This window comes from Platalea leucorodia (assembly GCF_965183815.1).
Source record: "Platalea leucorodia genome assembly, chromosome: 4".
Lineage (NCBI taxonomy): Eukaryota > Metazoa > Chordata > Aves > Pelecaniformes > Threskiornithidae > Platalea > Platalea leucorodia.
The window spans coordinates 56441680-56730037 of NC_138826.1; the positions used below are offsets into that span (position 1 = coordinate 56441680).

At 38.2% G+C, this 288358-nt stretch overlaps 1 protein-coding gene across 1 annotated transcript; it reads right to left on the minus strand.

Annotated features, from left to right (window-relative positions):
• Positions 1-2674: 2674 nt before the first annotated feature.
• On the minus strand, positions 2675-203849 carry PIK3C2G (phosphatidylinositol-4-phosphate 3-kinase catalytic subunit type 2 gamma; the record flags this gene model as incomplete). The annotated part of the gene is made up of 32 exons (XM_082311225.1): positions 2675-2827; positions 8540-8665; positions 24190-24284; positions 31677-31752; positions 40069-40177; positions 44887-45008; positions 45574-45766; positions 54553-54662; positions 59300-59456; positions 73929-74098; positions 76798-76934; positions 79041-79170; positions 81362-81454; positions 83773-83880; positions 85237-85417; positions 110397-110491; positions 111616-111709; positions 122516-122704; positions 129500-129630; positions 131365-131479; positions 138924-139055; positions 147629-147751; positions 150968-151163; positions 159320-159353; positions 165546-165668; positions 170542-170605; positions 176951-177021; positions 183763-183865; positions 190688-190799; positions 194191-194348; positions 197877-197959; positions 203190-203849. 32 exons carry the CDS (start codon positions 203847-203849, stop codon positions 2675-2677), a joined length of 4443 nt encoding a protein of 1480 aa, XP_082167351.1.
• Between the last annotated feature and the right edge of the window lie 84509 nt (positions 203850-288358).

Sequence of the window (288358 nt, forward strand, 5' to 3'; positions counted from 1 at the left end):
CTAATTTCAAAATTATGATTAATTACTGAGTGAGAATAATATTCTAATATTTATGATCTGAGACTGCAAAATTATGAGCATGTTACATTGACATTTTTATTTGCATTGAACAAAATTTCTTACCATTGTATCTGTCTTTCCAAGGAAACAGGAAAAATTACACATACAGTGTACCCTTTAAATTTAGAATAACAGCAGCTTCTGATTGGGCTATACCTCTTTAATGTCCACTGTAATTTTACTACCTGGAAAAATAGTTTTGAGAAAAAAACAGCTCTTAAAATGATAAAAACTCAGATACTAATATTGGTACCATTTCTTAGCTTAGTCTTGAACCTCCTGCTGCTAAAGACAGACAAATAATTCACAGACTGATTTGTAAAGGACTATGTTCCTCATAGCGGCAGGGAGCTCAGGATACATCTTACTGTGAACTCGGGAAATAAGAAACACAATGCTCTGAGGTGGACTAAGAAGAATTTTAGAAAAGGCAAGGGTTGATTATGTGATTTAAGATCTCTGAGGACAGCTTCTTGCCTTACATAGCTATCAGTGTAGATCTTGCCCATAAGCCACAATTTTCCCACCTTACAAAACTGAAGTATTGTTGAGTGTCCACAGGACTATATCTACTGAGTTAATTGCAGATTTGTTACTCAAACATGGCTTCTTTTTAAAAAAAAAAAAAAAAAAAAAAATTATATTGATAGTTTTCTTTCTTTAATACCAAACAGTATTGCATATGTTTGCAGATGGTTCTGGTAATATTATATTTTAATGCTCTTTTTATTTAATGCTATTTTAGTGCTATTTTATTTAACGTTTCTCTAAGATGGAAAATCAGGGCATGCAATAAACAATGATTAGAAAATGTCGCAGGAAATAACACTATTAGAAAATTGCATTATAGTTATAATAAGGAAACCGAGACAGTAGACTAAGAAGAATCTAAAATCAATATTGAACTGTAAGGTCAGGTAATTTGATAACATTGTAAGCTGGCCTCAATGTGTTCTCTGTGCTAGAGTGACAAGGCACTTGATTCTTTACCCAGGAGAGCCTGTAATCTAAAACGCTAGACTTGCTGATCTTTGTAGTGATCATATCTGTACGCTAGCCAATATCCCTTTCATGTGGTAAATATTTTACAGCTTTTTTCAGCTCTGAAGAATACTAATAATATTAATATTCAAGCAGAGTGCCTCCCACCTCCCCTTACTGAGGAGGAGTTTAATTTCCCCAGGCAATCTGGTGTATCTATTCTCAGATAAAAACTGACCAAGTGACATAGTCAATTGGTTTGATGCTGAGAAAAACTCAGCTTATTTAGTTTCCTAAATATCCTAGTCCCACTTCAGGAGCTTTATACAACATTACCTTCTGAAGACTGATTTGTGAGTGTCCTTTGGGAGAAGAAGGCAATTATCTTCAGCTTCTGGCATTATTATCTCTCTGTTGACCACTTTTCCACCTGGTAGGACAAATGTCAGACCTACTCAGTATATGGTAACTTAAAATTTTACAGCAGATCAGATCACAAATCAACATGTCTCCTGTGCCTTAAAAATGTGCTCTTGGTCCTGGAAAGGTGTATATACATGGCCAGCTATCTGTGTGTAAGGGGCTGGCAATAATGGAGAGTTCATTATGGCTGCTCACATGCTAAATGTTTAAAGATGTGCTTAAGTGCTTCCTCAATTTAGGTAAAAATGCTTTGAAGAACAGAGCCCAAAATTAGGCTCAGTGAACTCAAAGGAACCACTCACATTCATTGTTTAATATGTATATACACATTTTAAAGCCCTGAGGTCAATGCGTGTATTGACTTGATTCCCTTATGCAGCATAAGAATGTAATGCGGTAAGACTAGCGAACACAGATTCCTTATAGCATGATCTTAAATAAGTACCACACTGAAAGCTCACATTCAGTATGTTTTATTTATTTGTGAATATTAGTTTCTCGCTCCTGCTTTCTTCTCACAAATGACCAGTTATATCTGCTTCTTGGATGTCAGAATAAAAGCAACAATGACATATCTTATTGACAAATGAATATCCTGGATTGAATGTTACGTTGTATCAAAAGTTAAAAGCACACCAACATATACTGCACAAAACGAGCCGAGTGCAAAGCTTTTAAAGTTCTTTCTAAAAAAAAAAAATTATTGATTGTATAAGATTTAACATGAACTTTGCTAGATATCTGAAATGTGTTGGCACCAGGGAACCATCCCACGGTTCTCTGGTGAAATCATCATATGCAGTGGGGTCATAGCAGATGCTGATAAATTACACCATTATCAGCATTGTTTCAACACAGTCAATGGAATTAATGGGCAAAGAATTAGGCTCCACCCTTCAATGTGTACAGAATTTAGTATTCTTACAGTACTATTTAATATGAACATTACAAAAATCTTTATTGATGTCATAAGAATTTTCTGCATGCAGCTACAAGTTCTTAGCATGTGATTTCTTAAACTCACACTGACAGGAATCAGTTGCAGGAAGATGGTAGCAATTTTAAGACAATAGCCTTATGATTAGAAATGTTAAGGTATGTGATCTGCAGATGACTGCATATTCTCAAGGGCAACTGAGACAAAATGTACCGTGGGAAATGGGATAAAGAAACATTAGTGGATAAATAATTGAATTATCTTAGACAACATTTAAATTATACTGTTTCCCAGTGGAAACCACTTTTCTTCATTTAACTGGACACTGCTCAGTTGAATGTTAACAGCTCCCACAAATGTTCCTTTGCTTTTCACAACAAGCTTCAGTACACGGCCTTTGAGCTCTGTGACTTTGTCGTACACAACCTGAAATAGTATATAGTGAAACAGAAAAAACCATATTTATTTGTGAATCTGTTTGACAGGCAATACACTTACTTACTTCAATACAGCATTCAGGATGATGATTACAACTTTGTAATAATTGCTTTAAACTGCCCTCCAGAATTATAAACTACTAACCATGAGCCAAATTCACTCAACTTAGTGAATTTACCTCAGAAATATATTTGACCTTATGTAGTTCATACAAAAGAGATTCTGCCAGCTTAGGCTTGTGAAATCTGCTTACCAAGCATTTATAATTAAATTTGAAACCTATGTTGCTCAATGCTTGAGAAAAAAATACGTATACGTAATTTTCCCTGTGAAAACTGAAACTCTGTCTTAAGCAGAGTGTTGAACTCAAATGTGAAGAAATATCAGATCCTCTGTGAAGTTCACCAGGGAATGACAATACAGTTGATTTTCTGGAGGAGAGATTCAAATGGAGGCTACTCATCATGGACAGCAGCATGACAACATAAGATACGTAATTCTGTAAAAGTGTAGATTATTATAATTTTTAAATATGTTTCCATAGCAGATGTTTTGATAAATGGTATTGCTATTCTGCAAAAATTGGAAAAAAACCCAGGAAAACAGTTTTATGTCAATGTTTTTAACTTATGTATATTGTGTTTGTTACATGTTGCTTAGTAGTGCCTTAAAGCAACTTTATGTTGCCTTGATACGCCTCACAGAGGTGTAGCACATCAATGCACAGTACCTCAGAATTTTTTCTCAGTACTGTGCTTGTGATTAAATCTTGTGCTACATACCAGAATTAAAAAAGATCAAGCCAAAGCAAACCCAAATTTTCTCATAACTAGGACTTCCATAATATTTCATAACTGTTCTAGACCCAACAAACCCACATCATAAAAAAGACAATAATTTTCCTTTGAAAATTGCCTGTATAAATTTTACTATTTCAATACAAATAACTTTATGCATGATTCTGTATGCTAACTGTATCCAAATGTGCCCATTACAAAAATACTTGCATTTTTTAATGGAATCATCAAATATTAAACATGACAGAAAGCTCAGCCCACTCAGTAGAAGTTGTAGATGTGGAACATCTCTGAGATTGGACCCAATTTAGCAAGTGGAACTTACTTACTAAATTTGCCTGTTTCTGTTGCTCAAGAAGTGCTGTTAATACTTCTAAAATTAAATGAGACAGCTTGCTTAGCATCTCTTTAGAAAATCACTAAGGTCTATAGTTTTTAAAATGTCTTTGAAATTACCTCAATACTAGGAGGACACACTGAATTTAATTATGAAATGTTAATGGTGCATTTTCTGAATTTTAAAAAAACAATCATCTTGAGTGATAGGCTAACAAGAATGAGCCGCATTCAGAACAGATTCCTATGTTTCAATCTCTGCATTAATCAAAAACTGCTGAGTGAACTGCATGTGGGTTGATAAAATGTGAAAGAATGCTCTCAGCTAGTTGCAGGCCTGAAAGGTAAGCTTTGTTAAGAGAAGTACATTTAATCTAAAATTTGTATGGCTGGAAATGTTTTTGCCATTTTAGTGGCAATGGAAAATGCTTTAAATTTTAATCTCTCTGTGCAGCTTAAAAAGCAAACACAGGGACATACTGTCACTTCAGGAGAATGGGAAAGTGAAACTGCCTAAAAGGAGTTTGCCATGCAACCTGCTTGGACTGACTGCGCAATCTGAATGCAGTCGGTACATACGGCACTGCTGAAGAAAGGAAAAGTCAGACCGAGCCCCCTCTAGCTTGGATCTCCGTGGGCTGGACTGCTGAGTCCTCTCTGTGCCTCCAGTTTTAAGAAGCAGAAACAGCCATGGGAGATGGCCCTCAGACAGGGATAGAGTTTATAAAGGTTCAGCCCCAGCAACGTTCCCCATCCTGAGTGGCAACAGAAAGGCGGTTCTGAACTTCACGCGTGAACCCAGCAAGCACAAAATTGTTGGTTCTCCCAGACACCCTAGCCGGCCTCGGCTGCCCCCGTGGGACCCCAGAGTGATTCTGTCTGCAGTGCAAGCTGCGGGGTGCCGCAGCGAGCGCCAAACAGGCACGGCATCGGGCTGCTCTGGCAGCAAGCGCCAACAGATGGGACACGGAGCTCTCTGGGGTAGGGGGGTAGTCGCTGCTGTGGGGATGCATGGCCACTGCCACAGGTTGGGGGGGAAAGAAAAACTATCCCCCTCACTCTTTTTAACTGGATTTTACTAGAAAGGTCTTACCAGGGAGCAACATTTCCTTTCCCATTTAGAAACCTTTGGAAATCATAGTTTGGGACAGCTGTCATGAAATTTGCACCTGGTGCTTTTCAGTTTTGATGTTTACTGTGCCTATTTCACCAAGAATGTATGTGAATTAAAATAAAGTACCATAAAGGATAATATAATTCAGAATAAACCTATGGTTTGATTACTGAAGTGATATTAGTGTTACCATAGAAAGGTGCCTTGTTTCTTTGCAAATATATTAAAGACATAGTCTTCAGCTATTGCTTGAAATCACCAAAAAGTGTACATGTAAGCTGTAAGAGCTAAGAAATCTTCAGTACAGTGGATCACAACAGGCGTGAACTGGGGTAAAAAACAACTTTCAATCTTTGGACAAAAAAAAGCTTTAAGCTTTGAGCAATGACAGACCTTGCAGTGCAGGGTGGGCGGTTTTCAAATGATCCCAATAAACTGTTTCTAAAATGGTACTGCAAATTCAGCTGGAGCAAGGTATATATCATCAGGATGTAGGGACAAAAGAAAGGTCTGAAGATAGCTGAATTAGTATGTGGATAAAACAAAAGCCACCTGCCAGAATTTCATAATCAAAACAGTTAAATCCTGAAATGACTGTGTAGTAAGAATATGTGCCTCCCATTTATACAGCTAGATCAAATGGAGGTGAGTTATACATGGCCATGCAGCAAATCAGTGGGACAGTTAGGGCTGGAATTCAAGTATTCCTGGCTCCAAAAAGAGAAGCACTGTTGACCTACAGGAGTCTAATGACATTTTAATCGCAAATGCAGGACAGTTGCTTCTCCTTAGGTAGCCAGGGCACAGTTCCTAGATTTGCTCTTAATTGTCCAAACTAGCTGTGAGGCACGGTGCTGCCGGGAGCGGCTGTGGCTGCTGGTGCAGCTCCCCTCCTCCCCCTCCATCAGGCTTGCTTGCGCCGTTCTGGTTGTCGCAGGCCGGTGTCCCCTCTGCTCCGAGGGCAGCTGCTGTAACACTTGACAGACTGATGTGGCCCAGGTATATTTGCTCGCATTGGCTGCACCCCAAGGGCAGGGTGGAGAGAGTTGCCTCTTGTTCTGGCTTCTTTACGGCAATGCACACTCTGCTTTGTCTCGGAGGTTTGCTCATTTCGTGGGCGCGCATGCCTGCAAGGACTCACGAGACAAGCTGAGGACAACTGAGACCTTGAAGCATGTCTCAGGGCAAATGCTACACATACGAGCAAGACCCCAGTGCAGTTGGTTCTGGCCATTGCAACTTTTCTTGGCAAGATTTTAAACTTAAATCATTCAGATTTATTTTCAACTGTTTTACTTTCTTAATTTTCACTAAACTACTCTGGAACCTCCCAAGTAAGTCTTATTTATTCCTAACAGTGGTATATAAGCAGGTATGTTATTCTTTTTCCCTTTACACAGCATTCCATTCTTCTGTGTTCTTTCTCCTCTTCTCAACCATCATTTTTAATGCAGTGTTATACCAGTGTGAATGCAACAAACTCCAAAATCCAAATAAAGGAACAAGAGAAAAAAGGAGTGCTTGTTAAAAGCGACTCCAAAACATTTGGCATAGTTCATTCTATTGTCAGCCCTCCTGGACTTTCACATCTTTACTCTCACACACACGAGTAAAAATCAAAAATAAAATGTACTTTTGTGAGGCTGATAATTTGCTGTAGGCAGTCATAAGCAATAAAAGTATAAAACTAAAACAAAAAATACCCAAGAGAAGCACATTTCAGAATTTTCTCAGTCTCGAACACAGAGAGAAATTAATATACAGCTTCCTTCCAGCCATTTGGCTTTAATAAAAACTTATGAACTCATAAAAAAGGCTAGTACATTTCTGTACACAGCATTTTGGACAGTAACTAACTTAAAAGACAGCTGACATATTTTTAGTAGTTTTTCTTCCCTGGGGCAGCTTCTGCCTCAGTCTACCGGCCTTGGATAGAAAATGCATACAGAATGATATCACATATGGAAGAACAGAGCTGCTAACAGCACAAGCATCAGGTTTGAAATGTCGAAGTTCAATGGAACCATATGTCCCCACTGCGATTAGCAGTTCCTGGTGAAAAAGACTGAGCATCTGTGAAGAAGGCTGTAAGTATTGAGTAAAGGCTATTAAAGTTTTAATGGAATTTCTCTTAACAGCAATGGAATGCTCCTTAACCACAATTAAATCTCCTCCCAGTGACTACTGTTTGACTGCAGACAGGATTTTGGATTTTCTTGCATTCAACTTGATCTAATAATGATTAAAAAGATAATTGTCTTCCAGTGTTGCTGGCTGGTTCTTGTCTGTAGTCCATTTTGGATACTTTACAATGAATGTTATTATATAATCATATTATATTTCTTTGCTTTAAGTATCCCTCAAATGTAAAGGAATTTCTTTAGATAGGTCAGTTAGACTCATTCCGCTGTCTCTTTGATTGCAAAAAAAGGAAAGAACATAACAAAAAAGTAAAGCCTAGTTCTCTGTTATGCCACTGCAGAACCATAGGGAGGGAAATTTGTCTCAGGTGTTAGCAGCAATACTGCTCGAGGAGCCTACTTACAGAAGTGCTGGAAGTCACCAGTGTAAGTAGGTAACTTTTGTAATCAAACAGATGTGGGAAAAGAAAAAGAAAAATATTAAAACTCCAGGACTGGGAAACTAGGAGATAAGGACTCAGCTGATTACCTGAAGCTTCATCATATCTTATCTATGAAACAGGGTGGTGTGGTAATATTTTCCATGCCTTCTACTTTAAAGCCTGCTCAAAGTGCATTTGTAAATTGCTTTGAGATCTTTCTTTAGGAGATTTGTTATATGTAATAATTATAATCTCCAATCCCACCTACCGTTTGAATCTCATCTGCCCTTACAAAAGAATATAGTTGTTTATGCCACTTCCCATTCTGTCGTAAATGTTTCTCCATACAAATGTTTCTTTTCACCCCAGGGGCACAGCACTTCAGTGGTGTGTGAAATAATTATATATGGCTGTGAACTGCTAGCATTTTGACATAAAAAGAACTGGGCTATTTATTACTGTGTTATCATTTAGGACAGTGACAACCAATTTGGCTGTCTGTTTTCAAATGTGAATTTGAATAACAGCATCCATTCAATTAGTACTTTTCATGTTGTTGTACAAATTTGCATGCAAACCAGCCTAGGTTTTGGTGCAATGATGCTTGGTCTCATTTGGCTCACATGTAACTGTGGTTATGGTGTAGGATAGAGCAGTGTGAACAATCCAACTGCTTTCCTGAAGAGAGAGACATATCAAGACCATTTCACTTCTGAGAAAGATGCAAAGCAGAAGATCGTCCCCATTTGTCGTTCAGTTTACGATATGTTCCTTCTTTTTGATTGTACTCATGGTAACAGCTCTAAATGCTGTGTTGTTATTTTATTTCAAGAGTGGGCAAAGAAAATCAAACAAGTAAGAGATGGTGGAAGAAAGCGAATGGTACTCACAATTTCATTGTAAGTAGGGTCAGAGCTTTTTGGAGCTGTTCTTGTTTTCCTTCGACTGACCTCATCAGGATCCGGCAGAAGATAAAATTCAGCATGAGCACTTGGGGCAGAGCCATCTGGGAGGTGCTGAAAAACAAAACGGTCATAAATATGAATGCCCATGTTCTAGCAACAAAAACAAATAAAAAGTACAAAAGAAATCTGGACTTTAAGCAGACACAGAAACATGTTACATTCTCAGTATTCTCTTGGATAAATGAGAGTGCTAGTGCAGTAAACAACAGGAATTCTTAGAATTCAGTTTAATATTGAATCAGGAAAATAGAAATGAAATAATACAAGAACACGGCAAAATTGCCTCTCTTTAATATTTTACGTTCTGATAGAAAAACCCTTAAGCTTCAATCTACTTTAACTCAGCTTAATCTGATACAAAGTCTAGCCCTTCCATTTTCCAGAGCAATGCATAGAAACTGGATTCTAGCCAGTAAGCTCCTATTGATTTTAAACCCTAGGTAGCAGTGCTGATGCTGGGGAGAAGTGATTGTTTCCAAGGGTGTTTCATAAAGCATATTACTATAGAAGAGCCAGGACCATTTCCTGCAGCAATACGGGCAGAACAGGATTCTTATAATAACAGTCTTTCCGATCTCTCCCATCTCACAGCTGCAAACTCTCTTTAATTTTCCAGTTCAGGCTACCTAATGATATTCCAGATATTCCATCTTATGGGAGCTACTCGAAATCAGAGCCAATCTATTAACTAGGCTCAGTCATTCGCTAATGTTGGTGGGTGAAGAGTTTTTTGATTACTGCTGAACAGCTGTAAGGTTATTCCTAAAGCAACATTACAGTTACTCAGAAAACACGTTGGTAGTATGAGAGGCTTTAAAAGAACACACAAGAAACATAATAATGAAAAACTATGAAACAGGCATCTTGCCAGCATATGTCGCTTGGTGCTTAGCTTATAATTCAGCAGAAAACTTTGTGTTGGTAACACAGTATACAATCAGAAAGCACAAAATGGGGCATATCAAAATATCAGTAATTTTAATCGTATTATCAGCATTTTAGGCAGCAAGTTTACCTGACAGCTCATAAGCAGTCCGGTGACAGGATGCAAATGAAAATGCAGGCAAAAAGAAGAGATCTTAAAATGTTTGGAACCGATGAACCCAGAGCATTACACAGCCAGTTGCATTTATATTTCACATTGTAATTTTACCTAGCTCAGAATAAAGTCGTTTCTCAGATTTTGATTATTCACAGTATGTGTCTAGAAATACGAGGCTTTCTACAGGCATTATCAACAACATATCCTTGTGACAGGAGAAACCGCTGGTGTCCTAGCAATAAATAACTTCTCTATTGGGAAGAAAAACAGTGCTTGTCTGTGTGTAAGCAACCAGTTCTTTCACAACGAATCTCTGGTTTTTGTTATCTGAAATGATCCTTCAAGGCAAATGACGTGGTCAACTGCAAAGCTTATTATTGCTATCATTAACACTACACAGCATCAAAGGATGCGCTACTCAAATCATTACATATTGTCAGCACTATGTGAACAATTAATATTACTATTGCTAAGCTCCCCGAAGTACATCTGATTTAAAATATACATGGGATTTAGATAGATGGGATTCAACGGCCAAAATGAGAATGCCATTAAATGGCAGTGAAACTAACAGGTATTTTCCTAGGACAGAGTACCATATTGTTAACACAGGATTTATAATTTACACTGTCCATTTGAAAGCCCATCTCTGTTGATCTAGGACTATACCAAAACTTCAATCAAGGATTACAATAACAGTAAAATCAACAGTCTCTTTAAAAATCTTTCTCCTTAGAAAGAAATGTAGCCATAAATACCAGTCCAAGCAACCAGGATCCTAACTGTAATCAAGCCCTACCCTCCTCGATGAATAGATAAGCATCCCTGTAACCTGAAGATCAACAGATTTTAGTTTTTTCAGGCCAAAAAGGGAATATGGTTAAAAAAAAAAGAAAAAGGGGGGTCATTCTTGTAGAAGACCTTATCAGCTCAACTGCTGAGGCCCAGCACAACGATCTTCACCATCTCAAGCATGGAAATACAATAGAGGGAGAGTTCTGTAAAATGTCAGGCTTTATAAATCATCCCAGCAGCGTATTACCTAACCAGGACCCATGTCAGAGCTAATTTTATAAGTTGAGGTCAGCAGCAGCTGCAAAGGGCACGGGGCTGAGGAGCCCAGATGGTAGGTAATGGGCTACAACGCTAACGGAGAGGACAGCTGCATCCCTGCGGTTCTGCTCCCCTTGGAGCTGCTGAGACAGGACAGGGTGTAGTCACAAGCGCTGTGCCCCACTGCACACCTCAGGACAGCAAAGGCACAGATCACGGCAGTGTCATTTGCATTTGAAACAGGCTCAGCCTGACATTCACCTGCCAGGGAAAGAATCCAAGCTGATTGCAGTGTGATTGTTTAACAGGATCCGGGTATCCAGAAGCGCATGCGATGAATCAAAAAAAAGTCAGATAAAATTGTCGCTACACCTTTGAGTTGCTCCTTGTACCCTGCTAGCAACACTGGCACGTTATCTAGCCTTCAGCCAGCTAACCTTCCTCCGTCAGCCGACTCCTCCCAAAATCTAAGGAAGGACCTTCGCAGCAGTGCTGTGGCCATACGAAACATGGACAGAAAACTACTTCCTTGCTGTGCCTTTGAATGTAGCTAAATACATGGTGAAAGAGGTGAGTGGGAGGAGAGGGTCAAGACAGAAAATCAAAAAAGAGAATATTTTAGTGATTCAGAGAAGAAAACTCAGGGCAGAGCAGTTGCTGTGGGGGTTTTTCAGAACTAAAACAAAGCCACTTTTCATGAATAGTAGCAATCAGTAGCCAGACTGTTAGAGGCAATTTAAACTGCAGCCACCTGAATTCCAACTAGAGATCTTACTTCTGGTTCTTGGGTGTTGGGTTTTTTTCCCCCCTGCTTTACAGATAACATTTTCCCACTTCATCTTCCCTTGCTGAGGAAAGGCAAACAGGCCACTCCAAATTCCACAACTGTCCCATTTTTCCACCTGCAGTGTCACTGTTATGCCATCAAGCCATCAAAAAGCTTCAGCTGAGCCCTCTTCAAAAGCCAGATTACATCTTCCACGGCTCAGCTGCCCTCCCCTGCCTCCTGATATGACACAAAACATCTAACGAGGGGCTCTAACTCTTAAAAAGGCTGTGTCCTACTACCCACTCATCATTCAAAACGACCGAGGAAGAGCAGGCATAAATCAGCCGTGGCTTTCCAGGAGCGGAGTCCGGGTAGCTCGTATGATGAGTTTGTGCTGGCTTCCCTTTTGATTGGCACAGTAGCTGACTCTTTCTTGGGAAGAGCCCACCTCACTGAAGGATTTCTTGAGACAAGACTTGCAATGGCCATGGAAGGAGCTGTACTTTGCTAGACCCTCCCCACCAGGGACAAAGCTGTATCTTGGCAGTTTGGCAATCATAGCGCAAAAGCAAGAGCGTGATTAACACGGCAGAAATATCTTTTTAAATCTAAAGTAGCTGAAATTTGAAGTAAACTGTTTTATTAAGACAACTGATATGACAGGCAAAAATCCCAAGCTTTCAGGTAAACTAGTCCATCCTCAGGCTGTCACATGTGAGTTGAGCATTTTTTTGAATAAAGGAGAATATAGAAAACATCAGGCTTTTTTTTCTTTCTAGAGATGATGTCTTCCGTCGTATTACAGTGTCACATTTAGTGAGCAAAACCCTGCATTATCCTTTCAGTTCTAACTCAGACTGCATTGGCACATTTATAAACTTAGGTGAACATGAAGAATATCTGACCTAAACACCAGTCTCATTTGCACCAAAGAATATCTGTTCTAGTGGGTCCATCATAAACGCAAAGATTTCTACCAGACTTATGAGTAATTCTGAAATCCAGCAAAACACCCTTTTGTTATTATTAATGGATCAAAAATCACTGACTTCTGTCCACAGTCCAGGCCAGAAGGAAAATCAAAGGGTACCTTGGGAATGCCATTTTGCACTTTAACTACTCTGCAAAACCTTTATAGCTTGAATGTACTTCTGATCAAGCAAACAGAAAAAAACAAAGTTTTACATTGAACTCTATTTATGTTTAATTCCGTAGTCATTTCATTAACACCAAAAGAAAGGATGTTTACTTCCTTTAAAAGAAGTTACTCCCAATTGAAATTACTCTCTTAAATCTTTGATTGTGTATGCTTGTAAATAAATTCAAGCTATAAAAATCTGTAAAGCTGGAAAGTATAAAACCAAGTTCCCAACAGAAATGCCATAGCTCTCCTTGCTCTGCCTATAGAACAAAAACAAACCAGTGATTTTGATCTGCCAATAAAAAAATTTGAGTTGAATTTAGGAGCTGACTCCTTGTGCTTTCTTCAAATACGAACAAACATGACTGAACAATTTTCTCAGAGAATGACCTCCCTACTTGACCTTGATAGTGACTGATGTTTTTAAGGAACTCAGTTACAACTGCCTGTGTATATATCTAAAAAAGTAGTTTATTTTTGAAATGTTACTTTCTTCTAAAGTCAGGCAGAAGGTGATGAAAATATTTAAGAATGAGGGGGAGTGAGGGAGAGGAAATAATACTCTGGATTTACTTCTCTCCACATCTGTAATTCAATACAGAAAAGCTAATACAGACATGTATCTGTTATGGCTGTGTTCCATTTTTCACTCCAATTTTATTTTCCAAAACCAAAAAAGTATTGATATTTACTTACAGAAACCCACATAGATAGGTTATGTCCTATGTAATTTAATTTTAAATATACTAGCTGTAGCTGGGAAATAATGGATGAAATTAAATTAATTTTTCCACAAGAATTACATTATCCTAATTACTTTTCTCCCTTGATCATTACTAACTAACCATCCACAACTCTCCTTAAAGATGGATTCTTTGTTAGCATTATGAGAGGCCTAACTACTTCAAAATTTGCCATATATTAAACTATGCAATTTAGCAGCCAATATGAATATTGGGCCTTACTCATACGAATTTTAAGAAAAGTTTTATGATTTTTAAAAAATGCACTTTTGGGATACTTTATTGTAAAAGCTTTGTAAAACTCATCTCTTCCTAAATGACATTGATTTTTTTTTTAGGTGACTGTTGCCTCAAATTTAAATCATGTCATCAGTTTCTTAGTGTTAGACATGAAGATATTTTTCTACCTTTTGTCCTAGAGTGAAACAGATTGATGGCTCCTGAGCATTTGATAGTTCCAGCTGCTGTTCTCCTTTTCCCATTTTTCATTTTCAACCATCATGACAAAAAAAAATGATCAAAGGTAACTTGCATTAACTAATACCACCTTTCCTCCTCTCTATATAACTCCCTTTCTTCCTCCAATATTAATTTCCTGAACATTTTCAAATCTCAGTTGCTTTCTTTGCCCTCTTCAATGAAAAAAGAAATCCAGGCTTTAGAAAGGCTCCCACTTCAGCTACTGCCCCCAAATAAAATAAAATAAAAAAAAAAAAAAAAAAAAAAAATTTGTTCACTTTGTCCAGTAGCTCTAACTCTCAGTTTTCCTATCCTTTACCTTCATCTTGTGTTTTTCTCTTACATGCAGTGCATGAGAATTTATTTTCTACATAGTGAAGAAAGGACCACAAAATATTCCTTAATGTTTAATACTGAGATACCCTTACATCTTTAAAAAACATATCACTATATCAAATGGTTAGAAAAAACCTTCACAGCTACAAAGCAAAATGTTTATATATTAAGTGTAGACATGAGGCAGATTTCATTATTATCCAATGAAGGAGGATTAGAAAAAATTCCACAGAAGAAATCAGCCTTGCACCCCAGTAACCTGTATGAATTACTAGCTGCCTCTTGACTAAATTAAAAATAGCAAGAAATGTGGAAAAGCCATTAGTGCTGCTACATTGTCTTTCACTTTCTCTGAGTCCCTGTGTAACTTAGCAGAGAAAGGCTAAACCCTGTCTTTGTAAGCTGCAGCTTAATTAACAAATACAGCCTCTGCCTTAGAAAAAGATAATATCCTCTGGGCTAATTCTAAATTTAAAGAGCCGAGAAAATAATCAGCACTAAGACAATGATATTACAAAGCAAGAGGTTCCTTCCGAAACAGATTAATAAGATATATAAACCTTCAGGACAAACATGATTGCTGTGTGAATGGGCGGTTGATTCTTACTTCATAAATCCTAATGTGGGACTGAAGACCCTTCCTTCTTTTTCCTTTGAGCTCTGCATATCCCAAAGCACTGAACACCTCTATTCTACTCTGCTACTAAGCTGTTAGTTTTCCTGCCACAAAATATTTTCAAATTACTTCAAAGAAAATTCAAAATAAAATCACGTTTGCAGTAATTAAATAATAATTACAAAAGAAGATAATCCACTGTATCGCTATGGTGCACCCTGCACTGTCTGCTATTGGCAAGACAAAAGAGAAAAGCAACCGGCCAGAAGTGATTGCACAAATAAGGGATTTTTTCCCAAACAACTGTTTTTTTCACCTAAAATTTGAAAACATTTAACTGCTTCTCTGCAAGATAAGTTTTACTTTATTATATTTTCTGATCCCAGTTTTTTCCCCCCTCTTCTCTGTGAGCAACTTCATTCCTATTCCTAACTTCTTTCCTATCTCATGCATGCATCCAGCTATATACATAAACAGAGAAGACACTCTGTGACAGAGGTCACTGGCATGGACGTCACTGACAAAGCAACAAAAAAAGAAATGCAGCTTATCTCAATTTAATGCAGGGAAATAAAAAGATATGTTGTTTCGGAACAACATATATTTTGTTTCAGGGAAGTTCTGGAAAGCATTTTTTGAGCAGGCACTTTCTACCTTTCAGAAATCTGGTGGCATCAGCGGTGTCAGTGGAGCAAGCCTTCAGATGGCTTTGTCATTTACTATGATAAAAATGCAGAGGTGCTCTATCTGTGTTATTGATTTGAATCTCTAAATATGGCTTATGCACTTTGTGCCGTCCAATACCTTCAACATCCTCATCAACCTGCCTGTTCTGCATGTAGCCTGTCAGTGCACCAAATGGGCGAGCAGTGGGTGCTGTTAATTCACGAAAAAGCAGTGCTTTTGTCACTGTAGTTTATTCCAGCCTTTGCTCTCCAAATGAAATACGGCATTTTGGCAAAAAAAGCACGAAGTTTTATTGGTTCAGCTTAGTTTGTACTAGAGTAGCAAGGACTTGTGCAGTCTAGCTGTTAAAAGACAGTACGCTGCATTCCTAACGGGGAGAACTATGCTGGCAAAAACAGGGTCTAGAGCTGTCCTGAGTCACAACATCTCTAAAAGGTGAGCCAACTAACACGCTACAAGGTCTCCTGGCTGTCCCATGGGAAAAACTAACCCTCAGTCACTGAGATGGAAGGAAAGCTTCACAGCTAACGCACTGCAACAAACACACCAGTTCTGGGCAAAAATGTCAAGGTGTTGACCTATCCCGGTGTATACGTGAGGTAGGTATGTAAGTTCCCAGTAAAGTCAAAGCAGATCTCTGTAATGCTGTCAAGGAGGGAGGCCAGAAAGAGATTCAACTCATCATATTGTGAACATCTCCTGGCTTGGCTTAGTTAAATTGCCCACAGATTGGTGTCTGGCATCATTTGAGACACATAAGATGCTTAAGATATCTGCAAATCAAACAAGATACTTCATGGTACTCAAAACAGCCATGATCAGGCAACTGAATTCCATCACATCATATATGTATGCATCTTAGTTTCAAACTGAATCCCACTCCAATTAGACCAAGGCACACAGACAGTGGGATTTTTTGAAATGAACAAGTATTATTTGTTAAATATTTAACAAAACCATTTTTTTTTCTTGTAAGGAGAAAGACAGCTCTGGGAAACAGGCTACATCCCAAAAGATTCAGGACTTCCTAAGAACTATGTAAAATGCTTCTCATCTGCTTCAGTCATTTGAGAGAAAAGCCCATCTAACTCTGCTTACAATGAAGTAAATAAAATGAAAGCCGGCCTGTGATACCCAGAAGGTCATAAGGGTTTCCCTTTGAAGCCTTTATTTCTATAGAGCTCTGAATCCAGAATCAAACACTTTCAGAAAAATGAAGAAAGGAACTGAGACGTAGCTCTGATGCCCTGTTTAAAAAGAGTATTATTTATTGTCCTGATGATCCAGAAAGAGCTGTATATTAGGATAGATACAATCCCAAATGAAATGGGGAAGAGTCTGTGCAATTACGTGACTATAACTGTCAGGTAAAACAGGCTCATGCCTTCTACTAACCATCGGCAGTAGCAGACAAGGAGGGCTAGAACTTAGGTCCAGCAAGTAATGATACAGCTTTGTGTGTGTTTACTGTTTCTGAATTAACAAAAAAGAAAAAGATGTCTTAGAATGGCTTGTGTCCCTCAGTCTAGCGCCTGAGCTCTTGACACCCCTCTAATACTTCACCAGTGCTCAGGACTAGATCACTGGGTGCTCCACATGGCAGCATGTGGGTATAAAATGTTACCAAGGCTGCAAAAATAATATAAAAGAAGGTGACTGTATAACCAGAAGTGCAAATGTATCAAATGCACAACTCCCAATAAAAGATTTGAGCAAGACTCACATAGAAGTTTTTTTCCGAATGAGGAGGTGACAAGATATGTTCTAGATTCCTGAACCACATGCTGTATTGCTATCTTTCCGTCATTTAAACTATGCTTTTTTGCATAGATGAAAGAAATCAAGGCTCAGTCATGCTTTAAAATTATATTATTCTATGGATAAGCAACATTGGTGCAGGGCATAGAATACAGAGAGCAGATTTCATCAACAGATCTCTGAAGCTTTTATTCCAGAATTACCACCAAGCCTGTAAAGAAGATAAATGCCATTGCTTTCAACTGTGTACTATTGTTGTGCTTGGAACATTTAATTTTCAGAGGAATATTTAGTCGCAGAGTCTATGACACTGGCTGAGGTAAGACTGATCTAGTTTGGACCCTTAGAAACATAGATCCCAGAATTTCTTCTCTCTTTGATAAAGCACAGGGGAGAACAAATTCTTAAGAAAACATCCACATTTCGCTTTTCTTTTGAAATCACTCAGGATTAACACCATTGCTGCCTGTTAGAGGGCATGAAAGAAAATTAGCCTTTGAGAAAAGAAACACAAGCAAATGCTGTTGTTTTGGTTCTATCTTTTTGTCACATACATATTGTTTTCTTTCCTTGCCTAGGCACAGATAGTAAGTGAATATAAAAATGCATAAAGAAATAGTGACACTATTATCTGTGTCTTCAGCCTGCACTATTTTTCTTCTCAATTTCTTAATTAGTTAAAAAAGTCTGTTTATGCCTGATCCAGACTATTTTTAATTTCTCAAACTGCACAGAGCTCCCTCCACTTTTCTTTAGATTATTCTACAGCTTGCCATCTCCCTTTGTAAGAAAGCATTTCATTATATGATGCATGCAATTTCTGCTCCTTAATTACCTCTCATTACTTCTACTTATGCTCTTGCTCAATGTCCGAAATAATTCCTCTTGAACCTTGCTGTCTTCTGCCTTAAATATTTGCACAATTGACTCGTGTCCTTGTTAGTTTGTTCTTAGCTAAGTTAAGTTTTAGTAACAATAAATCACTCTTGAAGAATCAATCACTCCCAAGTAACCCTACACAGAACTGTTCTTTGAACTCATATTCCAGTTCTAAAAAAAAGTCCTGAGAGAAATATTTTACTATCAAAGCCTTATAAAGATGAACTACTTTGTTTCTGCACCATGACAGCAGGATCTGGCCTTTCTCATTGGCATCTCTCATAGCAACCTCATGTCTTACCATTTGCTTGTTTTATCTTCACATTACTGTGGGATATAGATCTATACCTCCCTGAGGAAATACTTTTCATTTGTCCAAGCTGGTTGTAGGGTTCTGGAAATTACTTTTATTCTCTTGATCTTGCTCTGTCTCCACTATTATTTTTAATGATTTCTTCATTTGCAACCAGTGGCAAATTTAATTTACGTTCACCTTCATCTCCCAGATCACTAATATTAAACAAAGCTCACTGTTTGTTGTTTTTTTTTTTTCTTATTCAGCACATATGAACTATGTAGGGAATTACTTATTTAAAAATTAGCAGTTAGAATTTAGAGCTGAGACAGTACTGCAACTGTGACAGATTAAAGGGTTTAACAAGAAATAATAACACAACTTTCTGTACAACATATTTGTCAAACATCTTTCATAACAAATATGTTGGAATCCAACAATAATGCCTGTGCCACAAAAACAGACCTCATCTCTTCCCAGTTTAAACTACTGCTGAGTAGTAGCATCCTGTGTTTAAAGGTGTTCAGCTAATTTTCAGTCCAAAAAGAGAACATAGTCTATGTAAGCTAATTTGCATTCATTTTTAAAGTAAAAGCATTTCCTATGAATATAAAATTAAATTCACATTCTTTATAAGCTAGAATTAGTACAAGAGCTTTCTTTTCATGGCTTTTTCTTCTGTTTTTTTTGTGCCAGTCTAGAGAGAACTCCATCTGAATGTGTTACCTCCCTCCATCAGCCAAACTGCTGATTTCATTCTGTCACCGATACTTTCTGAATAACTTTTGTTCAGCTCAAAGAGATTTTTCCACTTGTTTTCCATTCCTGGATGACTGGCCAGGCTTGGCCGACCTATGCAACTTCTTCCCAATCCCTGTTGGCTGATCCGTGGGCTGCAGTAAAGAAAGCAGGATACATTCATAATATTCTGAAAGGATAATGTGGCTTTTTGTTTAATTGGCAGGCATTGCATTGCTGGCAGGTAATATATTTTCCATTTAAATCTATATAATGATATTCATAAAGTGTAAAAGTTAGTGGGCCCATGAGACAAATGATGGGAACCAACTAAGACTGAACAAAAATCCCCACCCCTTGCCCACCTCAAGCTAGAGACAAAGCCCAGCAAAGGCAGCGGAGCATCTACCTGTACTGTACATGGGAACTTCCCTACAGCCGTGCACCTGCAGGCTTAGAAATAGATTTCATCGCCGTGGTTTAGGGAAAGCTTGGCTCTCACCTTTCTTCCCAAAGCATTTAAGCCATCACATCTCTCAAACATTTTTGGAAGCAATTTGCACTCGGGTGGTATAGGACACGAAATAGAAAGAGGCTGGATATCTGTGTAAGCCTAAAGCTGATTACTAATTCATCACCCACATATCAGCTACCCCAGAATCACTAATCACCAAGAGTGGTACATGACAGCTTCAGAGCTTTTATAAAAGGAAAGCTGGAAGTAGTTTTGGAAAGTACTGTAAGAGTTTATTTTTCTTCCAGCAAATTTTCCCTCTGTAAAATTGGTTCTGAATTCATCACCCACACACGCTTTCCTGAATTCTAGTAACATTTTACATTTATTGGCATGAGGTTCAGGATAAGTTGGCTTTGTTTCTCCTCCCCACTGCCCCTGAGGAGTTATTCTGTCCACAAGAAGTAATGGGCAAAAATGTTTAGCAGCGAGGACTGAAAGTTTAGCTGCTTATCTAGAAAAACAGGGCATGCCTGAAGTCATGGCAATGAAGTCAGCAGACAAAGCAGACTTCCTTCTGAGCCAACACTGAACCACTGTTCCCTCCTGGTTCTCTGTAAAACAGGAAAAGAAATATATTACCCAACCTTTTCTGAACTTCAGAAATGGCTATTTCTTTTGCCTCTGGTGTCTTGAATATACGAGCAAGCCCAGCAGTGCAGTAGTAGGTAACCTGGCTGTTTCTGGCTGTGCAGTACAAAGCTAGCCCATAGTCTGCTCTATGTAAGATCTGGTATGGTCTTGATATCCCCCATTCTCTGTGTTGGTTAATACAGATGAATGGAACTGGACTTGAGCATTTCAAGTTCAAAACCTACGCATCTTTCAATTTTCATAAATCCACCTCCACAGCTTCTATGCAGATCTAGGAGCTTACTTTTTTAAGGCAGACTCTCAGGCTTTCTTCCTAGCACTCCTCCTGTGCTCCTATTCCTTCCTGCTGCTATTTTTCTGGGTATTTTGCTGCCACAACTGGACTGTTTTGTTCTTAGCTAACAAGTCCTTTCACATGCCAAAACAATCCTCCCCCAAGGCTCCTGTATCTTCCTTCCAAGACCACTTACTGCACTTTGCCCGGTACTGCACTATTGTGTTTGTAGAATAAGCCTGCCCTGTCTCATCCCCTCCTGCTGCCATATCCTCCATGACTCAGAGGTCTCTCCATATAACCTCTTCAGTTTTCATCCCTCCACAAAGGTTTCCTTCTAGCCCAGCTTCACTTTATTAAGGCAATATTGCCTGTACTGCCTATGTATAAAGGGCCTGGTGTTGCACTGTCTACACTTGAGTGGAGCAAGTAATGCCCCAAGAGGCTGACTTAAAATTATATACTATGCATACTTGGAAAATTGCATTTTTTTAGCATTATGGCTTTTGCGTCTTCGAAAATTGAATTTAAAGTTTTTTTCCTCAGCAGTCATAGTGATGCCGTTCAAATCGTGAGTAGAAGCAATGAGTCTGATGTGAGTCACCTGACTTACAGAATCTCAGGATTCAAATAAAACTCTGAATTCCTGAGGCAAATCTTGAGACTGAAACATGGTTAGTATCTTATAAATATCTATTTAACAGAACTCGTCTTCATTGTGCACCCGCAGTCTTAAACTGCAGACAAACATTTGCAACCAGTCTTACATCTCTCTGTTCAGTTTCTCTGTCTGCATTGCTGGTCTAGATGCAAGTATTTTCTCAGTGAAAAGATATAGCTTGTGCCTTACACGAGGTTAGATTAGATTAATGGTCCTTTCCAGTCACAAAATCTATAAGGCTGTTCTTCTCCATTCTCGGTCTTTCTTTGAAGCATTTTTGATAGAGTTTTCTTCAAGCAGGACTGGCTTTTGTAACACATGACTGAAATGTTGATGAGAGGACAAGGGAGAGGACATTCTGAAGCAGATCTAGCAATGACTGGCTTGTACATCTACAGCAAATTTGGCACATGTGGATGAATCGGATACAAAGTGCCTGCACTGTGGAGTCCGGGCATGCACCCACCTAAGACAGTCCTCTGGCAGGTCTGCACCAGACCAATACTCTCTCAACTGCTATAGCATTTTTTGTCTATGACACCGCACATGAATGGGGTTAGCTTCATGAAAAAAATCTGCAAAGCTATAGCATTGCACTATTTCGACTTTGTCCTTTAAAAAAACTGTTTCACTTTACCATGGCTATAAACAACATCACCTCCTTAGGGGTTCTCTTGTGTGTTGTATGTTAATATAGGCTTTGCACAGCAGGATCTAGATCTCCTATTAAAGCCCCTAGAAGTAAACCCACACAAATAGTAAATAATATTTATTTACATGGATCAAAAGTCTCTATCACAATTCCTGTCAGTTCTGTGAAGCTACATTTGGGATTAATTTGGCCCGCTACAATTATTTTCACATCTGAACACATCATAAAATCTCTATAAAGAGATAAATTAAATGGGGAAGAGCAGCACAAAAATTATTTACTATAAATTATGAAATAAAACAAGATAGCAAAGTAATCTCTGCACAGATGAACCACTAAAATATAATTAGTCAGAGTCTGCAAAAGACTCAATGTACCTGAAATAGCTTTAACATGTCTTGAATAAGATACGATCTTGGCATACTTTTAAAATCCCTGTTCAGTTCAACTGAAAAAAAAAAAAAAAAAGCAAAGGAAAGGACAAAGAAAAGAGAGCATGTCAGAGAGATTGATCTGTATGACTGGAAAGCTGAGAAGATGATTAATGGGATAAAGAACCTTTCTGTTATAGGTTACTAGTCTGAAGGCACTCCAGTATCACAGTACCCCAAAGTACTACTATTTCATATTTCAGATCAGATGACGATGGATGGATGGCCGGATGGAAGGAAGGAATCGGAAGCACAGGATTTAAAAACATGATTTCCTAAGTTAGGCTGCTAAAACAATGACCTTATTTTCAAGTCATGAATCATTGCTAGTCTTACTGAATTGGACTCTTACGACTTCTCTGCAAACTCACTAAAATGGATTTGATTTAAGTCACCTACCTGCAAAAGCTAGACAATAACTTAAAGTTGTATTGTCCCTTTCCATAATGAAGGGAACTGAACCCTCGATTTTATTCTTGCTATACACAGCTATGTATGCTGTAATTTATTTTCATTTAATTAAATGGCTGGAACTTACTAAGTTAAAGAACACTGTTAGGAGCCTATACACTAAAAATGATGGAAACAAGAAGAAAGACTATTTCCAACATCTGCAGCTCTGTGTACATCTTCACATCACCTGCCTGAACTCACAGTGGCACCACCAGCATGGCACTCACTTAAGTATACCTGTCCCACCAACTAGAACTTTACCAGAAGTTTATCAAAGTCACTTAGCTTTAAAAAGCAAAATAGAAAAAATAAAGAGGGTCTTATACTATACCCTGAAGGTAAAGTTCATATAAATGGGCCCTGTCAGCGGAGGCTGATCTCACCAGTCAAGGTGGCACACAGGAAACAAAAGACAAGTCTCTCAGGACAGAGACTTATTGGATGTTATAGACCCAACTGAACATGCTTGAATTGCAAATCAGAAGCCAGAGTGGCCAACAGAGAACAGCTGGAGCTACGTAAGCCTCCTGTGTCTAATACAAGTAATTAAACATTCAGTCTCATTTTATTACTGGCTGGTGCTCACATAAGCTCCTCAGTTTGGCCCCATTTAGGGAAAGCGATTGCAATCCAGTTTGGGATGGAGGCGGCATCAGTGTATGCAATGAGAACCTGCAACAGTTAATAAATGCTTTAATCTCCTAGCTAAACAAAGACAGTGAAGTATCTCTTTACCACGGCCATTACTTGAGACTTGAGAAATTGGGAATTCAAGAACACATCTAGGCGGCCAAACTCATTATGAAACAGCAGACACACTGCTTCAGCCGAGAGATCGCACACAGCACCAGCTAGATCTCTCAAGATATCCTCATCAGCCAATCTCACCTGTTTTGTGCTGCGGGAGCACTGCCAGCTTCCCCCTCTCATGGTCTAGCTCCAGGAACACACAGCATTTACCACTTAGCCTCATGACAGAGAGCGTGTTACAAAGCTGAGCATCACCCCACCAAATGACATTGCTTCTTAAAATACACCACTAGTCCCTCTGCCGAGCTCTTCCCTGTTCATAGACCAGTCATGCTGGGCTTCAAAGTAATGTCATCAGATAATCAATCAATAATACCAGGCTGACATCCTACGAAAAGTCATGCCGCTGCATGATGCCTTATATCTGACTGATATCAAAATGCATCAGCAGAAGGGGCTGAAACAGTCATCAAAATTGGTTTTATATATGGCCTGGAAAAGGCCATTACCAGCCATTAAGGAAATTCAGTTTCTGTATCTATCCCATACCTGTAACCATACTGAGTGAGCTCAAAGGAAGAAAGCGAGTGTTAAATGATGACAGAACAGCATCGTCATTATTTTGAGTTAAAATGAGTTATCCCAGAAAGGGTGTTTGAGGATTAATGTTTTCACAGTACTCTGCAAATGCAAGGACTTATGAGTTATAGTTTACGATAAAAGTACTCACAATGTTCCTCATGTGTTTCAACATTATTGTCAGACGGGTGCTGTTGTGGGATATGACTAATTGTACTCCAGGCTTATGATCAGTTGACTGACGACCTAAAAAAGGCCAGATAGTTAGATTTTTTAGTTAACAGCTCAGCGGAAGTACATCTATAAAATATTGCAGTACACATGAGCTAATATATAAAAAGAACCTATGTGTGCTTAAATCAGGGATGAAATTAGAAAACATGGATAAGGAGTGTGAAGGAAGAAAGCGGTCTGATATGCACTACTCATTTTCTTTCCTGTTTATACATTGACAGTGAGATTTTTTGTTTTCTAATTACCATCAATCTGAATTTCAGTGGGAAATTTATGCTTGAGTGACAAATAATTGGGGGGTTCTTTTTTAGCAACCATTGACGACACTAGTCAGTATTGTTGCAATTCTTCTGTCTGGTTAAAAACATTGGATTTTTTTTTCCAGTTCCCAGCAGAAACAAAAAAAAAAAAAAAAAAAAGAAAAAAAGAGCAAGTTTCCAAACCAGTTCCAAAACAACTGTTACAGAAACAACATCTATATCTATCATACATAAATTCTCCCTTCCTCATTCTGTATTTTTCCTGTTCCAGGATGGTTTTCATGCAACCCATTGCTTTCATAGATTTTTCTACTCAGATGCATTTACAGAGTTTGATTCCATTCCCACTGAAAAAAAAGTTTTTCAGTTTCCAAGCAAGAAGGATGAGTCTCATAATGTGGAAGAAATGACTAAGCATATCCTCTTCCTTCTTTCTGCTGGAGGCATTGAGCCAGCTGTCTCCTCTGCCAAAAAGGTGTGTCCTTGAAGTTGGGTAATGTGGCTTACCTGCCCCACAGAGGCAGCGAAGAAAATACAAATGGCTTTTACTGCAGTATAGCGGGTAACGGTGAACACAACCTCTCTTCGATATCTATCTGACCTTCTTATTCCGCAGTGTTAAGTCTGAGCAGGGTGGACATGAGCCATTTTGCATCACTTCATCTGAGACCCGGGGTTCTCCCCATGTGGTGATCATCAAAGACAGTCCAGACGCTGCCTGTGTGAACTAGTCTGGTTTGATTTATGCAAACAGGGCTTCATTTAATTAGACCAAAGCCATATTACAACCAGTATTATATATTTGCTATACTTGGAAAAATAAGAACTTGATCCTGCTAACCTTACGACAAAATAGTGATCTCTCATGAGCTGGGCTCTGTTCTGCCCGCCTCCCTGTTAAAGAAGTAGCTGACCTTGAGACCTCAGACAGAAAAGTCCTGCTCCCCTGCACGCACATTGGGATCTGCCACTGACACACCAGCCTTAAACCCACTGCAGGGTGAGATAATGACACGAGGCAAAACAATATAGTTGTAATTAATTCTTTAAATAGAAACATATCTTTTAAGAAGCAGAAGAAATGAGAAAGGGTGATGAGAATGAAAGAATACCGTCACACGCGAGGGTTGTGCACTAGGAAGAGGAGGCTTTTTAGAGTGCATCAGGACTGTTCATCCTCAGCAGCAGGAGCATTCCCGCGTCTTCCTTTCAGCCTCAGCAGACACCTGTGCACTCTCTGTCGCGCTCTTGCTCTCTCTTTTCCACATGTGTACCAGAGCTGTTACAGCCAGGGTTGTAAGAGCAAGAAATCAAACTCCCTCTCCTCAGCCTTTACTCTGTTATTCAGCAGAGGAGGCAGCAGAGGAGAAGTTATAATGAATAAGCCACGCTGGCTGTATTTTTCTGAAGAAACCAAATGTGTAACCTTTGGAGCGAACAGAGGCTAAAATAACCTCTAAGCAGATAGAATTACAGTGGTGTCATGTACTATTGACAGCCAGAGAGCTAGTGCAATTGCCACTTATCCTAAGGAAAGGAATTCAAATTAACACAGCGTGTACATACAACTGCCATAACATATTTTTTCCAGGCAGCCTGGATATCAACACTTCTGAGTTTCTGATATTTGGACTGGAATTTTAGAATACGAATCCATCTCCAATTTCTTCCCTTTAGAGACTACAAAAATACATTTTTAATCACATCCTAATTAGAGAAGGGCCTGAAACAGACTCTTGAAGAATTGAAATCTTATGAAGAAATCACTAAGCTGGGACTTAGAAGACCGAGGTGCAGTTAATTTGTTATTCTCTTTTATGAACTTTGACAAATCACTTAGCCAGACTGTACCTTATTTCATTTCTTGCTGTATGCAAATAAGGACAGGGAGGGATAGGGGATGAAAACTGCATGAACCAGACAATGCTGAGTTTTTTCCAGAGTAACAAAAAGCACACAAAAATCAGTTCTTCCTGTCATCATGCAACGCCATTTTACCATATTTTTTAAGTTATGGGTCCTTTTTCCTTTAAGTTGCAACAGGAAAGGTAGAATCTGAGACCATTAAACACAGTGTAACACAAGGGGAGCTGTGTTTTAACATAAGGGCACAATTCACTTGCAAGGCTCTGTTAATTTTGTGAATTGCAGTGGGTCATCCTGAGTGGTTTAGCAAGAGCAACAGATTTCAGAGGCTAAATTACATCATTAGAATTCAGCTGAACACTGTGCCTTTCCTCTCCTACCAGTACGTGCCTTTTTCTGCATTACATAAGTTTCATAATGTGAGTGCTTATATCCAGTCAAGGAATTTCTCTGTGGGAGCTGGCATTTTCATTTATAAAAAAACAAATGTAAATAAGTTTCTAACCAAGCTGAAAATAATGAAAAACATGGGAGGGGAAAATGCATTTCTAATTGAGTATGTAAAATGAAGCCTGAAACAGACACTATGGGCACAACTATTACTAAAATATTTGCTCTTGCTATATAATAAAAAATAAAAAAAAGCTAAAAAGAAGGAAAAGGAAAAAATATCAGAGTGCAGGGAATCTGATAAACACAGAAGAAACTTCTATCGCTTATATTTCATAATACAAGACAGTGACTGTTAGCTACACTCAGCTGTTATATTTTAGGTTTTCCACATTCAGTGCTAAATCATAGCCTCTTTGAAGTCTCGGTGATTTTAGCTTCAAATGATAATAAAACACACATACAATAATTACTTCCAGTCTATCCAGCTTGGGCAGATGGACTTGAGCTCAGGCCCTGCATTTTTAGGAACTGTCATGCTCTACTTGCACTCCATTATAGGCAAAGACCAAATGTTGGTCTGTTGTAGATACAGGACAAAGCTCCACTGACTTCAGCTGAAGCAGGATTTTCCTCCCAGGAATTGATTCTTCGCTCACTGGTGTCAGTGCAAAAGCTGTCAAATACTAAACGAGGACCCTGAAGCACTCATAGCAGTTTTCTATACAACTTGTGCCTGTGTGTCCCAGTGCTCTGCAGTGGAAGTCAGCCACCAATCTCTACTGCAGAAAAACTCAAACACTGTGCCAGTTTATAATCTCTTTTACCGAGCAGCATAAACACTAAAAAATTGTGGGTCCTTTCTTTTTGAATGGCAAAATTAAGGCAATTAGTGTTCAAATTTCTACCTAAGGTGGAATGATCTTCAGAGTAGTCAAGTATGCAGTTCTTTTCTTTATCTAGATGGTCTTTTTAGCATGTTGGAGAACTACCAGCTCTATATTCTATCATTTGTGCAATGTTTTCATTAGCAGCATTTTAAAATAAGCTCTGCATTACACTCTGCACGATGCATGAGAAATATAAACAGCAAGGAAGATGCTACACAGAAGACTGACAAAATCAATAGGGAAACTATAATTTAATAATACATTGCATTTCACATGTGGACTGCAAAGCAATGTGAAAACACTAATTAACTAAGTGTGACAGAACTACTGTTAGGGAGTTAAGTATTATTCTGTGTTCTGCACCCTCAGATTTTTCTTAGACCTTTCTTCTTGGTGACAGCCTGTTTTGACATCTGGCACCAAAGGGTACTGGAACCTGTTTGGTTTCCAGGGCCAGGGTTGAATGCCCCAAGCCAACCATCTGCCTGCTTTAGCTACAGCTTGGGTTTATGAGCCTCCAATGTACCCAACTTCAGATAGTTAGCTGTAAATACATTAACTGACTAGCTCACTGGTTTTGTCCCACAAGCCAGCAAGAGGTGCTTATGGCCAGGAAACAGCCTAAATGCAACTAAAGTAGGAACGCAACTTGTGGCAAAAGCTCTACATCTGCAGCAGATCGAAACACTACATAACAGGAGCAAAACAGCCTACTCTCCTCAGGGACTATTCATGAGGACTGCGATTCTGCATGGAGAGGCATACCATATGATAGCCTTTTTTGAAAGCTTGGATCTTCCTTTAGAAGGACTCAGAGCCAGTTTCGCTACTGCACTAAATGGACAGAAGCTCACTGAAATGCACAGAGTACTAACCAAACATGCCAGAACTGGACCTGGGTTGTCCACTGTTATAACCAACAGCAAAGACTTCATTATTTCATAACTTCGGCAAAACAGTCTAAATTATTAATATTTTCAGGAGATATAAACTCAATAAAGGAAAAATAAGCAAGATTGATATAAAAATGTTTTTGATAGATTTTATTTCTTCCTTTTTTTAACAGGCCTTTATACAAGGCTGTCTGTGAAATCATTCCTGATATCTGCTCTCAGTCCCTTGTAGTGAGCTTGGTATAATGAAATGCTGACAATATTCAGTATAATTCAGAATTCACCCCACTGGGAGCACTGAATCAGTATTCATGTCAAAGTAAATTTAGCACTGATTTTTAATCTCTTCATTGCTAGGAGCACAGTACAAATTCATAAATTTTAATTTTTATTTTACTTTAGTAAGTGTAATTACCTACAACATTTATAAATTAAAGCAGTGTAAGAGAAAGATGCTGTCTTGATCAAAATTCACAACCTGATTCTATTGGGCATTCATTTTATTTTATATTGATCCTAGCTAAGAGACAGATGATTTGCTTGCGTAACAGCTGAGAGAGAAATCACTAGATTCATGGAAAGCTACAGCCCATATTAAACTGTTATTCTTCAAAACAGGCAAAAATTAAGGCCCTTGTAAGCTCATAAAGCAATGAAAGCTGTGGGGGAAGGATGTATTCTTTTCATGGAAATTGTCTCTCTCCTGCAGGCTCAGTGAACTTAATTCCTGCCCCAAACTGACTATGGCATTACTACAGGGCTTACTTTCAAATCAAGAGTGTTTTAGGGCACCCTCAGCAAACAAGAGCTTCCCAGGCCACGGTGCTCTTCCCAGCAACTCCTTGTTTGCTACCGGGCAGCTTGGCATGATCAGCCACCTCCTGCCTTAGCTGGACTTGTGTCTTCTCCTTCTCAAAGGAGGGATGATAATAGGGTGCAGAAGGCCATGCAGCAAAGATCTAAGTGAGCTAGCTAGGGTATGGCAGCAGCCTAACTCCAACAACGAGGGGCGAAGCATAGACTAACATATATGAAAATAATTTTTCAGGTGGGTAATTAGCACGTGCATGGCTGGTCTTCCTCTGATAGCTGAGCTAGCTCGTTTACAGCTAAGCGTACCTGCTTCCACAGTTCACTGCAACTGACTGTCAACCAGGTGCATTCCCTTCCTCGCAGAAGTGGTGCCATACCCAGAGCAACTCAGCCCATTCTTCTTGTTCTCTGTTTTTACAGAGTCTAAATTCATTGGGTCCTGATTTGGAGCTTGTGTGCTACTGGTATTCTATCAATAAATGATAGTGATTAATTTTCTACGCCAGAAGGATGTGGGTTTTTTGTTGTTTGTTTTTCTTTTTTTTTTCTCCTGCGGTAAACAAGGGTTTTGCCCTGAGTCTAGAACTGAAGTGTCCAAATTTTAAAAGGCAGAGTTCCTGAGCAGGAAAAAAATAACCCCCTTGTAACCATAGTGCTTGAGGCCAGAGACACATTAATCTCCTCTGACGAGGTTGTGACCTTCACCTCCACTAACTGTATAGTGACCCAGCAGATTGGGTTACCTGTCACATAGCTTTCATCAAACACCCACTAAACACATTCTGACCTCTGTTTCTTTAATCTCTTCTCTGATTTTGATGTCATTGACAACAAATATAAAGGGCTTACCCTTCGGACTATATTGGCTTGAGACACCACTGTAGGAATTATGAGGCTGTAATTTATTTCTCAACTTTATTACAGACTCAGTTCATGCTTTTGCATAAGACTTTTATACCCAGATTCTCTGTAATAATTTGGCACCTATATATTAGTGAAATGTCAAAATCCTTCTAAAGATCTAGGACTTTAATTCCCTTATGCCTCAGCTCACTCTCACGTGTCTGCACCTTTGGTTAAAGAGTCTACAGAGAGAAGGAACCCATGGACCCAGACTACACGTTACATTTGAACTCTGGTTTGGATTTTCTGTGACAAGATTTAGCCTTGTATATTCCTAACACCTAGAACATCTTTGCATTATCTCCTCGTTCCTTTGTAAAAGGTAGAGCAACCATTAGTAATTTCCATTAGTGATAATGGATTTAATATGATAATGGCATGCCCTAATCAAATAAACTCTACACAGGGGGAATCTTCCAAAGGCTGAGAACCCAGAATGGGATTTATTTTGTTCTGATGGATTAAAAAAAATGGTCCCAGCAAAAGATAATGAAGCCCCTGTCTGCAGAGAGATTAAATTAACTTAATGGACATGCAAACTAAATATGCAGAGATACTTGCAGTCCTTTCTGAAACGTGGATAACTGGTGATCTTGGAAAATATCCTGTCACTTGGAGCACATAACAACCAGCTGAACTGTTGTGGTGCAGATTGCAGCTGCAGGCTTCTTTATGAGATTTTATTTTGCCTAAAAAATTACTACAGAAGATTATTGTCAGTGCAGAACTAGTGCAGTGGAAGACAATAAACATTCACAGTTTACATTTTATGGTTTATGCTTTGGCTCTTAATACTGTAACGCCAGAGATTAGGTTAAATTAGGTGCTGGACAGAAGAGGGAAATGGGTTAAGTATTTAGATAGGCTAAGGGAACAGTGCAGAATCTCATTTAGTAATAAGTGAATTACCACAATCATTAATAATGTATGCCTAGGCATTAACATAATATTCTGTTATTTACCTGTGCCACTCCTTGTGAAAATGACTTTAGAAGTCATCCCTGATTTTTTTCACTTGTCCAAGCACACATTGTGCTTTGTCATGACTCAGATCCTTTCCTCCAGATTCTTCTCCAAAGATTTTGTTTTGTGAAACAAGAAACCTGCCACAGTTTGTGCAAATAAACTTTGACTTTGCATATAGGTGTGTTTATTCAAAAAGAAATGAAGCAAGGCTAAGGAGAACATGTCAAAGTGAAAGAAAGCTACAGGTCACATCATTAGTAACACATTTTCAGAGACCTTGAGAAATCAGGAATTATTTGCTGGTATCTTTATATCTTCAAGAAAAAGCCACCTAAACACTTTAGACTTATCTTTGCATTATTATATTTAATATTATTAAAGAAGTCCTTCTTAGAAAACAAGTAGGATTGGTAATCCACATACCTAAGGTCACAGTTGATGAATCTTCTGGCAAGGTATTTTTGGACCAATTCAGGAAGAAGCTGAGTACAAGCTCATTCTGAAAGAAAATAAAAACACTTTAGGGAATATCATATGTTGTGCTCTGTTCCTTAAATTATTCCCCTCCGAGCAGATTGCTGGTATGTTTCTAATGTATATATTAGAGTCAGCAATAAAGGGAAGCCTTTCCCCTCTGATCATGGGCAAGGACCCTAGAGAATGATTTCTACTCAGGCAATGGGAAGACAATGGTGCCCCTTACCACTGGCTCAGGGACACTGCATTGGTGCCTATCTGGCCCCTTTCTGTCAACACACTTCCAAACAGCAAAGTGCCACATGGGCCATAGATTTGCATTCTTGCTTGATTTCCAGTGGCTCAAGATATGTATTAGCAGCTGCAACTACTTTTACAGAGCAGCCCATCTGTGAAACAAATGCAGGAGAACATCTTTACTGTGTATTGTGTAGTCAGCATGAAATTCGCCCTTGGCACAGGACTGACCCCAAGCATCTGCCCTAATGTGTGCCTCCCTGAGGCTTAGATATTGTGCATACCTCCCTCACATGGCAGCTTAATGGACACTCACACTGAAAAGCTCCATACAGAGTTAACTCCTACCAGAAACCAACAGGGAGTGAAAGGCATGATCATATTTCGCCATCCTGTTTAAAAGAGTAATCCACCTTGTGTGTTGCACTATAACTTTTATTTTTATGTACTGACCTGGACTGCTCTAGTGAACATATATAACAGGTAGTTACATTCAGCTGTAGAGAATTAAAACAATAAACCAAATCCCCAGATTTGAGTATTGTGCAAGGCAATAAAAATGTGAATTCTGAAGTGGACTCTTATGATTCTGAATCAAAGGTGGACAGTAATTGCATTTTATTAGCTTTTTCATAAAGCCGTATTTCAGAATGGCTATTCTTTAAGACGGTTAGAATTGCTACATTTACACTGATGTTACTTGGACGGACACTGTAATGAATGGGTAGAACAAGAGACTTTTCAGATTCTAGCATTAAGATGTCACCATTGTTTTTTCCCAGGCCATTGAAAATAATGTGTCTCTTAGGGGGAAGGTGTACTTCATGTAGCATTTGTCTTGTTTCAATTTGACAAGCTGTGGCATGATTTGTGCAAGGAAAAAAGAAAAGGAAGAGTTTAGTAACAAACGCAGCTAGTGAGGAGTTAACATGTGGTTACAGTGGACAGAGGAACAAGATGTGTATGTTCAGCACAAAGATAAGATTTAGCAATCTGGATTTATTTTAGCAGTCACCTTTTATTTTTTGTTCTACTGTTTGGAGTTTTTCCTCCCACATTGATATTTTCTTTAAAAGAAAAATCAGGAAAAAAAAAAAAGGATAAACCAATAGAATTGTTTCCCTTGAATGACAAATCCTTAAGCTATTAGCAGTGGACTGTCAATATACCTGCCTGTTCTGAGCATGACTAATTATTCTCTCATCTCATGAAGACAGCTTACAGAGGAAAGCCCACACACCTGCTTTAGCTTCCACTAGCTTTAAACAGCCAAGTTATTCCCTGTGGGACCTCCATTTGCTCTTTCAGCACAAGTCCCAAGTGTGGCAAATCTCAAGGGTAGAAAGAGTATATTTTTGGCAGCTCAGCCTTTATTTGACAGCATGAAAATAAGCAGAGAAACTTAAGTAGCCCTTCGAGTTCAAAGATCTTGAGAGAAGTGGGCAGGAGGTGGAAGGAAGGATACACTAACTGACTTGAAAGAGAAATAAAAAATTCCACACTGAGCAGCCTGGTGTTCTGCTTCCTCTCCGCTTACTCTTTCAGCAATAAATGGAAATATATGAACAGAGAGGTTTGTAAACAGGAGGTGCAAAGATTGTTTCAGGTGATAGTTCCAAATTCTCATTTCTAAAGGAGACAACACTCAAAAAAAGACATTTGGTTTAAGTACAGATGTGGAATTTGTGCAGATCTCACATCACGCATGAACACGACAGGTATGTACACTGTTGGTGCCACAGCACTGATTTCAAAGCTTTCGCTGTCTGTGTGTCCATTGCACTCAACAGGTATTGAAGCACGTGAGGAAGGCAGCAAGGATAATGCTGGCAAATGGAACGCAAAACCATAATTGAGCAGGTCATGTTGCAGGGGCAGATGTAGCAGTCTATCTAGGACAAAGTGCTTCTAAAGCAAGGGAGGAGATCTCCTACATGTTTTTGGCAATAAGCATTTTGCACACTGTTATTCATAAGACAGCAATTTCTCCCTGAACTGTGTTGATCTGCCTGTTGCAGGAGTCCACCATTTCGATTTCCACCAGCAAAGTGTGCTAGTGCCTTCTTTTGTTCACCCTTTGTCGGCAGACCACTAAGGTACACGTTGAACTTTCAGGTGATTCCTAAATCAATGGGACTTCAATTGGACCCCAATCAATGGGACTGAAGCGTATGCTGAGTTAAGCATGCATCTAATTACAGTGCTAAATAGAAACAGGCACATCAGAGCTTTGAATATATGTATGACCAAAAGCACACTGTATTTAGATGGATAGAGTCCACTTCTAAACAAGCAATTGTTGTTACAAAGATGTGACCACAGGTGGGAATCTTAGAGATCCTGTGACAGTCTTGGCAGATAGGCAGGCACTGAGGATGACCACAAGGACTCACCTGCCCTTTTTCCCCTGGAATTCTTACCTTTAAATTGGTAAATGAAAATTCCCTAAAATACTGCCCATTTAGGGATTTTTAGGACAGACTCCTATAATTTGTCTAACCATTCTTACCTAATAAGACAACATTCTTTAACAGATAATGCTGATATTTTTTCATGTCACTCGATAACATTAGCCTATTGGGGAGCTTCCAGGTTTGTATGGGTGCCCCAGTGTTGGTCTGGCTAGAACTCATGCATGACCTTTTTTCAGCCATTAAACTCAAAAGGGACAAATTCCATCTTCACTTCCACTAGGATAAAACTGAAATAAGCAATTTCAGTGGCATCAGGGGAGCTGGCACAGCCCTGCACCACTGTAGCATGGTAGAATTTGTCTACTGTTCTCCATCAGAGGCTAACTAGAAAAGCACTCTGCTGTTAGTGAAACACAGCCAGATTTCAAGCCGTATTTAATTTCGTTAGAAAGAAAAGCAGCCTCTCCTCTGCTTTCAGCTTTCTTTTCAGCTGTGTTAGAGTAGATTTGGGGTCAGAGAACACCCATGCACCTGTTATACTTTAACAGGATGGAGAATCAGCAGGAAAGAAAGAAACCAGAAAAAGCTGACCTTGCTGCAGCTATTATAACTTCAGGAAAGGACAGCGGAAAAGAGAGGACTTTGAACCCTCCCCATTTTGGCTCTGCTGGATGCCTTACTGCAGGAGTACAGGAGCGGTGGGAGTTTAAGGGACCCACATACCTCAGGTGCACTTTGTACCACTGCGTTATGTACCTCCATACGGGCACTGCGGGAGCTATTTTCTCATCTCTGCAAATCCCAAGTAGTGCCAGTGAATAAAATACAAATGAAATATGGGAAGCTCTTGTCAAACTTGATTACTTTTATAGTGTACAACATTAGTCACTCTAGAACAACGCTGTGGTCCTGGTTTTCACTGTATGGTTGAAAATGAGTGAACGTAATTTACAATCATTTCCATTTACATCCTCTTTAAAGCCCTTTTACACAGCCGGTAAGTCACCATAAAGCTGTTTATAGAACCTATCCATAGCTGATACACTGTCATTGTTTGTTTACCTGCTTGCACTAGGTTTATCTTTGGCCCCAAAGTCCTTATTTAATTTGGATACTTAGAAAATTTTTAGAGTCAAAACTCAATATACCTAATTTCTGTTTACTGATTAGCCTACTGTGCACCTGCACTTACTATTATGTTTGCCAAACCCTGCCACCATGATAAACAAACCCCCTCAAACATCCAAGCCCACTGAACTTGCACACAAACCCAATCTATGTGAAAGATGTGGGACAAATAACATTTGCTTATTTAATGCTATGTAGTTTTGCAAGATCAGTATGTACATCTAGTGTCTGAGCTATGTTATCAATAACAATATCCACAAATTAAATGCCACTTCTTTTAAACAACGAGAATGGGAAGATTATCCATAGAATGTTACTAAAAGCACACGGTTGCTATATAAAACATTGCCTTAGATTCAGCTTTAGATTTTTCACTTGTAATACCCAAGCCAGGTATAAGTTGTCTTTTCAAGATAAGCATGAAGACATTCAGCTTTGTGAATGCTGCTGTTTGACACCAGGGCCCAGAGCAGACTAAATTAATGGAGCCTTACCTTGCTTTTGTGTCCCCAGGGAGCATACAGCCCTCCTACAATACAGTAGTAAAATGACAAGCCAGTAGGGCAGCCCTAATTTATATGATATGTTATGAGATTTGGGCTGCAATCTCCGTTCAGCCCATCGCTCAGTTGGAGTTAAGAGTGAAATAGAGAAAAATGCAGAAGTGGTCAGCAGCAGCTGCCTTTTGTCACAGATTTGATTTATACTTTGATAATGTATATTTTTGTCCTCCTCCATGTTATCAACCTTCAATTTATTGTTTCTCGATGCTTCATCTCTTATTGGTGGCACCACTTGGTTGTTTTGCCACTTAATGAAGCAAAACTCCAGGAGCCTAAACATTGTGGAGTACATTGCCTTGCTAATCTAGAAGACCCAGGCATTTCAGCGTGTGCAGCTGATGAGCCAGTCAGCAATGGTGCAACTGGCACAAAACTAAATACTCTTACGGTGTGATCACATATGTGGCCACTGGTTTGAGAGGAGTAGAATGAAACTAAAAAAGGTGCTGGTTTTGATCCTATCCTAAATGACTCAATATCACAATGAAGGTGCATCAACTTTTGCATTTTAGTGATTGATGTAATAAATATAGCTTGTTGTTCATATAGCTTGTTGTTAGTCTGGTGGTGTAGTTATTTATAACTGAGTGTTAACCTGAATTTAGGAAAAGCACTCCTATTCTAGGCAACTCTTCAACAAATGCCTAAGAGGAAATCAGTGAATGAGGCTTATGCCGAAAGTAACCCAGAGACTTAAAAAACTGCTTTGAATAGGGACAGACATATGAGCACGTTTAAGCATTTAAACTGGCCCAACAGCAAATATCTCCATCAGCTGATGTTTCTGCATTTTTTGGATCAGATACTAAAATTCAGAGACAGAGGAAGGTGGCCTGAAGTTTCTGTTCTTTAAAGAAGGGTTTAAAGAAACATTTAATTCCATTTGAGCTACAGTGCAAATGAGAAGGCAGCTATTTTCCACCACTCCTCCTTCGTTCAAACCATTTAGCAGAAAAGGTCAGTGACATTCTGACCTACTTTTAATTATAACACAATTTTCATAATCAGAATTCAGTCTGGACTAAAAAGCATGCACTTAAGGCATGACTAAGGAAGGACTTTGGATATAATCCAATTCTTTATTTCCAGGATTTTTAATTACTTAATTGGTAGAACCAAGCGTGTAGTCAATCCTGTGTGGACTGGACTAAACCTTTCAGGGCTAAAAATGGTGTCTAGTCAGTCAGGGTAATGTGTTTACAGTGGTAGCAATGGTATTTTATAATGAAATAAAAGCTTTTTTCTCCATCTCACACAACAGTCCAGCATACCGTACAGCTACAATACAGCTACGATACCGTACAGGTACAATTCAGCAGAAAGAAATGACTATGTCAAGAAAGTAAAGGGAGTCTTGCTCTACAGGCATCTGTTCTTACAAGATTTCTTCACAAATTTCTGAATTAATTATTTATTCCTACATAGTTTTACTATTTCATAGGAATGATGGTTTGATAATGCTTGAGAACAGAAAACTCACTAAATGGTTTCAGTCAGGCTCCCTAGCAATTTGAGAAAAAGGACAAATTTCACTGCAAAGTTGTCCAAGGCATGAAGAGAGACAAAATAATTGTATTTATTTTTATCAAGAAAGCCTCCTAGCTTTGCTTTCTGCTCTGAGTAAAACCAAGAAGACACGATGACACCTTCAAAAGAGTCATACCAAAGGAAAAAAGTAGAAGAGAAGCCTTCAGCTGGGAATACAAAGGAAATTACCCACTGACTGGTTTCCTTGTTCTAAATGGGTCAGAACACGTCAGTATTTTCTAAATTTCTCACATCTCCCAGCAGGAGAAGCATATTGAAGTAAAAATAATGATTCAATGTTTATAGAGTATCAATAACTTTAAAGGTTATTATCTAGATTTGCGGGTTAGCTGCATGGTGCTAAGCAAGATGATTTCCTACGTGCAATAGCACTTTACAGATGGAAACAATCTGCTCATTACTCCATTTATTATCGTGGCCCCCAAGGCCAGCACACCAGTAGCTGTGCAGCCCTCTTAGGCACAAAATTGTTTTTTTCTCCTCATGGTTCAGCACTATAGGCTGTACCAGACCGGAACGGTTTTCAGCAACTGCATAGTCCAGCATGTCAGATTAGCCCCACTGGGCTCATTCAGAGCCACACGAGCGTATGTCCCCAAGCAGATCCGTCCATAGTTCCTTCTGAATACCTATTTGTGGTTGTGTCCCAGTGTCCCAGCAGCAACGTGGTGGGAGAACTTACCCAGCTCCACGGGTGCATGCTGCAGGACCATAAAGGGAGGAGGAAAGGCATTAGGAAGCCCATTGCAAGGCAGCATGCTCTGGCTGATCACTAGCCCATCCACAGACCATGGAGCAGGAGGGAAAAGAGAGCTTCTGCGTGTGACCAGGAAATGTTTTTATTACTATCCCAGGGCTTTAGGCAGTCTAATTTTTCAACTGTAGATTAGGCTCCTACACAGCAGTGCTTGGCCCAAATTGAAAATCCATGTACCTTACAGCAGCCCAGAGCACAGCAGAAGATACAGAGCTCTTCATTTCTAGGTCACTGGCTTATATCAGTTTTTCCTCAGCTGTGACCAAAAGGCGCTAATGTAAAATAAACCCACGACCTTAACATGAGTGACAGAAATTGCACAACAATTAACCCCAACTTGTGCGGTTTATTTGGCAAGGTCAGTCAAGTGAGGCAAGCACCCAAGTCAGCTGTCCATACCAAACGAAGTGTAACTCTGTGAGACAGATATTATCTGTCCTCTTTGGAAATCTCAATTTCAACTCAGGGCACAGAATTTATATTCATATTAATAAGAAAACTGTTTGTTTTACATATGGACAATTTCCTCTTTAATCTCCATTACAGTCACAGCTGGGAAAGTTATATAGTTAGGCAGCAAACATTTTTCTCTTCCTGCAAGATGTTTGAAATTTTGGAGAAAAAACATCCTGTCATACCCTCTTTTGGCATCCTAGACCGTCTATGCTACTAAACCAAACCAGCCCCAGTTTGTGCTATGGCCCTGAGGCCATGGGACATGACATGGCTCCCCTGGCAGAGGCCCAAGCTCTGCTAGAGAGCGTGCCAACAGTGAAACAGCAGGGTCAACGCACGAGCTCATGCCTTGGCTCCCTTGAATTTACTAGCCTCTACATAAGCCTAGGTTCTAACGTAAAACACCCTTTTTTCCTGCCTAACAGCTTTCCTGACAACAGCTGGTCGCTGGGAGATGCTCCTTTCTCTCAGACCCTGGTGTCACCATCAGTAATTAACCAGCTTCTGAAGTGAGGCAGTGTAATGATCCTCCCAGGGTGCATGGGGCCTGTTAGTTGCTCTTGGCCCTGACTTTTACGATGCTGAGATGCATAAGGCTTTGTCCTGGGCCAGACAATGAAGAGTCAGTGTTTGTTGGCATTTCAATTTTCCATTTTGAAACAGGAGGGGAACATGAAATCTCAGAAAACAATAATGAATAAAAAATGAGAAAACACCAATTTTAATATACACAATGTGTCATTCTGATAATATTGAAACATTCTGGTTTTGGTTTTATGTTTGCAAAACAATTTATTCTACATGTTAACTAAATTTTGAAATTAAGAGTGTTTCCAGGCTGAAAGAATCGAACTTTTCATTTAAAAACTGTCAAAATCAGACTTTTCAATATTTCAAAACTTATTCCTTTTTTAGACATTACATTCCTCAGAACCTACTCCTTACTGTCAAAAATTCAGTGAATCACTACTTTTGGATAGCAGCAAAGGAAGAGAAGTTATTTTGAAAAATGCCCTGCCAGGTCTAATAAACTATTTTTCAGTCATTCTTGTCTTTGTCATACATTCTGATGAATGCTACAATGGCTCCGTCTCAAAGCAGCTGCATTAGAAGACATGTCATTTATGTAATTTTTTTTTTTTTTTTCAAATGAGGCCATGGAAAGCTTCCTGATTCTTTTGGTACGATGCTACTAAAAGTCATATGCAAATAAAATAAATACTGGAAGTGCTCACATTAGCCAGTTTCCTGGATCCACTTAATAGCTGCTTCAGATAGAGATTCAAATCCTTCACTCTTTTATGTTCAAGATCTGTAAAAGGTAAATGCCATGAGTGGGGAAACCTGCAAAAGAAGAATATTCGTAAGTATAACTCTTGTACTGTATTTGCTGAAAATATTTCCAGCTCTATTTAACAGAAGAAAGTTAGCACTTTCTAAAAGGTTTTGCAGGTAGAAGAAGGGATGAGTACAGTGTTCAGAGGATTGTTTACCCTCTGACTCTGGTTCTTCTAATAATTTGCTGATATTCTGTTTCATACTGTACCCCTTTTTCTGTCTAAATCATTAATTAAGAAAAAAAAAAAAAGAAAAAAATCCTAAAAGGCATTTATTTGCATTTTACGGTATCTAAATACCTCTAAAAAATTGGCCCTTTATGATCCCAGGAAAACACAACCCTCCCCATTTTTTGCACCATGCACGGCACAACAGATCTCTGATCTCAGCCCAGGGGTCATGCTATGCAAACCCTTACCATAGAACATTGAGTACCAAAGCCTTAGAGCAACAATGTGACATCTTATGAATATATCATTGCTTGCTTTTTTACCTTAGCTATTTAGAGTGTAGATAAGTTTTTCAGAGCAGGTCCCTGATCCCATATGTAATTTCAGGTGTTAGTATAATAAAAGTAATATGTGAAAACAAATGATCATCACAATAACAAAATCAATCCCAACAAAAGCAATAACAATAATAATAGTAGTGTTCTTGCTGAATTTTTATTAAGATGAATTTCATTTCAGTTTAGTAAATAAATGACATATGCATAGAATGGCCTTATGCCAATTTTCAAATGCTTTGGTGATTGAAAATGTCAAAACCCCACATTTTTTTTACTTGAATCATCTTTGCGTTTTAGAAACAACACACATTAGATCAGTCAAAAGGTTAGATTTTTAACAATACACATAATCAATTTATATTAACCTTGCCCTGACAAGCACTGTTTTTCTCTCAGGTTGAAGGAGCATTAGAAAAGCTATCTGTGCTAAATTGCATGTAATGGGTTTTGTGATATGGATTGCTAATGTTGGGATTCATAACTAATATTATGCTTTACATCCTCTAATCTATGTGATATAGAAAGGTAGAAGTTTTGATCTGGTTGTATTTCATGTTACACCACCACAGTAAATAGTTAACCGTGTCTTGTTTACAAACTTCTTTTTTCTGGTACAACCTTGTTTATCCACTAGATGTCAAGAGATATCTGAAGGCTTCAGACAAACAACTAAAGAGCCATCTAGCAGTGCAATACACTGAGAAGAGGCACTTGGCTGGCCTTTTGAAAGGCAGCTGGTCAGATCCTACTTCGAACAGGTTTTACCCAATTCCACAGCTCAGTGATAAGATGTCATCAGCTTTCCAAAGGCCAGCCAAATAGCAATACATGGAGCACTGGATTCCCATCCCTAGAGAGGAACACTGTCCAGCTTTGCAAACCACCCAGCCTTAAAAATGGCAAATAGCAGCCTCACCGAGTGAAAATGAAATGACTCAAGATGATTAACCCACAGTTTTTGTTACCAAAAGATTCAATGTAATTAGATTTTATGAACTGTAATTAGACCTGTTGGGTTGGGCTTTTTTAAGCTTGTTTTGTAACAGAAAGCCTTTTATGAAGAGAATACTGATTAACAAGATATTGTAATTCTTTTTAGGAGCAGACAGATCTTTACCTATCTTGTGTAATACTGCTGAGGAAGAACCCAGCACTGGTATAACTTAGTCTGCAATTAAAACAGCAAGGGGCCAGGATGATAGAAGCATATTGTATGTATGTATGACCTTTTGATTATTTTTGCCTATAGCACTGAAAGATCAGGGCTCAGTTAGGCGCTGTACAAATGAATAGTAAGAGGCAATTCTTGTCCCATGAAATTACAGTGGCAGGACACACAATGAAGAGGGGGAAGTGATATGACCCAGGATCATGACATATATGAGCTGCACAGATAAAAATAGAGCCCAGGTCATTTGGCACGCAGATAGCCTGTGAGTGTTCTGGGTTCCTCTGGGTCACAAAAAGGACTTCTTTCAAGAGATGGTAGGGAGGTTCTGTTTAGAAGCAGCTTAAAATGAATTAGACTGTATAACACAAAGAGAGGACTCTGGCTGTAAAATGCAGGCCCTCAGAAGATGCATCCTAAGCACAGTGGCCAAACAGAGGACAGAGAAACTGCTGATTGATAGCACCAGTAACTCTGCTGCAGTGGAGGACAATACGAACCTTGTGGCAGTACTGAACACGTCTATAAAAGGTCTTCATGCTTTTGCTGAATTGCGCCTATGGCTGAAACTGACTTTGCACTTGTGAACACACTTGTGTTAGAAAAGGTTAACTTCCCAAGATGATTTTGAGCTTTTCATCTATCTTAAGTATATCAGAAAAATATAAACTTGTGCCGCGCGCAGGTATCCTGCATAGCAGATTCCATTTCCTACTTATTAGCTTGACGAACATTCTGTGTATAAATTACATCACTAAAATGCTTGTTGGGTGAAAAGATTTTTGGCCTTTTAAAAAACAATAATTAAACACAATTAATACTCTGTCTGAAACCAAATAAGAGGGAAGGTGCTAGAGTGCAAGGGCTTGCTTGGGGCAGCTGTGCTTTGACTTATAAATATGGGCTGAATGTTTACATGTCAATAGCAAAATTTGAGACACTAAGAACTCCGAGCTTTTGCCATTAGTTTCTTGTGATATAGCCAGCATTTAGCACTTGTATGAAGCAGACTCATATTGCATTATTTCCTCCTAATGAGACATGAATATATACAATTTCATGAATCAATACAAAGCAGTAACCAAGTCCTTTCTGTTAGCAGTTCCAATTATTCTAGTAATAGTAGACATTTTACTTTTAAATCATACATTTTCAAACTGATTTTGTGGTTACATTATGGAACAAGGCTTTTTCCTTCCTTTGAAGCACCTGGCATCGGCCAGAGCTGGAGCTTTGTAACACTCAGACAGACTAATGGTCTGATACAGTATGGCAGTTTCAGTGATAACTCCCTATAAAGAAATAATTAGGTTTTTATTATTAGAATAAAATCTGGAATACATGAAAAGCCTCAAACTGACAAAGTTCTGTTAGAAAACAAACCAAAACTTTAACATTAAAGAACATACATATAAAGAAACATCATAAAACTAATTACTTTAACACAGTCTTGGGGAAAGATCATACTGTGACAGCTTAGTGCTGGGACTGAATTATGACAATAAAGCTCTGGAGCTCTCAGACACAGCTTCAGTATACGCAGATTAACTTTCTGTGAGTTCTGGAACTCTCTTTTGCAGTGAAAATGTTGTGAGGGATTTTATTAAAGGTTGATTTATCTGAAAAATGGCTAGTACTATTTTTGAAATTCACTACAGGGTTTCTGAGGTCTATGCATTTCTAAAGAGAAATATATTTTCCTTCAAAGGGCTCTGCTCACCACAGGAAAAAATCATAAACAGGTACTTGTTAAATATTTTATTTTACAACCTAATAGTTAGCGTGCAAATATCCCCAAATCAAACCCATGATTCAAGCACTTTCAGTGTTTAGTGAAATTCCAGTTCTCATCAGCTGCTGCACACCAGTTCATGTGAGCCAGTCATAATGAGTCAAATTGGAGTCAATTAAAATCCCCTCAGGTAGGAGAAAGTTTCTGTAGAGTTAACTAACCTAAAGCCACTTAACTGAATGCCTCACACAAGCTTGGGGGAATATCAAATTTAGATCTGAAATTTGTGGACTTTACTTTTTAAATCAAAACCATCTTGTCTGTGGCTATTTACTTCAGGTCAAACCTCAATGACCTTTCTATTTTTCAAGCGTATCACTTGATTCTCAGCTTGGTTCAAGTAAACTGCTTGTCTTTTTGGCCAGCTTTATGTTTTATTGGAGATTGAGCTTGAAGAAGGGCTTGTATCAGGTGAGTCAGCGTGACTGTTTAAGAGAGGACTACTGTGTTCTCAGTGGTGTATGCAGTATAATGTATATGATATTTGTAGAATACATAACTCCGCTTGTATTACCAAAGCCATGGACAACGATGACATAAGGCAAAGCTGTTTTACATAAGACAGAAATTAACCATGGGACTCACTGTTCCAGGAAACTGTGAAGAAATAAGATTCGGAATATGAAAAGCAGGAATAGACATGGACATGGATAAAAAGTAATACTCAGAATTATTGCAACTAATGATAGCATATTTTTCAAGAGATATTAAACTGAATGATGCAAGGCACAAAGAATCAGTTTTGGGGACCAGGATAGTACATAAGATTATTCCATATTTCATAGCTGGGCAGTTTTTTTGTAAAAAGGTTGATCACGCCTGCCAGTGTCAGAGATTGGTTTGTTTCTGTTCTGACCCAGCATGAATATTCCTACATTGCTTTAATATGTGGATTTTGCTATGAGTTTTGATCAACATCATGCAGAAAATAAAAACTATTAAAGGTCCTATTGTGCCTTTAATGAAGTCAATACCACTTACGCGCTGATTTCAGGAATAGCTGTGTCAGGCCCAAGCTGTTCCCCACTTCTGCCATTAAAAAGGAACAATAAAATATATAAAAGTTCGATTGTCACAATGGTCTATGATTCAGTTTCTTCTGGGGGTGAATAGAAGGCTTGATAGAATATGTCACATTGCCTTTGTGTTTCTAAAAATATGTCTGCCATACATTTTCTCACATTTTTATCTGTGCACAGAGAGAACCATTTAACAGCAGAATAACATTCGCTAATATGCTGCCTTACTCTGGGAGGGCATGTGATGGAAATTGCTTCTGGAGATGGCTGTGAAGTTTTGAGAACTGGTCGAATGATTTTTCCACAAAAGTGACCACATTGCAGGTTTGCACCACCTGGACTAGATATAGCTGTATTGGGGAAAAGGGAGAGGCAGAAAAGAGAAATGATCAGAGAGGTACATTAAAAAAATTGTACAAGAGAAAATATAGGGTGATTTTAACAAAGAAAAACCTTTCTTTAATGTAGTGCCAAGTGCCAGAGAATTCAGTTTGTAATTTGTAGTCTTCGCTGCACAGAAAGAGAAACTTGCCTGGATAGCATACAACTCAAACACTGAAAGATCACTGCAGTGTGTGAAAACTAATAATGCACCATTAAAGCATCATATAACAGCCTCCGATTTCTATTAGGCTTCCTAATTTTGTGCCATGCTTTCCTTCTGGATGCTTTAATTAGATCTTGATTTATTTTTCACTATAGGGCATGAACTGTTCTCCTTAATGGCTCCCTGCTAATAGCTGTCTGCCTGGTGTTCTTTCTCTCCGGTAGCTTATGGCACTGCTGTTCATCCTGTGATCCTTTTAATGTGGCACAAGCACATCTTCTATAAAGTAGGAGGGAAAGTGTATAAGCTCACAGAAGAGTCATTAAAGATCAAGGCAAAGGAGGGCAAGCAAAGAACATAATACATACAGAGTCAGACTTTTTGTTGAACCCCAAAATGGTGGCTCTTGCGATTGCCTTCTCTGTGGTCAGCATCATCCATTCTTGGGGGACAGTCTCTGGAGCTGGAGGCTTTGCAGAGCCTGTCACTGACATCTGTGCAAGTGTGTGGATCAAGTTATTGAGTTTAACAGGAAAGCACTCCAAACTTTCCTTTATTTTCCTGAATAACAAACAAACAGAAGAGGCGCTATTTATGCATCTGTTTTGTTTCCATTTCTTGATCCTCGGTTTCATGGATGCAAGAACCAAAAAAACCCCAAATTCTAAAACCTACCTCACACAAATATGAACCCACATACACACCAGTCACTGCTATTTGCAGCAATACAGCATGTTCAGCCCCTGAGCTCTACCACTTAAAGGAGTGCTCTTGCCATAGCCTGTCTCATGGCTTACCTTGGGGTAGTTATTCTTCATGAGCTGGATACCATCAGCCTTCTTTCAGACAATAGAGATGGACAGAACATTTCCATGTGTTTTGAGGAGTTCCAGGGTAGAACATGTGTTCACTTTGATAGGTAGGAGAGAGTGCCCTAGCACTTTCCTTTTGGTTACACTAACCTCACATGGACTTACACGTGTTTGCACAAGGCTCTTGTATCCATTTTGTGATTTAGCTGTGCATGATGTGTTGTTAAATCCTCTACCCAGTTCTTAAAAGCTCTATCCCTGTGGAGCTGCTTAAGACAGAAAAAAAAAGAAAGAGAAATTTTCTCCCCCTATCTGCCCCATCTCATCCCTGTGCAAGGGGAGCCAGAATGCACTTCTAATTTCCTGGAGTTTTAAGATCCTTCATTAGAAAAGACACAATAGATAAAATAATAACTAGATATACATGTAGATATGTACTGCAAACCTGTTTTAACATCAGAGTGAACTCAACTTGAGAAATCACACTGCAACATAATCACTGGTCTTTGAAGAGTAAGATGCCGTACTCATTAGAAAACACTTGCCCTCTTGAATTCAATTGCTGGTTAAGACCTGTTTAACTTGTGAGGCAAATTTTTTTTTCTATTTCTCTGCTTATTTCTACAGCTCTCTGAAGATATTCTGGATAGGTTCTGATGTTATAGAACAACAACCCATTAGTTTCAGGCCAAATGGCAGCAAACCTCTACCAAATTGTCAGGTTGTTTTGTTTTGTTTTTTTTTCTTTTTTCCAGTTTTGGACTATAACTAGCTTACAAGGGCTGACAATACCCTTCATCATCCCCTGTTCAAAGCTGAGCAAATGCTTCACCTGTCATTTTAAATTAAATTCTTATTCATGGGTTTCTGTGAGTGGGTTGGATTGCATGCTGCAATCAACTGAAATCAACTCCATTCATTGCATTAGCCTAATTTTCATGATCTCAGATGTTCTGGCCAAAGTCTGTAGCTTCACAGATGCAACCATACCAAAAAGAACATTCTACCTGCAGATAGCTCCCCAGCTCGCTGTGTCATCCCCCCCAGCTGAGATTTCATTCAAAACACTGTGTGAATTTATCATACACCAATTAGGCATACTAAACTGAGGAAAGAAGATGTATATGTTTTTCGTAATGTAATACAAGTAAAGGTATCTCTGAATCGATTCAGTTAATTATCTTAATTATTAATTACATTCGCCAGAAACAGATATATACAGACTATTTAATAAATGACACAAATTAACACTCAAATGGAAAACAAGAAAACAAATCTCATTTCAAAATATTAGTACAATATCAATTCAGTGCTGATGAATTAGGTTGCATCTGTGGTGAACCTTTCCTTTTTAACTCCTGTGTATTTAATTTAATGCATAGTTTAAACACTTCCTAAATCACTGAGACATGATTTAGGTTATAGAATCTGTAACTGGGCCATATTATAGTAAAGCATTTAGGGAATTTGCAATATTACTATAAGAGGCAAGTTAACTTTGCAGCTCAATACAGTGCATTTTAATTCGCATAAAGCAGGCCTCGGCCTATAAACTAGTATTAATTCAGACATCATCACTACACAGAACAGCTGATATCAGAATACCACTTCTCTTTCCATGGGTTCATTAAGCTTCTAAAGTACTTTTAACACCCAGATTGCTAATCACATACTTTAAACATAAACAGAGGCTTTTGTTGTCATTGTTGCAGGTTTTCCCTGTGAGTTATTTTAAATGATTACATTTAAAATAAAATAAGAAGTATATGTTGTTTTCTCCCTCTCTCAATATTCTGTTTTCTCTGTATGCAGTCCTCCCTGTTAGAACAGACAATGTTAAGCAATCCTTATGTCATGTGATCAACAAAGAATTGAAAAGGTCTCTTTGCTCTTCTGATGACATCTCAGAGTGTGTCTTCACAGCAAGGCAGAACAACTCCGGTTACGGTTCTCTGCACTTTCTTTCAACAGCAAACTGGCTTAAGGAAACCTTCTTTCCCACAGTCTCCCAAAAGCCGGTTCCTAACTATGTATGGAGCAGTGCGGTACGTCAAACCCATGCGTCCTGTCTTTTTTAACTTTGCAGCTTATTTTTGGTGTGGATTAATTTACGGACCTAGTTCACCACATTGTGGCAATCCGATTCCTCTTTCTGCTAGCATTTTTGAAGTTCATCCTAAGGATCAGTGGTGGAACTTTCTCCTTGAACTCTTTGAGATCCCCATACACCTTTTCTCTACAGCCACATTAAGTTTAGCCATAGAATCACAGAATCATAGAATGGTTTGGGATGGAAGGGACCTTTAAAGGTCATCTAGTCCATCACCCCTGCAATTGGCAGGGACATCTTCAACTAGATCAGATTGCTCAGAGCCCCATCTAGCCTGTCCCTGAATGTTTCCAAGGATGGGGCATCTACCACCTCTCTGGGTAACCTGTTCCAGTGTTTCACCACCCTCATCATGAAAAATTTTTGCCTTGTGTTTAGTCTAAATCTACCCTCCTTTAGTTTAAAACCATTAGTCCTTGTCCTATCGCTAAAGGCCCTGCTAAAAAGTCTGTATAGAAATAGGTGAAGTTGGTAATGTCACGGGTATTCATTGCTGAGATCCTCTTGCTCCCTAAGCCACTACCATCTTTGCCTGTGCCTAAAGCTGGCTCTGCCTTCACAAAGATGACAAAAAGTTTCTTAGTTATTTCAGAGCTCTGTTAGCCCAAGCTGCTTAGAGAATTGCCTAATGGTCTATAGATAGGTCACTTCAGTTTTCCCATATGAAGGGCATCAAAAACACAGGTTAATCAGAAGAAAACAGGAAACTGTCATTAACTAAAGCAACATTAATTGTGAATCACAATATTGCTAACACACAGTTGTCAAGCAGAAAAAATATTTTTTTCCACATGGCAATATCCATTTACCATGCAGATTGGTGTCTGATCTAATTCTCAGAAAAGTGAGTTAAATATCTGGGATTATTGAAAAGTAATGACTTTCCGCTTTCCACCTGCTAAACTGACTTTGAATTTCAGATTTGGCTCACAGTCTTTCTACAGAACTGTCAAATTACGGTATCAGGTAAAACATGCACAGACTGGTTGGTTGCTTGTGTAAACAGAGATGGATGAAAAGATTGGCTAACGTTTTCAAGAGTGACTAGTGAGAGTTGGTGCCTTGATTTTTAGAAAGTAGACATTTCTTATTGGACAGGTATTCTGAGGGTTGGTGCTTAGATCTTTTTGGGGAGAGCAGCCTTTCTCCACAGCCTTTTAAGACCACACACACTCATTATTACTGACTAGTTATCCAGATCTTAGTCTTGGTATATATAATAATAAATATTCACCCCAAACTTCAGAATAAGTTTATCATCCTTGATGGTATCCTGCTTCTCATTTCCATCTAGGCCTGAAATAATTTAGAGTATAATGAGCAAAATTTATTTTCATGGGATTCTCAGATGTTAATGAACATGGTATTTCATTTATATCCAACTTTTCCATCCATGAATTTACCAGGGTCCATTTTAAAACAAGTTGGTAGTATGCCCCCAACAGCTCTTGACAGACTTTTCCAGCATATTACTGCTTTCAGGGACAGACTTGTTCTAATTTTCAGCAACATTTATTCATGGACTGTTGATATTCTTTTTGTGTACAGCAGTCATAACCCTTCAGTTTAATACCCTATTTCCCAATGTGATAGTATATGGGCAATAATCATATTCTTTTTACCCCTTAGTTTGCTAGGCTTTAAAATCCAGGTTTACTTCAGACTAACTCTGGTCCCATGGGCTGAGCACATCACGTACTCTCCTGAAGCGCATCTTCCAGTCTAGTTTCCTTACTAGTCCTCCTATGCGCCTCTCCCTGAACAGAGGACATTCCTCTCCCCTGAGCTGGTGGTATGGGGGGGTTGTACAACAGTATGAATGCCTCAGACAACATAAATTCAAGGAGGAAGTCTGCCTCTGTTCCTTTGAGGCACATCTACCACAATCTTTACAAACTGCTTGAATGCCGCTGAGAGGAGTTTAGTACCATAGTTTTGTCTGTGCCCTTTCAGAAGTCACCAGCTTTCATGGGTTTTTCGGTTGTTTGGGAGATTTCTTGCTGAAATATCTGCAGCCACCTGAGAAACAGGGATCGGCTGACCAGTTTGAGATTAGTGTCATGTTTTGAAAGGAGTTACTGTGAATTGTCCAGTTTTGCAACTGCCGGCATTCGTGGTTTGGAGTGGATATGCTTGACCTCGGCAATGACAGGTACCGAACAAATGATTCTGTAAATAAATAAGTAAAGATGGCAGCTGACCCAAGCAGCACCCCCCTCAATCAGGCTGCTGAAGATATGCAATGGTGCTTTGCGGGTAATTGTCAGATCCACCATGCATCTCTCATTCATGGGCTTCTATGAGTGGGCTAGATTGCATACTGCAATCAATTGAAATCAACTCCATTCATTGCATTAGGCTAACTTTAATCCCTTAAAAATAATTTTAAATATACATCCCTTTACAGGCGCATTAAAAATGTCACACAGCATGCAACACCATGCTGACATTTGAAGACATCTGCAGAAAGCCAAAGAGGAAATTTATATCCAGAGGTAAGATGGGTTTCCAGTTTCTGGTAAAACTGTGTTGTCAGGGGAAGAGGAAAGGAGGGAGGGGAAAGGATCAAATTGAGTTTCAAGGATCAAACTGAGTTCAGGGCAAATGCTGGAGAGATGACAATGTTTCATTTGGCACTAGGTGCACAGAACTGACAAGCAAACACAGAAACTCTTGTTTAACTCTCAATTGGTGCATTGTTTATCCATGATCTGAGGGTGCGACCTTCCAGAAGGCTGTAAGCTGTGAGGCTTAACACTGCCGCTCATCAGCTCATAGCAGTGAACTGACCCAATGTGAGAAGAATACAGTACACAAATGAGACCACAGATGGTTGAACATGTCTTAAATCAAGAATGAGAGGAAAGGAATTCGGTAAAACACAGAATGCTTTACAATCCTGAAAGGGGTCAGTACATTACTGTCCAAACTCTGGTAGCATTATTCTGTTGGCTAAAAAGGTGACGGCAAAAAACAAATTAGCATTGTTTTGGCAGGAATATTTATGAGATCGTTCATCATTTCATGTTGTTTTTAAACAACACTAGAGGCAATGTCAGTATTACTGCTCAAACCAAACTCAGACAATTGCTAAAAGAAACCTATTTCTACAGAAATACAGAGAAATACTGTTCTCCTATTTCCACTAGCGGAAGATTGGGTTTTCAGCAGATATACATTATATGTCGAAGCTGAAAGATTACAATAACTGCCTTGTACTTAGAACAAGAAATAACTTTCTGTTGGCAGATTTTAACATTCCAATGACCACACTCCTTATCTAGAAAAGAACTTTTTAAAAACAATAAAATGGTTTTGGAAGTAATTATGGAGAAAAAGGAGCTACGAATTGTGAAGGATTTAAGAGCTACTGGAAGTTAGGCTAATAACCAGAACTTTCAATTTCCTTGGCTTTCTAAGGATAGTCTGAAAAATACATACAGGAATAAGCTACAGAGTGACCATGAGAAGTGGGTGACTGGATTTTTTATCACCCAGACTTTTTGTATAACAAGGAGGTAGGGAAGAATTTTTCTGAAGGACAGGAATAAAGACAATGTAGGTAATGCAAAGCTCACAAACCCCTCAATATATTAACATTCCTGGGGGTAGGTCAGAAAATTCTTATACAGAGGGCTAAGTTCTGCATGGATCCGGGTATCAGGCCATCCCAAAGTCTTTATTTTGAAAAGTGCCTGGATACACTTTTCGGAAGTTAAAATACTACTCGACATGAAACCTGACGTTCTGCCCATGTTTAGACATGTAAAAATGTTAGTTAATACATGTGTTAAACTAACACCAATTATGTTCAAACACGAATAGAAATTAGAATAAAGAAAAAAAAAAACACCAAGAGAAATGAGATCCATGGAAATTCATGAGCTGATGACAAGAGACTTTCTTCTTGCGAATGAGCATATATAATACAAACATACCCTAAGAGTATTAAAGAACGAAACGCACACCCTAGCAATATCTGACTTCTCTACATGATGTAATGATCTCTATAGACAATAACAAATCTACACTTCAGCATTTTGAGGGAAACTGGAACAATAGATCTGGAGTTCACTAAAAATATTTTAGCAGAAAATACTGTTTCAAATAAGAACAGAGCCCACAGCACTGTCCAGATCTGCAACATGATGCCAGTTTTGTTGGTAAGCAGGACTTGAGTGGCATTTCCACTGTGAAGGCCTTCATTACTTTAACATCAACCCTAACAAGAAATCTAATGGGAAGAAGGACATGCTGGCCTCTGAAACCTACCTATAGTCTCTCTGGGCTGAACAGGATATCCTAATCCTAATATGAACCTCTACCAGGCAACAAAGCACACCAACTCTTCCCACTTCCAAAACAGTGTTGAGCCACATCTCCTTCCTAACGCCAACTGTTATTCCACATGCTTTGGCTGAGAAAGATTGCAGTTGAATTCCCACTCTGAAGTCCCTCACTTCCTTCACCCTAACCCTCAAAACACCACAACCACCTTGCTCAACTCAAAGAAAAAGTGTGGAGCTACAGCTCTGTCTTGAACCCACCCCTCATCCTTCATCTTCCAGCTAACCAAAACTGCAGTGATATTAAGCCTAACCATAACCTTAGTCCTACCCAACTGAAAAGCATGCTGATCCTTTCCATGTCCAGAAGAGTGCTGGGCACTGGCTCTGAGCTTTGCATGACACTAATGCAATTTTCACTCTGAAGACTCACATTTCCCTATTTGTTATGTATATCCTAGCCTTTTTTCACTAATTAAATGAATTGGGTTTTTTACCCATGAGGGACAGACACAACCACCCAAACTATTTGACAGAATCAAGAATTTTACGTTTTACTTAGAAACTGCATGTTTCCTATTTGAAGTGAAAATATAAGTCTGTAATTTGGGAATATGTGAAATTTTAAAGGAAAGGATAAGATAGGAGTAGACGGTAAATGCGAAGCTGAAATTAAATTTTAAAATAAAACAATTTTGTTAAGGGGCAAGAGGGAAAGCATATGAAAAAACAACTGTTAAAGGAGAAGGAACTCAGTGCTCTGCTGTGTGTAAAGTAATGAAACAACAGTTTTGTTTGAGAGGTTCCCCTCTTTTTCATCAAAGAACGGTCTTCCTTAAACTCTCTAGGTCTCTGTTCCAGCCTTCTCTGAACCTGCAGCCTCAGTTTCTTATTCTAATACACGATAAGGAGACATATACACAACACAATTCAAATTGCTCAAAATCTTCATATGGGCCTCTGTAATAGTAATGAGACTGGCTCAGCTGCTCCAGTTCAAGCTTTCATCTCATTTATTCATTGCAACGTGCCCTCTGGCTGTACTGAATTGCTCTTGCCTTAAGGCAGTTTGCACAGCGTGGGGAACTGTGCTGCCTTATAGGAGTGTCCTTTAGGGCTCTGAGTTTTAAAAGAGCCCTTGACTTAGAGTCCAGTGCTGTGACCTGGGTATGTGCCCTGCACTTGGGCCAGAGGAAGAGGTCAGAAGAGTCTGGCTTGCTTTGCATGTGTACGTGGCGTCCAAGGTGTGTGAATTCATAACTCCTTGGGAAATGATGGTGCTGCACAGGACAGGGTCTGACAGCGACAGATTTTCTCATTCTGTGCCTAAAATGGGAAAGTGAGTTTCCAAATCCAGTCAGTCTCCACTGGCTCCATCTAGAGCATCATCACATAAATGGCTGGAATTATATGTAATGCAGAGGCCTGACCCAAAAGATCAGGACTGAGGGCTTCAAACTGATTTTATACAGGTCATCTGCAGCCCCTCATCAATAAGCCTCAGTTATTATCATAAACAAGTGAAAGGTTTCATTATCCTAACACAAATCAAGCTTTAAACATACATATATTCACACAAAATGCTTTTCTGTGACAGATCTGTTAAGTGCTTAAAAGGAAGAATCAGCACCATTTTGCAGATAGAGAAACTATGGTTAACAGAGAGGAATTAACTCGCCTGAAGCAACACAGAAGGTCAAAAGAAGAACAGAAAAGGGAATAAAATGCAGGAATTCCAGGTCCTCACTCAGTCCATTAACAAGTTGAACCTTTTTATGCAGTCTAAATTGTGTTGCATGTAGCTGCTTCATTTAAAAGCAGAGAGGAAAGTTGACTACAAATAAGCCAGGATGGTTTCACCATGAAAGCCAAAGACATCTCTAGGTGCTGAATAAGTGACTTGTTACAAGTGTACCACAAATGCACAACTGTTTCTGTCAGAAATTTGAGGAGATTGGTTGTAACACAAATAAGGAATAGACTTTTTTAAAGCAAACATGTGAAGACCAATCATCCTTTTGTGTAATTTCATTGATTACAACCTCTTAATAAAAGAGAAAAATTGCCTTTTTTTTTTTTTTAATTTGACATGTTTGTTTCATGACTGAAAGAGATTTCTTGATTATATTCTGGTTTTACCTTGTAAAGTAGCTTGTAGCCTGGAGATCTGAGTCCTGAGGACGGAGGTTATCATACACATACTTCAGATCCTGAATGCTGTTTAGCTCGGGCAATCCTGCATGCAGCATCTTAAAGTAAAGAAATATCATTAGTCCACTAACTATTAAAAAGAAATTTAAATGAAATGGGGCTAACTGAGAAAAGAAAGGTTTTACACCAAAAGGACTTCTTGTAAAACACAAAGTTTTGCTGATCTGAAAAGTGGTTTTGATGCTAGAGCAATGCCTGGAACGCTAAAGTGAATATATTGCATTGTAAACCTTTACACTGAGGTGCTGGAAAGGGGCATGGGTCAAAATCATTGATCCATTTTAGTTATTTATTTTCTCTCCAGATATCATAATCTCAATATGTGCATTGCTAAGCTTCCTTCATAGCCTTCTAATGGTGATAAAGGGAAAGCGATCAAATTCAGTCACCTGAACAATAGTTAACCACATTTCTGGTATGCTCACAGTGTTATCCTAGTCCTAATCCAATTTAGCGCAACATCACTTTCTCATTTGTAGCTACTGATTCCACCATCACTGCTCTGGAATCCTCCTGCTAAGGGATCATAGATTCACTCCCTTTACAGTCAATGGAGGAGGAAGGTTCCTTTAGATGTCGATTCATAGCAGGAGCCCTGACTTGGGCACGGAGAACTGCCTTCTGTAGAAGTATATCATTCTTCATGGATGTGGGACAAATCTGTTCTAGTTAGTTGGCCAGTTAGTTTGTTCAAAAGACAAATAATGCAAATATTCCCCTTGCAAAATAACATGAGTAGGGAAGAAAACTGAGTGTGTCCAATTGCCCATACAGCTCTCTCCAGGCATTTTAAAATATCAGCAACAAAAATAATTTTGACTCACTTCAAAACATACTGGTTTTTCTCAACAATCACAGTAAAGCTGAGAGCAATGCTTTGTGTGTAATGGAGAAACAAAATGACTCCTTCACACTGCTCAGAAGCAAATGTATCTGAATTTGCAGTCACTACTGTGCATTCTTCATTGATATTTATGTCTAGTTCAGACAGAAAGACCCACTGAGTTTTGCAGATAACAGCAAAGAAGAAAGGAAGCACTGTTTTTATTTTAAGGTTTGGTTGAGAGATGAACAGATTAAGGGGAAAAGAGATGGAGGGGGTGTTTCCCTATTCCTTCAAACTTTCCCAATATTTTTAAGTCAAGTTTCAATATTTTTTATATTTTCTTTTTGGCATTATGAGGAAAATCTTGCTTTGTATCTGACCCAATCTATACTACCACTGGACAGTTAGACTGCTGTCTCACAGAGTTATGGCTAGCAAAGAGCAGAGAAAATGAGAAAGCTCAATGAGGTGAATTTAAGTGAGTTGAGAGCAGGGACGATAACAACATTCAGCACTTAAGGACACACAATGCTATATATCTGTATGCCTTCAACTCATTTCTAAAAGATAACAACAACTCCTGTCCCCTTTTAAAAAAAAAAAAAAAGAGTTGCTGCATAGGCAAATTAAGCTTCTTGCCCTGCATTAGAAAAGGGAACAATAACAGATATGAACATAATCTGAATGATCTGTAGTGCAACTGAAAAACAGCATTTTTTTTAGGTTCTATGCATTGCAGAAGGTGGAAAACAATTTGCTGAAGCGAAAAAATGACTTTAGCTGGGCAGTACCTACCCAGTGCTTTGCTGGCTGCAAGGGGGTCTTAGAGACTTATTATAGTGCTTCATCCCTTTTGCTCCATATTGCATATCTTTCGTGTTTTCAGTCCCCTAATGGAGGAGGCTTCTGAAAACTGTGGCTAGTGATACTAGATGCTAATTAGACAAGACAGGGAACAACTGTTCAGAAAACAACTACAGGTTGCCTAGGGCAACTCAAATGTCACTAGATGCCTAAGTTCAAGTGCCTGCATTGCTCCCCTTGTTTGGCCACACATATGGCCACACATATCCCAGGCCTTCTGACTCACTGAGTGGAGCTACCTATGCTCTCCTTGGGTCTGGATTTGGAGCTGGTGTGTGACGCTCAGCCTGCCATCCCATGGAAAATGAATAGTCCTGGCATGTACTTCCCATGCGTTAGACCTCCAAAACGGGGGTGTTTCCTAATCTTCTTTTCCCAAATGGTGTTTCTGAGTTGTAGAAAGTTGAAATGACTTGTACAGGGACATGGGATTCTTGAGTCTTAGATCTGCTCTGTCTAGGTACCGTCTCATGTTTTATACTATTAGGTCGACCTGTTTCTTCTCACAACAGAGGCAAGTGGATCAATTACTTGCTGTCTAGTGTCACCTCTAAGCCCCTTTTAATAATTTTCTACCTGAAAAATCTTTATAACAGCAATGGATTTTGCATTTTTTTAAACTAATCGAAAGGTGTTTTTGTCCTGCGATCACCCCTTTATAATAGTTCACATCAATTCTTTAATGAAAGCAAAGCTGATGAACTACAGGCATTTATGCAGCTGAACTCTGCCAGCAGACTCTTGGGTCTCCCACAGATGTTTCTGCTTTTGAAAGTGATGGAAACTGCATGGATTATTTCTTACTCCCAGTAGCAAATGTCAGTACAGCTCTAGAAACATGCTGCTCACTACCAAGAAAAAGCATCAATTCTCAAACTGGACAAAAAACCCCAAATTGTTGTTCATATTCATGGTTTGCTAGAAACCACTAACAGTTACTGACCATCCAGAGCACAGCTTACTACTCCTGTAAAGTACTGTACTTTTTTTAAATAGTCTGATTGTTTAGATTTTTTAACCATGTTTTATAAATAGCATATCAGAAAACAGAATGTGGGAGCGGAAGGAAAGATTAATGATGCAGATTTCCAGATAGTGAGAGAAATCTTAGACTATCACTGATACAAAAAGGCAGGGGTTAGTTTATCTTGCCCCTTCATGATAACATCTGATATTTTTGCATGGAAATGAATTCAAAGTGGAACTTCTTCACAGTCTATTTACTTTTCCAGAAATGACCCATGAAACTAAAACATTTTGATACTTACAGGTTCCGACCAACACCCCATTTCAAGTGCAGAACCAGACTCACCCTTCCAAACATCACTGGCAAAAACAAGGCGTTTGCAAACTTCGTCTTGTTTGTTTAATTTCCTTTTGATGTGAAGTGCTCATCGATGGGGTGTGAGTATGCTGCCAGTTATTTTTCAATTATGAAGTGCAACACAATTGACTGAACTGCAGCTCACTGAAAAATGTTAAAAGCTGTATGCCGACTTTTAGCTCAGCACTATTACCTCTCCTTAAAGATCAGCAGAAACAAAAGAAGATGCAGCATGTCCGGAATATAGACAAACTTGAGCTATATCCAGGCAGAGATAGCTAGTTATTTCAGAGCTCCTGCTGCGAACATTTTCCTAACGCTCTCTCTCTGTTATCCCAGAGTAATCTAACATCGTTATCTCTGCTGATTGCAGAACAAGGGACTGCACTGGGGACAAGGAGGTGAGCAGAAGATGTAGTTATATTTGCAGTATGCGGTTTTAGGCAACCTGTTCAGAAATGCAGAGATTATTGCTGTGGATGAGGGAGCATGAGTGCTCCTGAGTTTTCCAGAGGCTCCTTAACTTAGACAGTATTTCCTACAACTGCACTCTGCACTGTTTTCTGTGCAAAATTATGCTGTATGACGGGAATGCAGTTTTGCTGCACCTTTGTGACTACTTAGAAGTCGGGTTAAGAGATCTGGGGCAATCCTTCCTGCTCCATATTGGAAAATCAGTCACCGTACCACTGCATGAGAATCCATGGATAAGACAGAAACAAGATGAGCGAATTCTTGCCATTTCTCCCCTCCCCATTGCAGAAGTTGGAGACGATAGAGCAGTGTTTACAGAGCAATTTCTTGGCTGTACCCCAGCCTCAGCAGGGGTTCTGTTTATAAGGTTGTGTAGATTTTTTCATGCACAGACCAGTCACCTAGGTTTTGCATGGGGCCCTGGACATAAGTTTTAGATTAATATCTTGGCCAAGTAAATTAGCAAATATCAGTTAATTTAATATTCTCATTCTACCCGTGAAGGGGGAAAATCATTAACCTTTCACACAGAAGTAAACAGAGGCATAAAGCAGTTATAGAATCTGCCACAGCATGTGACGCAGTAGGAATACTTAAGGGATAGAAACTCCGAGAGGTCTCAAAATCCTATACGAAACGATTTTTAAACCTGTGTTAATATGCGTAGTGCTCTTTCTTTTCTGTATTTGCCATCCTAAGAAGGGAGCATGGAAATATGCAAAAAAAAATTCTAATGGCATCACTGTTAGCTGCAGTGCTGCTAGGTACTGTCACATCACCCACTCTGTGAAATATTTAGTTTATTCTCTGTGAAATATTTAGTTTATTTTGTCTTGCTGTAACCATGAACAAGACTGGTAAATGATAGTTAGAAGACCTAGAAAAAGGGCTCAGTGAAATTCCTGAATGTGAAACTTGTACCCAGCTTCTTTTGCAGTTTTCTGCTATTTTGTAAAAAAGAATGCATTAAAAAAAGGAAAAAAATCAAGCAACTTAGCTTTTGTTTTCTCAGAAATTAGTACTGAAACTGGATAGTTTTTTTGCATGGGAAGTGCCAGCACTAACATATTCTGCAGTGCAGCTGATACCTCTTAAATCACAGTGCTACTGGAGGCAGCAGAGAAGAGGTAAAAGGGAAGAGGACACCAGAGGAAATTGATTTTTTATTTCATCCTCAAGCTTCTTACCATCTCCAGCAGTTTCAAGAGTAACTGGCTGTGTTTCCTGACTATATTATAAGCTCGACAACAAAGCTCCACAAACTCTTGAAAACGCTGTGGGTTTTTTCCACCTTCTGTGATGAAATACTCCATCTCTGATGTGAAGATGAAGGGAGCTCGGTCCCTTGAAAAGAGAACAATTATATGAGAAATTTCACCCAAAAGAGCAAATCATGCAAGACAATTAATATTTGTAACTCATTATTCACATTTTCTTTTCCAGTATTACCTTCCTCATTATTTCATCTCTCCCTTCCTCAATGTGGACAACTCTATTGCTCTGCCTGGTGTCACTGACTAACTGGGGCAGAGACAGGTCTCACAGCAAGAGCTTCCTAGTGAGAAAGCCAACAACCGAAGAAGTTTGGAGCTTACGTGTTTTCTTCTGGCTCTTCTTTATTTTTCTTTTTAAACTCTCATTGCTTTAATTTCTTGACTCCAGCCTGAAAGTGAATCTGGAAACAAGTTCTCTCCTGGTATTGAAATATTTAAAAGTTGCTCTCAAAGAGGATAGGATATAAATACCAACTCCCCACTAGGCAAGAAGTGAATTTAAGAAAAAAATACAACTCCACAGGCCAACAACAACAAAAAATTACAACATATGGTGCTATCATTAAATATACACCATTCTAAAGGGATGTTTCTGACCCAAATTATGACAGAATAAACCTAAATACACTGTCTTGTTTTCTGTACTGTTACTCTGTATTCACCCTAAAGTAAATGAGGTGCAGAATCTGACACCATGTCTTGCCTTTTTTTCTTAACACTAGCATCGTTTGTGGCTATGACATGCTATTGCAGAAGAAAACAGATTAGCCAGGCTTCTGCTAACAATCCTATCATTTGATAGTTTCAGAAAGGCCTGATATACTGCATCCTTGCACAGACAAAACTATTGCAGTGATTTACTCATCACAACTGTGTATACAGAGGCATGTAAGCAGATTAGAGGGCTATATTCAAAGGAAATATACACAGCATGTTAACCCTTAATTCAAAATGAACTAGAGTAAACTAAATATTCCTGGGAAGCCTGATGACAGAAACAAATTTGAAGATCTCTGTTTCTTGCTAAAACTTCAAACATGGGCTGAGTCTGAACCCGCTCTGCTTGCTGATTCATTCATGAGACAGAGAACCTTTCCTAGGAGTTTTCCTCATTTTCCTATAAAAATGCTAGCCTTCTATTATAAAAAGAAAGTCAAGTTGCTGTGAGATTCTAGGCTGCAGCTGAAAGTCATAGTCACAAGAAATGTTCAGGTGGCCTTCCCTTTCTGATGTCTGGAAATGCTTCCTGTTTTACATACAAGATAACTTCGAAAGCTGACCTCCTATGGGTGCCATTCACCTCAAAGTAGCCCCAGCCATTAAGTTTTTTTAATATATTATTCAATTTCAGCTAGGTAGTACTAGGAATGATGAAGGTCCACAACAGTCATTCTTATTCTTTCCTTCCACATTTTTCTTTATTATGCAAGATGTGAGTTCACAGTGTGACAGTTATGTTGCACTATGACTCTTACATAGTTATTGTGTAGTTTTGCATTGTAGCTTTCACAGAATTACAAACCTGTGTCTATTACTGATTTCAGAGAGCAAGATTTTCCCAGAACCTACCTTCATTCATGCATTCATCTTTTAGCTTATTTTTTGTTTAGCAGTGGTATTTAAAATAGACATTAAGTATTAAATAAAGTGATGCCATTAGGGTCACAGAAGTCAATTTGTTGAAGCCAATGAGAAAGATAGAGCCAGAAAATTAGCAACATTAACATTTTCACTTATCTGTGGACAGAAGTCCAATCTAAACTCTGATTTAAAAGCACTTTAGCATCTTGAGAATGTATAAAAACCAAATCTGTTTCTTTTCTGCATTTATGTTTTTGGGCTAAAATATTCCAAGTCAAAACTACTGCTGTAAAGGTCCCATATGATGTATCATGTTAAAAATTCATATTTGATTTCTGATGTCAAACTGTATCAAGAGACACAATTACACTGTGAAAACATAGCCCTTTCTGAGCTAGTCCAAGTCTCCCACATTAAGCTACTTGAGCTGAAAACAGATACTGCAATCAGAAATTACTTTACTGGAAGAAATATGGTGTTTAACATTGTTGGGTTGGGCTGTGAGCCAACTTCCACATAATGCAATGACTGCAACATTAGTTAATTCTCTTACTGTTGTTGCTAAAGGATCCATTTGAATGTACAACTGATATTTTAGTATTTATATTATTTATAGATTAATTTTACTTGTAAGATGATTTTAAGCAGTTTTACAATGTTTTAAAATTTCTCAGTATCATTTAAGACTGTCTTCTAAGGTGGTAGGCTTGTCCTCCCTTGTTAACCTGCAAAACATGATGTAGAAATTTGCTTTCCCTGGTTTTGCTCAAGGTCTTGTGATATCAGAACCTCTCCCACAAGGTAAACCATGCAATCAGTCAGATGCTGAAGCTCCATTTCTGCATGTGTCTAAGTAAGCCGGCTGCTCATAAAGGGAACGTTTTGCAATTGAAATTAAAAAAATACATAAAACCAACTTAGTATAGAAGGCAAGATGCACTAGAAGGAACAACACAGTCATTGCTCACAATAATATTAAAAAGCAAAGTTTCAGTGGGAGGAGATGCTTACTCACTCAGGAGTACATTAAGGATTCTGAAAAACCGATTGACAGGACTGAGTGTCTGTGTATAGACGCAAAATGTTCCTTGCTGTTTTCACAAACTCCTTTGGAATATAAAAGCATAGAAGGGGATAGTCTAAAAATTACTCCAGCAAAATTACAAACAGCCAAGTCAAGTCATCATCCATCCTGATGGGAAAATTTACATCAGCAAACAATAGAGGCTGTTTTAGCCTACATAAGAAAAAACGAAATGCACGCCCTGGTGTTGCATGAGCATTCTAATTTATCACACACACACACACGTGCAAATGAACCTCACCCCCAAGCACAGCCTGTATTTCCATATTTAAACCAGTACATCTCTAACTGACAGCTTTCTTTGTGGCCCATAGCTAAGATCATATTACATGGTGGCATTTATTCAGAAGATATGCAATGCATCCAAAGGTCTGGTAATAATAACTATGAAAGACATAACCCAGTTGGACATAAATCTATTACATAGCTTGCTCACATGAAGTTATCTAAAAGATATAAACATGAGATACTTCCTACCCCAAAACATACCCTCAGGATCACAGCTAAGCCCTATAATACTTTACATTCACAGGATGTTCAAAGACCAATGACTGCGTTACAGCCAATGGGACAAGAGCCCCTTGGCCTGAAATCTATATCTATTACAACTTGCTGCTTCCATCAAATTAATGAAATGACTGCCATCAGTTTAACAAAACTGGTATAATGAAGTATTTTCAAGTAAAAGCTTTTTACCATATATCTGTAGAAGACCAAAAGCCTTTTTTTCTTTATGGTGTGCTAAAGAAATACAGAATTGAAGCATTCTTGAATGACCTCTACTGTATAATGGTAATGTTGGGTACCATCATTTCTAGACAAAAAGCCTCATTGAGAGAACTGGTGTGGCTTGAGATTGACCAAAGATGTACAGCCAATAAGCCTCCCCAAATCATTAAACCTACCTTATCACAGCTTGCTCACTCTTTTTTTTTTTTCTTCTTTTTTTTTTTTTTTTTTTTCCCCACACTAAAGCCCTAGATGAGATTAATGAGCCCTTTGGTTTTATAATAGAAATCAGTCAAAAAGGCAATGCCCCCATTTATGACAGAGTCTGATTGCAGTCCTGGACCTTAAAGACTTATACTTTACTATGGCTGTGACAAAAGAGTTTGTTCAAGTCATTCAGTGAGAAGCAAGGCCAGTTTTATGGTGGTTTTATTCTTTTTTTCTTGTGTACTGCTTTTAGAGATTTAAGATTTTCATGGGAATGTGTTTTGCAGTTCCTCTGGAGATTAAAAATGTTTGGATGATATGTCATGAGAGGGAGGAAAGAAAGGAAACCTCAAGCAACTGAAGAGATCATCATGCAAAAACAAACTTTGTCTAGGGTGATGGGAACATTTACTGGGACTTCACTGTAGGCTAGAAATATGCTGCCTTCCAAGAAGACCAGTAAGTTCATCAGGATTTGTTATGAAACACGAGATGTAAACTGATTAACAAAGCTTGTAAAGTCAACACTGGTTTTAGTTTTTCCTACTATGAATCTCACGGTACAGAACATTTAAGGATGATACATTGACTTCCTTTTATGTTAAGGAGAAAAAGCATATGAGAGAATCAACAACAAATGACCTTTACTCTGATCCAATCTAAACTTCCTAATAGTGTAGTTATGGAAAAATTCAAGTCACACACAGTAATACAATATCAAACCAGTTGTAGTCCAAGTTGTCATAGGGACATAGGAGACAGTGTGTGAGAAACCATACAGAACTCTTTGCAATTTAAAAATCAGCTGCTCAGCAGCATACGCCCCCGTATATTCCCTGACTGCTTTAAAACCATTTTGGCTGAGTCAAGAGTGACCGATAGTATTCAGCATGACTATGTAGAATTTAGATGTATCCAGTAAAATAGGAAAAGCTTTTAGGGAGTGTTTGAATGCTGACATCCTTTGCTTGCAGCAAAACCCAAAAGCTTATTGAAGAACACACACAAAATAAACGAACATGAAAGCCAAGAGAAAATATCTAATCATAGTAATCAGATATATTTGTAGACACAGTAAAAAACCATGAGCCAGTGTATTCCTTTCATATATTAAAGAATGAAACACTGAACAACTGCACAATACAATTAGTCTCAAGCAGGCACATAAAAAGTCGTAAAAAATATGCCTGGAAAGGGGACCACAAGAGACACTCCATCTTTCTGCTTACCAGGACAAGATCAACCACAAACATGCTTCTGAGATGCTTATTTAGCCTATTTTCAAAGATTTTTAGTGACAGAGTTCTTCTCCAACCTCCCTATCAAATTTCTGTTCCAGTATCTCCCCTCACAGCTTTTTTGCCTTAATGCCTAATCTAACCTTGCTGTGCTTTCATCCTATTAATTCTTGTTCTTTCCTAAGGGAACATGAAGATCCTGTCTTCTTTACAGCAGCCTCAAATGTATTCGCAGACTGTTACTATGTCTTTCCTCAATCTTCTGTAGACAATTGTTTTAACCTTTTCTTATAAGTCTTGTTTTCCAGATGTCTGATAATTTTAATTGCTTTTCTCTGGACTCCTTGTAATCTCTCTGGACTCCTTATCCACATCTTTCTAAAAGTAAAATGTTGAAAATATTCCAGCTGAAGTTTTACCAGTGTCACGTGAAGCAAAAGGATTACTTCACATTTCATGCTTTCCAATTCAATATTCTATCATCAACTCATATTCAACTTGTCTGTAGTATAACTCTCAGATCCCTTTCTGACAAACTACCTAACGCTGCTAATCCCAACTTTCATCACAGTTAAAAACTCTTATAATAGGCCTCTACTGAAAATTAACAAACATGTTCTTCATCCCATCACACTGGTTACTAATGAAAATATTGAAAGATGTCAGTCCTATCACAAACCTGTTATAGGAGATGACAGTCTCTTCAGCAAGCATAGAATCTAAATGATGTGAATATATTTTAAGTGACCTCATAACAGAGCAGTAGTTCTGAGCTTTGTATAAAATATGAATACTTCACTTGCTGGACTTGACAGCAGTTTTCCCATTGACTTCAATGACAGTTGCTACCACTTGCATTTTCACTGTCTTGTATTGCAAATCTGTGTTCAGATTTGTTTAGAAAACTTATCTGTTTTCTATTTCTTTTAGTGAAGAAATCTTGCTAACAGTTCCACAGATATGTGTCTGCTCCTGAAAAGTGTAAACGGCCTCTTGCTGAGACTTTATTCCTCAAATCACCCAGACCTAATGTATATCCATCCATGTCTAAATAAAATGACAGTCTAAATTTCAATTGCAAATAGTAATTACAATGCTATAAAAAGGAATAGAAGAGAGAAGTGAATTAGCAAATTTGAAGCAGCTTTCCAAAAAAACCAGAATTTGTTTATCCTAAGGGGTTTACTCTCAATTGTATTTTTGACAGCTTTTATTTCCAGTAACAGACAAACGGAGAGTCGCTTGGCCAAACAGGGAACTCGTGACTAAGCTTCAAGGCAAAAAGGACACATATAGGAAGGGGAAGTACAGACTGGCTACAAGAGAGAAATATAGAAACTCTGCCTGCGTGTGCAGAAATGGTATTAGGAAAGCCAAAGCTCAACTAGAGTTAAAACTGGTGGTGGACATGAAGAACAACAAGAAGTTCTACTGATACATCATTAGTAAAAGGATGAACAAGGAAAATGTGGACCTGCTGCTGATCGGTGACATAGTGACGTGGGAGCACAGACAAGGCTGAAGTACTCATTGCCTTCTTTGCTTCAGTCTTTACTGACAAGGCCCCCCAGGTGGTGGGCCAAATATGACCCCTGGAAGTGATGAAGCCTAACAGCATCCTGGGCTGAACTCATGGGAAAGCAGCCAGTAGATACCCTTTACGTAGCACTTATTAGTCCATATCCTGCCAAAACAAGAAAGACAGTGCTAAAATGCAGTGAGTTCAGCAGAGGGCCACCAAGATGTTTCAGGGCTAGAGCACTTGGCTATGAGGAGAGGCTGAGGAATGTGGGCTTTGAGGAAGGTGGGCTTGTTTACTCAGGAGATGAGAAGGTTTTCAGCAGACCAAACAGCAATCTTCTAGTATCTATAGGAGGTTATGAAACAGATGGATCCAGGCAAGAATAAGAGATAAAATTGAAACAGCTGAGGTTCTGACTGGCCATAAATAAAACCCCCTTCACTCTGAGGATAACTGAATATTGAAACAGGTTGCCTGGAGAGGTTATCCTGGGAGGTTTTCAAGATTCAACTGGAGATAGCCCTGGGTAAACTGGTCTGAATTTACTGTTGACCTTATCCCCTTAATACTTACACAGAAAGATTCCTGGATGCCCTGAGCATCCTTGGCTCAGGTAAACTACATGGCCTGGACATTCAAAACATGCATCTAATATTTTTGACCTACATTCTTCAACCAAATGATCAGAAGTCAAGTCTATACCAGATAACATGGTTTTAAGTCTATTTTCTGCCATTTCTGCTGCTGTTTAAGATATCTACTGCATAAAAAGTTTTCTAACTACAAATTTGAAATCTCATTTCTGATTACAGTTTTATGCACGTTATTTTTATATTAACATCTCTCTTTAGAGGCAGAAACATCAAACTAGAAAGAATCTCCTGAATTCCTTAGGTAACTGAGGACAGGTCTTAAACCATTATGGTCTTATTTATTCATTAAGTTAGTTCTTCTTATGTGTATATCAACTTTGCTATTATCATTATTTTGCAATATCAGAGCTTAATGTTAGCTTTCCAGTAAAATCACTGTGTTGGACATGCCTGCTATTTTGGTCAGTAGTAAAAGAAATATTTCACACATAGGACTGGCCTATTCTGAAAGATTTATCTGTTTCTGTCAGTAATTGGATTGGTTATATCGAGATTTAATCGCGCTTAACAGATACGGTAGAACACAAGCTATAATCCTCGCCTAAGGGCTCTGATTCATCATTCAGTTAACATCTAGTTTCCCCATGTATACTGAGCCATAGTAACTATTTATTTGTGTCCCTTTGTCTGTGCAAAGTGCAAGGGAATGTGACTTAACCAAAATCCGTTTCATTGTGGGGCAACTGAAGTTACTGAGTTTGTAAATCGAGATTTGATTACACCTGGTCGCACAGGATTACTATGCCAAGCGACAGTATAGCTAACACAAATGTTTACAGCTGCGGTTAGACATGGTTCTTAGTGTAGACCTAGTATTTGCAGTGTGTATTGTTGCAGGGACTCATCTGGAACCTTACCTTGTAACAAGAAAATTGGCAATAGACTGGTGATGGGAAAGCAGAAACTAGTTCGAAGCATCTCTTGATGGTTTTCATTATGGCTGCATTGCCCCAGTCTCTGCTGTGATCACTAGTTATTCTGCAGTCTGACCACAGAATTTATTCACTCATGTCACAGAATTTCAACCACTTTGTACAGTCAGCTGCTTGCATATTTTGGAAGAATCCAAAAAAGATCTTCCCTGAAAGACGTACTTTGCTTTAAGAACATACACGTCTTCAAGAGTTTCAAACATTGTCCTCTTGCAACCATGTGCATCTTATATTGACTGGTTAAAAAGCACTGCTGTGTCCAGCTCAGGCACCTTCTGAGATGAGTTAGGATCCTATATTCAGATAGACACATATAAAACAGCCTGCACTCAGAGTCACCAACAACCAGACTGCATAAAAATGTTAAGGTGGATTTAAATCCTTTATATACTTCATGTTCAATACCTATATGTGAAAGTGCTCAGTACAGCATTCCTGATGCCTTATACCATTTTCTAAGACTATCACATTTTCCAGGTTTGTCAGGAGTTTATTACTAACCCTATTGATAAAACACTTGAGAGTTAATTCACAAGGAGATTGGAGCAATTCCTCTTGTTAACAGAGATTGTTGGACAACTGCTTTTTGTGTTCTGATGGACCCTCAGTATTGAAAAAAAGATTTTAAAACTCAGACATAAAAGTTGCCTTAAAATAAATAGAACAAATGGGCTTATATCCTATACCTACCGAATATTCAGCTAAAAGGTCTTTTCAGTATGAGATGGCTATTTGGAAAACACAGTAGTAGATCGTTGCAGGAGTTTTGTATATCACCAGGCAAAATACAGAAATAAACCAGTGATGAAGAAGTTGAATTGCACAGAAATTCCTTAGGGCAGGGGATGAAACCCTACATGAATTAAATACATCAGTATGCTTTCCAGTTAAGGATGAAGGACAAAGGCGTAGCATGCAGAACAAGCAGAAAAAGATACCAAGACCAAGCAACAGAGATTGATTTAAAAGTGCTTGATGTATACTTGACTCTGTGTGAGAACAGCTCCCCCTGAACATAAAAATGTATGTATAGAAAGCTTCTGGAGAAAGAGATGATACAATAAAATGTTTCTGATGGGAATAGAAAAGAGAAAATATATGTCTCTGTAAACAGTTATACTTTGAAAAGGATAACAAATAAAATCATATAATCAAATGGACAGCAAAAATGATGCTTTTTCCCCCTTTTATTTCTGTTTTATTGTTAAAATTCCTGTCTCTAGAGTCACATTCTACAAAATATCACGGGGTGACTAAGAGAAAGAGAAGGAGGGAAGGGGAGAAGGCAGGAAGAAATCTCTGAAGCAGGAAGTTGATAGGGAGTCACTTAAGTAACTCACATGCAGTAAATCTCCCAAAGCAGAGGGAATTTCATTGGTGGGTCTGAAGGCATCAAACAATTTCTCTAGCCCAGATAATTGTTAACTAGAATACATGATAACTCCTTCAAGAAAGCATCTGTTCCTGAAGACAGGAAAGCAGTTTATGCCATGCTTGAACTGAATGAAAAGCCAAGAAGGATACTGAGAGGTCTGGCAGACACGAACTGGGTTCCAGGGAACTCATTTCAGCAGAAGAAAACTGCACTTAGATGAATAAAACTGGATAGGGTCAAATCCTTACAGACACTGTATGGGAAAAACAGTGCCTCCCTTAACTGTCTGGGTACTTTGAAAAGGATAACCAAAAAAATTAATAATACAAAGTGGACAGTGAACATCTAATTTCAAAAAGCTTTAGTTGAATGCCCTCCACAAGAGGCTATTACTGAAAATAAATAACCAACGGTAAAGGGCAAACTACTATCCAGGCTCAATAATTAGAGAAAACATCAAAACAGCAACAATAAACATCTACTCTTCAAGGCAGACAAAGATAACAGAAGTGTATCTGAAACTCACTACTGAAACTCATGCTGCTCATATGTTCTTGGACTCGACTTGTGCTTTTGGTGTTTAATTTGGGGCAGTTAGAGACACCTGACTTTCAGAAGGGATGGATTTCTTGCCTCATAAATTCAAGCCCCTTTAGGACATGTCACCTTGGAGGTGACATTGCTTCACCTTCAGGTCTTTATGCATATTTCACCTTTCAGTCTTTATACAAAGCCTTATGTGTATGACTATCTTTAAACATCTGTATAATCTTATTAAGATCATTAGGGCTACTAAGGTTCTTTAAGTCATGAAATTAAATCTCTCCAGGTTTTCAGTCAGAGATTTTTGGAGGGTGGCATACTGGAAGTGCTGAAAGTGGATGGCGGCAAAGAATTAGGAGTTAGCAGTTCACAAAAACTAGTAACTCCAGACCGATCATGTCAGAAAAATAAACTTAAACTGTAGAAAATGAATTAAGAAATAGGCATACTAAAAATTCCTAATGAAATCTTTCAGCGGGTAATACAGGTTAGTATTTCATGCACAAGTTTAGAAAACACAAAGTGATTATACTTTAAGATTTTACTTTCAAGTTTTAGACTCTTCCTTTGACGAGTACCCTAAATAAAATTTTAAAAAGGCAAAAAGAAAAAAGTAAAATTCTCAAATTGCTATCTTCCTTCTTCCCTACTTACTCCTATTTTTAGGAAAAAAAGATGGAACACATATAAATACTGTGTAGTCAAAGAATGTAGATACAACTTATTTTTCCCTGACTGTATGCCAACTTTTCCGTTTTAGAAAGAAATACCTGAAAAGAATGCTTTTTTTTTTTTTTTTTTCAAATAAACACTTCCAGTGAGACAGTAACACTCATTTTAGGTCATTAACACTAAAAATGAAATGTGTTACTTTTAAAATAAAAAGAGGCACTTCTACGTTTCTACATGCTTAGACTTTAAGTGCTTTTCAGTATAGGAAAACATTGACATAGGAAGAAAGTGTGGGAAACATAATTTTCCCATATTTTTGAAACTTCCTTCAAAAAACTGGAATTTCCCAATGGAATAGTTAGGCTGCCTCTAGTAATTAACTTTGTAGAAGAAAACCAGCTTAGCAGATTTAACTTCTGGGAAAACCATGCCAAGACACAGGATTAGTTTGGCAAAGAGACAAGAGGGTCTCTGTGATTCAGATCAGGGAAAAGAAAGGCCAGTGTGTGTTGTAAATAATCAGGATGATTGGGTATTTAAAAAAACAGAATGGACACCTAGGTTATCTAAAGAACATACAGTGTGCCATGAACTGGACTACTCCATAACTTGCCATCAGGTTTCAGACTACACATCATTGACTGAAAAACTATAGATGACAGTGCTGGAATTGACTGGTAGTGGAGAGGATGAGACTGCTGAAGTTAGGATTAGTTCAGTTAGCACAGGATTTAAATAAATCTCTTATTGCTTAATTCACCAAAGAAGAAATGTTCAAAAGAAACTGGTCAGAACTGAAAAGAAAACAAAAGCAATGAAAGCATGGCAGATACAACCATGAGCCAGACACCTTCTTCTGTACCATTTGATGACTGACTTAGTCCTGTATGATTACCTGGATAATATCACACCTGTTTCAGTTGGAGTAGGTCTAAGATGACTGCCACAGAATACTCAGTAGATAAAGAATAGGGTGGTTATATGAAATTAAATGAGACATGTTTCTTCATACAGTTTCAAGTGTACCTGCAGAATTCACTGCTTTAGGGGAATGTAGGGTCAAATGTGGCAGCTGGATTAGAGAATGAAAAGAGGAGTATTTTTATTACCACTAACAAAATGTGTTATCCAGTATGATTTAAAAAAAAAAAAAAAAAAAAAAAAGATAATGAAATCTCATGGTCCAGTAGGAAAGTTCCCTGTGGGACTTTGGGAATAATTCTTCTGCCAAGCTCTGTTATTATGCTCTTGGTTAGATACATCATATGTCTCTCTCCAGCACTTCCGAAACATTACTTTCTAGACCCACGTAAAGATAGGCTATTAGTACTATTTAACATATTTGCTACACTATAAAGGTACATGGAACTGGAAAAGACAGAAAGTTCCTGATTCCTCTTCCCTCTGAAATCAGTAAGACCTGAGCTACTGATTTGTGCCTTGGACTCAAAATTGAGCTGATTTATTGGACATCATTTAAAGATGAGGGCAGGAATTAGAAAAGTTAACTAATCCCTTGTTGAGATGTTACACAATCATGAATGCAAAAGCGAGCATGACTGCATGAATCATATCAGCCTCAAAGGGTTCTCTGAAGACTCCTCTTGGGTTTGATAGAAGGAACTGCAGCCCGTGCATGACAGTGTGCGATTCTCAAAGCTGCCATGTATGCCTTTCACTTTATTTACATCAGAAGAAATGCTCCATATGCAGAATACTGGAGAGGACCTATCTGTATGAAGCTTTGTGAGGAGTAACAGTTTGTTAATGGCAGAAAACACTCCCTGAGAACAGAAAATGGACAGCTGTGGAAAGCAAGTTATCTTCCTAAATTCTGAAAGGAATGACTCTTTTAAACAGTTCAGACAGGGACTGCTTTTCTATAAGCCTTCATTCATTTGCATAGATACCATTTAAAAAAAAAAAAAGTTTGTTTCTTTGATGTGTATAATACCGGTTGCATGTATAGGGATTTGTGTCAGATAATTTTCATTCTTTAAAGCCACCTGTAGAACTTCACAAGTATGTGTATAGCATCTATTGTACAAAACCCTAGTGGTCAGCACTAATAATTCTAAAAATTTGAAAGCATTGTGCTGCTGTTTTATCAGTATTATTTTAGGGGTATGATATTGTTGAGGGTGCAAAGAACTTAAATAAAAATCTAATAAGAACTCAAATAAAAATCTAATATAAAGACCTGTTAAAGAAACCAGAGGCTAAACTTATTTCAGGACTTGCCTTGTGGGAATGAGTAGACACAAACAGCACTGAGGGTTTCAAATTTTGAGAGAGCCTGAAATTTATGGGATGTAGAAATGTAATATCTCTGTCTTCCTGTGTTACAAATAATATGTTACATTTCATGAAAGTGCATACAGCTCATGAGAACTATAGTCATTAATATGGTATGTGCACATTTGCATGTAGGTATGAGGAAGACAATCACTGTCCCGTGATGTTCACAACCTACTGTTAAGCATGAGTCCTAGTTTGGAGGTCCTCCTAGAATGGAGGTCCTAAAATGTATTGTTTTATTTTATAGTTTAAAAGCAATATAAGTATATACTGTATATGGAGATATAAGTATATATAAGTATATGGAGAAACAGGAAAAAATGGCTGCTGTTTATGGAATTGACTGTATTTTAAGTCATTTTCTTAGACTTTATAAGAAGGTGTAGTATGACTGAGCTGTGAAACAGTAAAATTAACATCTATTTTTATGATTGCTATTACATGATTTCTGTTTAAATTTGATTGTTGTGTATCCCCCTATATTTGCCTCGTCCTGTCGTTCAAACTAGCTAATTCTTTACTTATGTAAGGAAATGTCTGTTAGGCTCCAAAAGGAGGTTTGCTGGAATGAGGGATGCAGCACTTGACTCAGAGTGTGCATGAGTATCTTTTTTTATTATTCTGTTCTGCTTTATTCTTTCCACAGCAAATAAGTAGGATTAAGGGAGCATATCTTGAATGATTGACGATAATTCTGAGCACTGCAACTAAATCTTTTGACTGCCTGGCTTAGAAGTGCTTATTAGCCCCATCAGCTTCCCTCATATCAATACTCCCACGCTGTTATTTCTGTCTAACATACTGAGATAGTCTAGAATAGTCAACGGCCAGCTTAAAAAAAAAAAAAAAAAAAAACTAGTTCTGGAAATTATTAGGAAACATGGAGGAAAGACACCCCCAGACATACACTACACACACTACTCATCTTGTCAGTATTAGGGATCATTTATCTGTTCTCTGCTCTAACAGTTTCTTTGTGTTTTGCACATACTGGCATTATCCTATCTATTCTTATTCCATCCCAATTCATTCCTCCATAATATGTTCGCATTAGGAACTAGCATATATGATCACACTATTTTATTTATCTTTATCACAGGATAGTTACATCACAAATAGATACAAACCAGAAAAAACACAGTCTTGTTTAGGTAAAATCAGACATTTGCAAAACAGGCCCTGAACTCAGTGTGGTTAGATGTAAAACTTCAAAAGATAATGAAAAAGTTTGAAATTTAACCCACAGAGGCATAATGTAATTATTCTCCATGACTATTTGGAAAATTTGGCTTCGTCTCTGAATATGGGAAGAAAGTGGTTAATTAGATACATCTATGGGTTTGGATCCATTATCAGAACGCTCCTCTGTTAGAAAAAATCAATGGACATCAGAATTCTTTTGGCATGAGCCAGTCTATTGTTCTGGTCACTACTGAACTGATTCATTCAAATCTGACCAAACAAGGATTTAGATTTTTTTTTTTTTTTTTACACTGAAAGAGGATCTCCAACACCCATTTTAATTCCTTTTCCAGTCATTCCCATATTTTTTAGAGGTTTTGTGAACAATGAAAGATGTTGGTTTGGAAAATTCAGAAAGGAAAGAAAGCATGATCTCATTTCTATTTTTTCCATGGGTGTTGATAAGACTGTGAAATTTTGGAACGCTGCTTTAAAGTTTAATATGTGCGTTACTATAGATACTAACCTTCTTACACTTCCAAATGTCTGTGCGTGACCTAAAAATCTTCCAAAATCTATGTGGAACATGTGTCCAGCGTTTGTCAGCATTATGTTGTCACTGTGTCGATCACAGATTCCCAGAATGAAGGTAACAACACACCAGCCAGCACAGGAATAAAAGAAATTCCTTATTGCCTAGTTAGTAAAACAGAAGCACTTACTGGAAATACACAGAGACATCTTTGTGATGTTAACAAGAAAACCAAAAATTGTAGTTCTACAAATGCTATGCATGGTGCTAAAATTTTAACAGACAGGTGTTTGTAGGAATGGTACTCAAACAAGTAATACACAAATTTCAAAGTTGCAATGCAAGAACAATTTTACGCATGAGGTTTTCACCTTGTGTTTTACAGATACTTGGAATTCTATGGAAAACTTCTAAGGTGAAACATACCTAAGCAAAGCAAGCTTCTTAGCAGGAAGCTCACACTTTCTGTTCAATAGCTTGCATGTATATTGTAAAAACAGTTGTTTGGAAATTAGTTGGAAATTCACAAATATAACCATTTGCTTTGCAAAGAAAGGTTGTTTTACACCCACTGTACTGTTCTGTACCTACATGGGTCTTTTTTCTCCAGAACTGAATTGCCTTTCTCAAATCCTAATTAATCAAGCCTCACAACATTCCAGCTCAAAGAATTAAACCCCATTTTACAGAAATGAACTGAAACAAAGAAAGGCTAAATTATTTTCTGCTCATACATCTGCAAATCTGAATAGACTGTGGGATCAAACTTAGTGTCATGCAGAGAGATGCAAGAGAGTGATTAAACCAAAAACCAGTCTAGCAGTCATGTTTAATATAACCTACTCCTCTGATGCTCTTTTACATGGTGGAAATGTGTACTATCATGGTTAGTCTGCTTCGTGTAAGTAGACTGGCTTGTTCAGATCTATCTCACGAATCTCCTCATAATATTATATTGTGGCATTGCTCTTTGCCAAAAATATGCCCACGGCAGACGTAGGACAATGTACAAGCTAACGATCTGCTCACCGACACTCATAGGTGGATTCCATATTTTCTGCTAACTTCAGTGTGAAGTATTTAAAAACTGTAACTTCTCCTAGTAGAAGAATCTACCCAATCTCTTTCACAATACACAAATTCAATGTCCTCTCCCAGGGGAGAATTATTTCTGATTCAAATGATGATCACTCTTCTAGCCCAAAGCATAAGGAATAGCTTTTGTCTTTTTTTAATCTTACCTACTACAGTTTAAGAACTGAAAATGCAGTTCTTATTCAAAAGTCTTAATCTCCCACGAATCTCAGTCACAATGTGATTCATTTATATAGAAACCCAAAAAATCCTAATCTGTGATCTTTATGTTTTTGGACAAAACCTACATCAGCCAAGGTAAATAATTATTTAGGAATTGAGGATTTCCCTGTAGATGCAGGGTGCCACCTGCAATGGCTGATATGGGTGACAGCACTGTGGAAGACTTAGGCCACAGCACAAGAGTCTGGTGAATTCTGCGTATAACTGTATTACTTACTCGCTTCGATGACCTTGGATAAAACACCTAAGCTTTCTGTGTTTTTGTTCACCCAACTGTTAAATGAGCATAATAAAGCTTATTCTGTATGAGCTTTTGGAGCACCTTAGAAACATTATTGTATGAGTAAAAGATTATTAAGGAGTAAAAGATAAAGGTTCATTCACCAGTGAGTACAAGGTGAATGTAGAGTAGTAATTTTATGTACGCCCTATGCAATCAGATCTGACTGTACTTTATAAGTTTAAAAAACTGAAAGAAAATGGATAGAAATTTGTTTTAGAATATTCCACATTAATGGCACATTTTACAAACAGCAGCAACAGAAAGAAATTAAGTTTTCAATCAATAACTAATGATATCTCACTTTTCAATTGAAATGTTGGCGGCACTTCTATCATAACACTATACACACAAAAACTTGTAAAAAAAATCTACATAGATTGTTCCTGTTTAATTGAACCAAGTTGATATATCAGGAATTCAAGTGCTCTTGTTGAAAATATGGATGAACAAATGCCTATGGAATAATTACAAAATTACTGAAGTTTATCAAACATATTTATGCTATACATCTAATAATAAACTGTTATAAAAGCACTTCATTTTCAGAGTGGTAAACACTCAAAGCTCCCCTTTAAATTTAAAATTTTGGCTGCTAATCTACTGTGGGCATGGAGTAGGGTTCTAAAAATTGTCCCAGCAACACAAACATTAAAATCTTTTTCATGGGCCTCAGAACATGCTCAGATAATAAAGAATGAATACAAAGAGTTCCTTGGGAAATCTCTGCTTCTATAAATACAATTTCCAATGTTTTGGCTCAAGCATAATGTCATTTTATAAAATCAGATGCATTACATGGGGTCCGACAACGTAATGTTGAAAGCATGATCTGATGTATCACATGACTGGGTAGTTTTGATAAAACAGCTTTCTAGAACTGTGGGTATTGACATGGTCATTTCCAAATACAGAAAATCCACCGAGACTTTGCATGGTTTATATAAAATAAAGTATTTAGAGAGCTGACCTAAAAAAGAAATGTTTTTGAGTTCAATGCTTAATTTCTACTTTAGCTTCTCTTTGCTTTACTACTAAACTTCAGAAAATCTCTATGACACATTTTTATAGAAAATGTATTACAATGCACCTGATCGAGAGCAGTATCTCCTTGGAAAGAGAATGGCATTTAAGTAAATTCCCTGGCTTCTATGTGACTTGTTTGTCTTGTGTCTGAGTCATTTGTTTTTGCTGCTTATTGTCGTTTGGTTTCTTTTTTCCCGTGGTAAAACATGAAATGTATAATAAGCTTCATTATGGTGTTACCTCTTGGTAACTTGATTCCAGAGGATGGTGATGACGGAACCATTTTTTAATTGTGTTTTCTTTCAATGGTCCTATCAGACCAGACTCCCTGTGGATCTTCGCTAGTGTGGTAGCATCTGGCACCATCTGTACCAATCCTAATCAGATAGAAGAGAGTTCACATGAAAAACCTTCAACTTTAAAAAGAGATGAAGACCATCAATGCATATTGCCTATTGTTGGATCATTCCATGCAGAAAAAATACATGCTTAAAAGCTTGTAAAATAATGAATGAAATAGAAAATATAGATCGGGACTGTTTTCCTCTTTCTCTTTGGACACAAAAAACAAAGGACACTTAGTAAAAAGTGGCAGTTCTGCAAATGAGAAATAAAACCACCAATAACAATATTGTGGAAATAACTGCCTCAAGGTACCAACAAGGCCAAAAATTTAACAAGATTCAAAGTGGGTAGAATATGTACACAAGCAACAAAAATCTATAAAAAATAGGATCAGATATTTACTATGAAATATAAAGTTATTTCGTATGAGTTTATTGTCAGGAATGCTACACAAATTTTTCTGCAGTATGTGGTGCTGATCACAGCTGGGAGAAAGGATACTAGATAGTGCAGAAATTAGTTTGATCCAAGATGACATAAACTGGGACTTTGAAATGCAGAGAGAAGCCAAGCATTTTGCAATGCTTCACTTGAATCCTCTGCCTCTACTGCACGCACTTAATTCCTTTTTTGGAACTGAGACCTGGCTTGCCAGCCTTCTGTCCCTGTGTGTGGTCCCCTGGCACGTCATCCCACAACTGCATTACAGGAAGGGCTTCCTCTAACAATTTCAGCTGGGGACAGGCTCCTTTACTATGCGATGCCTGGAAGGTGGAATCCTATCAGTGCCTTATTTGCTTTTCACATTTCTATGAAAAGTGATTTCTGTGTTCCCGTGACTATGAAATTGTCATCTCCTATCCCCCTTGTGTAGAAAAGGCGTCCCATGGAGCAAGTTATTAGCCTAGGACTTGGAAGACCTCGGTGCACAAGGCTACTTTACCACATGTCCTGTATGGGCCACTGGCATGTCACTTGGTCCTTTTATCCTTAATCATTAACTGTAAATCAATTATATTAGCACTTCTGTAGCTCATAAGGAAAGACATTGTGAGGAATTCTGTCAGACACCGAAAGGTTTTCTGCTGCTATGGTGCTGAAAGGAAGAGACTGTCAGGCAGAGAATATTATTTGCATATGATCCCTGTATCTTTCTTGGCAAAAATCAAATTAAGTGTTAGGATATGAGAGAGACTATAATATTATGTTCAGAAATGGTATTCTTGTATTATTTGCCTTTGAAGCAGAAGCCTTCAAGCTTTGACTCCTACCCCTACAAAGAAGGGAGGAGTCTTTTTTAGGTCACCTTAACCACCTGCCATGTGCGTGAACTCATCTACACTTTCTCCTACCTCCTTCAGATCATTCATCCTCTCTCATTTCCTCTTTGTGGCTCACAAAGCAATGAATTTTTTTTTTGGTAGTTTTTGTACAGCAGGTAATCTGGATACATCAGTCTTCTATTTGTGCGAGGATTATTTTCAGTAAAAGATTTTGAGAGTCAGTAAAAAATAGTAAGCTTATTGCTGTCAGTAAATTTCTTTAGCAAGCATTTGGTATCCCTGCTACAGCTCTGCTATAACAACCATAAAAGAGAGAAATAAAGCTTTCAGATGAGTCAGGCCTGCCCTAAGCGGTATATATCACAAGGGTAATATTTCAAAATCAACACTGTGAAGCTGTCATCACTTGTCTACAGGTACTTTTCATAGCCACATGCATCTAGGTTCGTTTAAGCATCTATGCAGGATCACACTGGATTAAAACTTTAGTAGCTATGGCCAATTTTCTCCAAGGCTCTCTTTTTGATATGTGAAGTTACTTTTAAGAATCTGGTGCAAGCTGATGGTGTTGAGGCATTTGGAAAATTCTAGTCTAAGTTGCTCCAAAATTCAATGAGTTTGGTTGTACTTATTCTGGAGAGGCAGAATGAATAAATAAAATGAACATTTAGGAGCAGGCAAGTATACAATTTAGGGCCTGAGTAACAGAAATTCTGAGCATTTTTTTTTTCTTTAAGAGGGAAGATAAATAAGACACCCATGAAAATAAAAGTTAAAGAGAAGATTTTTGTATAGTGCTGTTTACATGAGATATGAATAATGTAATACAGATAACTTTCATAATGTAAAACTGACCTTGGCCTTTTCCTGTAGATAAACACCTATAAATGACCATTTGCATATCCAGTCCCTCTTGGAGCCAAATGCTGTCCACCACTCGAATAATTTGCAGAACCAGCATATCTTGACGTAGATCATCGCCTATCTGTGAAAATTGCACAAGAAATCCAGGTTTCTCATTCAATACCAGAGAGGAAAATCTATCTGTTTCATTTGGATTTTTTTCCCTCACCAAAATAGCTACATTCATTTTACAGTAAATCCCTCTTGTTTTTCTTCAAAGTTGCTACTTATCGTTCTGTGTCAGAAGAGGACAGAGTAAATGCACACATAGGCAGAAACAGTTTTGGCAGCCACTGAGATCGTAACAAATGCTCCCTGATTAACTGCAGCCTTTCTACTTATTATTCCTATGTAATTATTAGAGTTTGAAAATTTAATCCGGAGGTAGGATCCTAATTTACTTACACTTTAAAGTCTACCTAATGCTAGATCCCTTTTCACAAATGACAGCATTTGTCTAATGTTAAGCTTCACAACTTAGTATTTGCAGCAGGCTAAGGGGGAATTTTATAATGAATTTATATTTTATCCATGACATGATTCATATTCAGTTTCAAACAGTGATGCAGTGTTGACTGCTCTCCCCATGGAGTCAGTCAAACAACAATCTTAGTGAAATGGGGCTTTAATTGTAGCCACAAGAGGTAATGAAGAGATTATCTTCAACCATGGCTGAGTAAATGGCCTGTGAAAACAAAAGCCCTGCTTTTTTTGTTTCCTTCTCCCCATCTCATCTAAAATGCATGTGACTTTTACTGGTATTTTTAAGTGTTTTTTTTCTTTTATTACATTCTTTTTATATAAGCATTCAAATCTGCAGACATTTAATGCTATGAAATGAGTACTTGAAGAGACATAAACTGTTCTTTAAAAAAAAAAATCAAAATATATTTTTCTTTCATTTGAAGGTAATCTTAACTCCACTTAAGTTTTCTTAGTACCTAAACCTGAGAAAAATCTTATTCTCTCCACTTATCTTTCCTCCTTCCCTCACGTGTAGAGTCAGTAGACAATTTAGTATGATATCAGTGCTTATCACTTTATGTATGCATTATCCACCATGAACAAAAAATGGAACTATAGTACAAGTAAAAGATACTTTAAAACAATGGTTTACTGACAGGTGAAGGTGATGTCAGCTATAATACTTCTACAGCAACTGGACAGCTGTTTTTTTGTTGAATGTTACGGAGCAGGGAAAATACTGTCCAGGTAAAACCAGCGCAAATGTTTAAATGCCACATGGGCAGGCATTTGCTGAAGTTGCTCAAGTAAGTAGAAACCTGTCTATTTAACATTGATTCTCAGATGAAATAGCATAAGAACCACCTTTCTAAATGTTCAGAAAAACTTAATATTGCTAGCCTCCCCCTAAAATGCCTGGAAAGCATACTTCTATTCCTGAGAATCATAGCTGCTCTAAAGGTCAATTTAATTCAAGACGGCCTAGAAATATCCTTTTTTATTATTATTATTTTTATCAATTTTTAAGCTTCTGGTTTGGAACACGATACTGCAAAAGATCTAGGAATAATGTTTTTGGCAACACTGACCATTTTGTACTCATCAGCCATTTTATGAACTTCAGTGTTCTCTGAAAACGGTATCCAGTGTTATGGAAGACTTTTGCTCTTTTGAAAGTAACATTAGATTGCATGTATTGTCTTCTGTGGATGGACACGGTAGTATCCTGAACTCTGAACCTTTGAAGGTGACAACTGGAAAATAAACTGGAGTTTACTTTCAGAGTCGGTTCCTCCAAGTAACTCCAATGAGACAGAGCTCCTCTGCTGTTCCCTCTGCCTCCCTCTTCCTCAGCCCATTCCCCCATGCTGGCTGACAGGGGCAGAATTAGTTCTGTGTAGCAAATGTAGTCTTTAACACTCCAGTATTTTGATTTGTTAGAGATATATGGACTAGGCTACTGGATTCAGTCATTCTGAACTATCCTTTCTCTGAGACTTGCCTTCTGACTCCAGCATGATAAATAAACTAGGTTTAAAATGTAAACTTCATATTTTAGCCTGGTTGTCTCCACTAAGAAAAAAAAATTGCAAAAAGTCGTTTGATTCTCTACCGATCAAAAAGTTGATACTTCAGTGCATTGCCTCAGCATATTCCATTAAAAGTTCTAGTATCAAAAATAATTGGGAAAAGTGAACAGCAGAGACAAATCAAACATGCTCAGGCTCAAGGTTTAAAACATAAATTAGGTGAATTTCAAATCAACATTTTCCATACAAAAGGAACTGAAGATTAGAGGAAGAACATACCTTAAAAATAACATTGATGTTTCCACTTGGAGCATTTGCATTGATGAAGGAGATTTTTAATGGAAAAGCATTGGACGTAAAATATGAACATGACTTCAAGGAAAAAAAGATGAGAGAGAAGAACAACAGTGTCACATATATAAAACATCAGGCTAATACAGTACCTCTGAAAAAGGTACCATCTTTAGGTATTGCTCAGTAGCACTGATAACAAAAGCAAATAATTCTTGATATTATTGACTGTTTAATTGGGTCAGGAAAATAAGAAATTCTTTTTCCCAGACAATTTGTTTCACTCAATAATCAAATTATATGAATGGATAATATTTTCCCTATTAACTGTCTTTCGTTTTCACCCATGTCTCTTAATGATAAACTTTGGCCAGGACTGAGTGGACGAAGTACACAAGCCCAATCTAATGAGAATCTGTAAAGCATTGAAAAGCCTTCAGTCCTATTATTCTCTGGAAAAAAAAAAAAAAAAGAAAAGAAAAAAAAAAGCCCAATCATACAATCTTTATGGAAGCAAAGAACCTGCTAATTTCTTTGGTGACCTCACTCTGGCTGAGAATACAGGAAATTCTGAAAATCATGATCTATTTTATGTGGAATTTATCTTAATTAAACATAAACTCTGACTTCTCATGCCCTACAGCTCCTTCCACCTGAAGACCTCAAAGGGCTTCAAAAAGCTTTAATGAGCCAAGCATTGCAAATTCTGTGTAAGTTAGGGTGGTATTATTACCATCATTAAAAAAAAAAGGGGGGGGGGGGGACGACACCACCAAAAAACAACCAAAGATAATGGCAAATTAATGGCCTGGTTTCTAGAAATAATGAGCACCGCACAGGAGCTACTGCTGTCCTTACTGGGTGGAGTGCAATGGAGGCTAATTTGAACAAAAACACTACTAGACACAGCTGTCTCCTGCTTTTCATCTAAACATCTCAAAGCATGGTGCAAGCATTCAAATATTGTCTTAGCCACATCATACCTCTATGATGTGCAATAGCTATTATTGCTGATGAAATCCTGACCCCCTATGGAATTTTGCCAATGGAAATGTCCCAATAAGTGTTTGAAGGGTTACTGTCAGATAATGCATTACTGATAGAGCTGGGACCAGTGGTTGCTACTAGTAAAATCAATAGATGATACCAAAATGAATTAAATTTAGGTAATTATAAGCACTTAAAAATTCTAATTTGCATGATTATACTGACATACACTTCAATCAAGAAGCTGCATATATTTATAGCAAGATAATGGCCTATAATGACATAAGAAAAATGAAAAAAAAAAAAATCTCTTTGGATACTTATACTTAAACATTTTGTATCTGTCCAGCCAAACTGGTGCAGTATAAATAGCATGACTGTATGGTGAGATACCTTCCCATTAGTCATTATTTCCAAAAAGCCTGAAAGCAGTGAGAAGCAGCAGGCTTCAGATTCTTCTGACTTATATCATACACAATTGGCCCAAGCCTGTGGGGTGCTGGAAGACCTCTGTTCCCAGCGAGATCAAGGCTGAATAGCAATTACTTGGAGAATCACAGGTCAAAGGCAATTGAAGGGATCAGCACACCTCTTAGAATCAGGTCCAGTGTGGATAATGAGCCAGAGAGCAAAAATGGAGTACAAATTACTGTAATTAGGCAGCTATAACTGGTAATATATATGGGTGTTCAGGTTTGTTTTCTCTTGCTGCTGGATACCTTTTCCTTCTCCAGAGATGGAACAGTTTATTCCTGGCATAATATTGTTTATGAAAACATTTCTAAACAATGAACAACTGAGTCTTAGTACTGTAACCAAAGTAAAGTCAAGTAACACTAAAGAGCACTGTTGTTTCCTTTATTCTTAAGTCATTTTTAATATGGGTCATAACACAGGTAAGTTACTATGAATATTTAATATTTTAGCAGTTCTCAGTCATGTGCCTAGTCTCACCTCAGGAAAGAGAGAGCTAGCTCTAGACCTTTAGCTGCTCTCATACGTGACAAGGGAGAGTCTTAGATGAGAAAAAAACTGTCACCAGAAGCTACCTGGGCAGGATGGTAACCAGGTCTCAGCTTGAGGGAAGCCAGGTACCCTTACCAATCCCAACACCACTGCAGGGCAGCTGAGCTGGGAGCAGGCTCCTCAGAGTTTGAAATCTCTGCTGCCGCTGCTGCACAAGGTGAGACACTCATGCAACACCCACCCCACCAGTCTCCTTCACCTCTGCCTCCAACAAAGGCCCCCGGTTTAAAAGGGATTAGGCTAGATGTCAGTTTACCAGATGACTCATGCTTAATACCGATAAGATTATTTCCCAGTCAATGCAGCCATTCACTCCCTCTCCCCTTTTATACTAAAAAAACCCCATAAAAATTAAAACCATAATTCATTGCATGAGCTAGACTTACATCTGCCTCTATGCCTTGGACAACAAGTGCGGGATTCAGGGGAAGCCGACAAACCTTTACCTCCTGGAAGAACTGCTGAAGTCTGTTGAGCTCCACCTTTAACACCTCCTGCAACATGTGAATCATTATGGCAATGAGACTGAACATAACAGCAGCTTTTAAGCTGTTGACTGTCTTTCTATATTTTAAATAAACAGTACAATTTCTGGAGCTAGTAGCATCTATGTAACCTTATAACAGCTAATGAGGTCACACTGAGGTGCAGTTATTAAAAATAAGAACGATGATTTTACTCCACATTCGTGCTTTTTCTGCCTAGATGCACTACCAGTTCATGCTGTCACATAGATTCAGATTCAATACCCTTCATTAGGGGTTGATTGGTCTTGCACCTGCTCTGCTGCATCTCATGTCTTTTTTGCCTTGCTGGACAACTTCACAATTTGTTGCTTGTTGCCTCAACATTGTGATCTCCCTCGCCTAACTGTAGGTGTGTTAACTGCAGGGTTTGGGGAGTTTCTCAGTATCACAGTAACTGCAGCCTTGAGATTAGTCTCTAAAATCTGAATTATGCATCAGTAATGTATAATGTATCACTACTATTTCTTTTTCTTTACATGGATTTTTATCTTTGCAAATATTTTTGTCTTTTTACTTCCATGTTTGCTTTTCTGCTCTCACAACTGAGTTTTCTGAAAAATCCTTTGAAAATCATTGAATCCTTAACAAGGCAAAAAGAATTCATGATAACTTTCACAATAACCAGCAGTGGCAGGTGTATTTTTATTTGGCTTTCTGGTCTATCTTGCTGAGATCTCAGCAAGAAGCAGTTTTACACATCAGGTAAGTAACAACAACTGTCTTGAAAAATTAATAGTTTTGAATTGGAAATGTACCTACGCAATATAAAAGCTGCACCCACTGGAGAAGATGACTGCAAGCCTCCTATTGCCAGGAATGCAACTCTGCAGATATGTATGCAGTATTAATTGCCGCATGCTATATTTGAGATATTAAGTACAGTCCACTCTGGTTGGCTTTGCTAAGAAAGGATGATGTTCAGTCTGTCAAGGACAAGTCTTAGCAAAGTTTTCAAGAAACATTGCAGCTCTACAGGAGTCAAATATTTTGGGATGAGGTGCTGAATGTGAGCGTTCCTTTCAGTAAAATGTTAATCAGCTTTGTTGCCATTATTTCTGACCACCTTCAAGTCTGGTTGAGAAACCATTGATGAAGGAATTTAAATGGATTAAAAGATCTGCTGACCTCAAGAGTAATGGTGACAAGAGTTGTCCCATTACATACACGTTTTACTGGTTTTCAGAGTAGCACAACATTTTACAAATTTTAGTCAAATCTTGGGTTTATTTATGTAAAGAGCATTATAGGAAAGAGGTGTCACCTTAGAAAAAATAAAATTACCTGAAGAAACTTAGACAGAAGGGAGGGTATTTTTTAACAAACCTTTCTTTTTGGGTCGCTGGCAGCTTTTACTTTTTTGGCAATGTCTTCCAGAATTCCGATAAGTTTCCCCTCCTTAGAAAACTCATTGTTCAGGGTTTGTCCAGCACAGAATTGGAGAGCAGCCAGTAGTTTCTGATACCAGATTTTGAAATGAACTTCATTCTGTGCATTCTTCAACAGCCTGAAGGAAGGAGGGGAAAAAACATCTGTGTATCTAAAACTGACTTTTATTTTATATCACCTCTAGCAGGAACAATAAACGCACTCTAGACTAATCTGTGTTTGGTGACTTTGGGCAGCAGAGAAAAAAAAAAAAATGTTGTTTATTTCTTGGCAGTACTCAAGTCCCATTTGATAACTAATGAGATTCCGAGTGTGTTGAATCAATAGGAACCTGCCGTTTCTTATTGTCATACACACTGCAGTGCCTGTATTGCCTCTTATTTCTGCAAGAAAAGTTTACAAAGTGAAAATAAGTTGTATTTTTTGAAGTCCAGTCTTAAATATATATCCCTAAATCTATTCTTTTTTTTTCCTCCTGCCAGTACACTTGCACAATCAAGCACATGTTTCAGCTAGGAGGTGCATTTAAAGACCATTTTAGTCTCAGACATATCATCAGTTCTAGAAACTTTCACTATTTTAAGTTGAAGAGACATTTCTGAAACTGGCTATACTGTGAAAAGAGTGAAATGAGCCCACTTTATTCCTTTCTTTACTGGTAAGCATTGGTCTAGAGCAAAATCTCAGCTCTTTGTTCTACTGAAGTTTGTAAAACCTTTGGAACTGGAGTTATTACCAACATAAAAGTCAGATATAAAACCAAAAACATACTTTTTTTTTTTTCATGTTTACTGTGCAGTCTTCTCTAATTACACATTCATTTGGGCCAGGAAAGCTGTGGAATTTAAGGGTTTTTTTAGTTAATTGAATTGATCACTGGGAATTTTTTTTCTTATGTGGGCCAGAGGTTTTGTACACATTTGATTTATTTTTATAAGTGTAGATAGAATCACCAGCTTTATATTGCTACTAACATCCTGCCCATTGCCTGGGATTTCCCTTTGCCTGAAGGACTGATGAACTGCTCTTTGCTTTTCTCCAAACCTTCCTCCCAACAACTTCCTCTTTAAGAACATCTCAAACCTTAAATTTCTTATAAATGTCTGAATCTTAATGCAGTTTCTCTTACCTAATGAGGTTACTCAGGCCTAACAAATAATGCTAGTTTTCACAGGACAGAAATCAGAGAAGCTGTTGACTTTTAAGGCACTTCACATGAATATGTCACATAACAAAAAGCAAGAACAAGATCTATATCGAGCACTGATATTTAAAGGTAAAAAATCATAATTCCTATAGACACTTCAACTCCTTCAAATCATACATAAGGCATTACAATATTGCTACCACAGCCCATGCATCTTTTGGTGATGAGGGATTGCTGTCATCTTTCATAAAGCAATGATCCTTCTAGGTACTCTTTTCCTATATAATCCAATGCAGAATAATATCACCTACTGGTTTCTGAAAAGCCTTTCCAGTTACACAAAACCTCTGAACATCTAAGAGTTTATAAGTACTGAAAATCTTAAAAGAATATGTGGTGTTTCTATCAGAAATGCCTAGACATGAAAGGGAAGAGATATGAGAAGTTTATCATCAGCACTCTCTGGAGGAGATTGAAATGACATTTCTTTCTGTAGGCTAGTAAAAACAAATAATTACTTTTTGGATCCAAAAGAAATACAAATTGTCATTGCAGTGCCTGGTGGAAGGCAAACCCCAGCACACAGAGACAGCTGTATTCGTATCCTGAACCCTCCACAAACTGAAGAAAACTAAGAGCACGTGCATACATGGTGGTGGATAAACTAATTCTTCCAGATTTCAAGCAGAGTAAGTCCAAGATTCCACAGGATGGGATTCATTTGCTTAAATGTAGATACCTCATGCCATTTTAGATAACCTAGGAAATCCTATTTGGCCTTCAGCTGCTGTCTTGAGATGGCATGGGTCCGCTAGAGGCAATATCTCATATGTCCCACTCCCATGCAGATGTCTCAGATGCCCTCTGCTATGTAAAATAGCCTATGTTTAAGGTACTGAACCACACTCTGCAGTGGCTTTTTAGCTCAGTTGTAGAGAAACAAGGTGATTTAATACAAAAACATACTCTGTCCACTTCAACAGCAAGTCAGGAACAGGCTTGGTAATAATTTTTTAAACAAAAGCATTACGAGCACAGTCCAAACTGTCACATGGGCAGGAATCTTAGTCTACCAAAGCAGAGCTCAGCTCAGTCTCAGTCCAGCTAAACAGCCTGTGTTGCTCTTGGAGCACAGGCAGAATGAACTTTTCACTTCTGCCCTGCAAAGACAAGTGCAAGTGCACCTAAGAAGAGACATCATTCTGTCTGCACTTAGGCTTGCATTGGAATCAGCTCCTGAGCATCTAAATCATATTAATTCACCTACTCCATTTATAATGGTACATATTTAGGGAATCCAGAAAGGCTACCTTTTCATTTTTGAGAAGGCCCTTTAATCCTTTCAGATATACAGAACATTAAAACAACTTTTATTTCCCTAAAATGAAAGGCTTAGGATTATGTGAAATCAGGAAACAAAATAGCAAAACCAAAATGTTTTGCTATTTTAAACAGAGCTGCTGCCTGCATAAGGCAGATCAATTTAGAAGATCCATTTTTTGATTTGATCCATTCTTATGGCTGTTCACAGAAAATAAGCTTATATACACATACAATATAAAGATTTCTTCTCGACCTGAGAAAGGATTACGAGCCAGATTCAGACAGCTTATGCATAAGGTGTACATGAGGACAGAGGATGTATAGAGTCTGAATCTTCTCACACGCGCTTCTTGAGCCCAGTATGTGGGGAAATTTGAGGCAATCATCATGATCTCACTGGTAAAATCCATTTCCATGCCAGCTGCAGCCCAGCACACACTCGACAGTCTGAACCCACGTGGCAGCTTTTGACAGTGCATGTGCTTCCTCAGCAGGCCCATGAGGGACTCGGCTCTGCACTCAAAATGTGTCTGGGGACTGCGGTACAGGCAGCACAGCTTCCTTCTGCCTGGCCACTGGGGTAGGTATGCTCTTAAAAGCCTGTAGACCTTAATTTGCAAAATGATTTGGATTAACTGAGTCTGACTTTTATATTCATTTTATAAAAGCAGTCCCAAGGAGGATACAAAGGACAGCTTTTAATGTGATGACTCATTGTAGGCTTTACTGAAATGTTTATTCAACAACTGAACAAATAGGCAGTTGTAATTCTGTCTTCCCAGTTTCCTGGCCCACACATCTTCACCCTGCTGTTGCGAGAATTCAGCAGAGATAGGAAAGTCTGCAACTTCTGAGGTTGCAGGATGGAGAAATGCTCAAGACACTAATGAAATTTTCAAGTTAGGATAAGATGCCTAGTTGTGACAGAGGAAGACAAAACTGGAATGATTTAAAACTCAAGGCTGCCAGTAAGGAAATATGTGAAGGGGATTTTTTTTCCTGACAATTTTCACAAGGTTCTGCAAGACAGAACTCAATATAAAAGCCTGGCTTTTTGCCAGGCCTATACACAGGATCTTGCTCCTAACAACAGGGAGACTTCCTCACTCTTCAGGGTTCTGTGATTTGGGACAAACACCTTCGTTCTCAGCAGGGCCAGGGTAATTCAGATAGACTGTCCCAATGTCACTTTCCAGGAAATAGCACAAGGGGGCTGGAAAGAGAAGGATGCTGACCTGAAATTTAATAAAGAAGCAAACTAGACTGCGCCTGCTTAGCAGCAGTCAGAGGGTCCAAATCAGATTCTGGGGTGCCCTGAAAGATGCCACCGACTTCCCTCTGCAAGCAGCCACTTCTCTTCCTTTCTGCATGCACCCACTTGATGCCAGCGAGGTGGCTCCAACCTCATTTTCTGGCACTTGCAGCTGCAGAAGTGTGTGTATATTTTTTCCGGGTACAGAAACACAAGTGTCCTGGAGAGATTTTTGCCACAGGGCAGAAGGGAAGGTGAGGTTGAATCAGGCTGTTATGTCAGAGAAGGAGAAACAGGGCTAAAACCAGCAGCTAGGAAGAAAAGAGAAATTTTTTAAAAAAGGGAGGAGAGGAATGAGATTGGATGGATCTTGGTACTAAAACAAGTGAGCTGGCCTCATTCTCCTTCTGTGGTGTGGGGACAGAGGGAAGCTGGTGCTCTAAAGACCTTGCAGGAGACACAGTCTGCTCTCTGAGTTGGATTTGGCACATAAGTGAAAGAGTGAGGCTGCTTAGACAACTCTGCTACTTGAACATCTGTTCCTCGTCTCCTTCAGAAAAGGGAGCAGGGTGAACCAGAGTAATGCTTGACAGGACAAATTAGCTTGCAGGTAACCTGTTAAACAACCTTGTAGCAAAAGAAACCCAAGAAAAGGCCAGGATCTCCAGTATCTTATTGCAGGTTTTAGCCCCTACCTGCTATGAAAAAGCAAGGTACAGTTTGACTGGGTTATTTACATGTGGTGTCAAAGTCAGAGTAGTGACCCTAGTTAATTCATTTCCAAGTGATGTCTGGTATTTATTACACAAAAGCTGTGCCTACCAGCACACACACTGTGTACTCTTTGCTTAAGGTGTTTTGAATTCAGAGCCACACCATGAAAATGAGGTGCCTTAGGGTTTTAAGGTGAGTGCTGAGGTACTTACTGTTGTTGTTCAATCTTTGGTAAACCTGACCAAGAAAGTCAATATGCTTTGTTGTGAAGGTATATTTTATGCTTGTTTCTCTTTCACTAAGCTGGAGGCAGGACGAGTCACAGAAGAGAACATTAGTACAAGACTGCTGCTCATTATGGCAATAATTGTTTTAAAATGATTCTCCACAGCCCTTCGTATCAAAGATTAGCACACACACTTCTTTACCACTGCGCAGCTTCCATGTCTGAGGTTGCCATCCATCTTGATTTTCATTAGACATCCTGCAACACTCCTAAGCTGTCCTTTGTGCTCTATTGTGCCATGGAGCTATGGCAAACACCTGAAGCATATGATGGATTTCATTTTCAGCTCCTTGAAGAAAGTATTTGACTGTTTGCATTCTTAAATAGCAGAGTAAGCAAGAGGGGTGGTTTGCCAGTGGGGCTGCATTTGGGCTTTGCAGCTTCTTAAATCCCACTGCAAGTTACTCGCAGACACAAGGATGAGAGAGATGACAAAAATGTGCAGCTGAATATTAATACCTCCATCGAGTCTGAGATGGACCATGAGGATGAGTGGGCAACTGCTGCTATTAATTACTCAGTTGCAAGTAAAACCTTTCTTAGTCTTTTCTTATATCTCCCCAAGATTACATTGGACAAGGTTATTACTTCCCTGTCAGTGATAACAGGAATAATCCCTTTGATAGAAATATCAACATAGCAAGTACTGCACAAACACTGTAAACTCCAACGAATTCCAGATTCTAACAAGTACCCATCATCCTCCATCCCCTACGCCCACAACTCGCCTTACTCCTCTGCAGAGTACAGCCAAGTCTGCAGAATTCATCTTTTTCACTTGCTAGCTTGTCTGCTCAGGCATGGCCTCTTTAGACACAGCCAAACTCTAAAGCAGCAAAGTGCCAAACTGGCAAATATGACTGTGGCTTTTCTGATCTCTTTACCAGTGCCTAGAATGGAAGACTGATCTTGCTGAAGCTCCTAAGAACATGTCTATAGGATGGCAGCTATTGCTTCAGAGAACAGAAAGGAACACTTGCACTTGTTGCAATGCAGTCTCTGTTCCCAGCCTCCTTCACAGCCTCAGTGAGATAAGCTTTCACTGGACAGCAAAATTTAATTTCATTAACCTTGCTGGAAAGCCTTAAAGTGGCGCTGCTCTCATGGTCCTTTGTTATTCAAGAGAAACATAGAGGCTATCTCTGTCAACCTCTTTTAAAAAATAGATACAGAATAATACCTCCCTTTTTAAACTAACCCCAAATTCTAGGAAGGTTTGATTTATGTACTACAATTAAGAAAGAAAAACACAGAAAACAACAGCACTGTTCTGTGTAGACAGACATAAAAACAAACAACTGAGAAGCACAAAATGCCTAACAGGTTGAGAACAACGCAATTTCCGGGAAAATGAGGAGCAAAGTCAATTAGGCAGAAGAGTTAATGTACAACAAAGATGGAAGAGGCACAGCAGTTTTCCCAAAAGACTGTAGTACAGGGCATTTTCCATAGCTTTACAGAAACACAGTGTGAGGTCATCCACTTGACTGGAAGGACCAAGACCGAACTCCCTTTCACTCTCCCTTCCTTTGACCGAGCGCAAAGCCAGCAGAAAGGGAGAGGCACAAGAGGGCTGGCAGAACTTTGCCTCATCTGCTGATCTTTCTTCTCTTCTTTCTTTCTATTCCAGAACAAGAAGAGAATGAAAGTTTACATTTCTTGAGCAGACCAAGTGAAGCGTGGTACAATATTTTCTCTGAATCTTTTTAACCAAGGAAGTCTCTAGGATGGAAGAGCAGCAGCTGTTCAGTAGCTTGCAGCACCTGAACACTTTTGGCTCTTCACACCTCTCACATAAGAAACCTGCAGTCAGTTTCACCTGGCGCTTCTCATATAACAGAGCTGCTTTTATAGACTCATTTTTCAAAACATTACCCTTGAATGTAAAATACCTCTGCTTAAAGTGAAATTTTGTTTTAAAAGGCCATACGATACATTTCCTTTTGTTTTTCTAATTTTTTTATAACATAACTTAGAACAGACATCTAACGCGTTGGTCTCCCTTAGACAATAAAAAATTGTTGCAGACTTATAAAGTATGCTGGTTAGGCTTGCAAAACACAACATTTCTATGGGAGCTAAGGGACCAGTTGCCAATATTTGCTAATCTTCTCTCAAAGATCTTTATGAACAAGGCAACACAATTTGCATCCAGACAAATCACTTGATCCAGTAGATTCAATCAACCTAGTTCCCTCCACTTCCCCTGAATGCCTTAACTATGGAATGAATGTCCTGCTGACTCACAAAAATTAGCAGATCAGTGAAAACAAAGGCTATGCTACGCTATGCAAGTAAGTTGCCAAACCCTGCTAAAGTTGCCTAGCAGAACATTTTATTTGATACAAAAAACCAGTTAATTGCACACACTTATGTATTAAGCAAATAAACCCCAGATAGAACTGGTTTTGTCTGGAGAAGAAAGAGCATTTACCTTGGAAATGAACTGTATCAAGAATTAATAGGAGAGTATAATGGCGCACAGGTACCACTATCACTAACAGATAGAAGATGCTACCTGGTATAAGGTCTCAAAAAGAAATGATCACCCTCAGAACATGTCTTCTCCAATTTGTTGAATGGCCACGTTAATGTCAATGTAAGTTCTACAAGAATTGTCTAGTAAAAAGAAGAACTGACAGTGTGTGTCTCTTTCTGGTCCAGTTTGTAAAAAAAGAAAAAATAAAATTAATTGTTAGCAAAGTCAGTCTCTCTCTAGTCTGGTACTCTTCATTCGGTGGGGTTTGCAAGCAACAGAAGATCAAATTTATTAACACACTATCATGAACACAAAAAATACCTGCAGCAGAACACCCACATAACAGAATTAGTGGTTGTTTCCAACAAAATCTGTATACAACAGTGCTGACCTTGGATAACTTCAGAATCCATGAGTGAGGCTTCACAGTCCGCCAAAGATCCCACCCTAATAAAGCATCAATCCAAAGCTACAGAAATGAAACGATTTCATCCTGAAGTTTCATTAAGGCTGAGGGTGACCTAAGCTCAGGCTTGCAACTATAGGTCTAACTGCTCTCAAATATTAATAGAAAAAGTACCACTGTCTCAGTAAAGAGAATCAAAGAGAATGATTAACTTCGCCCTCCAAAAACTATATTCTGAATTAAAAAGAAAAAAAAGGCAAAAAGAAAAGCTGCTTAACAAATGTGTTGCATTTGATATCTTCGTTAATATTATCAACAGGGCAGTATTATTTTGCATTCAATGAGAAACATGGCATTCGAGTCTGGCATTAATTTTGAAAAGTCTGCTTCCTTCACATGACTAGGTGCGTCCCTGTCCACGTTTGTTTCAAAATTGCAGATATTCTCCTCAGAACAAATACCATAATGTTGTCAGAATTTCATGCAGTATCTTACTTAACACCAGCATCAGCAAGCCTGAAAGCTACAAACCATCTATCTTTGTAATACCTTAGAGTAAATTTGTGGCACAGGAACTGAAATGCGCCATTCATTCCAGGCATAACAGAAATCACTGTATTCTTCCCAGTGGGTAACTGCATTGGAAGCTTGCAATGAATGGGATTAGATAGGATAATCACCACTAAAACAAGCAGACCCAATGGCTTTAATGGGATGATGCCCAAATATGCCAGCAATTAATTGAATGCAGGAGGCGACTAAACCACTCTACTTTCAAACCATGTAAATAAAACGCAAAATTAATCCAGGTTCAAGTAGTCCACTAGAGCCAATGGAGTTGCTAAGCTTTGTACTATATCTGAATTCAGGCCACAGTTATCGCAGCAATACACTAAGGAGAAACTGAAAATGGTTTTTTTTTTCCATATGCCTATTGTTTGGGTAGTTCATGTCTAGCAAAATGGCTTTGGATGGCTTCTGTAACTTCCTATTAGCTTTATAGTGGAAAAAGAAATCCCTCATGACACTATAAAACAAAATGTATGACACAGAACTAATTCTGTATGGTTCTGCATGCACTGGGCAATCCAGATTTACATGAAACTGCAGAATTAAACCTGAGTTACACTGCAACACTTCGCTTGACTTCACTTTAAAATGCTGTGTGCACTGTTTTGCCTTTTGTGGGTTTTTGTTTGTTGGGTTTTTTTTACTTTTTTACATACTAATACAGAAGTAGCTTCAGGAAGAAAACTAAAATTGTCTTTCTACAAGGTCATTATGGCCTTTGACCGCTCATATTAGGAGCCGTTCCAGATTTTATTCATACATTCTGAGCCAGACCTGTACTTTATAATCCTCAAGTTTTCAGATTAGCATTCTTATGACTCACCCTAGGCATGGGGAGGGAGGGGTTTGGTTTTTGGGGTGGGACCAGGGGGAACAGGAAGAGAGAGCGACATTGTTTTGCAAATATTATGTCATTCAAAAGAATTTATTCTGCAGAGCAGTAGATCTTCAGATGGCCTGTTAATTTTCCTATTTGCTCTGCACTGAGTTGTAAGAATTTGCTTTGTTTAACACTGTCTACAATCAAAGCTGTTACCTTTCAGGTAGAGTCTCTGATTTTTACAGGCAAGGTGCTCAGATGCCAACAGCAGAGGAAGGATTGATGAGATTTGATACATTCCGAACACATGCGGAGTTAACATTTCTTTTAAGGCAGCATCACTTTTACCTCTCTGGAAGAACCTGTCTGTAGATCCATTGTGTTTTAAGTGCAGGTAATACAGAAGAACTAGGATCCCGATCCCACATTACTTCCTGACATGTCCGTCTCTTCTGGATCTTTACTTTCATCTGGACATGTCTGCTCTAGCTAGTGGCCCTGCTTATCTTCTTTTCCCAATATCTAACAAAAGGAACTTTTTTCAGATCACTGCCTACTCAGGAATAGGGAAGTATAATGAGCTTTCAGCCGGTATTGCTTTAGGTGTTTCAGCAATGACAGTACCTCAGTGTAATTACAAGACTGCAAAACTTTCCCTTTTAAGTATTCCCCTCATATCTGATGTAGTATGCTTTCCGTAAGATGTTGAGTCTTCTTTTTCTGGAAATTTGCCATGTGGCATCTCATTAGAGAAGCCTACTTAAGAGTACAGCTTCAGTAGTAGGACCAACGCTGCACAACAACAAAGGATGTATGGATCAGATCATCAGATCACAGCAACTTGTTACCTCTGTGCATGTGTGTGTGTGACTTTGTCAAAGAATAACTTTGAGAGAACCTCCGTGGCTCAAATAAAGTGGCATCATGAAGACATACGGTCCTTTACACTTCAAAAATAACTAGCAAAACTCATTTGTTTTCAGGAAACGGAAGACAGAGAATCAGACTTTTCAATAGTGGAGTCTCTAGAGTCCCAATAATGCTTTTTCATCTTTTAATGATTCTGACTCTTCTAAGGGAGAAATTGCTTCAGACTGCAGCTCTCCTTATGCATAAGACTACTCTGCAGTCTTCCTCAAACAAGATGATACCTACCATGTTTTCATTTAATTAAAGCAGAGGAGACCACGAGAGCGGCTCTTGTCAGCTCATTCCTGCCAGCAGCAGGACAGAAGAACAAGCATTTACATTGTAAAGAAGAGTGTTTCTGTTATCTTCATACTCCTTCTTTCTAGGCCTGTTTTCTTTCTTCCTCTCTGGTTTTATTTTTCTTCCTTTTCTTTTCTTGGTCTCTCTCCATTTTTCACTCCCCCTCATATATATCTATAGTATCTTTTGCAAGGGTAGGAGAGGAGAGCAGAGTAGCGAAGGAAATATCTTTAGATTTCTCTTTTTTAAATACTGGTCTGGTTCTGATCTTCCTTCCGTTTCACGGCTTTGTTGCCACCAAATATTGGCTTTGTAAAAAGAGAAGTGGGAATTTGAAGTTAAGCTCATGTACCAGGGAAAGCTTGCTGTTAAGATATTAGTAAGGGAAAACTTTTCTTTTTTAGTTGGCCCAAGGGTATTTTCGAAGTTGACAGCTGACCTAGTTACCATGGAAAACAGAAGAGCTGGAGGGCAGGCACAGTAGGAAAGTGAGGCATAGACCTATGTGAAATTAGGTTGCCTTAGTTTGCAGAGGCTTGCTGAAATTAATCTCTCATTTCAGTCAGCTTGTTGCTCTTTCATTGCTGGGTAGTAGACATTAAGTTTCATCTAGGTTTACACGTCCATCTTAGCTCTGCTGAGAGATGTTCAACTGTGGGATCAGATCTGAATAAACTTTTGAATAAGCTAAATTCCCTTTTAATGAACCCCTAACCAAGAAGGCATTACTTCTCAAGCTTTTACCAAAGAAATCTTACATGACTCTCTTTAGATCAAACTATATAGTCTTAGGGTTAAAATTCATAGATTTTAATATCAGAAGAATTTAAGGCAGGTATAGGAATGAAAATCCATCTTGAATTCCTGATTTTACATGCTGGGTGACCTTGGCAAAATTCTTTAATTTTTCTATGCTTTTGTTTTCCTTTTCAAAAGAGAAAAGGATTATTAATCTTCTCATAGGATGCTCTTTTTGTTTGTAAGCTGCTCTTATGCCACAGAGGTAAATGCCATGGCAAATTGGTCTGTTTAATAACATTGCCACCTCCTTTCCGTATGGTACTCATATAGCCGGCGTTTTTCAATCATATGGGAGAAAATACCAGTCCTAGGCATTTTTTCACTCATGAGAAAAGCAGAATTAAGATTTAGTTATGATGAAAAGTTCAGCTCTACTTCCAAGATTCAGAACCACATTTGTGGAATTATTATTGCAGTAAGCAGATGTCATATTTCCATATGTCCTGAGTCAGGTACAGAGTGGAGTGTGCTCTCCAGGGGCAGTTACTGCATTGGCAGAATAAATATAGATCAGCCGTCTGGCACAAAATGCTGCTGGGACTTTGAAACTCACTGGATCTGCTATAGGTATCTTTCTTGCACTCCAAGTGCTGTCCTTACGCGCAGTCCATGTGAGGGTGCAGCTGGATAGTGGACTGAGAGGCAGAAATCATAACTTTCCTCCCTTCTCCCACCATACACATGCTCACTCATTTTTTATTGCGTGAATACCCCTGAATCAACCACATTTCTCCTTAGATGTGTGCTCTGCTGAGTGAGCAAAAATCTGTGTGTGCCAAAAATTAATATGGATAAGTGCTATATTATTTCTACCAGCAAAGTGGTGGCAGTACTCACAGGGTGGTGGCCATAGACAAACCTTGCAGAGCCAGGCAAATTAGTTTAAACCTCCTTTAAATTGCTGTTTAAAAAACTCCTGATGATAAAGCAGGGCAACAACTGAAAACTGCATGTGTCAGCTTTGAACTGATACAAAAAATGATACTAAAATGGGCCGTTATTTAAGTGACTTTCCATTTTCGTACCATGACCAAGCAATGTACTTCTGAGCGACACATAGCACAAAGCACTGACAATTGCAAGAAAATTTGCCATGATGGCTGCTTAAATTAATTTCAACAAACTGCCCTATCAACAAAAACACATACATGAGATCTGTGGCTTATGCAAGTTGCTCAGAAGCTGGCTAAGCAGTGCCTGTTAGAAAAGTTTAATTAATAAAAATGCTTCTCCTGATAGAAATCATCACACACAATAGAATGACATTGTGGAGAAGGTTAAGTAGAAGAATAAATACTGACTTCTAATACCAGACTCAACAAAGGAAATGCTACAGGTCAAAGTAGAAATTAGCTGAGCTAGGTAAGCAGAGCTTTATCAGTCGCCATTATGCCAAACCCTAAGAAGCACTGAAATTTTGTTTACTGTCTGACCTCCTCTATTCCCAGATATTAACAGAATATTTATTAACAGGATAATTATTACGAATAGCAATGCCCTGTTTCCCAGACAGAACCCCACTTCCCTTGCTGATGTACAAACAAGGTCTTCCCTCAGTTAAAAACATATAATGTGTTACAGCACTCACGATGAAGGAGCGTTCTTTAAAAGTTAATCCACACCCATGGATTTGGCTCTGGAAATCCCTGTTCAATCCCTTCCGCATTAGCCAAGATGGCAGCTGCCACACTAAAGCTAATGAGCCTGATTAATATCAATTCAGTAAATTAAATTTTTTCCCAGACATCAGATAATTTTGTACTAATCCAGACATTTATATCCCTTTAATATCAGCTGACATAACATGATTTCTCATTTAACACTAATTGAAAACTACTGGTTTATTATTCCAAAGAGCATTTGCTGTCACTTGTAACTTATGGCTTTTTATACAGCTATTTTTCAAATAATATCATCATCAAATCTTATGTTTTCTGCCTAGTTGCAGAACTTTTATACCCAAGCACATGACTGGTGATGTGGGCAGAATGGAACAATCAGATAATTTCTCTTAAAGGTTTTAATTTTCGTAACTTTTCTTCGTACTTTCCATTATATATTTGTAAAACTTCTGATTGAAATGAATAAAAGTATAAGAAACAACTCTTCATATAAACAGTGTTGAACTTAGCTCCTCTAGGTTTTGGTGGGTTTTGTTTTGTTTTGTTTTGTTTTTTTCCAGTAAATAATTTTGGGTTTGTTCAGCTTGCCTTCAGGCTTGGTTTCTTCAGATGCTACCAAAGACAGTGCTCATCCCTACTGCTATGCCATTTGCTCTTATTCTAATGTAAAAGATAAAATCCCTCACTGGCTATTTATACATCAAGGAACTGACGAGAGGTAGGAGGAAGCATACTTCATTACACTTCTGGGTGAAAGACAGTATTAACATTTGTGTGATGGAGTGTTTGCAGTGGCCCAACACTGCCACCGCTGGTGGCAAGTGGAATTCCTTCAGGCTGAACATATTTGACCATTCTTGTCTGTCTGGGATCCTATCCTGTGGTTTTCACCATGATACTATCTTCCAGCTGTAACGTGACCTGTGTGGAACACTACAGAAAGTTACTGATGAAAGTCTCCATCCAACAGATGATACCTATTACCAAGTTGCTTATTTAGGCAACATTCATATCATTCTCAAGCATTCCTAAGATGAGGGCACCCTTTCTGCAAAACATTATCTAAGGACAACCCTGATGGCTCAAGAATTGAAGGACTGTGAACATGAACAAAGACTCCACATTATTCTTTACACTGTCTAAACCACATCAGGCAGAACTACCCTTGGGTACAGAATAGCAGAGATTGGGGTTTTGCCTAAGCCACTGCCTGGACAACATTCTCTTGAGTGTTTGCAATGCAAAAAATGTAAGAGCTTCTTTCTCTGAATGAACAGCTGACTATTTAGTTACCACTATTTGGCGTACAGTGTTCCAGGTTCTTAGAAAAGCTATGTCAGGCAAAAGAGGACAGTTCAGTCAAAGTCAGGATTTGTGTGAAATGATCAAGTATGAGTCTCCAGTGGCTCCTCTGAAAGGGAAGTTGATGGCTGTTTGTTTTCTAGAATCAATAACTTACACTGAGGTAGAAGCACAGACTGGTTACATGTCTAGGCACAAGGATCTCCAGAGGAACATGCAGCAATATAATCAATCAAATCAAAATTACACTATATAGAGAGGGGAGAGTAACGGTACAGGTTATACATGGGAATAATGTTTTTTTGTGGGAATGGTTCCAAATCTCCCAGTTCTCTCAGGAGGTCTTCACCTCAATCTAAACTTCACAGTGGGGAGAAATTAACTCTTAATTCTTAGAGAACACAGAACTATGTTACTTACTGTACTACTTATCTCTGCTCTCCTCTTTTGCTTTTCTGCATCCGTCCTCCAATAAAGATATTTTGATTTGCTATCCTTCTCAGTTCCCTCAGTGACTACTCTGTCCCTTAGCCTGCCTAAAGCCTCTTTTGCATCAGTTCAAGCATAGTTCGATTCTTCTGTGCAGACACTGGGAATATTGTGGCAATTCCTTCCCTTCTCAAACCAGTGAAGGCTGCCTTGACTTCTGAGCCTGGGAGAAGAATTGGGATCTTGAAGCAGGAGAGACAGAAATGTCTGCGGAGCCAGGTGGAGGGAATTCCCTGTTTCAACCATTTCAACTGCTAGAAGCATGCTGCTTTGCACATTACATCCTCTACCCATTTCCAAGTGAATCTTGAAGAAAGCTTTCAGTTTCCAAATATGAAACACCATAGATTAGATTATAAAGACTACATGCAGGAAAGCATGTGCACCAGTGTACGTATATCTGTAAATATAAAACCACCACTGCATACATGTGAGAAAGCACTGGTCTGGGAATGGAGTGTAAGGAGGCCTTGGGGGAACAGTTATTTTAATTTCACTGGATGACATACTGTGAACAATTGCTGGGGGAAGCTGAACATGAAAACCAAGCACTCATGTAAGGGAAAAGAGAATTTTTTTTTTTTTTTTTTTTTTAAAATCTACTTGGATATAAGCCCTGCTACACAAGCTAGAAAAATGAAGAGTAAGAAGCATAAAACAGGATTTTATTGAGAGAGATGTTGAGGGCTGCTTTGTTGTTTACACTGAAATACTTAGAGTCACCTTTTATGTCTAAGGATTTGAACTCTCCAAGCAATTTATTAGATGAGATGAGAAAGGAAATCTCAGTTTGTGAGACAGCGATGGTGCTGATTCAAAAAGATCATCCACTTTTGTATGTGCCATTGCTTCTTTATTCAAGTGACCATTAAATTTTTGTTACTAAGTTATATTATTATAATACCTATCCCAGCACGCTCTCTTCTTTTAATGAGGAGGACTTTAGTATTCTTAGTTTTACTAACAAGACAGTTCATTTACTTGCTCATTCAGTACGGTTTATCTAGATCTTTCTAAGGGAAGCAGGAACAGCCAGCAGTAGAGAAATCCTTTTTCTAGTTCAGGCCAGGCAATCACTAAAAGCCGTCTCCTAAAACATCTTAAAATTGATCACCTCTGCAGTTCTTCTCATCATTAATAATGTTAATATCATCATTAATAATGTTAATAATACTAACAAAAAGGTGTTGGTGTTACTTCCGTGTCTGTTTATCCACACAACAGAAGCTGCACCACGCTAGAGCTGCAAATGCTCCATTGTGCCCTGCTTGCGTGGCTCAACTACACCTTGGAAATTTGGTCCTCTAATTTCTTTTTCTGACGAGACCAACATCCAGCATTTTATTTTGCTTCTGTCTACTAAAATCCTGAACTGAGTAGAAACAAAGTATGAATAGAAACAAACTTGTATTCACCTTTTAAAATTTTCAGCGGAGGTAATTTGTATTAGCTCTTTAAAAGACAGATAAATGAAAAACAATAGCTAATCCAGCACTGAAGCTTTGATCAAATTTACAACCAAATAATTTCCTGTATACATGCTGCTGCCAGCAATTTATCCTGTCTTAAACCCCACCCTCCACTTAATAACACCTTTTGTTTGTCTTTTTTTTTTTTTTAAATAAGCAAACAGGTTTTCTCTCAAGTAACAGCCATCAGCGAACAGCAGCCAGGTGACATACAGCACAGATGAGATGCCAATGGTATTTCATAAATCACTACGTTTAAAAGACAGTCTGTTTTCAAGCTAAGAAGTAAGACAATCTGTTAATAGTTTAGGATTGAGCAATTCAGATGAACACCAAAAGGAGGAGATGTACCTGATATAACAACCTTTGTATTAGGGATTGTCTTAAAATATGCGTTGCATCTTCTCTGGGTTGAGTTTAAAAAAAATGCTGGTGACGTGCTTTAGAATGAATGGGGTACTTTTCAACAATATGGGGGAGGGGGAAGATAAATAATTCAAAATAGATCAATGTGGCACTCACTGGGTTACCTCAGCCACAAGTCTCTAATTTACATCTCCAGTGACTAGCATATGTATTAAGACTTTTTTTTTCAACTTCATCTGGCACTTCAGATACCATCTGAATGTTTGTATCTAAGCTCAATGTTTCTGTGAAAAACTTTGATTTTTATGAACATTTTTTAAAAAAATCCAGTGAAAAATTCCTTACTAACTACACCAACAGCCACCCACTATTGGTATAATATTGCGATAACATATCTCTGAATATCTTTATATAGGAATAATGGCCTTTCAGACATAAAAGTCAATTCTTGTAGCCTGATTTTCTATCTGAAACAAAGAAATAATGTCATGAACTTTACCAAACAATGTTCTGTGTATTTCATGGACACCACAGTGGAAGCTAAAGAACTATCCAGTTGTCTTTTGACTGAGATGTCTACTGGTTGTACGAAATATTGCGTAGAGTTTGACAGGCTTTAGATTTGGAAGGAATCTTAATTCCTTTAGATTCACTGGTCACTTTCTGTTATTTAATTCCACGGTCCAACATACATCAGTTTTAACGAGAGTGGGCTCTTTGCCAAGAAAACACTGAATGAGACTATGTGAGACATGGTCCATTGCGTAATTCTCTTGCTTAAAAGCAGGTTATTAAAACACCTTAGCGGTGGTGTTCAAGCAAAAAAGCCACGCAAAGACAACTCATCTGACAGTTCTTTCTTCCCCCTCTCAGCTTATTTTTAATTTGGTCCCCATTCAAATGACAACATTATGATTACAGAGTAATATACCATTTAGTATGGGTGAGCATTCAGAAAGCAATTAATGCTTAAGGAAATACTTTCAAATAGCAAGAGTTTTATGAATTTAATCCTGAAATATTCAGCATCTGCAAATACCTAAAAATACTGAATTATAATAATTCTGCACTGTTGACCTGGGAGGACCTTTTATCAATCATTGTGCCTCTCTTCCCTAGAAATATTTCCTTTTATTATAGTTTTTGATTTTTTTTTTTAAATTTCAAAACCTGTTAATAATTTTATTTGCTTTTACATTAGGGACTTCTTTTCTTAGAAAAATTCCCATTAGTCACAAAGCAATTTTCTGTTAAATCATGTATTGATGGAACATATTCAACAAAGTCTAATTCATGATTCTCCTTTTTCTAATGTTTCAGTCATTTAGACAAAGGTCCAAGGCCTAGCTTTCATTCTGGTGGAGAATGATCATTAAACCTAGAAATATTAACCACAGAAACATACAACTGACAGCAACGTTAAGATGACCAATAATTCATTACACCGAATGCCCTGTATTCACTTGAAGCCTCTCTCTGTTTATTCATAGTTTTCCCTAAAGATGCCACTGAAAGTGTTCAGAGATAGGAATGATTTACTAAACTCAAACCTGTCAGACAAGGCTGTGATCAATTGCAGGATAACTATAAATGAGGACTCCCAACATATCAATCCAAGAAACTCAGAGCCTGCACTGCATTTATTCAAGTCGTGTGGTAATAACTTTGCAACACGCATTCAAAGAAAAATGGATTGAAAACAACTCTTTAGGGTAGCTCAAGACAAATTTTGCCAAAAACTGGTTCAAACAGCTGTAGTTAAAACACAAAAGCTTGCTAAGATGGAAAGAGCACAAAACCTACAACAGAGCAAGACTTACAAAGTGTTTTACATAATCTGATGCAATTTTGAAACATCTGCAGACTCCTTTTGCATACAATAATTGCCATTTATAGAAAAAAAGCTTTATACAAAGGAGATCATAATGAAATCGTTTCCATACATTCACAAAAGGTAAAAAGTGAAAGTGCAAGCATGGAATGCGAAGAAGAAAAACTTTTTAGATATCATATCTGACAAATTTAAAGTGAGGCATCCTCTCCTAACATTTCACCTCAGTAACCAGGATCAGGTAGCACCACAACTCTGTAGCAGAGAAACAGCCTGCTGGAGGACCCCCCTCAACTGCAGGATTGCAACATTTCACCACTGAAACACACCACCAGCTGCTCAGCTGAGAATCACAGGATTCTCCATGCTGTTCACTTTCCGACTGAGGATTTAACTCTCCAAAATCATTACAGCCTGATTTGGGAAATTTGCATCATCTTTAAATTGCAGCTACTGTTATTATGCATGATTTGGACATTTGAGATTATTAAAGCTGGTCACTCTTCCTATATTGGCCTAGCTCAATGAATACTTAAAGCAAATTTCAGTGTAAAGACATAGCTTCATGGATTACTCTCAGTCATCTTTTTATAGCAGTCTTTCACAGTATAAAAAACAAAACAACTCCTCCACATCCATCAAATTCATGACTGAAAATTATCCATTTGAAGTGACAGAACTAGATTAATGTTTTGTCAAAAGCTTTCCTGATTTATTACTACTCTGGTTTACATCCCCAAATGTTCCTCTGGGACAAGCAAAGATTATGTGAGGTATCCATCAGGAAAGATTTTGGCCTTCTGTTTTGTTTTTGAAGGAAGCAACAATAAAACATTTTTAATGGAAGAGAGATGAAAGGCACAGATGAAAGCCTAGTGTGACATCTGCACAGAGCCCTGCTCTGAATCCCTTCCTCAGCAACACCTGCTCCGCTTCCTCAGTCCTGTTCAACTCCACAAGCGGGTCATTATAGTCCATCACATCCCAGCATCAGAGAGACAGTAACAGACCACCAAAATGGCACATTCAATCCTTTCCACAGAGGATATCCAAAAGACAACACCCATCTTTCATATGCAGTTACATTATTGAAGGGGTTATGATAGATACGACTTCAAGCTAGTAGGGAGTTTTCCAGCATAACTGAACAACTAGATTTGTCAGCTTCAACATTCTTAGAAGTAAAAGGAGCCAAAACAAAAATAAATCAGACGAGCAGTGTTTGGAAAAACAATGTACTGAAGAACATTTTCCCTAGTGCTACCTCATAAATCATGAAGCAGCTAAAAGAATTAAAGCCAGTTGCTCTGTTCATGTTTTATTTTCAGAAATCTTTGACCTTTTTTATTTTATCTTTTCAATTCTAAGTAGATTCACTTGTACACATACATAGTGGTGTATTTTTTCATTACAATAACAAACACCGATAACTTGAACTCAAATCCTAATAAAGAGTAGCAAAACAACGGATGGAACATGTACTGGGACTGGCTATTCACAGGTTTAAAGTTACATGTATGACTAAATAACCTTTTGATTCTGATCAGTAAGGAGGACCAAATTAACACAAACCAAAATAAGATGTATTTTGCATTTACATTAATGTCATTTTAATGGGTTGGGATTTTCAGTCTGCTCTACACAGCTATTTAGGAAGTTCATTAATAATTAGCAGACTTGATAACTTCTGACTGTGGGAAAAAAGACCATAAATGGGAAGAGAAAGAACTGGAGGATGGCCATCTGTTTAATGTTCAGATAATTAAGAGTGTTGGACAGATGAGTATCTGCTTGATTTATTCCTTCTTTTGAAGTCTTCAAGTAAATTATGGTTAACGTAGACCAGTTTTGACAGCGAAAAATATATTTCCTTTCAGAAAATATGAAACAATAATCTATTGCTCCAATGCTGGAGTGCTGAATGAAACTAAGTGGTAACGATTTTGGAAAACACAGTATTGAGGGACAAACCTACCAATAGCAGAGGATTTAACTGGGGTCTTTTTAAACTTTTATACATTGCTTATGTTCTTTTTGCTTCTTACAGATCTTTTTCATATAGAAAAAGAAATAAAAATAAAATACGATGTTCTAGCCTTGAAATCAATAGTCTAATTCACATTGTTTTCAGTGTGCTGCATTTCACTAAGAGTTCCTTTTTAATCTTAGATTCTTACTTATCTACAAGATGTGGACTGGAAAAGATAGAAGACTACTCCCTTTTCTCTTGGTTGTCAGTCAAAACGTAGAGAAATATTATAAACTAGAAAAGTTTTGTAAAGTTTTAGTGACTTAAAACTCTAAGAGAACTTAGAAGACAAGCCACAAAAGGACATTTTGCCTTCAGCAAGGATTTCACCTAACTTTTTCTTTTCTTGAGCTAAGCATACCAGATTCTCATGCTCCGCCAAAATTTACAAACACTCATACTCTTCCATGACAATGAAACCTGTTTCTTAACACCATCTTCAAGCAGCTGCCAGAGCTCTTAAGAGGACACTATACTTCTCCCCGTTATTCAGTCCTCCTGTGGAAGGCAACCATCTGTGAGACATACTCCTGGCCACCTGCTGCCCCAGCCAGCTGTTTCGATTGTACGCTGCAGCTGCCACCTATGAAAGTAGCTAAAAGCCAAAAACACTCAAGCAAGTGGGAAACCAATTGGCAGGTTGCCAGAGACAGAGGGGCGGATTAAAACTCCAGCACAAAAGCTGTCAAAAAAACCTGTGTGTGAAACATAGTAGCAAGGAGATAAACAGAGACTTTCAGCCAGCAGAAGGGCCCAAAGGGGCTCAGCAGGTTTCTTTCCCCTCAAGCAACTTTTCTGCTTTGCTAGAACCAGTTTAATAACTTCTCACCATAGCTCCAGGGAATGGGAAAACTTGCTCCAGCCTTCTCCCTTCCCAGGAACTCTGATGGGAAAAGACTAGAATCAGAGTGAATTTCTAGAAGATAGTGGGGCAGGGTAAATGTTCCCCACGCCTCATGGACATTAGGAACTCTTGAAATACATTAAAATGGGATTTAAGTGGTACATGGGTCCTGTGCTGCCACTGTATGCATGTGTAATTTTTAGTCTCCTTGAGAAGGGGAGTGAATTCAAAAGTACCAATAAGGAGTTGAAACACTGAGGGATGCAGATGGCCCAAATTCCTCAAGAATTTAGAGAAGGGAAAAGTCACACATGATAAGAAAAAAACCAAACAAACACAGGGTGTGAGATCATTACCTTTTCATTCTAAATAGCAGAATTAATAGGACAAAACTGCAACAGATACAAGCAAAGAACAGACTAAAGCTATCCTGATTTACAACAGCTAAAGGTGTGTCCCAAGAATGAATATTCTATCCATTCTGTCCACCTTTCCCAATTACTGTCCCATAATTTTTAAATAAATTTTTCAGACTAACTTGTCACTGCTTGATGGAAAAGAGTTAACAATTTACTATCCAACATTAATATCAAAAAGGTGATGAGCTGGTACAACATTGTTGGGTAACGGCTTCTCTCTGGCATGCAGGGAAATTAAGTCAATTTTAAATAACTGAGATATTATTATAAATTATATTTGCCACTAAAATAAGTTAGTGTTGACAGTCACCAACAGTTCGGGTAGCTAGTTTGTAGATTTACAATAGTGTTGTAAAACACAGGAGTTAAAATCAGCCGACTTTTCCCCTGTGGTTCCAAAATCACATCACCAGTTTTCTGAGTTACATTAGAGTCTTCTGTTCCAAGTTTTGGGCAAGTACACTGTGCACAATGTTGTATTTTTTAATAGTGGAATGGTAATGTCATTCATTACAATTAAAAATGAATATAATCTTGCTACTAAAGTTTGTTTTTACCAGTTCTTGCTTCTTGATTGCTAATTTGGTAATGAAACAGAATGTAACACTTGAGAATAAAATGTTATCTAATTGCATTTCTTAAAAGAAGTTACATGAGTGTACATGCACACGTGTTCCCCACATTATTAAATTATTGAGCTTCTTTTTAAAATCTCTTTAGAGATAAGTGGAAGAAAACCTCTGTTTTCCATTACTTTTATAAGGACTGAAATTCCATTTATGAAATAAAGGAAAGCCTTTACTAATTAATTAAGGCTTTATTAATAAAAAACTATAAAATTACTGTTAAGCTTTGTAAACAATATTTGTGACTTGGGAAACTGACTTTTAAAATACTGGAATGGGAATATGAATAATTACATAAATTGAAATGTTAGGTAGAAAACAGTTTACTCCTGAAGAACTTGGTAGAGCAGAGTAACCAAAGAGAAAAAAAGTGTATAGTGTGATGAATACAAGAAGCAAAATTTTAAGAGATGTGCCCCGTATTTAAGTTCTCAGTTTAGATTGAAACATTTGAAGAAAAAGCCTAAATAAAAGAGGTACCCCAGCTCCTTCCACTAAATTGAATGGGACTACTAGACGCTTGCACAATTACTTTGTTCAGCCAAACATATATATTAAACACATAAGCTTAGTCAGACAGTTTAAAATTTACCAATTTTTGAAACTGAGAGCAGCCAGACAGCAAGTATGTCATGTGAAACAACCTCCCTACCTAAAACTAGCGACCACTCAGTTTATATTAGGTGTACATAGTTCTACCTCTGTACTTCCAAGGATGACTGCCACAGAAGTGGCTACTGTTATTTTTGTCTGCTGTATTTGCTCATGTTTCCCCACTCTCCAGCTTTTGCCATATTCTAAGACATCACCTTTAGGTGAATTTGTTCTCAGAAACAAGTCATCTGTTGCAGTTTATTGACAGGTTGTTCCATGAAAAAGACTTCAAATATACACACCTGATCCACTATCACAGTGTTTCTCTCTCCTGATATTATCTGCTTTTTTGGCTAAGGAGGTCCGGGCAGCAAACTCTTAAGACTACCAAGTTTACAAGGTAAGTTATCGGATGCGAAGTGTTAGCTGGCAATGTACTCTTCAGTTATGTTACCAAGATGCTAATGCTGACAAAATTACCTCCATTTCTGTCTTATGACTCAGTAAGACAATACTGAAAGACAATAATGAAGACTAATGATTAGAGAAAATACATTTTTGTATTATAAGAAGAAAAAACCAAAGGAAAATCTGTTTAAATATTTCTAGAAATGTATGGGTGTATATATATGCTTTATACAAACACACATATTTATACATACATACAAATGCATGTTCATTTTAAGATTTAACCGAAAGCTGTCCCTCTAGGAAACTAAAGTTCACATTTCAGGTAGAAGATACTTTCTATTTAGGGATAAATAGCAAATCACTATTTATACAATTAGAAATATTATTTATGGGGAGTGTCCACAATCATGTGCAACTCCAGGATATGTCTAATTAGAAACAAGTTTAGTAAACTAGTGAACTGTTCCATCTGCAACCAAAGCAGAAGACAATAATCAAAATATTTAACAAACACTGAGTAGCTGATGATATTTCCAATCGCTAATGCACACAGGGAGAAAATGTGTTTGAAAAACAATCCATGGTTGGATTACATGAACAAGGCTACTATCAGCTGAAAGGCAGAGAATACAGTGAACATTGAGAAACATTCTATTTGATGTGGGTATGTATAGTTATGCGGTATATTAAGCTATATATAAAATAAATTTATTTTGCCACATTAAATTGTACTGTGCCAGATAGGCTATCTATTATTCAGGATGGAATATCTGCTATATAGACAGCTTCAGCAAAATTTTGGAAAAAAAGAATGGGGATCTACACAGGTCTACACTGCAAAGCAAAGAGGAAGTATCTGCAGATACTTAATCATTTTTCTTCTGAAAAGAAGAGAGGAGTTAAAGAAAACACAGGCAAATCGATGATGTTCCCACTGTTCATTGAACTCTAGAAATCATTTCTAACTGCACAGGAAAACTACCATCTCTCTGGGCACATTTAAGAACTCTAGACTGGACATTTTATATCTGGTATGACTAAGTTTAATATAAGATAGAAATTGTCTCAGGCATATTTCAGGCACTGTCAGAAAAATGGCTCACTAAATGTGGTTCCTCTTTATTTGACAGATATGCTCATTAGGCATGTTATTGTTATGATACTCATTTCAGTGAAACAAACACATTCATAATTCTGTTTTGTCCCCACTAACAATTCCAGAGATCATGCAGGTACGAAGGTATGATCTATGCTCTTTCTGACCTCACACTTCATCAACCAAATGATTACATTTCAAGTTATTGTCTGTCCTTTGCAGGGAGGAAAGCTTTTGTTTTCAGGGGTCTGAACCAGTTGAACTGTAAAATGAAAGCTCAGTTCATTCATCATTACTAAACACGAAAAAAAACCACAAAAACAACCACCCACAACAGTTTGATTTTCAGATCATGGGGCAGTTGTTCAGATGGCAGAAAGCCACATTCCTATTCACCGAGCCTTGAAGTAATAGCAGAGCAAACAGAATAACCACTGCATGCAACAATACAATTAAAGACGTCCTTATATTGTAGAGGTAGATGGTGAATGGCAGTTACTGTCAGGACAGGTACATCTCCATAATCACAAAAAGTAACTACTGGAAACTCTACCATCACAAGTCAGACTGACATGCAAAGGGGTAAGAGATACACTTTGACACACATGAGAAGTCTGACAGCTTCAGGAGAGGTCAGAGAAATCACAAAAGCAGGATCCTTTATAAGTAAGCCAATGTTGCTTGGAGCTTGCAAATTTTGAGGAAGACTATTTTTGGCTCAAACGAGAAAATGCAGAAAAATACAAATGGTATCTTACTTAAGTGAACAGAACTTCCCCCTCTCCCTCCCGCCAGGGGCAGGATGAACACAGAGATAAGTAGGTGTTCTATGCAATTTACCCATACCCAGTACTGAAAGAAGAATAAAGATGGTGCAAAAAAACAGGTTTTCTGTTTATTTTAAACAAAAAGAAAGTTTGTCACCAATAGAATCATGGATAAAGTTCACTGTAACAGAAAATTACTTTGGTACTAACAGCAAATGATCTTACCAGTAAAGTTGATGGGCTACTTGGATGCTCTGAAGAGAACGATTCAGCAGGAGTTTCACTAGAGGGCTTTCAAGACTCCACTCAAACTTGAGCACCTTAACAGATAATTAATAATAGGAATCATTTGTACGCTGGCTTTGTTGTCTTTCCTTTATAACAAAATTAATCAGAAAGGACCCAGTGCTTAGTTTGAATGAAGCAATCTAATGTATAGAGAATGCTCAAGCAATGCAATGAGCAAAGAAACTTCAGGACACAAGTGTTCTGGCCCTGTTAACATATATGTAAATATGCAGCTTTTCTTCCCCCGCTTAAAACTATCAATGCTATATTTAAATTTTTATCTCATTACCTGGTTTGGAAGATAAACTTATTTGTGAAACAGAAGTTGTGGAAGGTGAAAGGTCACATAAGTGTCCTACTGTGTGAATGCTGCAAAGCTGCACAGGTTCTACTGGTTCACAGTAGTGGATTACATAAATATATTCATACATGTATATGTATATATCTATCTAGATATGTGTATATAAGGGCATGCATTTATATAAATATTTATTTAAAAACACACAAAAAAACCCTGAGGAACTCTGAAACGTGGAATTGTAAGCAATCCATGTGCACAGTGTTACAAAGGGGATAAAGCTTTCAAAACGCCTGGTTCCTCCTTAACTGCAACAAAGGACCTACTCAACCACAAAGTAATTGCTTTGGAAACAGTGGGCCCATAACCTGTAAAACATTAATTTCCAGTGAAATGCAATGTACACCTATAAAGAAACAATTCTACGTGCAAATTGCTCTGGTTACTCTGTGCTGGCAATGATTTTCCTCATATATGCAGTATTAAGAAAACCATGATTCATTGGAACACCGTTTGCTTCCTTGACTGCAACGAAGCCCTGCCACCACCAGCCCCTGGTTTGGTGGTCATAGCAGAATTTCTGTTGTTCAGATGCATTTTTCATTTTTCTTTTTTACTTGAAAATACCTTCTTGTAGTATACAGAAAAGTTCAATCAGCATGCCAAACAACTACATTCTCTTGAGTGGAAAACAGTCTATAGCTCAGCCCTGTTGTTAATTCAATCATCATGTCAGCTGACCACCCTTTCTTATTTGTTCCTCTTACAGTGTATCAATCAAACTGAAAGAATCAAAAGTATTTAATGAAGTTATTGATCTGGACAGAAGACTTCCGTGGCTATCAATTTCTTCCTTACCTGAACCAGCTGTGGGAGGTATTCTAACAATTCATCATTTGACAGATTTTCTATTTGTTGGACTGCTGTTCTGCGAATATCTTGATCTGGAAAACTAGAGCAAAACAAATAGATATCATTAAATGCTACTGAACCACTGCAACTCTCCTGAGCTCTCACTGATATAAAATGTTAGAAAAACAGGTTTTTTCTCAAAATGGAATAGGAAAAAAAATCAATTCATTTGCTTTACTGTAACAAGAGTCAAGAAACACACAGCAAAGAACTTAATTGGATTGTCTGTTACAGTGTCATACAGGGGAAAAAAAAACCCTGATCTTCAAATACCTTTTTAATTTGAGCTATCATATGTTATAATTTCCTTTATGTGTACTGAAATATGAAGCAAATTATGGATCTTCTCTTGCTGAGCCTACTTACTTGAAATAGGAACTTTACATGCCACAGGAACTTTTAACAGTCACATGAAGACTTTTCTTCTGAGCAGCAACACAAAAGCTTGAAATTTCCCCCACAAAAAGGGTTAAGTTCATGCAATTTATTCTAATGTCAGCTCTTCTGGTTCATATCATAACACAATAAAAGATATTTTTTAAACAGAAGTAATTTTGAAATGGAAAACATGTTTTCTTTTTAGTTTTTCCTAAAGGAAAATTTAGTAAAAAATCAACGCCTTCCCCCAGAAAGGCTCCAAGTCAGTGAAACAGCCATTTCTGATGGAAAAATTTTTGAGTATTCAGCATAAGCTGTATTCTCAACAAATTCTGGTTGAAACCCGAGTGGCTGTAGCCTAATATATATTTTGTGATGGAGCTCTAACTGTGAAAATGATAAAAGAAGAAAACATGGTGTAACAGCAATGATAAAACAGGGAAAGAAGGCTGGAAAATATAGCTGGTCAAAACATTTTTCTTTACAAAAGAAAAAGAATGAAATTCTGGTGTAACCTGACTGATCAAAACTGACTCTTAACAGAACATTTTCTCTCTTTTCGAGAAAAAGACAAAAAGTATACAGTGTGTCTTTTAATATTTGAAAGCTGAAAAATAATCTTTTAAGGACTTCTTTTGAAAAAATAAAATACAAAAATAATTTCCACCTTTTAGTGTGTTGCATTTGTGACATTAATTGTGATACATGGAGAATTTCATGTACACAGAAGTTGCGTAGATTGGCGCGGTTAGCTGTTCTGCCGCCATCCCGCTTTTACAAGGAAATGAACAGATGTGCTCTTCTGTGTACGTCTGCTACGTGGTGTCACCCTTAACTATCTGTCAGTACTTGAAGCTTGTCCATTGCCATCCCAAGATTCTTTTCTGTCTTCTCCTGAAGCAAACTGGAAATGTTCATACAGACCTTTCAGTCACCAGAGCCACAAGAGTGGTCATCTCTGCCAAAGGGGCAAAAATATCTTCAAACAGCACCATAGTCAATTAGATATTGTTCAAAAGAGCTGCTGGGCTTTGATCCAGTTCTCTGAGGCCAAGTACCTGCCTCACAAAAAGCAGTGAATCCCTCCTCTCTGAACTGATACGACTATTGGGCTCTTTTGAAAATCTCTGATTTGGCAGTCTAGGCATACATAAAAATGATGAGTAAAGGACACAGATTATCCTCTTAATTTGCCCTGGAGAAAGTCCTTTAAAATCAGAACCGTCATGTACGGCAGGTGTCACGGGGCCACCAGTATTACTGCTTTATGAGCTCAATACAAAAACAGACTGCTCTTTTCCCAGCTTCCCATCCAGCACCTTTTACCAACAATATACTCACTAGAAAAATAAACCAGAAGTGAAACATGGGAGACAGTACCACATTTGCAGCAATGACTGCTCATTGCTATTATGAGACAAAGAGAAGAAATTTTAAAGGTAAGTGCTCAGAAGTATAATGGCACCTGCAGCTCTAAACTTGAGCTTTTAAGTTCAATAAAACAAACTGAAGCAAAACAATATGTACACTTTGATCATCAAATTAACTACAGGCTATCAAATAAAAATGCGGATATTTTGAAAAAAAAAAGTCTAAGAGTTGGACCTACTTGAAAGGCCTGACTTCTGTGCTGTAATCAACTGCCACCTGTAGCACTTTCAAACCCTCTTTTAACAATGCAGCTCAGGTCTGATTTTATTATTTTGTTTGCCTGTTATGGTACATATTTGATGATGTTTTTAATACAGTTTATAATTGTGTGTCTAATGCTGAGAGGGCCTTGATGAGTAGAGAGAGAATACATTATAAATAAATTATCATGATAGCCCCAAATTAGCCGATTTTGCAAGGATTTTTTTTTTTATTTATTCTAGGCAACCTATTAGGAATATGAAGTTGTTACTTTAATATTCACATGGCTATTTAGAACAAAAAATATTTGAAGAAGGACTGCATATTAAAAAAATTAATCCCTTTTATATCATCCTATCTTCTAATTACGCAATTGCTCCAAGGGCCTGTGTGCCAAGCATGTGCAGATAATATGGAAATTAGTCTTTCCCTTCCCCTTCTCGCCTGGTTCAACAGGTTACTGAACAGTGAAATATGCTCTATATAGGCACCAAGTCAAGCAGAAAAATGTTATTACCTAGTTACTGCTTGTCCTTACTAGCATCCAGCATTTGAATATATGCAATGCTATGATGAGAGAAACTCTTATATTTTTTCCAGCTAAACAAAGAACGATAAAATTATTTTAATCCCAACTTTTCCAGAAAATTCAACAGCTAACATTTAATTTGTTTAGAATTAATTTACTGTAAGTCAAAACTGGGGCTATATCTAAGGTAGCAAAAGTATCTATGGAAGATGTGATTAGAATAATAATGAGCTCAAGTGCATAGGCACTGTAGTGAAAAATCTACAAGTTAGTTTGTTTCAGGAAACATGGCTCTTGTCATTCTTCTTGAATGAGATTTTTGGTAATTTGTTGGTCCTGGTTACTAAACTGTTTCCTTCAGCTTGTAAATCTCGAGGTCAGCTTGAGGCTGAGTTGAATCTTTTTGAAAGAATGAGCAGTTAACACGTTCTCTTAACTACCTGACAATTTGTTAAGCCCCAGATGTAATATCCATTTATCTGTTGAATTTCAATGTTGTTCAGGGCCACAGGTACAATAGAAAAATATTTAATTGTATTTGTTTTACCCCTTACATTTGTATTTGAACAAACATTTAACATCCTCAGAAACACTAGAACTACAGCAAATACTTATGAACTCAACTAGTATTACATGGTGCTTATGCTATTCACACTTACATACATCAGTTTATTCGCTAAAAGCCAATAATGGGGTAAGGTCTAGAAGTAGATCCAAGTAAAAAAATATCCTACACTTCACATGCCTGGAAACTATACTATCTTGTAGTCTGGTATTAATTAGGGCTAGAAGGGTTTTTCCAGTGAATAATCTTGCAAACTTTAGAGTGTTGTATCAAACCTGATTTCAGTAATCCACAAATTAGTTTTGATTAGAGGGCACAATTAATTGATTTTTTAGGTCCGTGACTCAATGCAAGAGAAATCATTTAAGGTCTAAGAAAAACAGCTTCATAGTTTGGATTGTAGGGGACAGCTGATTTCCAGGGCTTACTACAATGAATATGTAATTTTTTACACATGCTGAAAACTCTGGAAGCAAGGAAGTGAGATGACTGTATCACAACGAATTCAATTTTCCAGTCTTTAAGGGCACTCTCCTAAGAAAGAAGAGCTCATCTATATCAGATCAATTTTGCAAAGGATTTGAACCATAGATTATCAGGTTCCTGACCTGTGGCCTCTGATAATGGCTTCAGAGAGGCAGGAGATTCAAGCACTCTTCTTCCCTAGTTGTTTTATGGTTGTCACCAAAATCTCTGAGAATTTAGCTAGGAAAAAAGCAACTTAAAACAAAAACATTTAACAATGCTTGTATGACTCTTTCTTTGCATGGTTTCAAAATGGTAATTTTCATCCAGGTTTCCAATTACTTCTAGTTGTATTTTTTTTTCCTCGACAAACAACCTATTGGTCAATAAATAATTAAGTGAATAGAACTATGGTGTTCCTCATTCATTTGCTTGACTGCATTGTAACATATTGTAGCTTTCTTCTTTTGGTTGATTTTATTTGTCCTCTCTTCAGGTAATGAGTACTCCACAACAGAGATTGTGACTTCTTACAAGTTTGTTTCAGGTTTACATACTCAGAGACACTACTGAAAAATAAATACATAAATGATAGTTGTAGAGTCTAGTCCTTAGCAATAGGTCACACTATGCAGGACTTCAAATTTCCCCTTCACAGCTCATTTCGCAACCTGGATTCTCCTCAAGTTATTAAACTGATTTCCTTTGATATTTAACTTTTACACCTGTTTTGCTGTTTTGTTCTTCCCTCCCTGCATGATGCCAACGATTGACAGCCACCTATTTTATAACTTCTGTCTAAGTACCTGTAGATTGTTAGGTCTCCCTTGAGACTTTAAGATGGTTTTTGTAAAAGTTGAATTTTGAGCTGAATGAGCATAGATTACAATTTGCTTTAGAAGTAAGAACAACTTACAATCTTTGATTCTTTTCATATAGATAGCCAGTAGGGAGCTATTTGTCTAGCTGTACCTTTCAGCTAAACCAGACTCAAACAGAAAACTAAGCGCTGCTGAGGCATCCTGCAGATTTGTGAAATTCTCTTGAGATTTTAGCATTTGCCAGTGGTGACTTGATTGTAAATGAGAAATAGATGTGCATTTAATTTTTAACAGTTTTATTATCCTAATTTCATTGCACTGTCTCAAATAACCCTATGTTGAAAGATATTTGTCAGGTAAATGGAACTGTACAGTTCACTACATTTTCTAGCATGTGAGGATCTCTGTAGAGAACAGAATGGCCTTTCATAAGCCATCTTTTAAGTTAGAGACTTATAACATGCCATGTATTTCTGCAATTCCCTTCACATTTTAAGTTCTGTTGCATTTTCAAAAAGAAAGACTCTGGTCCCATGAAATGCATGTTATTAAGTCTGGTAGAAACAAGGAAGGCGGAGCTAGAAAACCTATTGGAATGAAGATACCAATTCAAAACAAAAAAACCTTCTTAGTAGTAAAGGATATCATGTCACTGACAGGTGCAAGTGGGCCAGGAGAGAAACTATGGAAGAACTGTTTAAAAGAATAGACAGATGAGTTTTGGGTGGCAGTTTAAGTATTTTAAAAGTAATTAGGCAGGAAGAGAGAGGAAATTTAAAGAATAATAATTAAGGAATTTCTTTAGTTTTAGCACACAGATAAAATTAGCAGGGCTATTTGCTTTCTGTTGGTAATTTTTTTCATTCCTCTGAGGACTTCTAAAGAACACACTGTGTGAGTGTATGAAGATTAGAAAATGGCAAGGACTAAAAAAAAGTACAGAAACATAACAAATATCATCAGTAAAAAGAACACTGGATCTTCAAAATTTTCAATTGAAAAAGAGTAATATAGTCACTCCTCATTGTGAGAAGACATGCGAACCCTCCCCATTCCCACCACACTGCAAAGCTCATGGTCAGATACACTAGCTATTGCTTTGGCTGATCAACTGGCAGATGGATCTGTAGAATTTACTCACAGAAAATATACTTTAAGTAACGCTTATACAGATTTTCTACAAGAAATTCTGACTAAAACAACTAGTAATAAGTTCAAGATGTCATGGAGACCATATGGTGAACCATATCCTAGGAGAGAACAAGATAGGAAGAAATTAACAAAAAGCAGTTTTCCATTTGAAACCTGTATGATCTAGAAGGTTCTTCCCACCCCAGAGACAAACTTTGTTACATTAAAACAAAAGAACAAAACATGGAAAACTTGATTATTTACAGGTTTAGCCTCCTGATTAGATTGCACACTTATGTACAGAATGCATGCCATATCCTACATAGCTGTCCTTTTTTAGTTGTCTTACTATAGCTGTCTGTTACAATACCTTCATATTTATTGCCAAGAAAGCTAAAAATGGTTAAAGGTAGTGGAAAAAAAAAAAGAATTAATGACATTGTGATGCTTAAAATTAAGAGCTGCCTATTCCTAACAATGCACACATCTCCACATAAGTTATCACTAAATTTCATGTACATTACTACAAAGCAGTTTTAAAGCTTTATCAGTAGGGTGTTCTGTACATCAAAGTATCAAATTAATTGTAGACTGTTGCTTTGTTCTTATCTTATTTCTTTGCATAAGCCCATGTTTGCTCTCCACATTGATATACAATTACAGCCTTTTAACCAAGTAAGATGCAAACAGGTAAGATATGCTCTAGCTGTATCTGTTTGATAAACACTCTGTTGGGCATTCTGCTGTGGACTCTCAGGGAACTGTTCACATTCTGCTTTTATTAAAACAATGACAATCTGATTCAACACTTCTAAAATCAATTTGGCTTTCAAAGGTGTAAGAAGGAACTCTGTCTTCAAGCTATCATTTTATTGTAACTGTTGGTTAGAAAGTGAGTTTCGCATGTATTGGTATATATCCTAACCTCAAACTCCATAACTACTCTGCTACATAACATGAAAATCAGCAATAATACTGTGAGATTCAAAGGCTGAGGGATGCTATAACCAAAAGGGCACCTTCTCTGGTCAAGGAGAGGTAGGAGGAGTCATATCTTCCCCTACCCTGCCTGCTCCATACAGGGGATTAAATAAAGAAGCATAAAACCCCTCTGACACCTTAATGTCGGATCTCAAAATGCTCTGAATCAGCACATGGTTTTAAAGGAACATCCTTTTCTGTGCACTTGCCCTGACAGAGCTAGAATTTAGCAGCAAGTTTCTAGGAAAAATTGGCAAGCCTACCAGTGAGGTTATGTCTTCACCTCCACTGTCTACTGATAAAAGTTCTCTCTTCAGAATGGTTGCAGCCATGCACAATACTGGAAAATGACACACCTTCTTTGGTGCCTGTTTCCTGATTCTAGCTCGATTTCCTGATTCCTAGCCATGATACCTCACAGGTCTGCAAGTGTACTCTACATGTGCCAGAAACACAAGGTTGGAGCCAACATTCTGCTATTTAGGTTAATGAATATATTTTGGCTTTCATTTTCAATAATTTGAATAGCAAAAAAACCTGACAAAAATTTGTAAGTGCGGTTGTTCTATACATACAGAAAACATTGGCATGTTAGCAATACATCATAAATGATGGCATTTCTAACACTGCCTTTGGTTTTTTTCTGTCATCAAGAAAATTCTCTGAATAAAAGAGTGTACTGGTGTCATTTCCCTGGCTAGTGTGCCGTGCAAAGTAGATACAGTTATAGAAAGCTCTAACTGCACTAAAACTTGGCTTTTTACCAAACTCAATAAGTGAAGTCAATGGTAAAATGCACAGGGCACCAATAAGCAGTGCTGAGTAGGAGGGACCAGCTCTGTACCTTCTGCCTTAGGGAAAATTAGCAATGGCTTATAATCACCCTTCCCTGAAATTAGAGGTAAAACTAAGAGTGTAAAATTTTATTCTGCACTTCCCCCTGCCATCCTCTCCATCCCGTCTTTATTGATTAAAGAAACATTCATTGTTTTTTAAATTGGTTTTTTAAGCATTGGCTTCTGGGGCTTTAAGAATCAATGCACTTGCTGCAAGGACTGGATGCAAGGTTGCTACTGAATTTATCTGTGAAATGTACCATGATTGTGTTTCCAATTTATGAAAGTTCTCCCTTTCCCCTGCATAAATGAGTATGTTATCATTTGGCTGCCTTAAGATGTGCCTGCAAAGTGGAAGAGCATAAGCTGGAGAGACATGCTCAAAGAACAAGAAACATTTATTAAATTGTACATTTAACTGTGTAGTGAACAAAACAATTTAGAAGTTTCAGAAAGTTGCAAAGAGCATTCTAACTCAGATGCGTGATAACAGGGCTTGATCTGATGGGCCATGATACCGCTCCCTAAGTTCTGTGATGCTGTCTTCTAACCCGGGCAATGATGTAGCGCCTCCAATGACTTTCATTTCTTTATACTTGCAAATGTGAGCTTGAGCTTAATCATCAGGACAGATGCTGCTTTTTTGCTCTGAGAGAAAGGATAATAGAGTCCCCAACCCAAGGCTTGCAAGAGTGACTAGTGATTTTGAGTTCCCTCTAAACTGTATACAGAGTAAGCACATGCCTGCAGGAGGAGTTCAGGTTCTCTTTAAGACACTGCAAACTAAAGTTCCAGCAAAGGAAGTATCCAAAATTTGAAGTGATTGGAAACTCTTGGTCTCTTTTATGGTATTGCTAACAATGTGGTAAATTGTGGTGCATAGAAATAATACAACATAGAGCTGAACTGTGGATCTCTTTGCTACAGGATGTTCTGAAAGCTGAATGTTTATGTGGAATCAATTTTTACTTGGAAAAATTCATAGAAGAAAAATGCAAGAGGGCCCTGAAACTAAGAAATTCTGCCTCGGGAAGTCTCTGAGCTGCAGATTACTGGAAGCTGGGAAAGTAGCACAGTGTCATTATGTTTGGCCCATTCTCATTGTCTTCCCTAGGTATCTGTTGTTGGTCACCACTGGAGACAGGATGCACTAGACTGATTTTTGGTCTGGTTTAGTGCAGCTGCTCCTGCATTCTTACATTATGTTAACAGTACATGTAGACAAAGATCAGCCCTAATTTATTTTACTTATCTATGATTTAATAGTGATGGTAGCACAAGTCCTTAAAATAGACATTAATATATAAAGAGCATTTCTTTTATATTCTGCTCATGTTTTATATGAACATGGATCTTTCAGCTCTGTTTCAGTAATCACAAGAAATCAGAGAGCTGTTTGTGAATGATAGAAGTGAGGAACGGAGCTGATGAATTGTCAGTGCCAAACATAATACAGGATAGAGTTGAATGAACCTTCAAAAACATCTCAGTTACAGAGCCTACAATCCAAAGTTAGTGAAGGTAATGGTGAAAGGAAGTTGGACCCTATCCAGCACTACTTTACTTTTCAAAATGATTGAAATCTGAGAAAAAGAGAACCAAGAGAAGAAACCTCAGAAATCCATTTATATGGAAAGTACTTCTCTCCTTCAACCCACTCTCTCAATTTGCATATACATGTCTCTCAGCAGTTAAATCATCTCTGAAACTAGACATCTTTAAGGAAATGTAATCCCTCTGTTTCTGAAGGTTAGCTTCCCAGTTGTTCATGCACCTACAAAATATTGTGGATTTGTGAAGGACAGAATTTTTTTTTAAAGAGGATTTGTACTGTGATCCAGAACTTCTTTCTGTAGTGTTAGCATGAAACAAAAAAAAAAAAAAAAAAAAAAAAACCAAAAAACCAGACTGATATTATCTTTTGTGAGAAAGAAACTAAAGGGACAAACCAGCTAAGATCCTGATCAGAAGTACTTGTTCTTTGGCACCACTGCAGGTGCCAGCCACTCCCAACGGTGGCACCAGCACCAGGAGAGACAAAGTGATGACATGCTCCTGTCTTTTCATGCCAGCAATTTTTGTGGTAGCCAGAATGAGCAGTGTGTACACTGCATACACTACACACTGAGAAGCTCTGCGACAGGCTGAGTCATACTAAATATCCTGTGAAGCACCTGACAGGACTGATATTCTGCACCACACCCTGATGCAGAGCTGCATCTTCAAAGAACAATCAAGCTCTTCATTTGCAGAAATGCCACCCATACACAGAAACAAAATTTGACAAAAGGTCTGATCTGAAAGACTGGCATGCTCTGACAAACCATCTCAAAACCTCTTGCTACTCTGGGGTGTGGAAGCCAACACACTGCCCATATACTACTTTCTACATGGTTCTTGTATAAATTAGAAATGGATTCTAATAATTTAATAAATGCAAATAAGATAATGATAATATGCTCCAGAACCTGATCTTTCAGGCTTTGCTTCCATCATTCCCACTAAATGTGAAAAAGACATGTACGCAAACATGTGAAACTGCTAATAGTTCAGATATAAACCTGAGACAGAAGTATTCTTAGGAAATCACACCCAGAGTGAAATAATAGTCGCTAGTCAGTTTTATATTATTAAATAACTGATTTTTAATAATGTGGAGGTGAGTGTATACAGTCTTTTCCCAAGTAAAGCTTAAGTGAGGTATTTTTTTTTCTAAAGGTACAACATGGAACTGAGATTGCAAATCTGGTGCAGCTTGTGCTTACCCAGACAAGCAAGGCCTTGATAAACCAAATTTGCTCAACCATTTCATCTACACATTTAATATTTTCACAGGTAGATCACAACGCAAAATACCTCCCAAGCTTTTGGAGGAAATGTAACTGCTGACACAGATTCTGTCCCCTGACATCTGCTGCTACATCATAGGTAAGACTATCTCCAACATCAAGAAAGCCTTCCAACAAACCAGCTCCCAGTGTAAGAAGTGGGGGTGGAGCATAAGGCATCACAACAGAATTTATTTAAAGTGGGGGAACTGACTTCAAAGTTTCATCCTATCTACTTCAGAAAGATGGGCTACGGGTGGGACTGTACGTATTTACATGGTGTCATAATCTGGAAGCGTATTTCAGTCCTCCTTATCTGCCATTAGTCACTTCATATCTGTATGGTAGTTTGAAGATATGGAGTGCTACGTAAGTGCAAAGTATTTGACTGATCGCCTGTTACCAGAAACTGACTGAATCTGCTACAGAGAATGAAATACTCTTTTCATTATCCTGAGAAATAGAAAACCTTCTCAGCCACGAAGACAGGGCTGGCACATTCAGCTCAAGGTCATCACAAGAGTTGCAACTATATCTTCACTTTGACACAGGGACAGAACTGAAATCAGAGTCAGTGAACCAAAGCATGATACTGTGCTGAGCAAATTGAAGTGATGAATTAATCAGCACGTGATCATCCTGTTTATTGTTATTTTCCTACTTGGTTAATTTTTCCTTACCTGAAAGTCAGAAGCCCAAGTGCCTCCAGAGGGTTAGAAAATCTCCATCTCCTCAACACAGCATACATTTCTGATACAGTCATTCGATCCCAACTGGGTGCACTGCCCAGTACCAGAGGAAGGGAGCAATTTTGATTATTACAGTAGTAACGATAAAACCATAAGATTCTTCTCTGTTGCTCTGAGAGTCTGGAAGAGAAGATTAGAAAGTCAGTTTGAAATTAAAACCACCTGGAGCTTTGTGTAGCAACAAACTTTATTGTACAGAGGGACCAAGTCATACAGTACACTGCTTTTCAGCTAAGTACGTGTTTTCCTTGGGGTAGGATATCGTTTTCTGCAGACCAGCTTTTATAAGAAAAGTGATACTTATACTCTGGATCTGTCAGCCTTGGGTCACATAAAAATGAAGTGTCAAAAGACACACATATATGGTTATTTCACTTCCCAAGCACTCTAATTTTTTTTTTCTCCATTGTCTCTGTTGTTGGTGGTGTTTGTTTGTTTTTACTGGGGTTTTCTGACAGAGACAAAGAAGGCGCAGTCATCACCAGATAACTTATTGTCACATCCATCTTCTACACATCATCTCTAACTAACTACTGTAACAACTAGACATACAACAATACTAGCCATAGCTTTCACTCCTGCCCTTGCTTTGACTGTTTAATGCAGGTGTGTCTATTTTTAGTGTATTTGCATTTAAAACAGGGTTTAGGCACATCCATACACATACACAAAAACATGAGCACGTGTGCACACGCACACACACACAGTGATTATCCTTAGCACTGCTATGAGTTTGGAAAAGGGAAGGAAAGCTCCCAGCAACTTCTATGTCTGTTCACAAGGCCTAGCATGTCATGCTTCGCTGTACTCACTTACAAAAAAGGATGCAATACCAAATTCCTCATAGAGATATTAGATATCTAAATGACATACTGATAAAATGGTCAGTCATCATACTATATTTCACCACAGTGAGAAATACCTCAGAATAGTTTTTGCTATATATCCTCTGATTTGTCAACAATTCAGATGTCTTTGCCTCATGCATATTAAATCCTAGGTTTTGATATCATCAGAGAACAGAAGAAGAAATTCCCCATGAGAGACAAGCTCAGCCTGTCTCCTTAATTTGATATCAGAGCCTTCAAAAGCAAGCTTTGAGAGTGCAAACTGATCTCCAGTTCACACAAATCATTACTGAAACCAAGAGGAACGTCAGTTTTCTTGGTCATACTTGACTGGATTGGTGATCCATCTACTTAATAACATAACTGTGACTTTAAATGGACCTAGATATTTCAGAGTAAGGTGTGAGAAACTTTGTAGGTGGCTGTAAGTCAATAGCTCGTTTCCAGTCAAGCATTTCATTATCCAGATGCGTAAGCAGGGCTCAAAATCCAAGCGTTTACATTCCTTCCAAGGTCTTCTTCCTTCTAGTTGCAATGTTTTGGGACATTCTTAGCCAAAAAACTATCTTAGCCCTTCTCCAGCTGTCAAGATTGTGGCTTTCACAACTCATGAGTTCCTTTGGTTCTGTATGCACTGGAGAATTTTTCTTCTTTGCAATTTTGAATTGCCAAGCATTTAGGAACAGAGAGCAGTGCTACAAAGATGGGCATGTTTTTTACTGTCACAAGAGTGAATGTTTATTTCTTTCCCTTAGGAGAGTAAGCTCATAAATGTATGTACAAGATGAACTTAACTATGATACAAATTCTGTCATGACTTTTAGTAACCATTTCAAGAAAATTATCATTTTGGTAACCATTTCAAGAAATGGCTCCAGAATTCACAGCATGTCTATTGTGACGGTAGATAGATGTCCTTGTGTTCGTGTGAAGAAGTCACACACAGAAAAAGAGATAAAAGTAGGCCTAAGACTTTATCGCCTGTCTGGTTTTCTTATGCATTTGGATGGTATTCTGCAGGACAGTTCAGCTAAAAGGGGTCCTTTTATATGTTGACTTTAAACAGGGATTTAAGCTTTCAGACAGCATCCTCCAAACTAGACAATCTGTTGTTCAGATTAAAGCAGCTAAAGCCTCTACTGAGCTTACAAAGGGAGATAAGAAATCAATCCTTGTATCAGGTTTTCTAAATAACAGACTTCTCCCTCTGACTTCACTCCAGAGGCAATTCCATTTTCTCTTTCCATGTTTTAAAGATCAGAGATGAAATTAAAGGTTGGGTGGAGTGGGGTGGTTTTTTTTTAGGTTTTCATTTTAAGTTTCCTAGTTGTAACAAAAGTTTACATATTCATGTAATACGACATTTAAGATGGATGGTAAAAGTATTTTGCATACATACAGCATCTGAAGATTGTTATGCTAATAAGGATATTTCTTTGGCTCAATAGGGATAAGATGCTAATAAACCCTCTTTAATGATAAAAATGCAGTTTATTTTTTTTTAGGTAGATTTGTACGTAAATTTCCCTCTATATAACAGCTATATTAAAATATATAGCCTTCTACTCAACACAAATAAAAATAAAACATCTTTAAACCTAAATAATTCAGTAGTTTTCAGTTTGAAAGTTTTCATTAATCCCTTTAGCTAAACAAAGGAAACAGCTTCCGTGAAAGCTTTGTTAGCTGGTCTTAATTATTCCTTTTTTTGTGGGGGAAATGGAAAAAATGAGTTTAAATGCTTCTGAGCTATTTTTGTTGTTCCTGTTCAATACTAAAGTAGAACAAGACAAAAGGCAAAAAAAGGAAAAAGCAGCAAATCTAGAAAATGTAAATTTCTGTCCCTCCGCACTGATTCTCACTTGCAAGTTTCTCTGTTGTGGACAGACTAGCAAAGTGTGCAGCATCACTGAACTTTTTCAGACCCGTTCCACTCTTACCCAACTGGAAGTAGCCTTTCTAATCACAATTCACAGCAACAACAGTCTCACGATGACTGGTAGGCAAACTAGATTCTTACCCAGTAAGTGGCATAAAGGAAAAGAAAAAGGGAAGCTGAAAGGCAGGAAAAAGTACGGTCAAAGGAAAACAATGAATGAAGGAAAGAAAGATAGCAGAAACAAGACCATCATCTTCCTGGCTTCAAACCAGTCTCTGATCCTTACACTGGAAGCCACCGTGCACAAGGAGGCTGTATTATGTTTGAAGAACAGATATTATCTCAGATGGCTAGTTTTCTTGGGTTTGTATTTCAAACACAGTAATCCTAAAAGAAATCAAAGGCTCACATTGGAACTGTTTTCAGAAGACAGCCAAAGTGGTTGGCAGTAACTAATGAATTCTCTTGGTCCCCCCTCTCTTGCCTGGTTTGGTGATGACTCCAAAGATCACACAGCAGCACACAGTGTAGGGCTGTGAGGAGTATAAGAGCCATATGGTGAAGTTAATTTCCTTCAGTCCCATTGATCCCCTCACTCATCAACATCCAAGAGATGCTGGCCACGGAGACCAGTGATCTGAGGCAGCTACTAGAGAGACAGCTACTGGGAAGACCATATGTCTGGATCAGTTACTGGTAAAACCCACGTCCATGTAACAAGAAGAGGTCCAAGCACCAGCAACCGGAGTGTGGTCATGAATCCTGGGGGCTCACAGGTCTGGATGTCAGCAGCTGGGGAGAGCAGGGAGATCCAGGGCCGGCTACAGGATTTACTGTCTGAGTCCAACTACTGAAGCAATTAATATTTTGATACTATATATATAAATATATGTATGTATGTATGTGTATTTCACCAGTGGACTTTGATCCTCATCAGGCAGAGAGGAAGAACAGAATCAGACCGTCCGTGCTGTCTATTTTGTGGCAGTGCTACCTGTTTGTGTGTGCTAGTAAGGTACTGCTTTCTGACTGTGTTGATTTGTTGATATTCCTATCAGGAATATGCGGTCTACCTCTCTAATGGCTGAAGCTGGGGACGTGGAGCCACAGCAGCCTTGCATTCATAACACTACTGGATTCAACAGCCTATAACAAGGACAACCATGCAGTTGTCTCGTTTTAACCACTGTTTCTTTTTTTTCTGTCATAGGGTTAAGAACATTTTCTATCTATTCACATATTCCCTCTGCTTTCAGTAGAATGAACAGAAGGATCTCGACAGCCTGAGAAAGGTTTCTTGTGTCTTCTAACCACAGATGCCTATTTATTTCAAAATCATATTGAGGCTTGTAAGCCTGAAGCATCATCATACAGACATATTTTCACTGAAAAGCTACCTAGATTCCTCTCTTTTTCTTGACATAAAAAAAAAAAAAAAAGAAAGGAAGATATATTCGGATATCATGGTAATAATGTGTTTGGGTACCAATATGTCGTTACAAATTTTTTTAATATAACTCTATCATGACCAAGGAAGGCAAAAAGAATGCCTGTGATACAGGCACATGAAAATTTACAGGCTGACAGATTCCAATTGATCAGAAAGTACTTAAAAATGGAATTCCTTCATTCAAACCCCAAATATGCTACCCTTCACCTTGATGATTCATTTGGTAGATCAGCTTTGCCCATAAGATAGGGCAACTGAAAACAACAAACTACGGAAAAAAAAGGATACCATTCTCTTTCCTCCAAGAATCTGTTATTGAACTTATCAAAACCTTAACTCCAGCCTGGTGACTTTCAGCGGTCTCTTCCCTTCATATTCCCACAGAAACCAAAATTATTGTATTAGGGATATTACAGGGTCTACCCTTGCCTGGTCTTTGTAATACCTATTTATGAACCTGTTATCCATGAATTTGTGTAGAGCCTTCACGAATCTGATGATGTTGTCTACCTCCACAGCTTTGTGACAGCAGATTTTAAAAGTTCACCACTGACTGTCTTAGGAAATACTTTCTTCCATTTGTTGACAATTGATCTCCTACTTGTTTCATTGAATGTCCCTAGTTCGAATATTGTGGGATTTGATGGCGCATTCACCTTGTCCACCACCATTGTAATTTTATAAAAATTAATCATACATACACACACATCCTCTAGTGTTCTCCTCTCCAAACTAAGGAGTCCCAGCCTTTTTAGCTTCTCTTGGTCAAGCAGCTGCTTAATCCCTTTAATCATTTCAGTCACCGTTCTCTGTACATTTTCCAGATCTATGTGTCCTTCCTGAGTTGTGGAGACAAGAACTATGTAGCATACTCAGAACTATGCAGCATGTCAAGGTTTTAGACAGCAGTGAAATGGCACACGCTGGCTTCTTCTCTACACCCTTCCAGACGAGGCCCAATATTTTGTTGGTACTTTTGGCTGCTGCTGCACATTGTACTCGTGAGTTCAGGGAAATATCAGCAGTAATGTCAAGATGTATTTCCTGCGTTGTGACTGCCAGTTCTGAGTTCAGTGTCATGTACAGATGCTTAGATAATTTTTCCTTAAGTATATCCCCTTAAATTTATCTGCACTGAAGCTTGTCTGCCATGTTTATGTCCAGTTTTGTAAGGTCCTTCTGGATCTCCCCTCCATGGCATGGTGTTTGACAGTCTAGCAGAGCTTAGCACTATCTGCAAGCCTGGAGATTTCCCTGCCCACTTCCTTCTCCATATCATCGATGAAGATACTGAATAAAACCGGTCCCAGCCTTGAGCACTGAAAAACTCTGCTGCTGATTCTTCCATTCTGAAAAGCCACCATTAAACATCCAGTCTTTGCCTTTAACCATTTTTCCTCTAAACCCATGACAACTCCATTTCTTTAACAATCTGATGTGGAACCTCAGCAAAGTTTTTTGAACATCCACCAAAGCCCCAGTATCCATGCACCCACTGACAACGTTCTAGGACAACAAGAGGTTTGTGAGGCAGGGTTTCTATTCACAGAAGCCACACTGGTTCTTTCCTGACAAATTACTCTGTACTTAGCTAAATGCTTAATGATCTTATTCCTTCTTACAGAACCTACCATTTTACCATGAATAGAGGTCAGACGCATTGGCTTGAAGTTCCCCAAATCAATTCTGGAGCACCTTTTGCAGGTGAAAATTTTGCAGACAACTTGCCAGTGCCCTATTCGTAATAAAATACTGACCTCCCATTCATACTTAAAATAAAAAAGAACCAAATCACAGATCACATGGTTAATAAAAGTAATTTTACATTTCATCCTGTCTTTTTAAAAGTTAAAGTAAACATCAAATACACCAGCAAGTTTGTCTCTTGTCTTTTTTAAAATAAATTGATTTAAAAAACCCCAAACAACCAACACAGAAATCAGCACAGAAAAGTCGTCTTAACAGATACGCCATATCACACTGAGAAGGCTGAACTGGCTTTAAGTTAGTTACAACATTTAGTACAACTGATGCACCTTTTGGCCTTTCATGGAGGATTAATTCACACAATTAACTATGATTGGTATAATGGCTCTCTGTAAGCACCTGTGTTCCCAATTCCACCCTGAGTATATCTAAAATTATTTTATACAGTACATAATCCTAATTGATAGCATAACATACATATAGCTGAGCATACTAATCTGCCCCAGTGTATGCAGTGTGTTTTGCTTCATTTTGTCTTTATCCACCTTCTGTGAGGCTAAACTTTCCATATTTCTTTCCTTGCTTATAACTTGACACAGATTGATTTAATGATTTGCCATTTAACTACTCTAGCTGAAGTCTGAGTGTATTATTACTAAAGGAGGTTGATTTTCATAGAACCCAAAGGTTTTCTTGCTAATACTGATGTAGACTTATTGCACCACCTGAAAATCTTATGTTGTGAATCAAAAATTAGTTTCTCACTTCAAAGACACAAAAAGATATAGTAATAGGAAGGGAAAAACAATCCTTCTCTAAACTGGTAAAATACACTGCCACCTCCAGGTGCTTATTTAGGCTTTGCTGTGATTTGTTCTTTCATTTAGAGGTGTTACTTCTCATATCAATCAAGCTAGGCTCCTTCAGAGGAATTTTTTTTTTTTTTTTAAATAATTGGATACATTTAATTGTGATCGATAGGATAAGTACAACAAGCCGAGAATCAGCAGGGCTAGCTGGGTACAACTTACAGCAAGAGAGAATGTGTCTGCGAAAGTCTTGTAATATGCTTCAGGCAGTCTTCGGTTGGCTCTTCAACATCACCTATTCTTTCTTCAGGCTCAGGTTTAATGAACTCCAAATTAGTTTCTGGAAAGTCAATCTTTATTAGAAAAAAAAAGTATTCTCAGATACAACTGTCAATAAATCTTATCTTGGATTTGTATAGGAAACATACAAAACATGAGAGAAAGAAGAGAGGATGATTCTTTGAGGATGTTCACTGTATGTAATATATTACTTAAATATGTTGCTGATAAACTCAGCCCACAAAAATCAGTGGGAGCTTTGTCACTGACTTTCCTGGGAGAATTTCATCCTCTGTATTTCCATTTTATTAGAACTGCATGAACTCAAAGCTGAAGTAATTTTTTCCTTTTTCCCTCCTTTTCTGGTTTTTAATGAGATGGTTCTCGAATGGAAAGCTTCCATTAACGTTTGTGGGTTGTTTTTTTTTTTTTTCCTGCAAAAGTAGGGATAATTCTGATGTGTAGTTTGACATTGTAAGAGATGGAAATCAAATTCCTGATTTAACTTCTGGATGTTCAATTTCATATATATTGCACAGCATCTACCAATTTTTCATTCTTCACACTTATGTATGGGTGTCAGAAATGTAGGATAATGTTTTTAAGATACAGAGAAAGAAAATGTTCAACCAAAATTACAAAGCTTGAGGTGCTAGATAATCTGAGTACAGACTTGGCTGAAAATTCATGTTGTTCTTCAAAATTAAGCTCAATTTGCACATCCCATTTTGGTTTATTAATGCACACCATAATCTCTTATCTGTATCAATATTTTTTTAATATATGTATTTGATATGCATCACTCTTCTAAAGGTTAACAAAGTTATTCCCTACAAAATGTGTCTTGTCAGTCACATCAGAAAAGCTATCTTTATGACATTTCCAGCATGTTCACAAATCGTGATACTGTCATATGCATGGGAATAACTGAAAATGAGGTGGGGGAATGAGAGATCCTCCTGTTCTGTTTCTTTCAGCAGAGAGATTATAAATTAATAGCCATTTACTGTTTCCACTTCCCTTTATTATTAATAGGGGGAGCTATGTTAAAGCATTGTCTTTGACTGAACTTCTCAGACTGGAAAATCTCCATTTGCTTGTCTATTAAAAATAGAGCATTTTTAGGCCAGCCTCATTTATCTGTATTATCTGCTTTTACATGTCATTTGCTAATAGTCATTCAGCTTTTTGATACAGAAAACAATTAGCTTTGCCCTTGAAGTATCCAGTTGCTAATTTAACCTGGAAAGGTGACAAAACTATCATGCAGACCTAATGCATTTTCAATACTGGGAGCACCATTCTGCCCAGAATGAGTGGGTGCTCAGCATGCAGTCATTGAGGGAGACCTATACTGATGCCTATTGATAATTTTCTTGCAGCCACTTCCTTTGCAAATCCTTTATGCTGCTCAGTCTAATTGCAAGCTGTATGTTACATTTATAATGGCATGCAATTCAATAGTACTCAGAACAAAAGTTCAGATTTGAAAAGGCAGCTGTAAGTCAGGTACCAAGTCATTAATTTGTGTCAAAAGTATTTTTGGAACCAAAATTGTAACAACAAAAATTACCCTATAAAAACCTTCTCTAGCCCTCAGAGGTGGTATTTGATATGAAAGTATCACGTATATTTGCCACTGTGCAGAATTATAAACCTCCATCCATTAAGATTAACATGCTCTCTTTGAGCAGCTGTAATAGAAATAGGATTTTTAATTTGCGTGGTCTTGATGAGCTGTGGGAACAATCCTTTTTCTTACACTTTGTTAGAAAACAACCCTTTCCTTTGCTTTCTCGCTTTCTTACCTGCAACGTTACTGAGGTTGGTGTATCAGTACTGCAGATGCCCGGGGTAATCATTGTTGTTGTAAGTGTGCTGTACAATGTCATGCTAAGCAGCACAGTTCCGTGAATGAGCCGCCTGCAATACACAGACAGAAATACTGCATTGGTACTGGAGACAAGGTGAACAGGGTTTATTGAAATTACATCAAAGAACATGGAACTGGATAGCTTAAAAGACAAGCAAAAGGAGAACAAACCTTTTATCTTTATGTGGCTAGTACAAATCTGGCCTAGATCAGTAGAGGTTGCATACTGATGGCCTCACTGCTATAGTAGTATCTGTGCAGTTGCAGGGATCATGACACAAATCATGCTGCCAAGACATTCCAGGTCAGCTCTGCACTTTACCACTGACTTCTTGTGTGACAGGGATTGCCATTTAAGCTAGCTGTAAAATAAGGATAATACCATATTTCTGTCTCAAGATTTAATTTTGTGGACAAACATGTTAGAGATTTTGAAGTGTCAACTCACTATATAAGATGGAGGGCAGTATACATTTATTCCACAAAAAGAAGAAACTCATGGTAACCTACTGCAACCATGAAGGATCCTTGCTGATTTTATGTGTAGATGGCAGGGAGAAAAGAGTATAATATTAGAGTCTCCAAAGAGCTGAAAGGAGTTTGAGTGGGATAGTTTGTACGACATGTGCTGCATGTGGGTTTTGGACAGATGAAAGACGATGGTCTGAAGTACCAGCCTGAACACAACATGTACTAGAAAGCCTTATCAGAAACAGGCATGCATGTGGTCTACAGATAAGAAAAATCAGCATGATTTGTCAAGTCAACACAATTCAGTCTAGAGAACCTGAATAAATCAGAAAGTTCAAGTGTAAATTCTAATCATAACCAATCCACTTGAATTAAGAATGCAGTACATGAATAAAGGAAGATACAGTACACTGGATTTACCTTTTAAATTGTCCATGTCTTAATGGTTAACGAGGACAGAAATTTGATTATGTTCAACACCTCTTCTTTTACTGACAACTAATTTTTGTTACAATCCTTCCAAGAACTGCTTAGTCAGAACAACAGAGAGAATGAGCTAGATTCTCTTCCGCCCATTGCAACAGAAACAGCCAGCCAGGTAGATGAGTTTTGAGTGCACAGCTTTTACCTGAGATGAGGATGTTAGAGGTACAAGAGAACTCAGATGGACTTTTTGATCCCAGCATGAGTTTGCAACATTGTTATGAGAAAGTACCTTTTGAATTGCAAACTGAAATAAATTGTTGCTAAGTCAACTCAAGAAGAAATAAGAAACTCGCGCAAAGTCCTTTTTATAGTCAACTCTCAGTGCAACCTTAATTCAGGGCTAATTTTTCTTTTTTACTTCTCAAGCTATTCATGTTGTTAGTGCAAACATTTTATTGTGAGAACACAGCTCAGGAGGATTAAAGACAAAACCATTTTGTGAAGTTTCTTTTGCAGCTGTAGGTGCATTTGCAGAGGAGTGGAGGCTGAAGAAAACCCCTGAGATGTGAACAAGATAGCACTCAGAGAAAAGCAGTTGTGTGATATGAAGTCTTTCACATTTAGGTCACTGATGTGAATGTGTAAGTGACCAGTGGTGATTCAAATTTGTTTTTCTGTGATGTGTACTTGGATGACCTTTAATAAATGAGTTGCATCTCTTCAATCACTCCTTTGTTGACAGGGGTTTACATCATAATTTGAACTAATTGGCACTTTTGTTAGAAGGCAGAAGAGTAGCTGAGAACTGAATGAACACAAAGACTAAATTATCCTTTTGAGCTTTCATTACTGCTAATCACTTTCATATTGTGCTCTAAAACTATAGGGGGCTTTAAAAAAAGAATATATACAGTGGATTTTTTTCTTGGGAAACCTGTATAGACAAATACAAGAAGTAGCTCAGACCTCAGAGGCTCTGTAGATGTGTTTAATTGAGACATTTCCTGAGCTCATTATTTCAACTCATTTGCACCCGGTACAGAAGAGGCTAAAGACTGTCCAGGAAGCTAAGGAAGAATTGGCAGGTGGGGTTCTCGGAGTCCGCAACAAGAGAAAGAGAAAGTAAAGCAATGTATCTTTGCTGGACTGAGACGACTTCATGTGTTAAAGCAGATGACAGGACTTTGTAAAACCAAAGACATTAAATCCCTTCGATAGTACGGAGATGATATCTCCTAAGAAAAAATGAATGCGTTTTAAAAACTAGGCACATATTTATGCCTTGTATACAGAGTAGCCTAATTTATACATTTACAAATAAGTGAGAAGCTTACATATCTTTCATCAGTAAGTCACTCTTTGGGGTAAGGCTAGTCTGTAAACACAGGAGGCATTTTTAAAAAGATATGAAGACAACTGCAAAATACAGTGTATGTTTTTTGAGGCACAGCTTTCCTTAGCCATCTTTGGGGCACTGTATGAACTGCACAGTTAACATTCTTCAGGACCAAGTTTGCTTTTGGACACACAAATGGAACAATAACAGGGGCCATGCAGGTGAATGAAACAGTAAAAAGATGCATCATTATTTTTAGAAAAAGGAAAAGAAGCAGGAGAGTGTACAGGATCCATTCAGAAAAGGAAGGAGCTAGCATCGTGAGCATGGTAACCATAACCTTTACTGAATGGACAGATTCCTCTCTGCTACCTGGTTCCGCTGATGAGCTCAGGCAGGTCACTCCCTGCTCTGCCTGCCAGTTTGGCCACCTGTAAGGTGAGGGTAGCGATACTGACCTTTGTAAAGACTGTATAACGATCACAACATAGGCAATGGCTTCCATGTAGCAACTTCAGCATCAAGCACATCAGAAGGTGAATAAACAAGTGCTGCTCTGTGCCTACTGCCATTTATTTATTTATATGCTCATGCAAAACCAGGGCAGACAGAAACCCCTGGAATTACACAGATTCCCAGCTCTTGTTTATTACCAGAGCTAAAATAAACTTTCTGTCTTAGTACAGCAGAAGAGGCTATTTAAGCACAGCTCAAGTTACCCTAACTTAACAAAATCAACCTTGTATCCTGAAGTCACATGGGAGACTTCCCTCACCACACCCTGCAATAGGGAATTTTTGTTGCTTGCTCTGTCTGATTTGGAAATACCAATTCAAAATAAATTGTGTTGTTAGAATCAGTGAAGTCAGAGCAATGGGCACTGTGGGGGACATTACAACTCCCAAATTGCCCCAAATGATGGATTTCTGATTTGTTAATTAGCTCTGGATCACTAAACTATTCAGCCCAAGAGACAAACACATTTTTCTGATGTGAAGGAATGGAAAGTTGGCACACAGCCTTACGAACACTTTTTGAACTGCCTCTTGCATCTAATAAGACTTCTTGATACAGATGCACCATCAAGGGCTTTATTGGCATTGATTTAGGGCCACTATCTAAAGTCAACTACATGATAAGGATGAGAAATGTGGATGTGGAGGCTTACCTACTGGCCAACTTGGTAGCTACAATCATTATCACCGTGTTCATTCCCAAATGTATATAAAATTACAGCAGAGTTACTGTTTAGACTGGATATACCAGGAAAATGAGGACAAAATATAGAGTAAAAATAATGCAATTATCCCCAAACCTGACACTATAAGCCTCCGAAATTCAGTTGATGTTAAATTTAAAGGAAATCCAAAGCTGCTAAGCTATAAAAACCCCATATCTTATGGCCCGAGCAGTCTTAATTCTGCATTGGAATGATACTGTGAAATAATTACTTTATTATAATTACAAATACTCATAATTCTAGAAAATTCAAATTAGAGGTATAATTTTCAACTGCAAAGTAATGCTAAATATGCTACAGACATTTATAAGGACCACATCTTCCATCCTCACAGTTTCTAGTTTAAATAACTTCCATAAATTTGAAGGTGCTAAATACAGCAAACACAAAATTATCAGATTATTCCAGCCTTTTAAAACAAATTTGCAGTTATGTTCCTGATTCTTTCCTATTTTTTGCCCCAAAACATAAAGTTAAAAAATAAGTTACAAGCAATAACCTTAAGGTAAACAACTACATTTAGGCAAAGATTGGAGAATATTTGCAGGAAGTCAGTTTTGTAAAGAGTGAGACTATTTGTACAGAAACATGCAAAGCTGATAAGCAGTAATCCCAACACACATTTGATAAAGAGTTTAGTGGCTGCCCTGCATATCTATCAGCTACTCATGTTATAAATCAGCACACTGCAAGACAACTGTCAGAATAGTGAGACATATTACTAGAATACAGGAAATAATGTAAATTATGCAAATTTGAAATTTACTAAACATCTGTTCACTGACAAGTCTTTAACAACAACAAAAAAAACCCCAACCAAAATTAAACAGGCCAAATTCTTGAGAACATTTTTATGTATTGTGTGGTTTTAACACAAGCATGGTATGAAGAAGAGATTGCAATAAGAAATGCTAGATAATAAGTAATATGCTTTATTTAAACAGTTGGGGTCTGCTTCTACTTTTCTACATATTTTTCATATACTCTGCTTAGTATTCTTTTTAGAGAACAACCGGAGTGCTAAAATCTCAGAAAATAGCTACAGCCCTTTGATCTGGCATGGACTTTGACATGGTCTTGCCCAAAAGCATGAGAAACTCTTCACACTTCTTGAAATAGATGAAAGGAATTTGTATACTTTATATGTTAAAATAAGTTCAGTTTTTCTTAATTTTCAGTTCTAACTAAACATAAAGAATTAAACTATGAAGGAGAGAAGCAACCATACAATGACAATAACCATTTTGGAAGAGAAAATAAACATCAAATTTACAGAGAGAAGTAAATTCAGAGTCTTTTAAAATAAAGTGTTCTTTTGCCCTAGGTCACTCAAAGATCAAGATTCCTAAGTAATATCCTGGTAAAACAAGTAATATCCAGTTTTTATATCCCAAAACTGATAATTTTTTTCCTTCTCTATTTAACATAAACGACAACTAGCTTGAACAGAATTCCTGTGTTTTTAATCAGAATAAGATATAATGAGACAGAAATGAGGAACTTCATTTTTAAAATGTTTGACATTTATTTTCTTTTTCCAATATGTAACAATTTTTTTTTTTTTTTTTAACAAGCATCTGAATAGAGAAATAGAGGCCACTCTCTGTCCTTATCTTTGTTGACTCTGAGAAGAATGGCTCAGTGACCAACTGGGACAAGGATTTGAACAAGGATGTTTGATGACCCAGGCAAATACCTCAGGGCTACTGGCTTCTTCAAAGAGCTTATTTCTGTCCTTTCCCCTGTAAATTAAATCTTAGATATGAGAATGTTAAGACTTTTTAAGAACTGAAATTCACCTCTGCGAAAAGTTCTCTCTTGAGAAAGTGGTATTTTCCAAGTTAGAAATGCTTTGTCAAACATTTTCTGGTCAGATTTGATTAATCTCTTTACATGCATTTACAGAGTTTGTTCATTTAGAGACCCTAATACCATAATCTTTGCAATAATACAAGGTACTCTTGACACATCAGCATGACACTACAGGTACAAATCTTTTGTTGGTACATACTTTCAAGTTCAGAAGTACTCTATTGAAATAAGTCTTGAAGTTTAGTTGCATTCCAGCAGCAAGGGGAGTGAAGTTGGGTATATTGCCCAGTTCAGAAGGAATTTCAGGGCTATCCTTATTTTTAAACCAGCCTATCAATTGAAATCATGGTGAATGAATAATTCTGTGGAGTCGTGGTTGGCTAAAAGAGGAAAAAGCATTTAGGTTTCTTTGTGTTAGTAATTACTATAATTGTAAATGACACAGCTATCAGATTAGGGGGTGTTGAACATGCTATTCCCAAATCATTCCTCCTCAACAACTCAACTTTTATTTCTGCTTTGAAGGGTCATTTCAGCAATGATCTCTACAATTATACAACAGATGAAAGGAAAGTAGTCCTCTATTCCTTTCATTATGCTGATTGTGTGTACCATGAAAGAATGAATCCATTTTTCAGTAAAATTTTTGAAATTGTCTGAGTGACTTGGAGATCTACCTAATGAAAAATCAACATGCTTGCTCTGATGGCATACATTAAAACATATATATCACGGGGAGATGAGGGCTTTCAGATCTTCCAAAAATCACTCCTTTGGGACTTGGATGCTGAAAAATAAGAAAACCTCTAGTACAACACAAGTCCTCAAGAACAGGATTCTCACATATCCCGTTTACCTCCAAAGATGCCTAAGTGTCCTCCAATTAAGTTATCATGCCTAATGCTCTGCTTCTGAATATACTCAGCACATATCAGCTTGCTGGGGATGAGGACATCTTAACACTTCATCTCAAGGTAGATTCTCAGCCAAGGTATTCCCTCTCTATTTCACCCTAAACACCAGGATGGTAGAAATACTCAAAATAAACATAATGCATGTTTTGTTTAAAAAGACACACACCATGGAAAAGTGAACGATGTGCTCTTCTTCAGACTTACTATGAAAGAAAAGTCATTGAATAAAATGCCCAAGCAATCCCTGGAGCAGAGATTTGATTCATGTTTCTTTACTTCCTTCAAGCTAAGCGCTCTCATCACTAAGTCACAGAAGAATGCTCTCTTTTTCTGAACAGAGAAATCTTGAATTTTGTTCTGAAAAGATGGAAAAAGCCTCTAGCCCAGTCCAACCTATTTTCTAGTGTTCTAAGCCTCTCAGCTTAAAAGTTCAATGGAACTCAAGGTCTTTCAAACATAGTAAATTTATACATGCAATCAGACTTTGGGGTTTTGTTTTGTTTCAGATGGTGATTGCCATCATATGGAAAAGTAGATGAAGATGTCTCAAGATGAGGAAAGAGCTATAGCTTAGAGATGGATGCTAATGCAGAAACTTGTGGGGCTTGAACTTACCCATCTATTGCCCAGAGGGCATGCAGGGCTATGGAGTCTAAATAAAAATTAAGTATCATTGTAAAGGCTTGATCGAAATTCAGATGTCTCAGTGCTACTAAAATATGTTTAGAGTACTGCAGAAAATTTACCTTGTTTATGCACCCCTGCAGAGACATTCAAAGCTACAAGCATCTTTAAACCACTACTACACTGTATGCGGTGTAGAAAGAAGAGTTTAAAAAAGAGGAGAAAGCTTCTAAAGTGGTATGCTGAACGTAAGGTGCTCATTGTGGTCATCACTAACTGCCCCACTCAGAGCAGAATGAATGGGTGTGAGAACAGAATGCAGACTGAAAAAAACACCAACCATTGTGAACAAGAGGCTATGCAGAAAAGGATTTTGCAAAGCCACAGGAAAGGGTACAGCAAGGCCTTTCAACAGGCCTAGGGAACTTTATTTTAAGTGTTAAACAGTTACATAAGCCAAGTTCAAAAACAATGTATTGGAAAGAAAGAAAAGCTTATGTATGGGGCTCTTACTGGTACATCAAGAGCGGTTTACTGTAAGTGACTGTCTCAGTCTTATTACAGCAAGGTCCTGAAATGAGTGTTTCTGTCTTTTTATATTTCTTCCAAGTTGAGTGCAATACTATTCAAGAATGGTCTTTTCTTAACTTGTCATACAAAACTGAACTTACTGTTTTGGATACAATGGGGAGCATGTCCAAGCGAGCACTTCTGTATTTTTAGAGGCACTGTTTACTCCAAGTAGTTTTATTGTCAGCATAGTTTCCCTCGGAATAGCCTTTATTCGTAGAGGAAAGTTGATTCTAAAAGAAAATCAGAAAAGAGAAAAATAAAAGTTAGAAAAACCTGAGCATTGTTACCACAAGTGAATTCTTTCTACATTTTTCTAGATGCCTTAACACAAATATCAAACTATGAATTACAAGAGTTGCACTCTGAAGGAAAATGCAACTGACAGATCCTTTCAAACCATTGATCAGTATTGCCAACCATTAACTTGGGTCATAGTACTTGAGAAAAGGCATATAAAAACTCATTCACTTCAGTGGTAACCACTAGAGCTGACAAAGGCAGGAAAAGCTTACTTAAACTTTTGCTTTAGAATTACATTATCAATGAAAGGCTGTTTCAGAATAAACGTCCCCTAAGGGTGAATTGTAAACCAATAGTTAGTTATTTGCTGTCTTGTGTCTTCAGAGGAAAGCACTACTTAAGAAACTAAGAGTTGCTTGTGAGTAGAGTATGATAATCATTCTCTTGTTCAGATGTGCTTGGTGGTGTGGTATTTCCCAACCACAATTTAAAAGCAGATTTTGTCTTAACAGCAATGAGTGATTCACATATTTTAGTGAGAAAATTCAGATCTCTCAATAGTCATCTCAACTTTGTATTGACCATTAGCAAACTTAGTTGGTCATTCAATTTGTTTTTATAGATTATATGAATTGATTTAAAATCGTAACTTAGAACAATGCTAATAAATAAGATACTTTCATGCTGTATGGAAAAATCATGCGTGTAACTACCGAGATATGTGCAAGTCTATATTTTCTTTTTCCTGAAGAGAATGTTTATGGTGGATGGTGCATTTCTAGCTTTTTCCATGTATATTCAGTGCAAGCTTAAATTTCTCAAGTGGAAAGTGAAATTAATTACATTTCTCTGTATAAACAAAATCAATATAAGGCAGTAAAGGCTAAAAGAATTATTCCGCATTGACAACATAAGCATTAAGAAAACAAAAGATCTGCAAAACCTGAGATTAAGAAAACAAACTAGAAGATAAATTTAAATAATATAGATTCCATTTAATTTTCAGATATTCAATCTAGACTGGCAGATCAATGTAACTCTCAGCATTTTTGAAAAGGTATATTTACACTTAAGCAGTAAGCAAATGTAGAAATAGGTATTTAGAAAGTATAGTAGCCTGAAAAACATAAGGATTATGGGTAGCAGAAATAAGACAAGGTAATAGTATAAGGTAAAATTAGCATAAGATTTTGCTCCTGGTTCCCAATCTGTCAAAATTCTGTTGGCTTTGGGAAAGTTTCCTTGAATGCACTGATGAGCCACTGAAAGAAAGTAGATGGCTTTCAGCTGAAATTCTGAAGTACTCCAAATTAGAATTAGTGTCAAAATTTAAAATTATCAGTCCTAAACATTTGGAAATTATTCAAATTTGCATACCTCTCTCTTTGAATAATAAAGCAAGACAGCAATTTCCCACTCTTTCTAATTAACATGAATAGATTTGAGAAGCAATTCTCAACTATCTTCCCACATGTCCCTACTTATAGCTTTCAACTCTGCTTTCCCTGTCTCATGCCCTCTTCCTCGCCCATAATTAGTTAGAAACAATTATTGGGAAACTGAACTGGTTTACATGCTGTAGATAGCTTGTTCTGTCTTTTTCACTTACAGGTCAACAACTCTGCCCATGTTACATAAAACTGTTTGACGAAGAGTTACACTTAACTCATCTACACTTAAGCATCTTTAAAGCTGTGAAGAGACAAAAATAAAAAATTTGAGACATGCATTTTCTAATACGGACAATTGTTAACACTCCTTGTGAACTTGGAGCAATGAAAAAACTCACAATATCCGCACTGCAGAAAGGAAATGCTTGCCAGAGGTTCCCTAGGACACAATATATAGCACTACCAGATGTACACCAGTAGGAAAAGAACCTGGAAACTTTGACAAGAGTTAGACATCCCAAGAGTTAAAATATGGGCCCAAGACGAGCAAAATTTCCCTTCCAGTGACATGTGAGAAGGGGAATATCTGTATTGCTTTTAAGAACTTTGATTAATGAATGTCTGAGCTTACCCAGTTGGTATTATCCTTTTTGACTGCATGAGGCTGAGTCAAATGGATGACTAAGAAGAAGAAAGAGGAAATAGAACAGTGGCCAGAAATAAGACACCCAATTATTATGAATTATGAACAATTTCAACAGTAGTTGAGAAGAACAGAGAAGCGACTCACTGAGAAGGTGCTATTCACAGATGTTAGATAAAGTTACACAGCTGGTTTCAAAGGCCAGGGGCCTAATATCATAAGAGCACTCAACACAGAAGAGCTCTGGGGCAACCCAGGCTTTGCTCTGACAGAGTATAAACAAAATAGACAAGCCAAAAAAAACACGGAGAAGAGAGAAGTCCAGTACCAAGAAAGTGTCTGAGGTGATGAATGGTAGGCTTAATGTTAATTCCATATTTCATGTCTGTAGGTTTAACATAAATTACGGAGGATGGAAAAAGAGGATATGGTGGAATAAATATATTAAAAACAACCAGCTAAGACAAAAGAAAGAAAAGAATTAAGAGGTTTCAGTAACTGAAAAATGAAACCGATGAGAAAATAAGGGGGCAACTTTTGGGCTTATGTACTTTATGCACTACATGGTATCAGCCGGTTCGAACTCTGCACCAAGGTGACAATCACACTTTTCAAAGATAACACACAAGTTCTAAAGCAAAAAGTATACTCTTAAAAAAAGGACAAACAGAAGAAACACTAAACAAGGCAACCTCTTTAGGTAGCAAATGATTCCCATCTTTTCTGAAAACTTTCTGGGAAAGACTAAGTATAATAAAAGACTTCAACAGAAGCTCATGTTTAAACACAAAAAAACCTATCAAGTTAAAGTTCAGACAGTAACTGGTTAAAGAACTTGAAAACACAAACTAAAGACATGAAAGTGAGCAAATAGAGCAAGCCTTGTCTTTGGCAGAAACTCTCTTCCTAGATTCCTAATCACCAAAACACTACTCTCCATTTCTTTGTCTTGTTCGAGTCAATCCTAATCTAAGATCAGGACTCATTTTGAATCAGCTAGGTTTATTTTTTGGCCTGATTGATCCCTAACTGTATAGAGAATATTTGACTTCCTAATGTAATAGAAGCTCTTCTTGGTGACCTTTTACCACATGCATTTTCAATGCCTGTGATCATCTGAAAATAGCATATATGCTATTCTAACACATAGGTTAGAACAAAAATAGTACTTTAACTCAAGGCAAGAAACTTTACAAAAAAGAAATTGTCGCCTCTGTAAACTTTTCATGCAAACATACTCCCTTCTGTTTCAGAAAGGTGTTATAGCCAAAAGATAATTAAGAGTGAACATAGCTTGGTTACAGTTTTGAGTGACCCAGACTTCCTATTATATGAAACGGTGCCACTTGATGACAGGGAAAGACAATTGCAGTAATACGTACTTCATTAAAATACTCTATTTTTTTAATCAATTCCAGCTTGAATTCTTGCAAAAAGTATTAATTAGTGTTTATATACATGTATTTATTGTAGAAAAGCTGAACCAGCCTTTTCCTGAGTATGTTTTAAATTATGCCAGTTAGGCACATAGCACCTTCAGTGATAATATAGCACCACCTCTACTGTTCTTTCTGTGTGTTTCAAAATATTCTTAATATACTGATTATTCCATCAAGTTTGGTGCTGTTTGTCTATTCTTTCTTAGAGGGTTAGCAGCACAAATAGCAAAACACATTTTCTCCTTATAGAACTGTGACAAGTATTTCATATTTAAAATAAATTAAAAACAACATAAACATTTCCTTCCTTATGCATATTTTCATACAGGAAAGATCTTCTGGCATCACTGTCCTACCTAATATTCTGCTGCTATACCAAAGTCATACTGTGGTAAGTACAACACAGTAAAGCAGTCAGTTCCTGTTTTTATGTGAAAACATTTGATTTTGTTAAGTGCTGTGTTAGATTTGGAATAAGAACAGAATCTATTGTCGTGACCTCAACGTGTTCATGTCCTGCAGTAAACGTCTGCTTTATAAGCATCTCTTTTCTGAGTAGAATCTGCCCTGCCAACCCAGAACATTTTAGTGACTCAAGAAAAGGGAGGGAAAGGTCTAGCTGTAAGACTGTTAGCTGATTTAAAATACTCATCTGACATTTTCATTTTGACTCAAAAATAGCATCCATTCACAAAATCCAGTTCTGGATACAAGCTAAAACATACAAAAATAATGGCATATCTGCCTACCTAGATTCTCAGCCTGTGCTTCTGGACCTCAGGTCATTAAGTCCAAGAAACCTCCCCTCATGTTTTGAGACTTAAACAAATCTAGATCACTTGGTTTAAGGTGGAAAATATGTGAATACCTTTGATGGTTGAGGGAAATATTGAAAAGCTTGCCAGACATATAAATTCCAAAGTACAAACCCGAAAGTTTATTTGAATTGCATTTTGAAAATTATTTTGAAACCCAAAAAACAATAAAAACTAAAAATGTGCTCTTACAAACTAATACTATGAAGTTTCATACAACTCTAGATCTTGTTTCTGATGTTAAGAGCCTCTTACAAGCATCTATGACCTATGATAGAATTTGGACTGCATACTTAACTGCTGCTTTTTCCAAGAAGCTTTTTGGTGGAACTGCAGACATTTAATACTGATTTTGCAGAGGGAGAGGTTTAAACAGAAACCCTGAAGCTTTAGGCTGATTTCTTTACATTTTTGTGGAAATGGAAAAAGAGCCGAGTTTCTGTTCCAGTTATGGCTAAAGAATTTATTTCTAATCTGTCGTCTTATTTTTGTTTTAGAAAAAGGTTGTGTAAGATGCGTTCCAGAAAGGCATCAGCCACTTTTTAGAAGCCAAAAGTGCTCATAAGCAATATAATCCTTCCCCTACATTTCAATTATATCTGCCTATATGTACCATAAGACAGTATTTGACCAAAACTTGGACAACGTGAAAATTCCTACAGAGTAAATGGGAATAATCCAAGTTTTTTAAACACAAGGTTAACAGTTACTTTCCAATCGTACAAAAGATTGAGGATTCAACACGCAAACTCTATGGACTCAACTGAGGTATTAAAGCAGATGTTAGGCCCTAAAAGAACTAATTTGGATGCTTAGCAGAAATGCCCCCATTTTGTTTTTTAACCATAGGGCAGACATACTAAGCTTCCTATATCTGTTCAGGAGCGTTGTGCAAGAAGGCCACGCAAAATCTCCATTAAGATAGATGTGTAACAGGTTTGATATAAAAAGGTCTTCTCTCATTTGACCAGCTTTAAACTGTTGTATGTCTTAAACTCAAACAGAAGTTATGAATTATACTCTGTATTCAATTATAATTTAACAAAAAAAACAAAAACCAAAAAAACCAAACAAAAACTTTCAGATGACTTGTAGCCTTTATTCAATTATAATGTAATCAAGCTGCTTTCAGGTTTAGAATACAGTACACAGTGATGTAAAATACCAAAAATTTGAAAGACTGTAAATATAAACATGCCACACTCAGGAAGCTGGAAAAATACATTATTACCACCAAATCATAACAAAATTCCTACTTCTTCTCTCTCATCTATTGCATACATGCTTTTTATCATCCCATTGCCTTAACTGAATGTTGTTTGAGTGCGCGTCTTGCTTTCCTCAAAGCAGACAGGCAGGTGACCAGCAGTTGGGAGCCTTTACTCTAAAATTTCAGTCTCAAACTAAAGTCCTCATTTTAAAACTGCAGATCCTTCTTATAAAAAGAAGGAAAAAAAAAAAAAAAAAAAAAAAGAAAAAAAAACCCAGCCTTGTTCCTTCCTTAAAGAAACGTTACAATAGGTTCTCAAGTTCCTGGAGAGTGTGGAAGATAACTTCCTGACGCAGCTGGTAAGCGAGCCACCCAGGGGAGGTGCCCCGCTGGACCTGCTGTTTACAAACAGAGAGGGCCTAGTGGGCGATGTGGTGGTTGGAGGTTGTCTTGGGCTCAGCAACCATGACATGGTAGAGTTTTCAATTCTTGGAGAAGTAAGGAAGGGGGTCAGCAAAACCACTACCCTGAACTTTAGAAGGGCAGACTTTGGATTGTTTAGGAGCCTGGTTAACAGAGTCCCTTGGGAGGCAGTCCTGAAGGGCAAAGGAGTCCAGGAAGGCTGGGTGTTATTCAAGAAGGAAGTCTCAAAGGCGCAGGAGCAGGCCGTCCCCATGTGCTGAAAGATGAGCAGGCGGGGGAGAAGACCGGCCTGGCTGAACAGAGAGCTTTGGCTGGAACTCAGGGGAAAAAAAGGAGAGCTTACCACCTTTGGAAGAAGGGGCAGATGAGTCAGGAGGACTACAAGGATGTTGTGAGGTTATGCAGGGAGAAAATTAGAAAGGCAAAGGCCCAGCTGGAACTTAAACTGGCCACCACCGTTAAAGATAACAAAAACTGTTTTTACAAATATATCAGTGACAAAAGGGGGGCCAGGGAGAATCTCCCTCCTTTGTTGGATGCGAAAGGAAACATTACCACAAAGGATGAGGAGAAGGCTGAGGTACTCAATGCTTTCTTTGCCTCAGTCTTTAATAGTCAGACTGGTCATCCTCAGGGTATTCAGGCCCCTGTGCTGGGAGATGGAGATAGGATGCAGAGTGAAGCCCCGGTTGTCGAAGAGGTAACAGTCACCAACCTGCTCCTCCACCTGGATGCTCCACAAGTCATGGAGCCAGATGGGATCCACCCAAGGATACTGAGGGAGCTGGCAGAGGAGCTTGCCAGGCCACTTTCCATCATTTATCAGCAGCCCTGGTCAACCGGGGAGGTCCCAGATGACTGGAAGTTAGCAAATGTGACAGCCATCTACAAGAAGGGTCGGAAGGAGGAACTACAGGCCTGTCAGCCTGACCTTGGTGCCAGGGAAGGTCATGGAGCAGATCATCTTGAGTGCCGTTACGCGGCACGAGCGGGACAACTGGGGGATCGGGCTCAGCCAGCATGGGTTTATGAAAGGGAGGTCCTGCTTCACTAACCTGGTCTCCTTCTATGACAAGGTGACCCGCTTAGTGGATGAGGGGAAGGCTGTGGATGTGGTCTATTTGGACTTTAGTAAGGCCTTTGACACTGTCTCCCACAGCATTCTCCTGCAGAAACTGGCTGCTCATGGCTTGGATAAGTGCACTCTGCGCTGGGTTAAAAACTGGCTGGAGGGCCGAGCCCAGAGAGTGGTGGGGAATGGAGTCAAATCCACTTGGTGGCCAGTCATGAGTGGTGTTCCCCAGGGCTCAGTGCTGGGGCCAGTCCTGTTCAATATCTTCATTGATGATCTGGATGAGGGGATTGAGTGCACTCTCAGTAAGTTTGCAGATGACACCAAGCTGGGTGAAAGTGTTGATCTGCTGGAGGGTAGGAAGGGTCTACAGAGGGATCTGGACAGGCTGGATCAATAGGCTGAGGCCAATTTTATGTGGTTCAACAAGGCTAAGTGCCAGGTCCTGCGCTTGGGTCACAGCAATCCCATGCAACGCTACAGGCTTGGGGAGGGGTGGCTGGAGAGCTGGCTGGTGGAAAAGGACCTGGGGGTGTTGGCTGACAACTGCCTGAACATGAGCCAGCAGTGTGCTCAGGTGGCCAAGAGGGCCAATGGCATCCTGGCTTGTATCAGGAATAGTGTGGTCAGCAGGACCAGGGAGGTGATAGTGCCCCTGTACTCGGCACTGGTGAGGCTGCACCTCGAGTGCTGTGTTCGGTTTTGGGCCCCCCACTACAAGAAGGACATCGAGGTGCTGGAGCGTGTCCAGAGAAGGGCAACAAAGCTGGTGAAGGGTCTAGAGCACAAGTCTTATGAGGAGCGGCTGAGGGAACTGGGGTTGTTTAGCTTGGAGAAGAAGAGGCTGAGGGGAGACCCTATTGCTCTCTACAACTACCTGAAAGGAGGTTGTAGCGAGGTGGGGGTTGGTCTCTTCTCCCTAGTAACGAGTGGTAGGATGAGAGGAAACGGCCTCAAGCTGCGCCAGGGGAAGTTTAGGTTGGATATTAGGAAAAGCTTCTTCACTGAAAGGGTTGTCAGGCACTGGAAGAGGCTGCTCAGGGAAGTGGTTGAGTCTCCATCCCTGGAGGTATTTAAAAGAAGGGTAGACGTGGTGCTCGAGGACACGGTTTAGTGGTGGACTTGGCAGTGACAGGTTAACGGGTTGGACTCGAGGATCTTAAAGGTCTTTTCCAACCTTAACGATTCTATGATTCAAGTTGGATTGCACATCTATTAGAGGTGGATACAAAGGGTGGAAGTTCTCAAAAGAGAAGAGAAATATAGCCTTTGTATCTCCTTTCAGTTCCAGTATTCCTCCAGGATGCCCCCAGTGAATGAAAGCTATTCTCAGACCAGCTTAGTTTAGCTTATTGTCAGACCAGACTTGGCTTAGTCCTATTTTTCTTCTTCTGGCTATTCCCCAACTCCTTTCTCAGTCCCATCTCCCTAAATTTCTCTGAATTCTGTGGAGTTTAATTTGCCTAGAAGATGATCCATAATAAAGATGTGGGTCTTTTTTTTTGGAAATGAATATTCAATGTGTAAAATCTGTCAGACAAACATATATCAAACACAAACTAAAACTTACTTCTCATTCCAGTCAGCCAGCAAAAAGAAGGATCTTTTAACTGGTATATTTTTGCAAATCTTGACTTGACATATTGTCTTCCCAGCATAAGTTAGTGAACAGGAAAAAGAGAAAACTTTGTAGCTACAAAGAGAAGGGGGGGGAAAAAAAAAAAAGAAAAAAGATTAATTGTAATGTAACATGTCCAGCACAGGAAATTTGGGGTTAACCATTTAGAAACTTGTGAAAATCCATCCTTACATGCAAAAAGAATTAAAATAACGAATCTCATATTAATGTGGGGGCAAAGAAGATTTATTTTGGTTTTGTTTTGGTGTTTTTTTGTTTTGGGTTTGGGTTTTTTGGTGGTTTGTTTGTTTGTTTGTTTGTTTGTTTTATGTTTGGAATTCAGGAAAAGTACTTAAGACACCTAAATTCTGCTCCATGTTTTTGCCATTAAGAACAATATTTTTTTTTCATTATTGCAGTCAAAGGAAGTTTGGACATAAGTTTTGAAGTGTTACAACTTGCTCATCATACAACTTCAGTCAACCATAAATCTATTTATACTTACTTTTCCCAATCAGTAAAAAAACAGGTCAGTAATTTAGTGAATCTATGCATTCATTACAGAAGAAGCATTAAAGCCCTCTGTGTTGGAATTCTTCAGATACTTAACTGACTAGCTTCATAGTGTAATTCAGGTCTGAATCTGTTGGTTTCATATTCTTCTTATTGAAGTCTTATAATATTTTAGTCAAAATAGAGGAATAGCATATAATCAACTAATGTTCATAACCGGTCTGTGAACTTCCAGATCTTCCTGCCACTCTCAGCTTTAGACCACATTCTGTACAAGAATGAGGAACATAGGAAACAGAGTCAAATCTGAACAACAAATCTGAAGCATTTGCAGATTGAAGGTATCTGGCTTTGCCTTATTTACAAGCATGATTATTGATCTCTTCCAGAACATTATAATAATTGTTATAGTTATTGTAACAGATATGTTTTTTCTTTTTTTCTCTCTCCCTCTCTTTTTTTCCCTTTCCTTTTTTTTTTTTTTTCTGAAATTCAAAGAAAAGGATCTGGAATCTGTAGTACCTATGAGGTATCGATGCAGAGAAAGGAAAAAAATACAAGACTAGAAAATGCTTCTGTCTAAACATTACAAACAGTTGGAGGATACTGCAGGAAATAATAGGTTTTAATACGATCAAATGATTAAGCATTGCTGTTTAAACAAAAGTATTGATACACAATATAGAGACATATCCATGACTTATACACCATAAGGACCTAATCCTGGAAAGATTAATGCTTACACAATGCTTCAGTCTGACTGAAGTCAGAAAGGTTGTTCAGAATACACGCACTTCAATTCATTTTAGGTCTGTGTAGAGCATTTTGCCTAGGTACCCTCCCTGTGAATTCAAAGGCATGACTCTCTAGTCTTGTCCCAAAGATCACTTCATATCATCCAGATGTAGATAGGAATCTGATTTTTGGGGGGATGTAGAAACAAATACAGACAAACATGAAGCTAGCAATGTTATGCCACCAGCATCAAATAGGGCATATCTGCTTGGGTTTTAAATGAGATAAACCAACAAATTTATTTAAAAAAGGAATGAAAATACAGTAAAGAAAGCTAATCAGTTTTGCAACATTATTCTGCAACTTGTAAGGTCTCTGCCGATCTTTTTAACGAGGACAGTAAGACTAGAATTGAGAGCATAAATATAAAAACTGACAAAAGTCAATCCACAAAAGTGAACTTGAGAGGGATTTGACAGGACGCTAACATGATTCTGTAAAACATAAGACAGTTCACTCTCCCTTATCTCAAATGATTAAAAGAAACGCCATTTAACACATACTAGTATGTATGGAAAAAAAACACCAATGTGAGACAGACAGTGAGGGATGTCAAAATTCTAACATTTATAATACATATATATATATATATATGCAGGAATACATATTAAAATACATGTTATGAACAGCAGCAAGATGATAAACCGTGACCTTCGGGAAAGGGAGAAAAAGACTTGTGACATAACCAGCATGAATTCATGCAGTGCAGAAATAAGAACAGGGAGTATGCATGTGAATGAAGTTAGTAAAAGTATTTGAGGAAAGTAGGTGTCAGAGCGGCAGCCCATGTTAAGAAGTTCATGCTAGCTATGAAGACTGGAAAGGGAGATTAAGGAGGAAGAGAGATTCTCATTTTCACATGCTTGAACATAGCATTCAAGCCATATGTAATTTCACATTTTTCTGGTAAAACATAAAATGCAGTGGGAATAGTATAACCATCTGCAAAGTCAGGATAGTGATTATAGTTCTGTATTTTTACCTTAACTAATGCAAATTCTCTCAGATTTTTATTAAACTGCTAATTAAAACTAATGCTGTATAGTACACTATCTTGCTCACAGTCTAATGCAAATGATCCCACTGTTTTTTAATCAGTCATTTGGAATTCAAGGTGAAGTGGGAGCAAGTGGAAAGTATTAATAAAAACTTGGAGAACAGCATTATGACTCATAAAAATAATGCTACCAGACTGTAGACACCTGTTCTCCTTTGATTGCACTCGAGTGGTAAGAGGAGAACATCAGTTCTGCTCAGAGTAGGAAAAGCAGCTATTTGAAGAGACAACTAATATGACCAAGTAAACAATTCAGAAGAAAATATTTCAATCAGCTTTTCATTAAAGATGCTTCCCTTTTTTCTTTCATCTGCTACACTGATATACTAGGTATACTTGGACCTATAAATATACTTATTTCAATCACTATCTATAAAGATCATCAAGGCACATGCTTAGCCAAGTAATGTAGTTTGAATACACCAAGAGCAAAAATTGCTGATAAAGCCTCATTCAGATTGAGTTTAAGCAAGCACCCCTCTGTTTAAATTCGTAAGCTGGCCTTCAGTCCCTCCAGTTACTCGTACTGCAGAGGTCACACAAAGTCCCAATCCAAATTCTCTTGGCACCCGCCCTTTCCTCCCTCCCTCTGAGCAAGTTGGTCACGCAAGCATTTGTACACATACCTGTCAAGGCTAGTACTCTGACCTTGATTCTATTACCCTCCTTCCACACTGGTCAAGGGCAACCATCTAGGCCACCTCCATGGTTCTCCACCTGTCTATGGGGCCTGGAAGTCTCCTAGTCAGTCAAGCTGAAGTAAGTGTGCTTTATACTAGAAATACAGTAGAGATACACCCACTTTCAGTCTCCAACATTAATATAGGAGTATCACCAAAGCAACAGAGGTACGCTAGCATCCGTGAAAAACGTGATCATAAGAGACAACACCCCGTCTTGTAAGCACCTGCTATATCTCCTCCTACCTGTTTACCCAGGCTTCTGGGATGTTATGGGCAGCATAAACAGTGAAGCTGAGCTGGGAATCTAGGCTGATGTCTGCACATGAAGGGCTTTTAGGTATGCTGGCAAGCTGGAAATTTGCATCAAAGCTGCTGCTGTAAACATGGATGAGACAAGAGATGGCCATGGAGAGCTCAGTCACAGCAGCCTCTATTAATGCTGAGAAGAGAGAGAGAAATAAATAAAGGTTAGCAATAGGTCATTTATGAAGAACCATATTTATCTTAAACCATCAGTTATGGCTTTAAAATGCTTCCTAATAAAATTTAATTAAAATGACATAACCTACCAACTGAAGCCAATTAGCCATCTGTGCTTCTGAAACCAGCCTTAGCTCATTTCTGGTGTATCATTAAGAGTCTTTCATTACAGTGCTTTCAAATTAAGGCATTTTCAAAGAAAGCATTTTAAACTACAGCAAGTTAGTGTGTGCCTCAGATATGCCATTTTAGTCTGTTATTTTTTTGTGCTGGAAAGATTTTTATTATGTAGGTATTTTGTAATTTCAGTAGCTAAGTAGCTTCTTAGTTCAAGGGAACTGGCAATGCAGCAGTAGAATGGAGAAAAGGCACTGGTTAAATTTTAAGACTATAAAGCTGTTGCAACTGTAGATAAACAATTCATAAAATATATACAGTAGCAGCCACAATCAGACATAGTCAGCATTCAGATGGTCATAGATTGGTGATAACATTAAACAATGATGGACGCTGAAATACACATCTATATGGATATATATGAAATGCAGGCTGTACCCTCATTTATATCACATCTTTATTTATGTTATTTCCTCTGGCTTCAGCTCTGCAGTGCTCTTTTTCTGCAGTTACTGGCTTTTATCCATCTTCCCTCTCTCTGTGTTTTTGGAGCAGCTAGGGATTGCCTGATTGCCAGTGTAAATTAGAATCCCCAGTCCTGGCGGCCTCCATTGAGTGAAGAGAGCTGGTACAAGCACTCATTTCTCAGTCAAGAGACAGGTTGAGAGAGAAAACGTCAGAGTACATTATATCGTTCCAAGATCAGGATGATTTCTCTAGAGTAAGAAGGAGTAAGAGGAGTACCCCAAATTCTCCTTTTTCCCCCCCCTCTAACTCATGGGTTCCTACATGATCAAGAACATACTCTCATCTGTTACAGTTCCTGACATACTCCCTAAACTTTTCTGGCCACTGTATCCAGCAGTCATCTATTAGCTGTCTAATAGCATCTATTGAAAAAAAAAAAAAAAATTCCCAGGAACAGGAAGCCTGAGACTTGCTTACATTAGCTTTCTATACTCAGGATAGGTGCAGGAATCCTGCCCAACATCAGATATGGATACCATGATTCACTGGACTTAGCTATCTCAGTTTCCTGACAGAAATGTCTCCAAAAAACCTATCCTTGGTCTGGAATTTTATTCCCCTTCTTTGATACATTTTTGCCTTTAAACTAGCAAATACTCAGAAATACTGAGTCACAAAATGCATTGCAAACAGTGCAATGGAATTATTTCAGTCTTCATTTTATAATAGAGAAATTTTAACTATGGAACAATAGAGATATAGATAAAATTGTAATAGTTTGACATATAGTAGGGTTTGCTACTGGAAATACTGACAGCAAATTACCGCACTCACGAATGACGGGCTAGAATACTACACCTTTTCATGTTGTAATCATCTTCCACATATGAAAACTGAATCATTTTAGGGACTAACAAGTTAAGAAAACTCCGTCCTTTTACTCTCTCTTTGTGCATACTTCTCTGTCTAGCACTTGTTTTTAATTACCTTTTTATTTATTCTCTTTACTATTTTCTCCATTTATCATCCTTCACCATAATTGTTCTGAATAAATCTTTTCCTCTAATGAATTTTTTCCCTAGAATACCATTTCTCATACCCAGTTCTCTTGAACGTATAACAACTTAGTACCTTCCAAATTCAATGTTTAATTTGCACTGAATTCTTTTACATCCCAAGGAATTACCTGTAGTCATATACATAAAGCCTTCTTAAGAGGTCCAGAAGAGGACATCAGTGGACGATTATTTGAACCAGTATTTTCTACTTTATCTGAAAAGTACCACACTACATTAAGGAAAAACAGCTACTTAGGAGACTCCCTGACTCCAATCTGTTCAAAGTGGCAGACAGGTAGATGTAGTGTAATAGCAAAGCCCTTACTCATGCAAATTGGCCTGTTGAAGTCAATGATTGCTGAGTGGAACCTTCACAGCATTTTCTCCAAAAGAGGGTGAAATAGCTCAGAATCTGTGTAAACTTCCTGCTATTTGTTGAAATGTACCCTTTGGCCACCAGCAGTTTTTACACAATCCATATTATAGGCTGTAAGGCAGTGTTTCAAATTTTGTCTCCAGAACAAGAGGAAATATATTATATTTCAACTAAGCCACAGAAAAAAGGGAATACTCCTTGGACAAAAAAAAAAGAAAGTCAGGAGAAACATACACAATAGGGTAAATATTTTCCATAACAGAAAATTTACATATGCCAGGCAAGGAAGTGAATAAGATGCAAGATGCTTATCACTATATGCAAGCTATCTTGTTCACTGGCCATGTTTGCAGAAGAAGGACTCTCATGATTTACCTGAGAGACAAAACTGAATGCCAGATACGTAAAAAACAGTCAAACAAACAAACAAAAAACTACCAAAAGTGAGGGAAAACAAGGAAAAGCACAATTTCTGCCTCAATTATTTATAACATGCTTCAATCTGTCAGTGGTGAGGTGAAGAAAGTTTCCTGGGTGTCAGGGACCTGCTCACCCTACAAGATTTACATGGCTAGATGGGGCAAGGTTAATAGTCTTCACTTGGTTGCAGACAATATCCATGAGACTCCTTGCTGAAGGGAGCTAGGAAATGGTCATCTTTTTCCTCTCTCTCCAATTTCCATCTTTCACCCATGGGCTTGCAGTCTGTGCCTGAATGCAGAAACGGAACCAGTTTGGAAGCAGAGCCTGGGGGGGCGGACTACAGGCTGTCTCTCTTGCTAAGATGGCATGTGAGAGGTGAAGACAGCAACAGGACAATCAGTTCAGCTGTCAGCAAAGCAACACAAATGAAACTTCAGCTTTATTTATCTAATTATTAGGAGATCCAGAATGAAGATTGTATCAGGAACAGAGTTCCTCAGGTGTAAGCAAATGAACAAGTATGACCTGGTCTGCAGCTGCAACATTTTCCTACATTTATTTTCTTACTCTTGTCAGCTCTCAGTTTAAAATGATTCTGTGATTTCTGTGCCAGAGTCAGCTCTTCCCCCCCCCCCCCCCCCCCCAAACTCCACTCATTAAGCCTGGTAGCAATTAACTAAATTAGAGACAAACATCTTGGCTAGTCTGTAAGTGTCCATTACTCACAAGAGTTGGTCAGCATCTTTTCACTATATTTTTATGAACTGCTGAATAGGATTTGGTATGCTGCAATTATATCGCCCATTCATGAAGCCAGAGAACTTTACTGCTTTTTATGGCTTTTATGATTAATAAATCTTAGATGAGAAAGGACTATGGTGTTTCACTGATTTACATAGCACAGGCTATGGACCTCCTACAGCAGATTCACAGCTTCAGCTATGCCAGAGTTTATTTTCTAGAAAGGCGTCCAAGGCATAGCCAGTATCTAGGAGATGATGAATACACCACATCGCAAAGTGAAATGTGACCAAGATTAATAATCTCACAACTCAAACCTCATAATTTATTTCTGGTGTGAAATTATTTGGCATCACCTTCTCACTGTAGTTGAGAAGAAATGAGACTTGCAGAAATGAGATGAGCCCAACGCAAGTGAACTTTAACCACAGCTGCCAGATATGCTTATTTCTGACACATGTTCCTTGTACATGAAGTTTGAAGGAACAAATTTCACCCTTGGTAAGAAACAGAACAATCCACACCATCCCTAAAAGAGTTAATGAATATACCTGCAGGTGCCTTCAAGATTTAGTAAGGAACATACTAGCATATTCCCCATAGAAAACCACTTACTTTCTTCTCAGTCCAGTATTACAATTCACAGATTATTTTAGTGCCAGACCTTCCAACAGTGTAGGTACTTTGCTGTTATTGCACTAGCAGATGATGTCAATTTAACACATATTAAACACGCCCTCTCTGACTCTATATGCACATTTTCTCTGAGTGAAACATGACAAATACCTGGTTGAACAGAATTTGGAAGGAAGGCTTAAGACCCTTTTGATAGCTTAAAGATATTTTGGAGAACAGGAGCTTGATAATCTTCTTTCCCACTTATTTTCCGAGAGAAGAAAAAGAGCAATACCCTAAATACAGTTTAGGCCATACATGCACACAAAAAACACACAGAAAAAAACCTCTTAAGATTTAGGTAAGGTGCTAAGCAGCATTACTTAGACCATTATTATAATAAGATAAAGGCAAAACATGAAAAGGCTGTAATGCAAATGCTGATCAGATGCAGTTTCCAAGCACCAATATTTTCCTTATTGTTTCCTCCTACTAGTTGAAGAATCCTATAAATTGTCCCTTGAAAGAAACTTAATCTCCTGCTGTCCTGGTATCAAAAAGTCTCTGCTACTATATGCTTTATATAGTAGCAAGGCCTTGGTAACTTCCGTCTAATTTTTTTTGGAGAACTGGGGGGTTGTAGTTATTTAAAAATTGGTCTTGGTTAAAAACCCCCTGGCTTTCAGAACAACATATCAGGATGTAACACAGCAACTTAGAGGTGAAGAGCCATGCTCAGATTTTAAAACGATGCAGGAAACACTTAGGGAGATGAAAGGCAATCAATAAAGACCTCTTGACATTTTTCCATATTCTGAAACAAAAAGTGATTTTTCCAAAACAAAACTATAATGGCTTTGTGCTAGGAAAAGAAGGAAGTAGAGTTTTCAATTTTATATAGGAAAACCTTTAAAACACCTTCCATATTTTCCCCCTTCCTCCTTTTTTCTAAAAAAAACTTTCTGTGTTAACTATTTTTATGATCAGGTCTAGAAGCCACTATCAAATCCCAAGCACAATTAGTGAACCTTTACACCCTTAAATGTAACGACGACTTCATTAACTGTATCGTCATCAAGGTATCTGATTTCTGCATTTACTTGAAAAGATAGCAACTACAGCAATCAGCTGGAAAAGACTGTTGATTCAATATCATCTGTTCATGGTGCATACTAGACTTTCTGGGATGGGTCCCAGAGAACTACTGATCAAATTCCAAAAGCTGCTTATTATGCCTGATCCGGTGAAATCCCTGCCTGAAGTAGCAAGGCTGTAGACATTGTATAAACATTCATTCGTCAGCTTTTGAGAAACACACACAGACTCAGCTTTGTACCAGCTTGCAGCCTGTCATTTCATACTCTGGGTTGCAGCAAACTCCAATGCTAAATCTCTAACTCGAATAATCTTATTCTTTATTTTCTGGGAACACTTGATGCTGCAGAAAAGTGCTAATGTCTAGAAATGCCTATTGTTCCTCACATTTAAGAAGAAATTAAAAAAATACTTTGAGTACTAAAACATTGATATAATCTTCTAAGGACTTCATACAGAGGAAAAAGAACATGATCCAGACTTAGGCATAACATGGATAAGTACTGCTCTGTTCATAGCAATGGAATAATTTGGTTGGTCTACAGAGATAACACTGTTAATAAAGCTAGATATTGCAACACTGAATCAAGGCTAGATATTTTGAATATAGTCTTTGACTTGCTTAGTCCATGGGGAATGACTAATATTAAACCACTGATAATCTTTTATTAAAGAGAAAGATTAAAGTAGTTTCTAAACAAATTATTAAGTAAGGCTTTAATTTTAATAGTATCTTTTATCTTTTTCTCTTTTGTAGTAGAGAGAAGCTACAATAAAGAAAAATAAAACTCTTATGATACTTAGAGTAATAACTATCCCTTGGGGGAGGAAGAGGAGAGGAAAAAGAAATTATTAGTTGGAGTAACTGATTGCTGCTCTTGTTGTTCAAATTTGATCCTCTTTTCTTCAAGATAAACATGAATACATATAAGAGACAGAAAAGAACAGTACAAATGCGAAATGCAGTCTGTTTCCTCCTCAGCTGTCAATGCTGACTTCATTTGCAATTGTGCTGCTAGAGAAAGCAAAGCACATGATTTTTAGCTTCCTGGAGATCTGGAAAAATTTACCAGCACTGAGCTAAGGTGGTGATTTTACTTTACTTTTGGGTCACAGGCTTACAAATTTTTGCATGCCTGCAATTCTAGCCAGCTAAGAATAACAAAGCAAAAACAGGGCAGGAAGCGAACGAGGTGGAAAAGGAAACACAAAGGTGATTTCAGCATGCCCCATGGCATTAACATGAAGGTGAGCACAGAGAAGACAGGGACTAAGGAAAGCTCATGATCCCCAGAAGAAGAGACGTGTAGAATGGCTTTGTCCACTTCTTGGGGATCAGGCCTAGGTTCCAGCAGATCAATTTTGGTCATTGCTCTCACACTTTGCTTTTTATCAGACATGCCCTTAACACCACCTTTGATATGATAGCTAGACTTTTCTGTTAACACTCATTAGCCTAACTTTAAATATTTTGCTAGCTTTTAAAAGTTTATTTAATAGGTGCACATGTAAGCCACGTGGTACATTAAAATGTACATGAAATGTATATCACTGCATGTAAGAGATCAGTTTGAATTTTGGTTACCTTGGATAACTTTGAATGTAGGCTTCTCCACAGAACGACTAATTCTCTGGCAAGTTCTGACTTGTAATTAGTAAGCTGCAGTTTCTAGTATTACACCACTGAAAGGATTCTGCAATTGTTATGAAATTAGGGTGTGCCAAGAACAAACAGAGAAGCATCACTCTTCACAGTTGAAGGTTCCCTGTCATAAATGAATAGGTACAGAGAAGTAGAGTGTGTAAAAAAAAAATCTGATTCCTTTACTGTTATTCAATAAATCAGATTTCCCTTGAGGAAGCTGCTGATTCAATGAAGTCCAAATTTGGAAATATCTTTAAGTAGAGGAATGTTTTAGATCCTTTCCAGCCAACTTTTCTGAACAGTGTGAAGAAGATGTTTCTAAGGTAGATGTTGATTAGTAACTATTCATTCTTTTCATCATTAACAATTAGTTGCCATTAAGAGTGTTAAAAATAATTCATGGGATAAATTACTATATCCAAGGGAGAAAATCCTACAAACTGTATTTACCTTCTCCTCCCTTCTGCCCTTCTCCTCCCTTCTGCACCTGTGTGTTCTCCCCTGGCCCTCCAGCTGCTTAGCTTTTCCTGGCAGCTTACAAATATAATTGCTGTTCCTTTGTTTGCTGTTCATGAAGTTGAATAATGGTGAAACAAGCCTGGCATTTGGAATCCTGCATTTGAACCACATCTGTGTTTGAAAGGCTGCTGCAATCTTTGTGGTTGCTTCACCTTTTTGCCTCTCTGAGCACACTGCGACTGAGAAAAGCAGACAGAGGAAAAAAGAAAGAGGGGGGGGGGGGAAAAAGCATCTCAGAGGCCACTTTTTTCCTCAAACACAGTGGAGAGAGACCACCATTGCACAGCACACCCCAGCTCACCCCAACGTTCAGATCAAGGGCCCTTTGAAAACATCCGTGTAGCACCCCCAGCTGGGTGTCACAGGCCAGCCACAGAGGGCTAGAGCAGGACCCATGCCCCGACGTGGCCGTCCCCTCCGGGAACCCAACGCAGGCACCCATGACAGGACAGACTCTTGCACATCCCTCAGTCTGCGAGGTGCTCCACAGTAATGCTAACAGTACTGGTCATTAGCCAATGAATCTAAGCTAATTTTAACTGAGGAATTACATAAGGCAGGGTCTATGATTTTGTCCATTACTGTTAATTAACCTACACTTCTTACAACTCATTTAAGACAACACATCATTTGCACAACAAAAGACAGCAAAGAACTAAAGCTTAAGGAGGGAGCAATGAAAGTTATTGGAGCCGAGTAGAAAAGCCAGACACAAAAATAATTTTTTAGGCTTTCATGAAGTTCTTTATTTTCCCTTTTCTCTGCAGAAAAAGTTGGGATTAAGGACAACTGTTATGACCACCACTAATTGTAATCAGTTCTTTCACTCTACTATTTGTTCCCTATATTTGAATCTCCATAGTTTTGGGAAATGCTATGTTTTATTTACATTTTTAGATCACTTACATTTTAGCTTGTCATAGTTACTTTATAATATGACTAAATAAGCAAACGTGCAATATGCCAACTATAACAGTTCACTAACACAAACAAATAGAAAAACCTGTGTTTTCTGATGATACATCTTGAATTAACATAGTTTAAAAATAACACTTTACCTTTGTCTGGTGTTTCCACACTTTGAAGTGAGTTCTAGAAAGACAAAACCCAAGGGAAAAAGTAATCAGTTAGTTCAGAAAAGACCAGATAGCAGTTATAATGGTTTTAGGATTAGTACTTATGGAAATTAAGGTTAGAAAGGGGAAGGATGTATTCTAATGTTATGATGACAGAAGACACAACTGGGATTCAGAGAACCAGGACCTGCTTTCTATGTCTTCCACCTGCTTTCTCTACCATCTCAGACAAGTCACTCAGGACCTGATTTCTGACAGTATTTAGGCATGTCAAGATACAAAGAAGCACTTGTAAACATTTGAAGTGCATTCACGTTTTTAGCCTCTGCATTGGTATAACAGGGATAAGAATACCCTCTCCACCCCTTTGCATGCCTTCTACATTCATATGTGAATCCCACAACCATGCTGAGTAGGCCGAGCCTCAGCATCCTTTCAAAGCTGAGGAGCACCAAGTCTCCACTCAAGTGGCCCACATTTCATCTAAGCTCCTGTGCCAAATCAGCAAAAATAGCTATACTCTTCAAAGGCCTTTGATCAGGCAGCTAACCACAGTTGGCCAACAGGAAATATTAGGTGCCGGGATTTAAGGGGTGTTTTTGCCCTTGGTGCCTAAACGCAGCTCTTGATGCCTAACATTACTTCAGTATCTGAATTCCCACCTCTCATATCCCATTGCTGTCAGCAGGAACTGCTGGGTGCTTATGACCACTGAAAGGTCAGGCCAGTACTGCCTGTGCCTCCCTGCCTGCACAGTAAAAACCACCAGCATGTCCAGCAGCTCTGCACGTCTCCTGGCAGGACAGACGGCACCCGCAGCCCCGGGGCCACAGGTGGGACCCGGCCTCGGCTCAAAGTCAAGTGTGGGCGACTGTCTTGCCCTGCTGGCTGCTCAGTCTGCGCTGTCTTTGCCTGGCTCTGACATCAGGCTCGCATGTACCAAGGTGACACAGAAATAAGTTAGTGAGGTGCAAATCTTGACCAGAGAGACTAACAAGTTAATTCTGTATTTCAGTATTGCCTGTGGCTTACACTGTTTGAACCCACATCCCTGAAACATTTACTATCCTTTACAGTCATTAATCCCTTTGCAGTGGGTTGAGAATGCTTCGTGTTAGTACATATGTATTCAGCAAGATGCTTCTTAAAAATTACAATGCACACAGAGGTGACATAAGAAGTACAATGCTGGATGTACATTCTCCCTCCGGTACCCAGCTTGGAGCTGCCAGAATTTGTCTGGTAAATATGAAGAGAAGTCAAATGCTTACTTGAGGGGAGAAAAGCAACCTCCGGGCTGAGAAATACACTTTCACAATCTTTATAATGCAGTGAGACAAATGGGAACAGAGGCCTTTGTTCAATTCTCTCAAATTTTGGAAAGTAAACAACCTTTTGGAACAGCACTTATAATTTCAACATAGCGTAGCCCATTTAATATATAGTGGATTAGTGCCTGTTCTGGCAGGATTTGATCTCCTAGGACTTTTTGTGAGCTGCTGTAAGAAAGGAAGGAGAGGGAAAGAAGAAAAAAAAAAAAAAAAAAAAAGAGATGAAAAACATTAATTGTGCAGCAGGCCCAGAGTTTCCTCTGAATGGATTTTAAAATCCCAGGGTTAGGTTGGTTAGAGACTGAATGAATCACATTTATAAAGAGATGCCATCAGTTAAGAAGAAACTATCACTGGTGCCAGTTGCTTTCATAATCTCTTAACCACAGTACAGGAATGCACAGTACTGGCAGTGAGGAGGCAGTAAGGAGGTAATAAGTACAGTTTAATTAAACACAGAAGATTGGAAGTAAGTTTCTTTGGTTTTCTTTTTTTTCATAAAACTAGAATTAAATAGAAGCACATTGAAGTTTGGGGTTTTTTTAAGTATGCAAGCACCCATGTACAGATACGTCTACACAAACATATACTGGCACCCTATGTAATTTACATTGGAAGGAGGAAGCAGTAGTTTCCCTGAGGCATTATGTGCACATGAAGCTTGCCAAATGGATGCGTTAAAAGGTATTCCACACAAAACCACACCATACATTACACTAAAGCATCAGGAAACCATGGTGAAAAAGCAATTAGAACTTTTTTTCTGGTATTTCTCCCTTACCTGATATGTAATGCTGCTGCACTTGAGATGTAAGAGGTAGTCTCAAAAATTTCACTTTACTTGTGCTGCAAGTTACCTGCTTGTCTGAAAAAAAACCTCTCTTCTACTTAACAAAAAGTCTTGGGGGTACTACGCTGATGAATATAATAGAAACAATTCAAGCAGACTGACAAGATGCAATAATATTGCAGTATTTAATAATTTTGTCAGTAGGCAGAATTCACATAAAATGCCCCTACACTTCAGTATGAATTTAACTCGGAAAAGGTTTGGAGGAGTTGGTACTCCATCAAACATCCAACTGCTGAGTACTAATTTCGGCTGCATGTGTTGATACAGACAGGAGAGATGATCCACTGTCTTTGTATAAATATTGATAAATATAGATAAAATCAGATTTTGTTATATTTATATACTATTCTATACATGAGGTAGTTGCATATAATGTGTAATCTATTTTCATAAAATGGAAGAGCGTTCAAGATACAGAACATGCAGAAATATATTTTACTGCTTTTATGACTTTTATAGTTCAGTTGCTGCTGAGAAAGGTGAAGCTCTTCATAAAATCAAAACTGAACTTTTTCTAGGTTACTGAAGTCTAATCGACTGTCCTAGCACTTATTTCTCAAAGGAGTAAAAAGCAAGCAGCAGCAACAGTGTTTGCTGGTGCAGGAACATTTTGACTTTTTTTTTTCTCCATTTGTTTGAAGTTAGTTGTTAGTCAGGTCTGCTTCAGCAAGGATGGAGTAAGGGGGAGAGGAGTGTCAGTCAAGGTCATAGACAGCCTTTACAGGAAGGCTTCAAGGGACAGACAACTAGTTCAGCTAACCAAGCCTGAAAGGGAATGTTAAGGGAGCAAAACCTCAATAACTTAAAAACTTTATAAAAAATGAGTAACAATCTAGTCAGTATTCTCCAAGAGAAATGTGGAGACAAGCAGTTTCTTATGTGAATATTAAGACAGAAAAATATTTTAAGACTAGTGATAAAATATTCAAATAGAACAGAATCTTTTTAACATTCAGAAGAGGCTATTCAGGGACAGTATCATTTCACTCATTACAGATGAGCAAACACCATCATTATCATCGCTACCACGACCTCTTTATCATTTTTAGCCTCTGGAGATTACAGCCAGGACAGCACTCTACTGTGCTGGAGACTGTACATATAGATAAGGAGAAGCATTCCTTGCTCTGAAGAGCTTATAATTTAAATAGGTAAAACAGAAAAAGGAAAGTGTATTACTCCCTCTGTGTGAGGAAGTACATGGAAGTTGGTTCAGCAGAACCTGTATATATCTGAGACTATCTATACAGTGGAGTTGGAAATTGGACAGATGCTGCAGAGTGAGCGATGGCAAGCTGGGAACACTTGGAGCAGGGTTTTTTGTTTGTTTGTTTGTTTGTTTTTACAACAGGATAGATCAGCTCATAATTCAAAAGATGACCTGTACTCCTTGGGTTTTATCCCATTATCTTATTCTTCATGGCATGACATGCGGGGTTTTCCGATTGCTCAGGACAGGCCACACTAATACCGAACTGATTTGGCTCTTTGATCACTATATCTATTTTGCTGCTAGAACTGAGAGGATGGGGCTGAAAATGGACTCAGGGATACTCAGCAAATATAAGCCAGTCATAGGAAGCAGTCTACACATTGGGTTCACAGAGCTGACCTGAACACTCGAAGAGAAAATACACTAAACTTCTCTTAACTCCAAAAGAAATCCTTTAACAAATTAGTCCCAATACATTTTTTCTGCTCTAATTCCTTCCTAAAGGAGAACATGTTCTGTTACTGTCCTCTCTATCTTTTTACTGGACCAAGCTCTTTATCTATCTCTTAAGAAAGATTCTGGGTTGACAAATACTTTTCTCAAGGGGAAGATGCTGATCTGCCTGATGCCTCTCAGAACAGCCTGGGGTTTAACTGAAAAGCAGATCATGTGGGTCCCTTGTTACTCCTTTCATCTCTTTATCTACTGTATTTGCCCTCCAATATACAAAAAGAACTTTTCTTAAATGGAGATATTCTTATTTCCATTTAAGTCAACAACATGTCAGATAAAATGTGTGCTGTCACAGACCCATTTACGCTGGAATTTACCCAGAATAGTGACTTCTAATAATTGACGCTGAAGTGGACATGAAAAGATTTAGGATGCTATAGAAACAAGATTTACAGTAAATCACGACCTAGAAGGGCAGCAAGGCAAGGTGCTTAAGTGAATCAGCTAGCCAGTTCTGAGCAATAACAAAAAAAACTAGAGCTATGTTGTTTCTTGCAGTTTGGTCCTTAACAATACTTGACAACCTTTCAGAGAGACAGCACCCATAGAACTAATTCCAGAAGGCCACAGCTGGTTCTGCCCAGGGCCACACAGCAATGTCTGCTCTGTGATCTCTAGTGTCCTCTGTTCCAGAAACATGGTGCAGGGATTCACTTACAACCCAGACCTGCAGAGAGCCTCTTTGACGTTCTAGAGTTTATTTGCCTGGGTCCTGTGCTTTACCTAAGTTGGAAGTTATTCCTTCCCCCCTCCCATCCAAGAGGAATAAACAGAGGCTAAGAATGCACAGATTTAAGAAAAGAGGTTTTCTGGACGTCACTGAAGTCTCTTCAACTAATGTACTTTCTGCTCTTTGTGGAGTCTTTTCACCTTCCCTGTAAGATGATGACTATTTGAGGGTTTGAACCTGTCAAGAGTAAGTGTATATGGATGACAGTATATAATTAATTTGCTATATATCACTCCTATGCCACAAGAAATGTTATAAAAAGAATTACACTAGCTTTCCCCAGTCTTATGTTTGGGACTTCAAACCGTGTATCAGGCATAATTAAATAAATTCCACTTACATAGCTAGACGTGTTTCTAATTAATACTCACTAGTTAACTCAGTTAACACTAGTTATCCCATTGTTTACTTTCCTGTCCTAGGTGTTCTTACACATATCACAAGCCATGGGCTAAAAACAAACAAACAAAACAAAACCAAACCAAGACCCAAAACAATAAAGAGAAAGAATAAAAGTTTTATAAGCAGGTAACGGTCTGAGTACGCAAGCATCTTGCGCAGTTTGGCATGTTTTTCTAAAAAATATTTGCTGTGAGAACAAATGACAAGACAGAGACCATACAACAAAACAAAAAAAATTCCTTAATAACTTTTTTAAAAAGTAACTTAATAACTTTTAACTTAATATTAATAACTACTATTAATAATAACAACTAATATCATTAAAAATAAAAATAAATATAAAATGAAATAAAATAAATAATAACTAATAATATTAGTAACTTAATAACTTTTTAAAAAAGTGTGAAGAGGTAATTTCATTAGGGCAGGAAAGAATTAGCATGTCTTAAGGTTACACCAGACTAAATCCAAGTGATTAATGGCTTGATTTTTAAATTTGCTGAGCATCTGTACTTCCAAGATGCTGATTTCAAAAAAATTTTTGGGTGCTCAGAACTTCTGTAAATCAGGTCATAGTGACTTGTCCAAGGTCATACCAAAGCAGCTGATGACAAAACTGAGAACAGATGCCCTCCAAAGTCCCAATTCACAATTATACAGTAACCCCTGGAAAACCCACATCAGTGTTTTAAGAGTGAGTATTCCAGCTAAAATCAGGACTATATGATGCTGGTCCCTCTATGCTTAAATAGCAGAGACATTTCTATCTGAAAAACTCATAATTTAAGCAACATTTACAGAAGAAATTGTTTTTTTATTGTTAACAACCTATGCTAAATATATAAAAATTGAATACTTTGAAATCACATGATTTGATAAATGGGTGATGTGGCAAAACAGAGATTTGTCTGTTTGATGGGAATAAGAAAGAACAAGCAGAGGAGCATATCAGTTACAGTTAAACACAGAACAAGTCCTCTGTGGCTCCTCTGTCACACATTGTCAACCACCTTTTCCTTTTCTTTTTAGTGCCTCTACCTAATGCGTGTCAGAAGGAAAATATGTAGTAAGACAGTAGAATGGCCTTGATCAATCAGAAAATTAGTGATATCCATTCAAGCTCCAGTTTTAAAGAAAAAAATAGGACATCAACTTTCATCTTTTACCTGTGCTTTCAACAATTGCACTGCACGGAGTTTCTTGACTGCATCAGTAATGTCTCTGGTTTCCACAAAACAGAGGACACTGCAGATTGCTTTAGCTGCTTCAATCACATTATCAACTTTATGCTGTTGATAGCAAAGAAAGAAAAAAAAAAAAGCAAACAGTAGATGCATAACATTTATTAGAAATGCCTTACCATAAACTTCATGCCAGTGAGTATGTAGAAAATTATATCTGTTCATGCAAAATTCAAACACACCATGCATTAGTCTAGCTACTTTGAAATCGTTAGTGACCAATCTCCTAAGGATAGCATGATTTTTGTTGGAGTCCAACTATCTTCCACAAAACGTGCCTTGTTGAACTGTGACAAATTTGGTATCTAAGACTGATTTTGAGGCAAAACATTGGTTTGTCTGAACTTCATGAGCATAGAAGCACTGTAAAGAAACTTCTGAGGAAACCTGAACCCAAATGATTCACAAACTTTCTGAGGTTTTTATGATACTGTGAATTTATCCCTACTATTGTCTCCTACCCATCTCTGTGAGAGCTGGCAGACAGCCATCTTCCTCCTAAAAATAGTGACACTGTGGGAGGCTGCATAATCTGACACCTGTGGACTGAGTACTTCTGCAACTAGCTTTTCTGCAAAATATATATATAGTTCAAACTATTAAGTCTTATTGATAATAAATTTAGATCTTAGTATATTACCATATGAAAAAAATGTCTAGATGAATAATCTCAGAAATACTTTGGGGAATTCAAGAAAAAAATTTGGATTCCAAAGGAAGGAAAATGCAATCTTCAAATATCAAGTACTCTATGTTCAGGAAAATAAATAAATAAATTAAAATTAATGGGTTTCCTGCATAGTTATATCACTTCATTAAACCTTAAAATACATTCTCTGAACAAGTAGAAGCTCTCCTATAAATATTCTCCATGTTGCCGTACTGATAAACGCTCCTTTTAGTGCACTACAGCACATCTATGTACTGATAAAACCATTTCTCTAACTCATCCATTTCATGCCTGAAAAAGAAAAAATGTACCAAGATGAACCTTCTGTTTTCAAGTTTAAGGTCTATATCCAGACTGTACTGAGAAGGTTACCACCTGTCATTAATACAAATAAACATAAAAATATATTGAGGTTACTAATTCCACGTTACCTGCCTCAAGCAGAACTAAAGCAGGAATGAATTACATAAAATATCCTCAAATATCTGGTGGTCAGAATTCTTTTAAATATAAGTTGTTGGGGTTTTTTTAGTAGACAGCAATACCTTTTCATACTAGAGGATCTGGAGAGAAAAAGGTTATGTCTGACTCTGATCTCCTGAAAACTTTAGACTTTCCTTTTGTCTGAAGTTGATTCACCCCTCTGCCAATTTACAAGGAGCTCATTTCCTTTCTTTCATATTTCTTTCCTACCACTTAGATTTTTCAGTTGAACTCTTGCAGGATTTACTCTACACACACATACATTGCCAGCAGAAGTAGAATCCTGTCAAAATGGCATGGCTTTGTTATCATGTATAACACTGACAAAACCAAAGCATTATACATGCTGGTTTACTGTGCAGTTGTTGAGGAAATGCATATTTATATTTATATACACAAACCCATATATATAATTTTTAATTACTTTCTATAGTTTGTAATTAAAATTAAATACAATTCTAATTTAAATACATTTTAATTTATCATTTTTCTTCTTCACAATTGGATATGGTTTATTAGAACAAGGGATTTTATGTCTACAAAGACACATTCATGCAAGGCAATTTCCTGAGTAGTACACGAGCAATAGAAATACACAATAGTAATCCTTGAGTAGAGAAACAGCTATAGTGCTGGATGGAAAAAAAAAAACCACAACAGTTTATATGTTTTTGTACATAGATATATATGCTCTTCCACAAAGAGAGTTGGGTATCTTGAGGAATGTATCCATTTCTCTATAACATACTATTCCATTTAGAAATAAATTAACAAAGTACTTAATATTTTATAGATGCTACTGTACCATAGACTTTGTTTACACGGTAGCTACTTCTAAGGAGTATATTGCAGATCAAGGAGACTAAGCATATAAAAAAGTTGTATAATACTGTATACTATGAATGATGACTTCTTTCACACTATTTCTCTTTTTGGCTATTATCGTGTAAAGACTTTTCCTTTTCCAAATGTAGACATATGAGATTGATTTTTGTCCCAAAGAAGGGAAGACAGAGATTCATTTCTTACAGAAGTTTTACATTTTCTGAAAGTCCAAAAGAATTATAGTCAACATCTTGTATATGTTTTTTCCCTTTACATATTTAAATACCAGCAGAACCTTTGAAGGATATTTTGGTGTTTAAATTATTTATATGATAAAAAAATGCTACTTCATTCTTGGACTTCTACACTCTGTATTAAAAATTTACAAAGTTTTCTCTTTACATTAATAGTACATTCTGAATAGATTTGAAAATGAAGTGCATGTCAAATGATTATCAGGGCAATCAAAATGACTAATTGTTTGACTGCACACAATCTCTGGGAACACTCTTTACATTTCAACCCCAACAGCACCAATCCCACCCCAACCTTGTGCCAAATATCCTAAACTTTTTTTTTTTTCCATTTTCATTTTATAAACGCATTATCCATCATAAAATGAATTTTCCATTTATTGATCATTGCTAATAATAATAATGATAGTGGGCTTGTCACATAAGTCAGAAGTATTGGTATCTCCAAGGCTTTTTAACAGACATTCTTGAACAAGTAAATTCGGAAGTAGGTAGCTAAATGTGCAAAAAAATTATTATTTTTTTTAACTGAGAATCTCAAGATCTCTCTGATTAAAACTGAATGCTTAAGGAAATTCCAGCTGAGTAGAGAACTCACGCAGCTCTGTGTGTACTTATTTAGTGTATGTGAGTAGCTCCCAGTGGCTTAAAGTTCAGAGGGTGCTGAGGGTGGACTGTAGTGAATCAGAAGGGTAATAACCCTCCCAGTGATGCGAGTGCTGGCTTTGAAAATCAAGACAATTATTCCCATGTAACCTTGGGATAGGTGGCAGTTATAAAGATCCCAATTTTAAACCTTCTTAAAGGAATCTAATCAGATGTTAGAGAAAATAAATAAACAAGGATTCAACAAATAAGGGATTCTCATTTTTTGCTTTCTTTACTATATATTTATGACTATAACTTATTACATTACAGCTCCATAATTTTTCAAGCCACTTATTAAAGCAAAGCAGTAACACTAGTTTTAATTATTATAGGTTTGAAAAAGCTCCATACAGTCTGATGACTCTGAATGAAAACATCTGCATGGTGATCTGACCTATGTCATTAACTTGCAATACTGCTCTTTTAAGCAATTCATATCAACTTTATTGAGTGTCCCTGCGTAGACAAAACCTTGTTAAAAAGAATAAACTATGGAGAAATTTAGCTTTAGAGTAACACATGCGTATTTCTTGCATAGCATGAGTATTTGAAAAATGCCCTGTCTTCCCTTTATAAAAAGTTAATGATCTCAAGTAATTGCTTACTCAAGGTAAAAATCTTTAGCAAAAACAAATTTAACAGTGCTTCATTATAGGTCTGAGGAATATCTACAGAGCATCAGTTGCAGAGGGTGGATTGTTATACCTCATTAATGTTGAGATTATATCTTTCTTTGAATTTGGAATCTTCTTACCTTAGGGCCTAAAATTTCAAGTGAATGTGAGTAACTACACTGATGGGTCTACTTCAGTAAAGAAATATATATGCACATTTGAGTTTGGGGACCTCAGTTTTCCAAATGGTTACGACTGCATCACATTTTGTACATTAAATAGTCCCCTTTGTGAAGTTCCTCAGAAAGGAAAGTTCAGTGAATACCTACACAGTGTCAAAACCAGAGCTTTACTTTGTAGCTAGGCACAGTTCAACAGCTTTTAAATTTGCATGCATTTTGCAAAAGAAAAGTATCAAAGATTTACACAAAAATGTAGAATATTTTTATCTATATATATTCATTTACAGATGTATTGATATATATTTATGTACTCGTGTACATGTCTGTATGTATATGTGCATTTATATATATGTATACACACTTGTATGTGCATGTTTTCTGACTATTCAAAATAGAAATACCCATGGATCAAGAATATCCAGAAAAATTAAAACCTGGACTTGAATACAGGTGGCAGATTTCTGAAACAAAATAAGACTTTTACGTTTTAACACATATTTAAAACAAACCCATAGTTTAGAATAATGAGTTATAACTCTGGAAGGGATGCACTGGAATATCTCCCTCCACGCTACATCAGTATTCTTTGATTTTACTAACGTCCTTCATTTTCTTTCCAGTTCCAAACCCTAGAAAGTCAGTTAGCATGACAACCTGAAACTCAGATCAAATATCTGTTTGGTTTCTTTCAAGCTATCACTCAAATATGCGTTTGCCCTGTAGACATTTGTCCTTAAAACATTAGTTAGCAGAGAAGACTTCCTAAGTGATTTTTCCTTCAAACATGTAATATTCAATTGGCAGCCCTCAATACTTTAAAATAAAGCTCTTACGAGTTTTGCTGCCTAAACCTAATCCTGCAAGCTATTGCATGCTTGAATATACATCCTAAATATGTAAACATTTGGCTTGTGGGTTTGCAAAATCAAGGACAGATTTTGCAAATACATATAGTGTGTTATACCTCTACTAATTCCAAATATTATACTGCCAACCCAAATGATACTATTTTTATTTACAGGTTCTTTGACACTTAGAAACAGTCACCTTTAATATTTTAAATTTATAGCACTTTCTTTCTAATCTCAAGCCAAGTTTTATTAAGAGAATTTATATCCTTTCAAAGTCAGGTTAAACAGCCTTAATTAAAAGTCTTCCTTAATTGCATTTGAGACATATTAATAATTAGATACCTTTCACATAGAAGTTAATGCTTTTGTGGTATAACAAACTGAGAATAAATACCTCATTTTGCAATAGATATTCCACTTGACCTCTATATTTCATAATAACTGAAACAAGGTTTTGTCTGGAAATTGGAAAAAAGAAAACAAGTTAATAACAATTGGACAAAGAGAACAGGTTTTCTCTTCCCCCCCCCCCCCCTTATAAATTGGGAATAATTTAATTGACAATGTTTTTATGTTGGTACAAAATAAGGACAAGTGTTTATGTAGACGTCATGTAATTGAGCCTGGATCTCTATGGTTTTTTGGTAATCCTTTTCTGTATTTCAAGCATAGTGAAATTCTAGCAGTCATTTATTCATCAGACGGAACAAAACAAAAAAGCTGCCTATGAGACCATGGTTAAGGTTGTTACACACAGGAATACATCTTCCTTTTCCTTTGACAGCCTCCTCTGTAGGGTCAAATCTTCAGGAAAGGGTACAGGAACATTAATTTCCACTTCCACACCCTGCCTAGACTACTGATTGATAAAATGGACACATTATTGCCTTGATGGTCCTCAGTGGTAGTTAGAGTTTGCATGTGCTTTTATGAAAAAGTGGAAATTTAAATTTATATTCTTTCTTCAGTGTTTATTTGTTTTGCTCTATCACTTTATCCTTGACTTTTTCTTCCTATTATATTTCCCACTGACCCTTTGTATTAGGGTTCTCTCTCTTCAGAAGGCTTAGAAGGAATTCCCCCCTACCCGTTGCAGTCTGGCAACTGAAAGTCTCAAAAGTATTTTGATTGCTTCAGAGCAAATGGCCTATTGTTTACAGAGAAATTGTGTGTGTCCTCATGTATCTTAGTTGAGCTAACTGAGCAATCAGAGATTAGAATTGCAATTACGGTCCAAAGTACAGGTTTCATGGTATGTAGTTAGATTTTCATTATATATATTGTATGGCAAGAGAAGGAAAGAGAGTCATTGAACTGAAACCATCATACAGAATAGAGAAATGTTAGGTGGCCTTCCCAGTGCTAAGACCAGAGTGCATTTCCCCGTAGATGCCTACTATTCACCTCCTCCTACAGATGGTTTTGCCTTTACAGCTTTTTATTTCCAATCTGCACTAGCCTTATCTAGCCAGGCAGTTTGTATGTTGAGTAGCTGTCTGGCAATTCCACCTGTAATCCTGTTAAATCATAGCTAATACAAGTTGTCGCTCTGCTTTGACCAAGTCCCCAGGCATAACATGTTTTTCACAGCATTACCCAGCTCAAAAGTTGGACACATGGGCTTGCCTTCTTGCCTTGATGCATGCAGGTAAGCATGTTTATTAGCATGCTTGGCCGAAATGCAGGTTTCAGAATAATTTCGTAAGTTATAATACTAGTTCAAAAAATTAGCATATTTTCCATCAGTTTTTTCTACCCTAGAGAATTTTCCGTATAAAGTAGCCATAATTTTACATAATTAATAGGAAACAAATCCAGCAACTCGTAACAATGATCAAAATACCTCTACTAATGCTATCCTGAATCTTTGGCTGCTACATAACTAATACTACACATGTTATCAGACAGACATACTTCATACTTGTACATCTTTGACAACTGTGTATAAATATGGTAATGCTAACCAGCCCATGAACATTGAGTATTTCTTTGACATTGAGGAAATTTTTGGAGCTTTTAGCCAGGCAATATAATAGTTTTGAAAAAAAAAACAAAAAAGAAAAGTACAAACAACTTGAGAGAGTCAGTCTTAGATCCCAGATGGTGTACCTGGGAGGAAGACGGCAAGTGTATATCATATAGTTTCAGCATTCATTTTTCAGTTTCCTGGCATCAGCACCTACTGTGGAGCAATGCTAGGTTTCATTTCTAAAATGCTGTTTATCACCGTGCTGCCTAAGCTGTGCCTAACTGCATGGATCAGACTAGCCATCATGTTATAGTTACTGGCACCTCAATATCAGAGATTATGGGCCAATGGACTGCAGTTCTTCTGATGCACTCATTGATTTACATTGTGTTCGGTTTTCAGGCTATGAAAATCAGTGCGTGTAGCGATGTAGGGGCTGCCGGTTTTATTTGTTCACGTTTCCTGTGAGAGCAAATCTGATTATTATAGACGTAAGGTTCCAGTTCATTCTTTTTACTTCATCCCAAGCCAGTTCAAACAGTTCTTTCTCCTTCTCTGCTGGATCTAAGCAGACTGAGCATCTCAGTCAATACGTTCTCTAGAACACAAATGTTTGTGCGCTACAATCAGAAATGTAACTACAGTACATGCAGACAACCCTAAGCATTATTTTATTTAGCTAATCTAAATACTCACAGCTGTGAAGACACAGCAATATGGAAAAGTAATATGCTGGCCTTCCTAGATGCCAGGCAGATTTGCACAGCCTGTGTTGAGCCCATTCTACTGCATCCATCTACTCCATCTCTATTACAGCCCTAGCCAGTTATAGAATTGAGGAATTATAACATGTTGCAAACATACATCCCAGTGCAGAGTAAGCACAAAGATGTTGTTGCATGTTATGTTAGAAACAGCTGTTATGACTAGATATGATATTATTGACTGGCCTACTCACAAAAAAAATACTAGGGTGGTGCTGCTTACATGAAAAAAGGCTTTTCTTCACTGTATGGCTCACTTTATAATTTTGGTGGTACTTCAAATCTAAATGCCTTCTCAACATAATTGTGCCAGTGCTTTCAGCTCAAACTAGTTGCCTCTAATGGGGAAAAAGAATATGTGAATGCTGCTAAAAAAGTTTGCTCCAGGGAGTGATTTTTTTGATCCCTAAGTTAAGGAGTGCATGAAGGCTTGTATTGGCAATACTTGGAGTAGCCACAGTTAGATAGAAGCAGCTGTGCACCCTGTATAGCACCAAGTGGGAGCCTACTCCAGGCCCCCTATGACTCTACAGTGCTACTAAGACATGTAGGGGTTTTATTCATTAAAAAGGGGGTTTCAGTTCAAGATGCCCAACATAACACAAGGCAGTCCGCCACAGTGGTATTTCCACACCATAACATGGAAGGTATGCAATGCATATCCTGTAGCAAGCCTTAAGCACAACACTTGGAAGACTGCATATGTGCAAGGAGTCTAGTGTGGTGCTGCCTCATGGCCATGGCCTCCAGGGAGCAGTCCCTGGAATGAACTAGGAAGCGCATGGGGACCAGGTTACAGAATACTTAAAGTGGACACACATAAGTCCATGGGCCCTGATGGGATGCACCCACGAACGCTGAAGGAGCTGGCTGATATCCTTGTGAGGTCACTCTTGACAATCTTTGAACAAACACGATGATTGGAAGAGGTGCCTGAAGAGTGGAGGAAAGCAAATGTCACTCCCATCTTCAAGAAGGGCAAGAAGGAGGACCCAGAGAACTACAGGCTGATCAGCCTTACCTTGAACCCTAGGAGGGTGATAGAGCAACTAATCCTGAGAACCATTTCCAGGCATATTAACTACAAGAAGGTGATAGAGAGCAGTCAGAATGGATTCACCAAGGGAAAGTTGTACTCGACCAACCTGATAACCTTCCATAATGAAATCATAGGTTTTTCACACTGTCACCAATAACAATGTCATAACGAAGCTAACAAACTATGGGCTGAATGAGGAGACAGTGAGGCGGATTGAAAATTAGCTGAATGGCTGGGCCCAGAGGGCGGTGATCAGTGGCACAAAGTCCACTTGGAGGCTAGTAAGTAGCAACGTACCCCATGGGTCAGTCCTGGGTCCGGTAATGTTTAACAACTTCCTTAATGATCTGGATTATTGGGCAGAGTGTACCCTCAGCAAGTTTGCTGATGACACAAAACTGGGAAGAGTGGCAGATACACTAAATAGTCGTACTGCCACGCAGAGGGATGTCGACAGGCTGGAGAAATGGGCTGACATGAAGTTCAGCAAAAGGAAGTGCGAAGTCCTGCGTTTGGGAAGGAAGAACCCCATGCACCAGTACATGCTGAGGGCTGACTGTCTGGAAAGTAGCCTTGCAGAAAAGGACCTGGGAGTCCTCGTGGACAGGGAGCTGAACATGAACCAGCAATGTGCCGTTGCAGCAAAAAAGGTTAAAGGTGGCTAAAGGTATCCTGGGCTGCACTGGGAGAAGTATTACCAACAGGTTGAGGGAGGTGATCCTTCCCCTCTTACTCAGCACTGGTGAGGCCACACCTGGAGTACTGTGTCCAGTTCTGGGCTCCTCAGTACAAGAGAGATATGGATGTACTGGAGAGAGTCCAGAGAAGGGCCAACTAAGATGATGAAGGGACTGGAGCATCTCTCCTATAGGGAAAGACTGAGAGTGGAGACTGTTTAAGCCTATAGAAGAGAAAGCTCAGGGGGATCTTCTTGATGTATATAAACACCTGAAGGTAGGATGTAAAGACGACGAAGCCAGGCTCTCTTCAGTGGTACCAAGTGACAGGACAAGAGGCAATGGGAACAAACTGAAACCCAGGAGGTACCAAGGGTGACTGATCACTGGCACAAGTTGCCCAGAGAGGTTGTGGAGTCTCTCTCCTTGGAGATATTCAGAAACTGTCTGGACACAGCCCTGGGTAAGCTGGGCTGTGTTCAGACATTAGTTAATTAGGTCTTACACAAAGAAATACCTATTCTTCTCTGTTTTGCATCTGCTGCTTTCACTTCATGCTCCCTTTATCTTGCATTGGAAGATTCAGTAAATGATCCTTTTTTTGCAGACATTCTCTCTGCTCCTCAATTTCATAGACTCGTCATCTATAAAATACCCATCTTCTATTATCTCTTCATCAGAATGAAGAATATTGTTACTTATTTGTGTCTCATATGGAAGGCATTTCATTCTTCTGAGCATCCCTGCTGACCTTCTCTTCACTTTTTTCAAGTTCTATTACATCATATTTGAAATGGGAGAAACAGAACTCCTGGCCGTATTCAGGATAAATGAATACCCTACACTGATACTGTGGCATAATATTGTTTTTTGGGTTTTTTTCATTTCTTTCATAATAATTCCCAACATTTGTTTTATCTTTTTTGCAGCTGCTGTGCACCAAGCTGACATTCAGAACTATACATTATAACCCCAAGAACTCACTCCTGGTGGTAAAAGTCAACTCAGAGCCTATGATTTCATATGTGAATTTAAGAGCGTTTCCTCCCATCTACATTTATCTTCTCAAAGTTTCATCTGCCACTTTATCACACACTCAATTCAGCACTGTAAAATCCTTCTGCAAATCATCACAGGCAGCTCCTGTGCACATTATGGACAGCAAACTTTTGTCACTTAGCTATTACCCCTTTTTTTCCTCAGATAAGTTAGAAATGCAATTCAGAGCACAGGGCCTAACCACAGATCTTTCTGGGTCATCACTGCTGGAAAACGTTTTCTCCTACCCATCAAGCAGGAAAGAGTGATCAAACACAGCTTAAGCTTTTACTTTTTCAATATTTACTGAACTTGTGGTTGAAGAAGGAAAGTATTTATTGCCTATGCTACCAGTTACTCATTGCCCTACAGTATCAGAGGAAATTTTGCAGACCAAAGTTGATTTGCAGCTCAACATCTTTGATCAGATATCCCCTCTAAAGACTCTCTTTGCTGTGGAAAAGGCCACACACTTTACATCACAAGAAATAAAACAGTCAATAAGTAGCGTGTGTATAGACTGTATGATGTATGATTGGTTTGATCTCTTTATAGCAAGGACCAGAATAGAATTTTGGGCCATGCTCCTAGGAAACCAGATGGGTCCTCAGTAAGCACCAGATATTCACCTTGAACAAGTCACTACCTCTCTGTTTTCCTCCATCTGCTAAATGACAGGTGTGGCATTTACTGTTCTTGGCAAAGTACTTTATAACACATTGATGAAAAACATTACAAGAAGTGTTAACAGCTTCTTTATCTAAGTGCATGAAACAGAACATAACGAAAGTTGAATGAGGAATCTATCTCATGTAGTGCTTGTCCATGGTAGGTTAGCTTTAGAGTCAGATGTGCTTTGAGCACCAAGTTAAAAACTTGTTGTAGCTAGCCTCCGTTAAAAAAAATAAAATAAGATAAAACACCACTCAACTGTGAAAACACAGGCATAATGAAGAGCAAATCTATTGTTTTTACAGTATTTACTCTTAAAATTTCTCTAAGAGCAACACACGTGAAAATTATGACTCCTTCAATCCTGGAAATCTTTGGGAAACATGAAAGCTCTAATGAAACCTTCAATGATATGAAAAGGAGGGAATGGAGAAAAATTACACAGATCTATCAATGATTATTGATTTTTGCTAAGCAATCAATAAGGTCTGAAGATAAATTGGTTCGATGTTTTAGACTCTTTCTTTCTCTTTGGTATCATTCCTGTCCCCAGTAGGTCTTGGAATTGTCCTTTGGGGCCAGGTTGCTCACTACAAATATGAAAAATTACAAACAGAAATATCATTAAATACCAGTGTTCTTACCGAGTCAGTCTCCAGGCACAAGTGTCTTCTAACAGCTGATTCACACTGAATTGTCTTTGGTCATCCTCATGCTGTGGAAGAGAAGCATATAGTGAGATATAGTACTCTGATAGGAAGAATGTATGTTGGAGAGATTTGCTTGGTATTTTCTAAAGTCAGCATGTTCTTTTAGGAACTCTCCTTTCAGTGTTCAGGATGTTTCGGTCTAAAATTTTATTTGGTGGATCTCTCTCATGTTACACTGGGTCATACTATATAGGAGGCCAAACCAGATTGTCACAGTAGTTCCTTCTAGCTACATATAGATTAAGACTATAGCCAGGCCTCAGTAAATTCTGCCTCTGCTTTCTTGTTACAGACAGCAGAAGGCACCCTTTTGCAATGGGAATATACACTACTCATGAAGCAAAAATCAGTTTGCATCCACAACCTCTCTGCTGCTTCCTTTTCTGAGAGAACAGAATGAAGAACATCTATACCATCCTTTACAATCCCTCTGAAGGGACTTCTCTCAGTGAAGAGTCACAGAGATGATCAAGGCACTAAAGCATTTTTTTCTATGAGGAGAGGCTGAGCTGGGACTGTTCAGCCTGGAGAAGAGAAAGTTCAGGGGGAATCTTATCAATGTGTACAAATATCTGACGGGAAATAATGCAGACAAGGGAGTCTGAATTTTTTCAGTAGTTCTCACTAACAGGACAAGAGGAGAAAGGGCACAAACTAAAACACGTGAAATTCCACCTTAACACAAGAAAAAAAAATATTGCAAAGGTAGTCAAACACAGGAAGAGGTTGCCCTGAAAGGTTGTGGAGTAGGTTTGAATATCTGCTGAGATATTCAAAACATGACCACAGTCCTGGGCAACCTGCTCCAGCTGACCCTGCTTGAGCAGGGGGATTGGACTAAATGATCCCATGAGGTCCCTTCCAGCCTAAATGATTCTGTGATTTTGCCTTATTTGACACATTCTGCTGACCAAACCTCTTCCCATTCAGATATAGTCCTTTCTCTGGCCCCATGGATTTGTTGCCTTTGGTGCCTTAACTCCTCCCACCCCATGGAGGTAGCTCAGCCCATGGTAGGCATATACTGCCAGCTTATAGGCACTATGTCCTGAAATTTCTGCCCTTTTTCTGACTCATAGTTGAGCCCATATCCCTATAACTCATAGGGAAAAGTTACGGAGGGGCTTGCGACAAGCATGACCCCAAATTCACTGGTCAAGCATTACAAAGAGAATGACACTTACGAACAGGTATAACCTTGGGTGGGGTGGGGGGATGAGAGAGAAAAGCATTAAATAAGAAAGAAGAAGCAGGAGAGCAGCACAGCACATAGGCATCTAGTGGTGATGAGCTTCTATCTCCATAGTGGCTAGGACAGCTGCCAGACGTTATTTTTCTTAGTATCTCTAGAAATGCAAATGATGGCTGGGATGGGCACAGCTTGGCAACCAGGCTACAGCCTGTTTATTTACATCTGTACTGATCTAAAATATTTCTTTGCTCAAAGGTGAAGCAGAGGACAGAAATTATATCTGGCCAAGGATACAGAAGAATCTGAAAGGTGACTCCATTTTAGGCTGGACTAAACTAACGAAAACTTTCAAGTTCTCTGTGAAGGGACGACAAAATAGTTTAACCTCAAGCAAAACATTTCAGTAGAGAAAAAAAAAAAAAAATCTTCTGTTTGTCTTTTACTGTTATAACCTTAATAAAATAAACAAAATTACAAAAAAAAGAGAACAGCATAATCCAACAGTGATGAAATACGATTAATAATTTTTTTCCCCTCTTCAACAAAATTTGAAAGAAAATTTGTATTTTCTAAAGAAAAAAAAAACCTAGTCTTTTATTTGCTTGGCTAAAATACCCTTCTCCTAATATTTTGAATGCTAGTGAATTCAAATATTGAAAGCTTGTTCAGAATAAGGTGACCACACTAGCAATTTTTTCTAGTTAATTTAAGTATAGTAGTGGTCTAAAGCTAACATGCTTGAGCAACTTGTGTCTCTGCTATGGTTAGATTCAATTTAAATATGTTAATTGACACGTGAATTAAGTCACACTAATTCTGCTTTAGATCGCTATATAGAGATTTAGCAATAGCACCATTTAAAGAGCAGGATCTTGCTGAGCTAGATACATTACAGATGTTCTGTAAAGAATTCCCATCTGGAGTGCTACTATCTCTTTTATCACATAGTGGCAATAAGTAAAAGATGAATTAGATGAATGAAATGGAAGGGGGTGAAGGTAAGAAAAACATTCTCATGCATTAAGCCTTGAATGTATGTGCCTTAGACCTAAGCTCCTCTTTGTCTGGGCATTTGATCTTATACAAACACCTGTGTTCCTTATCTCGGTGTATTGACATGAGGGTGTTAACTGTTACTACAGAGGAGAAGACAGGGCAAGCATTTGGGAGTTAGGGGATTCATTTGCGAGTAGATGGTCTTTTCTCAGCTGATTTCAGAATTTGTCTCTGACCCCCACTGACTTGCTCCTACAAAAATGATTATGAGACATACAGAAATAGCTTATGGATGCCAATTTCCTGAGTGCAGCCCTAATTGTGCTACATATGGCTCTGACCTAATAATTGCTGTTTTTTCTCACAATTCATGTCTTCTGCTCATACCATACTCTGAGGCTTGGAGCACCTGACCTCTGACAGCTATCATGCTGCTTCAATGCATGCTAGAGGACTGGTATAACTTTTCAAGCCCTGAGAATATTTTGTAGTGCTACCATAATCAGAAGCATGCATTCCAGGAAGGAAATAGCACCAAGCACTCCATAGTTGCTTGTTATAAAATAATGATTTGAATTTGCTACTTCTAGACAAAGCTATAATCAATCACATCCATCTTGACACTCAGTAGATCATATCTCCCCTTTTTTTTTATTTTTAAAGTCACATTACACTACAGATGAGTAGTGTACGTGTTCTGCAAAATCCACCCTGCATTTTTATAATGTCATTGCATGCTTAGCTGTCACACTGCCACCTCTGGAGACCTTACAAACAGCAGGACCACATCTGAACTGAGCCATCACAGGGTTACAAGGCTTGAGCTACAGAACAAGACTGATAAATGACAAACATCCTCCTTGATCTCATACACTGACAGGACTAGAGGACAGAGAGGGATGAACTTGGAAACAATGTGACACAGACTGAAGGAGGAAGCCCTGAAGCTTAGAGAGAAATTAGATATGTGTGATTGATAGGAAACCAGAAGCTTAAGGGGATCTGATGGAGTCGGGCCAAAGGGGGAGTGTATGTGAATTATTTAGCACCTGAATACATATGAGTGATTATTATATAGAAGGGCTGTCAAGGTATGAATATGTTTCTGTGACATTAGTTAAACTACTACCTTAGTGGAGATTTCTATAAAATAACATATTCCAAAGTTCAAAATTTGGAAGGATCTTATCGATCACAGGTCAAATTCTCCCCACTAGTGAGTGCAGATTAACTGACAAAAATAAATAGTAGCTGCATAGGTACGTAACTGTCTCAGATAGCTGAAGAATTTTTAAAGTCTGAAAGTTTGTGCCTTTTTTTTTTTTTTTTTTTTAAAAAAAAAGCACACTATTTTCACATCTTTTTAGATGGATTCTGAGGGAGGGAAATTTATTTTCCATAAACTGCCTCTAAGTCTGTGACTTTCAAATACATTTTATGACCAAAGCTGCAAGTTTCAGAGAAAAGCAACAACAAAATTGACTGAGCTCAGTGTAGACTACCTGAGATTTTTGAATTCAGTGTGGCTGGAGGAGGTTTCAGTAGACCCTGTTCTTTGAGTCAGAACTGGGTCCAGAGTGAAAGGAAGCACTGCAGCTTTGAATGCACCATAGTCTCCTCCGTTAGGTTTCGCCTGGTCCTGACAGACTTGCTGGTGCTCCTGCCTGCGAGCAGAACCTCTCCTTTCCGATATAAGTGCTCTGCCACAAGCATGCCCTGGAGCTGGAGGAAAACTCTGGGTCTATGACTTATGCCAGCTCAAGAGCTGCTCATGTTCTTTGCTATTATTAGTAACCTGAAGTAACTTCATGGCCTGAAGCTTTCAGAGCCGTGTCAGTTACTGTAAAGGGGTGATCAATAATTCACTTGAAGATATCTTAAAATGTCACCCTTCCTGGTTAAACCCTATTGTAAGTTATTAATTATAGTTCCACAAATTCTTTGAGACAACAAATGTTCTCTAATGGCCTGAACACTGCTAATTTGTCTTCTGAGCTTGTTAGTTACCTGCCTGAAAGACTATTTTTGTTTGTAATCATTCTACCTGGTAATTGCAACCATTTCCAAAATGTGAAACACCAAGAGATGCTCAGTCTCTGCTCCTGGCCTCCACAGTGCATGGCAGTCTATTAAATCTCATTTAGACCTGTCAAACTGCAACAGAGTTGAAGGAGACTTTGAGGATATTAATAGAACATGAAGCATTTCACAGTAGCACAATTTCAAGGGATACTTAAACACAAGAAAAGGCTCCCTTCTATTTGAAGTACTACACAATTCCTCTAAAAAGTCACAAAAATGTAAATAATGGAAAAAACCACCACCTTCTTATCATGATGGACCACTGATTTTTCTCGTCTTTGATTATGGTCAGAATGTTAACAACTCATTATGTCTGGTAAAATATTAACACCATTAACACTGAAATATATATGAAAATAAAAATGTTTTTGAACTTTCAGGAAATATTGCCTGCTGGCTGCTTTAGTCCAAAAATACCTGTCTGGAAGCAAGTGAGGCTCTTGTTAAGAAACCCGTAAGTGTTCTTTGCTGCTTCTCCACTGCAAAGATTCATGCTTTACCCAGATAATCAGTGTGTGGGACCAACTCTGAAAAAATGGGTCTCTTGGATAGGCAGAGCACTCCCTGGAAATGGTATCTGGATAAAGATTTCTGCTCCTACACTCTTCCACTATGCATTTCTTTCTAAACACCACCCAGCCACTAGGAATTTAACATTTCTGACCTACTACAACATGTAGAGTTCGTGCTTAAGAGTTGCCTCAAAGGCCACCTAGGTTAAAATACAGAGTAGGACAGGTGTGTAATCAAAACAAATCTGCAGTCATTATTCAGTATTATTGTAACTCGTGTACACTAGGCCACCATTTGACAAGAGGACTATTGGATTTTCTCCACATTCATTGTCATTCTCAAGATTTCAATGCGTGGAGAAAAATCTGCAAAGTGTAGAATTCCCACTCCTCTCAAGAGAAGCTCTTTGTCTGCCTAGACAGTATAAAACTGAGCTTCGATATGTTTCTATATCATAAAGATAAGGTTATGTTCTCTGTATAAGATTTATTTGAAAGTTTAGTAGGAATCTAGCCTGTTGAAAATTTGGGTCTTAAAAGACTTTTGTTCATGAGTGCTAAGGCTGATAAATCTCATGTCTCAAAAAACCAAAATCAAATTAAAGGTCACCCACTGGCTAAAAGACCTGTGATTCCATGTAAAGCCCCAGGCCAAATTTCTTGCTTGTAACTGCTCAGTTCAAGACAATTTCCTCTTTCTGAATACTTCATAACAGAATGCCAGCTTCCCACAAAAGGAAAGGAAGCAAGTATTCAGCTTAAAAAAATATGGTTTTCAGCTGAATTCACAAAAGAATTGTGATCATTTAGTTATTTGCCAAAGTTCATAAGTTATCTGGTTTAAAAACAAAAAAAAACAAAAAAAAAAAACCAAACACAAATAGTGTCACATTACTTTAAGTATCCACTTATACTGGTTATTAAGCATTATAGTAAAATAATAGTAATTTGCATGTACAGACAGATATTTTTAACTATGCATCCCGATTTCAACTGTGTTATGTAAGGTAAGCAAGAATTATGAAGGCAGTCTCCAGATGGCATTGGTATAAAGTTTTGCTTCCTTAGCACACAAACAAGCTTTAAAGCTTCAGAAGAGACTCCTGAACAGATCATTAGGTTCCAAAGCAGATAATTTTGAAGACCTACAGTAACAGTAGATCTATATACAGCAAATAGGTCATTTGCTCTATATTTTAGTTTTTCTGTTTGAAGACAGAGTAACTTGTAAAGAATCAATTATTGGCTTGGAAGTTTGATGAGGAGATTGTCAGGAAGTTGTTTGAAGCTCCCTCTTTTCAGTATACACATGTAAAAAATACCTTTAAAGTTGCTTAAACTCCAATAATCTGAATAGGAATCTCACTGGATTTAAGTTGATGACAAAACGATGTTTTCTGTAAGGACCACGTGTTCTTACAGACAACATTTCTGCATTTCTACAAACAAGCACATACACGCACAAGTATGCATCACACATGCACAAACACACCAGCTGTGATTCTGGCTTTTATCAGCCTACCCTGGTTTTCAGTGATAATGACAAGAATCCAGACCTAATTCATTTTACACAGTACATTGAGTGGTTTTGCCCTTGTTATATTTCAAAACATAGAAAGGCCAATCAAAAATAAGAATTCTCTGACCACCTGAAATAAATAGCATTAAATTCTGACAAAACTGGGGTTTTTTTTGTTTGTTTGTTTGTTTTTTTCTAAAAAGGTAACCTTTGGTCTTTTTTAGTTGTGTGTTCTCTACAGTAACTCACTAGACAGAAGTACAGGAGCAAAGCAGAGATGTTCCCCAGTATGTTTCAACTGGAGTTCAGCAGTAATATATGCATTCTCAGGAAAGCAACTAATCTCTCTTTGATTATTACTGCAGGTTGCTACATAAAAGGATTGGTGGAATTTTATTCCTTCAGGGATGCTGAAAGAAAGAGGAGGGGGAAAAAGATGACATACCATTCGAGCCAAACTTTGCTTCAAATTACTGGTGTTGTGTAGTTGAAGCTGAATGCAGGTGGTTGTCTTGCGAAGACTTTCATGGCTGCCCAAAGTATGATTACTGCAGTTTGGGGAAAAAAAACCAAAACCCATCAAATGGTTATCTCTGCTTGTCACTTCCTTCTTTTTCTCCTCTCTCTTTCTCCTAAAAGCATTGGTGGACTAAATTCTAAGTACAAAGCAGACTGAATAATATAAAACCTGTGCTTGGCACTTACTTCCATGGAAACTGATGGGGTTTGGTTCTGGCATATGTTCTGGTGAAACAATTTAAGAATAATTGCTTAGTTGCATCTTTGACCATTAAGTTCTGTAACAGAACAACAATGAAACAGAGAAAGAATATCCTAAACAAACTACACGTGCTCCCAAACCTTGAGATTATTCATGCATACCCTTCAAACCCAAATTAGGGCAATTTACACAAAGTATCTTGGTTATGAACGCGCCACTGCAGAATGACTTGTAGTGTATGATACCTAACTTGAAAATCAAATATTAACTATAAGTTTGGAAATCAGACACATTAAGACAGGTGACCCTTGATTCTCAAAGAAATCGAAGCTCTCACCCTGTGCAGCTCACATAGAGATGATAAAAGAAGCTGTGAGTTGGTCTTCGTCCTTCTCAAACCATATGCCAGCTAAGGTCAGACACAGAGCTCTACTCAGTCAGCTGGAGTGGTTCCTACAGACTACTCTGCTGATCAAGGATGCTCTAGCACCCTATGACAGGGGAATTCCTTATTCTCCTCTTCAGAGTAGCTTCTAGTCCACTTATCACTCTTGGCAACTTCTTCTAAGTTATAATACAGCCTTAGTTTATCACTCTCTTAAAATTACTTGGAAAAAAAATAATTTCAGTGTTTACCTTCCACTTTTTGTTTCAATCAGGTCAAATAATGCAAAAATTATTTCAGAGTTAAGGCAAACATCTTTTTTACATTTAAAAAAACTATTTGGGATTAACAGGTAGGAAAAACAACACTGATTTTTGCAAAGGCAAATTCATCACCAAAACAAGTTAATATGCATCATCAGTTACAACTCTAGTGTGTATTCAATTAGATCCATGTTGCTTTTTTTGAGCCTCCAGCCACACAAGCGCCAAAACGGATATTCCGTATTTGTAGATTTACAGCACAGTAAGTTTTTTCAGAACTTCCTGGGCCATGAAGAAAAGATGATCCTTTTCTGGTTTGTCAAGTGCCATGGAAAACTCAGAATTCAGATGTAAACTGTGTTTCTTTCTACCTAAAAGGGCTTTTGATGGAATGTCTGAATAAAACTGGCTGGATTTAGTTCCAAAAAAACACTCGCCCTATGAATAAATCATGGAAAGCGTGACTTAGGGGAGAGACCCATATCTCACATGGCAGCAGAGGTCCTCAGCACAAACGAATGGTTAAACTTAAATAAATGTGCTGTACATAATTGCCATTCAGCACAATTACAGGGAATTCATATATCTTGTAAATGTTCTGCACCTACACTACACCGTAGTTAAGTAAAATACATACTCTCCATTAGAGGTCACAAAAGGTGAAAGTGTAGATATAGGATTTTTTTTTTTTTTTTTTTTTTAAATACGTTAAAGGTCACAGAGGACAAACCCATTTCCATCTGACATAACAAATACCTAAAGCAAGGTCTTCTGATGGCGCTTTCATACATTTGCAAAATTCCTTGATTTTAAGAGCATAAAGTACAGATGTAGGACAGAGAAGTTAACACCAACACAGTGAAATACCTGTACTAGTGGAAAGTGTATCACTGTTATGCCTCAACCCTTCTCGATCCCTTTACAAGTAAAAGCTCAAATGACTGATTCCCGGTTCCTGGGACTGTACCAATGCATAGATTCTCTTCTGTTGCTCTTCAGCTCATATCTGTGTTGTGCCTACCCATGGCTTTCTTGAAACTTCTTCCTCTCCCCATTTCACCTAATCATGTCTGCCTCGTGACTTGAATGATGAACTCTCCCATGATCCTTGCATCCTTTAGAACTGCCTCACAGCCGTTTTTTACCTTTTTACCCTGACATTATTCCTGCTCTTTCTATTCTGCCTTACCTTCAACCTTAGGACAGGCATAATAATAAGAAAATTACAAAGAAACACATCTGTGAGTTCTGAGTCACTTTTTCCTGATTCCTCCAGTATACAGGTTCCTATTGCAATGCCAACATTACACCAAGTCAATGACAGAAATTGGTATAGCTATACGAATACAAAGGAGCGTTCTGCTAGTGTAAATTAGTATAACTATACCTTCCTCTGTAGTTACAATTTTGTACCACAGATGTATGAAAACTATCTTTTGCCAGTATAACTATTCCATGTCATCATGCTTCCAGGCGAAACAAGCTACACCAACAGGAGTTGAATTTTGTGGTTGTAACTACATTTACACTAATGGTTTGTGTTAGCTCTGCTGTGTCAGGCAGATCCTATACATTATCAAATCCTTTATTGACATAGCAATGCTGCCTGAAACATTGCAGTCAGAAGTACTGGCCATACAGTTGACTTCATGAGGTGGATTTTATTTGCACAAATACAAAGAGAAAAGTTTTGGCAGGTATTGTGACACAAGAGACTAGACAAAATGCATTAATGCCTCAATAAAATAATGTGGAAACCTGGTCTAGATGAAAAGTGAACTACAAGAAACAGAGGTGTAACTTTGACTTAGATTAACAGACTACCTTTTTGTCATACCCCAGACTGTAACACACTATGCAGATCTGCTACTATACCTGTACTATAAGATAAAATTAATATCGCCCCCTTTAGAGGACAGCATGATTATTAGCAACTGGTTTACAGTGCTCTGAGCTCTGTAAAGGAAACACAAATAAAAATGCTACAACATCATTAAAAATTTTCCCCCTATTTTTTGCTGGAATTACTATGTGGAGAACACAGCTTTCATGAGAATACCGTGACAAAAGACATAAAGCAAAAGGCAGTCTTTGTCTTTAAGAGACATGGTAATGAACTGGTCAAAGTGAAGTGACTTGCCTGTGGTCCCACAATATACCAGAAACAGAGAAAGGGAAAAATCCCTCAGTCTGTTGAGAATCCCTCACCACTAGATGATTTTGCTTCCCCACAGCAAAGTTCTCTGATGTACTATAAGCTCCAAATCCTAATGCAGTTCAATCAGGCTTTTTTTTTTTTTTTTAAAAAGGACTCAGCTGAGAAGCATCTCTGAATGAGAAACTTAATCTGCAGTGACAAAAGAAAATGAAGTTTATTTTTTACAAAGAACATATTCATCCAAAAGGTGCTTGCTTCTTATGATCCCAGTCTGCATGAATGTAACTCTGCCCAGTGTATAATTAATAGCTTAAACTTCAGTTTGAGTGAAAACCAATTCTTATTTAGATCTCAATTCTCAGAGAATAGAATTAGTAAGGCAAAAAAAGTCATCTATAAGGTCACAGGCAAGCATATGAGCATAAATGATAAGCATTTAGACTTTTCTATTCCATATCCCTGCTCACTATGTTGGCTAAACTGCAAAGCAGTAAGGTAACTGTGCAAATTACACTATGGTAGAGTGTGGATGGAATTAAAAATACATATTAAAAGGTCCTTTAAAAATCCGATGCCTTCACAAAAAAAAAAAAGACGTATTTAGAAATAAAGCTTATAAATATCCTTGGACTACATTCCTTTGCTGGGTCTGCATTACTGCAACCTCTTGCTAACAGACAGATCAATAAAAAAAAATTAAAAAAGAGAGCCCCATATTCTTATATACAGTCATATGCTTTGTTTTATTAGGCTTTTCAGGATGCTCTGAGCTTGTGGCCTATAGCTCTAAAGGCAAAAAAGTCTAAACAGAGGATTGATTCATTGCTGTCACATGAGAAGGGTTGGTTTTGGCTTGCTGCTGGCATTGAGAGCTAGGAGTTATTTGACACAATCTGCTGAACCGCAATTTAATTTATTTTTATATAACATCTTTCATAAAGGGCATCATAAAATCATTTTTAGGGGCACCCATTCTAAATCTAAGGAAAGACTGTGAGAGCAAGATTTAAAGGTAGATGTAGAAGGTTTGGATGACGGGATGATAAAGTGAAGAATTTTTAGAAACAGCAGATGTCCTTCCAAGAAATAAGAGATGATCATGAACAGGACAAGTGTAAGGGAGTGGAGAGCACACTCACAGCTGGGAAACAGAGAGAAGGAGGGTCTATGGATACATATGAAAATCAGAAGCTTCTGTTAATAGTGGTAAAAATTGATGACATGGATAGGGTTTTACTTCTCTCTTCTTTCAAGGAGTCTCTGTCTTTCAGGCAGGGTTCTGCCTCCAGATGCACTTACAGTGAACATCTAAAAAAGGAACTGCAGCAAATCAACTAGGGAAGTAACTAATGTACACCTTACAGTGACAGAAGGGGCAGGGACAAAGTGGCAATGAATCCTGATAGTTTCTACAGGCACCATAAGAAAAACTTGTGGGAAAAGGAAGCATAGGAAGAAAAAGAAAGCCTGCAGGTTGAGGCAAGGCCAGGATTTCTGATCAGTAAACAAAATGAACTTAAAGACCAGAAACTAAATGAGATTCCAAATCAGAATTTCACAGATGGCTCTATTAGTTATGGACTGACCTGTAGCCTGTACGCAGCCTTCTGATTTTTTTTTAAATTTGGATATTTGAAATCTGATAATCTACTTGTGAGTCAAATAGGATGTGAGCTCAAGGATATCTCCTTAGGAAGGGAATAATGGATGAAATCTTGTGGTGCTGAGTATAATGGTCATTAGCACACAAGTATTTTTCCCCATCTCATTCAAAGCTAAATGGATTCCGAAATCATCAAGTCTTTCTGGTGCTTCTGCAGGAGGCAGGGTGAAGTGCTCATTAATACAGTCCAATATAATAGTAAATGAGAGCTTTTGACAGATCTTCACAATGTTGTCTGGTTCACTAGACCACTCTGGTCTAAGAACAATTCATAATGGCACCATTTTGGCTTCACTTTAGTTTTTTCTGGATTACAATAAAACAGGAGCAGCGCAATATTTATTCCTTTTGCTGTCTTGTAACTTGGGGAACTTCTGCTGGAATTTATCCCTGAATGATTTCCAAATACTCTTCTGGGGAAGAACTCTGCACAAGTACATCAAATCACTCTGTTAGCAACATCACGAGGAAAGCAATTTGCACTAAAAAATAGCCCAAACATAGGAAAAATTTCACCCTGAGGCAACTCCGCAGGCCATGTTAAGCTACCCAAGGGATCATTATGGTCTGGGGTTTCAAGTTTCAGATATGGGACTCTGATAAGAGGGCAGAAGCAAGGGAGCTGAAAGTACAGCATAGTATAGCATTACAAGCTGCTGAGGCCAGAAGTGCAGCTCAGTGCTTTGTGCATGACAGTGAAGGAGAAAAGCAAAAAAGCTGAGAATATTATTGACCTTGTTTCACTGCTAATGAGACGTGCAGAGATTCTGCAAGTGCAGGAATTTAAACAGTCCACTATTGATGCATTTTCCCCAACAGAGAAAATAAAACTCTTTAGAACATACTGTACACTGTACTGAAACGCACTGAGCTCACCCTCAATACAATGACTCATTATTTACATTTTCTTTAGCAATTAGTTTGAAATGAGAAGAGAGACTTGAAAATAAAAAAAAGCCCTGGCCTTCTTATGTAATTAACAGATCTATGTATGACCTGATTCTCTGCTCAGCGGTTCCAGCGTTGCAATGCTTCGCACAGCACTGCAGTACCAGCTTCTGCTTTACAGAGATTTGAACAAGAGTTGGCTCAGAAATGTTGAAGTCTCCATCTTTAGTTGAACGCATAATTCACCATAAACATCTGAATATTTGACCTGTGTACATGTATAAGAGTAGAAGTGTCCAAGCTGGATATATAGCAAAGCTAATTTACATAGTGTGACACTTGCTCTCACAACCACATTACTTTCATTAATCAAGCTGACTTGCTTTGAGCTACTTCAGGTAATCTTTACACTATACTGCAAATATGACTGCTTCTAAAAATTTCCTGTTCAATTATAGATATATACTATTTTATCTAACACTTTTTACGCCTCTAACAGATGACCTGTGATTCCTGCAGTGCCAGCTTAACATGTTACCACAGAGAAGTGCCAGCTTCTCCCCTTTTGCTGAAAGTCACCGTCCCTACAGCACAGCTGACAAGAGCCTACACTTTAGCTGCTTCAACACAAAATCTGCTCACTTTTGCTGACAGCTGAATTTAATCTGCCAGAGGGCAAGAAACAACTAGCTGAGTCCGGTAGTGCTTTCAACCACCGCAATAGTTTACTGGAATGAATGTTAATCAGAGCATTTACTTCCTTAATTGTATACATTCAGAAAGACCTGTTTGTATGTATAATGTGTTTTTCTTCAGCAAAGTGCTGACTTCATTTGCTTTACTACTGTTGCAACTGGATATGAAGAAAAATCACCTGCTATGCAGCTGCATAATACTGTTTCTCCTCTCTTTGGCAATTTCCCCCTTTGAGGATATGCATATCCCCTCATGCTTATAAGAATCCCATGGGACAGTGGAAGTAGCAGCATCCTTGTATTGTGAATGAGAAAGACCAGAATGACAATGGAGCGAAACAAATTATTCAAGGCTGCAGAAAGCTTATATGAAGGAGCCAGGATCTCAATCCTTGCACTAGAGCACACCATCATTTCTGTAGAACATAAGTACTGTGTGTTATGGAAGTTTCAGAAACTATACATTAAGTGTTTAGAACATAATACTCTTAATTCTCCCAATGGTTCTGTTTACATGGCACGTAAGAAGGGTGCATTAAATGCACAGCTTATATTACACAATACATACTCAATACCATCTCTTAATGAGATACTTACTTTTGTAAGAATTCATCAGACCCACAAACACTTAGAAGGCATTCCTCCTGAACTGAGTATCTATTTGTGCAACGGAGAATCTCTACAATTAAGTCATGAGTAATACAGCCAGCTGTAAATAAAGATAGCAAGAAAAATTAATAGTAGCTTTCTAGAGAATTCCAGGCTAGATACTTGAGCAAAGAAAATAAGAATTTCTTTGTGATTCCTAACTATTGCTGCAGACTAGCTCCATCAAGAGGAATTAGATCAAGCCACACCTGATTTTCTTTTTTTTTTTTTTTTAATTTTGCTTCAAATATTCTGCAACAAGTCACAGAATCTATGTTCATTTAGAGGAAATCAGCAATTTGTTAGGTAGCTGGAACGAAGAGCTGAGCAACTTTCCCAAGCAGAAAGGAAGAGACAAATAGTAGGGTTTGGTTTTGTTTTTTTTTTTTTCTTCCTGATGAATATCTTGGTACATTTCCCATGTGCAAACATGGCTTGATGCAGAAGTTGACTCTGTTGCTGCTCATGACACAAGAAGACTCCAGAGTTTTACTTGCTATTGTTTCTGCTGTGCACACCTTTTTAGCCATAACCAAGTAACTTAATGCTTATATGCCTTTTATATAGATATATTATATATAATATATATGTAATATATTAATATTATTTAATATTATGTATAGTGACATTATAATAATATATAGGATATAATATACTATTATATTACTACATATGATGCATATAAATTAAGAAGCTCTATGTCAGTTTGCACAATCTGCTGTTCAGAAATATTCTAGCATTTTGAGGATTTTCTCCAGCGCTACTTCAGCTTTTTAAGCCATTTTCCAAACCTGCCAATACACTTCCTCTCTGTCCATTTTAGAACTGCCAAAAAAAATGGAAAAGAACAGCCACATAATCTGGCAGTCAAATTGCAAACATGTCTGATAAGGTTGGTCATTACAGGCATGCAAGGCATATCTCACCACCACTGATGCTTCAAGTCTGATATACTTCTTTTTAGTGGAAAAAAATATCTGACTCTTTAGTGAAAAGTTTTCATATAATGTACTGACATGGTTTTACAATGCAAAATAAAGTCTGGACTTCCTCCGTAATTCTCAGGCAATCTCATTGTCTGTAACTGATAACAGAAAAACCAAAGTAGATTTTCGTTTCAGTTTTTTATTCATGGTATTTCTTTATTGCTTCAAAGTTAGCATCTGTTAAGAGCTCTTACTACAAGGTTTTAAGTGAACTTTGTGATATAAAAAATGGAAACTACCTACAGTTAAATACAGATCCCCAGAAACTAAACATGTAACCCAGATTTGTATGTTGACTAATTTACACTGCTCCAGGTTCAGACAACTGGTTCAAACAAAGCCTAACCAACAAATTTCATTGGGTTTAATGGTGTTCTGAATTACCTAGTTGCCCAGAGCAGCCAATTCATACTGGCAAATCTGGTCCAGAGTTGCTATGCTATTATTTTAGAACAAACATAGAAATGCAAAATTTTTTTTGCAGGGAAGTTTAAGGGAACGTGATACTGAAAAAAACTTCAGAGGACAGCTGACCTTTTTTTAGGGGTGGGGGCTGTGACAAAAGCAAAGCTGAAATAAAACAGAGTTGATTACCATAGATAGCTCGGGTTTTGGTTTGGTTTGGTTTTCCTCAGGGAAAACCAAATGTGTCAATGGATTCAAAAGTTCCTTCTGAAAATTTTCTTTTTTGTTGCAAAGCCATTTTTCTTTTGCTCAGAAGCACTTTTATTAAACATTTTCTACCTGTCATACTAGTTTTACATGTCTAGCCCTTTGACAACTCACTATTTTAAGCAACTCCTCATAGCTGGTTTAACATGTAAAATGCAGTGCTTATTTGCACACCAGAAAATGGAGAACGGTACAGAATCTTGAATTAAAATTGTAACATGCACTTTATCAGGTCACTCATTGAAAAAAAAACAAACCTGAAACTTGCTAGTATCATTCATTTTCACTCCACAGATCCATTTTTCTTTCCTTGTTCTGCAAATGTTTTTGCATGACTGAACAATTCTTTATGCTCTTTATATTAGATGGGGCAAAAAAGTGTACTCCCTCCCTGCCTCCCCACTTTGAATGTATCTTATTGTTTATTTAGCCTGTAAGCAAGTTTTTGATAGGCACTGTTTCTTATATCCCCTTCAGTTTTAGCTGGGCCTCCTAAAGCATTTTTGTAAATAAAGTCATGCAGACCGAAAATTGAACAATCTGTAAGGTAAACAATGCTATATGATAAAATATTTGTTGGTAGTTCAGACTTCTGCATTACAGGAAACCCTTGCCTAGCTGATAGAAGTGCTCGAAATACTACCTTCTGGTCCGAGTGTCCAGAGATCTTCAGCCCTTTGTTTCATGGAATCCACAAAATATTGATTCAAGATGATTCACCCTACTACTTTGCCAGGCTTTCCAATAAATATGTAGCTGCTCCCAATACAAGTAACCAAACCCATATGAATAAATGTGCAAGTCTTGGCTACTGTATTTCTGAAGATATATTTTTTAATATATGCTGACTGACATTCTGTAGAGCTTTAGATTTTCAGCTTTCAACCCATCAAACAAACTAATACTCAGCCTGTTACAGCCAAATAATTCCTTGACAACTGAAGAAAAGATTCATAAAAAAGTCTATCACTTAATGAAGTATCACAGGAAGAAAGGAAGGAAAAAATTACTTTAAATGTATTTCATTTTTGCTTTGTGGCTTAAGTGGTAAAAATTACCAGAGCTGGAATCAAATATTCTGCCATTCACCACATATACAGGATACACTGGAGCAGTGGCAGCTTCCCACGGTCGCTAGTGACAGAATAATTCAGGTTGGGAAGGATATCAGTAGGTCCATCTACGTCCAGCCTCCTCCCCAAAGGAGGGTCAACACTGAATTCAGATCAGCTTGTTCAGGGTTTTGTCCTGTAAGATCTTAAAAACCTTCAAGGGTGGAGACTTCACAACCTCTGTGGGTAAACTGCTCCAATTCTTAATTATTGTCCTTTTCCTTATACCCAGTTGGAATTTCTCATTTCACTTTCGACCAAAATGCACTTTCCCTGACCTGTACATGACCTCGGATGCAGAGGAGTCTTAGCAACTGCAGACTCTTAAGTCTTGGATTCAGAAACAGTGTCAAGGCTATGAGAAGTTCCACAACTATATGCGGACTACCCCTACACTTTAAATTAGGCAGAAGCTTAAATTCCCTCTGAATCAAAGTCTGAATGTTGGCCCATTTTCAGACTGTCAGAACTGGTCCTAGTTGTGACTAAAGAAAGTAGGGATCTACACATTAGCAAAGTTTAACATTTAATGTGATTTTAATTTGCCAGCAAATATGCTGAACATGTTTGACAAAGTATGCACTTAAGACCCATCCAAGTATCTTTCCAGATAACAAATGCATTTTGTTATCATCTCCATGGAATTGAATTGTGGAAGGATATGGACACCTCAATCACTTACCCTGTTGCGTAAGAAGCAGAGGATATGGTGAAGAATCTGTCCAAACGCTGATTCTGAACTTTGATTCACCAAGGATATGGTCTGGGAACCTTGTTGCAACACTCCAGATTTTCCCAGTGTTTGTCTTCAAGTCAAAAGCAGGATAGGCATTTCTTATTCTGAAAAGAACATGATTAAATTATGTCTAAATAGGTATGCATTTCAGCTGCCTTATAAGAACAAAACAAAAATTCTACAAGATACCTATAACAATAGTACATAGAGAGCTGTTAGGAATAAAATTTTGTGCAAACAGAGGGGGAAAATGGTAGAAACTCAAACTTTGTTTTCATGCATTGGTAAGATAATTACATATCAGACAGTGTACATATAACTACATCTTTTACTTAATAGGAAAACCATCATTAAAATCTTCATGAACTTCACAGAATAGCTGCTTAGCTTGACCTCAGTGAAGCCAAAAGGAGTTTAAACACAGACTTCAGCCTACACTGAGCACAGTAGAAATGAGAGTGCTCAAATATGTGCTTAAATAACAGAGTTCTAACATAAAACTAACCAAGAGCACGTGCACAGACAGCTGCGACAAGGACAGCTGGTCAAAATGAATACAGGAACATGCTTTCTATGCAAAATCTTAAGAAGTCCCTATTTTCACAGTGCTCTAGAATCCAGTCTGAAATCCTCATTACTAAACCCCTGGGTATTTATGCAAATGTCTGTAGAGAGCAATAACTGTTACAGTCATTGAGTCCCTCTGATATACCATTACCTATAAAATATATTGTCCCTCCTCCTTCCAATTACCAAAGACTTGCAAGAATGAATTCCTTCTGAGGTACCATTTCCTAATGAACACTGGCCACAGGTATTATGTCTGTCAGCTGAGATTAAACTTGCTTTTTAAGCAAATACACTTTGCAGCTGCAGGTAAGGGTACATATTGTACCAGCTGAAGCTTTACATTTCACTAATTGCCTTAAATATTTTAGTAGCTAAACTCAAGCATCCCATACCAACGATACTGCATTCTTTTTTATTTGTTAGTTCAAGAAGCATTTGGTAGCTTCTGAGTTGGCAGCGCTTTATACCATTTCTGATTACAGTGTATTTTGAGCCATAGTTCTCTCACATAAAGTTCTTCATTACTATGTTACCTCCTGCCTTAAGGCTGCTGCCCAAGTCTCTTAAACAACAGTATGAACTGCTCTTTTATACCATGTATTTCTATAGCATGAGAAGTAACAAAAGCCTAGGCTTCCAAAATTAATAATCCAATGAAGCAGACTGTTTCTTATAATGAAAAGCCAGGCAGCATGATGTTTCAGTGGGGCAGGAGAAAATGAGGCTTGACAATACCTCCAGTACGAGATAGATTTATATTCATAGTAAAAAATTATTATACTACAGAGGCTGCTTTGGTGACCTATGTAGCTGATGTCAGTCTATTTTCTTTGTGAGCAAGGTACACATAAAGCTTTCCCCTATCACCCAATTCACTCTTGTAACCTATTTCTGTAAGAAGGCCAAGGACTGAATAAGACTGGAAACTTCACTACCCTTTCCTCCAGCATCAAATTAATGGGCTATGTACACACACAGGGCACAAATCATCTCCTCAACTTACTGGTGGTCATTTCAAAACTAAGCGAACTTCACCTCCTTCCCTACCTCCACACCATCTATATTTTAGGAGAATGTAGGGACAGAAATTTACATTTTATGCTTTTGAGATAAAAACGCATTCAGTTCCAGAAAGCATTGCTCATTTATGACCATCTATTGTTTTCAAGTGATTAAAGGATTTCTGGCTTGAGCAGCTGGGCAAAACATGCCCATGGCAAAATTTTGAACGGTTAGGTCTTCCAAGGCATAACGGAAGTACTACACAAGTACTACATGAAGAAAATCTTGTGCTACTTGCTTTCTGTGCTGCAACAACTCAGTGTATGCAGAAAGTACTAACATTTATAGGGATTTGCTCTTTCACAGCATTTCATAATGCTATGTATTTCTCTGCAGTGCAGAGCACACCCTTGAAGTCAGTAGGAGTGAAGGAACTCTGCATTTTGCAGCCTTGAACCCTGAGACCATCAGCTTGGCATCTTCTGGTATCAAAGTCGCTTTAGGATGTATTCTGAAGCCACCCATGGATGAACATTTACTGTAGTTATGTCCATAATTGTAGAAGTAACCTGATAAAGGGATTTTGAAAACTGCTTTACAGTTGTGTACAATGAAATGTTTCAATTATAGATTGCTACCTGTACAAATATTACCTACAGAAAAACATGATGGGTTTCTATTTGAGCTACGTGCTGGAGGTGCAAGTCTGCATGACACAAAGTTTAAATTATACATCTTGCCTCTGATGTATAAAACTGCCAGTTATTGAGATTCTTTGGGGACTGGAAGGATGCTCATTTGGCAAGACTGAATATGTTAGTTATTTGCAAATTGATGACATTTTTTGTCTCTTGTTTGCTGTGACATCTTGTCCTAAGAATGCTTTCCCATTTATTTGATAGAAGAAAAACAAAGGTTGTTCTTATTTTCTTTTTAAGACTATTTGCTAGTGATGCACACTAAACAAGTTACTGCAAAACAGGAATGGCTTAATTCTATTAATCCTTTTAGCCCTGTAAATAAACTCATTTTTTCACAAAAAAAAAAAAAAAAAATCAATAGAAAGCTTTTCATATAATTAGAGCACAAAGTTAAATGTAGAATGTTTGGACATTAAAAAAATCTGTATATCTGAGAGGAAAGCCTGCGATGTCAAAAGTGCCTTCATGCATTTGATGTTAGTAGAATTGTGTTGGGGTTCAGACTGATGAACTGCGGAAAAAAGAAAACAGACTCATGTGAATGAGTATGTTTTGAAGCTGACCATCCACCACATATGAATATATAATATATTCACTGTTAATTTTTAGGGCAACATCAAACTGGATTTTTTTTTTTTTTTTTTTTTAAGAGAAGCAGGCTTGGCTGACCTTGAATACAGTCAATTCATTAAAGTCTAATTAAAAAAAAAAAAGCAGCATTCCATTTTCCAACTACTTTTCTCAGGGAAAAAGCATGCATTTGTGCTAACAACTTCATAGTGTGATCAGTGAATATCTACAAAGCAAAATGAATCTGCACAGATGGTCTAAAAACAGTATTTCTTAGTGCTCTTGGATTTCAACACAATTTCTTTTTCTGAAGATTAAGTAAAAAAAGTTCTATCTCATTAAGCCACGCTATTAGCTGTAACGGTAAACAATAACTAAAGGAGTTTTTGTTGCTTGCTAAGTCTCACTTTTCATCATGACAATATGTAGTAATTCTGCTCTCAGTCAGTCAGTTCCTCCAATTCTTTTTTCCTGCTCCGAGCTACACAGGCACTAATATTGTCCAAGACAATGGCAGAAAATGGATCTTAAGTTTCACGCACTATAAAGCATCAACACTGAAGAGTTAAATGTACTTATCACTGATAAAGGGGACAACTAAGGGAGAAAATATTTTTGGAATTAACACGCTTTGTGGATTTTAATCTTTAAACAAAAATTAAGAGTATTTCCACATTTAAGTAGATACTGGAATTACGGCACTGTTCAGGAACGCAGGGATAACCAATTCAATTAATATAACTAAGTGAAATGTCATAGTTGGCTGAATAAAATTTTTTCATTACTTACTTCTGCACTGCATTGCAAAAAGCAACTGTGTTTTCATTACTTCCTTGATTTGCTTCAACCAGGTGCATAGACCAACCTGTAGCCTAAAAATACCAAAATGACACCAGAAGAAACAGAGCTCAGTTATTTAGATACAACAGAAGCAGGACTGTAAGGCTAACCTTGCGTTTGATTCTATGAAAACTAACTTTTATACCTTATCATCCCTCCACTGACTTGATGGAGCTCCAAATAAGCACAAATAACCCCATTTTGACTGCACTCTAAATGCTTTCAGAGAAAAAACAAAGTCACAAAGCATCCGCTACCCTGGGTTTAACATTTTTTCCCCTCCATGCAGAATATGAGGAATTCCAGACAAAATTCACCTAGTATCAGAGCACAGATAACTCTAAATGCAGAAGATGTATGCTTAGTTTACAAAAGGGAGAGGGGACAAAACGAAGCTTATGCTGCAAGTGAGTTTTAATCCTTATTTTCTCTCTTTCTGCCCTGGAAGGAAGCTCAGTATCCCTTCAAACTCCATAAACCTGTCAGGTAAGTCCATAAGACGGATAACAGGAAGCTGGTGTACTCTGTTGAACATGAAAAATCCTTAGATGCTTTCTCCAAATGTGGAGAGAACAAGTCGGAGCCACTATTTTGGGTCCAAGCACCCCCTTGTCTGTTTGCCGTAGTACTCCTCATTCAGAACATTACTTCCAGGAAAGAGCTTAATATTATTATATCTGCAAGCCCATTCTACTGTTATACATAGAGACATGTAAAAAAAAAAAAAACAAAAAAACCACCAAATGTTCCTGATCACACATCAGTGTAGACAGTTTTACAAAAAGATGTATTGACAAGGCTCTAGGAAGTTTGCATCTGGGATGTTGTGTACCCCTACATTCCAGATAGAGGAATTCAAGCTGGAACAAGCTCAGAGAGACATTGCTGTGTTTGTGGGTGAGCTGTAGAGCCAGGAGCAGGAGCACAGCTCTAAGAGCACAGCAGGCAGGTAAAAGTACAGCAGTCATTGCAGCAGAGGTGCAAAGGGAGTCCAGAACCTGCACTGAAGGCTACACAGCGATGGTGGTGACATGCCACATGGCACAGTCTTCTTCATGAGGTGCAGAAACTGCCCCTGTGGACAGCAGAGACTTTCACCCACACAGATCTCCAGAGGAAGGAAGCTGTAGCCCAGGTCTCTGGCTGCAGGGCTTGTCTGGTGCCTCTCCCTGGGGCTGGGGATGGCAATGGCCTCACTGGTGGGAGCTGTACTCTGGCTGCAATGTCAAGCTGCTGGTGAAGGAGCTGCAGGAGGAGGTGAGCAGCCAGAAGGAGGAACAGGAGATTGACAGGAACTCTACAGAGCTAAGGACCACCCAAGCCCTGTGCTGCAAAGGAGGGACAACTTAAGACTACCCTACAGGAGCAGTGGATGGACACTCCCACAGGAGGGAAGGCTGGACACCTGCTGCTTCCAGCAACACAAAAAGGCTCCTTTTCCACTTGCAGTTCTGCCATTACAGAGCAGGTACAGTGCCCTGGAAAAAGTGCATAGAAAAAGAGAGAAAGTGGATAAATTAAAAGCTAAGAAAACTAGGCCACAGGTAAGAAAAGGTGAGGCTGGGACACGACATTGAATGGGACTGAAGACATTAAAAGAGCAAAACCACATTTGGGAACTGAGGAAAGAGGAACAGAGAGAAATTAAGCAAGGAGAGGGCCAAGACTGGGAAAGGATGATTGGCTACGAGAACCTGGGTATGGATCCTAAAGTTCATGGCTTGAAGAAGAACGTGATGAAATAATTACTAAAGGATGGCAAAAAGCAGCTTGACAGACAAAGCTGGGATCCAGACCCTCTTCTGCAGGAGCCAAAAGCAACACAGGAGTCCTCTGCCTCTCTGCACCTTTGCTGGCAGCATTTCCAAGTGAATGATAATGGCAAACATGCATCCTGTGTAGACTGGTAATAGTCTACACAGAGGGAATGAATATATCATTGCTAACTCACTCAAATTAGTTCTGGTGGCAAAGGTGTATGTAGTAGATGTATAGTTCCAACTCCATTGGTGAATCATGTGGATGAGAGATTTAGTTTTGTCATTTCTCTTTTCAGGTGTCCAGAAACTTTAACTTCTTCCCATTGCATATAAAGGTAAGATATTAATTACATGATCACACATTATTTTTTGATAGGACCCCAGTCTCCACTCGTTGCAAATATCTGAAAGTCTGCAGTGAATGAGACAGAGAATTGTGTAAGGAGAGAACTGATGACAACAGGGATAAAGTAACAGAGTGCATCGCTGGATGACTGGAATCTATCTTTTTGCATCCACAGACTTCTCACATTATGCTAATCAAGTCACTTGAGCCATCCTTCCCAAATATGAACACTAATTGTGTATTTCTCATTTCTGGAGCACCCAAACTGAATTCATGAAGTTTAGTCTGATGATTGGACTTGGGTAAAGAAGTGAGTCTTGTTAGTTATTCTGAAAACACTAGATCCTAAATATCAGAGATGGAGCAGCCAAATCTATTGGATACTTTTTAGGTTGTATTTCAGTTTTCTCTCTAGTATGGAGAAAATAAAATCTCTTTTCACAGGGATGTTATGAAGACAGTTTCTTTAGTATTTTTGAACATCTGACTTGGTGATGACAAGACCAGAGAAAATTAACATTTCCTTTATTACATTGGACATATTTTGATTAGCACGCATTAAATAAAGCCTAGGGCCATACAACTGCATCCAGGAGCTAAGGATCAGAATGACAGTATGATTTCAGCAATGTGAATATTTCATCTTGCATACCTATGACCTATCTCAATGCTAATCTCCATGTTTCAGTGTCCTTTCCATTTCATTCTGTCTGCAGTCCTGGTTCTCATCTCCTACTACTCAGATGCATCATTTACCTTCCCTGGACCTCACCAATCCAATCTGTGCTCATTCTCTTTCTTTTTCTGTGATGCTCCACTTTTGCAACCGTTCGGACAGTCTTACTCAGCATCAGCCCTGTCACCCCGCAGCCCTTCTTATCTTTTCCAAAACTGCCAGCCCAGTAGCAATGAGTTACTTCTTCGCAGGCTTTTTTTACCCTTCCCTCTCTCAACTTTATTTCATTCTTATTTTCCCTTTCTTACCATCTCAAGGTTCAGTTGCCAGCCCCTTGCCTTGTCTCTCTCTCTATCCTGACATGGCTGTTTCTCCCTGAAGGAATTCCTGTGACCACACTGATTTTTCTGCTACAAATCAATTCTCTCCTCTCTCCCATTTCTTCTTCTTCTAGCTAAACAGCTTGAATACTTCCCCAACTTAATCAAATCCTCCCACACATTCGATTGTAGTCGCCCTTGACTCACTCTTCTCTTCTCTTCCCTCCCCTATAATTCTCTCCTCCTCCGTCACAGAAGCGTTTGTGCCTGTTCTTATATGCCTGCTTCCTCTAGCACCTCTTCTTCCCATACCACAATTTAATCTCCTCCTGCTCATTTGTATCCCACTATTTTGTACTTTTCTCATGAGAAGGCTTGTTCTTTTCATCATGATGTCAGCATGCTTTAGCTTTCCTCTCATAAGTAAAAAACAAGAACAACCTTTTGTCTCTCCACCTGTTCATTCCATCCTCTTTTGTATTCATCACTGAACTTCCAAAATGTGATGCCCAGGATTAGTCTTAAGAGTTCCTGTCCTCAGATATACTCCACCCCCTGCCTTCCCATCTGTCTGCTACTGCATATGTTTACTTCTATAGTTCTCCCTATTCACAGACACAGAAACAAGTCAATCAAGTGTCTTATCTCCTCTGCTTTATGATGTGATCACTGGGAGTTAAAAGCAGAAGGTGAACCTAAACTGTCTTTTAATATTCATGGTGCAGAGGTATTCTGTAGGCTATTTCAGGATTCCTATAATGATTCAGAATGTTAACAAGGACTAGAGGAAAGGGAGGATTTATCATTTTCTTTTTCCTTCTCTATGCGAGGATTTTGAAAGAAGAAAAATGAAGAGAGATATAACATCAGAGAGAGTCACAGGAGTCCCATATGACATCATTATTAAAAACAGCAAAGCCATGAATGGAGCTATGAACACCTGATGGAAGGAGGAAAAAAAGATAAAGTATTTGCTTCAAGTAGACAGCTAAAGACAGAGTGTATGTCATAGGATCCAGTTTCCACAGTATAGTAAATACCTTTATTTTTAGAAAATAGTTACATATATATATATAGTGTTTTTTATATATATATATGTGTATGTATATATATATATGTGCATATATATTAGTGCATGGTGAAGGCAGGACATGGTGTGTCTCATCCCTCAGGATCAGGACATGCCAGCCAAACTAGACACAGAGACAATAATCTGGCTCAACAGAAAAACAGATTCCAGAAAAACAGATTCAGTATAATGTATTGTTATTTTGAATCTCAGGTTTCATATCAGACCATACAGATTTGTTATCTTATCTCTTTCAAACACATCTTACTCTAGATTTCTGTACTTATCCCTCTATGGTAGTTGTATGGTTCAATGATCCATAAATTGAGCCTACTGGAGCATTCTAGACCATAATCTAGATTCTCTTCTGGTGTAAAATGGCAAGTTTCCATTAGAGTCAATGGAGATACTTCATTTTTTACTAGGTGAGGAACTGGCCCTAGTACTTTAAAATTAAGTCTTTTTTAATAGGTACATTGCAGAAATGTGTTGGCATTTTAAATATAAGTTGGTTAAAACATGAAACAGGTAGGACACAGATTCTGCCACTATAAAATCCTCATTAGCTAGCCAGAGTAGGCAACTTCCCTTCAGAAGTCATTTTTTTATGATCTGCTGGGTTCTCTTGTGATCTTAGAATCAAAGGAAGAGGATGCTAGGAGGTTTTCATACTGTATACAAATCTCTTAACTAATCATGTACTGTTTGTTTGAGGGCATCCTCCTTGTAAAGATACAAAAATACTGTGGGAAATTTTGACTGCCAAGAAATCAAGTTACACAATTATTGGAAAATATACCTGACACTTTCCTGCATATCTATCTTTGGAAGTAGTAAAGAGCAAATAAGAAGTCAATAAGAAGTCTCACAGTTGCTTTTGGCCAGCTGAATCGTAAGACACGTGACAAAAACTCTCTACAGGAGCAAAAGCTTTTGCTTCCCCCAAGGCATAAATGTTTTCTTTTTCATCAGGTCTTTAAATCAAGTGCTTCTAACTCATGTTGCATCAGCGTTAGTGAATACACAAAGTGCAAGGACACAAACAAGAATAAAGAACTTCAAGCACTGTTAATATGAGAAAATATAAATACCTCTCTCTCATGCCCAGAGCTGCTGGGCCAGGTAGGTCCTACGCCGAAACTTCTGGAAGTGTCAGTTAAACAAGCTTCCCCATTTCCACTTTCATCTCTCACTTCTTGTTCAAATGGATAGTTGTCTAAAAAAACAGGACCTTGAGCGTCTACATTGTCAAAGCCTATCTGAAAACTCAGATTTGTGTTGCCTCTTTCCCCATTTGGATCAAACACATTTGTGACTGGAGTTATACTATTCCTTCCATATATTTCTCTCTCTTGACTGCAGGGGTAGGGATCCACCAGAGAGAAGTTTCTGTAATCAGATAGTAAAGAAGATCTGAAGCCAACCATTGGTGACACTGTGCCTTGTTGCCAGTAAGGGAAAGGATTTCCAGGGTGAAGTTCACCATAAGCAACTAGAGGCTGACCACAAAACTGCTGGTCAGGCACATTCAGACCAAAGACGTCTGATGGGAAAAAAATTTCTTCATGATGATGTGAATGTGACGAACCATAAAAAAAAAATTCATTGTTGACTTCATCAGCTATTCGATCGAATCCTAGACAGACCTCTCCAGCAGAACCAGAATGGTACATTGGGTAAGATGCTTGACCCTCAGCCTGTCCTTCATGAAATTCATTGTGTGAGAAGGGCACCATCCCAAAGTATGCCATGGCTGATTCTTCTCTTTGGTCTTATTAATCCTCAGGGAAGTCTTACAATAGTTCCAAGGTCAAGAGAGTACAGTTCAGAACTGGAGCTACATACCCACTGAAATCAAGCACAGAATAAAAGTTAAACCCAAAAATATCTAGTATAATGAAAGCAGTACACTTCTTTGGTCTTTTTTTGCTTTAGAGCTTTCTCTAAACTCCTACATAATAGCAACAGGATGCCTGAAACAACAGAGCTAAATACTAAAATACTAATTCTGACAAATATTAAAGAAAATCTCCATATTATTTCTATTATTTTACACTTGTATAGCATACAATGCAGGAATCTAAAACAAGCAGGTAGGAAAGCTTACTGTTAAAGTGACCGTTAATATGAGTTTCATTCACATCTTCCCCTTTTTTTGTGCATCAAATTTCTTCATATTCTACTGCTTTTTATCCTAGTGTAATCAGGTGAAGAAAAGTTAAGTCAAAGAACATAGAAGACATGGATGTCCAATTAATATTCAAAACACTACACCCCAAAACCTTGGATATGGCACATATAAAGGAAAGCAAATACAAACAAATAAATTTCAGCCTTTTTTGTTTCTTTGTTTTTCAAAACAGATATCTCTTCAAAGCCTGAGGTTGCATCTTTTTCAGTAAATTAACAGGCAAGGGCATGAACTTCTGCAGAAGCTCACCATCATTCGTGCTGTTACTAGGAAACTTCCTGATATGACTTTGGCATGTGCCAAGTAGCCCTATGGTTCAGATGGGCAGCATGTCCTGGAGACTGCTGTCATAGGCATGAGGGTATCTTTTTTTAGGAGGAGAGCTTATTTCTAAACCGAAAATCTATTCTGGGCCACTTGTCCTCAAAGCTTTGACCTGTTTTCATTCACACAGATGTAGCCTAAAAACAAAAATGACACAGAATAGCAATACCACATAAAGTACACAGTTGTGCTAGGTACTTTATCACATAAAAGAAATAGAAACATCTGATTTAATAATCCAATAAAAAAGTGTACTCCCTAGCAGGAAAAAAAAAGCTACCGAGATGAAAAGTGTGCTCAGAAATTGCTAAAGCTTAGCTCGACAAATAGCTTTTCCAATATGTCCCCAAGATCTATACTATATTAGCTTAGATAATAGCGCCTTGCAATGAAAATCTATATTACAACAGAAGGTATTCATCACAACGTTATTTATTTTTGTTTTATTTGAAGTCAAACTCTAGGTGACATAGGCTCCTGTCACCCATAGTGAGGAATGAGAAGAGAAATGAAAAGTTAAATAGGCTGAAATGAAACCTCCAAGTTAGAAGCAGAACTACTCTTTCAAGTACTCAACTTAGTGATTCCATGTGTTTTGTTCTTTGGTTTACTTTAAGTGCTCTATTAAAAAAAAAAAAAAAAAAAAAAAAAAGAAGCATTTATGAAGTTACACTAAGCCAGATAATCAAAATGATGCATACCACTTTGAATGGTAATCTAAGCATGTACTTCAATTACACTACCTGCACCTCTCTCAGAGTGAAGCCTGAAGTTCACTACATATTTAGATTAAGATGACACCCTTTTTTCAGAAAAAACTAATAAGCATAGCAATAAAATTTTCTTTTATTAAATTGTGCTCATTTACACATTTACAACTTCCTCTGTTTCTCATTTCTACAGCAGGCGAATAAAAGAAAGAAAACAAGAAAAGGATACCTCCATCAAATCAGGAAAGATAACTTCCCCCCTCCCCACCTTTCTGGAAAATTGGATTGTTTCAGGAAAAAGAAAAGATAAACAGATGATGTCTCCCTCCAGACCCACCTTCCTTAATAAAGTTTGGCTACCTGGAAGACTATAATAGAGGCATAGAAAATGCAATACCTTTTACACCCTTTCAACTGTTTCTAAAATATTTTCTTTGCATTTCAAACAAATTCTGTTTATAATGAAATGTAAACGTCTAAAAGCTAACCCTGCTTATTCACCACTAAGGCTTTTATGTGCAACATCCCACATTTCTCCAACAGACAAATATTACACACACACACATACAGAGCGCCCACCTGAATCTCTCTGTATATGAGTACTTATCTCCTGCACTCTCCATACTGTTCAGGAGAAGTATTGCTTTCCTAGCAGTCTTTAAAAGCAGGCAGTTTAGCTATAGTGCCAAAGGCTGGTCTGGGCATTCTGCTCCCCTGTTCTCTTCAATGGGCTGGGAAGTCCACATGAGTAACGAGAAGTCTGCATGATGTAGCGGGCTCCCTCTCCCAGCCTGGACCACGGCAGAAGGAGAGCCTGGCAGGGAGCAGAAACTCATACAGCACTGGAGCAACATGTCTCTTTTATATAGACTAGCATTTAAAACTAACCATTTAGACTGGAAACTCAGCATGTCATGCTGTAAATTTCAGTGGTTTAAGTCTTACCTGCTAGTTCGGTTAGTAGGACTAGGGTCTGTATTTGGGCCAATTCCCGATCCTTTTCAAAACCGCATACAAAGTTCAGAAAAGGATCTGGCTCTTTGCCAGCAACTATTACTCCATTTGAATTGTGCAAAGTGCATCGATAACACTGAATTTTCAAAAATCACTAATGAGGCAAAATTTATAATGCCTTTTTCTTTAAAAAAAAAAAAAGGTTAAGTTTTTAGGTTCATTTTCTTTGCCTTGTGGTTTCTGAATTCACAGTTTGGAGGATTTGGCTTTTTTCCTCCTACAGCTACGAAGCCCTCATTTTCCTTTTAAATGACAGCCGTGTTTTCACATAATCACGTGGTTCTGGGATCAAGGGTTTTAAGGGGGAATCCCAACAAATACTGTCAAATATTCACTACAGATCAAGAGATTTGACAGCATCACACAATGCTCACAACATTGTAGTTGCTGCCCAAGCATACAAAAATACTTTCCTTACTTCAGCATGCACGTCCATTCTAGTATAAAAGGTTGGTGCACTGTGGGCTCAATTTTCCCTTTTTACCAGAACCCAGGAGGAGACACTTGTGCCACTTGCTAAGCAGTACGAATATCTGTTGCAACCTCTTACCTGAGACACATAATTTGCTAGAAGAATATACAGCCTCCTATGTCTTCCTGTTCACAGACACATTCAGATGACCTATGTGCTTTCAGTATCAAGGGGGTGTAACTTTTTCAGCAGAAGCTTTCCTTCCTGTTTAACCGGTTTACTAGGGTAATGATTCTTTCCCACGTCTTCCTTCAGTGAAATTTCAAACAGCAGCAACAATAAAAATGTTACACCTTATCTGTTCTCTTTCTCAATTTGGGAACCTAACTTTTTTTTTTTTTTTTTTTTAAACGTGGTGGTAGATGATCTCACACATTCATTACCAGTATCAAATATGCTTAAAATAACAAGACAACTTCTCCAAGGGAAAGACTTGCCTCTTAGAAAGACTTCTGCACAAGAACAGGGTTCAGAAATTTTACTTGACTCCATCTTCATGCAGCTTCCATCTATCTGCACTGGTGGTGCATGCTCTGAAAGAAATTCCTAGCTCTGCCCACAGGAGAGGGGGACAGTAAAACCTTGCATGGCAGAGAGGCCCTCTGGCTTTGGCTCCTCAGTGTCCAGAGCTGGGACAGTATAATGTGGGAAAAACCTCCCTTATGCTGGGATATTTCCCAAAGACCAATGAAGCCTTGCCCCTCTGCAAAGGACCCGCTGAAGAGCTGGAGTAAATACAGCACTGGTCACAAACATCTTCCTAGACCTCAAGGAGCCCAGTACCCTCCATAAAAGGGAGCAGCAGAGGCCTCTCCAGGAACGACGCAGAGAGAGTTCCCTCAGGGACCATCTGCTTCCACACTTCATGCCATTCCTTAAAAAGGTATAAATTGCTCCACTGAAGTGTCTGTTCAGAATTCTCACAAAATCCCAATCCTAGTGTACTCCAAGGTTGTTAGAGGCAGAAAGATATCCTCAATAACAGGGAGGCAGTCAGTATCAACAAAACAATATTTGTTATAAAAAGCCATGCAGTAAGACTGAAGAGATTAGGATAAAGTGTTTAAAGTTTAATAATTAATCTCAGATATCTTATATTTGATAAACTGAATGAAGTAATAATTTGATAAAAAGCATTACAGGGAAAACTCTGCCCTTCACAGTACAGCAAAAAGCTGTCGATGATGTCATTGTGATTTAAAAGCAGTTAGCCAAGGACAAAACTCATTTCAGTTCATGAAAGGTGATGCATTTTTTCTCGTATATTCTCCAGCCCTTAAAATGTCAACTTGCTTCACAAACTATTTGGTGGCATTTGTGCTGTACTGTAGTCATTACCAGTGATTACCACGAAGCGATCCTGAGAGAGAGGAACACACTAATTTTATTAGGAGCTGCCATTTCAGGGTTTATGGCAGTGTGATGTCGCTTCATCTTACAGTGATTGGACACAGTAAAAGGAGGAGGATTGAGAAAACAGAGGAAATAGGCATGGGAAGAGCTTGTCTTCCCAAGCAAATGCAGAAGGCTATACAAGTAATATGAACTAGACTGGGACACATCCCCCTCTCTCCTCAGAGTGATTTCCAGGAGAAGGTTATGAAGGTTCTTCTTGGAAAACTCTAAACATTTTCAGGATTTTATTAGGCTTTTAAGGTGGCCACTATTTTTCTTTTTCCCATCGAAGTATTAGGCAGGAAACTGCTGAGTCACTTTCTACCCTAATTCCTCCTAGAACTACCAAGAACTGTCTCCTCCTCTTTTGCTGGCATGTGGGACAAAATCTCTAGAGACAAAGAAAACTGGATACTCCCTGGGATGCCTCCTTTCCTTCTGTTAGATACTCTCGCTGCTCCACCAACCGGCAGGAGCCTCTATCTCACTCAGATTAAAGAAGAAATCATGTATTTGATTTAGTCATATGAATGTGCTTGTACGAGCTAGGTCTGATAAAAAGCTGCGGGTAAAGAGCTGGCAGAATAGCCACTTTAACACACCCTAAAGATGAAATACAGCATCTTCAGCAGGCTTTTGCTCTCAGTGTTGCTTCACACACAGTTTGGAGCTTTCTCAAATCTCACCCTTGCATTTGAAGCCTTGAGGCTTCGAGTAATAACAGGCTTGCAAAGGGAATGCAGCGATGTGTTTCAGCAATCCGTGGGGCCAGAAAACTGGCTAAACAGAGAGCCAGTGAGGAAACTACTCCATTTCATAACAGATCTAGCTGTGTTACTATTCTCCAGTGCCACCTACTGTCATTTCCCTAAAACTGTGAGGCAAGGAACAGAGATCACTGTATCAAGCACAGTGGCAATTAAGCTCTATGTCTGGCTGCAGGGAACGTCATCATATCTATCATCACTGACAAATATGGCCCCTGTCAGAAAGTTGCCCTTCATGGGAAAAATTCATGATTGTTGAGGTCCTGCTTGAAGATGGTGTGACACTACTTAGATCAGTGCTCCAAAGTACTGCTGCACCAAAGCAATGACAAGGTATCAGCAAAACTACATAGGTACAACAGGGTTTTTCCACGTGGTGGTGAAAACAAAGTGATCAATGTCAAGATTTTGTTGTGTTTAAGCAGCAGATGAACAAGAATTCTGGTAACAAAAAGATGTTAAGATCTGGTTTTTTGTATCACAGGCCCTTATTTATTTCTCACAAGTTTCATCAAGGAGGGATTGTGCCTTCTTACCTGTGTAGTAAAACCCAGCAGAGTAGAAGCTGCTGGGCAAAGAAAATAAAAGTTGCAACAAACACAATACAGTGGTTGAATCACTGTCAAATGATTCATCAGTAAAGGAGACACTTGCTGTAAAGGGCAAAAAGGACTTTTCAATTCTGAAAACACTCCTCACCCTCTATTTACTCACACAGAACAAGCCAGGGAAAGGACAGGGAGAGAAGAGGAGGAGGGAAACAAAGTTTCACTTTTCCAAGAAAAATAAATAGAAAACATTTTGTTTTACACAGAAAACATTTTCACAGGCTCTGCTGACACCTACATATAATATACAAAGTTACTAAGTTACCAACACCCTCCTGAGGTTTGAAATACACTCTTGTGAAAGACCAACCTCCACAGTCTGCATGCACAGACTGCTAAACTAGCCATGACTAAATGTAGACTACGGATTTTAATCTCTCCTTTTATTTGAACATCTTTTGTACTTTGATCCTCTGAAAGGAACAGCACACTTTACCAGAGTTGTTTCTGACAGAAACAATTACTCCAGCTTTAAAAAATCAAATTGCTGAGAAAATTAAGTGCTGAAATGCAGAACAGTTTTATCGCAGCTATCTTAAAATATAGAGTTAAAATAAGACAAGCAGGCAGACTCTTATGTGTATATATATACACATACACACACTCTTATATGTATGCCTATATGTACATGTGTAAATGTACATGTATATGCATACATGTGCATATATGTGTGTATATTTATATGTATACATAGATCTCTACAAAAGCCTAATATGTGTATACATATATATAAATGGCTAATAAATGCTGTGACCCAAGAAAAGAGCTTAAATGCTTCAGAAAAGAAATCAAGCCACAAGTTTCAGCTGAGTCACATATCCCAAAGCTGAGAAGTGCTTAAAGCCAAAGCTTATATTCACACGGCTTTATAAATTTCACTTTGTGCTGTTTTCTTCCATTTCTCTTACCTTCTGTGATTTTTTCCACTGTTTTCTTATGCTATTCTTTTCGCCTCCCCAGTCCAGTGTGCCTGCTCAATGGCTTTCTGTGCAATTCAGCTTTGCCATGCCAGTGTATTCAATAGGGTTTGTTGACCTTCCAGAAATTGTTCATATCATAGACTGTACAAATATAAAAACACAGTCTTGTGATACTAGCTCACTGTTAAGTCAAGCTCCCTAGCCACTACAGCAGGCTTTTTCCTATGGAAAATTTAGTGAGCAGGCCCATCACCATTCCTAAGACCCCCCTCCCATTGCAGCTGGTGGTGCATGGGGCTCTACAGGATTGCTAGAGCAGAAGGAGAGCAGAGAACATCCCAAAGCACAGAGCTCGGCCACTCTGGCAGACCTGAGCCAGGGTGACAGGGCCAGGATGACTTCACTATTGTAGCCTGGCCATGCTGCCTCAGGGAACTGTTAATATTATGATTGCCTTGAAGAGGACCTAACTTAAGTATGGCTTTAAATTCAGCTCCTAAGTGACCACATAAGAGGGAAGGGGAAATGGTAATAAAGACCCATTTGCACTCCTTGTTGGGTTTTGCTGTGAGTGAACCTTTGGTTCACATGATGTGTCAGCTCAGTGGCTTGTTCAGTATTCAAATGAAGTAGTAGAACTGAGTCCTTTTCTCTTATTGATGCCACGGGTACTGTCAGTGAAACCACTGAAATTATAAAACTTTATAGTAGGTTTATACTATAAACCAGTATATATGATATGATAAGTTAGATGTTATACTAGGTTTACAGTATATACTGAATCAGCTCTACTGTCTTTATCAAAGAAAACAAATTAATAACTGTTTAAGCACAAAAATACAGGCACCTAAAGCAAAAACAACAGCTCACTTACACAGTATCAACCTTGTCTTGATTTGTCTTTCCGCAAGGACGCTCGCTTACATTTGCAATAGCACACATATTGCAGTACCACAACATCTTAAATAATGTAATATTTCTGAATTTTCCCTGAACCACTTGCACATGGGTAGCTTCTTACATCTTTCTTCCGACTTTAATTTTAATGTCATAATTGCTCACAGTACAACTGAAACACTTGCTTTAAAAACAAAACAAAAACCAAACCAAACATATGGCTTTTACAAAAAAATAGTTCATGGGTGTATATAGTTTTTAAACCAACTGAACAGCATTCCTTTTATGCAACTCAGGATATAAAGCATCTGCTTAGATAGTTAATTTGGCTGTATACTGATTGCCTATGCATGCCAGCAAAGCATTCATTACTGTTTTCATTAAAGCTTTACCTGCAGCATGAGAGCCAACAATAATTTACTCGAGTTTTCCCATAAATAATGCAAAGGGACTGCTTACCTGCAATAAAACTTATTTCTGCAAACTGCTACATGAAATTAAGCTCACAGCAGCCCTCCACCACAATTGGGCCAGCCCTTGAATGAATGGCTGGCAAAGAGATACTTGCAGTGCTGAGAATCCAGCTTCATCTATCACCCCAAAGTACCTTCCCCATCAGTGGTACCTGCACAGATTATTCTTAGAATAGCAACTGGTCTCTGCTGTGTCAGGTCCTGTGCTAGCCTTCTCATGGTTTTGCTAATGATGTTTCTGTATTTATGAACCAGGGGAGCAATAGGGAAGATCCTGTTCACTAGACCTGTAGAATTAAACAGGTGAGGTGCAGCCACTGGGGCTGGGCAAGATACTCGCACTGCAGCACTTCTGCAGCAACAAACGTACACCCTACTTGATGATGCCAAAGGTACTTATCCCACTGCAGTAGCTGTGACCTAGATTTGTGTTCTCCCTTGCACTATTTTGGGCAGCCCAGCCAATCCATGTTGTTTCTGCTCCGCTGGCCTCCCCACCTTGCTCTATCTTCCTCTCAAGTCCAGGAATAAATCAATGCCAAGAAGGGAGTCAGCAGCATGGTGCTTCACATTAGAGGTGAGCTGCTACACTCATACAGTTGGGGAGGGTGGCGGGGGGAACCATGAGGTCCAAGCCGGGAGGGCAAGAGACAATTGTGCTGAAGTAGGGATACCTCAGGGGAAGATAAAGGAGAAGGATTTAGTATCCATGCATAATGGTCTCTACAGGTGGCTGGTATCTTCCAGGGACAGGTTCCTAGCTCACAATGAGATCAGATCATCTGGCAAGCATTGGGTTAGGAAAGGAAGAGAGAAAAGCAAGAGAGATCTACTCGTCCCCACACACTCAACAGCCCATGAAAACGCCTCATTCAAAAAGTTCAATAGTCTCTACATAGACAGCAATTTCCTGGTACTTTTGGGTGGGGGATAGCGGGTAACTACTATAAAAGAAACAAGTAGTACCATCCATCGCCATGGCTAACAAGATGGCCAAAACCACCGTGCATTGATGACATGAATGCAGATAGGGTGAGGCATGCTTTTCACCATAGTTGCCGGGGAAAGTGAAAAAACAGGAAGCTTTGGGGTTAGGTACACTCCCTCCATTCAGCAGTGATGTCTTGTCACCTTGCCCCACCAGCCTCTACCTGGCTCACTTCACTCTCCTTTGAGGTTCATGCAAAACAAGAAACCTCAGTTTAGAAGAAGTTTTAGACCGAGGGTGGTGACTCTGTTACGAAGAGATATACCACAAGCAGCATCACCATCTCCCTTCTTTCCCAAGGAAGCGCTGAACTTACCAGATCCATCTGATCCCAAGCATGGGAAGACCAGGCTGCTCTTTCCAGTTCTAGCAGCATCAGTGTGGGAGCTGTCCTGATGCAAATCTCCAAGCCTGGATACCTGATTGCAAACCTGCAGCGTTCAGATCAAACATGAGCCCAGGGTATGCCTAAAAGCAAATGAATACAGAACTCACTGCCATTTTGGTTTTCATTAAGGGCTGGTTGTTTTTTGGAGGAGGAGGGGATAGGAGTTTCAGAATGCAAAACAGAGCAATTTGACCCCATAGGCTGAGAGCCTTAAAAAAAAAACCAAACAAACAAAAAAACCCCCCCCACACACAAGGAAGTTTAAACACACCTGACATACAGGTGCTGAGGTATCATCTCAGAAGGCTGTACTGCAGGCCTCCAGGACACAGTCTAAAATAAGATATAATGTTGTACCACAGTAACATGCCCTTCCTTTGAGGCCTAGTGTCACAGCAGGACCGTGAAAAAAACTATACTGGAATTTGAGAATATTGCATGGTTTATCTTGATATTAAAATAAATCTCATCCACAGAACTCCTTGAACATCTGCATGTACTTCTGACTGCCTCAGTTAACTGTGCCATGCCTACATCACAGCAGCAAGTCCAGGAAAAATCCAGACATCCTAGACTGAGGCTGGAGCCCTCTCATAATACATTGTTCATGTCTGCTGCAGACTAGGAATAGTATCTCATTCTTCGCTTGGTTGATCTACTGTTATATCCTTGATTCAAATGGAGTTATGCAAACTTCATGCTTGCTATGAGGCTATGAAGAAGCCTATTGTAACTAGGATATGGTTTTCTTAGATGTAAATGCACATGCAAAATAGAAAGAGCTTTGATATTGAGATTTTTTCCCCCTGAGGTTTAAGTATTTTATCATTTTAATAATATTCCATTTTCCTGTTGCACTCACTTTTAAAACATCTTTTGTATTAGCTCTGAGTATTATAATTCCTTCAAAATTCCTCTGGAGGGCACTATTACCATAACTATACAATTAGCTACAGATGAATGTAATAGAGATAAACACTAAATAGCCTTGTTGGCAGGAGGCAGAGTGTCTTTTAACCAAGACAGCTTCTTTACTGCTGCCTGGGTTTTTACTCTGCTTTAGACGATGTGGGAAACCTTAGCTACAAAGAGAGAATTTAGAAATTATTTTTGTAGAGGTTTTGTCTTGCAAAAAGGTGGTGGGTTTTTTTGGGTTGTTGGTTTTTTTGTTTGTTTGGTTTTTGTCCCCCCCGTCATCATCTTTGTTAGCAAGTACTAGAATTTGGTATATCCTTCAAAAGGTTTGCAAAAGTGATATTTCCAAGGCACAGCATGATTTGTGACACTTAGGATTGGGAAGGGATGAAGGAACTGATTATCTTGCAGACTCTTCCTGTTCTCTGTGGCCACTCCTGTATCCTTCAGGCTGGACCAGCTACTGTGAGACCTGTACTCCACTCTCTTCCTATTCACCAGAGCTGCTCTGTTCCACAGTGGAGAGCAAGGTCATCTATTCCTCCAGGATTTAGAAAAGCCTGTCCAACATAAAGAGAGGGACGGATAATATTTTGGAGCTAGGAAAGAGATTGTGACATACCAGGTTTCTTAGTAGCTACGTGTTTTTCAGAACTGAGAAGGAAATCAGAAGTAAGCCTCACAGTTCATAGGAAAACTTTTCTGAAAACAGGATAAAGTCATGAAAGCTTGGAAAGACCACCTTTAAAGGAAACGCATATGTCTAATCCCGTCGCCCTCTTGTGATCATGCAGTATATTGCATGATCATTTTATCTGCTCTGGAATTTTGTAGGGTAAACCAGTGGTGAACTGCAATCCTCAGAGTTCAGGTTTTGAGGGTTTGGGGGTTTCCCCCCCGCCCCCCGCATCTTCTGGGTAACATCACAATTATGTACAAAGAAATATTTTCTTTACTTTGATTTTACTACTTCCTCTTGGTTTTTTCTTTTCATGACTTGCACATGTAGTTGTTACATCTATTTTTCCAATTAGACTAGAAATTATTTGAGTAGGTACAATACTTGTGGTGAGAGTTTTTATAAGCAAGTAGCATAGCAAGGTTATAATAGTGATGAAGGTCTTGGGATACTATATCATATAGAAGAAAATGATACTGATATGTGTTTTTAATTAGGCCATCAAGCAAAGAAAATAAGAGTGAAGGGTGTATTTCAGTTATGGCAGGAATTTATATATAACAAACTAATATTACCGAGAAAGAAACAGCACATGCAACTAGAATAAAATCTATTAGAATAAAAATAGAGTTTTGAATTAACTTCTTGTGAACTTAAGTTTGGATATGCATTGATATTTTCATTAGTAAAAATTATGCTTGCTCTTTTTCATTGATCCCTTACCCATTTCAACCTGAATTCTCTGTTATTACCACTTAATTCAAAGACAGTCCCCACACTTGTGTTTTATTTGTCTTTCCTTCTTCCTGACATCTGCATCACCAGACTGAAGATTTAACTCTCACAGCTTCTCCTCCTAATCACTAGCCTTCAGTAACAATTGAAGCATTTTGTTTTAGATTAAAAGATTTTTAAAAACACAAAAATTAATGACATGAACTTTTCAAATAGATGTAAGAGGGAGAAAAAAAAAATGATAGGTCAGATTTTGGGTATACCAACCTTGACATTGTCCTTTTAAAGTACTCCCCAGGCAGCTTTAACTTTTGCAACCAGCACTCAAGCAGCCGCTCACCCTAGGGCCCAGTCAGTTTGGCAGGATGACAGAGGTCAGCATTTCACACGAATGAACAATTTCTCCAATATATAAAGCAAGCATTCAGCTCCCTCTCTCTCTTTTCACCTGTCCTTTAAAGTTTAAACTGAGACTATCATCGGTACTGTGCACAATGCAATGAAAATCCCTCTTTCTATTACCCTTTGAACCCTTATGATGAGAAGCGATACTCTTAAAATTTTAAGCTGAGAGACAGAAGCCACAGAAGGACTCCTCTTTCTCCCCCCCATACCAGCTTCTTTTTCTTACGTACTTTCCCTCGCAAACAAACTTCCGTTACTTTAGTCCTAAAAACTGAAAAGCACACACCTTTCCTGTTATTAGTTGAATGGTCTGAACAGGCATGGAAACTCAGTTATCTACCCAAATTCGCTAGACAATTCTCAGAATGCACTTGTGTGACTTTGGTTTAAGCTCACTGTCAAAGGAAGCTGGGAATGAGAAAGCAAATGGAAGCCTCAATAAGGAAACTTGCATTGGCTTTGCTGTGCTGTTACATAGCCAGCCAACTTTTGTGCTCTCAAAATTCAAAACTCAGATCAGATTTCTCTGGGGTAGGCTAGAGTTCTGCATTAATCCAATGTGCAATTTTTATGAAAAAAAGACATTCAGAAACAGTCTCTGGGCAGCTATTAAACATACAATAGCTGTTTAGCAAGATTTGATTAAAATAGATTAGATAACCCAGATTAAGAAGGCTACAAAAGCAGTAAAAGTGAAGTGTAGAATTTACTAACTGCTTTACAGAGTTTAGGTTGGCTCTAAGATAATTTTGTGGGCCCTGGAGCCACATGCTGATGTGCGCCATCCCAAATTTCTGCACATAAGAGCAGCACCCAGGGGGCTATTAACATAGTAGAAGCAATTGTTACTGCAAAACAAACCCATGCCTCCTGAGCTCCAAATTGCTGTAAGGGCCATCATGGTCACTGCTTTTGTACCCCCCAAAAACACCTTAAGCAGAGACAGTCATGGAAGGGCTATGAGACCTGAATTTATGACAAGAGTTAAGAAATTCTGAGCTTCTGACTATCCCAGTTGTCCCAGCCTCAGGGCCATTTAGAAGATCGGGTAACAAAAAACATTTAAGATGTGCAGGATTAACCATAAAGCCTGCACTTCCATTGCACAAAGCACCACTTTGTCTTTTCCGGTCAGAGGACTGTAACTGAGTAGACTACAGCCAAACACCGGATACACATTTATTTAGACATATATACTAAATGAAGAAACATGGAATTGCAGATGGTGCCCCTTTTAGCTAACAAGAGAGAAGCTTAAGCCATCCTGATGCTGATAAGGCTACAGAGGTACCAGACAGTGAAGAAAACTGTCTTGCATTGCATTTTTTTGACTCAAGCATATTTTTTTTCTTTTTATTGCTCTTTACCTCATCTGAAACTATAAGCTCCAATGGAACTGCTGAAGTTTAGTTACTGTGTTTCTCAGTCCCGTATTGTTGAGCCCTTTTGTTGCACCACCGAAATATTTGGACAAGGCAAGAGATATCCTCTTGCAGCTAGACACAGCTTGTTGAAAGAGAACTGTAATACTCAAAACAAGGATCCTTTATAGAAATACTCTTTGTTGTTTTTTTTTTTTTTTTCCTCTCTTTTTGAGTGATATGTTTTAAGAAAGTTTGCAGAAAGAATAGTGAGGTTTCAGGGCCCCCTTGTTCCTCCATTTGCCAGAAGGCAAAAGCTTATGATCCATCCACATCTCTAAGGGCTGAATTTCAGCTCGAATTCCCTGGAGCCTGGCCTAAAGTGGATGTTGCTTCAGTGAATTCAATTTTCCAGGGTATTAAGAACTGAGAAAGTAAAATAGATGACAGGCACTGAGGGTGGAATTCTAACTCCACTGGAGGTTAATGGGGCTTTCTGCCACCGACTTCAGGTAGGCCAGGATTTCACCCCAGCTTTGGGGAGCAAAGCAGAAAAATGTTATACAAGATTTAAACCTTTATCGTGTAAGGCTGAGTTTGGTAGTAAAATGTGAATCATGATGCTGACTTTGCTTGTAAAACTCTTCAAAAGGTATGGAAGGAAAGCACTATGTAAGAGTGTAGTATTAGGGATATTCCACAGCAATATTGAAAGAAATCAAGACTATTTCTAAAAATTGCTATTTTAACAATATTAAGTCTTTGAAGGGGTTAGAACAAAAAATAAGCCTTCTGAACCAGTTACAGATTTTCATATTCCTTTCCTTGAGCAATGCAAGATAGTCCTAATCCTTGACAGTTCCAGTTTGTCCCATTCTAAACACATCGTTTTCCTCAGCAGAGGCATAGCAACACAGCAGAAGAAAAACATTTTTATATAATGTAATGGGGAAGCCTCATCGCTAAGACCTCCCACAGTCAAACAGACAAAAAGCCACTGGGGCTGGAGACTAGAGATCTCAGCACTCTTTCTTTGCTCTGCCATGGTCAGGAGTCCTGTAAGATTTGGAATAAGTCCGTTTCCATTTCTGGTCTTCCTGTTGGCTCAACCTCCCTCTCTCCTTATAGCAGGGAAAGATTTTTAATAGACATTTGGCTCAAAAAAAAATCTCTGAAAACTTGTCTCTAGATCTACCTTAGATACTAGATCTAGTATCTAGATACCAGTATCTAAGGGGATAATTCTTACTGTGTTTCTTGTCTCTGTTTCAGGGATGTGTTTTACAAGAGGCATACATAACTGTGGTCTCGAACTTCACTGTAGATTTTAGGGTGCTAATGTAACAAGCAAAGAAAATATCTAAAACTGATGTAGCTTGAGGTCAATCACAAATGTATTGGAAGCACAATTGGTCACTTAGTAAGAAATTATCAACTGCTAAAACTCATTTTGACAACTAGAAAAACATTTCTGCCATACAAGAGGTTTTTGATGTTCTGACTTATCCTCAGAGAGGAAAATGAGGAGAAATGTAGAAGAAATATGCCTTTAATTCCAACTCACATATAATTTCATTGGTCTGAACATTTTACCTGGATCTCCCTGGTATGTAAACACATAAAGATATAGGCCATCTTAATACTACCAGATGGAAGGAAGAAAGGAAAGTAAGAAAGAAAAATGGCAATAAAGAAAGCAGGCAAAGCCTGTGTGGCAATGGATCAAAAAAATCAGGAGCAAAGGAAAGAACAGCAAATAAGGAGGGAAACAAAAGAGATAAAGTCATCAGAGAGGGCAGTAGAGGATGGAAAAAGAAATAAGCAGAGGAAGGAAGGCATTATCTAAAGCAGAAGTGCAATGGAGGCAAAAAAATATTTAAACAGAGCAGAGAGATGTCACAGAAATAGAAAACAAAGTTGTAGAGAGAAAACTGATAAATTATGAAAATGAGATACAAAAGAGAATACGGCAAGCAAAGGAGCTGAAGCAGAGAAAGAGAATAAAAAAAAAAAAGATACCACTTCACCTCTGGGAATACATTTAATTCCAGTCAGGAGGTGGCTTGGGGCCTACATCCAGTTAGCCAAATTCCCAGGGAATTAAGAAAAAAAATAATCCAACACCTCCCCAACCCCATAGAATACCATACATTGTGGATAATACCATTACAAGCTGCCTTTCAATGCCTTTAGGCTTTATCTGGACTAGCTGGATTTCTCTCTTCTTACTGCTCCAACATTTTTGCCAACCTTACTTTACCTCCCTAGCTGCCTCCTGCACCTTCCTCCCTTTATGCTTTTTTTTTGCTTGCTATTTTTCACCTTGATTTAAAAGGACAACTATAATGAGTACTTGTTTATAACCAACAGTAACTGACTGAAAGATAACAGCGTATCAACAAAAACTATAGAATAATTGAAAGGAAAATATGTCAAGAAGAAATAAGAAGCCAATAAATCAGTGCAATTCAGTATTTTGTCTTTTATACTGCCAACATCTAGGTAAACATCCTCATCCACACATTAAGTATTAAAAATTTCTCATGGGCAAAAACGTTAAAAATCTTACACTTTGAAGTGTGTAAATGAACAGCCCTGGTAACTTCAACTAAAATTGATTTTGAGGGGTTTGGCTTTTTTTTAAAATATTTTTTCCAGTAATGCTGCCCCACCTATGATCCTTTAGCACCTCAAAAGTCAATTAGCAGTTAGGAAACAGCTTCCAACTCCACTACCAGGTCTGCAAAATTGGGTCCCATTTCAGTATTAAAATACTTGGCCAGAATGTAAAGGTCTTACAGTCATGACTGCAATGCTTTTGAGAGTGGATTTGATTCTATTGTTCCAACACCATTTAATTTGAACTCCAGTATTTTGTAACATTAAAAAAAAAAAAAATTGAAGTAAGTTCGGCAGGCTACTTTGGCAAAGCAGGCCGCTTTGGCAAAGCAGGCCCTTAGCAAGAACTCTTCCCACTCCATTCTTTGCTATGAAGAAAGGAAAGCAAACCAGACTTGGAGCATAATGAAGCACTTCAAGAATTAATGGTATGCATGTGAATGTGATGCTGTTAAATGCTATTCATTAGAGCTCCTGATTAGCAGCCATCTTGCTGAAAAGAGTGACAAGACCTTGACACTTGCAGTTTGGGATTTTGAACTAAGCTATGCTATACCAATTGATGCACTGTACTAATGTAGCTTTAATCATCACATTGTATTTAGTATAAAATAGGGCAGATTTAAGGGGCAGGAGAGTAACTAATTAAGACTTTCTTTCCTCCTTGTATAAGACACTGATTGGGGTGGCTCATGCTGGGACTCCACACAACATGGGTGAAACTCCCTGTTTCAGTGACATCTGTTATGCATTAGTACAGCTAAAATTGATGTCTTTCTACGTGAAAGCAGCTTTATAAATAGGATAAAGCCTGTTTCACTCGTTAGACCCAGGTCTGGAAATGCAGGAAGACTCAGCTAGGTTTTGAGCATAGGTGAGCTTGCACCATTCTTATGGCGAACATCCCTGGATGGAGGTAACTATGGATTTTTTCAACTCAATCTCGGTTCTCTGTTTAAGGTCTTATCTTTCAAAACCAAAACCTTTCATGAGAATATAAAACTTGCTAGAGTTCTTTTTTCCACCAGAAAAGTTTCTAAGCTCTATGATGGGTTTTCTAGGCAAGACCAGAGAAAGCATCCCAGGTGATGATTGTGCGGAGCCAGAGTGGGAACCAGCAATGCAGTCTTTTATTCTAGGGGACTTTAAAAAGCAAACAGAAAAACAAAAGCATTTCAACTTGGTGTAGAAAAATACTTTTGAAGATCTTCACATGAAGCAAGCATTTTCTGAAAAGGAAACCAGAAAAAGATTGCAGCCCTGATCACTGAACTGAGGGCTAGACAGGACAAAACTCAGGCAAGTGAAAAATTACAAGCACGATCTGTAAAATATTCTGGCAGCCAGACACAAAGTAAGCTTCACTACTCAAAGTCCAAGAAGAGAGTCCAACTGTGCAACTAGAGCTGCTCAAATTGCTTGACAGGGATGATTCAGTGACTGGTTTTTCCCCACAAAGAAAATGGGCATGCAGCACCCACCCATACTCATTTCTGCTTGTGCTGTTGCTAAAGTTGTCCAGCTGACCCACATGTGGCCTCTGAGGTAATGCTTCTTAAAATGTAGGTTTCAAAAATATTACAGTTTTCTAGTTATAACATATCGGTGAACCATCAAAGCAATGGACAGAGGGAACTGCCGAGCATGAAAACCAATCATTGCTAAAAACTTTGCTTAACTTAGAGCAGAGAAGGAGGGCCTTCATAGAATGGTTTGGGTCAGAAGGGACCTTAAAGATCATCTGGTTCCAACCCCCCTGCCATGGGCAGGGACACCTTTCACTAGAGGAGGTTGCTGAAAGCCCCATCCAACCTGGCCTTGACCACTTCCAGGGAGGGGGCATCCACAACTTCTCTACCTTAAACACCAGGGGTTACAGATTTTAAATTCAAGCAAACGAGATTGTTCATAAGCCTTTAATAACTACCACATCTTTATAGTCTATGATTTCCCCGTAAAATGAAAAGGAGTATCTCCTCAGTATAGGCTGTGTAAATCTAACCTAATGTAAACTGCTTTCAGTGGTCATCAGTAAAAACAAATACCACCTAGGCAGCTGAGCACCAGACAAGGTACTCTCCTCTCTGACAGATTTGCCTAATCTTGAACAAGTTTCTGCTCATATATCCATATGCAAGTAATTTCAAAATTACCACTTTCCAAGTTTGGATAAGCATGAAAACTACACACCAAGATGTGCTCCGTAAAGGGAAAGTCATTGTGTTACCTCAATTCTTTTGTGCACATACATCTCACTAATCTCTAACAGTAAGTGTGTTGAAATATATTTAAACAGCATGTAGGTTAGACCTGGCAGAGGTTTTAAAAATCATAGTAAAAAGAACCCCTTTGGAACCCATCATCCTCTTATTAATAGTGCCTTAAGCTCTTGTAAAACTTAATTCTTATGAGAGATGTAAGAGTAAGGAAAGTGGCCACAGCCCAGTACTGTAGAATGAAAGAGATCCCAGAAACAGGCTTGCTACAGTAGAAGTAATTATCAGTGCTTAATAAACAAAGAGGGTACAAGTTCAGCAAAGTACATCAGGGCACACCATCCCTGCAGTGAACACTAAGGTCAACAGCTTGGACACTTTCCTAAAAGTATGCACATTTCTCAGCTCTTTGCTGAATAGGGATGAGCTGGTCCCCAATCCAGCAATCCATTACAGTGACAAAGTAGCTCTTAGTATGCCCAGTAACATGCATGACAGCAGCAAGTGTTGAGCTGCAGCCAAATTCTGTCTCTAAGTGAGATAAAATCAGATCCAGGAGGCTAATAAGATAAGGATCAGTGCTCTGTGTACATCTATTCATTCATCAGAGCACCAATTTAAAGTACAGAAAAAATAAAGGGTATATGCAAAAAGTAAAGGGGGACACCCCCCCCAGATGTTATTAATGTTTCAGAAATTTTGTGAGAATGTTGAGTAGTTATTGTCATTGTCAATAGTATTTTTCTGAAGGTGTTGACTAGCATGATAAGGAAAAAGCTGTCTTAAAGCCAACCTATTAACTGCCTCTCACTCAAGTCCCATTCTACAATAAAGTGCTTTCACAATAGCTGCAAGAGGCGAGTTTATAATTGTAAATAAGACATTCTCAGTCACATATTATATGTATCCCTATGTTTTTTACTGTAAATTCCTTAAGGCAGAGGCTATTATTAATGCTAAATATATTAAAATTCAAACTGAAGAGCAGAAAGGAAAATAAGCAACAAGTTAATTAAACTTGCAACCAACACTGCAGTGGAAAATGTTGCAAATACCCCTAAGGAAAACTCAGAGTACAGAAGAACCTAAAGAAATTGATCAAATGGGCAAAGAAAAAGTTTTCAACTTGGAAATAATACTATATCTTCAATTTATAAGCATGAAATCATGTACTTACTGGAAAAAAATTATTTGCAAGGGATTCAGCCTCTGTTTTTACCTCTGGCTGAAGAGCTGACCTCCTGGGAAGCACGCTGCCAGAGCTTCTCAGTCCTTTGCCTAAGGTGACTGAAATCCTGATTGGATGTAAGCTAGCATAGGCCTTCTCCCTTTTTGTCTCAGTAAGCCCTTACCCTCCTGTTTGTTGCTAGCTGACTCACAAGTTGAGACTCTATCTCCCATCCAGAGTATTAGATATGGGTGCACTGTAGGAAAACAAATGCCACCATATGAATGAATACAATGACTTCCACACCTTTACTGTGGGAAGTTACGAGTCCTTTGCACACACATAATCTAGAAAAATCACATTCGTGAGAGAAGTACAGGATGACAGATGATTACAAGTGACGAAGTTTCCACTAGAACACAGAACATACGTTTTTCCTACAATAATACCTTGTTAAATCTTCTGTGTAGAATAAGTCCCTATTACCAGGGGAACAGCCTTGATAAACTAAAAAGTCTGTCCTGTGGGTCTGACTCAAAATACACTTTTAGACCCAGTTTTCATAACTGGACTTTTTTTAATGAAATTTGACCATATCTATGTGTCAGTTAAGTTTTATATATGCTTCAGGCAGGTTTTGAAAACCTGTTACTATCATCAGGATCCCCATACCTCCAGCTTCTATTAAGAAAATCAGTGCATATCTCGTGTTACTGCTGACACTATTAAAAGCAAGAGACCAGCACAGTGATGATCGTAGCATGAACACTATCCTGCAAACAGTCAGCATGAAAGCTTTGAAGTTCAGTTAACAGAAATCTTCACAGTTGTGGTGCCTAGCTAATTAGTTGTGCCTAATTCATTATATAGAGATAGCAGCTTTCTAAAAAATAACATAAATATCAGGGATTTTCATTTCTTTGTTAGTTTCAATACAGCTAGAAAGAGATTTCAGGGTTTTCACAGCTAGTGAGAGTATAAATCAGCCTTGGCCTCAGAAGAAAAAAAAACAAAGTATATTTTAGGAAGATAGCAACAAGATGCTTTGAAGTAAATTCATTTTCATGCTAAGTAATGAAAAGTTGGTCTAAAAATTGTTTAAAATGTTTCTTACTTAACAGAACTTTAGTATTTATCAAAAAAGAGCGACACTGTCAGGCCAAGAGCTGAAGTGCTTTCAACCCACTGAAGAGGTTTGGTATGGATAATATACCCATACTATTGGCCATATATCAATAAATCCTTAATATTGACAATAAAACTCATCCCAGTGCTGAGGAGAATCTCTTTTTGGAAAGATAGTAGCTGTCTTTACTATCCTTTCAGTCTTTGTCATCTCTTTACTGAGATGCCATTTCCAACACACTTTTAATTCAACTAGACCTCAACAAACCACGTGAAAAGGACTAAGACTACTGAGTTGTTTTACTTAGGCTAAACAAACTCCTCCTGGCAACAACCTTCAGAGAAAGGCAAATCACATAAGGGTCAAGGGGTGAAATCCTAAAAATCAGCTATGAGTTGTCATCCAAGACTGGCACCCAGTGGCACTGGACAGAGCCTCAAGAGATCAGGGCTCAGCTACTGGATCTACTCTGTGGACTTAAGTCACTTTCTCTGTGCTTCAATTCCTCCATTTTTTTTATTCCTGGAGATTGTTGATATTGTGAATGTTTAAAATTAGAACAGCATCCATATTGGGGGGGTGGGGAGAGAGAAGGGAGGACTTTTAAGGACTTAACTAGAAAATTCAGTCCAAGTTCCTTCGTAACATGTACATGATCAAACACGAACCAAATGGTATTGGACAGGATACCACTTTCCCCGGTAAAGAAATACTAGAGATTCTTTACTAGTGAGAAGTGAGGATTTTTAAGAGATGAGTCCAAATACTACACCACATATTCACTATTGCCGTTACCTATTTATAACGTAGAAGCACTGAAATGTCCATATTCTTTATTTTGTAGGTGTCTTAATATTGTTATCCTTACATGTATTTACTGGTCCTTCATTCCACACTCCCAGAAAATTTATCTCTAAAACTTCTTCCTCTCACTGACATGTTCTTTGCCATTTATCATCTATAATTTTTCAGTTCCTATTCACTTTCTTCTGAGAAATCTGGCAGCAGTGCTTTTAGGTTTTTTCACTCCTCTGCCTCACTTCTTGGGCGAGTCTGCATGTTCAGTGAAGTGAAATAGATGATGTCGAAAAAACCTCATGTGATGATGAAAGTTTAGGTTAAAGGACTTCTGGTTTTAATGAAAACATTGCATAAACAGCACACTAGCTTCCATGTCCAGCTATACTCTGATCTCTATATGAAAAGGGATGTATTAGAGTGTGTTTGGATAGCATCTTTATCAGTGGAGCTCTGGGATTACACACATTCGGCAGTTAGCTTTATCTGCTTCTGCTAGGGTTTCACACATTTTGGAAAAAGATCAGAAATTACAAACACACTTGCGGAGTCTCTAACAAGATATTGCAACATAGAAGACTTTACTGGCAAGGGATACGGTTGAGAGAAGGCTCTAACCATATTCCTCCAAGAAAATCTGCAAAGAAAAAGCTTATGATTTCTTTTTAGATACTCACAGACGTATATTAGGAAGAAGTTGAAAGTGAAAGTTTGACAATTTAACAATCAGAACCCAAGACCTCTTCTGTACTGGCGAGAAACTGTTTTACTCTTAAGGTGCAGATTGTGCTTCCCCAGATGAGCTTATGCAAGGATAATATATTTCTTCCTTATGCAATAATAGTGATTTTCTTGTCCTGTACTGTTCATTTACCTCAGTACTTCTTTACTGCCTTCTGAAGAAATAAGAGTTGCATTAAAAACTTCACCACTGTCAAATATATTTATTTTAACAGCAAAAAAAGTTTGAGGAACACAGTAAAACTCTATGCCTCATCAATAGCAAGTTCAAGCAACTCCTACATCATGTCCCTAGTTTCAGTTATATCCAGTTCTTCATTTTCATGCCAAGCACCCTCAAATTCTTCATTTTAATTTGATTTTCTATCACTTCCATTTTCCTGTGAAGGCCCAGGGTATCCTTTACCAACACTACAGATAAATGCCTAGCCCTTTTAGCCTTTTCATTTAGACTATTATAATTCTGATTCAGAGCTTGCAATTCCTTTCCAAAGGTTGATATTTGATCCTCCAACTTTGGCACAAGAAGTTCCTGTGCCTGATATTTCACATTAATCCCTCCTCCTAATTCTCTAATCATCTCAAATGCCATATGAGATGGACCTTTAGAGGACAAATTCTCTACTAACATTCCTGTCTGCTTGTGAGTCATCACAAGTTAGGGACTAAGAAACTGTAATTGAAAAATGCTTCTCTGCAACTTCTTCCCCTGAAACATTTTGCCTGGTCAACAAATGATGCTCAGCAGATTTCTGTCTTCTCAACATTATCTTACATGCCAGAAATCAGAATCGGAAAGTTGAGGTAAAGCTTATTTTAAGAAAAAGAAGAAAAAACAAGCATAGAAAGTCCTAGGAAAGCAAGCTCGCATTTCTCAAGCTATCAGAGTTTAGTTCTTATTATTATAGCATTCTACAGTGGCACCTAGATGTCTCACCTGAGATTTGGACCTCATTCTGCCATGTGCTGCATGAAAACATGATGAAAGAGCAGTCCCTTCTCTTAAGAGTTTAAAATCTATATAAAACCAATACAATAGAAAGTTCTCAGAGTAAATGCATTTATATAGTGTTTTCCTGCTCTTAGTTTAGGCAATGTAGCTGAGGTCGTTTCTGATGTATCTCAAGACCACCACCACCCCTTTTGCCAGTAGTCACAAGTCAGGAAGGAAACCACATCAAAAGAAGGTGCAAAGATTGCATCAGAGATGACACTCAAGTCAGGAGCAAGGTGAGGGTTAAAACAGAAACCTCACTGGTTCCATAAACAAAACCCTGTTATCCATCCTCCCCATAGGTTCCGCTACTTTTGCTCAGAACAAATGAGGTTGTACTTTGCCAGTGCAAAGCTGATTTGTATGGGACTGTTAACACAATGCACTATTGAGCAGTGGTGTAAAGATGGAAGAACCTGTCCAACCTGTGTTGTCACACAGCTGTTGTTCTGAGCCTCATCTTTCTCTGTTGTCCTCAGCCTTGATATTCATTCAAACTTTCGATAAAATACCAGCACGGAGACATGAGTGATTTGTCATCTTTATACCCTGTAAATGCAGCATAAAAATAAGTTAGACTGATTGAGATTACACTGTTGAGGCAAAACAAAATAGGGATCAAATCCAAACTGACAGCTACATGAATTTTATTAGTTTGAAGAGAAAAATTTATGAAAAAACTCTAATCCAAAAACCAATAAAGCACTTTGCCAAATATGATGTTATCTGAGACTCGTCATATTAAAAAAAGTTCTATTAAATCCCCCACTTTCAAGTTCAGCATCAAAAACACTCAGTTTAAATGATATTTCTGTCATTTTTTTTCTTAACCTTCATGAAAAATTTACTATACCATGCTTAGAATTACTTGAATAATACATATCTTGTTTTAAATTCAAGTTATTACATGCACTTGTAAAATGCTATTTGATTTGATTTTTCCTCCCACACCTTAAGCAAAATATGTGACAATTTTGTTTTCTCTTGGGTAGGTGTATACGAGCTAACCCATTCCTATGGGATTTTCAATTGCCAGCTAATCCAAAGCTATTTCTTTTAGAACTGCATGCCATGAAGTTAATGGACTCAAGGGCCTTTTTTTTTTTTCCTCCAGTGTGTGTGTAGGTGGTTTTTTTTTGTTTGGGTGTTTTTGGGTTTTTTTGTGTTTTTTTTTTTGTTTGTTTGTTTCTTTGGGGGTTTTGTTTGTTGGTTTTTTTTGTTTGTTTTTTTGTTTTTTTAAACAAAAAGGTCCATAACATATTTTTTGTTTTCTAAACCTCCACACAAAAAAAAATTAAATTACAAGACCACAGCAGCATGACTAGCAACCTCCACTACCATAAAGGTTCTGGTCTTGCGAGATGACCCATGCTAATAGATCTCTGTTCTTTTTCAGAGCATCTTTTCTTCTATCAGGATTCAATGCAAGTCCAATGAAATTTACCATATATTTCACAGAGGTATAAAACTTATTGTGAAAAGAAAAGAATCTCCCAATTACATATGCATCACTGCTACTTTGCTTCTCCCACCACCTCACTCCTCTCCTTTTCTCAAATGGACTTGTTCTCAGAATAAAGTTCACCTTACCTTTGCCTCTTTCCATGAATTTTACATCTCGTTTCTCCTAACTAAAACCTAGAATTGGTTCTGATATGCTTGCCTCAGTGGGTTTTTGAGAAATAATGGAGTTTTCATCCCCATATTGGAGAGCTGACATCAGTGATGGCCCTGGTTTTAAATGGCAAAGCAGGTTTCATCCTTTTGATGCCCAAAATATCACAAGGTCAAAATGATCTGGGAGAGAGGGAGGGAAAGTCTCTCATCTCTACTTGAAGCAGTTCTGTTCAATTCCTTAACTCTTAATGAACCCCACAGAAAAATGTGATCATACAAATGTGTTCTGACTGATTAAAAAGAGGATATCCCAAGAGCAGCTAATTTAATATTAGATCAAATAAACTGGAGTTGAAATTACCATGTTTTTGTTGACTATTTTAACATATTCAGGGAAGGCACAGGAATCTTTACATATTTCTGAGTCTCTTTGTAGTATCATTCTTCATATGTTATACCAGTCAGTGTGGAATACAAGGATTTGAAGGGATGAGGGGGTGGGAGAAGTTGTGGAGTAGATTACTGATGTACTCCAGAGAAGTTTATTAAAGTGTTAAAAGAAAAATCCTATCATAATTAATTTTCTATTTTTTTTTCCTGCACTGTTAAACTGCAGGAACCTCTAACAATAAGGCTATCTAGAGGACTTGTTTTCTTAAGAATTAGTATCTCAGCTTAATGTGTAACTGAATTGTCAGAGAAGCCATAATGCTCTTCCTCCTTCTCATTCCCTATGTGATCTCTGATTAATAAAAATCTTGTCCAAGGCTTGCAGGAATACTTTCTGGCAAATTTCTGGCAAATGAAGAAATCATTACAAGAAAATGCAAACTCTGCTTTTTCTTTCAGAGCAGTAGCAATGCTTCCTCATGTTAGTTAGGCCCACAGATTTTTTTTACAGCAAGATGGGAAAGATCAGAAACTATTTTATTAAAAATTTGACAGTCAACAGCGCTTGGGGTGTACTTCAATGGTACAACTAGCCTGTGTGCTGAACCACTCCAGTTCACGTCAACAACTTTATTTCCAGTACAGGTTTAGAGCATCTCATCAAGTGCCTGTGTCTTTGGACATAAGCTAGAAATGTGTGGTTTCAGTTTAATTCTGGCTGGAACCCAATCATTTCACAGCAGGCCATCCTCATTTCTTCTCTCTCTCTTCCTAAATTGATAAACAAAATTCTTCTACATTTTACTAAGAAGAAAAACATCCTAAATCCATAGACTATGGTTCCAGAAGAACAGAAATAGTGAGGACCAAAGAGCACAGTTATTGTTTTATCCTGAGTGCCCTCACAAGATGTCAGATTCATCCAAGACTAATATAGCAAATGAGCGTTATGCATGGATGCGGTGCCAACTGTGGCTGAAGGTAATGGAAATGGAATTTTTTTTTAATTGTATGTGTTTTAAGTGACTGAAAAGAGCAGAGATATATTTACTTCTAACTTTTTTTCTAGAAGATTGAAAGAAGATGGCCTAAAATTCTATGATGCAGTGGTGGTTCAAGGAAAAGAACATCATCTACAGAATAACTGGGGAGACTGGACTCATTCTGCTAGATAACAAAATCCCAAGACCAGTAAAAGTGAGATCTGTGGCAGACAGCCATGAATCTGTCAACAGAATAGTTCTCACCTTCGTCACACCAGCAAAGACAGACATTCCCAAAACTACTTCCCAAAAATTACGCAGGTTTATCCATCACCATGCTACCAGGAAAAGGAAGGTGACCAGTCAACCAGATCAGAGACAGTCAGTCGTTTTTGCTCAGAGACAAGTGATCAGTAAACTGAAAGTAGCTGTCAGAAGACACAGTGGAAAGAAGCATTTCCTTTTTAAGCCCTACCATCACCATTCATGAGCCAACGCACAGAAGAATTGCTGAGGAGAAAGAGGATAGCGAACTGAGGCACTGGCAGACATATGTCAGTCTTTGCACACTGTTAGAAGAGAAGACAACTACACCTGAATAGCAAATGTGATAATATATTAATCCAATCTAAAAACAATAAAGAGAATAAAAAATAAAAATCATAGGCAATGATAGAAAAACCTTTTAAAATGCAATTGAAACAAAGGGAAAATTTTGGGAACTGGTATCAGGCCTACACCAAATACAGATATTTTTGAGAACACAGTGCGAGAGAACATTGAGGTTACATGAGACCTGCAATGCTGGAGACTGGAGTTACATATTGAGGTACAGAAATAATTTAGGAAAAGAAATAAATAATAATTAAAAAATTAAATCAATGTAATGATAAACTGTACTAAAAAAGAAAAGTCTGATATTATGACTTCAGAATTATGAAGCATCACAAAGCAAACGGCTCTAGACAGACCTGTGAGTTGTAAAACAGTTGAGAGTTTATTATAGACTGTTGAGGGCCAAATGCTCAAAGAAAGAACATGCAATCTTGGGCATGACAGAAATGTCAGCCTAAAAAGATGTCTTCCTTCTAGTGTTAATTCAATTTCACCACACACCATCAGGGTGTGGGGCAACCTGCAAACACACACCAAACATACACTTACATTGCTGTACAGATGAGGGAGGAACAACCAGCAACCATAAATAATATTGGAACAGTCATAGTGGAGTTCTGTTTTCTCTGGGTGTAACATGGAGCAACATCTTCCACTATTTGTGCCTTCTTCACAGCCCACTGAAGTCAGAGGAAAGATTACCAATGTTTCACTGTGTTTGGTGTTCAGCTCCACATTAATCTTAAACCATTAACATTACCTCAGATGGAAAGTATTACATAAAAACATCATTTAAAGAGATTTTTCAGCTCCATATTATTATATATGCTTTAATTTTTTTGAGGGATCAATTATGTGCCTACTGATGATCCGCCCAAGGAAATCATTATCTAAAAGGAAACAGACAAACAATTGTGGAAATTATGGGGCTATTCAGTGTACATATTATGGAGCCATTCTTCCAGTTGTGGAAGGCAGATCAGACACTTTCAAACTTTCTCAATTCTGCAGAAAAGTGTATACTGTTCTGCAAAGGGTATGCAGACTCTTTTACTAACATCTTCAACAATCTAACTTATTTTATATCTTTGATGTGACATTGTTCTAGTCATAAGGCAAAAGAAACAGATGGAAGTTGACCAATTTACTTCTCAACTATTATCTCTATCTTGACTCCATGTACTGACACAGAATTTCACCATCCATAGCTGTGTAAGCTCATGTACAGTTGTATTCAAACTCAAAATGTATCGACTCGTATTCTCTAATTTCCATGTCATCTGAAACTTCTCACCTTTGCCATCCTCCTCCAGCGTCTCACTGTTTTTCTTAAAGAACAGTATCCAAAATAATACAGTGTTAGTCCTGCTGATGCCTCATGACCATTTGGGAAAGAACAATAACAATTACCTCCAGGGTCTAACACACCATTCTTCTTTATAAATCCCAAATAATGTTTAGGCATTTTTTTTTTTTCTTAACAACAGTCTAATATTGACCAGTACAATTTGGAATCTACAACAGCCAGATTAAGCTTCTGAGTACTGTGGCATGGCCAAATATACCCCCTGCCCCCTTCTTAGTCATTTTCTTGTTTTTATCTTTGAAGTATGCCACTTAGCACTAGTTCTTATCTCCTGGCCCAGATAATTTCTCCTAGATGATTTCTACAAAGTATGAGGAACATTTTGAATTTCATTCTGATGATGTAGTATGCTCAATTATTCTCCCATTTAGATTATCACAGAGAGCTGCCATTCTCATTCAGATCTTTAGAAAGATGATCTTAGGAGTTTCATGTTTTCCATTTTTCTGCGTTTACAGAAAACCATTTATAACCATTCTGCATATAATTTTTTGAACAGTTAAAATCAACTCACCCTTCCAACAGCAATTTCATTTAAACCATATTTTAGTCCTCTGTTCAGAATGACACCCAGGACAGAAGGGGTTTTTTTTACATCCTTTTCTAAACCAATGGGATCGAGCTAGAATCATGGATTAAGGGTGTTCTGAAAGAACTGCTTTCTCTCATGACTTCTTCCATCCCCACAGGAAGAAAGCAAGCAAGGATTTTGGATTGACTATTAGTTATGCTTAAGATGACAGAGGGAAGAGTCCAATATAGTAAGCATTCAAAGGAAAGTGGACTAAAAATGAAGGCAAACATTTCATAAAGGACCAAGACAGCAAGAGACAGTAACACAAAGCATTCAGACTGAAAACCTGGGGCATGTGAGGCACTTACTGGGTCGATGACTAACTGGTTTCTGGATGAAGCAGCCCAGATAGGTTAATGTAACAATTTAGTAAGACACACAGAGAGTATAGGGCATACAAACAAAGGGTTACTTTCAATTTCTGCCATCCTCCTGTTCACTAACAGCTAGATGGCAAGCAGAACATACTGGACACAATAAGCCAGGTTTAGTAGACTAGCTAGACTACAATCATCAACCAGACTGTAGAACTGTAAACTCCCTGCATTTAAAATATGAATATGTTTAAACAGTAAAAGATGAGAGAAATCTTGAAAGATAAGAAATCAGGAACATCACTGCTAGAAAGGGAGCAGGTAAAGCACAAAACCCCACACACAATCAGAGAATGTAATTGGAAATAATCCAGGCTATTTTCATGGGGTCTATAGAAAACAAGAAATGAGTTGTATTCAACTAGCATATTGACCATATCTTAGCAAATGTCTTGCAGGTGAATCACTATTTTGAAAAAGCTGAATTAAGCTAAAAAAAAATAGTTTAAACAAGGAATAATAGTGTCACACAGCCATTGGAAAAAGATGTGATGATGATTTCTGAACCAGGCAGGTCACTGGGTTATGTATAGATTTCCAGAGAATAAATGTGATCTCATTCCCCAAGAGGTACCTGATGAATTATTGGAACAACTGTGAAAATCTGAGTTTACAATGGCATTTGAACCAGATGGTATTGGCAGGTATCTCCAAAAGAAAATCTTTTGCACACTATGAAGGCTCCGAGTTCAGAACAAATGTCATTCACTTATACAGGGAAAATAAGAGCTTCAATCAGCTGAAATGCTCATCACCCCACAAAGAACATACAGCTCAAAATATACATGATATCATGATCTCCAGTGAATGATGGGGCAATCACAAAAATTCTTTAGGTAACAGCAGCAATACCTCCCTCCCCCCCCCAAAAAACAACAACAACAAAAACCCACAAAACCAAATCAAACAGGTATGATTACAAACCCAGACAAGAATGTGGCCAGGATTTTGATGGATTAAGACTAGGCTACAACTGGATAAAATTTGAGAGATAATGTGTAAGCTTGTTTGCACTAATCAGTAACAGAATGGAAACAGTGAATGTGAATATTACATTTGGCCAGTTATTACAGGCTTTAGTGCCCCTGTTTAGAAATGACAGTGCTACTGACAAAATTTATCAAAAGCAGGAAGATAGAGGAAAAAAGAAGTGATTGCTACATATCTAACAGAGCTCACCTGGCCAGGGAAGCACCTTGTCTGCAACCAGTGATCAGAGAACTGAACAGAGCTATTCAATTATTACGGCTAACAGCTACTACTGGGGAAAGCCCAGGTGGATAGAGAAGAACCAAGAGTTTCTCTCACTATACTCTCTGACAATACATCTGATTAGGGTGAGAGAAGTCATGGAGAAATTACAGTCCTGAACACAGAAAGAATACAACGGGCAGGAGGAGGGAAACTCCAAGGAACTTTCTACTGTCATCCATTCTAAATCACTGAGGCATTGTGTCCCATTGTTTTGTTAAATCAAATTATTATTAATTACAGACTATTGAGGTGGGTGCCTCAGCCTCTAGCAACTTTCTTTTTCAGTAGATCATCATTAAGAGATAACACTTTTTCAAATTCTTCAAAAACCTCCCTGTATGGAGGTTGAACCCTCCCTCTTTTTCCTCCTTTTGCCAAGGGGGGAGCATGACGAATTTAAAACCCTGCAGTAGGAGCAAAGGCACACTCCTGTTCTCTATAGAACAGGACTTAGCTCATAGCAAGTATAAGTAACCTTACGTACTCTCTCCAAGAAGACAACTCTCCTATTTTGTGGGAATAATAAGCATAATAACAGGTTAAAAAAAAAAAAAAGATTAAATACAGCAAGTATCAAAATGGTAGCATTCAGTATTGAACAAAGCCAAAAAAAATCATTGCAGTGTTACCATTAAAACCTACAACTTTTTTGACTTCGGCAGGACTTAGCTAACAGTTTAGGTTTTTATGGCATTCAAGAAGAAGTTATAACATGCTAAATTCAGTTGTAATTCATTTAGGCTTCTCCATGGGAGACTGAGTATATTTAGCTATTGTGAATAGTAGGGCACACAGGCCACAACTGGCAGTGTGATTTGGGATTCTTTCAGACAGAAAGGCAACAGCTGAACCCAGTGTACTCGACTGTCCTGATATATGCAAGTCCCCTTAGAAGATAATGGATTATAACAGGATGCACACTGTGAAAAATGTATTCTCTGATGTAACTCTTTTGCCTTAGTGCAGTTACACCAGGGATTAATTTGGCATTTACTCTTCAGATGTTTTTTCTGTGCTTGTAGCTATTACTGTTCTTTTGGCACAAACCCAGATTAGCCATTAGCGTGTGGATTGCCACTACTCTGCCAAGCTTTTAGAACATAAACAAAAAATAAAAGCCACTTTGCTAATATGACAATAAACATTTAAAGCCCAATAATATCTCCTTGTAACTTTGGTAACAGTAAAAACATGGAGCCAGCTTTCACGTACAAACATGGAAAATGGGCTAAAATCATTAAGACATTAGAGACTTTACATAATTAAAATTGTCATTTTATATTTGCTGCAATAAAAATAGCTATTTTACTTAGAGTAATTACCATCAGTGATTGGTGTTATTGTATATGCTTATTAAAATGTTTATTTCTGTGGAGAGAAGATTAATTGAAAAGTGGCACAAGAAAGCTAAAGAGTAGGGCTTTAGCAATATTTTACTTCATAGGACACCAAAAGGGAGCCTTAACCTATTTTTAATTTGATTTCCTGAGAAGTGTCTTAATCTAAACTGTGGCTGCCTTGCTATTGCTTTGATTTAATTAGCCGGAAGAACTATCATGTATTTCCATTTTATCTTCCACTTTGTGGTGGAAAAACCCAAATCTTGCTGTTCTCTTCATGTGGATCATACAAATCTATTTGATGGAGTAAATAATATTATAACTTAGAAAAAAGTAGTTAATTTTCAACCCTAATGTTTCAAAAGCCAGGAGAATTTCAGGCATGTGTGAGGGAGGAAAGGGGTAACAGGCAAATTATTTTAGGAATGTGGGAATACTTGCTTTCCTTAAATAAAAACATTCTTCATAGCAGAAAAAGACTAACGTGATTTGTGGTACACTGGTGGCCATAATAGATTGGGATATGAATATTATATGAATATTTGCGGTGGCAAAAAAATCCCTGTGACTTTAAACAAGATAGAGGGCTTATTTACTAATGACAGGAGAGGATTAACCTCCCCTTCCCCCCCACCCAAAACCAAAAACATTTCAATGATGCCAGAGTTTCACCCTGCATAGTAACTTCTGTAGCAGCGATGTTTCTTTAATGCTCCATTATCAGAACAACCTCTCTCAGATTTTGTTTTACTGAACTGAACAAAAACAGAGCTCTTCTAGTTTCCCCTCCTTGGGCAGGATCTCCAAAAACCATCTCCCTTCATCATCTCTGTAGTACTTCTCTTATCCTACCCCAACTTGGGTTTATTATGTTCCTGGAGTACGGGTGACCAGAACTGTATGCAGTATTACAGGTAAGTGTCTTCTGCAACGTGGCCCATGTAATGGCAACAACTGTTCTGTCTTTGTGGAAATAATTGCCTCTATTTCAGTTTCAGTTTGTATTCTCCTGTCCCACAGACACACGACAGCAGTGGCAGCTCAGAAGTACTCTACGAGTGCCCACTCCACCTGAGTTTTTCATCTCAGCTTTCCCCAAAAGTAGCAGTTTGCACTTTATAACAGAAATGGATGTTTTTAATCCTTAAAAAAAAAAAAAAATGACCTAACAGTTTGTGCTGCTGAACCTCATTTTCTTTTTATTACTTCAAGGTCATTAAACTCCTATTGTAAAATATTCTGCATCTCAGCTTTCATTCCCTTTCTCCCTTTTTCTTTCTTGTCTTTGAGCCCACATTCAGCCTAATCATCCTTACAGATTGAGGCACATTATTTATTTTGCCATTTTTACACTTTATCTTATCCCATCCTACAACCTAGAAGGCTTTTCTTTCTTTAGTCTCTTTTTATGTATATAGCTGAAAAACCTTTTCCTATTTACTTTGACTTCTTTCACAAGGTCTAAGTCAGCTTGACTTTTATCAAATCTTATCTGTACATAGCCTGAGCTCTAGCATGTAGCCTCCTGTACTGCTCAGTGCTTCTTTCACTCTCCAAAGGTGTTTTCCCCTTGGAGCTTATTTTTGTCATGCTGGATTTGCAGCTCTTCTATACCTGCATTTTCCACTGCTTAGTATTCTGGCTTCTGATGTCTTTTGTATATCTGATGAACAAAAATGTGAAACCCCTACAAATTGAAGGCTCTGAGCTTTTCAGTGCAGGTGACTCCTCTAACCAGACCCTTTTATGTTCTCCCAAGTTTCCCCTTTTGAAATAACAACTGAAGCAACAATAAGAGACCTGATGGAAAGTCCAAAGAAAAAACTTTCCCTTCTATTCCTATGGTCACTATCATCCAGTTTATTTTCCACCAAACAATATGAACTGGAGAGACTCCTCAAACTGAAAATATCTCCTACTTCTTCTTATATTTATTTTTTGGCACTTGTGCAAATACAGCATCTGTACTTCACAAAGCAAAGTCCTGGAAACACTAAACGATTTCTCCCAAGATCACTCAGGACATCCTTCTTAAAGCACAGAAGGGAAACTTTTGGTTTCCTGTGCCAAAATTATCTGAATGAAACCCGTTCTCCTCCTCTGCATTCTGACATAAGCCTCTTATAGACCCCATCAACAAGCAGTCACTTGTTTTAATGCTTATTTTTCCAACTCACCTCAAATTAATTTCACTAGCTAGAAAGGAGGTTGAGGGGTGAAGGAAGAGCAGGAATAGGAAAGGAAAATCATGAGCACTGCAGAAGACAGAGATATTTATTTACCCATATAGGTCATCGTCTGGTAAGGCTTTAGTCTTACCCTGTGAAGGATACGTAAAGAGATAAAATTCAAAGATCAGGGACAAAAAGTTCCTGCGACAATACTACTTAGCGTACTGTATCCCAGTTAGCTTTAAATAGGTGTTCGGACACCACCAGTTACAGGACTGCAGAAGCATCAAACACAACATGGGTTAGACAATCCACCTCAAAAACTCCACAATACTTCAGCTCCACCAACAGTGGCACCTGGACCTAGTATGATAAAATAATGCCATTATAGTATGGCTATAGCTCAAGTAACTCACAGAAGTGGGCTGAAGACCTTTGAGGCAACAATTGTAGTGCAACACAGTACTGCTGAGATATGCCTGGATGGTTTGAGAACCAGAAATATATCTGAGCCATAGCATCAATATGATTTACAACTTAATAACTTTCTGTTTCCAGAAATAAAGCAAAGTTGTTATTTAATGGCTGAAATACTGCCATTTTCTCCAAATGCCAGTAATAATTTAAATTCATGACTTCTGTATTATTCATGTGGTCCAATTTAATACGAACAGTATTTCTGGTGCGCAGTGTTTATGAAGAGTGTCTCTTTAGGGTATACCTTACTTTATGACAAACAGATGCTAGAAATAACTACCTGGTGTTCTGCTGCTGTGAACTGGGGATTAAAAATAGGGCTCATAATTTTCTAACCTGAACAGAGGAAAACATAAGGATCTTTGCTTGACAAGATGCTAGGGCAAGGTAGCATAATCTCATCTTTTTTCTTCCTACTTCTCTTTCCTCTCTACTGTTCTCTCTCTCTTCACTCAACAGTTACTACTAAGCATGATTTACAGACTAATAAAGAAAACTCCACATTTTTTATTTCATTATTTGCTACACCATCCTTTAGGCCTCAGAAGCTTCAAAGACTAAAACCCAACTATTTTAATTACAGTAAAGGAGATCAGAGGCAGAGGGATGACTTGGCAAAGCCACCCATTTTCCCTTTCTGAGAACACACACGCAAACTCCAGACAGGAAAAGCCAAAAGGTGAATACAGAATCTTGTAAATGTGAACGTAGGTCACACAAGAAACCCAATGAAAATACATACTTATTATTTATTTACAAAACTTGTCACTAATTGAAAAATAAAGAAATAACAATCAACCTGAAAAGACAGTGATTCTTTCACATCTCTAATGGTTTTTGCCAGAACAAAGTACTTCGGGATCATTTTCATGCCTGTGTTTTTCCATGGAGTACTAAGAAGAAAGAGGAGTAGTTATTTGATTTTCAATTAGCTGGCAGAAGTCACTAACTGGAATAAATACTTTTTAAAACAGTGTAGGATAGTCAACAATACTGCAGTGAGCAGCAGTTCAAGCTGTTGCTTTGCCTTACTGAAATATCTCAATGTCACCTTGGAAGAAACAGTATAGACTCAGGAGATCCCACTTCATCCTACTACCAGTATCTAGTACCATGCAACACTGACTTTGTTATTTCAGTTTTTACCTGGTTGATTTTCCCAGAATTAACTAATAAAAGCTGTTTATAAGGATGCTGCACACAATGCTTCAATTTTGTGTGAAGTGATTCAGTTATAACTGAATATAATTAGAAAATGGGTTCTTCATTCTTCAAGTAATATCTTTATTTCATCAGACAAATTATTTTACCTTAAAATTTTCTCTAATCTTAACTACAACATTTGTTATCTATACTAGAAGTCCAGAATGGTTCTTCTGTCAAAGTAAGTGCAATACATGTATTTCAGTTCTGCAGATGACAGCTACTAGTCTTTGACATGTGCTCTGATAGCAATGCATCTCATTAAGACTTCAAAGGATAGTCTTTTAGCTGGTGTGAACTAAAGTTTTGTAATTCACATCATACAAGTTGGAAACCTTACTTCAACTTGTATTTAGCAACAAAAATCACAGACTAATTTTAGAGATATTTCTTTACATTATTTATACTATCAGCCATCATATGAAGCAATTGTATTATTTTCCTGGTATTAAAATCTATACATTTATTTGTTCCTGCATGATTTGGTTACTATCTGTAAACGTAACTAGTGTTAATAGTTGTTCTTCTGTTTCCTGTTGACCTGTTCTGCTGGGTTGAAAATAATAGCTTGATTTAGTGTTATCTGTATCAGTAAGCACTGATAACTATACAATTAATGTAGTCATAGAGGGACTCAGTATTTATTTCATCCATATTAATGTACTGGATCATGCTTTCCTAGTATGTGACGGTATTGCACAACTGTGTAACTGTAACTGCAACTGCATACTATAGCAGTTAATATAGTTACTATAATATTAATATTATCTTTCTGAGCACATCCATCGTGTCACGGTGCAAGGTGTTGTACTGATTTGCCAGTGGGGTATACTTCAAGCATATTATAATGACAACTGTATACAGTTTAACTTTGGAAAACCAATTCTAGAGATATAGTGACGAGAACCAACAGCTAAGCAAGAATTAGAGAGCAGCTTTAGGTTTATCCAGTGCAGTGCTACAAATCCATAAGGAAGTATATGTTTTTAACCCTAACATTCATAATTTTTAAGTTATTTGTAGTTTAACTTACTGAAGTATAGCATCACTGTTGCAGAGTGACTCTGTGTAATGAAACTGATTATGATGCAAAAGTTAAAAACAGAATAAAAGCAATTAAACCAAAAAAAATCCCTCTTAACAACTCTACTGTAACAGGATCACAGACCACTGCATACTGCTTTTTCCAGTCTCTTTTTCTTATTAAGAAAAAGTTAATTATATTTCCACAGATTATTGAAAGAGAACTACTGAAAACACAAATGGAGAAACAGGTTCTAAATTTTCCTAGGATCAAAACCAGCGTAGTATTCCATTAGCCTGCTTCAGATCATGCAGGCAAAACTGCCTTGAAAGATTTACTTTAGGGACAACCCCAAATTTAATATTTTATATAGCGTATACATGTACTAGGAAAACCCAAGATCCACAGACAACCTATGAAATGACATTGCATCACAAAAATCCATTATGCATGTTTGGACTGAGCATCATTAAAGATAATCTGTGCATGACCTGTATTACACATATCAATTTCATAATGATATTTATACTTCAATGCTACCAGGTACTGCAAGCTTTTCCCCATCCACTCCCAAATTAGGGATCTAGGCTGATCATCAAATAAGGATGGAACTTAAAAAAAAAAAAAAAAAAACACACACCAAAAAAAACAACCACCACCAAAACAAAAAAAAAACAAACAAAAAACCCCCAAAAAACTCACAAAACACCCAACCAAAACACAAAACCACACCACATAGACACCCTTTTTTTTTTTTTTTTTCCTATCATTAAGGACAGATTACAGTTTCATTCACTACAGCACTGTGGGGCTGATCAAAATTTCTTTCCTGTAGTCAGGTTAGAAAGCAGCAAAGATAAGGAATTTAAAAAATAAGGTCAGACTTGTTGTTATGATGTATTTAATAAGAGCACCAGAAATCAAGACAAATTCCATCCTTATATAAAACCATGTTTACATACAAATAGGCATGTAGATAATGTTATGTGATAACATGAACAAAACAGTGATATGAGAGGCGACCTAGAAGATGACATTATATCTCTGCATCAATAAGGAAGTCTTGTGCCCACAGCTATTAAAATAAATTAAGAAAATGCATTTAGTTACAGTGACAAAGTTTGACTTGATACTTTTCACTTTGTGGTATAAAATATTTTTGACCTTATTCTTAACATCTTTGGATAAATCATCATTATCTTCTGTCTCTTTCTGGATATTATTACACCATACATGAAAATTTTAGTTAGCTTTCTTCTCTTCATCTTACAAAGAAGCCTTTCTTCCCCAAAACAAGAATTCTCAATTAAAAAGTCCCTATCATTTGATTCATCTATGGTTACAGTAAAATACATCACAGCTTTTATCAAAACATCTAAATTTCAATTTGTTCAAAAACAGAAGTTAGACTGAGGTTGCAGTGGGACTGATGAGTGAACAAAAAAAGACCCTATTAGAAAAGAAATGGGAAAAAAATATTTCTGGTATCCATTTTTTCATAGGTAACAGTAAAAAGAGAAACCTAGTATTGTCTGCAAAAAATAATTTTATGATCACATTATGTACTCTTTATAAGCATTTCTTTTACTATAATTTTACTGCAGTTTTTTTTTTTAAGTTCCAAATTCCTGTGGAAAGACACAAAAAAATTAATCTGTGCAATCTACAACACAAACTTGTGCATCTATGTTAAAATTTTGTTTACTTTCTGGAAATTCTTCCGTCATGAAAACTGAAAAAAAAAAAACCAAACAACCCTGTCAGAAAACTGGATAGGCTAAATAAATTTATAATTGCTAATCTAAAGATCTTCTGCTCCACACTTAAGATTTTATTTTGTGGGGGGCAGAGGGGGGAGGGAGGAAGGATTGATGTTCTAATGCTTTCTGTATTTGTGAGATCTACTGCACTTGGGGAAAAAAAAAGCTCCTATTTATTCACCAAACAATTACAGCAAGAGGAATAGCAGTATCCCCTAGTAACTTATTAAGGTAATTTAACTTGCTGTTCTTGATCAAGATGAAGACAAGATGTGAAAGGACAACAGTAATTCAGGTACCATAACAATCATAGAATCATAGAATTGTTAAGGTTGGAAAAGACCTTTAAGATCCTCGAGTCCAACCCGTTAACCTAGCACTGCCAAGCACACCACTAAACCATGTCCTCAAGCACCACATCAAAACATCTTTTAAATACCTCCAGGGATGGAGACTCAACCACTTCCCTGGGCAGCCTCTTCCAGTGCCTGACAACCCTTTCAGTGAAGAAGTTTTTCCTAATATCCAACCTAAACTTCCCCTGGCGCAGCTTGAGGCCGTTTCCTCTCATCCTACCACTCGTTACTAGGGAGAAGAGACCAACACCCACCTCATTACAACCTCCTTTCAGGTAGCTGTAGAGAGCAATAAGGTCTCCCCTCAGCCTCCTCTTCTCCAAGCTAAACAACCCCAGTTCCCTCAGCCGCTCCTCATAAGACTTGTGCTCTAGAGCCTTCACCAGCTTTGTTGCCCTTCTCTGGACACGCTCCAGCACCTCGATGTCCTTCTTGTAGTGGGGGGCCCAAAACCGAACACAGCACTCGAGGTGCAGCCTCACCAGTGCCGAGTACAGGGGCACTATCACCTCCCTGGTCCTGCTGGCCACACTATTCCTGATACAAGCCAGGATGCCATTGGCCCTCTTGGCCACCTGAGCACACTGCTGGCTCATGTTCAGGCAGTTGTCAACCAACATTCCCAGGTCCTTTTCCACCAGGCAGCTCTCCAGCCACCCCTCCCCAAGCCTGTAGTGTTGCATGGGATTGCTGTGACCCAAGTGCAGGACCCAGCACTTAGCCTTGTTGAATCTCATACAGTTGACCCCGGCCCATCAATGCAGCCTGTCCAGATCCCTCTGTAGACCCTTCCTCCCCTCCAGCAGATCAACACTTTCACCCAGCTTGGTGTCATCTGCAAACTTGAGGGTGCACTCAATCCCCTCATCCAGATCATCAATGAAGCTATTGAACAGGACTGGCCCCAGCACTGAGCCCTGGGGAACACCACTTGTGACTGGCCACCAAGTGGATTTGACTCCATTCCCCACCACTCTCTGGGCTCGGCCCTCCAGCCAGTTTTTAACCCAGCGCAGAGTGCACTTATCCAAGCCATGAGCAGCCAGTTTCTGCAGGAGAATGCTGTGGGAGACAGTGTCAAAGGCCTTACTAAAGTCCAAATAGACCACATCCACAACCTTCCCCTCATCCACTAAGCGGGTCACCTTGTCATAGAAGGAGACCAGGTTAGTGAAGCAGGACCTCCCTTTCATAAACCCATGCTGGCTGAGCCCGATCCCCCAGTTGTCCCGCTCGTGCCGCGTAACGGCACTCAAGACGATCTGCTCCATGACCTTCCCCGGCACCGAGGTCAGGCTGACAGGCGTGTAGTTCCCCCGATCCTCCTTCCGACCCTTCTTGTAGATGGCTGTCACATTTGCTAACTTCCAGTCATCTGGGACCTCCCCGGTTGACCAGGGCTGCTGATAAATGATGGAAAGTGGCCTGGCAAGCTCCTCTGCCAGCTCCCTCAGTATCCTTGGGTGGATCCCATCTGGCTCCATGACTTGTGGAGCATCCAGGTGGAGGAGCAGGTTGGTGACTGTTACCTCTTCGACAACCGGGGCTTCACTCTGCATCCTATCTCCATCTCCCAGCACAGGGGCCTGAATACCCTGAGGATGACCAGTCTGACTATTAAAGACTGAGGCAAAGAAAGCATTGAGTACCTCAGCCTTCTCCTCATCCTTTGTGGTAATGTTTCCCTCCGCATCCAACAAAGGAGGGAGATTCTCCCTGGCCCCCCTTTTGTCACTGATATATTTGTAAAAACATTTTTTGTTATCTTTAACGGTGGTGGCCAGTTTAAGTTCCAGCTGGGCCTTTGCCGTTCTAATTTTCTCCCTGCATAACCTCACAACATCCTTGTAGTCCTCCTGACTCATCTGCCCCTTCTTCCAAAGGTGGTAAGCTCTCCTTTTTTTCCCCTGAGTTCCAGCCAAAGCTCTCTGTTCAGCCAGGCCGGTCGTCTCCCCCTCCTGCTCATCTTTCAGCACATGGGGACGGCCTGCTCCTGCGCCTTTGAGGCTTCCTTCTTGAATAACACCCAGCCTTCCTGGACTCCTTTGCCCTTCAGGACTGCCTCCCAAGGGACTCTGTTAACCAGACCGCTCAACAATCCAAAGTCTGCAATCAAGCATCCAATTCAGCAAAGCACCAATACAAGTACACCATGCTAAACACAGCACATACATAAAATTGTTCACATATTTATGAAAACTAGAGAAGATCTGACCAAAGACTTTTTTGAGAGACGCACTACCATCACAGCGGTTTCCTAAGAAACAGTACATCAACATACACCAGTAAGAAACAACCCTGTGATGAGGTGTCTCTGTCAGGAGGGTGGTACCTGATACTGTATAAAGGTGATGCGTGACAGCTGAGGAAGGAGTTTGCTCCACATTAACAGCATGTCTCCCATGGAGCCCTGGCTCTCCCTCCCACTCAAGACACAGACCACAGGTGCCTCATGTACTTGCTGGACTCACCACGAGGCTGCGCTTGTGTGTGGGATCCCAGAATGGGAGGGATGTCCTGCTACTACACAGTAGCTGAGATACCTGTACTGAAGTCATGCTTTCTGAAGACCTGTGCAGGGAGAAAGATTGCCCTTCATTGCAGCTTTATCCACTACATCGCCCACGAGCTGAAGGCAGCATGAAGCACTGGGTAAGGTGAAATACGAAAATGCGAAATTTGCTGCCACAGATTCCGTGTTACAATGCAGTTAGATCCTCAGATCGGGTTTCATTTTTTAAAAGGAGCTGGATTGTTTATTCCAGCAATGGTGTTTCATTCATCTATGGAGAGGTTTGTTTCTTTTTTTGTTTTGTTTTGTTTTATTTTTCAGCTACAGCTGAGCCAAACTTAGGTGGTAAGACTATCAAAGGACAAAGGTGGGGGGGGGAAGGGGAGAAAACCACAAAACACCAAAAACCCACTTCACAATTCCAGGAGACCCGCTATTGAGTAAGCAGAACTTGTATCTCACTCAAGAGGCTCAAATTAAGCAGTACCTGGAAACTGCAAAGCTACAAATTGGCAAAATGATGAAATTAACAAACTGGACTTAAACAAGTCTAGTTACATATAGCAAATCACTGATACACCTACAACTTTCATGGAGAGGCCAACCTCTGCTCTCTATGTAATTCAGATTAGGTTGTTTCTTTGTTTTTAAATGAAAGATAACTTTGTTCAATCCTTCATGACAGATCCCCCCCCTAAAACTAGTACAGCACTGAACTGGGAGGTAGAAGGACCTGAGTGAACAACAGGTGTAAGCACTAACATATCAAGAAGAGGGAGATCAGACAGTTCTGCACTTGTCTAGTCACCTTCTCTGTTAAAAATCAAAATAAAAAAACCCAAACAAACAGTAAAAAATCACCCCAGCCTCTTGCCCAGGAGCTATTTCTGGTTACACAGTAGGGAAACATAAAAGTGCCTTCCTCAAACTCTGTTGTGAATTACAGCACCTATCCAATGAACAATGGTAGAAATTATCAAATGAGAAACAGGGGAAGAAAAGATCTACTTATTTACTGAGGATCTTAGAAACCTAGATGAGAAAGAATAGAAGTCAGCCAAATCCAAATGTACCATAAACTCAGAGTATGTGTCTACCTTGTTATCTATGCATGCTCTAGCTGAATACTCAGTTGAGATTATAACCTTGTTTGGTTAAACCAATGGGAACAGATTCCAGTATGGATAATCTTCTCCAAATTCACAAATAATAGATTTCAGCTTCTCTTAAATTGACTATAATCAGAAAAAGCTGTAACCAAAATTAACCACTCTCTAAACCCAAGTTAACATCCCCCCAGGAGTCTGCGCTGTTTAACAACATCAATGTAGTTAGATGGTATCAGTGGCACGTAAGCCTGGGGCGAAAGCACTAAACGTTCCCTTCTTGTGTTGAATCATTTCACACGCTCCTGTTATTCAGGATAAAGCACATTAGGAAACCTCTTGTTTAATTTGGTTTATTACAATGATGAGTATTGCTCAATTGCTTTTCTTGTTCAGTAGTCAGTGGAAAATTAATGATCTACACATCGCTAATTGTTTACTATGTCACGTACTTCATAGACTATTTTTTCTGTGAAAGGTGGGAATGCAACACATAATAGAAGCAGTTTTTCCAAAATATTTGGATATTTAAGATATAACCCATGTATACTTCAACTACTTACTGTGGAAAACTCTCTTCTGTCGTTGCCTCTATAACACTGTGTTTGTAAAGTGTTATTTTCAGTCAACAAGTATCAACTTTATATTAAATATATTTTTAGACTAGCTGATGTGGAACAACTACACAAGTTGTAGAAAGATTGCATCAAGAACATCCTTAATCTAAACCATAGTTAAATGTTTTCAAAATATAAGATCCAATTTTCTAAAACTGATGCTTACATTTGAGATAATAGTGCATCTAGACACTCAGATTGGCAGGGGGCAACTAAATTTTAGTGTAAAGTGAAACTGAGACTTTGTACCTGGCCATGAAAAGTTCCATTTCTAAAGGTCTCTCAGTTCTTCCAGAATAAAACTAGCCGGAACTTTCTATAATATAACATTGATTACTATATTTATGCTGAGCTAATCTGTACTTATGAAAAATTAATCCTATACTAAAAATTGAAAATCATTAATGGGGCCCAAAGGAGGAAGATCTCTCAGACTTCAAAGCAAAACTATTTGTTCTTCATATGTCCAGTCTATGAACAAGTACACACTTAGCTGGAAAAAAGATCTTTTGGGGTATTTTAAAGACCTCCAGCATGGAGGAGCAGGCATACCCATTTGACTGGGAAACTGCTATTTAGGTCTGCTAATAGGCAGGCTCCCACGTGGGACCAGCGAAGAACTTCAACAGTAATAAATCAGCGGATCAGGATTCACTGGCTACTCCCTCTGACTGAACTACTGGAAAGACTGAGAAAGGTTGAACTGAAGTACTGCTGTATCAAATAATCCTGTACTATTAGACTTTCAGTCTCACATGCACAAAACAGAGTTTTCAACGTACAATAGAAACTTAGGGTTGTTCACAGCATGATATGGCTCCTAATGTTTATCATAAGATGAACCGATTAGGGGTTTTTTGGCTATCTTAAAAGGGATTTGAACAGAAATTAGTTACCAGGTGTTTTTTCTTTTTAAAGACATAAACGTCAAATAAAAATCCCATTGTGTCTAAATAGAGATTGAAACAAAAATATTAGGCGGAATTTCCGTACCATGATAGACTGATAGAATTAAGTAGTTGAATAAAACTGCAATCAAAGAAGAAACTGGATAAAAAAAAAAGTCTATACTCCCACTGACATACTCTATGAAAATTATTATCAGAGCGGTAAGTTCCACTAGGTCTCCTTTCATTCTAGTGGACTTCAAAAGAGTCATGGTATATATTTGAGAAACTGTGGCAGGCCAGCAAGGCAATGCCAGTATCCAATGGCAAACAAAAACTTTTCAAAGACTTCATTTCCCCAAGCAATGCATTTTTAGTCAGCTGATTTTTTTTTTTTTTTAAATAAGAAGTTTATTCATCTTATAGCTGTGATGAGTAAAACAGAAAATTGATATTAGAAAATGTGAAATGTTTATTTTTGATATTCTTAATATATTCCTTTGAATTTCAAAATAAATATGGGGGGAAAAAGCATCTAAAACTGCACAAGAAGTTTAATTCTAATTAAACCATTTTTGGAGGTGTTGAAGAAGGGAAGATTTTGGCTCACGCAGATATTTTAAACATACTGGTAGGGAATGGTATCAGCCAGGACAAGAGAAGATAGCTATTAGACAGGCATTACCAACTTACATTAGTACAATTAAAATTGTTTTCCCTCAAGGGTCCTGGCCATAAGCCTGGAATCTAAGAATAACTGAGTATTCTGCTAGCTTTTTCACAAAGCTTGTACACAACATTTATTAAATCATTTTTAATGTTTACTAACCTGCTTGCATAGAGTGATGAAGAGGTCAATTAAGTACGTCTTTATCTGAAGATGAAAACTTATCTTCTGATGTTTAGTGGAACTACATCATGATAATCACAAATCTTGTAGCATTACCATCCTCACAGCGAGAGTAAGAATATTTCTTGTAGAGCAAGAACACTTTTTCTCCTTATAAGTAGTAGAAATTTTTAGTTATTTATTATTTGCTTTATGCAATGGTTTTTTTCCCTATTCTGACAGGCAGCAGGTAATACTGTCAAATTTTGCTGTAAAACGATGTGCAAGAGAGGAAACCTAGGCAACCTAGAATTCCACTATTAGTAATACAAGTCAAAAGTGTTTAAACTTTTAAACTAAGTTCCATCACTATACTCAGTGTCCCATCAAGCTTTAATTTTAAGCCATTTCCAATGAGAAAGGGGGGGGGGGGAAGGAATATTTTTAGCAACATCAGTTTGTAAGAATAAAATACTAGTTTGGAGAAATTACTACTTGTTCATTATATGTAATTCATATAGAATTTGACATACCCATCACTATAACTCATCATTGTTCACAGAGTATTTATTTTTAAACTCGCAGCCTAATGTATGAAAGCATCACCTCAGTTTGCAGATGGAGATCCCGCTTGTGACAGGAGCTGCCGCAAATTTCAGGCATCACCCCATACATTGCTAACGCAGCCTTCCTTTTATAGGGCTAAAATTTCCTTCTTGGGGTTTAAAATAAGCATAGCAACAACTTACTCTTTTCTTACTTGTTATCCCTGTTCAGTGACCAAGTAAAGGTTTTATCCTATAACCATATGTGCATGAGTGATGTCATTCAGCAGTGATGCTAACAGGAGTTAGTACTCTGGCACTGGCCAGTGTCTTCCTGCATTTTTTTTTTTTCCATCTGGCCTTCCCCAGCAAGCAGCTTTCCTATTTGCATGGAGAAATGTTTTCTGGATATGCAGCCCATACAATAAAGTCATTTGAACTGTATAGATTTACACAGCTTCATATGCTCTCAGTCTGTTTCTTTTGACTGTCACAGACAAAATCAAAATGTGTAAATTTAATGTAACTTTTTTTTATGAATACTTAAAACATAATCGCATCTTCTTTATGGGTCTTCTGCTAGCTTAGTCTCATTAAAATTCATTCTTATGAATGTGCAATGCAGAGAAAAGGCTGCTAACATGTCACAATAAACCAACTGTCTGAAACCCTGCAGAAAAAAAAAAGGTAACATTTGCCTTGTACCTTGTAGTTTACGAGAGAAGATATCTAGAAGCAGCTGTAAAATGGTCATAAAATAAAATTGGAATTTATATCAAAATCATTCTTAATACCTTGGGGCTTTTCTATCTCTGCATAGTTTACCCTGAGAGATTTAGTGGTGGAGTTTTATGTTAACGGGCTGAAAGTTATAGTGGAGTTGTCAGTAATACTACCTCTTTTTGGTGTGTCTGCCTATATATCAGTCTATTTATTTTTAAATAGCAAGATAGTAACCCCCAGAAGGTGCAATATGAAAATGCTATTGGCAACAGCTGAACAGTTATAGTGCTGTTAACCATCCTTAATGAAAATGCTACCGAATGCAAGCATTTTTAGGCTGTTGTTTTTTGTTTGGGTTTTGCTTTTGGTGGTGGTTTTTTTTTGTTTGGTTTTGTTTGGATTTTGTTTTTGGTTTTGGGGTGTGTGTGTTTGTTTTACTGGAAGTATTTTTTAAATGGGGGGCCTGAGGTAGAATGGACTTGCACACCACCCTTCCCGACCAGGCTCCCCACAGACTAGGACACTGTTCTGACTTCTACATGTAACTTCTATCGAGACAGATTTATTTAAAAAATGAAACAAACAAAAAAAGCAGCATGAGAAATTGCAAGAAAATTCAGATACATACTGAATGAATCATAAAGCATTTCCTGTATGGTGGCATCTGGGGCAGTGGTGGAAAGCAGTTACCATAAAGGTATTTGAAAAAAAAAAAAAAAAAAAAAAAAAGAACGTTGACTTCAAGTCCTCTTCTAAGATAAGGAAGATGTGTACATGCACATATATGTGATAAGAAAAGTGCAAGGGGCAGGTTTATCAAAATTCAAAGACCTGCATTAAAAAAAAGCCAGAAAATTTATTGTAAATGCTAGCATCTTACTCTAGGTGCTGCCTCATGAGTAATAGCCCTAATGATTTCCAGCTGGGGGGGTAAAAGATTCTACATAAAATATAAGCTTTGTTTGGCATCTAAACCATGAGATTTTCACTTCCACATTCACACATAATGCTTCCTAGTGCCTGGTGAAGTTTTACAAGAAAAGTTTGCACAGCTTTACTATTCTGTCAGCTAAGTCTAACCTCAATATTCATTAAGCTCAGCTTTTATCTATATAAGCTTGTAAACATGTGTCATTACAGAACTCAAACAATGAAGGTTCCTGTTCCCAGAGTATCCCAATCCAAAAAAAAAAAAAAAAAAAAATCTATATTGGTAACTTTCAGGTAAGGAGATTCTCAGGAATAAGACAAATATGAGCTTGTACAACCAAAGTACAGTCTGAAATTATTTCTTATTTGGAAAACAAAACTAAGTGCAAATGTTGAATATATTTCCATTTCCTTGATTACTACTTTGTACAGTGCTGTATAACACAGATTAGTGGAGAAGACTGAAATGAAATAAAGAACAAAAGAAAATAAAGAACAATTACCCACAGTTGTTTACAGTATGATTACATAGGGAATTGTCAGGCATCTTGTTTTGATTAGAGCAGAAGAATCTTATTTCAGTTTCATGGAAATTAGAAAGGAGAATTCTGCAAGGCATAAAAACAGATGATGAGCTACCAAGTCTCAACAAGTTACCTGCTACGGAGCAGTGCAACTGCTACCTGCCTCTGTGTGAGCACAGGCCACTCCAGTGTGAACTAAAACACATTAGCCTAGACCATTGCTGATCATGCATCTGTACATGATAGGCATGTGCCACTGCTAGGTTGAGCTGGGACCTCACGTTCCTAACACTACAGATCTGAGGATTGCCTGCTGCCGACTAATGGAATATAAGCTCTGCAGTTTTCTGGACATATTTGCTTCTGAGTGCCAAAACTTGCATGTAATACTTCCTCCTTATTTCCAGCCTCCCCTTTAAATCTATATCTACGGCCACTTTGTTTTAAGATACACTGCAATGGCTCTCTTCTTATAACAGGCCATGCTATGTAATGAAAATTCACTTTTTGGTTGCAACATTTCTACTCATGAAAATTGCAAGTCGTTAAAGGACTACTGATATCTTTTAAGTATTTCTTGCTGGGGGAGAGAGAAAGAAGTAAAAGAGGGAACCACAACAGCAGCTGGAAGCAGGGTGCAAACGTCTGGTGCTAGAAGATGTTTCTCCATTGAGAATGACTAGAGCTTGAGGCAGCCAACTATACACACAGTGCTTGGAAAAGAAGCTTAACTGTTATCTTGTGTCATGCGTAGCAATGCAAAATTTCAGTCTTTTTAGATTTGGTACACCTGCAGCAACATCTAGAGCAGCAGGCATTGCTACTGTAGAGAAGATTTAGAAAGCCCAAAGATACAGTAATTAGGCTGATATAAGACTATATCAGGGACAGCTGTAATCAAATATTTTAATATACTGGGCTTCGCTTGGGGTCCTTAAACATTGTCTGTAGTGATGACAGAGCTACAGGCAGTTTAAGAAAGCAAGCAAGAACAAAACCTGCACAGCTTTTCAAGAGATTAATTTCCGCTGGGAGCAGAAATGCTGGGTTTGTGTTATCCTAATCCTCCTGAGCCACTACATGCCTTTAATGAAGTGTGGACAAAGCCAGACAGTGCTTAAGAAACAACGGAAAAGTCTCTGTAAAACAGTTCCAAGCCCACAGAGGATGACACGTTTCTTGTTAGAGCAAATAGTTTTAAAAATTCTAAAAAAAAAAAAAAAAAAAAAAAGTCAAGTCTAAACGAGGTTTACATTTCCCATGACCAAAAAGTCTGATGACTTTGGCTTGGCTACTGGGTGACCAGGGCTAACTTTAACCAGAATTTGATGAATCCTAATAACCTAGGATTTACAACTATTTGATTATCTTGGGACCAAAGCCAGCTAGGTAATATATTCCTAGGGAAGTATGTATGAAACTATATTTGATACCAGTTGACTGTTACCAACATCTGGAAGCAGGTTGGCAGCTTTAAAAAAAAAATCTTCAATAAAAAGAAGAAAAGCTGTTAAGTGGTGTCAGTATGTGCACTAAACAATATAAGAGGTTTGTTTAAAAACCTCCTGTTTGCTTTATTATAAGCTGAGACTATATGAAAATATGTTAGGGGACAGGGCAAAAGTAGTAACTTTTTACAATAAGATTTTTTTGTTTGTTTCAGGAGCAAGTAAAGGTAAAAGCAGAACCACGCTGGAGAGAAGCAGGATGCCACCAGTCTCATTTTTGGGCTAAATTGGCAAAGAAAAAACTTAGGCATCGTACTCCAATACCTAATAGTGAGGTACTTTGTTACCCACTGAAATCCTGAGCTGGGACTGGAGTGGCCAGCATCTCAGAGACATGGAGAACATCAGGGACCTTAAAACAGGATTCACAGAAGTATGTGGGCTAGGCTAACCAATAGCCAGTGCGGAAGCCCAACACCAACTTTTAGACCGCAGAAGTAATTAGGCATCTAAGTCTGTACTAATAGAGGCACATATATTTCCTCTTAGGATTTATAGTTGTGATTTCTCTCCAGAGGTGAGATGCTTTCCTCCCTTCTCCCACTCCATCAGAAGAGTTAGAAAAAGGAAGTCATGTTCAAGCTGAGTTGTACCTCATTCCTCAAGAAATCAGTGAGACCACTCAAAGACCACGATGCTACTAAATGTTAGAAAGCACGGCAGAGACTGGCCATAAATCTGAAAATCTTTTTCAGATATGTTGTTATAGAACAAGTTCATCTGCAAGTAATTTAATTTAGTTATATGAAAAAAGCATAGAAGTGCTCTGCACAGCATTAGGTGTCTAAGGCCTATCACAAAAGCAATCAGATCACTCTGGAGACCAGCTGTGCATCAAGTAGATTGCTTTTATCTAAGTGATAAAAACCTTGTAGACTGTGAACAATACTGGGCATAAAACGTAACATTTTTAATGAACAACATAAAAGATGAAAAGAATGAGCAAAAGAAATGGCAATTTAGTCAGAAGATGGGGAAAAGGAGCCTCCCTAACATGACATTTTATAGCAAGTGGGTTTTGCAGTAAGCAGAATTTAGAAGGGGAAAAATAGTATTTTTCTCTACTAATTAATCCAGTTGGGGTACTTTGCAAATCAACTAGGAATGTTCCAGCATCAGGTGACTGAACCTGGAGAACAAGCATTAACATATTTTTGGACCTGTTTCAGATCCAGGATAAATCGTTGAAACTCCATTAATTCCAATGGAGATGCAAAATTGGCCTTTTTACTGCAATATTCTACATCAACATGAAAGAAAAAGCATAAACCATTAAGCATATAACTGCCTTTATATTTTATTTCTTTTATGAGGCTCCTAGCAGGACATTAACAGCAGATTATATCTTTTGTGAGCCATCTAACTGGACAGTAACAATGGAAGGGTGCCCAATAAATAAAAGGATTGTTATTACTACTACTTATAGTTGGCCTGCTAGTACCAAGCAATAAAATTTTAACATTTGGAAAGTCAGGAGCTACTTCAGCACTCTGCATTTCAAACCATCCTCTTCAAGTGTTAGCATTATTTTGTTCGGCCTAACTTGAACACAGCTAAAACTTCACTTCAGCACCTGAATTTCTTTTTACTTCCAGGTGCTGAAGATGCACAGCAGAGATCTGAGCACTGCAATAACAGCCAGTGCAGGCACAGGCTAGTCCAGAATACCTACAAGTGGGGAGAAAATAAGGAGGAGTTTAAACTCTGTCTGACAGAAGCACAACTGGACATGGACTTGGAAAACCTCCACACAAATATTTCATTCCCTTCTCAACACTGGCTTTTCATCTGTGGTGCCTTTCTACATTTTGTTGTGCGTTCTCACCTACTATCATTCCTTATATGTGGTGGTCCATTACACCATTTCAATACATCTTGTCCACAGGCAATTAGAAGCATTTTGTAGTTCATTACAAAAAACAAAAGCCAACTGAAAACTTGGAATAAAAATTTGTTTTTCTAGAATATCTCATTCAATACCAAAGGCTCTAGCCATTTTAAAAAGATGAGACAATCATTTCCAAGAGCAAGGGTGCCATATCTGAAACCAAACTGTATGTGGATACATACTCATGTGCACACAGACACACCCCTTTCTTAGAGTTTAAACTTTCTAGGATTCAGCCTACAGGTCTGGATTGTGAAACAAAAATTGTTTTTAATTTTCTCCTTGTCCCCGAGTTTCACTTTCTTGTATCCTTTAAGGCAGACAAAATCCACACGCTTCACAATGCTCTACCAGCAGTTACATCTGAGCAACCTTCCTGAATTCACAGAGACTGCACAGAAACAAAAGACGAGCATATTTTGGCTACAGAAACATGCAACATCTGTCCGTTTCAAAATTCTGGAAAGCAGATATTAGTCCCAAGATGCCAGTATTATATCATTAGACTACTGCTAACACTTGCCTTTTCCTTAACTTCTTGCTACGGGAAGATGAACATACATTTCTGTTTTGGAAAACTTTGTCATTTAAGATAAATGCATATTAAAAGCCCAGATAGAACTCCAAGCAAAATGTGGAAACAAAACACCACGCTTCCACATAATTTCTTTTAAAATACTGATGTTTTGGCATAAGCCAGTTAAAATCTTAAAAAGGTAATGTTTGTTCACAGTCCACAACTGGATCTTGAGTATATTATTATTTGACCTTCCCTTCCTTTCCTTCTCGCTCTTTTTTTATACCTTATTGCCTTGTCTGTCTTTGTCTCTTCCATATCCAGAGTAAATTTTCTGGCGAACAACTAAGTGAAATACTGCAGGCCTGACTTCCCATGACAGAAGAATTGTTTTAGTAGGTCTTTAAAAATATCTTTTGATGTGATTAGTACTAATAAAGTATACTAACCTCTGAGCTCTTGGAGAGCAAGCCTTACTCATCCATGGCAGAGCAGAGACACCAGCAATGCGAGCTCTCCAAGAACTCTCTCAGATCAGTTTTTCCACTGTAGGCAAACCTCTTCTATTTTTGAGAAATAGCTCAAGTTTCTATATACAACTGCTTCTTGGCTGCTGAAGACAGACTATAAAAAAATAGTAGTAATAATGATAACAGTCCTAAGAGTGCTACCAAACAGCAGACAGAGGGGAGAGAACCAGATCTCCTGCTACCATCCAGGAGAGGGCACATTGCCTTTGGAACAGCCAGGCCTCCTTACAGCCACCAAGTCCAATACTTTCCAGAAGGCAAAAGAGAGCATCTTGTGGTACCTGTTTACTTCAGCTGAAAGCGCAAGAGAGGCAACTCACTGAATCACCAAGGAGTTTTATGAGAAGTCTCAGAGCATCATGCATGACAGGCAAAGGTCAAAACAATATCAAAAACAGCAGCAGATGCCCCATAGCCTAATATATCTGATCCGTTAGGAATGGGGGTGATGTGGCCCAGCCACATGAATTCATGAAACAACTTGGTGCCATACAGAAATGCAGCTTGGTTTTTTGTTTTGTTCCCCTCCCACTTTTTCTTTCCTCCTCCACATTTTATAAAAGGGTTCTTCAGTGTACTTGCTTATACAGATACCTTCTAACGTGAAGATGTATGGAGCCAACAGTACTGACTCATGGTTTAGAAGAGCAAAAATACTTGATGACTTTCATTTTTTGTTTACTACAGACATAAGGGCATACAACAGTGCTACCAAATACCTTCTTGTTTTTCCTTCTACCTTAAGAGCTCATGCTTATATTCTGTCTCTCTCTCTGAATAAACTAAGCCATAGCCAACAGAAGCAGAGTTTTTGATCAGAGTAACTTCTAAAGACTTCAAATGGCCTCAACAAACAAAAGAGAGTAGAGAGGGGCAATGAAAAGAAAGGAGGCATATTTTCTACGTATACAATCTGAATCCTGTATCTATAGATACATGCCCTGTCTTCTGGTTTTAAGTGTGCCAGTGAAGCTGGTCCTAGAGCTGCATAGTCTTCCCAGCAAAGTTCCTCCTACTAGAGTAATAGTGCTTGTCTGCAGCTGCACATACAAGATAGTTGGGAACTCATGAGTGGGATGCACTCTTGTGAACTCTGACTCTTGGGTATGGAACACTAAGCCAGGACATCTAGGTAGGTTGTTGAGTGATGTGTTTCCATCGGCTAGATAGGTACAGGTGAGAGGCAGCCAGCATCTGCAGGGGACCAAGTTTTCAAACCTTTTTAACCAGATACCGATCATTGCCATTGATCAACAGCAAACACAAAACTTTGGTATATTGGAAAGCTAAACAAAGGAGGACTAGCATGTCAGAAAAGACAGACTCTGCAAAACATGAAGGAAAGGGGCGGGGACGGTGGATAAACTTTTGAGGCATACATGCTAATAATCTTGATGTCTGGTTGTGCCTGTGGCTGCAAAGGAGCAGGAAAGGGCAGGCACTAGCATCCCAGAATACATCCATCATTGATACATCTGGTCTCTCTGACTCACTGCTGGTGGTAATACCCTAATGTTGCATGCAGTTGTTGGGTCTGCATGCCCATCTATGGCTTCAGCAAGCACTGAATCTAGAACACAGTGCTGTCCAGGATGTTTTGGATGGCAACAAGCCTGGAGACTAGTGGAGATACAGCTTCACAGACCTCCATGAGTCAGTGACCTTGGCAGACCTACTAGCACTCAATCATTATGCCATAAAGTATTAAAAATCACACATGGATAGCTTCCAGAGTCTGATGCAGTCCAGAAACGTTTCTGCTGCTTCTCCAGGACTTTTCAGCTTGTAATATAGACCCCACACCCCAAAATGGAAAATCTATCATTGACAACCCACATTCTAGTGATTTCATGGTCTCAAAGATGCTGCAAATATGTGCCAAAAAAAACTGTCAAAGCACAGTAGTGTCAGTTTGCTGGTGGCAGAATTCAGTTAGCTAGCTACACTCTCCAAGTATTAGAAAGCAGCTGAAATACAGTTATTATTCACACCAATCACAGAATTATAGACTCAGAGATAAACATAGAAATGTTTTCTCATGCAATTATGGTCTTATATTCCCTGGTTCTCCTTCGGCTGGGGCTGCACGGCTAGAAGGCGCGTCCCCTGGGTGGTGGATAGGGGATCCCTCTCTGGAGGGTGCACCGGATAAAATTGAAGAAGGTGCCGCGAACCAACGCAGCCTAAGGGAAGGCCACCCTGATAGAAAAACCACTGGCCCTCCAAGTCATGGGGGTTGGGCAGGAGGCCAACTACCTCCTCCCGGAAAAAAAATTAAAAGTTGCAGAAACGACGAGCATCAACTTTCAAAAAAAACCGAAATGACAGAGATGGAGAAAATCAGTAATGAAGTGAGGAGGAGGAGATGGAACTGGATCGGTCATGTCCTGAGGAAAAAGCCAACAGAAGACTGTGCTGTGGCCCTTGGGTGACTCCAGAGCACGCAGTCACAGACCGATCGAAGTGGAAGAACGATGTTTGCGCCTTGTGTGCCTCCTGGCACTGAGAGAATTCAGATCAGATTCCCTGGTTCTGCCCAGTTTGAAGTTTCCCATTTTTTTTATCTCTTGCCCTGCAATCTTGAGAGCCACAAGCTATTGCAACATGTTGGTGCAGGAGGATGACAATGGACAGCAAAAGGCAGTAGGTCTCTCTCTCTTGTATACAACTATCATTACAGGGCTGGGAATGTTGCAAGCAAACCAGGGAAAAGCTAGAAGGGACTTATTGGTGGTGGATGCAAAAGCTTATCCATAAGCGTGATGCCTGACAGCTCCAGGGTTGCTCAGTACGAACAAGACAAAGCCATTCTGAAGCCATCATAAGAGAAGCCAGTGGTGGGTACAGCTGAGATTCTCCTTTGAAAAGGTCTATCACAGAAGATATGGTTGAAGAACAGCAGCATATAACTTAAGTGCAAATTAATAAAAACCAAACTACCTGCAGATCAAGTCTAGAGAAGAGGCCATATTTGTGATGGGGAACAACAACAACAAAAAAAAAAAAACAACACACAAACAAAAAACCACACACACACAAAAGCACACATGCCCTTAGGCAGAGCAGTAACAATTTGACTTATATGACAAACAACGCCCCCAACAAACTACATTGTCCTACATAGTGATTCCCACTGTACAGAGACTGCCTCATGAAATACTCTAGCTAAACACAGGTAACCATATATATCAAACACAGTCTTGCTAATACAGCATATCTGACAATAGCTACAGATCTGCAGGCACGGCATCAAGCTTTCTGCATCAAAGCTTCAGTTTAGAGACAAAACCACTAGCTTTCTTCATGGAGAACCATATCAACACAGTAAATGCCTACTCCAACAGACTGCAGAGTCAGATTGGTTTTTACTTATGCTGTTAAGTTACAGAATGGTACCAACAATACAAAGGCTATCAGATGCCGACAACTTCTGTAGCAGAACAATGTAAACAAAAATTTTCTTTTTTGAAACCTATGTCAAAATTACTGAGGATTTGCAAACACTTAAGGATACAGATATAATAAAAGTCTCAGCTTGATTTAGAGTCCCTGAAGCTGCTGTCATTTCATGAAAACAATGCTGTGCCATCTTTGAGAGAAAACAATGATTGTAAACTGCAGCCGTGTCTAAATGTTAGCTGTGAAGCTGTTGCCAAGGTCAGGTAAGTTCTCCAAAGTCTTGTCCAATTCCTTTTAACAAGATAAGACACTGACTAATCTCCTTCATTAAAAAAAGTTCCAGACCCATCATCATCATCACAGGTAGAACTGCTGAATTCAAGAATGTAATGGTGCAAACTAATAACTACGCTGCAATCTCACACATCTTGGGAAGACATGGAAGTCCATAACACAACATGAGGCATCTCTGAAACTGGCCTGAGCATAAGCCACCTAATTCTAAGCAATGGTTCTGACATTCTTAAAAACAAAACAAACAAACAAAAAACCACAATCAAGGGAACATAATACTGATATCTGATTTTTGTTCAGTTTGGCTGAGGAAAGATGCTATACGCAACTTCATCATTAAGAGGTTTTTTCCCAAGACGACAAATTTTTAACACTGATCCATTAGACAAGACTCGGATACTGAATGAAGCCTGCTGCATTTGTAATCATTGTTGAACAAATTTTTTTTTTTTTTTTTTTTTTACATTCCCTAGTTATATGCTTTGCTGTTGTGAGATACTGCATGAACTTGATTCAAAATATTTGACTTAATTCTCTAGATGTTGATTTTCTATGTCCAGTACATAGAAATTTTTGCTGGTCATCAAAACAGTAAAATTGAATTAGAAAAGTAAAAAATGCTGTGCATTCAAAGTAACCCAAACACAAGGAAGTCTGCTATATCAATGGGATAGTTACAACTAAAAACTGTACGGCTATTTGCTGCTACTCATCACAGTATGCAATACTACAGCATGGACAGCCTATGCAGAAAGGAGCTTAATATATCCAGCAGTGTCAAATATTTGTAAGAAGGCATGAGAAGTTCACATCTTGCAGAGATTTGTAAATATGCAAAGCAGTAACTTCACATCCATAAGTCACGAGCTGTTTACATTGCAGGTTCAGTCTTTGCCAGCTGCCATCTTTATGAAATCAGTTCTGCAAACCTGACTCAGACACTGGATAAGCAGTTATGGAAAACAGGAGGCACAAACAATTCTGAACACTGCAGATTAATTGTTAGTTAAACACACATTGCTAATAAATTAGCATGAATACTTACAGCAAAAAGCACTTCACTAGGTTTGAGACAATCTATAAGCTTTTCCTATCAGCATTTTTGACTGGCTTTACTCATTCCCTTTCCATCATTCTTTAGATCCTATTTGTCATCATATTTTGTTGGTCCTCATTATTCAGTGGATATTAGCTTTCCAAAAGAAAATAATCACTCTCAAATACTAGATTGATACTCTACAGCAGAATGAGCCATTTTATCTGATAATCTGGCTCCTTCCTGATCATTAAATAAATTGTCCTTTTCAGACTTTATTAATTATCATTTCTCTCTTTTATAGTTTTTAATTGTGGATAATTTGCAAGTAAGTGATTACATTTATTTGACAGCCAAAATTCAAGATGTGTTTTACTGGTTATTTATCAGAAAAAATTACCAGGCCACTGATTTTACTCTGTTTACATGCTGCCAATACATAGAATATGCATGCAAAGTCAAGATTTGATTTCTGGAAGAGCTCTGTGTGAAAATATAAAATTTATTTCCTGTGAACATTTATCCTATTAAAATTCACTCATTCACAGGTTCATGAAAGTCAAATGCTGAAAACATATGACTAGCTAAAACCAAGTTCCCCTTAACACTTACGTGATTTTTTTTCAGCACCAGTTGATGCACCCCAATCTAACTTTTATGTTCCTATTAAAAAAAAAAATCTATGTTTTATACTAAAAATTTATCATCATAAAATCATAAATCTGGAAGGGACCCCAGAAGACAATCTAATCCATTGTCTGGACCAGCAACGGATCAATTAATCTCATGCAATTCTTGATAGATATTTGTTTAATCTGTTCTCAAAGGCCTCACTCTTTTCAGGGCATCAGATCAAGTGGTAGGGGTTTTTTGTTGTTTATGGTTTGGGTTTTTGTAAGTTTGGGGTTTTGTTTTGTTTTGTTTTTTTAATAAATTCTTACAAGTTCTCTTAATGCCTACTCTAAGTCATCTTTGCTGCAATAAAATCTATTATCTTCCATTCCATCCAGCATACAGACTATTCTTGCTCCCTCTGCAGCAGCTAATTACATAGATGAAGACTGTTGTGTCCTCCTTCTGCAGCCTTCTCAAAGCTAACTAGCCTTCTTGAGGCCCACTCAATACTCGGATAGATCTCTGCTTATTTTCACTCCTTTATCTTTAGTTGGTCCTCCTTGAAGTAGAGCACCTAAACATAGACACAATGATTCAGCTAAAACTTCTACAATACATCACTTGCTTTTCAGGTTATACCCCTATTTACATATCCCAGGACGATATTTTTCACAGCAATATGATACTGCTCATTTAGATTCAGTGCGAGACCCATTAAGACTCAACCTCCCACACAAGTTCTTCTCTGCTCTACGTGCATGTGTGTATCAAAACAATTTTATAAACATGTATTTACAAAATTGGTTAAATTTCATTTAAAACCCTGGGATAAATAGTGAACCACAAAAAAAAAGAAAAGGTTTGTCAAAGGCCATAATGGCCTTTCATTTTGCTTTTGCTCTTTTTTTTTTTTTAATTCCTTTCTCCTTGTTTTTTAAGGAAATCTTTTAAAGCCCGGTTCCTCTGAAGAGAGATACTGCTAGACTGGGCTTACTTCATAAATTTTCATTCCCAATGATTGTTCCCTTTTTCAAAAAAGGGCATAGGAAAACTAAGGCAAAGCTGCACAGGAAAAAAAAACACTCAAAGAAAACATGCCTTAAGGAAAAAAAAAACAAAACCAAACCCAAAAAAACCACACTGAAAAATTAATCTCTTTGGATTCTACACTGAGGTTGGGGAGAAGGAAAACAGAAAAAGTTTAGATATGTGATATGAAGCAAAGACATACATAATCCTTCCCCCCTGCCCTGCTCTGTACAGACAGAAAAATACTTTTTTTGAGAACAGTGTTTAACTTGGCATTTGCACCCTCACACAGAGCTCAGACTGTTCAAAAGTCTGATGCACTCCAGAGATGGATTTTCTGTTTAGGGAAATAGCAACCGAGGAAACGTGTCACGTTGCATTTCATCAATGCAATTTCAAAAAAAAAAAATCACAGACAAAAACAAACAAAAAATACCTCTCAGAAATAGAAACCCATGGGGATGAACTATCAGAGAAACACTGTAGAAAGAGGCTAGTTAAAAGATGCTCTCTTCTGAATGACCAGCTTAGGAAGGAAAAGTGCAACAGCATCATTCCAAGAAAAACAGGGCCCATGTTTTCTATAACAATTGCTTTATAGATTTCTTTATATCTGTGCTGAAACAGTGGAAGACTATAGGCACAAAACTGAAAGATAATGTTATGAAATGCATATTTTCTGAAAGACTAATAATCTTCTTCCAGTAGGTCCTGGACCTATGATCATCTAATTAGTATAGGTTGCATTTGTCCTGCAGACCAATAGGACTTTGTATTGAAGAGGATAAAACTTCAATCTTTTCTGGGAAAAAAAAAAGAAAAGCACTCTTTAGTGTCACCAGGATGTTTACTCTGATGTAATGTTTCTTGGTTTCAAGACCACCGGTGCCTCAGCTAGTGGAAGCAGTGCAGATGTATGTATAGAACACTTTTTTCTTCACTGTCATCCATGACTTACTGTTTTGGAAGCAGATTGATTGATCACAACAAGTAGATGAGTGAAAGAAAGCAGATCATAGATGGTGCTGAAGATGCAGTTTAAACAGATGAGGACAGCAGGGACCTGAAAGCTCCCTTTACCTCCAGGCACCAAAGGACAGCAAAACCACCTGGCAAATGAAGGCATTTTCTACGCTTACTTCTCCTCACATAATGTTCACCACTTCCAGTCCAAATAATTCTGGCAGTTTAAGAGGTGAAGAAAAAAGTTTGGAGATTATGCTACAGTGCCAGAATGTTCCTGTTAGAAAGGGACAATTTACCAGAATGAAGATGATGTACCCTGTATCATTTTAAATCATACTCAGTACAAACATAGCTTTGCTATAAAATATAATACATTCCCAGAAAAACATCAATTCAGTTGAACTAAGTTTTTCAAATATAAAGTTTACAGAAGTACACTCTTTCTCCATGATTTGGCAAGCAAAGACATTTTACACATACACATGGAGACAGAATAACTTTGAACATTTTAATTACCTTTTGCTAACTGTCAAGTAGATGTTCTGGTTATTGCCAAGAAAAAACATGGAAGTTACATTTTCACAAAACCTCAGAGAAACTGGATATTACATGGGCAATTTCAACTGGGCTTTCCTTTCCTTCTAGTCACCAACACTTAAGGAACAGGAAGTTTTAGAGCAAGACGTAGAACTTAAGCAAGCATCAGATGTCTCTATAGGGGCCTGAGGAGCCAACAGGTAATGTCACTGGACCCAAAGTTTGCCTGCAAATGCTCAGAACTACCTCAGTACTGTTAACCTGAGCACTTCATCACCTTCTTCCTAAGAACTGTAGGTATATTTAAACTACGCATTTTTTCTTCACAACTCTCCTGAGGTGTAAACCTGCTATGCACACAGCACGTTTACCAGACTTACAGGGAATCAGATCTTGACAAGGAACAACATATCCCCCCCACTTCTGTTTAAATGAGATTGGGAAAATAGGGTGTACTACAGTGAGTGCACAACAGTCATTAAAGAACGCACTGTAAATATGGTAAACTCCAACCAAGTTTCTTTTTTGTCCTACGAGAAGAAAATTGCCTATAAATTTTAACAAACACTAAGTTATTCCTGAGATACATGGAGACCAAGGACCTAGCTTTCAGCTTACTTTTCAAGCTGTGCTGCTTTACATGGAATAATTAAAAAGTCACAGGGTCAGAAAAGGAAGAATCTCTTTATTCTACTGGTTAGGGTACTTCTCTGGAAGGGGGATTTATTTCTTTCTATTGCAAGAAGTGTTTTAGGTATTTAATGCAGCAATTGCTCAGTGTACCCTTAGAAGTTCTTCCACAGTGTTAGATTAGAAGACAGGGCATTCCTCTGAGAAGCAATAGATATGGGCTTGCATCCTCTAAAAGAAGAAAGGACGTGGAAAAGACTCTGCAATGCAACATTAGAAAGGAGGAATATGACCTTCATCTCCAGCTATTCTCCATAGGAAAAAAAGAAAAAAAAAAAAGACAAAACCAAGTCTTCTGCAATTTTTGAAAAAACATGCACTTCTAACATTCTTGCCTTTAGAGGAGATACAGGGCTTAGCACTGTAGAGCAAGTAGGCAGATTTCAGCAGACCAGAGTCAACCATACAGGTCCCTGAAATGAATATTTACCTGAAATCATCAAGCTCAGCTTTTTTTCTTGGCTACCTGAAACAGCTTCATGCTCAGCTTCCTGGTTGAGAATCCCATTATAAACTTCTTAATTTTTCCCCAGTGACTGTGGGGAGCACAGGTACCACATGTCCATCAGACTGGAATTCCAACGTGATTCTGGAGTGATTAAAAATTACACAGGTCTTCAGTGTTATCTGCTCATGTCCTTCTATGAGGCTAACCTTCAGTCTCATAGGAAACATCACAACTTTTTTCAGAATATTAATTAACACTGAAAAATTAATTTGTGCAGCCTATGTGAACCAAGTGGAAGAGCTCAGGTTGAAAGAAGCCTTCTTCCTTGTACTTTAAGGGACCTGAGCTAAGTATTAATAATTTATCTATCAAGATGAGCAAAAACACTAATCCCCAGGACAACTGTTTTCCAACATTGCTCTATTTCAATGTCAATCTCCCAGCCATAAGTAGTAGTTGATGCTTACTTTAGGAATTTGACAGTGTCTACGCATACTGAATCATGTCCAACTTAACACACAGCAAGAAATACGAAGATGACATTTACTGTAGCAAGCTCCTTCTTCTCTTTCTCTATCCTATAGCAAAGGAAGGCTGGGTGTTATAATGGCTGACATTCAAGGCTCTTGAAGATGTAAATTAACATGCAGGTGAGTTCAAAGACTTGGAATGTGCAACTTTCATGGTAGAGTTACCATCAAGAACCTGGTTACAACTATCAACAATAGTTAACTTATCAAACAGGGGCCTTTCTTGCCAACTTTCAAGAATAAACCCTCCCAATGCAGCTTGGAGAAGACAAGTAACAGCATAGATTATCTCAACTGGCTTCTGCAGAATGCTTAGCACACTCAATTTAGCACAGAGTGCAAGCAGATCCTTCGTTACAGCTTCAAGAAGTGAAGCCAGTCCTGCTCACTCTGTTTTCTGGTTGTACCAATTCACACGTTTTTGGTTAGTCTGTGTACAGCTCTGCGTTTTGAAGGAATAACAACTTAAATTTAAATCTTCTTTGGGAAAAAAAAAAAATGTTAAAACTGTAGCTTGTCTACAGCAACAATGAATCTCATTCTTGCAACAGAGAAAGAAGACTGAAGCTACTGAAATTATATCGTTGTCAGTTTGCTCTACTGGAGAACAATATCAACTCTGTGGTTCAAAATTGCTCTCATCAAAAAATAAAAATCATTGTTTCCAGTGGGAAGCTCTTCCCTTGTTGAAATTATAATGAATTTCAATTATTTTTTCATGGATTTATGGATTTTAATTCTTTATGAGTGAACTGTTTCTCTTGGAATTAAACTAGAAAACTATGCTGCTGTTGAATTGTATTATTGTTGCAAGTAATAAGAGAGACTGTAGGACTAAATATATATCTCTGTGCCTGGCAAAAACTCATACCAGTGCAATTAGGAAAAGTCAGAAAGGTGCATTGCACGGAAGAAGAAAAAAGTACTCCTCTGATATGCTTTCTCAGTGAAGCATTTGAGCAGTGCCCATCTTCTCTAAAGTCTTAGCTGTGTTACGACAAAACAAAACAATAATTCATTTACATAGCTATAAGCCTTTTTCACCTACAGATTTCAAAGCAACATTAACACGGATGCATAGCATAAAGAGTAAGGGTTGCATCCGTCCTCCCAATAGCCCAGCTTTGTGCTTTCAGACCTGCAATCACACACCCTTTCTTTCATTAATGGAAACGACAGACAGTTTAATTATTTACAGGTTGAAAAATCCTTAAGTCCAATCCTATGCTGAAAACCAATCACTAGGTAAACACCAGCAAGGCTGAACCATCCAGACAAAAGACAACTGTTCTTCGATGATCACATTTCTTCAGGCTAATTCCAGCAAGGGCTCCTCCTTACGTATCTTTCTGTGGCAGAAAGCTCAGCACCATCCTACAAGAACAGACGGTTCTACGAGAACAGGCTCTTCTGAACTTCCTGGTATTTCTTGCTGCAAGCTCAACTCCCAAAGCTTCACACTGCAAACAGTTACTCATTTGCTTATTTCATTAAACCATTCATGATCATGACACTGAGGTCGTCTGTTAAACTCTTCTGTCTGAGGAAGGGGGAAAAAAAAAAAAAAAAGCCAAAGACAGAAGCCCTTTTTTGTGAAATTTCAGCGCTTTAACTTTTAACAGATGTATTAAAACAATAAATCAATCAACATTCCTTAAACTTGATACAAATGTTTGAGGTGCCGGTTTAGTCAAGGCAACCAGTTTGTTCTCATTTCCGTTCTACCACATTTACTCACTAATCTGAGTGAACCCTTACGACAAGTGTGGCAAACCATTCTAAGGAAACGTAAACCAAACAAAACTATTTTGGAGGCCTCACTTTTAGGTATATCAAGTTGGGCATAAAAAACAGGACTCAGCTGAGCCAGCTTCAGACAACTACATCCTGGTCTGACCTAGTCAGTCTAGACTTTCTTCAGTCAAATGAAAGAAACAGGTCCTTTAGGATGGGAATCCTGGCATGCACGTGTAAACACACTCTTATGTTCATTGACCACACAGAGAATCCAACCTCTGCCTCCACTACGGAAAATACAAAGCAGAATCCTAAATTCAGGCAAGATGAATCTCCCAGCTATCCCTTGCACATGATTTTTTTTTTTTCCTCCAGTTTACACACATTCAATTTAAATGTTCAAGTGTGCAGCATTTCTAAAAAGGCCTTATAGCGTTTCGGCCTGGAAATTACCGCAAAATGAAGCACTTACACATATGTAATCAATTGCTATTTGTGAAAAGTGTTGGCTTAGCTTTAGAGTGGATATAAACTGGACCCTTCCTAACTTAGGAACAGAACAGACTTTTCCCTCTTGAAGTTTAGGCTATTCAGGTACATGGGTTATTCCACCCATTTTCAACTGTGCTGCAGCTGGCTTGATGCTTACTTGTAGTTAGCTTGATCCAGCACTTCTTTACAACTGCAAGTGGTCAGAAGGAATTCACATCTCAAAGTTATTGTACATCCAATTAACATCACGGAAGATGCACACAAGACCCAATCTAGAAAATCATGAAGAAGCTTGCACCATCTAAATTTTTAAAATAAAGGTTTATTTCTTTAACGTTTCCTCACAGGTGATGTTTATTTTCAAGAAACACTTTTCTTACAACTTGGTTTGAAGTTTGAATTTGTTCAACATTGAATGCAATGAAGGCTAATTTGCCTGAATCTATTTCTTTAGATGGTCACTTTGATGCTCTCATGTTTTTCCATACAGATCTTGCAATCATTTACAGGGATGAACTAAGAATGTACACTTCATAATTCCTAAACTTCCCCTAAATTGTGCACAGAGCTGAATTCAAACTCCAGATAAGAATCCTTCCTTTACTGACCCCTGAATTTTGTTTTGTCTGTCTTTAGAGGATTTGAGGAGAGTGAGTATTTGCTCCCAACTCAAACTTCCTTTTTAAAACCTATGATGCTCTCAATTTCTCAAAATTCCTTGTAAGTTTTCATTAGAGAAATTAATAGGCACAAATACCCTCTAACATATTAATCTTTGCTAACTTATTTAAAACACTATCTACAGAATATAAAAAAAATAAAGTATTAAATTCTGTAACAAATCCACTTAACTGCATGGTGTATGTATTATACATGTTTAAAGATTTAACTAATGAAAGAGACTATGGATATGTTCACTTCTGTTCTTCAGGAAATGGAATAAGAAACGGTCAGCCATGCTGCTGCTAGCTGCAAACGACAGACATACAGTACTATAAATTGACAGAAGACAAATATTTCCCCTCATTTGATCTTGCTATTCTGCCTTTCTTCACAGTGCAAGAGTGCAGTGAAATATATTTAAATAAAGTCTCACAAGAACCAACATCATCTGTCTTCCACACACAATGCAAGAAACAACACGTACTCCACAAAACTGACTATGGAGCAGAACATTTTCTTTCCATGACATTCACCTCAAACATCCTGTTTTCTGAAGGTATTAGTTTTGCAAACTAAAAACCTGCATTAAAAACATTCTCAAGCCCAACAAGTGTTGACTTCTCCCCTCCTTAAAAAAAAAAAAAAGCCATTGAGAAAGTCTGGTGAACACTGAGCCCAGGACCTGAGCCTGAGAAAGGTCAAGTCTATTCTAAATGCAGAGCCAGTGATGTTCCAACAGAGTTCAAAAATCCACATCCTCTGCTCTCCCACTCTCAATATAAATCCTGAATTATTTAGATAAGCTTTTGGGACAAAGGTTAATGAGTCTCTAGGTCAAAACCCAATAGTAATCAGCATTATCAAATTAAACAGTTATGCTTTTTGTTGTGTTCCCCAGTTTTTCCCCTAGGAAAAAATAAGTGCTGTTAATCCAAATTAAAAAAAACCAAAAAACAAAAAAAACCCACACAAACAAAAAAAAAAAACCAAAAAACCACCAACCACAAACTCAGACTTTTCAGAGAATATTTTTCCTAAGCATGAATGCTACACAGACACCCTACAGTCCCTGTATAATCACATAGCTATTTATCAGATACTATGTTTTTATTTGATTTTTCCAAACTAAAATGAATACGTTAGTTTGTTCTATACTTAGGAAAGGCACAATCTTTCCTGTCTCAAAAAGGAGCTTGGCGACTAAAATGAAAAGATAGTGTTTGTAATGGGAGAGAGGTACGTGATAAAAACATGCACTGAAAGTAAATAGAATACTTATGTCTATATGCATGAAATTAAGTAGCAAAACAATAGTTATAAGAGTTCAGGATTCAGGGCAGCAAGTATATTAATGACCATCACAATTAACAGACACATCCTTCACTGAATTTCTATAATTGCTTGCATCTGCTGATATAAGTTGTTAAATACCTACATCAGAAACACAACTATTTTCAGTTGCATCTCACCATTCCAGAGCATGAAATCACATACTGTGGGGAATGGGAGGGCACAAGATTTATTAAAGAGGCCAGGGAGTCCTGGGCAGCTATACATTTCCCTGCTTTTACTCAGATTACAGTGACAAAGAAACATTGGTTGGTGGTTTGTTGTGGGGTTTTTTGTTTTGTTTGTTGGGTGTTTTTGGTTTTTGTTTTTGTTTTTTTTCCAGGAAATGCTTTCTATGGAACTACAAGGGCAATAAGCTTAAAAAAAATCCTGTCACATGTTACTGTGTTAACTGGAACATTAGGAACTTATAACACAGATTGTATTCGGCAAGATGTCTACTAGCACAGGACACTGGGTCATACTGATACGGAGTTTAACTGCTCATAATTCAAGCCATTTCTTGAGATGAAAGTTTGAAACCTTCTGCCTAGGCTCCTTTAGAAGGCAGAAGAGGCAGCACTACTACTACTACAGAACCAGCCCCAAAATCTCCAGTTACAAAATCCTGACTTCAGTACTTATAAAACTTACCCAGACTATCCATTTTAGTTCATATTTTCCAGGTATTTGCCTTTTTTTTAAGTGCTTTCACAGTTTCAAGTAATAAGATGAGGAGGGGGAAAACAAACCAACCAACAACACCAAGTGAAAACATTTTAATGGGGGCTATAAACCTGCCATGCTATCAAACGGAGATTTGAAGGTTGGCAGGAAAAAGCAAAGGCCTCTACTTCAGAAATGTAGGGTTTCGGTAGCCACTATGAAACTCCCTACATATCTGAAAAAAGTTACAACTCCTCCCCTGAAAACTTTGTGTCTCTTCAGGGTAGGACTTGTTCAGATCTCCAACAACTCACAGCAGTGCACATGCTCAAGCCTCTCAACTCCTCATTTAGAGCACAGACTAATCCCATACAGCGATAAACATACTTCAGCCAAAAACTGAGCTGGATTTTTACTGCAGTTGGCGCTCTCCCATTTAGTAGGAAAAAAGAAATAATGATCATCCAGACTGCTTCCACTATATTTCCAGTACTCCTGCTACTGTGCTTTGGTATCATGAAGGAACAGGAGGAATGTTAAGACAGTAGAGGAAGGGGAGCAAAAGAGAGGCAGTGCAAAAGTTAAGTGAAGAGACAAGTACACCCTCTGGTTTCCCAAGCCATGAGGCTGGAGGCTGAGAGACTATACGAGAAAAATGAGACTATATGAAAAAAAAATACCATGCTTGTATTGGTCCTCCCCTGGTCCCTTGGGCATCATCTCCTGGCCTCCAAGCTAGATGTTCGATCTGACCCTGCACAGCTGTTTTCATGATTGTACATTTAAGATAGCTTTCTAATTCATAGAAGATAGCTTTATATCCAGCCTTGTAGAAGAGAGACTTCTCTATTCTTCTTCCTCTTCTCACTGTACTATTAAGAGATACTATTACTTTCCAAATTAACAAATATGTTAATGTATCTCTGAACATCTTCATACCATTTCATAAACAACACCGGACATTATGACTGTGCATTGGACATTACCTTTGCTGCTTCCATCAAAGGCAGAACTTCTGCTTTTTTCTTTGTGTGCCAGAAAAAGGTGCATAAATGCTGGTCATGAGATCTATGTTAAAAGCTATGAAAAATTTGGATATTTTTTTAAAAGCTAAAGAGACTAATTCCGATTTCACATTAACCACTGTGAGTTAGGAGAAACTCCAGCCATGTTTCCTCAGTGCCAAAAGTAGCATGGAACCAGCATCCAACCCTAAAAATCTCTAAGTCTTCTAGGTGGAAAAGTTCAGGAAATACCAAACTGCTGGAAATGCACAACAAATTATTATGTATTTTAATAGCAAGCTTTGGGATTAGAAGCACTGAAGTATCAAACATTAAAATGCTTGCTTTGCCTCCTTTGCATCTTCTGATCAACTCTCAGCCATGAATTGTAAAGTCTTGTGGAGGCATTGTAATTAGCATGCTTCCTTCCTTTCTGGAACCATGCTGATTTTTTTAAAGGGAAGTGTAAGACATTCTTCCACTTACAATCGAATGTAAATTGTATAATTTATTCATTATTTCAGTAGCACTTGATATTTATTTTAATTAATCTTTAAGTCAGACATGAACACTGGGGAGTAACAGCAGGACATCAGAAGCAGCAAAAAGTTTTTTTTTGCTTGAGAGCATTTTTAATGAAAAAGTAGATAATGCACTTTTTCATCAAACTTTATTTATCATACTTTAAAAAAATAAACCATGTATAATATATGTTTCTAAACAAGAGAGAAAGCTTCTGAATGCGATACCTGTATGAGCAAGCCAAGAAATAAAAGCCATCAGCCCCACTTCATCTCAGCCTTCCCTGCAGATCTGTGCAGGGCACACTGGGATTAGCAGTCTCTGCTGGGACAAGATTAGGAAATTCGATTAGACTCCTGCTTCCTCAGGCTATGGCTGGAGGTAAAACTCTCCATGGCACCCAGCAGAGTTCCTGGGCTATGTGTCCTGACTCACGCAAAGCACCTTCTTCCCCTTGTGTGCTCTGTAACAGAGGGATAAACTACACACAGATACCAAAGATTGGGTTTGGAGCTAATCCTGAATTGACAGAGTTCAGGCTTGTATACAGAGCTCTGACTAGAAAAACCTCTCTGGCATAAGGGAATTCATGCTGAGGATTTGTCAGCAATCCTTTCCATGCCCTGGAGCTGACTATGTGAGGAGCCGACAAAGGCAGCATAGGCAAAGGGACCTACAGCCTCCTCTCTCCATCTCATGTCACACACTGCTGCAGCAAGCCACAGCACCAAGATCATCTTTGTCTATCCCAGGAACTTGTAGCTGAACTACAGACAGTATGCCTAACTTTTTCTATGACATTATTAACTTCAAATAGCAATAAGAGTGCACACTTTTTTTTTTTTTTATAAAAAAAAAGCTGGGAATCATTTTTCCTGGTCAAGCTGAGCTTCAGCAACCTGACATTCTGCTGAACTTTTTATTACGACTGCAAAATGGGAATTTGGACATTGAAAACACCGAGTACAAGATTCTCAAGTTTTAACTCCATTTTCACTTAGCCATATGAATTATTCCTTACTAAGATGCTATAAGTTTTACATGAACACAAGCCAGTATTAACTGCTTTATTTATCTGCATTTGGCCTCTACAGACACCAGAAGTATATCAACATAAAGGTCATATTTCTGGGAAAATAAAGGCCCTCTTTTCTTAAGGAAATCTGAATCAGATTAAAATAGCAGACAGACTTGTCTAAAAATAGTGTGGTTTTCAGTGTTTTGGTTTGTTTTTTGTTTTAATATAACAATAAATCTGTTTAAATATTTTGGCTGTCCATGACCCTAAATAAATCACTTAGTGTTGTGTTTTGTTTTCCCCCATCCATCAAATTGCAGCTGGAATAGGAGGAAGAAGAAAAGAGGAAAAGCAATTTTGGCACAACTTTTGTGCCAGAATCATTCAGGAGCACGCTTGGCCCATAACATGGATAGGATCAGCTCTGCATTTGCTTGGGACACCAGCAGGAAGGGTGCACATTGCTCAGCACAACAGTTTCCCACCCTCAAACCCCATTTCCTTCCCTGTGCCCACGCACTTTTATGTCCAGATTTGAAAGTAAGACAGGCACAGAGTCTTTATTCAACTTTACTTTGAGTTGCACAGAGGGCAACTACTCTCCGGAAGACATTTCTTCTACTGTATACTGCCATCAAAATGTAAAAAACACCTCAACATAACTGGGAAAAAAGTCACAACTTGTTCCCCTTGCAGTCTCAGACTGTGCTTTCACTTAAGAAAAAAAATTGTTTTTTTCATCCCAGGTGTTTTAACCAACTAAAATAAACTCACAGTTAACAAGATAATTTGAAATTTGTGCACATGAAGCAAGCCCCACATTTCTCCCTAATTTTCACAACGTATCTGAAAGAAGAAAAGTATCTCATGCTACTTGCCCTACCAGCTAAAATAGGAGAAAACCACCTTTTCTCTGAACAGAGACAAGTTCAGATGGCTGATCTTTCAAATATCTTTCCAGAAATGACTGACGACAACATGAGATAGAGATCTGCAAGTCTCCTCATAGCTGAGCCCTGTATCTCTCTACATATTGCATAGCTGCCCCATCCTTATTGTTACCCCTTGATCAAGGGGTAGCAGTTCCTCCAGGCCTTTCACATTTGTGTCCCACTGGAGAAAGGCTCAACAATATGGAGTCTGGGTGTACTCAAACTATATTATAACTCACAGGTGGGAACTCCATGGCATACAGTGATTAGGCAGCTAGTAGAGTCCCCTGTTTCCTGACTCTCATCCTAATAGCAGTGTTTGTTTTTTAGGCAGGAACTACTTCAACATTTTACACAACTTCAGATACTAAATATTTCCACCACTCACACAGCCCATCCCTCCAAAAGCACCTCTCCTCCAAGGGAACACATGACCTAAGATTTTCCCATCTTTTCTACACTACATGAAAGTATTTAAAGTAATTGGAGACACATGCTTAAATTTCACATAGGTTGCTCAGCAAATCCCACCTCTTCTTCTAATCAGTGCATGGAGAAACACAGTGGAGGAAGAAGCTGCTTTGCACAAGCAGACAGTAGAAATGCTACTTTCAAGGTCACGGTCTAGATAAGAAGCTACAGAGCACAAACAACATAACTTTCCTTTTCATAATTGTTTTCTGAATCTGCCTGGTCACTCTGAGTTCATGTCATCATTTCCCTTTTTTATATGCCTTGCTGCTATGCACATTTCAGTGAATCTTCACATGCAATATCAAATACAGACAATATAACAGCAATTAAAGCTCTGAAAGCCTATGCCCTGAATTCAATTAGCAGTATCAAGAATCCAGTAGTTAGCAGCAAGTCCAAATCACATAACAGGATTATTGGAGAGTTTGCTGATGAATCAAGTCCTATCCAAATACCTTCTTTATTGCTTTCTCCTCCTCTAGAAGTGATTACAATAACATAACTTTTTATTTTGAAGCCTAGCTTATTTCAGTATATGAAGTGGCATTTACGTTGGTGCAGAAGAGACCATACCAATGGGATGTCCATTACCTCTACCTGCCTCATCACACAGCAGCACTACTCACACTGAAATCATATTCAGTTGCAACAGCGGACATTAGCAAACGTTGCCAAAGGCACATGCTTGGGAGCAATCGTATATGTCTGTACTCCTCAGCATCTACAGCCTCCGATTCAGATGGGTCCCATCAACACCACACAACATTTGGCCTGGATCTCCCATGGGCCTTGCCTTTAAATAACAAGAGTGCTGTCACAGCTTTCCACTGCCTGATGCCATGAGCAAGTGAGCTTTGTGCTTTGATGAGGTGGAAATATTTCAGAATTCAGGGTCTTCAGAGATAGCCTTAGAGGATTTTATAAAGCAGAGTTAGCCAAACCTAGGACAGTCTTATCCACACTACCAATAGAGACTGCACCTTAAAGTAACATCTCTCCAGAACCATACCTTTGGTTAGTCTTGGAAAGATCTACTTCACTCCAAAGAAAGCTCAAGAGCATGGTGACAAACAAGCATCATGAACAGTCAAGGAATTCTGTTCCAGTGTCTACAGTTTAAAAATATACAAACTTAATCTTATTTAACAGAATTTATAGTATTTGTATTTGCTGCCACTTGCATCTCGGGACACATTCTCTACTCAGAAACATGAAGCGGAGTCAGGGGGAAGGAAATCAAATTCAATTCTCTGCCACTACACAGAAGAGTTCCTTCCAAACCTGAAATTATGACTCCCAAACTTACAAGCAATCAGTTCCAGACACAAAAACTCCAGAGCAGTGGAGCCAGTCACCAAGCTGGAGTCACTCCCAGGAGAAATGTGGAGCTGCAGCATGGAACGCAGGTTGAGAGAAGCAAGTTTTAAATAACTACTCCAGGAATCAGCTGGAACAAACTGAACTGCATCTAGCACAGGCCTGATTTGAGCTACAAGAAAGCCTGGGTCATAAAAAGTCCATAGCCAGGCCTATATCTACCACACATGCAAATTGCCACTATTTAGTTTAGGGAAGTCAACTTTTCCATCTCCTTTGTAGTGCTCTGGCTTCAGCAAAACTGTATCAGAACTCTTCACTGCCTGCGTAACATTAAGAGACGGGTTATGTAGCTACTATATTGCCAGAGAATGCTTTTACTATACCTAGGATCTTCAGGGCAGCGGGGAGGTCAGATGCAATATATATGCCCGTTTGGTATACAGGAAAGTCAGTCTTTTTCTGGTAGAAATCTCCTCTTAACTTTGTTGCACTGAAGGAAAATTGAGCTATTTGGCTAGAAAGAATTCATAAAGCTCTGCAGTATTAGCACACTAGAAGGGGCAAAAAGCTTTGATGTAATTATTACCAGTAGGTGGTATGCATTAACTACCATTTTCAAACCAGCAGGTTATTCAGCAGCTTTAGAAACAATAAAACCCTCAAGACTTGAGGCAAAAAAAAAAAAAAGTTTTAAAAAAATCATTAACAAATCTTACACATTCATGATAAATTGCAATTATAAGCAAGCATTCATGCTGGGAATAATTAGCAACATAGCTCAACATTATTGAATGTCAATGAAGTCAAGAATACTCTTCATGAAAGAACAATACAGAGGAGGTGGCCAAGTTGTATTTAAAAGGAGGCATGAGCAATTTTGTTAATTGCAGAAAAAATGCCAGCTATAAATAGGATAGGCTCACAGTTTGTAGCATTTCTTCAAAACCAGGAACCACACAGACTGAATTCTCTAAAGATTTTAAAAGAGGACAGGGTGCTTGCTGGCCATTTTTTTTAAATACTTTTCAATAACAAGATGTTGTTACTCTAAATTAGATCTTTGGTGAATTAGTATTTTGAGTTCCGTTATCCACAAGAATCTCCTGAGACTGTAAAGTGTACATCTAAGAGAAATATTAACATAACATATACATCTGAGAAGTAGTAACATGAATACAAGATGTACATCTCAATGCTATTCAGGCAGATAAACAAGGTAGTCTGCTCAGATCCTGCTCAGCAGAGCAACAACAAAAAATAAAAACACCCAAACACTGGTAGTTTGGACTGTTTTTCCTCTACTTGTTGTAACACTGAACTCAAGTTTTATTTCTTAAGTATGCTCTAGTAAATACAATAATTTCTTATCAAAGTTGTCTGTGACAGTGTCTCAACAATGGTTGGGATTCCCACCATCCCCAACAATATACTGTTGGTTTTATTTAATGAAAATGGAAGAAGACGATCTTTAAACAGGACTGCAAGAAGATGAAGGAAAAAAAGAAATCCATACAAATATGGATCCACCAAATCTGTAGCAACTTAAATGTCTTTAAAATCTGACTCTAAATTAATTGTCTCAGGCTAACTGGGAGCCTGAGGAGGAGCCAGAGATTTTAATTCAGACCTCTTAATATCTAAGCTTCTGCTGCTATAACTTGGCTGGCAAATCTAAACTAAATGAGAAAAAACAAAAGAATTCCTAGCAATAGGCAAATTCCTATGTGAAGACAGGAATATTTTTAATGAAGTAGAAAAGGCAAAAGGTTCAGTACATTTTTCTTGTATGCTTGGACAGAAGCAGGATGACAGGTTAGTATCACAACAAGATGATGGAGTACTTTCCAGTCCATTAGTAACTAAGGAGTATGTTAAACAACATCTACAAGAAATAAACACTCTTAAAATTAGTATACTTAGATAACTCACAGTGAATATTTGAAATATATTTGCAGATGATTTCTCTGGCCTACCTGCATCCAAATATAATACAATTTATGCCCTGAATATATTTTACACAACTGGAAGAAACCTAAAAGTCTGTCTATATTCCAAAAGTGTAGCCTGGATGCAAGCATAAAACCTGCACTAAAAAAATCCACCTCGCTTGGCTGAATTTCAATCCTGAACAAAGTAATGAGAAGAGGTCAATAAATAAACGCTTAAATAATTGGCACTCACTATATTCCTGTCAAAAGAAGACTATGTTGACCTGGGGTGGGGGGGATGTAGTTCTGGTTTCATTGTGGTCTATACAACTAGATTTAAACTGAATATCCTTTACTCCCACATCACATTTGGATTAGTGCCCCAGGATATTCTGATTAGCACTCTTTAAAAAGAATAATATTCTTAATTAAAATAAAAATGAAATACTTTTTGAAAGATATTTTGAGTGATATTTAAAGCCTTTCTAAAAGAACTTTGAAGAAATGGAAAATTGTACTCGGAAGAACCACAAATGGGAAAAAAAAAACAACTCTTTTAGCAAAAGACTTAAAAGTTTGAATTCTTTTTAGATCATCCAAGAGATCATCATCATGCTACAACACACTCTGTAAATACTTCCACAGATAGAAGTTACTATGTGCTAAGCTGACCTTTAACAAAGGCTTTGTTTACATTACCAGGCAGCACAGTCCCACTGGGAAAGGATCAGTAAGGTGCCGAGGGCCTGATGCCCACACATTATGGGCTTGCAGGGGGAAGGAGGCAGAGATATTTCAGACCAGCCATAGTCTGCTTTCCTGGCCTCAAATGCCTCTCTGCAGCTGGAGCGTATTAGCTACGCTCCTGCTCCTGGAATGCATCTGCTGGTGGAGGCTCACTCTGAAGGAATCTGCTCACAGGCTTCGGGACCTTCTCTGATACGAATGGCAGTGCAGGGAGTGGGGCGAGGGACAGACAAGGTGGGTGGGGGGAATTTAAAAAAAAAAAAAAAAAAAAGCAAACTCACTTCAAAACACACTCCAAATCTGAACTGACACGCACCCAAAATCCTCATAAGAACCAACCACTGGAAACTGAAGTCAGTCTTAAGTTAATGCATAATTATTATTATTTTTTAAACTTTAAAGGAAATTTATTTACTTGAACCAGCTAACCACAGAAGAAGTCAAGATCTGCATTTCTGGCCGTCTCAAAACGTAGTCAGAAAGCCTTTCGGGAAGATATGAATAGCTTTGTTTTACTAAAGCTAAAGTTAACAGAAGGCATGGGACCTAATGGGACAGGTAAACAATGTCAAATTGAGGGGACTATAGCATGATTTATAAACTATATATGGATTAGACTATACAAACTAAAGGACCCCTTCTGGTTTTACATGCCCTGAAGTTATGTAAGCTCTCATATAACTGATACTAAACAACTGCAAATCCAATTGATTTTGACAGAAATGGAGGCCACTCAACACCACAGAGAGCAAGATGAAAAATATCATTGACTTTGGGCGAGTTGTGCTTTATACAGTTTTACAATAAGAAAATTAGATGTTTCCTACCGATTTATAAAGTGTTAGTTATAGAAAACAAACTGTGCAAGCCACTGTAAAAGCAAAAAATCTGAAGTTTATAATATTATAACTTAAAGTTAAATTCACATTTGGACATATTTTTAATCACTAAAAATTGGAAAGCTTAAATAATGCATATTAACACATTCCTTTAAAAAAGAATACAGGAGAAATTTAACTGTCAGTATTCCAACAGCCACTTGATATATAAAGATTACTCACTGAAAATGCTACATCAACAGACACTCATAATATGACATTAAAATATTGATATTTATTCATATTGTATTAAAAGTACTGGCAGGAATTACTTTAAAATATCACACACAAAGGAGATACACGTAGAGGGCACAGAACCCTATTCTCAAGATGGCAAAATTCAGATTTTACCTGCTTGTTTAGGCACCTGCATAAAACAATGTCAGTTTTGCAGAAGTAATCTTTCACAACTTAAAAAGCAGCCCAGCAGAACTACATATTCTTAATGTTTTGGGGAAATCAGGCAACATGCAAGCAGGCCTAAATCCTAAGTATTTGACTTTTTGCACTCATTTTATAATTTTCACTAACGCACTACAAACCTGCCCAGCTGGTTTCTCGTCCTCCACATAACTCCATATAGTTATTTGCATACACATTTTCTCAGATTCTATATATGAATGGTATTCTCGTGAGCTTGGAAGGTAGCCAAGACTTAAATCAAGTGTAAACTAAAAACTCATTTGTTTAGTATATGGGAAGAGCATATTACTGTTACAATGCCTAAATTAGAAATAGATAAACACCATTTATCTGTGTTTCTGTCTAACATCAGCAACACCACAATCACAAATCCAAGCTCTGTACGTATGTATTATGAGAAATAGAGATATAACATTCATGGAAAAGCAAAATAGCACTGACTTCTTAGGTTTAATTCTCTTCCTTGAAGAAAACTTGAGGATGTCTGTCTTCACTCCTAAACTATCGTGATACTTCAGCTTTACTGATGTGGCGTCCCTGCTCATAAACAAGTAATTGCAGCAGGAAGCTCATGAAACTATATTGCCCTCATTATACCTATTCATAAGAACTTCTTGGCAAACATAATTGGATTAACAGCACGTGTAAGGGGATGAGTCATTACGAACTGCTAAAACAAGACCTTTTGCAGAACAAGTTAGAGAGTAACATTTTCCAATCGTGTAAAACAGCTCCTTATGGCTTGTCCACTTCCATAACAGCATACAGGACATACATAAATTTTGTACAACACACCTCAAGGTTAGTGTCTTCTGTTACATACAACTACATTTTATCTTTCTCTGAAAAAGTGGAAAAGTCTGAGTCAGTAAACTCAAGCACAAAAACATTCTGCTATGAGGCAGTCTCTAAACCATAAGTTCGCTGTTGTCTGAAAGATTTGGGGGTTCTTTTATGAAAGAGAGTAACCCTTGGATGATCTACTATTGCAAGAGCACAGAAGCAGAGCTAAAGCTAATATGTCATTGAGTACTTCCATACACTGTAGTGGCTTTGTCTGTTTGTTTTCCCAAATGTGGGAGGCGGAGGGATTTTGTTGTTTCTGCTGGGTTGTTTCTTGGTTTTGTATTTTTTAAAAGATGTGAATATTTCCAGAAAACAAACCTAATTGCTTGCACTACAAATCTGAGCTATGCACACACAGCAAAACAGTAACGTAGAACACAGTGGATCAATGGATTCAATTCATTGATCTGTATACATACATGGTCCAGTTTTACTATATGTTTGCACACAGGCTTTTTTACATAACTGGAAAGAGTTCCTGAAGAGACTATGCAGCTCAACACAAAAGGAAAGCTGGATCCACGTGAACACGTGATCATACCTTACCACAATTTGAAAAGTAAGAGCAAATCACTTAACTTCTTTAAAAAGTGAGCACATCAACAAATATCAAACACTTCCAATTTCTGACACTGGCTCTTGAGGGTACCCCAAAATAATAAACAAGAAAAAAAAAAGCCTCAAAAAGAGAAAATCCACATCTGCAGGGTTAGACACTAAATAGAAAGGTTTGAAACCAACCTGCACCCCGAGAGTGCTGTCCTTGAAGGCTGGAACTTTTCCAACAACCTTTCTTTCTCATTCAGCAACTGCTGGCTCAAACAAACTGCTAGATCTTCAAGAAAGCCTCTTTCTTTCTATCACTTACAAAACGTTGCTGCAGCCCACTTGCAGGGAAGCTCTCTGCTACTCTTTAGTTTCTTACTCTCCAGCCTTCTACCTGCTCCTCAGTTCCTCTATCCCATTCTTCCTACCACCCAGTGTCTCACAAAAACTTCTCTCACCTGTACATGCTCAGTCATTCTCTGAGGAGGAGCAATCTTCCCCTGCCCTTCAATGGCTTACCAGCAACCAAGGATGCAGAACCAGATCAACAGGCAGCTCTTCTCCTGTCTAACCACACCCTCATTTAAAAAAAAGCCTCACCTGCTGTAGATTAACAACGTCACTAAACAGTTCTGCAATCCACAGAAGAAAGGAAGAACTCTAGAGATGAAGGCAATCACCAACACTTTTGTGACCTTTCATTGGTGGTGAATATGAGGAATAAAAAAAAAAAAAACATACCTAAAGAAAGCATGAAAAAATCTCCCACAGTAAAAATCTAACAAGTTTTTGTAGCATCCAAGGAGTTCAATTATCATATGCTCACACTTCAGAAGAATCATTAATACTTGGATGCCCTTAAAAATAGCTATAGTTTCAGACAGCAGACTTACGTTCCACAAAGCATTACTCAACACAGTATGTGTGGTATAAAGCACAGTAGAAATTAGCACACGTCTTAAAAATGTGCATCTGTCATATGCACTTCATCATAAACAAGCGTGCATACACACATTCAGGCACTGGAATGACTACTATTCTTTGTGATAACCGACAAAATAAAGATTCAGAGGAACCACGGGCATTGCAAAACACAGGAGTGGAAGCTACTTCACTGTTTTAGTTCTGAAACAATAGTCCTGGTTTATCCCTTTATTAGAAAGATGACATTCTGGACTGTCTTAATTACTACAAAGCTTTAAACAGATCCGTTTGCCCTTGGTGCACTCGTGATGGAAGGGAAGAGCTTTGGCTTTAACTTTAGCACTGGCCATACATTTTAAGTACAGTATATTAATCAAGCAAGCAGTTTAAGATTAGAGGATGTATGTGTTGCTTGAGGAGCAACATCAAGATTCTGAGGTCAGGGTTAGATTAAGGCACAGGTATGATGGGCCAGCATCTGCTGAATCCCCTCCTGTGATTATATAATGTTAAGAGCTTCTAAATAATAAACTGTGTTGGTTCTCCAATCCATATGCCTGTGTAACTCGATGAACCCTTGAGAGTAAACAAGAAATTGCATGACCTGGAAGGAGTCACCTGTTTCAGGTGTGGTTTCTGAAGTCTTAAAGGGATCTTAAAATCATGACTTTTATCATAAAATTTAAGCACTTTTGGAAAATTTATTTTACAGTGAAGACAGTTTAGACTCTGTAGCCCCAGACTAAAGCAATCTGAAAACATTAAATCATGGCAGAAGTTAAGGATTAAAGTGTAGGTGCAACTAGAAGAAAGACATAAAAATGGCCCTTATTTCCTCAGTATATCTCCTTGTCTCTGCAAGTCATACCTGCTTACTTTCCTAACATACAAATTTTTACTGTGGCAGCTTTCACCCTCCAGAGCTAGGACAGACATAGAAGGGCAGGCTGAATTCAGCCATGCGTCAGCAACATGTCAACCAAGTTCTAAATGCAGAATCTTCTGTGGACTGAAGCAGAAGTAACAGTTTTGATTTTTCACACTGAGGCTGACTTTGCAGTTCTGGAAGTCAATAAAAAATGTTTGACTTGTAAACTGAGCAGATTTGGTCTGGAAGTCACTGAGAAAAAAAATAAATGTAGTGCTCCCAGCATGTCAGCTTGACAGGGTCACTTTGCTTTTCTGACTACAATTCTACTTCAAAACTAACCTTTCAACAGCTGCTCAGTTTCAGTCATCAATCCTACTACCGTTGAAAAGCAACAGCAAAAACACCCATTGACTTCAACAGGAACAGGATGAGGCTCTTGATAGCACTTATCTTATAAATGATAGCCTTATGACACACAAAATGATCATAAAAAATCTCAGTATGATTTAGACAGGCAGAAAGTATCCCTGTTGACCCAACTCAGATCACTAGAGACCTACATCCATTTGTTTTCTGTTCAACAAACAGAATGGTTTATGATATTTTTTTTTTATAAACCAAGGCAAGGATATGATAGAAAACAAAACCTATTCTATCTCAGGTAGAATCGGAACATCAGTTTTGTAATAAGGTAGAAAATCTCTGACTCTTAACCATACCTAGCAGGCAAGCACAGCTCCCAGCGTAAGGCTGCATTTTATAAGCTGTGATGGGCCTACACTGACCTTCAAGTATTGGACAGTCAGAATTCAAGGTTGTGGGAGGAGCAATGCAGAAGACATTGCTGAGGCCAGTCTGGAACAGAGCTGCCTGCCCAGCACAGCCATGACCAAGCCTGTTCAGTGATGGAGCAGCGAGACTCCCTTTCATACCACTCCTGTGAAGTACTCACAAAATGCCACTTCTCCCTGCGCTCCAAAAGGTAAGGTAGTAGTCTTACGACTCCTGACACATTAAAGTCATGATATGTAGGCTACAGGGAGCTTGACTGTTTCCATGTGAACCAAAATGTGATTTATCATTATTTCCTTTAAGAAAAAAATCAGATGTGTAAAATTGGGAAGATCAGTTATTTAGGTTACTTTGTGAACATAAAGAAATTTACAGAAGTAAGTGTATGGAAAAGTCAGCAACTGTACTTTTTCTATCTAACAGGTAATGTTGCATCAACCATTTCTAAACCTAAGTAATTTCCTAGATGGTCCATGGTCCTTTTGGATGAAAATCCACTTTTGCTAGCTGTGATGCACAATAAGCAATAAATTGCAAGGGAGTAGTCTTGGTATCCTGACTTGATAGTTTCTGGCAACACCATCGCTGTTTTATCAGGATGCTCAAAGAAAAATTAATGCAAATCAACTGCAAATGCGTTAGGATGTGCCACCTGTGCTCCAGGGCTACCCACCACTACCCTCGAAGTTAGCTGACACAGTCACAACACTCTTTGCTTACCAAACTCAGACTATTGCTCTCTGCTCCCCAGTTACACTGAAAACACTTGAGCCCTTTAAATGGAGCAGCAACATTGTAATGCAAATCATCAAGCTGCAGGATCACTAAAACTCCTCTATTTCATTGCCCTCTGGGCAATGATTGATTCTGAAACATCAACAGGCCTCAAAAGGGAAACAGAACAAAAAGACAAGCAAAGACGTAATTAATTCTTATGCAAGTTTCAAATTCAAAATTCATTACCTTCACTGCAACTTTTTACCACAAAAAGTTGTCCTCAGCATAACATGCTAAAATGGATGTCTTTTCACCTGTTTGGTTTGTCTGCTCTTGCAGATCCATTCAGTAATAGTCTGTTTGGTTACTCCCTTTTAGTACATAATTTTCAAATTGGCTAGCTCTATCAGAAACAAAAAGATTCTTCCCACCCCACACACTGAGCTGTCATCACTATGCAGTTCTTAGCAGTTACAGTTTTCTATACACTAATTAAAGCTTCATATAGAACCATTAAAAAACCCAACAAATTAAGTATGAAACAAACTGGCTGTAACTGTGTATTTACATGATGCAGATACCTGCTGATGAATGTGCTTCTATTCTTCTTTTCCCTCCTGCTTCTTTCAGCAGCAGAGTCAACAGCTGTGGGCACATGAAGCATCTATAACAATTCAAGATTCAGATGTTAAATCCTGAGGTATTTTTTCCTCACAGTCATAAGCCCCATTAGCATCTCTACAATATGCTCTGTAGTGGTATATACCTGGGGCTTGTTTCTATTCCTGAATTCCACAATCCTACAGCTACCTTTGATTATTTTTTTTTACTACTATTATCCTCGCTATATGCATGAGAATAAAATAATTTATAAATTTCTCAGGAGAGTCTATGTGCAAGAACTTCTCACAGTCAAATAAAGTCCAAAGGATGGTTCAGTAATAAATTTACACATTGCCCTCAAGGAAGAAAAAAAAAAAAAAACCAAACCAGAACCCAAACCCAAAAGCTTTCTGTGAACATGCTGTGTTTTGCACTTTTCGTTTCTAAGCCAGAAAGATGCAAGATCTCTTATGCTGTACTAAGAAAAAGTGTTTTTCAGTACATTACACCTCAGTAAGTTTTAATTAAAATAAGTCCTTCTCAGACCTTAGCAACAAGATACACTTTAAACGTGGCACTATCAAGTCAATTTTGAGTCAGACCAGCTCCTACTAAATTTCAGACCAAGAAAAATATTCCACAGCTTTTGTTTTAACTCCAATGGCAATAATTGCCTAAATTAGTACTCTAGTTCTGAAATGCTTGCATTCTCTACTGCACCAAGCAAAACAAAACCCCTAGTGCGAACTTGAAAGTAATGCTGGCCATACTAAACTGTAACAATTTCCATTGCCCAAACAGAGAAAAATTCAAAAGGTACATAAACAATATCATTATTAACAGTAATTTGGATCATAAAAATAACTTCAGAATCTGAGTTCTTATCTATATACAAAACATAACCAAAATAACTACTTGTTGCCATTTTTATCTGCAGACTGAACCCTGATCTTGGAATATAAGCATCTTATTCTGATGAAACTACATTTAGTAAAACATTAAGTAGCATTAACTGAAAATATGATGCATTTAATTAGAAAAACTGACCATAAAAATTTAAACCAAATTGTAGGCTTTAGTGTCAGAAGGCTTATTAAAAAAAACTCAGGGTATTAACTGCTAGTTTTCCAAGGGCAATTCTACTGAGAGCCACTGGAATGTTCTAGCTAGAATGACACACTACAATACACTAATAAATAACTCTAATTATACTCTACTTGCAAATTCTCTGGGACTATTTTAAAGGTGTACAAGCCTATTAGAGACTGTAAGCAAAATCACATATCTATATTATGACTTGATTATTCTAGCTGATAGATTTTAGAGCGCTCAGCACCTTTTCATATGAATGACACTTTGCAATAACAGTACCTTAAAGAACGTCCAAGGTCTTTTAAAGATGTTTATTGTGGCTCAATCATAACTGCAATGGGAATGAACTTAAAAGGACATTCAACCAAGTTTACCATCAAATAAAAAATGTTTCTACAAAACCGGATATTTGTACTAATGTAAATGTTACTGTTTGCCTTTGGACAGTCTTGAAGTTTTAGAATTTCAGGTATCATGATATTACATGGAGAAAGAGAGTGAAACTAGCCATCCTGTTGTCCAATTCATCATAATTTTTTCTATAGTTTAGATTTAAAGGGGAGGAAGCTCTCTTATTACATGTTACAGTTCTACACATAGACATAGCATGACATTACAAAAACAAAATTCTAAAACAGTCTCAAATGTAAATGTAATCAGGTCAGCTGAGTTTGTGCACCGTACGTAACAGAGCACTTCATTTGCATTTGTCACATTTTGTCCATCAAAATACTTTTTAAAAAAACCCAAATCTTTTAGAATTATAGAATAGCTGAAGAAACTGATAGTTCCCAGGAATTCCTAGGAATAATTGGAAGGAATCTTTGGAGATTGCCTAGTCCAACTCCCCTGCTCAAAGCAGTATCAGCTAGAGCAGGTTGCTCAGGACTCTGTCCAGTTGAGTTCTTAATATCTCCAAGGATGGAGACTCTACAACCTTTCTGGGCTACCGGTTCCAGTATTCAATCACTCTCACAGTAAAAAAGTTTTTTCTTCTGTTTAAATTGAATTTCCTGCATTTTAGTTTGTGCCCATTGGCTCTTTTCCTATCACTGTATACCACTGAGAACAGTCTGGTTCTGTCTTCTTTGCATCCTCCTATCAGGTGACAAGATCTCTTCCTAATGCAGCCCAGGATGCTGTTGGCTTTCTTTGCTGCAAGGACATATCACTGGTTCATGTTCAACTTGTTGTCCATGAGGACCACAGGACCTTTCCTGTAAAGCGGCTTTGCAGCTGGTCAGCTGCCAGTCTGTTCTGGCACAGGAACTTGGCTTGTCTCTTTGTTGAACTTCATGAGATTCCTACTGACCCATTTCTCCAGCCTGTCCAGGCCCCTCTGAATAGCAGCACGACTGTGTGGTGTACCAACCACTTGTCCCAGTTTTGTACCATCTGCAAACTTGCTGAGGGTACAGCAAGACACTCAGTCCCATCACCCAGGTTGTTAATGAAGATATTAAACAATATTGCCCTCATTATTGACCACTGGGTTACATCACTAGTGACTGGACTTCTGCTGGACTTTGTGACACTGATCACAGCCCTTTGAGCGCAAGAGTTCAGCCCGTTTTCAGTTCACCTCACTGGCCATTTATCTAGCCCACACTTCATCAGCTTGTCTATGAGGATGGGCAATCTGTTACACTGCCTGATTGTCCTCGTGGCAGAAAAGATTTTCTGTATATTCAGTCTGAAACTCTCCTTTGTCAATTTGAGTCTGCTGTTTCTTGTCCTCCCACCATGCACCACTGTGAAGAGCCTGGCTTCAACTTCTTGATAAGCTCCTCAGCTACTGGGGGGCTGTTAGGTCCCTCTCCTCACAGGACAAGGGCTCCAGGCCCCTTGCCATCTTGGTGGTCTTCTGCTGAACTTGTTACAGTTAGTCAGCATTCTTGCATGGGGAGAGGGGGCCAAAGAAAAATGCAGTTTTCTGGGCATGGTCTAATGAATGCTGAGCAGAGGAGATGATCCCTCACTTCCCGCAAGCTACCGGCTGTGTCCCCGTTAGTACAGCCCAGGAGGCCGCTGGCCGTTGCTGGCCGCTGGCTCGTGCCCAGCTTGCTGCCAACCAGGCCCTGGGGCCTTTCGACAGAGCCGCTCCCCAGGCGGGCAGGCCCCAGCCTGCGTGGCTGCTGGGGCTCATCCTCCCCGGGGCAGGGTACTGCGTTCAGCCCTGCTGAATTTCAGGAGGTTCTTACTGGCCCATTCCTCCAGCCTGTCTGGGTCCCCCTTAGTGGCAGCTTTGTCACTAAGCATATCAAGTGGTACACCCAATTTAGTGTCATCTGAAAATTACACAAGAGCACAAGCTGTCACCTCCTCCAGATCATGGACAGGTCTTAGCTCAGCCCCCTGTGGGACTCTGCTTGTTACTGGCTTCCAGGTAGACCGTGACCTATTAACCACTACTTTCTGAGCTCCACCATCTAACCTGATTTTTACCCATCTGGTTGCCCACCCATCCAGACCATCATGTCCCAGAACGGATGGAAGAATGCTGTGGGAGACAGCATTGGAGACCTTGCTAGAGTTGAGGCAATGAGATCAACTGCTCTCCCCTTATTCACATCTCTAGGCATTTTATAATAGAAGGCAGTCAGGCTGGTCAGATGTGAATTACCTTTGGTAAATCATAGTACCTTTGATATCCATGTTGACTGTTCCC